The sequence below is a fragment of the Eumetopias jubatus genome, unplaced genomic scaffold, assembly GCF_037043125.1.
Source record: "Eumetopias jubatus isolate StellerSeaLion01/CBP00866 unplaced genomic scaffold, mEumJub1_p1.0 scaffold_9, whole genome shotgun sequence".
Taxonomy (NCBI): domain Eukaryota; kingdom Metazoa; phylum Chordata; class Mammalia; order Carnivora; family Otariidae; genus Eumetopias; species Eumetopias jubatus.
The window spans coordinates 52,397,888-52,609,191 of record NW_028274815.1 but is presented as its reverse complement, the minus strand read 5'-3'; the positions used below and the strand labels follow the sequence as shown (position 1 = coordinate 52,609,191).

Genomic DNA, 211,304 nt, shown 5'->3' with positions numbered 1-211,304 from the left:
GCAGCATGCTCAGGAGGCAGGAGCAAGGGAAGCACTTAGCTCATGGCCTTTACTGGGGTTTCCTTGGGAAAGGCAAGGCAGAACTGGGTGAACAGTTTAGGATGGGCTAGTTTGAATAATTTCAGTGGGCTCTGAGCTCTAGGGGGTGTCCCTAGTTGCTGGGGCAGATTGGGCAGTCTGGTAAAGTTTGCAAGACCTTGGCTTCTGAGGTGAAGCCCAGCTGACTCTTGCAAAGTTTATCAATCCAAATCTGCTCTTACTCAGGGTGGGAGAACATTTTTCTTCCTTTTTTTGGTGGCTGGTTCTGGAATGAGTAAGGCACAAGGATATTGCTTCCAGGCCAGACAGACGAGGTGAGGCCAGGCGCTCATTGCTTCGTTTGCATGTCAGGGGTATGCTCCTTGCTGGGCCACAGGAAAGGGCAGTCTCTCGTCAGGAGGGAAGATTTTTAAAGATGTCAAAACATGATAATGTACTGAAAATATTTATTATAATATATCTGGGTGTGTTCTGTAATATATATATAACATATATAAGAGCAACATATTGTAATATGTATTACACAACACACCCAGATGCAGAGTCACACAAAGACACAGACATATATTCTTCCTCAGAGATACAATCTCTCTTTTTTTTTTTTTTACCAATCTCTTTTTTAAGAGATGAAGGTCTTCCAGGCTTGGCCCCCCGCTTTCAAGCAATCCTACATGAGGTTTCTTGACAATCAGGGCTATTTCCAGCTAATCCATTGTGCAGGAAGACCTCTCAGTATTCTGACAAGCTTAAAGGCCTTTGCATGATAGAGGAATTCATTTTCTAGGGGAATGTGAATTTCAAACGTGCTGCTGACAAGCCTCCCCGTGATTTAGTAATTTTCAAACTTTAGTATGCAGATGATTCTCTGGGAGGCGGGGTTGAGATGCAGTTTTGGGCCACACGCCTCTGATACAGTAGGTTGAAAGAGAAGCCTAGGGATCTGCATTTTTACAAGCCCTCAAGTGATTCTGCTGCAGGAGTTTCATGGAGAAACATGGCATCAAACTGTCTCAGAAATCCCATTAATGTAACAGAGTATTTACTGAGAGAATCAAGGTACTAAGTGTTCTAGAAAAAACATGCACAAACCACCTAGAACACCTCTTGGGAATCACCTTTTTTTCTTGCTCTCACAAGCAGAAGTCTTCTCTGCTCCTCTTTTTAGTCTGGATGAGAAAGCTAAGTGGGCCCACCTGTAAGGTGCTCACAAGGTACTAGAATTCCCAGGTTCTTGACTCACTGCAATTATATTGGCTTCAGCTGGCTTTGTTTTTTTTTCGTAACTTCTGGGATTGCAATAATAGTCTGGCTTCTCAAAACTTTAAACATTTTATATGACTCACAGGAACAAACACATTTTATTTCTTGATCCAGTATAACATACAAACACACATATATATTGAAACAAATTTCTCAATACTTAAGCCTTTATGATTACATTTTCCATTCTGTTCTCAACTACTTAGTTTTTATTTTTAAAATTTTTAAAATTTATTTTTTAAAAAGATTTTATTTATTTATTTGAGAGTGAGAGAGAGCAGAGAGAAAGAGAGAGAACGAGCGGGGGTGGGGTGGGGTGAGGGGCAGAGGGGGAGGGACAAGCAGACTCCCCGCTGAGCAGGGAGCCCTGGGATCATGACCTGAGCGGAAGGCAGAAGCTTAACCGACTGAGCCACCCAGGCACCCCTCTTCTACTTAGGTTTTAAAAACATACTGGTCATAATACACTAGATTGAATTCATGACCCACTGTTCTAGTTTATCTCTTGCTGCATAACAGATCACCCCAAAACTGAGTGTCTTAAAACAGCACCAATAATTTTATTACCTCTCATGTTTTCTGCGGCACAGGAGTTTGGGAGGAGCTCGGCAGGGCTGTTGCGACCTAGGTCTCCAGCGGTTGTAGTCAGTTAGTGACTGGACCGGGTCAGGGTGGGGCAGAATCAGCTGTCTCTCAGGTAGTCTTCCCGTGGGCTCGTGTGGGCTTCCTCACGGCACGGCAGCCCCAGGGCAGTTGGATTGATTACATTACAGGTGGCTCAGGGTTCCAGAGCTGAGAACCAGGAAGATAGCTTAGTCACACAACATCACGTCTTCCGTCATCACAAGCCCACCCCAACTGCTGGTGCAGGAACTCCGCCTCCCCATGGGTGGAGTGACAAAGTCGCATTGGAAGAAGTGCCGGGGGTGGGGGGGGGGAGGGTGAGGGCAGGTACTGATGAGACCATACCCACGTAGAGGGCACCATTGCAATTTAAAAAACACTCCTCTAGAGGGCACTGTTGTCATGTGACATTGGATCCATTTCTCTTTGGGGGACGACGGGGCCGGGTGATGGGTAGGACGTGGGGAAGAGAGAAAAAGGAATTTGAGTATTGGCGAAAGTGGAGCAGCTCATCCTTTTTGAATGGATCATTCTTTCTGTTGCATAGAACACGTGATGGCTGGGCTGGGTGCATATGGCCATGTGGATATCCTAGGGGAAAGGATTCCAGCAAAGGAGGAGGAGGGCTGCTGACCTGCGTGCAGGCTTTAGGTCTATGTGCATTTCCCCCAGGACCTAGCAGAAGGCCTTGCACATGGTCTGCTTTGGCAGTGAAGTATAAAGTGCCTGCATATCACCAGGCAGAAGTCCAAGCTATGGGTAGGACAGTGGCACTCCAACACCCTCATGGAACCCACGATTCCCAATAAAACATGGCTGCCTCCATGCTTCTTGTACTCAGGGACTAGAAATGATGATTTGGAAGAATATTGAAGAATATTGTGAGCTTGTCCAGGGACAGTGTATAAAGTGAGAAGAGAAAGGGCCCAAGGAGAGAAAACTGAGGAACTTCAACATTTAAAAGAGAGGAAGAGGTGGCAAAGGAGACTCAGAAGGTGAAGGATGGTCAGGGAGACAGGAGGAGAACCGGAGAGCATGGTGACAGGGGCTGGGGCAGGCTTTCTAGAAGAGGGAGCGGCACTGAGGGTCAGGTGTGGCAGCAAACTCAAGACTTAGAAGAGACCATCAGATCTGGCAACATGGCAACGGTTGGTGACTTTTATGATGACATTGGCAGGAAGCCAGGTGGGCAGGACATTATCGGGAGTTCAGTGGTCATGAGAGGGAGGATTAAAGCGTAGAAACTTGAGAGGGAGACAAGGTCAAGGTTTTTATTTATTTATTTTTAATCTTGGGCAGGACAAAGTTTGTGCATAGGTGGGGAAAGGAGACAGGGGAGGAGAAACCAGGCTAAAAAGGATTGATTGATACATCTGGCCCAGAGGGGATGGGGCTCCAGGTCCAGATGGAGAGCGGAGTCTTAGCCTTGGAAGAGCAAGGTGGCCCTTTCTAGTGAGAGAGAGAGAGAGAGAGAAACCAATAAAACAGGAAAGAGGTCAAGGTTGAGGGAGAAGGAGGGGTGGTCGGCTGAACTAGTTCAAGCGGCTTCTGTTTCCAGAGTGAGCAGTGAGGAAGGGGTAGATGGCTTGGAGAAATTTTCAGTCAGTCAGATGAGTGAAAAGCTTGTTTAGTTTCAACTTACACATATTTAGGACCCACTCTGTGTTAAGAGTTTTCACAGAAATTACTTTATCCTTCCAACAATGTGGTAACACAGAAAGCATCACTACTTGCAGGCTTTATCCTCTTCGTTGGTGAGTTCCTTTCTTTACTTACGCATGAAGAGAATATGGCTGTGAGGGTACAAGGGGTGTGCTTATTCCAGGTCAGTTCAAGAGCTCACAGAAGGGATATCATCTAGCCCAGGGACCCTTGGCGAGGCAAACTGCCTATTTGAGACAAGAGAGAGCAACCCTGTTTCTGTTTTGAGTGTGGAGGAAAGCCTTCTTAGGACATTTGTTCAAGGTCTAGGTAAAGGGAAGAGGAGGAGCTGTTGAAGTCTGCCTTCAGGAATAAATGTGGAAGGGGCGCCTGGGGTGGCTCAGTGGTTAAGCGTCTGCCTTCGGCTCAGGTCATGGTCCCAGGGTCCTGGGATCGAGCCCCGCATTGGGCTCCCTGCTCAGCGGGAAGCATGCTTCTCCCTCTCCCCCTCTCCCTGCGTGTGCTCTTTCTCTCGCTATGTCTCTCTGTCAAATAAATAAATAAATAAAATCTTAAAAAAAAAAAAGGAATAAATGTGGAAGATGAGGTCCACCGAGGCAGGCGGTGCGGTGCAAGCAGCATGGCCCCTCTGCTCAGTTCTTCCTAGCTTTGTACTCTTAAACAAGGCACAGAATACTGAGCCTCTGGTTTTTCATCCACCAGAAGGGGTTAATTCTCCTGACTCTACGCATTTGTGGAATGCAAAGTACCTGCAAATCCTAACCACCCCAGAGCTGCTATGTTGTTATTTTATTTCATTTACCATCTCAGAGACAGTCAGGAGCTCCTGTCTCAACACCAGGACTGCAAGACCGTGGTAAAACTTCAGAATATTTGTAACATCTACCCATTTTATCCTTTCTTAACATTCCCTCTTATCCCATAGTGATTAGCAATTCTTTTTTTTTTTTTAAGATTTATTTATTTATTTATTTGACAGAGAGAGACACAGCGAGAGAGGGAACACAAGCAGGGGGAGAGGGACAGGGAGAAGCAGGCTTCCCACTGAGCAGGGAGCCCAATGCGGGGCTCGATCCCAGGACCCTGGGATCATGACCTGAGCCGAAGGCAGACGCTTAATGACTGAGCCACCCAGGCGCCCCACGATTAGCAATTCTTAAAATGGTGATTCCTGGGTACTTCATCTCTGGGGGATAACACAAAAAGGGAGGTGGGGAGACAGTGTCTGACTCCGCCACTTGAACTGGGGAGAGCTCGGGGGTGACCCAGAGGCTAGTGTGGTTGCAGCTGCAGGGAGAGGGCTTGCCATGGGTGGGAAGGGGACCGGCAGCATCTGGGAGGGGCGTTGGCGCCCAGCTCAAAGGCAGGCCTGGGAGGGGACTCAGGCGAGGGGACTCTCCCACTCATGGTAGATCATATGCGAAGGGAGGGCTTCCTTGCCACTTCCTTGCACTGAGCCACCTACACTGCCCGGAGGCTGGATGGCCGCTCTGATCCTTTGGTTCTGTGTTTCCTTGTCCCTCCTGCATTTACCTTGATCACAGTACGACCCTCTATGCTCACCTTACCTGCATCACTCACCAGGCGGGAGCTGCTTGAGTTGGGACAGGTGGGGAGATTTTGGTGGCCTCTCTCATCTGATCCAGGAACACCAAGGTCAGACCCAGTCCAGCTCTTCCTTGCCTTGCTCTGGACAAACGACTGAAGCAGCTCTGTGGGCCGATAAACGCAAGTCCGCAGATTGCCCTGGCTGTGAGAAGTACCCGACCAACCCTAGGGCCAAGGGATGGAGGCAAGAAGTAGAGGGCCACTTAGTGATTTTTACTTTTTTTATCCCAATCAGTGGACCTCTGCTGTAAGAAGCAGGATGCTAAATGCTTAACGGGACTGGCTGGGCCTTGGGCTGGCCATAGGTGCCTCTCTCTACTGCAGGCCATGGCTCCCATTGGACAGTGGGTCTCTCTGGTTCCAGCAACCACTCCCTCCTGTTCGGCACCAGGTCTAGAGACAGTAACAGCTCCCACAATTGCTAGTTGCAGGGTTCAGCACAAGATTGTTGCTTTCCTTTCTTCCTGTTAGAAGGTAGAGGAAGGTCAGTAAAGTATCCTCCAGGCTGAGAAGACACTTTAAGACTGAAAAGCGAAGCAAGCTCCTCTATACCATTTACACAGTTTTATCTTACCGACAGGGGAGATGGGGTAAGCAACTCAGAAGGCACGTAGCTATTCTCCACCAAGTCCGGACCTTAAGTCTCAGCTTTTATAGAGCAAGGGGCATGGTGGTGGAATCATGGAGTAGTTATCTAAAGTGGGGCCTCTGTGCACCAATCATCTCTACTGGTTATCTAAAGTGGAGACTTCTGTGAGCCACTTTAGGGGAAGATCAGAACAATGTATATTCTGGTCAGGGCATACGTTAACCTCCACGGGGCCTGGACATGTAGCGCTAAGGGAGGTCATTGTGCGGACGTGAACAAGATGGAGGGCCCAAGATGGAGTCAGTGTTGTCAGCACTCTCACATCTGTTCACATCATTGTCACTCATCTCTTTATTACACTCTCCTCATTTATGCTGCTGGGTGTGCCCCTGCTTTTAAGTTCAGACTCTTCCTTTGAGTCCTTAGTGCCCCAGTCTTAGTTTCATAAACATCTTGCTCAGCTTTAGGAGTCTTGGAGGGTCCTTCAGATGTTACTGTGTTTTCCAAGAATTCCTTCCCTGAGGTCCTTCCCTGGGGGCCCTAGGAACACGAGTCGAAGAATAAGGTTTTGTAAGCCCTTATGCAGCCCTCTTATTACCCTCTTTGTCCCTTATTCCACCCCCGCCCTGCCGCCCCACTCCAACCCCTAAAACCCTGTCTTTAGAGGGTCTTCCTCAAGAAGTCTAGGGATATGTTCTGGAATAGGTGTTCCAGTCTGTTCTGAGGGCCCAAGCCCCTTTAGAACAAGAATCACAGTAGGATATAACATTAAGATAAAGATATCAGTTACAAAAAAAGCATACGTTATATGATTTAGATAAAGCCTCAAACCAGGTAAAACTAATTGTGGTGTTAGAAGTCAGCACACTGGACCACTGATAGATCAACGGATAAAGAAGATTATATATTACTCAGCCATAAAAAAAGAATAGGTTTTGCCATTTGTAACAACATGGGAAGATCCAGAGGGTATAATGTTAAGTGAAATAAGTCAAAGAAAGACAAACATTATATGATTTCACTCATACGTGGAATTTAAAAAACAAAATGGGGTGCTGGCTGACTCGGTAGAGTATGTGATTCATGACCTTGGGGTGGTGAGTTCAAGCCCAATGCGGGGCATAGAGTTTACATTAAAAAAATGAACAAATTAAAAAGAGACAAAAAAACCCCAGACTCTTCCTAATTTTAATTTTTAATTTTATTATTTATTTGACAGAGAGAGACACAGCAAGAGAGGGAACACAAGCAGGGGGAGTGGGGGAGGGAGAAGCAGGCTTCCCGCAGAGCAGGGAGCCCGATGCGGGGCTCGAACCCAGGAATGACCTGAGCCGAAGGCAGACGCTTAACGACTGAGCCACCAGGTGCCTCCCAAAAAACCAGACTCTTAAATATAGAGAACATACCGATGGTTGCCAGAGGGAGGGTGGGTAGGGCGATGGGTGAAGGGGATTAAGAGTACATTTGTTGGGTGTTATACGCCAACAATGAATCAGGGAACACTACATCAAAAACTAATGATGTACGGTATGGTGATTAACATAACATAATAAGAAAAAGAGTATATTTGTTGTGATGAGCACTGAGTAATGTATAGACTTGTTGAATCCTATTGTATACCTGAAACTAATACTATGTTCATTATACTTAAATAAAAAATAAAAAAGAAGTCAGAATAGTGGTGGGGAGAGGGTGGATAGCTCCTGGGAGAGGGCACAAAGGGCTTCTAGGATGCTGATAAAGTTCTGTGTTTTCTGTTTGCTAGTTGTACACATGTATTAAGTTTGTGAAAATTCACCAAGTTGTACATTTATAGTGCGTGCACGCTATCATATGAATGTTGTCCTTCAGTTCAAGGTTCAAAAAATATTTATGCTATTTCCAACAGCAACAAAAACTGTGAATCCAGGAATAGGCTTAAGCAGATATGCAAAACCTTTATGGAGAGCATAAAATACCAAATGGTTAATTTTATGTGTCAACTTGGCTAAACTATGGTACCTAGATGTTTGGCCAAACAGCAGTCTAGATACTGCTGTGAAGGTGTTTTTAAGATGAGATTAATATTTAAATTAGTAGACTTTGAGTAAAGCAGATTACTTTCCATAATCTGAGACACCTGGGTGGTTCAGTTGGCATAGCATGCAATTCTTAACCTCAGAGTCATGAATTCAAGCCCCACATTGGGTGTAGAGCTTACTTAAAAAGAGAGAGAGAGAGAGAGAGAGAGAGAGAGACAGAAGAGACTGAGGTCCCCAGTGGAGGAAGGAATTCTGTCCTTAGGCTGCCTTAGGACTCAAGACTGCAACATTAACTCCTGCTATAATTTCCAGTTGGCCTGCCCTGCAGATTTTGGGCTTAAGATTCTCTCCCTCTCCCTCTGCCACAACTCCCCTCCCTCACCGCCACTACTCATGTGCATGCACGCATGTTTTCTCTTTCTCTCTTAAAAAAAAAAATTAGAATTGCAAGTTTTGTAGAGGGATGATTTTCTGAGGTCACCCTTTGTATATGGGACCTTGAATTTAATGGTGAGGCATTATGAATTATAGGGAATAATTCAATAAATATGCTGAAACTCTATGATGGCTTTCCATAGAGAAAAATAAAATTAAATACTTTTCTCATAGCACATACAACGAAAATCCCATATAGATTAAAGATCAAATGTAGAAAAGTGTAAAACTTTTAAATAAAACACTGAAGAATATTTTTGTAGAGTAGAGAAAGACTTCTCAAATAAATCCAAAAACTCTCATGAACCAATCTGACAATATTAAGATTAAAACCTGGCAAATACTATAACATTTCATAACCAAAGTTAAAAAGACAAGCTATAGACTGAGTGAAGAAGTTGGCAATGCATATAACTGACAAATAATTAGTACCCAGGATATATATAGAATTGCAAATCAGTAAGTAAAAGACAGAAAATTGGCAATAGATATCAATGGGTAACTCATAGAGAAAGAACCTGAATATCCACAAACTTATGGACAGATGCTCAACTCCACTGGTAATCAGAGAAGTACCCACTGGAACAAGCTAACATTTTATTTTATTAAAAAAATTTTTTTTAAGTAGGCTCCATGCCCAGCGTGGGGCTTGAACTTACGACCCTGAGATCAAGAGTCACATGCTCTACCTGACTGAGTCAGCCAGGTGTCCCTAAAATAAGATAACATTTTAGAATCATCAAACTGAAAAAAAAAAAAAAAAGAAGTCTGATCTACTAAGGGCTGATGAGTATAGGTGTAAATGGGAACGCTTACATATTACTGGTAGGAATGTAAGTTATTTCAACTGTTTTGAAGAATAATTTGTCAATGTCTAGGGGAGTTGAGTGTATATATATATATGCCTTACAACCCAGCATTTCCACTCTAGTCTATCCCCTCGAGAAACCCACACTAGTGCACAAGAAGGGCCACTGCATTTCTTTGTAGAGGGGAGAAGTGGGAACCCAAACGTTCCTCAGGAGGTATGTGCTATAGTATTTTCTCTACTTCCTCTTTGTTTGAACAGTTTCCTCTACCACTTCCTCCTCTCTCTCTCTCTGTCTGCCTGGCCCCAGGACTGGGATCCATGTAGGCAAGAAGCCCAAGAAGCATGAGTCTATGAGGAATGTGTACAGAAGCCTCTGACGCTGGTCCTGAAAGTGGGAGAAAACGAGGCCCTGGCTAAACAAAACAAGACAAAACAAAACCCCAAAAAACCCAGCTTTGAGATATAATTCACATACCATATAATTCACCCATTTGAAGTATACATTTCAATGTTTTTTAGTATGCTCACAGAGTTGTGCAACCACTACCATAATCAATCACTGTTGGCTTTATTTGATTTTTGGGGGGGCTCAAAAACAACAGAAATTTATTCTTTTATAGAGAGGCTAGAAATCAGAAATCAAGGCGATGACAGGGTTGTTTCCATCTGAAAGCCCCGAGGAAGAATCTGTCCCATATATCTCTCCTACTTTCTGGTAGCTGCTGACTGTCCTTGGTTTCCTTGGCTCACGGCTGCAGCCCTCCAATGTCTGCCTCCATGTTCACGTGGCCTTCTCTTCCGTGTGTTCTCTCCTCTTCTCATGAGGATACTTGTTATTGGATCTAGTGTTCGTCCTGGGACATAATTTAAGCCTCTTTTTTTTTTTTTTAAAGATTTTATTTATTTATTTGAGAGAGAATGAGAGACAGAGAGCATGAGAGGGAGGAGGGTGAGAAGGAGAAGCAGACTCTCTGCTGAGCAGGGAGCCCGATGTGGGACTCGATCCCGGGACTCCAGGATCATGACCTGAGCCGAAGGCAGTCGCTTAACCAACTGAGCCACCCAGGCGCCCAGCCTCTTTTTTTTTTTTTTAAAGATTTTTATTTTCATTTATTTGAGAGAGAGAGAGAGCATGAGCAGGGGAGAGGCAGAGGGAGAGAGAAAGGGAGAAACAGACTCTCTGCTGAGCAGTGAGCTCGATGTGGGGCTTGATCCCAGGACCCTGGGATCATGACCTGAGCTGAAAGCAGACACTTAACTGACTGAGCCACCCAGGTGCCCCAATTTAAGCCTCTTTGAGGACAAAAACATTCATGACAAACAAGGACAGAAAAAGGAAAAAAGAAAGAAAGGAGAAAAACAGGTCCCAGATAAAGAAAAAGTGGTGGAGGGAATCAAAGAAGAGTAAAGGGGGATTAAAATAAGCAAAATGAAGACCTTATGGAGAATGAAGCCGAATGCCTCTGAGGTCAGGCTCCTAGAAGTTTGAGTACTTCTGAGCAGCCTCCTGGAAGCTCTTTAGCTAAGCAAGAAGGACAACAGACATCCCTTCCAGAGCTTTTTTTTTTTTTTTTTAAAAGACTTAATTCTTTAGGGCAGTTTTAGGTTTACAATAAAATTGAGAGGAATGTAGAGATTTCCCATATATCGCTGCACTCACTCGGGCATAGCTCCCCCATTATCAACACCACTCACCAGAGTAGTACATTTGTTACCAAGGATGAGCCTACTTTGACTCATCATTATCACTCAAAGTCCAGAGTTTACATTAAGGTTCACTCTCAGTGTTGGACATTTGAAGGGTTTGGACAAATGTACAGTGATGTATATCCAGCATTATATTACCATACAGAGTATTCGCACTGCCCTGAAAATTCTCTGTGCTCTGCTTGTTCATCTCTGCCCCCTCCAACACCCTGGGCAACCCCTGATCTTTTCATTGTCTCCATAGTTTTACCTTTCCTTCCAGAAGTTTTATTTATTTATTTTTTTAAAGATTTTATTTATTTATTTGACAGAGAGAGAGAGAGAGAACACAAGCAGGGAGAGTGTCAAAGGGAGAAGCAGCTTTCCACCGAGGAGGGAGCCCAATGCGGGGCTTGATCCCAGGACCCTGGGATCATGACTGAGCCAAAGGCAGATGCTTAATAACTGAGCCACCCAGGCGCCCCTCCTTCCAGAAGCTTTAAATCAGTGGAATCAGTTGCAGAGAAAGAACCCAAGAACCTTCTTTTCATTTCCTGAGATTTCTGAATACTGTAAAATTATTAAACATTAGTGACTTTAGTACCATAAAAGAGGAGATCTAGAATAACGACCATCAGTCCATGGAAGAATCAAAGGATGACTTAGAATTAGTGTGTACCAATGCCATGCTTTACAACAACACAGACCATTTATTATAAAGCTGCAAAGAGGCTATTGCACTCGGGGTTGCCAACTTGAAGCCCGGACCAAACTCAGCACCTGAATCAGTACATAATCTTCAGGACTGACTCAGGAAAGACTGGAGGCTCAAAAGATGAATCAGACACCTTGCAGAGAGGGGAGGGCCATGGCTGTTGGCCAAGGGAGAGAGAAGAACTGGTAGATATTGATGCCAAAGCCTTCAAAATTCCCACAGAGCAAAGTAAGAGGGAAGTCTGAGATATGCCTGAATAAATGTAAAGCAGTAATTTAGAAAGAGAGCAAGAGCAGACTGGCCCCATAGTTAAAGGTTCTGGAGGACAGCTGACCTGAAGGCTTGTAATGGCGAACTGAGTTCGAAAGACCAGATGGCTCACACCACCAAGACTTCTGCATTCTGAGGAGCCTGTGGTAGGAAGGAGAAGCAGGCCACTGTCCTGTAAGACTGGGGATGGTGGTTCAATGGCTTCAGTCTGGAGTAAATATCAATGAGGGGTCAAACCCAATCCCCTGGCACCATTTATCTATCAGTTTGTTGGTGAGCCACTATTTTGAGATGGTGATGCCCAGGGACACTTTGCCCTAGGATCACAAAGTTGCAGACTGAGAAACTGAAACCCCAAGTGTTGAAGTGACTTGAACAGGGTTAGACTGCCCTCAGCATTGAAGTTTGGAAGGGGTCCCGGACATGTGGCTTGAGCCACACAAGCCAAAGAACGATGTTGGAGGGAACACAGAAATCAAAGGATTCAGGTGGATGGCATGAAGGGTTTGTTTCACTAAAAACTGTCTTTGTTTAACCATTTACCTTGTTCTAGGGTCGAGGCCTCCGTCTAGTGCTCCTTTTTATAGCAAGGTCAGCTGGGTGGGTCAGGCAGCTGGGGAATGTGTGCTTTTTCCTGAGTTCAAGCTTCCTGATTCATAGGGTGAAATTTAGCTTTCTTATTGCCTCTCTGAGAAGGATGAGCTCATTGGTGGTGACAAGAGCAGCCCTCTGTCCTTCCTTTTCTTCTCCAAATGCTGGAAGAAGTGGGATGTGAGTTCTCAAATGTCACAGAAGCCTACAAAATGCTGACTCCCGGATGCCAGGCATAACTGGGGTTGGCTCAGAACATGGAGACAGGGCAACATCATCATCTGCTAAGACTTCATTGTTCCGCAACTTGCCTGGGACACAATGGCAAGACTGAGGCAGGAGGGCTAGATGTGGGGCAGGGTGGGGGCAGGCAACCTGGGTGTGTCTTTGCAAACACAGCCATCTTGGGGGTGGGGAGAGAAGCAGTGTGGGATTAGTCAATGGGACCCACCGTGTGGGGGTTTAGGACACCCAGAAGCAGGGACACAAAGACCCCTGACAGTACAAAGCACAACAAAACATATAGCCAAACAAAGAAAGGGAGGGGAGAGCATGGGTTTGGAGAGATCTTGATATTCACTGCTTTAAAAGAAAAGCATTGAAATAGTCATGAAAAAGTTCAGAATTTTGTTTAGTGTTACGTATTTGAATCACGAATGGTGGGTGGGCACCGCGACCTTTGCAGAGTCTAGGGTGCTATTTGGATTAGGAGGTCTGGATTGAAGGGTGCCAGACTCCCTTGTGGGCAGAAGGGCAGCTGATGGCCTGCTGGGCATGCTTTGAGTGGCCCTGAGCCTGACGCTTTCCAAAGGGGCTCCAGCAGGTTAGCAGTTAAAGTGGGATTAGAGATGATTTTATTTGCTTCTTTGTCATTGTGTGTTTTCCAGATTTTCTTTTGTGTGTGTGTGTGTGTGTGTGTGTGTGTGTATGCATATATATTTTTAAAACCTTAATTTTGTTAATGTAAAATCACACAATTAACATGTTATTGCATTCTTGAACAAAATTACTACTTTATGGTAAGAGGAAACTAAGTCCCCTTTGGTCATTGCTCCTTTTGGGACTTTTTCTATGCATTCATACACATATATAGAAACACACAGATGAGAATCAGATTGTTTTATGTGGGTGGCTTATTTAAAAATGTATGTGACATCGGACTGCACATTTCTTTCCTCAACTTGTATTTTTCAGTCAACATGTCTTGGGTATTAGGACACATTGATCTGCTTCCCTCTTAATTACAACATGCTAGTCAGTAGTATGGCTTTATTATATTGATTTAGCTATTCCCATTTTCATGGACATGTAGGTTGTTTCCAATCTTTTCACTTTTGTAAACAATGCTTCGGTCAACATCCTTAAACACAACTCCTTGGGCACAGTACAAGGGTCTCCTCAAGGCAGATATTAAGAACAGTGGGTCCTAAGATTTTCAGTTTCAATAGATACGGGCAACTTGCCCTTCATAGGGGCTGTAATAATTGATGTTCCCATTACAGTATTAAAGTATCCATTTCCCGGGGCGCCTGGGCGGCTCAGTCGTTAAGCGTCTGCCTTCGGCTGAGGTCATGACCCCAGCATCCTGAGTTGGAGCCCCACATCGGGCTCCCTGCTCCGCGGGAAGCCTGCTTCTCCCTCTTCCGCTCCCCCGGCTTGTGTTCCCTCTCTCGCTGTGTCTCTCTGTGTCACATAAATAAAATTAAAAAAAAAAATAAAGTATCCATTTCCCTCAACTTTGTCAACACTTGATCATAAGGAAAAAATTGCCGGTCTGATGAATGAAAAGTGATGTCTCATTGGTTTTTTTTGGCATTTCCCCGATTACCAGTGAGGCTATTTTAATTTATTTCTTCATCCTTTCCTGCGTTTAATTTTTTCCTCAGGAAACATTGCTACTTTTGTAATATTGAAAGGAGTTGGGGCGCCTGGGTGGCTCAGTTGGTTAAGCCACTGCCTTCGGCTCAGGTCATGATCCTGGAGTGCCGGGATCGAGTCCCACATCGGGCTTCCTGCTCAGCAGGGAGCCTGCTTCTCTGTCTGACCCTCCCCCCCTCATGCTCTCTCTCTCTATCTCAAATAAATAAATAAAATCTTTAAAAAATATATTGAAAGGAGTTCTCTTCTTCTCTTAGTCTTCCTCCTCCTCGTTGTTGTTGTTGTTAAAAAAGCCCCAAGCACATAGGTGAGGACTATTGGCTCTGATTGGACCACCCGAAGTCAAACGCCCATTTCTGAGCCCATCGCTGCTAGGAGACAGGAGAATCTACCACTGGAAGGTAAGTGGGCTTCCCCTGACTGGCTTCCTGACTGCTCCTGGAGCTGGGGACTAGGTCAATCCCACGGTCCTCATGACTACTGCTGAGCAGAGGAGAGCTTTGTTCATTGTGCAATGACCCTTTCCAGTTCTGATACTCTCTGACTGCAAGAAGTACTGACATTGTTTGCTTAATCAATGATCTTTTGGTTGAAAAGAACAGAGACCTACTCAAGCTAGATCAAGTGATAAGCGGGATTTATTTGGGGGTGGAGGGGGAAAGCAGGGGGTATCTTCCAGAATGCAAGGTGGAAAATAGAGCTGGGATGGGATAACTGGAATGCTGGCAGAAACAAAGGTCATCCTCTCTCTCATCCTCTGTTTTCCTAGGCACATTTCTCTCTTTTTTCCCTTTTCATTCTGACCAAGTGCTTCTGCTCATATATCTTGTAGGTGCCCTAAGCCGGCCATCTTCACTTTGATTTAATGTCTTTTCTCCCTAAGTATCCACCATCTATTTCCCAAGAGGTCTGGGTCTCCTAGTTCAATTTTTATGAGGATAAAAATATGATTGGTTTCTGGCCAGCCAATGGACTGGCTGATTTTGAGTCATGTGTTCAGAACTGATCCAATCAGACTGCCTGAGGTAAAGGACAGACCTGCCCCTTCCAGGGTCTATGGGTGTGGCAATTCTTATTCCTTTCCTTCCTTCCTTCATGACAGAGAGTGGGAGAATGTGTGCACGCAAAAGGGGCGGGGAGAGGAGCAGGGGAAGAGGGAGAAGCAGGCTCCCCGCTGAGCTCCATCCCAGCACACTGGGACCATGACCTGAACCAAAGGCAGACACTTAACCGACTGAGCCACCCAGGCACGCCTTGGGTGTGGCAATTCTTCCAGAAAATCCAGGGGCAGGTCAGGGAGTGGAATGTGTCTCCTACAAAGGTGCGGTCTTCTAAAATCTGAGGAATTGTGCTGTCTTCTAAAGTATGTAAGCAGAAGTAAGAATAACATGAGCTCCCCCCAAATGTTCCCTTTTTTCTTCCATTTCCTTTGACCCCCCAAACCCAAATCTGGAAATTTAAGTGAAGTTTTATGCACAAAGATATTTTATAAGTGTTATATATAATATTGATAAATTGAAATGGACACAATGTCTTGTACTGAGGATGGCTAAATAAAATGTCCATTGTATGCAGATTGTGTCATAAAAGTGACATTCATAAAAATTTAAAATAACAAAGGATATGCATATTATAATATATAATAATAGTAAGTGTAAAAGCATATTTGTATCTATGGCACTATGTACCTATGATGACAGCTATATAAATAAAAAGAAACCCACATTACCTTTATATATATATATAATGTGAATGAATATATGAATATATATATATATATATATATGAATGATGTGGTTGATGGCTCTTCTCAGTAATGTCTGAAAACCATCTCCCTTAGACTCTGAGTTCTGAGACAATGGGGACTATCCTTTATTTCACCACTGTACCATCAGAGTTTAGTACAGTATGAATAATAGACACTGAGCAAATATTTGCTGAGTAAGTGAATGAATCATGAATTAATCTTTAAACTGAGGGTGATCGCGAGGAGGGAGATGAAGTCAGTGGCCACTATGTTGTGGGATTCCAGCCTCTTGCCTAGAAGTTTGAGTGAGATGAACTGATCATTGGACATGGTTTTGGGAAGCCCTGCTTGATATAGCCGACTATGCTTCCAACACCTCAGCTTTTCCAAACTAATAATCCTTATTGGAGAAGAGAAGCTCATTTGGAGCCCCATTATCACCTTCTCAAGGTCACCAGTGATAGCCTAGGGGACCCCTTTGGCTCACTCCCTGTACTCACCACTCTGCTGACATCCAAGGAGCTGGGGACTCCAGACTGGGGAGCTCAGTCCTCCATCTATGCCTGAGACCAGCGCACGCCCCATTACAGTTCTTCACTATGACACAGGGTCTTCTCTGTCTCAGCATCAGACGTTTCTGCAGTTGGACTGAGGTTTTGCTAAAACCAGAGCTTTCTATCCCGAGAGATGAGGATGATGAACTCTATCAGTGCAAGAGGATGTGTGTGTGTGTGTGTGTGAGAGAGAGAGAGAGAGAGAGAGAGAGAGAGAGAGAGAGAGAGAATCAAATTCTGAGATCAATAAATCTACCGAGAAGGGGTTTGTCTGGTGTGTCTAACATCTACTAGTATTTGTGCTGCATCTTCTTTTAGTCACTGAACACCCTTGATCCTCCACCATTCTAGATTTCATCTCTTTCCTCTTTTACCCAGTTTTTTTTTTTAAGATTTTATTTATTTATTTGAGAGAGAGAGCATGAGGGAGAGAGAGTGAGAGAGAAAGATAGCCCATGAGCAGGGGAGGGGTAGCGGGAGAGGGAGAAGATGACTCCCCGCTGAGCAGGGAGTCCAAGGATGATGACTACTCGGGGCTTGATCCCAGGACCCGGGGATCATCACCTGAGTCAAAGCAGATGCTTAACCTGACTGAGCCACCCAGGTGTCCCTTGTTTTACCCATTTCTATTCTGCCTCATGCAGATGACACATTACATCCTTTACAGCTCCTGTGTCCTTCAGGCTCTGGCACCAACCTATTTATCATTGAGATTCTCAGTCTCCAGGGGCTGCCAAGTGGCTTCTCACACACTCTCAGCACACCTCTATTCATAGCGAAGCTTTCATCCCTGCCACCTCTTCACCTGCTTCTTCCGCAGTGGGCAATACTTGGGAGGTTTCCAGGCCACTTGGAATCCCTTCAAGATTTAACAAATATATTTTTTAAAGATTTTATTTATTTATTTGACAGAGAGAGAGAGAGAGAAAGAGAGAACACAAGCAGGGGGCGCCGGAGAGAGAGAAGCAGACTCCCCGCTGAGCAGGGACCCCCCGATGTGGGGCTCGATCCCAGGACCCTGAGATCATGACCTGAGCCGAAGGTAGATGCTTAATCGACTGAACCACCCAGGGGCCCCAAGATTTAACAAATATTTACTAAAGAGTTACTATGTGTCAGGCATCTTTCTTGATGCTGGGGGCATAGTAATGGACAGAGTGGAACTGATTCCTGCCTTAATGAAACTCATCTCCTACCAGGGAACTCAGCCTTTGAACAGCAAGGATCTATGCCAGTGTTTCTCAGGTGCGGCTGCTTTCTTAAATCATCTGGGAGGTTTGAAAAATACTGATGCCTGGATGCCACTTCCAGAGACTCCGATTTGCTTGGTCTTGGATGTGGCCTGGGCATTGAGATTTAAAGACAGACAAAACTCCCCGAGGGATTTAACGTGCAGTCAGAGTTGAAAACCCTTGGTCTGGGCAGGGGTCGTAACATGAGTAAAACCCCGAAGTGAGGGGCGCCTGGGTGGCTCAGTCGGTTAAGCGTCTGCCTTTGGCTCAGGTCATGATCCCAGGGTCCTGGGACGGAGTCCGGCATTGGGCTTCTCGCTCAGCCGGGAGCCTGCTTCTCCCTCTGCCTGCTCGCTCCCCCTGCGTGTGCACTTTCTCTCTCTGACAGATAAATAAAATGTTAAAAAACAAAAACAAACAACAAACAAACAACAACAACCCAGAAGTGGGAAGTGCTGTGATACATCAGAGAATAGCTTCTCTGGGCGGACCACCAACTGCCAGGGCAGTGGTGGGGCTCGAGGCAGACAAGGTAGGCAGGGGCTGGGCCACCCTAGGCCCTCTGGGTTACGGCAAAGGTTTTGTTTCTGTGTGCTGAGAGCGACAGGAAACTAGTGAAGGTTTTAAGCATGGGGTTGAGTTTGGTTTAGGAAAGATCTCTTTGGCTGCACTGGGGGGAGAGGTCGGAGGGGAGGACTAATACCAGGGAGACCAGAGAGGCAATTAATGGCCTAATGCTGGTGAGAGATAGTAGTTGCTTGTTCCCTTTTGGGTTCCCAGGAGCAAACTCTGGGATGGAGTTGGGTGGGCAGGACATTTTTTCTTTCCTATGGAAGGGAGGGGGGAAAGCAGGAGGGGGCAGAGAGAGAAACCAAATTGCAATGCAGGTGAGGGGGAGCAAATATGTGACCCAAAATATGCCTCTGTGGCACGTGGATATTTTGAGCTGAAGGTTATCAAGGCCCAGCAGACTCAGGGAGAGTTTTTTTATTTTATTTTTTTATTTTTTTTACCTCTCCCTTAACTGCCTGAAAGAATTTAGATGGAGGGGGCCTGTACCAGGAAGAGAGCTAAAACCAGAGATAACTTTTTATATCAGAAAGACTTATCGCCCTGGTATGGCAAACATTTATTTACCAAACATTTGTTCTTCCCAACTTCCTGTGAATTGCCTTCCACCCCTTTTGAAGTTCCAGACCCCTACCCCCTTCTCCTTAGCTCAGGATAGCATATAAGCCTCAACTGCCTCACTATCTTTGAACCTCATATTGTTGGGGTTCCTGTCCCTAGGAAATTAAATTTTTTTTTCTTCTGTTAATCTTATGTCAATTTAATTATTAGACCAGCCAAAGACAGAAGAAGGGAAGAACGGAAAAGTTTTCCTCCCCTCTACGGGCATGACAAAGCCATGGCCAGCCCCACTGGAAGCTCCGCAGTGTATTTGGTCTGACAGATATCCTTCATCGGCACTGAAAGGCCAGGCATTTATACCCATGTCTCGATCAGCTTTTGGGTTTGGGCTGCCGTAGGACAGTCGCTCTCTGCAGTTAATATGGGAGCGGATAGCCAGACAAGTTCTTTCCTGGAGAGAGGTGCGCATGGTGCATCTCCACGTCTAGCTTGCTGGGGGAGCGTGGGGGCACCGAGAGAGAGACCAGAGGATGAATAGGAATGCTATGAGAAGACAGAACCAGTGGGGCCAGATGATTCATTAGCCTAATTAGCTGTGGGAGTTCATACATTCCTTCATTTGCTCGGCAAATATTTACTGAGACCTATTATGTACCAGGCACTGTTCAAGGCACTGAGGATTCAACAGTGAGCGAAACAGACAAAAATCCTTACCCTTGGGGAGCTTATATTATAGTAAGGGAGACAGAATAACAAATATATGCAAGTGAAATACACAGAATGTTAGAAAGCGATACATGCTAAGATACATGCTAAGAAGAACAATGAAGCTTAGAGGGAGGATTGAATGTGTGGGCATGAGTGTGGATGTTGCAATCTTGGTAGGGTGGTCAGTGAAAGCCATATTAAAAAAGTGACTTTTTAAAAAAATATATTTTATTTATTTCTTTGAGAGAGAGGGCGAGTGAGAGAGAGCATGAGCAGGCAGAGGGAGAGGGAGAAGCAGACTCAGGGAGCCTGCTGCAGGGCTCCATCCCAGGACCCCGGGATCATGACCTGAGCCGAAGGCAGACGCTTAACTGAGCCACCCAGGTGCCTTCAAAAAGTGACTTTTGAGTAAAGATGTAAAGGAAGTGAGGGAGCCGGCCATGTGAATATCTGAGGAAAGCTCAGATTCTCAGTGAAGATACAAGTACAATCAGTGACTGGAACTTGCTTGAAGTGATGCAGAAAATATTAATAATGAAGATTGAATTTATAAGTGTATATCATATCTGTAGCTGTTATATTGGGAATAGCACAAAAGTGAGGAAATATTCTTCCAGTATTATCATGAGCAAGTCACTTGTCACTATAAATGAAATACCAACCCACATTCATGTCAGAACCATACTCATTTGCCAATTGCGACCTTAGGTTGTCTCTCCATACGAGAGGTTGGCAAAAATCAGCGAAAGCCTTTGGCTTATCGATTAATTGGATCTATGTTATTTACAATAAAGAGTATTGTATATTTTACTATTATTTGTAAATTATGTACTGGACATTCCTTATATCAGTAAAATTTACATGCCAAAGGCCATCCCACCCAAGCTGGTTGTTAAACATTTACCACTACAACACTGGGTTGGAGAAAGATGCAGAAGTGAGCTGGGCCCTGGTGGTGCCTTTATGGACTCCTGGCCATAGGTAACACGAGGACTCTAGCACCCAGTAAAATAAAGCTCCAACCTTCCTTCTGGGGTCTCAGATTTCCTCAATCTCCTTCTTCCACTTTCCACTTGGAACCTTTTGAGTTCATCTGGTTCCCATGGTATCCCTTCAGCTGTCTCACACTCAGAGTCTCTTCCTCTCTGTCCAATGTCTTTGGGTTGCTGAGTCTCCTGGAGAAGCTGCCTGGCAATGGATTACCTAGGGGGTACCCGGAGCTGCAACTTTGTTTACCACCCCAGACCCCAGCCTGTCTGGGTGAAAGGATCAGACATCTTATCTTCCTCAAGAGAGTTTAACTTCCCTGCATGTAATAAACTGATTAGTAATGGCTAATATTTATTATGATTTTATTATTAATGGTAGCTGATATTTTTGAGCAGTTAGTCTGGGCCAGGTGCTCTGCTGGGAATTTAACATGTGTTATATCTGATGCTCACTACCACTACAGAAGAAGAAATTAAAGATCATAGAAATTAAGTAGCTTAGGGTCACATGATGATTAAGGTAGAGTCTGGATTTGAACCCAAGATCTGTGTGACTTCAAAGATAGTTACTTAAGGGCACCAGCTTCAGTTGTTAAGCATCTGCCTTGGGCTCAGGTCATGATTCCAGGGTCCTGGGATCAAGTCCCACACTGGGCTCCTTGCTCAGTGGGGAGCCTGCTTCTCCCTCTGCCTGTCACTTCCCCTGCTTGTGCTCACTCTCTGTGTGTCAAATAATGAATAAAATCTTTAAAAAAAAGATAGTTACTTATTTTTTTTTAAAGATTTTATTTATTTATTTGACAGAGAGAGACACAGCGAGAGCAGGAACACAAGCAGAGGGAGTGGCAGAGGGAGAAGAAGGCTTCCCGCCGAGCAGGGAGCCCGATGTGGGGCTTGATCCCAGGACCCTGGGATCAAGACCTGAGCCAAAGGCAGATGCTTAATGACTGAGCCACCCAGGCGCCCCTAAAAAAAGCGTTACCTAAAACTACTATTCTATATTGCACATGGACTCTAGCCTTGTCTACAATGTAAGATAAAAAAATATGTAAAAAAATTTGAAAAAGGAAAAATTAATTAGCTGACGTTTTTATAGAACACTAAAGCCTGAAAAAACTGTTTTCATATACAATATCTTCCCAAGAGAGAAGGCAAATTGGGCTGCTTGAATAGATCATAGAAAGTTCATTGAAAATGGACTATTTTCTGTGAAATAGTCTTTTTGGACTGAGCAACCTGCTTAATGAAACAAAGCCAACCTCACTGCTCTTTTCCTGTCAGTCTGATTCCCAGGAGCAAACTAACAGTGGTGGGAACTGATAGCTTTGAGGTCTCTGAATTTCCCTGTCTCAGTTCTGCAACCTCGCCTTGGGCACTCCTGGGGAAAGAATACAAATACTCTGTACTTTAAAGATTTTATTTATTTATTCATTTGAGAGGAGAAAGAGCGAGCGAGTTGGGGGAAGAACAGAGGGAGAGTGACAAGCGGACTCCCCACTGAGCACGAGCCCATCATGGGGCTCGATTTCAGGACCCTGAGATCATCACCTGAGCCGAAATCAAGAGTCGGATGCTCAACTGACTGAGCCACCCAGGTGCCCCCAAATATTCTGTGCTTTAGCCAAGTTACTTTGCATGTATGTCCTAGGGTACAGTGTAGCCAGGATCAGATAGAAGAACGTCTAAATTCTTAACCTATCATAACTTAAAATTATTTAGAGACGTGGATAGAAGTGAAGATAATGGAGGGTTCTTGCCCTACTGAATCTTTCCTCCCTTCCTTCCATCTTTCCTTCCTGCCTTCCTAAATTCATTCTCCAGGGCACTCAGAAGTACTCAGAGATTCAAAGATGGATAAGACCTGCTTGCTACCCTTGAAAAACTCACAGCTTGGGAAACAGACAATCTAGAATTATATTACAGTAATTTTATCATTTACTTTATTTTCAATTAAAAGTGGTAAAGACCAGGACACCGATCTTTCCCCAGCAAATATGACCCAGTCCTTCCAGTTCTAGCTATAGGGAAGCTTTAAGTAAGGGTTACTCCTGGGGCCCCATCTCCTGCTTCCTCAAAGGCTGCTTGATCCCACCCTACAGCCCCCTCAGCCCAAGGAGGGGGCAGAAGGAAGCACCGGAGCCAATCCTGGGTGACACTCCTCCAGGAGGCTACAAGAAGGACCCCTCTTTTAGGCTGGACCAAATGATGCTTCCTGTTTCAAAGAGAAGAGACTTATTGTCCAGAGGGCTTCAGCAGCTTGGCGCCAGCCAGTGGAAGAGGTAAATAAAAAGTCAATCAAGGAATGCAACTTAACTTCCTCTTGAAATGCAAACTGGGTTTAAAAATCCCATGGTGTGGTGCTGCTGGGCACAGCTGGTTTCTTGAGGTGGGCTGAAGGGAGGAAGCCGGAGGAAGGCGCTGGGTGGGTGAGAATGTGGGCAGGCCTGCTCACCTGCACAGGGTGAATGAATGTGTAAGAAGCAGAAAGGTTTTCTAAATCTTTGATGGCCACGGATTGCCCTCTCCTCCGTTCCTGGGCTCCACATCTTCCAAACCAGCCAATGGAGGCTCACAGACCTGCTGTGACATTGCTAGGAGCAGAATCCTCAGGAATTGAGTTCCCAGACTATTCTAAATCAAGGCTCACTTCGCTGAGCTGCAGCTCCCCAGACTTTGGCTGGGTCAGCCTAGACTTAGCTCAGGCATTAGCTCCTGTTTAAGAAAACGGGTCCTCAGCAATTACACTACTGGGTATTTACCCCAAAGATACAGATGTAGTGAAAAGAAGGGCCACATGCACCCCAATGTTTATAGCAGCAATGTCCACAATAGCCAAACTGTGGAAAGAGCTGAGATACCCTTCAACAAACGAATGGATAAAGAAGATGTGGTTCATATATACAATGGAATATTACTCAGCCATCAGAAAGGATGAATACCCAACTTTTGCATCAATGTGGATGGAACTGGAGGAGATTATGCTAAGTGAAATAAGTCAAGCAGGAAAGTCAATTATCATATGACTTCACTTATTTGTGGAACATAAGGAAGAGCATGGAGGACATCAGGAGAAGGAAGGGAAAAATGAAGGGGGGGCGGAATCAGAGTGGGAGATGAACCATGAGAGACTATGGACTCCGGGAATCAAACAGCGTTTTAGGGGGGGGGTGTGGGGGGATGGGTGAACCTGGTGATGGGTATTAAAGAGGGCACGTACTGCATGGAGCACTGGGTGTTATACGCAAACAATGAATCATGGAACACTACATTAAAATCTAATGATGTAATGTATGGTGACTAACATAACATAATAAAAAAAAAGAAAGAAAAAGAAAATGCCTAAAACTGTTTAAAAAAAAAGTTAAGAAATATCTGTATTTGATCATGTGTTTTGATCCAGGAGCCATATAAACCCTGTCTTTAGATGATAATCTGTATAGGGTAGTAGAAACACCATGGAAATTTTGTCTAAGAAATTTGGATTTAGACTAGCAGAATGTAGTTGGGCAACTTATTTAAATAAATTTAGCTTCAATTTGCAAAAAAAAAAAAAAAAGAAAAAGAAAAAGAAAAAGAAAACAGGTCCTCCCAGCACCAGACAATAAGCTCCCTGGGCCAAAGGCTGTGTCTTCTTTATCTTTACGTCTCCAGAGCTTAGCATAATGTATTTGGCACATGGTAAGTGCTTAATAAAGTGTCTTAGTTTATTTGATTTTGTAAAATAAAATAATTAAAAACTCTTTCTCTTTAAAGGACCCATATAATGTTTTTAAATGAAATAAGGATAGGTGTACAATTTTTTTAATTTTAATTTTAATTTTTTTTAAAGATTTTATTTATTTATTTGAGAGAGAGAGAGCACAGAGGAAGAGGGAGAAGCAGACTCCCCCGCTGAGCAGGAAGCCCGATGCGGGGCTCCATCCCAGGACCCTGAGATCATGACCTGAGCTGAAGGCAGATGCTTAACGACTGAGCCACCCAGGTGCCCCTAGATGTACAATTTTTTAAGTAAAAGTTACAGGTTCTTTAAGAACATGAGGGGTGGTGGTCTTAGTCTACTCTGGCTGCCATAACAAAATGCCACAGATGGTATGACTTAAACAACAGAAATTAATTTTCTCACTGCTCTGGAGGTTGAGAATTCCAAGATCAAAGTCTAGCATGGCGGGCTTCTGATGGGGCCTCTCTTGCCAGCTGGTAGATGGCTGCTCTCTTCTTCCTAGGCCTTCCCTCTGAGTACTACAAGGAGAGAGAAAGTACCATCTCCAGTGTTTTTCCTATAAGAACACCAGTCCTGTAGAATCAGGGCCCCACTCTTATGACCTCATTCAACCTTAATTATCTCCTAAAGGCCCCACCTTTACATATAGTCACACTGGGGGGTTAGGGCTTCAACATAACGAATTTTGGGGGGACACAGTTTAGTCCATAGCAAGTGGTGCAGATAATAAACACGAATATCCCAAGCGTAGCCCCAAATGGGAAATAGGATGAACCCTTTCTCTCAGCAACCAGGGGAATTACTCTGTGCTGCCCATTCTTGCAAATCCCTTGCTTCCCAAGCCTCCTTACTGCACTCCCCACCTCGAATACTCTCCTTTGCTCTGTGAATTAATTTTTACTCAGGCAAGAGTGGGGAGGAGTCACTTTCATCGTCCACAAATGGATCACAGTGGATTCCATTGCTGACCTCCTCTCCCTTCCTAGAGGCAGGGGGACTTGGGGCAAATGGAGGGCTTGAGCTACCAGTGAATTCACAGGGTCACCTTTACCATTGCCTTCTCCTTCTCTCTCCATGTGGTGACAACTGTGAGCCAACCAGACCTAGGGAAAGTGGGGAAGTGGGAGGGAGCTGAGCTTTCGCCGAAGAAAAGCACCTGACAAATGTACAAATATACTGTTATTATAAAGGAAGATATAAAAATGGGTCTAAACAAACTCATTACCTTATTTGAGCATTAAACTTCATCTTTACGTGGCATGTGTTGTTTGTACCAGTGACTGACATTTGCGAAGCATGAAGTTTTGGAATGTTTTTCTGGTTTAGGTAATTCTGGAAGGGTCCAGAATGTGGTTCTGGTAGGTATCCCGATGGGAAAAAAAAAAAAAAAAAAAAGTAAAAAGGCCCCGGTACTATCTCTGAGAGGGACAGGTAATAAGCATTCACTAACCTGCCTAATGAGTATCTTGGTGGAGATTAAAGGTTGGGTAGGTGTTTTTCCAGGCCATACATATAATTTAAATTTAAATCTTTATTTATTTTATACTGATTAGTCTAGAAGTTGTTTTCTTAGGAGCAAACACGGTGCCATGCATATTTCCATTGTAAAAAAGGAAAATAAAATATCCACGAAATGCAAGAGGCCCTTCAGGTTCTTGGCCAAGTGCCAGCTCCATCCCCCCATGGCAGCATTGGGTCATTTACTGTCTTGCAGGTGCTGTTTGTTTCCTAATCCCTGCTCTACCTGTTTCTCAGTGTCTCAGGTCTTGCTTTGAGTATAGAATATGTTTTATTTTTTCCTCTTCAAGGACTGTGCGTGTGCATGTGACTATAAAAGCAGTTCATGTTCACCGTAAAAATGTGCCCAGTGCAGAAAAACAGAAAGAAGCAGGAACAAAAGCCCCACTGACGCTCCTCATACATAAGTACCGAGTACCGGCAATTCCTATTCATATTGTCTTATTTCTTTCCATTTGATTTTCTTTATATTTTTGATGTAGTTGAATCACATAGTATTTTTCACTCTTGTATCCTGTTCTCTTCCCCTGACATTGTTTCTTCAACAGTTTTCTTATCATTCAAACCAAGAACTCTGTAAACATAAGTTTTAATGGCTGACTGACATTCTGTCTTGTAGGCAGGTATTGAATAATTTTTCAGAGGTAAAATTATGACTCTCATACAAATGTAAAGTGAGCATGTCAGAGATTTTATTTCAGTCATGAAAGAATGAGAGGCCTGGAAGGATGGCGGCAATTGGTTCAAAGGGAATTTGAAAGAACTACACGGATACAGACAATGGGGAATGCTGGAATGAATTTACAAATAGATACTAGGCTGGACTCTCCAGAGGGCAATACTCGATTTGTATCCCACTGGATACAATTTATTTGCATTTCTAAGGATACAAGGAATTTGCATTTTTATGTGTTTCTACACCTTACTCACAGACAATGAAAGGCATTTATAACCTAGTGATCTTTTTTGGCCCTCTGAAATTCTCCTACAATTTTTCCTGGCAAGATGTAACATGATTTTACTTAGCTGTTAGAACTATGCTTGGTGCACCTACACAAACGTGTGTAACAGGAGGACCGGCTTTCTTCCATCTGAGAAAGATGTGGCCTCTCAGGGCCCCCAGGGCCTCATCTGTGGAGTGAGGACAGCTTGGATGGTTTCTGAAAGTCTTTCCTGAAGCTCTAATGTCCACAACTCCCTCAATTACTTTGAGGCAAAAGTCCACATGGGATGCATAGCTGTTTCTTTGTCTGCCTCTACTCTTACCATTCCTTTCAGTAAGATCATACAGGCAGGATATTTGATTTTAAGTCCTCATAGATTTTAACGTCACATTCCATGGATTCTGAAATTAAAACAATTTTTTTTAATCAACTCTGAAATTGGGGGTTTTCTTGCAAGATGATGCCTTACGATGGCTTTTGAGCAGGTAGGTGGGAATCATGATGTAGTGATAATGGCGCATGTGTGCACATACGTTCACTTGATGGTTACTCCTGGTGGCTTGACTGGACAGCTTCTACTCTGATTTTCAGTTAGAGAATCACTTAAGGAAGGAAGAAGAACCTTTGGTTATTGTCTGAAAACCTTCTGTTTAACTTCTGGGAAGGTCAGCCTTAAACCTTGCAGAATGGATGGCAATGGCTCGGAAGATAATGAAACTCTCTTTTAAGGAGTATTTCTTCACCAACAGTCTAGGGACCGTAGAAGAGAATATGTACGTGACAGTATGGACATTGAGGACTCAGAGCTGAAAAGCAATTCTGAAGTGTTGGACTCTGAATGTGGAGAAAGTTTAGGAAAATCTTAATTGATGGTTTTCACTTATTTTTCTTTTCAAATGTAAGTCCAACGATGAAATGTGACAAAAATCCACGTTCAGTTAGTCTTTAAAAGAATCCCTCTTTTAATAAGTTCAGATACATTATCAGAGTAGCAAAGAATTGCCATTCTTTTTGCTTTCTTCATAGTACATAAAATGATGGTGCTTCTTACCATTGATGGTGTTTTTATTTTTTATTTATTTTTAAAAGATTATTTATTTATTTATCTGAGAGAGAGAGAGAGAGAGAGAGAGAGAGAGAGTGCACTGGAGGGAGGGACAGGGAGGGAGGAGCAAAGAGGAGAGAGATCCTGGAGTCCCTGGATCGAATCCTGCATCGCGCTCCCTGCTCAGCAGGGAGTCGGCTTCTTCCTCTGACCCTCCCCCCTCTCATGTGCTCTCTCTCTCTCAAATAAATAAATAAAAAAAATAAAATCTTTAAAAAAATAAAATAAAATAAAAACACCATCAGGGGCGCCTGGATGGCTCAGTCAGTTGAGTCAGTCTCCCTTCGGCTGGGGTCAGGGTCTGTGATCTCAGAGTCCCTGGATCAAGCCCAAGACCTGAGCCGAAGGCAGTCGCTTAACCAACTGAGCCACCCAGGCGCCCCCTGATGGTGTTTTTAAATTGAGGAAATAGAGTAATAGCTTTACAGACAGGAGAAAGAAACATCACTGAAAAAGTAAGTAGATTAAAAGATGCAGGGGCACCTGGGTGGCTCAGTCGTTAAGGGTCTGCCTTCGGCTCAGGTCATGATCCCAGGGTACTGGGATCGAGGCCCGCATCGGGCTCCCTGCTCCGCGGGAAGCCTGCTTCTCCCTCTCCTACTCCCCCTGCTTGTGTTCCCTCTCTCGCTGTGTCTCTCTCTGTCAAATAAATAAATTTTTAAAAATCTTAAAAAAAAAAGATTACAAGATGCATTCATATTTCAGAAACGTTAAAAAAAATCGAAACCAAGAAACAAACAAAACCAGGAGCCTTAGAATTGAGAAAAAACGGTATGTGCCTTTGGTCAGTGGCTGGAGAAAGAACTAGAATATGAACCTCCTCCTGCCTCATGTTCAGAAGGATTTGGTAACCCAAATAGAACAAAACAAACAACAATCTGAAACTGTATTATTTTTTTTTCCTGATTGCAAAAGTCATACTTGTTAGAAGAAACTCACCTGATGAATTGGTTAAATAAAATGAAGAGGAATATTATTGAACCATAAAAAGGAATGAAGTACTGATACATGCTACACCATGAACCTAGAAAACACGCCAAGTGAGAGAAGCAGGACACAAAAGGAAAAATATTGTGTGATTCCATGTATACCAAATTTAAATACAGAATAGGCAAAATCACAGAGATAGAAAATAGATGAATGTCTGCCAGGGGGCTGTAGGAAGGGTGAATGGGAAATGACTGCTTAGTAAGAGATCTCTTTTCAGGGTGATGAAAATGCTTTGGAACTAGATAGTGGTGATGGTTGCACAATACTGTGAACTTACTAAATGCCACTGAGATGGATGATGTGAAATGGTTAAAATGGTAAATTATTTGTCATGTGTATTTTACCACAACAAAAATAGATAAATAGCCTCCCCCAAAGTAATATTTTTTGAAAAATCTAGAAAACTTTGGGGGTGCCTGGGTGGCTCTCTTGTTAAGCGTCCACCTTCGGCTCAGGTCATGGTCCCAGGGTCCTGGGATGGAGCCCTGCATCGGGCTCCCTGCTCAGTGGGAAGCCTGCTTCTCCCTCTCCCACTCCCCCTGCTTGTGTTCCCTCTCTTGCGGTCTCTCTCTCTGTCAAATAAAAAAAAAAAAAAAAAAAGAAAAGAAAAATTTAGAAAACTCTTAATTGTCAAAAAAAAAGAAAAAGTGAAGGCAATATTCCTGATGGAGTCTTGAGTCCCTTTAGTGATCAGAGCTTGTCGCTTACTTTCTGTGGCTTCATAGTGAGCCTGACAGTAACCAGATACCTGAAGGTCCTTCCTTCTTCCTTTACAGGGCCACTTCCGTCCTTGGAATGACTTCTCTGCATCCATGAGAACCAATGGGATGGGCAATCGGTTTCTCTGGGCCTTTACCAGTGTTTCTGCTGCAGCGTACAGAAGGCTGTAAGGTGGCTCCCTCCATCTGCCCCAGTCTTTCCCCACCATCCTCCATGGCTCTCCTCGCATGTACATTAGAGTATATAGGTATTCATAACTGAGAGGAAAACAAGAGCCTATGCAACTTCCCCCAGGAAACTTCAGGTGCAGTAGGAGGAGCTCCTTTCCTTCCAGGAGGAGAAGTCGCTGGGCGATACCTCAGAGAAGGGGCTCTGAGGGGTAAGGGAGAGAGGACAGAGTAAGCTTCTCAGTGGCTGAGAGCTGAAAGATGTGTAGAAGTTAGACACGCAAAGTTCTGTTTTCTAAGAACCACTGCTTAAACTTTCTCTACATTCTTTTTTTTTTATTTTAAAGATTTTATTTATTTATTTGAGAGAGACTGAGAGATAGAGAGCACGAGAGGGAAGAGGGTCAGAGGGAGAAGCAGACTCCCTGCTGAGCAGGGAGCCCGATGTGGGACTCGATCCCGGGACTCCAGGATCATGACCTGAGCCGAAGGCAGTCGCTTAACCAACTGAGCCACCCAGGCGCCCATAAACTTTCTCTACATTCTACCACAGAGGTAGCGATGTGTCTTTGCTTCTGGTCCATTTTGAACAAGTAGGAGCCGGGGGTGGAGAGATGGTTCCAGGGACAGAGAAGAACTGATGAAGGCGGGGAGACAGGGGAGAGCTTGGCACGTGGGACGAGCCAAGAGGATCTCTGCCTGGCTAGTGTTGGAGTCTGTGAGGGTCCCCGGGGTGAGGGGCGCTGCAGGGTCAAATCATGGAGGGGCTTTGAGGTTTTTAGTACTTTATCCTATGATCAAAGTGAGCCTCATTTTCCTTTTTTTTTTTTTTAAGATTTTATTTATTTATTTGAGAGAGAGAGAGAGAGCACAAGCAGGGGGAGCGGCAGATTGAGGGAGAGGGAGAAGCAGGCTTCCCGCTGAGCCAGGAGCCCGATGCAGGGTTTGATCCCAGGATCCTGGGATCATGACCTGAGCCGAAGGCTGACGCTTAACTGACTGAGCCACCCAGGCGCCCCTCATTTTCCTTTCTTGATACGGGAACATTTAAGAAGTCATTTTCTGGGGCCTAGATACGTTAGGAAGGCAATCTGCTTTACTCAATCTATCAATTTAAATGCGAATCTCATCCAAAAACATCCTCACGGAAACAACCAGAATGATGTTTGACCAATCTGGGCATCCTGTGCCCCAGTCAAGTTGACACATAAAACTAGCCATCACACCAGGTACGATTTGATTTTTTTCCATTTAGCTCTGGACTTGATTTTGATATATGGTATAAGGTAAGGATCTAAATTGATTTATTTTATTAATAACCAACCAATCATCCCAACACTCTATATTGGTTATTCCTTTCCATTTCCACTGAATTGGGTTTCAGTTCCTTTTGTTTTAGCTCAACAGATGTTCTTCCAATGTCATGTCTTAAAAATCTTATATATTTGTTTCTTTTATATAAAAATTTTCTAGGCTATTTTACCTCCTGTCATGGCCAATGCCTTTAAAAAGCAGGGAATTCTCCGTTTTTGAAAAAGAAAATGAAACAAACAAACAACCCAAGCCCCTCTACCCCCTCCCCAGACGAATTTAATTTCCGACAGGGCGCCACTCTGCTAGGGGAGTCCATACCTATGAAAAAGACTAGAGAATGCGATACAATATAACTAGTGACTTTATTTTGCATGTTCCAGAAAAGCAAGGATCAACATGGATTGGGTTTTGGTAGGGACATCATGGAAGAAGGGGGTTTGGACTTGAAAAGCAAGTAGTGGAAATCTAGGAGGAACATAGGAAGAAAGGTGGGAAATAAATTTGAGGGTGAAAGTTGTAGCCTGAGAACTTGTTTGGGGATCAGTAAAGCTATCAGGATACTTGCTGCCTTCATTTCTGGATCTGTGAAATGGGTTTTATTTCTCCAGCTCCCTCCTTGATGAGGTGGTGGCATATAGAGGACTGAGAGAGAATTTGCGACATATTCAGAGTTCTTTAAAGAAAAGCCAAGTGGACTACAAGGCATTTATTCATTAAGTATGAAAACCTTTCATCCCCCACCCCACCCCCCACCTGGAGACCGTGGTTATAAAGAAATAATGCAGTAATTGTGTTGCAACATGTTTTTCCTCTGGTCTGTTTCTTATTCCTCTGGAGTAAGAGGCATGGATATTTAGATCTCAGCTGAAGGCATTGATTGGGAGGGTTTCTCCCAGAGTTGGCCCACTTGGAAACTAGGTAATCCAAGCTAGAGGAAAAAGGCAAAACCCCCCAGCTTGTTAGCACACACAACACAAAGCTTTTAACTCAGATCAGAGAGTTCAGTTGGCCTTTACGTGTGAGCCGGTGAGCCGGGGGCTGGAGGCCGTTGAGTTCAGTTGGAAAGGGGATGGCAGGAATGCTCTTGCTTTTCCTCAGTCAAGAGTTTGTTGGGGTGGGAGAAGTGGGGAGGGAGAGGGAAATTTGCCAAAATGGGAAAGGAGGAGCTAGAGAAGGGTGGAGTGAGCAAGGAACGTACTTGAGAGTTATCAGGAGCTGAGACCTCCTTTCATGGAAACCTGGCTGTTGGGTTGGTTGATGTGTTTTTCCAAACTCCAAACTCCTGTGATTCAGGACTGTGGCTTTAGTAATTATCCAAGCACCACTTTGCCCCTGTGCGTAAATGGCCAATTATCTCAAACTGTCAAATGGGCCCAGAAGTCCCAAATAAGGAACAGTTTCCTAAAGTCAGGGAATGAGCTGACCCACTTTTAAAAAGTTCCAGGCATAGATCTGGAGACAGCATGGCTTTGTGTGGGTGTATGGAAGTGTGGGGAGGAATAGAGTTTCATTTTTTTAAAAAACGGCTTGATTGAGATATAATTCCCATACCATACAATTTACCCATTTAAGGTGTACAATTCACCGGTCTGTACTATACGCACAGATTTGTGCAATGATCACCAAAGTCCATTTTAGAATATTTATCACTTCAAAAGAAACCCTGTGCCCTTTCGCAACCCTCCCACCCCCAACTTCCCGCCCTACCTCAGGCCTAAACAACCACGTACTTTCTGCTGCTATAGATTTCCCTATTCTGGACTTTCATATGAATGGAATCCTGCAATACGTGGTCTTTTATGATTGGCTTCTTTCACTCGGCATTATGTTTTCCAGGTTCATCCATGTTGTAGTGTGTGTCAATATTTCAATCCTTTTCATGGTTGAATAATATTCTATTGCATGGTTATGCTGCTTTTTGTTTATACATTCATCAGTTTATGGACATTTGGGTTGTTTCTACCTCTTGGTGATTATAAATAATGCTGCTCTAAACATCCATGTCAAGGGCTCTATGTGGACGTATGTTTTCAGGTCTTTTGAGTATATATCCAGGAGTGGAATTGCTGGGTCATACGCTAATTCTATGTTTATCTCTTTGAGGAACTACCAAACTATTTTCCACAGTGGCCATATCATTTTATATCCTTACCAACAATGCAAAAGAATTCCAATTTCTCCACGTCCTTGCAAAAACTTATTATTATTTAAAAAAAATATTGTAGTAGCTATTCTTGTGGTTATTAAGTGGTATCTCATTGTGATTTTGATTTGCATTTCCTTAAAGACCAGTTTTGAGCTAATTTTTGCATATGGTATGGGATAAGGTTCCCACTTTGTTCTTTTGCAAGTCGCTATCCAGCATCATTTGTTGAAAAGAGTGTTCTTCCCCACTGAATGCTTTGGGCACCCCTGTTGTTCTTTTTGACCATATATGTATGGGTTTATTTATGGACTCTTATTTTTACTCCATTGATTTATATGTCTATCCTTGTGCCAGTATCACACTGTATTGATTACTGTTGTTGTTGTTGTTTTTAAGATTTTATTTATTTATTTGACAGAGAGAGAGACAGCGAGAGAGGGAACACAAGCAGGGGGAGTGGGAGAGGGAGAAGCGGGCTTCCCGATGAGCAGGGAGCCTGATGTGGGGCTTGATCCCAGGACCCTGGGATCATGACCTGAGCCGAAGGCAGACGCTTAATGACACAGCCACCCAGGCGCCCCGATTACTTTTGTTTTGTAGTAAATTTTGAAATCGGGAAGTGTGAACCTTACTTTGTTCTTTTTCAGGATTGTTTTGGCTATTTTGGTCCCTTGAAACTCCATATGAATTTTACAATTATCTGATCCATTTCTTTTTTTTTTTAAGATTTTATTTATTTATTTATTTGAGAGAGCGCGAATGAGAGAGAGAGAGAGAGCACATGAGAGGGGGGAGGGTCAGAGGGAGAAGCAGACTCTCTGCTGAGCAGGGAGCCGGACTCCATCCCGGGACTCCAGGATCATGACCCGAGCCGAAGGCAGTCGCTCAACCAACTGAGCCGAAGGCAGTCGCTCAACCAACCCATCAGATAGGGTATCTGATCCATTTCTATAAAGTAGTTAGCTGAATTCTGATAGGTTTTTTGTTGAATTTTTAGATCAGTTTGGGGAGTTTTGCCATCTTACCAATGTTAAGTCTACTGATCCATGAACATGGGTTGTTTTTCCACTTATTTAGATTCTTTAATTTCTTTCAAGACCATTTTGTAGTTTTTAGAATAGAGTATAAATTTTGCACTTCTTTTAAGTTTATTCCTAAATATTTTATTCTTTTTGATACTATTGTGAATGGATTTTTGATTTCCTTTTTTTTTTTTAACTAAAACAGATGGCTATTTTATTTTCACCTTTCACAATACAAATGAAAATTACTTTTTTTTTTTGGCCCCACTACTCCCCTGCAAAAACTATTCTCTCTTTGATAGGAAGGGGGAGCAAGTCTTTCTGGTTATCCTGTTAGAAAACACCTAGACTCACAGCACCATGATATCCTGGTGAAGTAAAGTAATGCAAAATGAATATAAAGAGCTTCCCTCTCTCCTTATCTTTCTGGTTGAGACATTCCTGGCTGAGTGGGCACCACCATGGGACAGGCGGGAGGTCTCATCACTGGGGGCGCAAGCATCATTGGCATGTGGCCTCCCATAGGTGGCCTCATTCCAGGAGCAGGTCCCACTGGCATCATCCCAGGAGGAGGAGGGCCCAACACTGGCATCATGGGAGGGGCCCTCCATATGGGGTGCTGGCATCATACCAGGGCAATAAGGACCTGGGAGACTGGGGGGAGGTGGGATCATTGCCCCTGCAGGAGAAGGAGCAAAGAATGGAGTAGGAGGTATCTTTCCTTATCAAAATGCAGTGGTTATTTTGTCGATCAGGCTCTGTCTGGGCCTGCTCTTCTGTCCATTTCTGATAGTAGTCTTTCATATTCTCTTTGTGCTTCCTAACACTGCAGTGTGTCTTTCGCACAGATGGAGAGTCATGGGTAAGGTACGTGTTGCAGTAGTCACAATAAAACTTAGGCATGTTGCTCTGCAGGCCATTGGCCATTCTGTCCCTGATTTGTTTTCTTAATTTGATTTTTGGATTATTCATTGCAGGTGTGTAGAAATACAATTGATTTTTTTGTATTTTCATCTTGTATCCTGCAATCTTGCTGACCTAGTTTATTAGTTCTAATAGTATTTTTTAGTGGATTTCTTAGGATTTTCAATATACAAGATCATATATGTGAATAGAGAGTTTTACTTCTTCCTTTCAGTCTGGATACTTTTTATTCCTTTTTCTTACCCTTTGTCCTGAGGAATGGTCTTAAGGGTTCAGAAAGACTAAAATGTACTCGACCAATCTCTGGAGAGAAACTCGAAAGTGTACCCACTGTATGCTCGGCATCCTACTTGGTGATCATGTTTGTATCCATTTATTGAAAACAAAATAAAACATATGTGGAGTATTCACGGTGCCCTAAAAGTCTAATGGGAGTGTTCTTTTCATTCTTCTCCTCTTGGGCTAACATGTTTCGTTTTCAGGAGACACTTATTGAGAACTTCTTTTTGACATATTTTCTAGGTATCCAGGATATGATGCTGAACAGGAGTGGCCAACACCTAGCTCAAAGTCTAACCAGGGAGATAGACAAGCCAAACTGATAATTATACACTCATGAGAGCAACACAGTTTATGGGAGGGATGTACAGAGTGATATGGGAGCATAGGAAAGGGGAAAGGGAAAAAGATTCTCAATGAAAGCAGATTGGATTGGGACATCTTGAAAAGTAGGCAGGGGGCCCAAGTGTGTTTCAGATACACAAAACCCCAACTGGCCCTCCACCAGGACCAATTCTCCAGTGATTTCTCCTTCCCTATTTGATTAGTGTGCAAATAGGAGTGTGTAGACCCCCCAGTGGGAGTCCTACAAGGACCCTGGAGGGCTGAGTAAGTCTAAGAAAAGAGAAATAGAAAGAATGGTTGAGATCAACCAGGAAGCATAAATATGACTTCCTCTTGGCTTCTTGAGAGAAGTTACTCATCCTGTTATCTTTCTCTTCCCAGCAACTCTCTTCCCTTGGCCTGTAATATGACTTTGTTCTCTGGCATTCTGCTCTACTCAGGGCAAGGGGCCTCAGTTCAAATCCTGCCTTAGGTAGCCACAAATGTCTACTTTATTTTGTTCCGTTGAATAGGCCACAAATGTACCATCAAAATGCCTGATTTTAGGGTGGCCAACCATGCTGTTTTGCTTGAGAGTATCCCAGTTCTACCATGGAAAGTCCTGCATCCTGGGAAGCCCCTCAGTCCGAGGCAAGCTGGAATGGTTAATCACTCTCTCAGTATGCGTAGACAGGAGCAATCTTCAAAGGAGTTTCATTCAACATCGGAAATCAAAGGTTTTTTTTAAAGATTTTATTTATTTATTCATGAGAGACAGAGAGAGAGAGAGAGGCAGAGGGAGAAGCAGGCTCCCAAGGAGCAGGGAGCCCGATGTGGGACTCGATCCCAGGACCCTGGGATCATGACCTGAGCCGAAGGCAGACACTTAACCATCTGAGCCACCCAGGCGCCAGAAAATCAAAGGTTTTAATGCATCTGGGAGGTACTATCGTCTATTGATGATTAGTTAAGACTCTGAGGTTAAGAACTAGGATAGCCTTTCAGCTCTGCCAGTTACAGTTTCCAGGGTTTGGGCCACTTATCTGTCATTCTGAGTCTCACTTTTCACATCTGTGGAACCGTAGGAATAACACTAATCTCATAGGACTGTTGAGAATTAATTGAGAGAATGCCTGCAAAGTGCTCGGCACAGGATCTGGAACGTTGCAAGGGATCGATAAATAATCAATATTCTTGTTCAGAGGTCAGCAAACTGAAGATAGTGGGCCAAATCCAATCAGCCTCCTGTTATTATAAATAAAGTTTTATTGGAGCCACATCCCTGTGTTCACGTGTTATCTATGACTCCTTTCAAGCTAAAGAGGCAGGGTTGAGAAGCTGCAAAAGCTGCCTAGCTTAAAATAGTTTCTGGTCCTTTATAGAAATAGTTTGCTGATTCCTGCTCCTGCTAATATTACCAAGTGCAGTTGAAGGAGTTCTGACTCAGAGCCAGGAAGCCTGGCCTCCAGTGTGATAAGCATTAGCTCTGTGACTTCGGGCAGATCACCCGACTCCTCAGGATTTATGTCCTTGCCTGTGAAACAAGTAAATGATGTATAATAAGGCCCATCCATGTGGCCAAACTTCTGGGACCTTTGTTTTGAACCTATGAGACACTTACAGAAAGAAGTTCTGTGGAAGGGGGGTGAAGTATGCAGTGAATTCTGGCTTTGATGCCTCATTCTTGAATTCCCCAGATTTGATGAGGTGTTCCCTTCCTGAGCTGCGCCCTTAAGAGTAATCCCAGCAGCCTTCAGAAGAGGGTGGGATGAGCAAGCTCATCCAACCCGCCTGAAATTCTCTTGTCAATGGCTGTGGAGAAGTCAGGCGCTGTGTCCTACCTCACCAGGGAGCCTGGTTTCTGGTGTGAGGAAGAATGAGTCACAACCCACTCCTACCTGATCTACCTGCCTACAGGGGGTTGTGGAGAGTCACCCTTATTTGTTAATGATAATTTTTAAATGACTCTGAGCCACCTCAGAGGTCTGCCTCTGCTCTCCTGAAAGTGCTGATTACAGAATGATGTCCTCTGGTTTCATAACTGGACAAAATGCACATTAATAGATAAGGAGAGAGAGGGAGAAAAGGAGAGAGAGAGAGAACCAGGCTCTCAAGAGTTTTCCATATTTAATAACCCATTACATAGAAAACTCCCACCAACTCTTTATTTATTTATTTTTTAAAAATATTTTATTTATTTATTTATTTGAGAGACAGAATGAGATAGAGAGAGTACACGAGAGGGGGTAGGTCAGAGGGAGAAGCAGACTCCCTGCTCAGCAGGGAGCCCGATGCGGGACTCGATCCCGGGACTCCAGGATCATGACCTGAGCCGAAGGCAGTCGCTTAACCAACTGAGCCACCCAGGCGCCCCCACCAACTCTTTAGGTGTAACTCCATTTTATAAAGAAATCTCTTTCTCCCCTCTTCCCCCCCCACCCCGCCCCATTCCAGATGCTTTCCCTCGTTTGTCTCCCTAAACACTAGTTTAAGTCCTTCTTCTTTGAGAACCTACTCGGCTAACACAAGCCACCCATCTCTCCCTCTTCTGTGTGGTTGGAGCCTCTACCCAGCACTTCCTCACACCTGGTCTGGACTGTTTTCTGATAGTTCTGTGGGCATTAGTCCCCTCTTCCCAGAAGGACTGTCATTTCCACAAGGGTGGGGCAGGGCTGTGCTGTCTACCTCATCTGCATGCCCTGCAGGTGTGGGCTGGCACTGGGCACAGCAGGAGGTGGGGGCCTGGTAGAAGGTTCTCCTCACCTGCCTCCAGCCAGTTATAGGGCTGGGACTTCCCATCTCATCCAGGCTCTGGAGGCTACATTTAAACCTCTCCTACACCCAGATCTCTTTTTTGATTTGTTATCCTAGTGGGTGGGTTGATTCATCCTGCCCTGCTCTTTCCTCAAGGCTGTAGTATGTCAGGGCTGGACCTCCCCCCCCCCCCCCCCCGCCCCCATCAGAATAACAACATCAGGGTTTGGCTGGTGGCAGCCTCTCCCTAGTGAATAAAGAAAATGAACTGTGTTGTCACCACAAACGAGTGCTTATCTGCCTTGTTCTCTTTTTGCAGAATAATTAACATTCTGTTGCTAGGAAAGCCATGAGTGTCATGGGGATGTCTAATTGCATTTACATACTGGAGCTCTTTTGATTCTCTTTACTTTGGTATCAACTTTTATTATGATTATACGGGGGAAAACTAACCCTTTTTTACTTTATTTATTTATTTATTTTTAAGTTTATTTGAGAGAGAGAGAGAGAGAGTGCACATGAGTGGGGGGAGGAGCAGAGGGAGAGGGCCAAGCAGACTCCCTGCTGAGCACAGAGCCTGACACGGGGCTCGATCCCACAGCCCTGAGATCATGACCTGAGCTGGAATCAAGAGTCAGATGCTCAACCGACTGAGCCACCTTGGCGCCCCAAACCCTTTTTGTTAAACTAATGTGGATATTAATTATTTCTAGCAGAAAAAACACACATTCAAGACATAGGGTGTTTACTTCCTGCACTTTCCTGGGCAGTCTGTGGAGTGGCCGCTGGGAACCCCGCTGCAGGGGAATGAAGGCCCCACGGACATTTCTCCTTCCCACTGAGGAGTGGGAGGTGTGGGACAAGCTAGTCAGGAGCATTCATTCGCTCACCTTTTGTTGTGCATCTGCTAAGTACTAACAAATGAGAAGACAACATTTTCCATCTGTATGATTTGTTTTCCACACACGGACTTTGGTCTCAGACTTCTAGCCTCTAGACCCATGAGGAATTAAATTTCTGTTGTTTAAGACACCTAGTCTGTGGTATTGGTTACAGCAGCCCTAACAAACTAATACACTGGGTCTAGTGCTCCTTATTTTTCTGGCAACTATGAGCTTCTCAACCAATTCTAGATGTTCTGTGGGACTTCGCTTTTGCAGTTCTTGGTGAGCTCTCAAAGGACAGTATCCTTCCTGCCCATCAGTTTTTCTTTTTTTTCCCTTTAATTATTGAAGTATAATTGACATACGATGTTATATTAGTTTTAGGTGTACAACATCGTGATTCGACAATTCTATAAAGTACTCCGTGCTCACCATGACATGTGTAGTCACCATCTGTCACCAAACAACATTATTACAATATTATTGACTATATTCCCTATGCCATTCTTTTCTTCTCTGTGACTTATTTATTTTGTAACTGGAAGTTTGTGCCTCCTAATCCCCTTTATTTCACCCCCACGCACCTCCCCTCTGGCAACCATCTGTTCTCTGTATTTGTTTGGGGGGCGCCTGGGTGGTTCATTCGGTTAAGTGTCCGACTCTTGATTTGGGCTCAGATCATGGTCTCAGGGTCATGAGGTAGAGCCCCACGTCGGGCTCTGAGCTGGGCATGGAGCCTGCCTGGGATTCTTTCTCTCCCTCTCCCTCTGTCCCTCATGTGCCGCTCACGTTGTCTCTCCCCCCGCCCCAAAAAAGTTTTGTTTTTTTAGATTCCACATATAAGTAAAATCTTGTCTCACCAATAAAATTTTTTTTTAAAGATTTAATTTATTTATTTGAGAGAGAAAGAGAGACAGAGAGCAGGAGCAGGGGGAGGAACAGAGTGGGAGGGAGAGGGACAAGCAGACTCTGCGCTGAGCACAGAGCCCAATGACGGGCTCAATCTCGAGACCCAGGGATCATGACCTGAGCTGAAACCAAGAGTCTGACACTTAACCAAATGACCCACCCAGGCACCCCAATGCCAATCAAATTTTAACACAGAGTTTTACCCCACTTTTTTATTCTTTGCATTATTTTCCTCCTGGTGTGCTGGGAAAACCTGGGACCGGAAGTTAAGAGGCTGAAGCCAAGAACATTGTTATCAAGCTGTGTGACCTTGGGGAGGTCACAAAAGCTCCTGGGCCTTGGGACTCTTGGCCTGTAAAACCAGTGGTGGGGAGGGGGGGCTCTCTGAAGGCCCTCCCCAGCTCTGACAGATACTCCTGAGTCTGCCATTAACCTCTCACTGGACACTCTAGTGAGTTCTATCTTTCCTCACGTTGCTGATTTCTCCCGTTCATAAAGTAGCCAGGAAATTCCTTATTGCTAATACCTGTAAGGGAGGCCAGCAGAAAGAAGTTCCTCTCAGAGCTCCCATGTGCTAGTGAGAAAACCAGGAAGTGTAGTTCCAACTCCTGGGAGTAGACCTGAAATTCTAGAGCTGTCAGTTAAATTCCTAGCACTGCCTCTGACCTCCTTTGTTCAACGAGAAAAGTTAATGAATTACTTTTTGTTTCAACATAGGCAGTGGTATGTTCCTTGAAAACTGGATGATCATGGAGATATAAAATAGTGCAAAAATGAATTGATGAGCAGCCAGTCCTGTGAATCTGCCACCTATTCTAGGGAAGCTTTGCCATTTTGGCAGCATGGTTCGGCCTATGGTTTGGTGTTGAGTCTGGGTCCAAATGAAGTATGGGTCTGCCTCCTTTTCCCCATTCCACATGCAGCCCATCATTCCAGCCTCGAACGCTTTGTCAGCCTACCTACTGTAACAGGTGCAGGCTCATGTGTCATGCTGGCACACAACTTGAGCCCATCCTAGGATTTGTTTACCTGAAATTGGAGGCCGCCAACCGTTTTCCTGATGAGTGCCCAGTGGCTTCATGTTTTGCTGTGTGTCCCTCTTCAATTCTGTTTAGCTCAATGCAGCTTCATAAATTTAAGTATTTCCTGATGTATTCAGAACCATAAGGATACACAGTGTCACATATAAAAGGACTACATGACCCAGTCCTAGATTCCAGAGAGCTTACATTCTTCCCAGGAAGATAAGATATGTACATGAAACAATCTGAGAACTGTCAAGAGGAAAGAGCTATAGTCCCTGTTGGGCTGATGAGAGGCTCGAGTGCTCGAATGGATAATTGAGTCAGTAAGTTCCAGGACTGGTGAGAAAGGAGAGAAATTGGAGATGGCCGCAATTTTAGGAAAGAGAAAATGTGGGCCTTGATCTGTTTTGTAGCTCATTTTTAGAATGAGCCAGGTGATACCAGTTTATGGGCATTTCAGGCCCTGGTGGATCAGAAGAATCCCCTAGACTCTGATGGAAGTCAGACGTTGGGTTGAGGGATCTTAGGAGAGGTATGAATTAGTAGAGAGAAGGGCCAGTGATGGAAAATGGCCATCTTCAAGCCACCAAGTGGCTTGAAGAAACAGCCTGTTTAATTTGGACTGTGCGAGATGGTTTCCAAGCAAACACCCTCTCCTTTCTCCATCCCATACCTTTTTCACTTTCCAGATCCTGATGTCATGACTCAGCACAGCTGCAGTTATGTATCTTTTCCTTTCCGCCTGAACCCCCCTCAGCTAAAGTACCACTTTCTTGGCACCCAACATGGAGTGCACTGCCAATGGAGCAGATGAGAGATTGATTTTGGACTGTCAGCCTTCATGGAAAGCTGAGGGCTACTGCATGGCTTTCCCTGAGGTGGCCACTAAAAAATGGGGTGGGGTGGGTCTTCTGAGAGGGTGGAATTTGCACAGACCTTTTCTAAACAATGGGCACTGGGAGACCTCCATCCTTTCTAAATCAACCTGGATTCTGACCCCCTTTAGATGGAGTTCCAGGGTTTATTTCCATCCAGTGGGGCAGGGATGGCATTGTGGTGGCAGTTAATGTGATGGCTTACCTGGGAAGGTCTGAGGGCTCCAGGGAAGAGAGGGATGCTGGATGAGGCAAGGGCCCCCACCAAGCTATTATAGGAAACCACAAATCTAACAGGAGAGAACAGATTTTCTTTTTCATCCTGACAGGTCAACTACCTCCTTGGAGCATGCCAGGAGCCATTGGCAACAGGTAACTTTGTTATTTAAAATATCATCAAGAGGAATTTGGGGCTGGGCCTTGGTCTTTCCTAGGTGGAGGAATGGACACATGACCTAATGAGGGTTTAAGATGATTGGGATCATTGTTTCAGGGGTCCTGGAAATGGTACCTTCCTGGAGGGCTGGAACATTCCTGTAAATTAATTCACCTATGCCCATCTCCTCCCAAGACAAGTGAGAGAGGGGGACGGCAGACCCACAGAGACAAGACCACAGGTGGATAGAAAACACACTTTCCCTTTACTATTCTCCTTCCATCTGCATTATTTTTTGGCAGTTAAGGGTTGGCATGGCTGGTTACCACTTGAGTTCTGGTCTGGCTGTGATAGCATATACCAGGAAGAGATGACCTTCGGGGCTCAGGCAACTCAGAAAGGCAGTTTTGCTGCTTCCCAGCAAATAACTGAACAATCTGGGTCTGACAGAATTTGGGCTAGGTGTCCTTTCTTGTGAAATTTTGATATAAGAGGAAAAAGGCCATTCACTGACTTTGTTACCTTGTGAGAGGCAGTATATCGTGGTGGTTAAGAGCATGGGCTTTGAATTCATTTGATTCATATCTTGTATCCCTTGCTTAAGAGCTGTATGCTCTAGACCAAGTTCCTTACCTTCTCTAGGCCTCAGTTTCTTCATCAGTAAAACAGGGACAATAATCCTATCTAAGTAAATCCAGATATAAAAGTTGCTTTAAGAATTCAGTGAGATAATATATGTGTGGCACATGGTGATACGACCGGTAAATGATAGCCAGTAGTAATAATTATTACTTATAGAAGATTTGGATAGGGTAGCTATTTGGTGGATTCAGTGAGATGGGCCATTTGGCAAAGAAGTTCATTATAATACTCATTATTAAAAACAAACAAATAGGGTCACCTGGGTGGCTCAGTTGGTTAAGTGTCTGACTCTTCATCTCAGCTCAGGTCTTGATCTCAGGGTCATGAGTTCAAGCCCGCCTTGGGTTCCACACTGGGTATGAAGCCCGCTTAAAAAAAAAATTAAAAACAAACAAATAAATGTCCAAAACACTGGGAAGAGATATAAATAGGACAGATGCCCTTGACCTCCTCTATGACCACATGGCAATAACCCTTGGCTACTGGGCAGCTGACTGAGGCTGGCTACCTAGCTTTCCCTACCCTGTGACGTATGAGAGTGCAGTACGCTTTGTCTTGCTGGTGGCCAACGTAATAGGTCTGAGTTGGAAACTAAATATATCCACTCAGAGAATATATACTGATCTCCTGCTCTATGACAGACACTGTTGTAAGAGCTGGGGTTTCAGCAGTGGCCAATGTCCTTGACCCCATGGCACGACATAGTACCTACATGTAAACAATGAACAAGGTCATTTCTGATAGTGATAAGGGCTGTGGGAATATCTTCTTTTCCTCTAGACCCATATGTTAGAGGCTTTGCCATAGCAAAGACTCCTGCTGATGTTCAGTGTGGCTTTCAAGGCCACCAGGGCTGATTCCCCTGTGCCTACTTATGCACACATAGGACTCCGGGGCAAAGCTTCTGACTTATGAGACATAAGGGCCCCCAGGTCCTCTGAAATACAGAGCTCCACTCAGTGTGGGAGAGCCTTGGAAAATCCTTTTTCCCTCCTCCTGGGATTATGTTAATAGGTCTTATATCCTAAAATGCCCCTTTGCAATAAAATTCATGTTTTCAACCAACTCAGTACTTTCCTGTCTCTCCCATTTGCACAGATCTCTGTTATTTGGAAGTTTATAAAATGTGTAGAGTCCTCAGGATTACATGTTTCTTAGTCAAACAGAAATATGTTCCCTTTTTTATCCTCCATGTAGAAAAGTATCTCTGGAAACATATACCAACCAATGCCAAATGCCTGCAAGTCAGGAAAAAAGATACCTGCCAAATCTTTAAAGTTGGATTTTCATCCAAAGTGAAAATTAGGGAGCTGGCTCTCCTGTACTTTGGATCTGTGACACAGGAAGCTGAGCGGGCCCTGAACTAGAGGTCAGGGGAGCCCAAGTTCTCTGGAAGTTATTAGTCATGTTACATTGGGCAAATAGCTGAATATCTCTGGGGCTGTTTTCCCGTCTGTCAAGTGGGACAATTCAAGAGTTGTTGTGGGGGATAAAATGAGGTAGTGCATCTATTTGCATGATCCATCCAACACCCTGGCTTCTTTGTTTCTTGACCTCACCTCCGGAAAACCTCTTTCTGCAACCCAGCTCAGCCTTCCACTCTCTTGGTTACACCCTAGATCACACTGTCATCAGCAACTGCTCTTATCTCTAAAATTTGGTTTCAAGGATTCCCTCCTCTGAGAATGATCTATTCTTCTTCTGGCTCCCTGGCCCCCACACTGCAGAATTCCCTGATCCCCTTGGGACCACCCATCCATTGCCCCTACACCTCTATCATTATTCCTCTCTCCCTTTGGCCTCACTTTCTTGTCTACTCTAGAAGCAGTGCTTTTTTTTTTTTTTTTAAGATTTTATTTATTTATCTGACAGAGAGAGACACAGTGAGAGAGGGAACACAAGCAGGGGGAGTGGGAGAGGGAGAAGCAGGCTCCCCATGGAGCACGGAGCCCGATGCGGGGCTCGATCTCAGGACCCCGGGATCATGACCTGAGCCGAAGGCAGATGCTTAACGACTGAGCCACCCAGGTGCCCCTAGAATCAGTGCTTTATCATAACCATGCCCCCTTTTCCCTGTTACATTGTCTTGGCACAATCACAGCTGTAGTTGAACCCAACTATTCAGGTGGTTGCAGCTGAACATAGTTGGGGAAAATCACACAATGGGACTATTTTTTTTCCCCATTTAAATGTCATGACCCCTTACCTTAAATAAGCATTCACCACAGCCTAGCTACCCCATTATGTTTCCCTAGTAAGGTTGCTTGGCAATTCATCAAAGAGGCTATTTTATACTCTCTTCTCCTTTCTTAAAACTCCTCTGTCTTCCCCTGCCTGCCACTGCTGATGAACCTTACCCCATAATTCAAAGAGAATTGAAGGATTTGACAGAAACACCAACATCTTTCCATCTTTCCCCCATCCAATCTACCAGCCTCTCCATACCTGAATTCACATTCTCCATCTTCCTTTCACCACAGAGGGAAATCTGCCCATTTTTGCCCAGAATTCCTCCCCTTCTCAGCAACTTCACTCCTGTGGTTAACTCACCTTCTTTCATGCATCCATCTTCTGTCTCCTGGATCTGTTTCCCCACGTATAAACGTGCTGTAATGTCTCCCACCTTAACACAAAACAAAATACATTCCCTTTTGACCCTGCATCCTCCTGCCATCCCAGTTCTTTGCTCCCTGTCCGTGAAAACCTTCTAGAGAGTTGTCTACACTCCCTGCCTTCACTTGGTCACCTCACATTCGCTCTTCAGCCCACCCCTGTCTGGATTCTGCCTCTCCTGTTTCACTGAAGCAGCTCTGTCTGGGTGACGGTCACCTCCACGCTCTTTTGTTGTCCTCTTACTGGACTATCAGCATCCAATAAGATTACCTCCCGCCTCTTGCTGGAAACAGCCACCCCGTTTAGATTCCCTGATGTGCCCTCTTCTGGTTTGCTTTTAAACCTTCTGGCAACCCTTCCCAGTCCCCCTAGTCTCATCCGCCTGTTACCCAGGGTCACCAATGTGCTGATGACTCCCTAATTAATATCTTCAGCTTTGACTTCTTCATTGAACTCGATTCAAATATACAAACACACACCAGATGTCTTCACCAGCATATCCATAAGCCATCTCAAATGTTAACTTTCTAGAGCAGAACTAAGGACTCCTCCCAAAACTGGTTCTTCTCCAGCATTTCCTACTTTGGGTTAATTTGGCAGTCTCTTCCCCTAGTCTGTGAGTTCCTTTGGGGGTGCTTATTCATCATTGTATTTAAAAATCCTCAGTGTGTGGTAAGTGTTGGTGCTCGGCAAATATCTGTTGAGTGGGGGAATGAAGGAAGGAAGACATGAGGTTCATCTTCAACTCCATGCCAAGGAGAAGGGAGATCTCTGGTGTCACGGAGACATTCATCCACACTGTCCCTGGGGGAGGCAGAGACCAGGCTCTTGTTTGCCCCCTCTTGGGTGAAGGAGAGTAATCGAGTGAGTGGCAGTTAGGGTGAGACACTGTGTTTTCTCTGTTACATGAGGAGATCTGTGGTGGCAAGGGCTCCTCAGGTGGGACACCTGTGGAACTCACCTGTACACAGGTGAAGTCATTTGGGGTTAACCACAGCTTGCTTCACCATGTCTTCCTGCCTCGCTCCACCCTAGGGTGGAGCTCCTGTGCTGTTCCCCAAACACATGCCTAAGGGTGGTGATGGTGTGTGCTTAGAATAAGCTCCAGAGGCCAGGCCTGATTTTGGCGAACCAGCCTCTAGCAGTGGTTCTCCAACTTGATTGCACTTCATGATCACCTGGGAGCTTTTGCGAGACACGGATACCTGAGCCCATCTTGGGGGTTTTGCTTTAATTGGTCTGGGTGGGGGCCATGATTGGTATTTTTAAAAAAGCTCCTAGGTGATTCCAATGTGTGGCCAGTCTGAGAACCCTGTTCTAAATGGATTAGATGGAATGTTCCTTTCTCCCTCAGTTGGGAAGGAAGAGCCTTGTCTGCAAAGGGGAAGAGGGCTGGCTGCTCTGGAGGCTCTAGGCATGGTTCCCCCCTGCCCCCCAACCTATGCCTGGAGGTCCCATCAGGACTTTTCCTCCAAGACAGGGGCCAGCACACTTTTCATGCAAAGGGCCGGACAGTAAATATGTTGGTTTCAGGGGCCATTTGGTCTGAGTCATAGCTACTTAATTTTGCTATTGTAGTGGGAAAACAGCCATATGCAATATATAAATGCATGAGCACAGCTGTGTTCCAAAGAACTTCATTTATGGACACCGAAATTTGCATTTCATACAATTTTCACATGTCATGAAAGGCTTTTTTTTCCATCAGCCATTAAAAAATGTAAAAACCATTCTTATTTTGTGCACCATATGCAAAAAAGTGGTGGCCTGGATTTAGCCTTCCAGTTCCCTGGTCCACGAGATGAGTGGCAGCCACTCTTCACAGCTTGATAAATGGCAGAGGCCTTCCCACCTTCCCCTCTCTGGGCTTTCCCATTTCTCCACTGACAATGGTTAGCAAACCAGCTCTTCCTATAAGGAGTGTCAATCAAGAGAGGAATCCTACTTTATTTACTTATGCACTTCATCCGGAACGAGAGTTCAGGTGTACTCAAGCAGGTGATCTTTAGAAAAGATAAGGCTTAGATTTTTAGCTCTTTGAGTCATGCATTTTCTCCAAGGAGCTGAGGACATTGTGGGAAGAACTTTGAACAGACACTCTTCCTTATGCAATCCTCACAGTTAGGAAGGAGTAAGCAGCAAGAGAGAAACTTTGAGCGCTGTGAGAGAGAGAGAGAGAGAGAGAGTAACTAGAGCCTAGTTGTCTCATTTGTTAATCCTATCTTCCCTAACCAGATTTAGAGTTTGGAGCAGACACTGTGAACGATGCCCATGTCCTACGTCTCGCTGTCCAGCTTCCATGTCTTCAGAGGGGCCCCATGTCCAGCTCCACAGGGTAAACCATAAGTAGTCCAAGTTAAGAAATAGATACCAAAGAAATAGTCCCTTTTCTCCTTCTGGTCTTTGTCTTGGATGCCTGTTGATGCCTGGAACTGTGGCAGCTATGTTGGGACCATGAGGGGGGTTAGTCTGAATAGGACCCACCAAGGATGATAGAGCAGAAAGGTGGAAGCAACTTGGGTCTCTGATGACATTGTTGTGCCACTGAATGAATCAACTCTGGAGCTGCCCTGTGCTGGAATTCTTGTTGTGTAAGCCAAATTTCCCTATTGTTTAAAGTCATTTTTAATAGGGTTTTCTATTTCTTACAGCTGAAAACATTAAAACTCATAGAGAGGTCTGGAACGATTCATCTCCACAGCATTCAATACTGGGCACATAATGGGTCCCTAGTTGATTGATTAAGGGAACCATTTAAAATGCATGCATCCAATTATTATCTAGCAAAACAACTATTTATAAAGAAGTCCCTCTGAAAAAGGGTCACCCTCTTCCAGCATCTCTCGCAGGATAGCCATCTGCAGTTTATTTTACTTGAAGTCTTAGTGACATATAATAATAATTAGGAGGCCCCAAGGCCGTTTCAGCTAAAGAGCATATAGACTATGAACTGACCCTGACCCAGGCTGGTAACCAAGTCTTTGCTGGTGAATGCAGCATTTTCTGAGAATCCCATAACTCTGAGAGAAGGACTGAGAAAATCAACACACAGTGGATCACTCAGATATTTGTAGTCACCTTGTAACAGTAGGTTCTACTTTATAGTTTGAGATTCAGTTGAGTTCCAATTGCTTTGGCTGCCTAACAAATTACTCCAAAACTTAGTGGTGTAAACTACCATTTATTATGATCACAGATTTTGTGAGTCAGGAACTCAGACAGGGCACAGCGGGGCGACTCACCTCAGTGGGGCAGCTTGAAGCCTGGAGCTAGAATCATTTGAAACGTCGCTCACTCGCCCACCCACAGGCCTGGTGGTTGCTGCTGGGAAGATTCAAGGAGCTAAGGTTTCTCTAACCTCTCTCTCCTTATGGTCTCTCTATCTGGTCTCTCCAGTAGGGCAGCTTCAGGGTAGGTGGACTTCTTACATGTCAGCTCAGGACTCCAGGGTATAGGTCTGGAGAGAGAGAGAGCCAGATGGAAACCATGGTGACTTTTACGACCTAGCCTCAAAAGTTATGTAGCATCAATCCACCCCATTCTATTGCTCAAGGAGTTCAAAGTTCTGCCCAAGTTCAAGGGGAGGGAATACAGACTCCATTTCTTGATGGAGGAGTGTCAACATTATATTACATTGTAAGGAGAATATGTGTCATGTGATATGAACTGGTTCATGCTCCATCCTGGACATTCACCATCTCTCTATAGGGCCTGTGGGGTTTCCAGGAGGTGAAGGCAAAGAAATATAAAGTAGGCCTGCCCTACAGCTGACACCTCTGTCAGTCTGCCTCCATATAGCAAGATGCCCGCTCTCAAACTGGTTTGTCCCCAGTGGAGCTTGGAGGGGTTCTTAATAATTTATGGAGAAAGTTCCTTCAGGTTCTTGCCTCGGAGAAAGGGATGCAGATTTCTGTAGCTCAAGAGAGCTCAGGCTGAAGTCAAACCCAGAGGAAGCCCTGGTGCTTGGGGACTGGAGTCTTCTGTCTTTCAGTTGTTGCCACAGATTGGAGTGGTTGTTAAGAGGCCAAAAAATGAATCAACAGGCTGATGCTGCCCGTGCAGGAATTTTTAGAGTTTATGAAGCACTTCAAGCTACATGTTTTATTGACAGATCATTTTAAACAAGCATTCGAAGTTCATTTCAGCTCACTAAGCAAGCAATCCGTTACTGGAAACACACAGAGATGAGAGGAAGAGGAAGCTGCCAGGTAGAGGAAGCTGAGTGGTGGTGGGGCTGGAGTGGTGAGGGTGGGGCTGGAGCCCGGGAGGGGTGAGGCCGGTGGCCAAGGCAGGGAGCTGTCCCAGTGTGCTTTTAGGAGGCGGGCGCAGAACGTGACCGTGCTTCCCATGGGGAGCAGAGAGCAGAAATGCAAACAGATTACACCGAAGTCAAAACAGTGATGCTAGAGAGAAAAGGCTGTATGTCTTGAAGAGGAAAAGGAATGTCTCTTTTTTTACTATTATTTAAATTCAATTAGCCAACATACAGTACATCATTAGTAGAGTTTAGTAATTCATCAGTTGCATATAACACCCAGTGCTCATCATATCACGTGCCTTCCTAATGGACATCACTCAGTCATCCCATCCCCCTACCCCCTCCCCTCCAGCAATTCTGTTTGTTTCCTAGAGTTAAGAGTGTCTCATGGTTTGGGGCGCCTGGGTGGCTCAGCCGTTAAGCGTCTGCCTTCGGCTCAGGTCATGATCCCAGGGTCCTGGGATCGAGCCCCGCATCGGGCTCCCTGCTCCATAGGAAGCCTGTGTCTCCCTCTCCCACTCCCCTGCTTGTGTTTCCTCTCTCGTTGTGTCTTTTTCTGTCAAATAAATAAAATCTTAAAAAAAAAAAATAGTGTCTCATGGTTTGTTTCCCTCTGATTTCTTCTCAGTTTTCCCTCCCTTCCCCTATGATCCTCTGCACTGTTCCTTACATTCCACATATGAGTGAAACCATATGATAATTGTCTTTCTCTGACTGACTTAATTTGCTCAGCATAATACCCTCCAGTTCCATCCACTTCAATGTAAATGGTAAGATCTCATTCTTTTTGATAGCTGAGTAATATTCCATGGTGTGTGTGTGTGTGTGTGTGTGTGTGTGTGTGTGTGTGTGTATCTCACATCTTCTTTATCCATTCATCTGTCAATGGACATCTAGACTCTCTTTCCATAGTTTGGCTATTGTGGACACTGCTGCTATAAACATTGGGATGCATGTGCCCCTTCAGATCACTACAGTTGTATCTTTGGGGAAATACCTAGTAGTGCAATTGCTGGGTTGTAGGTTAGCTCTATTTTTAACTTCTTGAGGAACCTCCATACTGTTTTCCAGAGTGGCTGTACCAGGTTGCATTCCCACCAAAAGTGTAAGAGGGTTCCCCTTTCTCCACATCCTTGCCAACATTTGTTGTTTCCTGACTTGTTAAATTTAGCCGTTCTGACTGGTGTGTATCTCATTGTGGTTTTGATTTGTATTTCCCTGATGCCAAGTGATGTTGAGCATTTTTTCATGTGTCTGTTGGCCATTTGTATGTCTTCTTTGGAGAAGTGTCTGTTCATGTCTTCTGCCCATTTCCTGACTGGATTATTTGTTTTTTGGGTGTTGAATTTGGTAAGTTCTTTATAGATCTTGGATACTAGCCCTTTATCTGATATGTCATTTGCAAATATCTTCTCCCATTCAGTAGGTTGCCTTTTAGTTTCGTTGACTGTTTCCTTTGCTGTGCAAAAGCTTTTTATCTTGATGAAGTCCCAATAGTTCATTTTTGCTTTTGTTTCCCTTGCCTTTGGAGATGCGTCTAGCCAGAAGTTGCCGCAGGCGAGGTTGAAGAGGTTGCTGCCTGTGTTCTCCTCAAGGATTCTGATGGATTCCTGTCTCACATTTAGATCTTTCATCCATTTTGAGTTTATCTTTGTGTATGGTATAAGAAAATGGTACAGTTTCATTCTTCTGCATGTGGCTGTCCAATTTTCCCAATACCATTTGTTGAAGAGACTTTTTTTCACTGGATATTCTTTCCTGCTTTGTCAAAGATTAGTTGACCATAGAGTTGAGGGTCCATTTCTGGGTTCGCTATTCTGTTTCATTGATCAATGTGTCTGTTTTTGTGCCAAAGGAATGTTGAAAAAGAAAACCAAAGCTGGTGGCATCACAATTCTGGACTTCAAGCTATGTTACAAAGCTGCAATCATCAAGACAGTAAGGAGTGTCTCTTTCATCAGCATTCCTTTAAACACGATAAACCCCAACCCCTTTTACTACAACTTAAGCATTGCTGCAGTGAAACCAATATCACCAAAAGTCAGATACCAGTGACAAGGAAGTTTTCCATGTCACGTGCGTAACGATATTGAAAAACAAGAAGCAAGCAGTATAGAGGGAGAGTGAACTCCTAAAGGTAAAAATGCTAAACAAATCAACTTGATCTGGCAGACCTAATTAGTCTCAAGGGAGATTGATGCTTGGGTTTGGCTAAACGGGATGGTAAGCCATGTCCAGGAGGTCCTGGAAACAATATTTGGCTCAAAAGTAATGGGCATTGTTTAGGATGTGTTGAATAGCAGGTCTTCCTAAATTAGGACCTAACCTCAATATGTGCAGAGAATTTGAAAGTAAGTATAATTTTAAGATTGGCAGAGCTAGTCTACTATGGAAGGCCTGACGAATCTCACCGAAGGGGGAGAGTCAAAGGCTAGAGCCCTGGGAATAAAGCCCTAAAACAGGAAGATCAAGTAAACCTAAGAGTGTTCTAGTTAGAGCTGCCATAGATGAGAGTCCAGGGTCACCCAGAGTCTGATCTGGAGGAGAGTGTTTCCCTGGACCACCAGGTTGGGGTGTAGGCCCTCACACACTTGGGTATCATCAAAAAGTGACAACAATCCTTTTCAGTCAGGATGGCTGATACCAAGGAACTCAAAAGAACAGGAGTGACGCCCCCTCAGGGACAGCAAGAGACACTGGGGGATAGGTGACCACTGAGAGTGCTGTAGAAGACAGGCTTGCCTCCAGCCAGAAAGGAAGCTAAGGAGGGTTAAGTGGTTGTCTGGGTAGGGGTGGTTCATCCCATTATTGTGATCTCAAGCTGAGATGGCCTAAGATCCATGGACTATATTATGTGATATGTATATATTATTTGCTGATTTGTATAAATACACAAAAAGCTGATACACATAAGTCTGTGTAATTTCTTTCTGAGTGTAGGGGAGGCCCTTGGCAACAATGTGCTTGCAACACTCAGCTCTAGCTGCAGGGAGAGAGACAGTGGCTCAGTGTCTTGAGTATATCATCCTGCACATCCCATTGGAAGACTGCAGCGTTTTGATCTTTAAGGTCTGGCCTGAAAAAAGTCAGCATCAGTGTGAGAAATCCAAGGTTTCCAAGTGTCTCTCCCTCATCTTCAACTTTTAAGAACTAGATTATAAAAATTAAATACTCTTTTTTGTTGAACAAGCCTCTCCCTTAAATATTCTAATTTGGTTGATTTCATTTGAGTGTTCCTGATTGACTTTCTATTTAAACCATCCATATTTTCTTTTTCTTGAAGGTTTTATTTATTTATTTCAGAGAGTGAGAGAGAGAGCGAGTGAGGGGAGGGGGAGGAGCAGAGGGAGAGGGACAAGCAGACTCCGTGCTGAGTGTGGAGCCCTACTTGGGGCTTGATCTTGTGGCCCCGAGATCATGACCTGAGCCAAAATCAACTGACTGAGCCACCCAAGTGCCCCTAAACCATCCATATTTGCTTTTTAAATATGAAAGAGACTTTTGATGGCTGAGAAACTTCTAAGATCCTATTCCCATAGAATGCTCCAAAGAAGGCATTAGTGAGGATAAAGAAACACCAGTGGGGTAGGTTTTCATTTAGCTTGGATCCTGTGGGAAAAGTTAACTGTCCCCAGAAAGCAACCCTGGGCTCTGGGCCAGGCAATAGGTACTGGAGGAGAAGATGACCCATCTGCTGGAGTTAGTCAGCACCTGGCTCTAGACTCTCAAAGATGATTCTTAACGAGGTTCTGTTCTGAAGACTGAAAAATAAAGGTCACCTTGGCACTGGGGAGAGTTTAGAGAGAGGATATAGGGCTCAGGAATAAACAAAGGAGGGGCACCTCGGTGACTCTTGGTTTCCACTCAGTTCATGATCTCAGTGGAGCCCCAAGTCCAGCTCTGAGCTCAGTGGGGAGTCTGCTTGAGATCCTTTCCCTCTGTCCCTCTCCCCACTTGCGCTCATGCTTTCCCTCTTAATTCAATCAATCAATCAATCTTAAAAGAAAAGGAATACAGGGATGCCTGGGTGGCTCAGTCAGCATCTGACTCTGGCTCAGGTCATGATCTCAGGGTCCTGGGATTGAGCCCCGTGTTGGGCTCCCTGCTCAGTGAGGAGTCTGCTTCTCCCTCTGCCCTTCCCCCTACCAGTGCTCATTCTCACTTTGTCTCTCAAATAAATAAATAATAATTTTTTTTTAAAAAGGAATAAACAAAGGAATTATAGGTAGTTTTTCCATGGTCAAGTGTAGGGATGCTCTTTTTGTTAAAAAGTATTTTCATAAATTCCCACAAAAAGGTAATACCCAGTTATATCTGTAGTGGGTTTTTTTTTTCCTTAAGATTTTATTTATTTATTTGACAGAGAAAGACACAGCGAGAGAGGGAACACAAGCAGGGGGAGTGGGAGGGGGAGAAGCAGGCTTCCCGCGGAGCAGGGAGCCCGATGCGGGGCTCGATCCCAGGACCCCGGGATCATGACCTGAGCAGAAGGCAGACGCTTAATGACTGAGCCACCCAGGTGCCCTAAGAAACACTTTTTAAATTATTATTAATAGAAACACTTTGACAAACAACCTCCTCGGTGAAATTTTTCCCACATTCATCATGATTTCCTCAGGATAACTTTCTAGAAGAGGAATAGCTGAAGGTGCATTTAAAACAATGTCTTATGCTCTTCAGGCAACTTGTGTCCATTCCCATTTCTATTAGCAGCTCATGTAAGAGGGTCTGTGCTCCCCGCTCTCGCACCATGGGTGGCCTTCTGCCTAAAATTGACAGCTTGATGGTGGAAACTCCCCGTCTCCCTTTCATATGAACATATACTTCTTCAGTTTTTGGAGGTTGATCTTCACTTGGGTCGGTCTTCACTTTGCAGTTATATTTTCATATACGCCCTACACTATTTCCTCAGGAAAATTCTTAGAAGTGGAATTGCAGAGTCAAAGGAAATACCCTCTTTTTACGGCTTTTATTCTGGTGCCAAGTTGCCCTCCAAGAAGGTTGTGCCAAACTACATTTCCTCAGGTAGAGTAGGGGAATACTCATTTCCCCACACCCTAACCAACACCCGGTATTACTGCTGCTATTATTATTTTGTATTTACAAATTTCATTATGCAATATGTCAGGAGCAGGGGTGGGCTATCAGGGAGCAGATGTCAGCCATGGCAGGGTGCAGGCTCCTGGGGGTCACACATCTACCCTTTAGTTGCTTAATCATGGGGGTGTGAAGCAGGGTGCCAGGGCAGCCAGAGGGGTGGGGGAACTCAGGGGCTCTGGGCAGCACCTCTTTATTAACGAGTCTGGAGGTATTATGCTGCATGAATAGAGAGTATGGCTTTAGCGGAAACACCTGCTGCATATCCATCCTGGTCACGGCTCTAAAGTGCATCTCTTTCATTATTTATGAAGTGGAATGTTTGCCATTTATTGACCATTCGCATGTTTTTCTTTTGTCAGTTACATTTTTTGCTCCCTTTCTAGTTTTTTCTTACTGATTGGTATAAACATTTTGTAGATGGATTGCCATATATATTGAAAATATTTTCTCCAGTTTGTTATGTAACTTTTAATTTTAGCTAAGGGTTTTTTTCCCCTATGAGGAGATTTTTAAATATTTTATTTTTTTAAAGATTTTATTTATTTATTTGAGGGAGAGAAAGTGAGTGAGAGGGAGAGGGAGAGAGAGAGAGAATCTGAAGCGGACTCTGGACTGAGCACAGAGCCCTATGCAGGGCTTGATCCCACAACTGTGAGATCCCGACCGAAACTGAAACAGACAGAGTTGGATGCTCAACTGACTGAGCCACCCAGGCGCCTGAGATTTTTAAAGATTTTATTTATTTGAGAAAGAGCAAGAGAGAGAGGGCGAGGGCACGAGTTGGGGGAGAAACAAAGGGGGAGGGAAATGGAGAGAATCTGGAACCCAGTGTGGGGCTTGATTCTGCGACTGGGAGATTATGATCTGAGCCGAAATCCAGAGTCAGACTCTTAACCCACTGAGCCACTCAGGTGCATTTAAATATTTTAGATGTTAGTCATATTTAATTGGTCTTTTTCTTCTTATGGTTTTTGCCTTGGTATCATGTTAACAAAGCTTTACTTTTCACCAAGATAAAAGTATATTTACTTTCTACTTCATAAATTCATTTTCTACATCTAAATCTTTGTCTGTGATTTATGTTGACATATGGTATAAGGTACGGGTATAGTTCTTCTCTCTGCCCCTAAAGGTTTATCCAGGTGCCTCATACCATTTACTGGAGATGATTTACAATCACATATCTAATTTTTGTATGAATTTGGGCCTGTTTCTGGACTTTCTATCCTGCGTTGCCAATTTGTTGGTCTGTTTCTCTACCATACCGCATTGTGTTTGATCTTGTACTTTTGTAGCCTATTTTAATATCTGATAAGGTGAATACTAAACAAATTGCATTTTCAAATATTTCTTTGCTATTTTACCTCTGTTGTCTTCCGGCTGAACCTCCAAATCATGATGTCAAGTTTCAAGGAAATTCTATGTGCATTTCAACTGGTATCAAAACAAACTTACAAACTATTTGAAAGGAATCAATGCCGCATCATTAATTTGACAACAGAGTTTTTGAAAACCCAAACAAAATATTTTGTTACATTCCAAATTTAATGATTCTTTGAAGTCACTTTTCTCCATGGATAGCAATCCCAGGGGTAGGCTCCCTCCCTCTCCCCATCCCCAGTGTAAGCGATCGGGAAATATATTATCTTACATATTTGGAAGTTCTGAGGTCAAACACACTTCAGGGCTCGTTGATTCAGCCCCCCAACAATGTCATCAAGGTCCCAGCTTGTGTCCATCTTTCTGCTCCCGCCATCCGGACTCTCCCGGCTTCCTCTTCAGGCTGCTGGCAGCGGGGTGAAATAGTTCCAGTACTGCATCCAGACGCAGCAAGTCCAGAGAGAAAGGGGCTGTCTCTCAATCTTTTTCTTAGGAAGGAGGAATTTTCTGAGAAGCTTCATGCTTTTTTCCCCCCTTCTTCATTGCAAAAATGGGGTCACCAGCCCCATCTGAAACCAATCTCTACTGGGGGATGGAGGCCACCATAATTGTTTAAGGCTGAGCAGAACATACCCTGAAGGTGGCGGTGGTGCTGGTTGTTCATAATTGGAGATCTTGGACCTTGAGGTCTAAGAAGATAAGCGTGAGGGGCAGTATAGAAGACCTGCCTGCCTATTAAGCTGCCTAATTTAGTTAAACTCTCAGTTTTATTGAGTTAATATTACTGGAAATTAAAAAATGTCTTTTGACTGATGTATATTCATCATCTCCTGGATAATTCCTCACAACAGGTAACACCTGATCACCCCAATCTCTCCTAGCTTTGGACATTCTAGTCTATTCCGAGGGACTATTTAACCGAGCTACTTTAAATGTGGCAGGAAAAGTTTTTCCTGTGTCACAGAAAAAAAGTTTTTCTGTGACACAGCTTTTCTGTGTCAGTGCTTTATCACGATGTGGTCATTTTTCAAAGGTCTTTTGATTGGTATTTAGGGATACAGACCTAAGTTAAAAGAGTGAATGGCACTAAAAATGCAAATGTTCAACTGAAGTAAGAGTCAGGTGAACAAACACTTCTAAGCATTGGGTAATTTCCCATGTGCACGGCAAATAAAGGCAGCATTCTAATTTATTTCTCTGCTTGGTAGCTGGTTAGGTTTCTTTTGACATTGACAGTAAGATGATATCTTGATTTCCACAACATTGAAATGTGAAAAATCCTGTGTGTTAGAACGGAGCCAGAAGAATAGAACGGTGGCTTATATACTATGTCGGGTCACAGAATCAAACTGAAAGTCCATCCTGATAATAACTGACTGAAACTGACAGGAGGCAATTCAAGAGGGTGAGATGTTAAGTCACACAGTGTATTAAAAAATAATCAGTATGATGTGGGGGATCACTCTTCACAACAGTACACTTGAAAAAGATGTGAAGGACTTTGATGACATCAAGTTGAACGTGAGCTATATAACATACTGGATAGTAGCTGGATAACATTTTCAGATACTAATTATTTTTACCCTGTATATTCCCCCTACCCATTTGTACACTTAAGCAAGTAGTTTCCAGAAAGCCTAATCTTTTAGGAGAACTCGATCTGAGGAGCTCAAAGGGAGGAGGGTAATTCAGGGCAGAGTCAGGGAAGATTGGTATCCTCCCCCAAGCGAGAGATTTTTCCAGACTGACAGGGGGTGGAAGAAGTAGAGAGCAGTTGGACCCCAGAGAACAGCTGGACTCCACGCGCATGGACCCTCCAGAAAGGATCACTTACCGTTGTGTGGCATGGTCTCAGCGTGGAGTCCCTGGGTCCAGACAGCCATGGGAACAGGAGGCAGTGATCCTTTCAGGGGAACCTGTGGGAACAGACAGCTGAAGACCAATGGGTCCCTCTACTCTTAGGTCGGTGATATCCTGGAGCTGACTACATGATATCCTGGAACTCTGACATAACACACCGAGAACACACCAAGGATAACCAAGTTACATTTTCGGCCATGCTGTTGGGAAGGGGGCATGGAATCAGAAACCAAGTCATAAAAGATCAAGAGGGGGTACTTCTTGCACCCTTGAGCTTGGCCACTGAGATACCCACAGCTCATAATCTTGGGCTGAATGGACAGTGGCAGTGCACGTCCTGTGTGCTGGGACCCTGCATTTCATTCCAGGGTTCTAAGTACACAAGCCAAAGGCAGTTCTTTCCTACTCTAGGGCATGCTCAAGATGTCCTCCCCCACCTCGGTCTCCCCCACCTTGGTCTCCCCTCTGCCGGGATGTGGCTCATGGGTAAAGAACTCACAGGGCCTTCTTGCTGGGGCCTGGCCTCTCTTTGGAGGAGGCTTGTTCTTCTCTTGTGGGGTCTGTGTGAGAAGACGCTCCAGCAGCTTCTGCCTGCCTGGGAAGCTGGAAACGCCCGAGGTGGATCGGATTTACTCTGACCTTCCACTCTGAGCCCTCTCTGTCTCTGGAAAGGACTGAGTTTAAGTGTGGGCCTTGGAATAAGGGCCCAGGAGGCAGCTTCCGTTTGGTTTTAAGACAGGCCCTCAGGCTCACAGCTGGAGGCTCATAGCTGCACACACTTCAGTCCAGCTCAGCAGGAGACCAACTGGAGCTTGGGGCAAAAGTGTGACTGAATAAGGTGATTTGAGGGAGGCTGACAGAGTGGTGTGTTCTTGGTAAGGGGGAAGACCACTGTCTCCACAGCCTAGCAAGCCTGTTTCACTACTATAATGTCTAGGAGAGACCAGTCCCAAGATGGAAATTCACCTTCCCTCAAACATAGGAAGACCAATCCCATCAGCCTGCATTCCTGTTTCTGGCAGGCTCCACCCGAAATCTGAGACTCCCAGGGCATCACCACCCAGAAAACGTACCTCTGCGAGGTGGCTCTCTATATTCCCAATCTGGCCAATCTTCTCCCTGTCTCTGCCCCCAGTCCTCCTACTAAGCCTTCTAGAACTCTTGATCTGTCACCAGAAAAACTGCTTGTGACTGCAACCTGTGCTCTGAACGGAACTTGACCTTGCTTCAGGAAAACCTGGCTGTCTCCCGAGGACAGTGTCCTTTGTGCACCTTTCTTAAGGCCCACCACGGTGCGGAAGCTGGGTAGGGACCCTCCTTGCTCCTCATGCCACTCCCAGGCAGTTTCTCCTTCCTTCCTCAAAACCCTGCAGTTGCGGTGAAGCATGTGCCGTCAGACTCTAATCACAGGCTAGCCCTCTTTCTTAAAGTCACTGACCCACCTTCAGTCATTCCCCCTTCTTCACTGGGATTTGAGTGGTTAGCTCACCGTCTGTCTCTCCACTACTGCTCACATTAAGCATCGTTGGTGACTTCAAGCAGCCCATCTGATCTCATCTCCTTCCCCCCTCTGCCCTCTAACAAACTGGCCTCATTGTTATCTTCAAAATCAAGCTAGTTCCTCCCTAAGGGTCTTTGCATGGGCTGTTTCTCTATGTGTAACACACTTGCCTCATATAGTCTCATGTCTCTCCCTCACTGCGTTCTGATCTTAAGAATTAACTTTTAAGTGAGATCTTCTTTGCCCATCCTATCGAAGATAGCCACCCATCCCCATGGCTTTACAGCCCCTAATCCTGCTTTATTTTTTTCTCTCATAGCACTTACATTTGTATACAACATTATATATTTGTTGTTTGTTTGTTTGTTTGTTTGTTTTTGCCTGTTTCCTCTACTGGAATGTAGTAAGCTCATGAGAGAGAGCAGGGGCTTTTCCTGTCTTATCATTGTATCTCCAGTGCTTACGCAGGAACTGCACATAGAAGGTACTCAATAAACCTATTTCGAATGACTACTTGAATTAAAGAGAAGGATTTTCCTGGCATGTTCCTGTGCATAGTTCTTTAAGAACCTGTGATAGAAGTGAATGGCCCTGGTTCTTGGTAAATAGTAAGATGGTAAATACCATCTCATGGTAACTAGCAAGGTGAAGGTGAAGGGTTAGCCCGATCTGACTGAAGTAACTGAAGGTGCATCTTCAGAAATGACTTAGGAAGGACAGGCTATGGTCTTTAAATATTAAGAAATATCACGTGAAAGAGGGATTCGTTTCATTCATCATTGCTCTAAAGCTCTACTCTGCACAATTTTAAAAATTGTTCATCTGTATCAGTAAAATATTTTCAGCATCTTTTTAGTAAATGCATCCTTATTTACAAATTGCATGCATATTAATCAAGGATGACGACAAGTTAACCCAAATTTTCTCTCTTGGGAAGAACGAAAGCCCACTTCTGACGGTAGACAACCCGCTGGGTCCCTGGGAATTCTTCCTGCACCTGATGGCAATTGGCTCTTGTTGCAGTTCCCCATGGGGGACCCCTACAGTCCTGTCCCCAATCCTGTCTTGGACGTCCTCCCTCCTTCCTTCTGCACGTGGCCTTATCACTGAGGGTCACCTGAGCACATGTCTTCCTAGGACCTGAAAGCACCTCCCGAACATTACTATAGGAGGAAACACTCTTGAATGCTGAGAGCCCTCCAGCAGTGGAGTGTGCCGGCCTCTCAGGAAGTGTGTATAGTCTAATCACTGAGCTTGCTCAGGTGGCATGGCTTCCTGGAAATTTGCTTTTCCTGGAAATTTGGACTAGACCTATGTTTCTCAAAGAATGCTGTCCGCAGCCGAATCAGCTATGCGTGTGAGGGCGCCTTTGTGGAGGGGCTGTTAGAAATGCAGATCTCTGGGCCTCTCCCAGACCGCCTGCATCAGTGTATCTTGGGGAAGGATCTAGGAATCAGCAAGTTGGAGTTGAAGCCTGGCTGGATAAAACCTACTGGGATGTCCACCCCCACTCTAGAAGTCCCTGATTCAACTTCTAATGCCGTTTACTAGCTGGGACCAGCTGGAAGCCCTGGAGCATGTTAGCTAACTATTTGAGCCTCTGTTCTGTCATTTTTTTTTTTTTTTTTTAAGATTTATTTATTTGAGAGAGTGAGCACACATGAGCGAGGGGAAGGGCAGAGGGAGAGGGAGAGAAGCAGACTCCCCGCTGAGCAGGGAGCCTGACTCCGGGCTCAATCTCACAATCCCGAGATCACTGTCCTGAGATCATGACCTGAGCCAAAATCAAGAGTCAGACGCTTAACCGAGGGCACCACCCAAGCGTCCCTGTTTTGTCATCTCTGAAAGAGAGGTTAAGCTGTAGTCTCTCTTAGCTCTGGAGTCGCACGCCTTTCTTTTTAAAATGTTTCATTTTATTAAAATTTTTATTTTACAAATTGAGATGAAATTGACATATAACATTGTTTTAGTCTTAGGTGTACAACATAATGATTTGACATATGTGTCTCATGAGATGATTATTGGAATAAGCTCAGTGAACACCCATCACCACACATAGTTGCAAGTTTTTCTTTCTTGCGAGGAAAGCTTTTAAGATCTACTCTCTCAGCAACTTTCCAACGCACACCACAGTACTGTTAACTAGAGTCATCATGCTGTGCATGACATCTCTGGGACCGTGCCTCTGTTTTCCACCTTGTCTCTCTTTATTTGAAGCTTTGCTTATAGCTGGGTACACTTGAGCATGTTTAAAAACGTTTTGTTGCAGTGAAATAAAATATAGTAAGTGCTCAATAAATTTTTGTTGATTGATAGCTTGGTTTAGGGTTAGTCAAAGGAGACCATTCAAAGCAGGAGGAAAGCCACATCTTAAAAGCCCGGAGCTTCCCAAACTTTGGCTCGCTTCAGAACTTCACATGAAAGCTGTTATTTAAGTTGTGCTTCTGAAGTGGGCTGGAGGGAGGGGCCATGACTTGCCATCACAGGACAGCTGCGGGCCCGTCAACGCTCTGTTAGCCAGACCTGTTGCCTGAAAGAGCTTTTCCCTGTGTGGCTTTATCAAAGGCCGCGGGCCAGCAGCTAGCCACACAGAGCTGTTCCTGTGTGGGCACAGAGACACCTCGTCAGGCTGCCCCTCGGAGGAGCCACAGGGCTGGCTTCCATCCCCTACGCAGGGAGGAAGATGCAGGAGGAGAAAGGGGCCTGTGGTGTTTGTCCAGGTCCCACAAGCAGCAGGCAAGACCCGTAATATTCACGGTCACACCTGGGGATGTGGAAGCTGGTGTCTTTGGCTGCAGTGTCTCCATCTACTTTGTGTTTAAGACGACACTTAGGAAAGAGGAGAGCTGCATTTCTGAGTCAGGGACGTTGTATGTGGCTGGGAGTCTGAGGGAGGCTCCTGTGTGCGGGGACCGACATGACTCCTGTCTGCCAAAGACAGCTGTCCGGCAGGCCAGATTGCCTGCTTGGGCACCTGGGCTCTCTTCTCAGTCTTGCCTTCTTTGCTGGAGAGTCGGCATTCAAGAATTCAAGACCATCCGGGTGAGCTGTTTCTGCTGATGGGGAGGACCCCAGTAGAGTGACTCAGGGACTCTCACCCCTTGCTGTCAGGATCTGGCCTCACACAAGCCAGACTCAAGAGTCCTCAAGTGCCCCCCCGACTTGGGCCCCTTTGTTGTTCTTCTCTGAGGCCCCTGCCTACAGAGATAAACTTCCAAGACTCCCCAGAGACGCGAGGACTGGATGACATCCCAAATGTCTTTTTTCCAAACATGTTCCCCCCCAGGGAAGAGAATTTGCATTAACTCAGCACCTACTATGTGTGAGGCACCCATTATGTGTTTTACACTAATGCTCTCCAAAGTGGGGTGTGAGATCCCTGAGGATGACCCTCTGGGGAGCAGGAAGAACATACCAGAACCTCTATTTATATTTATTTTCTGATCTAAAAAATAGGAAAGAGATTAAGATCACTTGTATTTAATGGAAACTAGCTGCTTTATGCCCGGCACATGAGGCATCTTGAGGTTAGAATGGGGGTTACAACCACTCCGAAGGCTGACGGTGACATCCTCGGGTTTTCATTTGTTCATTTCTAGCATATTGAGACAAACCGCAACGAACCTGCCTGTATTTAGGGATTTCAGAATAATCCTCACCAGTGGCAAAGCTTGGAGTTGGACCATGTTGACCTGACCCCTACTCATTTTAGCAGGTGAGAGAAAAGTGTCAGGGAGTAACCAGTTTCATGTTGGTACAGGCTCCCTTAGGGGGCCTGCGTGAAGAATGGAGAAGGCCAAGGTGGGTGGTGAGACCAGTTTTGCCTGGGACAGTAAGGGTTTCACCAAAGGGGAAATGTTTTAGATGGCTCGAAAACATGTTCTTAAATTTGGCTGCCTATCAGAAACATTCAGAGAGGTTAAAAGAAAAAAAAAAAAAAGGCTGATTCCTGGACTCCTCCCCAAACCCATCAGGTCAGTGTCTCAGTGGGGAATACTGAGAACCCCCTGTGTTTGCCCCAACAGCTTCCCTGTGGTCAGACACCCTGGCAAGGCTGGCAGGACAGGCCTGGGAGCCGGGTCAGCCCCGGGGGCCTCCACTTCCATCCAGCTGCTCCTGCCCTCTGCAACCCTCTTCCTTGGGGCTGGGCTTGGGGCCTTCCAAATGGAAGGCCAGGTTCCTCCCTGCTACTCTGAGCACGTAACTGGGTCCAGAGACCAAGGTCCCAATGACCGGGCAGGAGCCTCCCAACTCCATGATCTATGCCGCACCGACTCACTTACTGCCATCTGCCCGTGGACTATGCATCCAGAAAAGATTTCTTTGTTAAAACACACAACGGTGAGCCTGCTTTGGCCCCAGGCTTCTGTGTCATAACTCTTTTTTTTTTATTGGAGCAAAAAGAAGTAGCACATTATTGTTCTTCAGCTCCATGTTTTCTCATGGATCAAGAGAGCAACAAGCACTTTGTGTGAACAGAAAAGCCTGCTTTGTTGTCTGAGGACAGGGAGGTGAGAGAGCTGGGGAGGACCTTCACAGGCCATAAAAGAGACACACCACACGCTTGAGGCGCCTGGGCGGAGGGCTTGGGAATGGGTGGGAAGAAATCATTTGCACCTATTCACTGGCTCATCAGGGTTTCGCACATTTCACTAGTAAAAGTGACCTTGGCAGGTCTGTGTCAAGGTTCTCCGGCAGAGCCTTGCTACTGGGAGGGTGATTCTGGGACAGCTTTATGCAACGATGATGTTACTGCAAAACGGAATGAGTTGATCAAGCTGTTGAGGGTGCTTCGGTGTTTTAAGATACCTCGGTGCTAAGGATATGACAATTAGTAGTGTGCTTTCCACCTGTCATCTCTTCCCCATGACCTGCGAGGGGACAAGGTGGCTGTTGACTTCGCAGTGACAGAGGAGGCCACTAAGGCTCAGAGAACCTGAGCTCCCACAGCAGAGCCAAGTTCAATTCCTGATGCTTGTGTTTTACTTGACTCCACTGATGTCAGAAACCATGCAGTATTGGAAGTATTTCCCTACGTTATTGGCTTTCACAGGTCTGTATTTTTACACACTGGATAGTCTTCAAGAGAACGTGAGGTTGATTCAACTGATAAGTTAGCACAGCCTCCTAAGATGTGTACATGACTTTGAGAAACATTCCTCATGAACATAATTAAAATTTTCAACAGCACAGAAATGAATAAACAAGTCAGCTAGGTCTCTTCTCTTTCTACCTCTTACTAGATAAATGCTCTTATTAGAACACCGATTCTCAAAGTTTAGGGAGCATGATCACCTGGAGGGCTTGTAAACCAGATTGCTGGGCCTCACCCCTGGAGATTCTGATTCAGCTGGTCTGGGTGGGGCCTGAGAATTTTGTTTCTATTAAACTTCCTAATGATGCTGATGCTGCTGGTACAGGGACCTCACTTTAAGAATCACTGTTTTATAGTGTTTTTATTTTTCCTATGTGTACCTCTATAGCTCTGCATGTATATAAACCCAGTTTTTTAAAAGGAACCCATTTACTTACTCTTTTGAAATTTGTTTTTATTTAACAAAATATCCTAGACATCATTCCAACTCTGTAGATTAAGATCTACATCATTCTTTTTATTTTATTTATTTTATTTTTAAAGATTTTATTTATTTGACAGAGAGAGACAGCAAGAGAGTGAACACAAGCAGGGGGAGTGGGAGAGGGAGAAGCAGGCTCCCCACTGAGCAGGGAGCCCGAAGTGGGGCTCGATCCCAGGACCCTGGGATCATCACCTGAGCCGAAGGCAGATGCTTAACGACTGAGCCACCCAGGCACCCCTTATTTTATTTTTTTTAAGTAGGCTCTACACCCAGTGTGGAGCCCAAGCAGGGCTTGAAATGGACCCTGAGATCAAGACCTGAGCTGAAATTAAGAGTCAGATGCTTAACTGACTGAGCCACCCAGGGCACCTCTATGTTGTTATTTTAATTTGCATGTCTCTATTAGTGAAGTTGGGCATATGTTATTGGCCAGCTGTATTTCTTTTTCTGTAATATGCTTGCTTATATCCTTTGCCTGTTTTTCAGGGAAAGGGAATTCAGAATGGCAGAAAAATTCATGGCAATTTCTTTACTGTGTTGGGCATAGATTGGGCTCCTGACACCTTGCTGAAGCATTTTGGAGGTGCCACCGAAGAGAAACAGGAAACAACTCAACACCAAAAACACCCCCAAATAATCCAACTAAAAAAATGGGTGGAGGACCTGAATAAACATTTTGCCAAAGAAGACAAGCAGACGGCCAACAGACACACGAAAGCTGCTCAACATCACTCATCATCAGGGAAATGCACATCACAACCACAGTGAGAGATCATCTTCCACCTGTCAGAATAGCTAAAGTCAAAAAGACAGGAAATAAGCATTGGTGAGACGGTGGAGAAAAAGGAATCCTCCTACACTGTTGGTGGGAATACAAACTGGTGCAGCCACTGTGAAAACAGTATGGAGTTTCCTCAAAAAACTGAAAATAGAATTACCCTGTGATCCAGCAATTGCACTACTAGGTATTTGCCTAAAGAAAATGAAAACACTAATTTGAAAAGATATATGCATTCCCTATGTTTATTGCAGCATTATTTACAATAGCCAAGATATGGAAGCAACTTGTGTCCGTACATACATGAATGGGTAAAGAAGATGTGGTGTACATACACACACACGAATATTACTCTGCCATAAAAATAATGAGATATTACTGTTTGTGACAACATGGATCAATCTGGAGGTTATAATGCTAAGTGAAATAAGTCAGAGAAAGACAAATACCATATGATCTCACTTAAACGTGGAATTTAAGAAACAAAACAAACAAAGAAAAAAAGAGACAAACAGGGGCGCCTGGGTGGCTCGGTCGTTAAGCGTCTGCCTTCGGCTCAGGTCATGATCCCAGGGTCCTGGGATCGAGCCCTGCATCGGGCTCCTTGCTCAGTGAGGAGCCTGCTTCTCCCTCTCCCACTCCCCCTGCTTGTGTTCCCTCTCTCTCTCTGACAAATAAATAAATAAAAATCTTAAAAAAAGAAAAAAGAGACAAACAAAAACCAGACTCTTAAACAAAGGAAACTGGTAGTTGCCAGAGGGGAGGTGGGGGGTGGGGAAGAGGGTGACATAGATAAAAGGCATTAAGAGGCACAAAATTCCAGTTACATAATCAATAAGTCACAGCGATGAAAAGTCCAGCATAGGGAACATAGTAACACTGTAATACTGTTGTTTGGTGACACATGGTGACTACCCTTACTGTGGTGAGCCCTAACTAATACTTGGAATTGTTGAATCATGTTGTACACCTGAAACTAATCCAACACTGTATGTTACTTGTACTTCAATAAAAATAAAATTCAATTAAGAAAAAAGGAGAAACAGGAAACAAGCCACAGAAATGAGCAACCCTGATTAGAGGAGTGAGTTTAGAAGAGCAAAATGAACAGAGATTGTTGAGGCCAGAGAACGAGCCTGAAGGGGCAATGAAAAGGAAAAAGCCTTAAATTTCTGAGTGGTGAGTCTTTCGAGAAGGGTGGTTGACACGTACGTACTCCTTCTGCCAGAATGTGCCCCAACCCGAATTTCCATAGGTGGGCTTCATTCAGTTTAAGGAAGTTCCTTCTCATTGTAAGTGCCAGTCCTTGTCTCCGTTTCTATTCTCAGCGACATTTCAACTCAATGGGAGATAGTTTTGATGCTGGCCCTCTCACACTTCAAATTGTGGAGTATGATCTTCCAAGTACCTCTATGTTCCTTTTTTTTTTTTTTTTTTAAGCTAGAGAAATGTAAAATACAGTGGTCAGGTCAGCCTGATTTCATTTAATGAAAAGTTTGGGGCTCTTTGTATTGTAGTGTTTGGAACCGTTCTTCCGCCTTCCCCAGGAGCATGTGGTCTCAGTACTTTTCAGGGCTCATTTATGGAGCTATGTCCTCTGCCTGGACGTTGACTCTGGCACCCGAGTTAATATGACAGCAGCTCAGCCCAGCAGCGGAGAGGTCCCCTCTCGCCAAGGACCTGAGCAAGTGTTTTGCATTCAGGGAGTTTCCATGATGGCATATAACCCAAACATCAGCCCTCCTTGGGTGTGTTCTCGGTCTCTGCTTCACTGCAACAGTCTTGACTCTGATCTCATTACTGGGCTCTTAGCTTATTCCTCAGAAAGCATCCTCTTGTACCCAAAGCAGGAGTGAACAATGCAGTAAGAGGAAGGTGCTGTCAAGGCTGTGGGAGCCCCCGACTTCCGTCTCCTATGAACAGACTTAGAGTCCAAGGTAGAAAACGTAGGCACTGCCAACTCCTTCCAACTCCTCACTCCCACATTCCCCCAGTGGCTAGATCCTACCAAATCTTTAAGATCTATGATCCGCTTCTTCATCTTTGTTATCCCTGGTTTAGTCTAGGTCCTTTCTTCCTTTCCTGAGTGAATGCATCGGTCTGCCGGCTTCCTCCAGTCACATCCTTCTCCCATCCATTTAGTCATATAATCATTCAGTTATTCATTCATTCATATGATGTTCTGTGAGAACTGACTTGTCTCTGTGCCAAACACATTCAAGGAATGCCACAAGGCTGTGAGTTATTAGTTACAAAGAAGACATCCAGGCTATCAGCCCTCTTGGTTCAAAGGAGTTGGGGGACTTTCCAGGGTGGGGTTTCACAGGCAGATGAACTTGAGGTGGGCCTTGAAGCATGTGTAGGTAATGTGGAAAATTCAATGAGTCATCTGCCTACCAGTTAGTCCCCATTATTTCTTGCTGCAGTGGTGTGATTTGTTCACCTCTATGCCCAGCAAGGCTGCTTCTGACTTCATTTAGGTCACTTTTAGTTGGGTCTTCAGTTATTAGGAGCCCAAACTATTGTGCAGGTGGGATGTAGCCCAGTGCAGGTGGGATGGCTTTTTTTTTTTTTAAACTTTTTTTTTTTAAAGATTTTATTTATTTATTTGAGAGAGAATGAAAGATAGAGAGCACGAGAGGGAAGAGGGTCAGAGGGAGAAGCAGACTCCCTGCTGAGCAGGGAGCCCGATGTGGGACTCGATCCCGGGACTCCAGGATCATGACCTGAGCCGAAGGCAGTCGCTTAACCAACTGAGCCACCCAGGCGCCCTGGGATGGCTCTTTCCTGGCTTGCAGTAATGGGGTCACAGAAGGTGCCATTTGTTTCTCTGATTTCCCCAAGGTCAAGCCCGTAGGCTGGCTTGAGGGAGAAGACGAGGGTCAGGAGCTGGTGCGTGGGTCAGGGAGCTTCTCTTTCATTCTTATCTTAAGCCAGAGAGTGCCCAGCACATCCAGAAATCATGAGCACCCAAGCTGGGAAGGCATCTTGGCCATCAGCTAGGTCAGAGGTCAGGCAGGTGATGTAAATGAGTGAAACAGACCCCTGTTCGCATAATAAACATGTAGGAATAGGCTTCATTTTATGAGGAAAGTTGCTCTCTAGAATTTTTCCTGATGCAGATGGACCTCCTGGTTGTTCATTTTTCTTATGGGAATGGAAAAAGAAAAACCGTTCTTATTGAAATATAAACCACCTAATACTCAGCTTTCCCAGGTTGCAGGGACAATAGGCTGTACTAGGAATGTGAACTGGAAACGGAATGACCATAGGTGGCACCAAGTGGTTATTGCCAAATGGGAATCCTGGAGCAGTATGATAGGTCTCCTGATTTCTCAAGAGAAGCCGGAAACATGATTAAAAAATTTTTAATCCCTTTGTTTCTTGCACGTGTGCACTATAGGAACACAGCGGGAAGCAGAGTCTGGTGATAGAGGTATTTGGGGTTAGGAGTGCAGGGGGGTGGGGTGAAGATGCAGGGAGATGGAGCCAGGAGCAGGGGCTTTTGAGGGACAGAAGCTGAATTCTGATCTAGGTGAGAAACAGGCAAATGAGATAAAAAAGAACACTATAGAAAATGCAGAAAAGCATAAAGAAGAAAATGAAAATCACAATCCTGCTATACAAAAAATTAAGAAAGTGAAATTAGAAACCCAGGGGCGCCTGGGTGGCTCAGTCGGTTAAGCGTCTGCCTTCAGCTCAGGTCATGACCCCAGGGTCCTGGGATGAAGCCCCGCGTTGGGCTCCCTACTCGGTGGGGAGCCTGCTTCTCCCCCTTCCTCTGCCGCTTCCCCTGCTGTGCTCTCTCTCTCAAATAAATAAAATCTTTAAAAAAATAAAGCAAGAAAAAAAGCGCGTTAGACTCTTGATTTTGGCTCAGGTTATGATCTCAGGGTCATGGAATCAAGCCCTGTGTTAGGCTCTGCGCTCAGCACAGAGTTTGCCTGAGATTCTCTCTCTCCCTCTGCCTCTGCCCCTACCTCCCCACCCCAACACACGCATTCTCTCTCTCTCTCTAAAAAAGTCCCATGTACAATTGTTGCACCAAAACAATCAAGTATCTAGGAATAAATTTAACTACAGAAAAAGCACTAATTTTTTTTTTTTAAGATTTTATTTATTTGACAGAGAGAGACACCGCGAGAGAGGGAACACAAACAGGGGGAGTGGGAGAGGGAGAAGCAGGCTTCCCTCTTGAGCAGGGAGCCCAATGCGGGGCTCGATCCCAGGACCCTGGGACCATGACCTGAGCAGAAGGCAGACATTTAACAACTGAGCCACCCAGGTGCCCCCAAAGCACTAATTTTTTAACATTTTTCCTTATGGTCTTTTTTATTGCCTCTTACAGTCATCTTTCCTGATGTTAGATTATGATCATTTCCCCCTTACCATTACAATCTCTCTGCAAACTTCCTTTTGAACGCTGATATCTCAGTGCAGTGAGGAGGCAATGGCTCGTGTAACTTTACATATTCAAATTGTGTCTGAATAAAACTCCTTCCCAAGTCTTGGCTGGTTGCTCCGTTCGCTCACTGAAACGTCACCTGTCATGCTCGGGCGGTAGAAGGGCTGCACGCCGTGCTTGGGCAGCGGCTGGCGTGTAGGGAAGGGTAAAAACTGGCAGAGAGAGAAATCTAGGCGGGGGGCGGGGGAGCAAGGCTGAGCCAGTCATGGCAGATCTTTAAGTGGAACTATAATCAAATTTAAATCATGCCCTGAGTGTTAATCCCTTTAGGAACGTTTAATGACATAAACCGTGTGGGTATAAGCCCCACATGCTCCTGGGCTCCTCAGGGGCGCTAGGAGTGGGTGGGAAGCTTCTACATTCGCCTCCCGCTAATATTACTCTCAGATGGCACAGCTAGGTGCAGAAGAAAGGATACAGGCAAATCCATGTCCAGTCCTGAAGGACGAATTGAGGTGCCGGCTGAGCAGCAATTCTTTTTTTTTTTTTTTTAAGATTTTATTTATTTGACAGAGAGAGACACAGCGAGAGAGGGAACACAAACAGGGGGAGTGGGAGAGGGGGAAGCAGGCTTCCCGCGGAGCAGGGAGCCAGATGCGGGGCTCGATCCCAGGACCCTGGGATCATGACCTGAGCCGAAGGCAGACACTTAACGACGGAGCCACCCAGGTGTCCCTGAGCAGCAATTTTTAACAGTTAGCCAGCACTGTGAGCTGCCCCCCACCCCCGCCACCCCAAGCTGTCCCCTCTGGGGCAGGTGCCCCTGGGGCCGCTGGAGGGGAGGGGGCCCAGGGAGGAGGGCCTGCCAGAGTCCCTCAGGAACGAGGTCGTCACATGCCCTTTGAGTCTCATCCTTGTGTCTGTCACCTCTCACTGCCCTCTGGTTTAGGGGTGGGGGGCCCTGGCAGACACACTATACCTGCTTTGTGACTACGTGTGTCTCCCCAAGGGTGTGTTCCCGGTGCCTTGTGCAATGACTGCGGAGTCGCGGGGCCCACGTCGGAATGCCCCTCCTAGGCAGCTGACATGGTGAAACCTGGCTGGCCCAGCCCTCCTGTGAATGCTTGCTCCCCTCATCGCTACCGCGTGCCCTGAGCAGAGACTTGACAGGGTAGCGGAAATGGGTTTCAGAGAGCATTCACAACACACCTGTGTTGAGTGAGATTTTGTTGTGTGCATGTAGCACGATTCCCAGGGATCAATGAGGGTGACACCAACAAAACAAACAGATGTGTAATGTAGATTGTTTGTCTTGCTAATAATAATTAATACGATAGCTATTTATTATTTGCTATGGGCCAGTCTTTGGGCTAAGAGCTTTTATACATTAATTTATACATTTAAGCCTCACAAAACCTCCCTGAGTTAGGTACAGTTATTACCCTCATTTAAAAAAATTGTTCGGGGGCGCCTGGATGGTTCAGTTGGTTCTATCTGACTCTTGATTTCGGCTCAGGTCATGATCTCAGGGTTGTGAGATCGAGCCCTGTGTCCGGCTCTGTGTTCAGCAGGTGCTTCTCTCCCTCTCCCTCCCCTCCCCCCCCCACATTCTCTCTCTCTTTCTCTCAAATAAATACATCTTAAAAAATTGTTCTGAGTTTTTTAATTAAAAACTTTTAAATTAAAAAAATTATTATTAAAGTATAGTTGACATACAGTGCTGTATTAGTTTCAGGAGCACAACATAGTGACTCCAATTCTATACTTTACACAATCTTCACCAAGTTAAGTGTAGCTACCATCTGTCTCCCTACACCATTATTATAATATTATTAACTGTGTCCCCTATCCTGTACTTTTCATCTCTGTCACTTATTTATTTTATGACTGGAAGTTTGTGCAAAATTAGGTGAAGGGGATTAAGAGGTACAAGCTTCCAGTTATAATACCCTCATTTCAATAATGAGGAAACTGAGACCCAGGGAAGTTAAGTAATCTGCCCAAAGTCCACAGTGGTGGGGCCCAGACTTAATCACATGCCCAGGTACTTGACCATGAAAACATGTTCATAGGAATTAACTGTAAAATAAAGAAAATATTGAACTTACATTGCTTATATTGCTTTATTTATCACTGTCTCATATTAAGTTTTTTTTTTGTTTTTTTTGTCTCATATTAAGTTTTAAGGCTGTAAGTTTAAAGGAGAAAAGGAAGACTTTCCTGAGCAAGACAGGAAACCTAGTACATGGGCAGATTTGAGGATTTGCAGAAGTCATGTTTGTAACTCATTTAACATACTTAAAAAACTAGCCAAAAAATTTGCATGTAATTGACTTAGATGACGCCCCTTTTCTGAGTGCAAAATTTGGAAGACAGCTTGTACTTGACTGGAAACTTTGTCCAAAATGAACACAGATAATCAATGGCAGTGTGGATGTTGATTCTAAGAATAGCAGAGAAGAAAACCTGATTCAGATGGAAGAACTGCTAAAGCTTTGTGGTCATTACAATTTGCAAACCCACGAAAGCAAACTGAATTTGCTCCAGAAACTGGAAAAAGAGAAAAAAATAGGTTCACAAGGAAGGCAACAGCTGGCTCTGACAGGTGAGTGACGCCAGCGAAGGGTGAGGCCCATGGTCACCAGGGTCTCCTGATTTTCAGGACGTGTCTGTGCTTGTCCTGCCTGGGGTCCCACCAATCGTGGGGCTCAGTGCTGCTGAGACCTCAAGCGGCTATACGAGCAAATTGAAATCAAAGGAGGAGAAATCATTCATAACAAACATGCTGGATAATTTGTGGCATCAAATTATCGGATCTTGAAAGATCTCTTCTCTATTTCTTTTTTTTTTTTTAGATTTTATTTATTTATTTTAGAGAGAGAGAGAGAGAGAGTGAGGAGAGGGGCAGAGGGAGAGGGAGAGAATCTCAAGCAGACTCCCCACCGACTGCAAGCCCGATGTGGGCTCCATCCCACCACCTCAAGATCACGACCTGAGCTGAAACCAAGAGTCGGACACCCAACTGACAGAGCCACCCAGGCTCCCCAAAGGTCCCTTCTGTATTTCTAAAACTGTCATTCTAAGATACATTTTAAAGTTGACTGCCAAATGATGAAAATTTGAAAACCACCTCAACATGCAAGTGTGCACTAATGTTGCATTTAGGGAGCTTTAAGGTTCATTATTTGATGTAAATTTAAATGGGCTGAACTCAGCAGTCAGATTTAAGCCTGTCTGGGACAATGTCCACAAGTAGGTAAAGGGGGTCCTCCATCGGCACAGTTCAAATGTCAGTTACCATGGTGTATACTGAGTAGCTACCTGAACTACAAACACCCCTGCTAGCTATTTGGTCCACAGATCATTATGTAACAGATGTGCTTCACGATCAGTGACCAATCACGGTACTTCTCTCATTTGCAGCTAGAGGAACCTCGTGAAGGCACGCCTAATGTAAATGGGGAAACTAGTTGTGATGAAATGGATGAATAATGGCCCAAAGGAAGTGATGGTAAAAAAAATTCACAGTAAAGGAAATTGTAGAGAGATTTTACAATGTTGAAAGCACAGCTGATAAAATGGCAGAAGCGGATCCAAACTTAAAAAGAGTATGCCAAGTTGCAATGGTATAGAAAAGATGCTTACTCAGTATCATAAGGTAACAAAAAAGGCAAGTACCGTTCAAACTACTCTCGATTAGTTGTTTACAATGAGATAACACAAATCTCGATGTTTCTGATGTTTTAAATTATAGGGTACTAATACTTATTACAATTATTCATTTTATTTTACACTTATAACTGACGGTAAGAGTTTTTAATATTTTGACAGATCTTTAAAGGTCACAGAACAATCATTTCCCCCATCAATTATTAAGATTACTTTGAATGGCCGTTTCTATGGTCTGACATTACTGTACAAGGCAAGGATTGTCTGTAGCTGGGGACAGTGCCTACTTCAGAGAAAATTAATTTTGATACAACTAGGTAGTTGAGTGTTAAACCATTTTGGAAATAATCTACATATCTCAGTGCTAAAATATTTCTTCTCCCTATTTTTCCTCAAAAAAAAAGTTTTATTATTGTATTTGTTCATTATGCCTATTTAGGAGACCAGACTTTTAGTGAGCATGCAAAATATTAACCGAGAAAAGTATATCTAATTTAGAGTACTCTGTAATAAATGCTGAATTTTGGGAAGATTAAAAAAAAAAAGACAGGAAATCCAGAACCAATTAAGAAAAGAGTAGACAAAATCACCTACACATATAACAGTTTTTTTAAACATGGCAGAAGACACCATAAATAAAGTCAAAAGACATTTTGGGAAAGTATTTGTAATACAAATGACAGAAAAACAGTTAATATCACACAAAAAGATTGTACAGGTTAGGGGTGCCTGGGTGGCTCAGTCAGTTAAGAGGCTGCCTTTGGCCCAGGTCATGATTCCGGGGTCCTGGGATCGAGCCCCACGTCGGGCTCCCTGCTGAGTGGGGAGCCTGCTTCTCCTTCTCCCTCCACCTGCCACTCCCCCTGCTTGTACTCTCTCTCTCTCTCGAATAAAAAATAAAAAATCTTAAAAAAAAAGATTGTACAGGTTATAAGGAAAAGAAAAGCCAATTAAAAATGAATTAAAAATTTGAATAATAATTCAGAGAAGTGTAAATCCAAATGACCAATTATCATATGACAAGACGCTCAATCTTATTGTCAGGAAAATGCAAATTAAAACATCATTGGTATGCTTTTTCATATATCAGACCAGTAAAAGTACAAAAAGTTTTCATATATGGGGTTGATAAGGATGCAGAAAATGAACACTCAATCTATGAAAGAAGTGTGAATTATTGCAATTTATTTGTAAACTGTCCTGGCAATATCTATTAAAATAAAATATACACTATGGTAGACACTGTTAGTTGCCTACCCAATATCCACAGCTTTTTTCTTCCTTTCCAGTAGAATCATAATTTTGTTTATGGAAGCAAGGTGATAAATTGTAATTGATTTAAACCATCAGGACAATACTGTTTTTTCCCAGTTACTCAATTTCCCAGTCTAGCAGTGTCATATAACCCACTTCTGGTCAAGAAAATGTAAAGGAGGGGCTCCTGGGTGGCTCAGTCTTTAAGTGTCTGCCTTCGGCTCAGATCATAATCCCAGGGTCCTGGGTTTGAGCCCCGGATCAGGCTCCCTGCTCCATAGGAAGCCTGCTTCTCCCTCTCCCACTCCCCTTGCTTGTGTTCCCTTTCTCGCTGTGTCTCTCTCTGTCAAATAAATAAATTCCTTAAAAAAAAAAAAAGACAATGTAAAGGAAAGGCTGCTGACAAATCTCTGGAAAGGCCTTTGTTTTACTTTGCTTATATAAGATACAATTATGAAAGTTACTACCTTCCCCCCTTTACCTTGAATATAAACATGACTGATGCCTGGAGTTTGGCAGCCATTTTGTAACCATGAGGAAGCAAGTGTGAGGACAAAATGCTAACACACTTAGGATAGCAGAACAGAAAAACATATGAGAGCTTTGGTTCTTCAATCACTACCCATTACTACTTACCTCCAGACGTTTGTAACCCTTGTTTGTTTAAGCCTCTGTTAGTTTCCATTATTGATCGCCACATATACCTCTAATTGGACACATACATTCCTTTTGACTCAGGCAATTCTGTATGTGACTCCATCCTAGAGAAATGAAAGTACCAGTATGTAGAGATTTATGCAGAATTTATGTATAACATTGTTTTTGGAAGCAAAGAACTGAGAACAAATGGAATGTCTATCAGTAGCCAGATGGCTAACTAAAATGTAGTACATCCATACAATAAATTGTTATATAACCATTAGAAAGAATGACTTAAAAGGAAGTCTATTGAACTTGAGGGATGTTCATGATGAATTATTACATAAAAACAGCAAATTGAATAGTTAATATTTATAGTACAATCCATTATTTGTGGAAAAGATCTCCATATGTGTGTAAATGTTTGTATATTTCTATACAAGCACAGGAAAAAGGGATTAAAAAATGCCTGCAGGAATGAGGGGAGAAACACGTTTGAATGAAACAAGGCTGGTAGAAGAAAATAATCTGCCTTAAATATTTTTTAAAAAGATTTTATTTATTTATTTACGGGCTCCCTGCTCCGCGGGAAGCCTGCTTCTCCCTCTCCCACTCCCCCTGCTTGTGTTCCTTCTCTTGCTGTGTCTCTCTCTGTCAAATAAATAAAATAAAATCTTAAAAAAAAAGATTTTATTTATTTATTTATTTTAGAGAGAGTGGGAGAGCGCACACATGCCTGTATGCATGTGCATGAGTGTGAACAGGGGAGGTGTAGAGGGAGGGGGAGAGAATCTCAAGCAGACTCTGTGCTGAGCATGGAGCCTGACCTGGGGCTTGATCTCACAGCACTGAGATCATGACCTGAGCCGAAATTCAGAGTTAGTCACCCAACCAACTAAGCCACCCAGGCGCCCCAATCTGCCTTAAAAATTATCAAGCTTTATTTTTATTGAATTATGAAGAGAAGCATCTAATGCGGCATAAATATACATGGTATTGGCAATTATATTTTAAATACGGAGCTGAATAGAAGAAAAAATTTTAGACACACAAAACATAAATTTTATTATATAATAATTTTTATAAATAGACTATTTTTTTTTACACTTTTTCAAAGTTTTTTTTAAAATTCCATTTCGGTTAACATACAGTGTTATATTAATTTCAGGTGTACAATATAGTGATTCACCAATTCCATACGTTACTCAGTGCTCACCATGGGTACACTCCTTAACCCCCGTCAGCTATTTCCCCCATCCCCTCACCCATCTCTCCTCTGACAGCCATCAGTTTGTTCTCTAAAGAGTCTGTTTTTTGATTTGTCTCTTTTTCTTCATTCGTTTTGTTTCTTAAATTCCACATGTAAGTGAAATCATATGGTATTTGTCTTTCTCTGACTGACTTATTTCGCTTAGCATAATACTCCAGAGCTCCATCCATGTTGTTGCAAATGGCAAGATCTCATTCTTTTTTATGGCTCAGTAATATTCCATTGTATATGTATACCACCTCTTCTTTATCCATTCATCAATCAAGGGACACTTGGGTTGCTTCCATAATTTGGCTACTGTAAATAATGCTGCAATAAACACAGGGGCACATATATCTTTTAAATTAGCATTTTTGTTTTCTTTGGGTAAATACCAGTAGTAGAATTACTGGATCACATGGTAGTTCTGTTTTCAACTTTTTGAGGAACCTCCATATTGTTTTCCAGAGCGGCTGCACCAGTTTGCATTCCCACCAACAGTGCATGAGGATTCCTTTCCCTCTCCATCCTTACCAACACTGTTGTTTCTTGTATTTTTGATTTTAGCCATTCTGACAGGTGTGAAGTGATATCTCATTGGGGTTTTGATTTGCATTTCCCTGATGATGAGGGATGTTGAGCATCTTTCATGTGTCTGTTGGCCATCTGGATGTCTTCTTTGGAGAAATCTCTTCTTGTCTTCTGCCCATTTTTTAATTGGGTTATATGTTTTTTGGGTTTTGAGTTGTATAAACTGAATAGAAGAAAATTTTAAAATTATACATTTTGGTTTTCTCATGGTTCCTTACTCCCTTTTTTGTAGAACATGAATTCCAATTTTATTTCCTTCTATACCAAGAATTCAGATAGATCTTATTTTCCTTCTAATGATGTGATGGCAGAATTTAGTTTTGAATCTTTTAGCTGGTGGTGATACTTAGTTTTCAGAATGAAAAATATCTGTCAACAACTGTGGTACTCCTAAACAGAGACATAGTGTTTGCACAATTAAAAAAAATAATTAGGGTGACTATCACAGGAAGACTTGTAGAGATCAGTGCACCAGTGTCTCAGTTTTCAGTGCCAGATCTTAAAAACTCTTCATAGTTCTTTGTCTACACCATTAGTGTTAATTAAGAAATACAACTGTGTAATGCTAATACATTTTCACAACTTTAATGACGAGGGCTCATTTACAGAATTCAATCTTCACCTCCTCAAATTAGAGTGAACTTCAGATCATCACTTTCATTACTAGAAAACTGATTTTTGTGTAGGAAAATGAGCCAGGTTATTTCTTATCAAGTAAGTTTCCCAAAGACATTTGAGACAATGAGGATGGGCCTTGAGAGAATTATGCTAAGTGAAATAAGTCAGACAGAGAAAGATAAATACTATACGATTTCACTTCTATATGAAATCTAAAAAAGCTGAACTCAGAGCAACAGAGAGTGGAATGGTGGTTGCAAGGAGCTGGGGGTGGGGGAGATGGGGAGATGTTGGTCAAAGGGTACAAACATCCAATTATAAGAGGAAGAAGTCATGGGGATCCGATGTACAGTGACTAGAGTTAACAATACTGTATCATATACTTGAAAGTTACTGATAGATGAGATCCTCAGTGTTCTCACTACACACACACAAATGGTCATTATGTGAGGGGATAGAGTATTAACTAACTTCATGTGGTAATCATTTTGCAATAAATACATGTATCAAATTATCACACCGTACACCTTAAACTTACATAATGTTATATGTCAACTGTACCCTAATAAAACTGTGGAAGGAAAAAGAGGAAAACAAAACATTCCTGTCAAATCCACCGGGGCTGTGACAAAGTTTTTGGTAAACCACTGGTCAGAACGTGTAATGCATTTTTGCCGAGAAGCAAAGCTTCTCAGGATAGATAGGGAAGCAGAAAGGGTCACAAAGACCTTTTGACCTGTGAGGTGTGTGACAGGTAGCAGTCAATGCCAAGTCCCTTCATCTAATCACCCAACCCTCCAGGACCCAGTGGTCCCATATGACACTGCCTCAGGGGGCGTACATGGGTCCATCAGTATAGCCGATGATTTTGTTACACAAAATGTTACTGCGTTACCTTCCGTGTCTCAGGCATCAGGCTAAATGCTTGGCTATAAAGACAGAGAGGACAGAGATTCTTGACCTTGAGAAGCTCATGACCTGGGGCACAGGACCACTGGCATGGCCACTGGTCATAGGCTATGTAACAGAAGTGCGTATAACGTGAGGGCTCTGGGTGGGGGCTCCGGGCAGGCCTCAGAGAGAAAGCGAGGTGTGAGCCTTCTGTTCTAGAAGGAACAGAAGCGTGCTCCGACACAGAAGCAGAAAACAGGCATTTCCAGCAACGAGAACTGTGCTGGCAGAGAGGCGTGAAAAGGCCTGGCAGAGCCGGAGACAAGCAGACAGCTTGAGAGTGGAGGCTGCAGACGGATGGTGACCTGCAGACAGATTTTGGTGGGGCCACCGCGTGGTTTATACATTTGAGCCACATTTAGAAATGGAGCTATTTTATGTAAAAGTCCAGATTTCCTGCTTCTCTTGAAAAAGAAAAAAAAAAAAAAAACGGAAAATCTGGCCACCGTGCTGGATACCCAGGAGGAGCAGGAGGGGAGGCGTGGCGCCCCCTTCTGAAGAGGTCTGGGCCCTCCAGCTCTTCACAAGGGCTACCTCCCACCCCAGATTCCCGGACTCAGGCGTTCGCATTCACGCTTCCACCAAACAGCCCCACTCATTCCGATTACCAGCTTCACTCCCGGAAGCATTTGAATTTCTTGCCTCTGGCTAAGCATTCTTGGAAATTAAAGAGCAAGCAGGGGAAAGATTGGCAGAGTGTCCGGGGGAGCCATCATCAGCCCCGGGGCCGAAGGGACAGGGAGAGGGGAGGAAGTGGTGGAAATGAAGTGTGGTGAGGGCCCAGCCCTGGGGTGTGAATCCTGTGCAGCAGGGAGGGAGTGGGGGTGAAACACCTCAGCTCTCCCCTGGGGCCACCCAGTGGCCGTACCAGAAGCCACGGGGTGAGAGGACCCTGGGCAGGCTGTCCGCAGGGGCACGGGGCAGACCGTGGATCTGAGAGGGCAAGTCACCAGCACACCTAGGCACTTAGGGATAGAGAGAGCCAGAAAAGGCCCTCTCCTGAGAGTCATTTGGGCTGTGGTCCCTCTATGGGGACCCTCCTAAGGATGGTGAAGCCACAGGCTTGAATGCCAGCAGGTGGGAGGGAAGGGGTTGGGCAGGGCCTGAGATGCCCCCTCCATTACCAGGAAGGCCTGGGAGGCCACAAGACCCATAGCAGGACAAGGGCAGGACAGAGGCTCAAGTCTGGGCTCACAGACTATTCCAGAAGGGGGCTGTGGGAAGGCTTGGAATGCTGGTAGCCCATCGACCCTTGGACAGGAGGCAGTGGTTAGAGTGCTGGAGGAGGACTGGACCCCAGAGGCTTTGCAGGACATGGTCGAGTCCACCAGGGGACCCCCTGTGCCCTGGAGGTCACCCAGCCGCTGCTCGATGGCTTTGGTGGTGGGGAGTCCCCTAGCCCAGGGGGAGGCTCTGGCTATGAAAAAGACCCTCTATTGAGCAGAAATCAACATTTTTGCCTCTGGCTCTACTCCTTGAGGCCACGCTGCACAACATTCTCTACAAGGACAGTTTCCTCACTCCTCTGCGTCCTTTGCCACTTCTAGGGGTCGCCAACCAGGAGCATGACTCTCTGCTGTGGCCCCATTTGCCACTGGATCTCTGGAAATATTTCTCATGACACGTCCCTTCTTCTGCCTTGAACTGAAGGTCGGCAGAGGATCAGAGTGGAGCCTCCCTTGAACCGGACAATATATTAGTGGCATTTCGGATAGCACTAGATTTTTTTTATTCCAAAAATCAGGCTGAGCAAGTGGGAATTTGCAAACTTTATCTCAACAGCTCCCTCAGCTAGAGAGGCAGGAGCTAGACAGACAGGCACTGGGGGCCCAGTAACACCCCAGGGGAGCACAGCCAGCAAGCAGCAGGCCTGCAACCAACCCCGGGTCTTCGCCCCCAGGCCTCCTTCCACCACAGGGATCCAGAACCCTTGCACTCTGGCTCACTCTGCTGCGGGATCTCCTTTGGGACCAAAGGCAGGTGGAAGAGTCACGTCGCTTCTGTTCTGACCGGCCAGGGTTTAAATGACCCTGGCTCCTCCCAGCACAGCTCTTAGGGGAGGTCACATTTCAGACCTGAGGATTCCTTCTGGAACATGCAGGGCAGCCCAGCTCCAGGTAGTGGAGCTGTTCCTTTGACCCCCTCTCAGCTGCATTCTCCTGACCTCCCGGGAGGGGCTCCCTGGCAGGACTGGGGCTTGCCCCAGGGGGCTTCATGGCACAGGGCAGCCTCTGGTCCTACGGTACCCGAGCAGCAGCGGGCCAGGGCCTGAAGCTTCCACAGGAGTAAATGTCCCTGGGGGAGAGGCTTTTTTTTGCTTTTTCTTTCTCTCTCTCCTGTTTCCCTTTCGGCATAAGTGTCACCATGTTTTTATTCCCAGTTGCAAAACTTGGTTCCTGAAAAGCCGTCGCCCACTTGTGCGTGACCTCAAGGGCTAGTCACATGGTACTCCTTACAGGCTCCTCTTCTCAGAGTTTTCTCACTTCTCTGCCCTAGATGATCCCACCTAAAAGCAAGTCCAGGATGCCCTGCTTCCCTAGGGGCTACCACCTGCTGGATAATGGGACACGGAAGCATGGACGGCGGTGGGGGGATGGGCTGGGTGGGGACCAGGCAGTCACAGCCCCAGACACGAGACCGCTCCTATGCCGTCTTCTCCCTGGGCTGTGGTGTGTTTAGAAGGCAGTAGGGAGATTTTAAACAGATGCCCCAGCGCCACCCCGACAGATTCTACAGTTTGATTGATCTGGGGTGAGAGACACTAGCTTCATGGAAAAAGCATTGCTAGCCCCAGGCTGTGTGCCCATGAATACGTCACTGTCTATTTTTGAAGGTGAAAGGCTGGGACAGAAACCTCAGGGCCTGCCGAAGTAGCAAGTGCAGAGAGCAAATGTGGAAGAGGGGGTTTCAGAAGATGGAGCAGGGAATGCTGGTGCTGGAATTTCTGGGGGCTCCCGGGCAAAGAGCTCGGAGTTGGCAGGAGACAAGGTGAGGTCACACACACCCCAAAATGGGGCGAGGCAGGAGGCAGGGACACCGGGACCAGGCAGAAGGGGGGGGGGTCTGAAGTTTGGGCCAACAGCAACCAAAAAGACTAGCCCTGTCAGTCCAGATCATGGATTCAAGCTGGCAACTGCAAGTAGCCTGGATAAATGAGGGAAGATTGACTCAAAGTTCATCGGCGCTTTTTCCTGGGGGGAGTGCTGCCTGCAACATCCCGGACAGTCCAGGGCAGCTGGCTAGAACCAGGGGCGGCCACCCGATACTGGCTCTGGCAGAGGGGGGCCCGGCAGGAGGGCTTGGAAATCAGGGAGGAGCGGGACAAGAAGAACATCCCTTGGGTTAGAAACAGGCCTGGAGAGGTCCCTGGAGATGGAATAGGGTCAAGGGGAGGGAGGGAACATGGAGTAAGGGGAGCAGGTCTCTCCCTCTTTCTCCCAAGAGGTGGATAAAGGCTCTGTTGAGGGACAGCTACCAGGCCAGCACACTTGGGACAAGGAGTTGCCTAGGTTTTCATCTTCCTGCAGGTCAGGGAGATCCTAAGCCCTCTGGGGCCTGGACAACGGGGTCTGCGGGCTTGCCCTTGCTCCTGAAGCTGAGCATCCCCTGGGACCAAGATCTCATGCCGTTCCGCCAGTTTTGCTCTCTGCTGCGTGAGCTCCTCCTAGGTCACACGCGTGAGGTCCACACATGGGTTAGAAGAGCAGGGGGTTTAACCATGGGGATTTAAGTGCAGTGAGGCTTGTAAGAACTGGGCTGATAGTTGCAGAAAGTTCCTTACAGTGAGAAACTGGGCAGTGGGGAACGGGGTGGGTGACTGAGGGTTGTGGGGGTCAGGGGTGGACGGGCCGGTTTTCTCCTTCAACTAGGCTGAGCAGAGAAATTCCAAATAAGTGCAGGCCTTAAGTCATGACCATATGTTCTGATGGCCATTAACTTTGAACACCTAAGGGGTAAAGTGCGTTGTTTCATTTCCTCCGCAAAGCGTCTATAAAGCTTTTCCTAAAAACTGTGGCCCCACACTAACTTGCCCTTCGCTGAGTCCTAGAGGACAGTGGTTTTCAAACTTGAGCATGTATTAGAAGCACCTAGAAGGTGGAGGGGGGGCGTGGGACTCCTCTGGAATTTAACAGGTGTGGGGAAGAGGCTTGAAAATTTGCATTCCTGAGAAGGTCCCAGGTGATGCTGATGCTGCTGGTCTGGGGAGCACACCTGGAGAACCACAGCTATTCACACGTGCTCTCTACCTTAACAGTTTAGGCTTTCTTTGCAAGTTCTCTGCAATTGGTCCAGAATTAGTTTTTGCATGTTAGTCTCTCAGCCAGATCTCAGTTCCTTCGGAGGCAGGGATTGTGTGTTTTATATTTTCCTCTGCATCATTTAGCATATTGTCAGATACATAGCAGATGAAAGACTAATACACTGGGAACTTCGGAGGATTCGTTTTCTTCAAGCAGACAGGGATCAACTCTGGTTAACTTTAGGATTCCCTAAATTTGCAAAAGAGCATCTAATTTTTCCTCATCATTCACATGTGTAGGGAAAATTCTTAATTTTTCAGCAATACGCCAATCTCATGAAAGAAAAGCTCCAGTCTTGATTTAGGAAAAAAAAAAAAAAAAGAGTTCATTCCTTCATCCTTCCAAACAAGGTACAGTACAACTGGACAACAATGCACATGACTGAAAAACACAGCTGCATTTTATATTGCTCACTACTCTTTAAATAAGTATAATTCAGATATTAAGGAAAAGAACTGCTAATCACATTAACACATTATAGAAATCAAAATTAACTTATCACACAAAATAAATTAAAACATTAAATATTAACCTTTTCAGTGCAACATATACAGAAGTCAGAGTAACAAGTTCTAAAAAAAAAAAAGCATCAGGTTTGTTATAATAAAGATAATGAAAAGTTGAATACTTCAGTAAGTTACTACCCTAGGAAGAGGGGCTGCTTTTCGGGACTGTGGGTATGTTCACCACGAGGTCTTTCAGAGAGCCTGGTAAAATCAGCAGCTGGAGAGGACCGGCCTTATGTTCCAACATGGAGAACAAACGTATGTGTTCGTCTCGTGTCTGTGATGTCCCCTTTGGGGCCGGGCTTTTGCATCCTTCCCTTCCTTGGCCAAGCAGGTTGGGAGACACCGAAGCCCAGATCCTACTGGGTGGGCAGGGTCTCCTGAGTAGCGCTGGAAGCTTGTCGATCCACTTCTGCCAAAACTGCTGGGAGAAGCGACTTGTGGCCCAGGCACAGCGAGACAACCCAGCCCCGCAAGATCTGGCTGAAGATGCACCTTCTCCACCTGCAGAGCACAGTTTCCCAGGAAGCTCTAGAACCACACCTCCTCCTGCCTCACCAATGCCCTGGTGGCCAAGTGTCAATCCCACCTCCTCCTTTCTTAGGAAAATAGACTCTGGGACGCTGCGCCCACCTCCTCTGCTGAAACACAATGGCCAAGCTCATATCTTGCTTGACTTCGTGTGTGTCAGAAGCATCTTCCAGATCAGGGTTGGCGGCTATCTTTCCATCTCGAAGAAAAGGTTTCTGGCCAGTATGCTTAGAGATGTCACAGCCTGTAGAGCAGTGGGAGAATCTAGGCTCCATCAAATATCTGCAAGCACCCCCTCCCTTTTTTTAATGGGGGCTTTTCATTTCTCCTGAGCTAGACATTGGAAGCAGCTCTGCTTCCTGCTCCCAGGTGTGCGGCTGCTGACCAGGAAAGGCCTCAGGAATGAATCCCCAGTCATAGTCCTTGGCTTTCTAGAGGCCAAGGAAACACAGGGAACCTGTAAGGATGGATTCGAAGATGCATTTTTAACCTCAAAACGGGGGCATTTTTACAGCTAACTCAAAATGTACCAACACCATGAAATGGCCCAGGAATCCAACGCTTGCTGGCCATCTGATTTTTAAAGAGAAATCACCAAGAAGCAAGGCTCTCCTATCCTGGGCATGGATGAAGGTCCGTCCAGGCCTGCCGTCACCTAGCCTCTGCTTCCAACTCTCTTCGGACCTGCTGGTTTATGGAGAACTGCCTCGGGAGCACTCACAGGAGGCCCACAGCATTCACAGACGCTAAAGGTGAAGTCCCGGCAGGGACCCGAGAAGGTTCTCATCCTCCTCACACCTCTGCAAAGACTCTTGGACGCCTGGAGACTGAACACGGATCCTGCCCTCCATCAGGTGAATAGAGTCCCACAAAACATTTCACATCGGTTCCTATTCTCTGAAGGCAACCAGACCTCAAATAGTCTCTAAAAGACTGAGGAAAGATTGTCCTAAAGTAAAAATGTGACCTGAAGTTAAAAATACACTACCCACTGCCATTGGTCTCTCTCTCCAGGCTCTCAGACTTTCAGGAGGGTCCGATGAGAGGAGTGAAAACGGGGGCTCTGCAAACCCGGGTCAGTGGGACCAGTCTCTGAGCAAGATGCTACCGGGAAGCCTCGGCCCGCATCCCTGCCACTGTAGGATGGGCGCCAGCAATGCCAGCTTAAGCCTGGGAGCTGCATCGATTACACCGTCAGCGGGGCCAGCAGGCGAGCAGACCCCATTTCTGCCCTCACTGCTTCATTCCATCATTCCATGAAAGTGCCAAAGCTAAGACACGGGTCACACACTTGCCTCAAAATTGTAAGAAATGAGACAATTCATAGAAATGGACAGATTGGGGAAGAAGAATTAGGGGAGGACAAAAATAACCTGATAGAAATTTTAAGCCAACTTCACATGTTTTAAAGGTCCCTTTCGTGATGGGTGGAGCTAGACGCACTAATAGGTAGAAATCTTTCATTTTTCAAATATTAGTGAATAAAGAGTTCCCTCACATAAGGACTTCACGTATTATTTCACTGTTATTCTGTTTACAATTTTTAATGAAAATTCCTAGGGATGAGCTCTCTGCTGTTTAGCTGGAGGGAACCAGTGTTTTCCACAGGCAAGCCCGATGGGTCAGAACATACCCAGATGCCCATGAAAACAATTTCTCCTTCTCTCAGGGGAAAGCAAGACCCACTCTGATGGAGGTGACTTGTTAGAGTTTTTGTTAATAAAACCAGCATCCTGAATGGAAAAGGGAAAAAAAAAATCACCAGGATTATTTCTTCTAATGCTAGAAAATAAATAGGAAAGTTCAATTTCTCCTTTTAAAAATAAAGCCACAAATCAACCAAGCAACAACATGGAAAGTAAATGACCAGTCCCCCTTCCATGGATGTGGCCCCAAATGCCTGTGGCTCTCTGCTTGTGCTCGATTTCTAAGCATCTGTGCTCGGAGGGAGCACTAGGAAGTTAACCCGTTCAATCATGCAGCAGTTAGTCCTGTGTTTTCCCGTGAGGATGCATACACAGGCACTCTCTACCTCTCTCCCCAACAAAGCTACAAATCTCTGCTGCTGGAATGGCTAACTTTTCTACTGGAATGTATCTGGGGCATTTCCTTGCTTTGTGTCTTAAATGGCAAGACCCTTGAGCCCCAGTCTTCGCTCTCATCAGCAACTCCTCCTCTGGTTCCATCTCGGCAGTCCCGGGTGGCTCTTCCCAAGCCTTAGCCGTCCCAAAGAGGCCAGATGGTTGTAATCAGTCGGCCAACTTTTTAGCCAGCATTACATACGTCATTTGTGTAGAAGTCTGAAAAGGTTTTATGCTTTTTACATTGACTTAAGAGATTAAAAATGAAACCATCATCCGTCTCATAAATAAGAAATTATTTCCAAGGCTGCCGATGGCTTGGGAAGGTCCTCGGCGTCGTGTGCCTGTGGGAGACATCAGGCTGGTTGAGGGGCTCGTGGACAGAGGACATACACAGCTCCTCTTACACTTGGCATCTTCATGTAATCAATAGTTACCCTGTGTCCATCTTCTTCTCCAATAAACGGATGAGAAAAAACTCAATGATGGCAATCTCCAGGGTTGCGCAGGATGGATACTGCTGTGGGGAGATGGGCCCAGCCTCCGTAACTGGCAGAAGACAGCACCACACACCCCTGGGCTCCGAGGCAGGCAGACGCACACACCTGAGCTAGGTCAACAGGAAGCCCACCCCTTTGCAATTCTTTTTTGACCAGTCTTTAAACTATGGTCCACTGATTTCTTCTCTAGGTCACACCAAATAACCCCAAGCAGACAGAGTTCTTGACAGAGTTGTTGAAGGAAGGCCCACAAAAGACAAAAAAGGCTGCACAGGTGATTGCTGGCAGAGCAGGAAGGTCTGTCGGCTCGTCCTGAAGAAGTCCTTTCTTCCTCAGGCTGCCAGAGTCTACCTGGCCAAACTCCCTCTGGGCTCTTCAGACCACTGGAAGGAAGGAGAAACAAGTTAAGTGCTGCAGGCCAGCCCCCAGCCGTGCTAGGAAAACAAGCTTGGGACAGAAACTTGGAGATGCATCAGCCAAGGTCACCAGGTTCTCTTGGGCAGTCAGGCCCAACTCCAAAATTCCTCTGGTTTCAACCTCAGGGGCAGCAGCTTCTGAAATTGTGCTTCTGGTGCCAAAGGCAAGGCTGACTGAATGTGAAGTGAGGCATGGCAGCAGAGAGTGGGGATGCACCGTGTTGTGAGGAGAGTCAGGCCAGCCTGCGGCCAGTTCCCCTGGAAGGGATGGCTTGGCGGGCAGCTCGTGGGCTGGTCCAGGACTCTGGTGGCAGAATGGCTTCCCCCTCAGGCCAGCTAAGAATGGACCTATTTGTTTCTCAATGGGTGGGGCTCTGAGGTGTCCTCTGTGGCTCACGGGAGGCAGCAAGGACCTAGCTCCCGGCAGCTCTAGAGTCCAGCGCAGCCTGGACATCTTCCTGTCCTGGTCCCTCCCATGGCTCCTCTGGAGGTGGACAGGTGCGTATCATCTCAGGGAGCGGGCTTCAGCCTCAGGGGCCATCTCAGGAGGCTCAAAGCTAATGTCCTCCCAAATGTGGGCAGAGAAGTAACATTAATAAGAAACTTCCTCTACCTTAAATGACTCTCCTGAGGTGCACACAAATGGCACAAAATCTACTATAAATTTTCTTTAAAAGATTTAAACTATTTTTCTATTGGTTCCAAGCAACAATATAAAAACTTCATTAGCTCAGTGGATGGTCCTCTGAGGCAGTGGAAGAGAGAGGGGAGTGGGGCCTTCAGAGGCCCTGGTTCTCATCCTAATTCCCCCGTGGACTGATGGTTGGACCCAAGTGGACCTTTGGCAGACTCAGTTTACCTGCATCACTCACTAATCCTCCTCCTCCTAAGGCCATTGTAAGGATTAATGGATTAGCATCCTCAAGAGTTGTGGGCCTCCTAACTAAGGAGGCCTGCTTCTGCACAATTACTATGGCTCCTGAAGAATACACTGCTCCTGGGCCTTCAGCGCCTTCTGGGGCCGATCGCCAAGAGGTTTAATGGACACGTTGGAGTTCCAGCTTCCCGCCGCCCTTCTTCCTACCCTCTCCATACAAGCGTGAGCTTCTGGAATGCCAACTATTAACTAGAGGAGGTCTCCCTTGGGGGATGAGCCTGTGGTGACTGTCTCCTGTTCTACTACTTCCCTGAAAAGGAACTTCAAACTTATGATGGGCTCTACTGGTCACAAGAGCAGTTCAGAAAAACTTGTTGATGTGTGGCTTTCTAGGGCTTGTCTGGATAAAGGAGCCATTTGCCTCCATGAGCCCCAAGCTGGTCATGCTCAGGTGAGGACTCCTGAGATGCGGGTTTGGTCCCACTTCCAGATGCCCAGTATTCTTCGTGGATGTCAGTGAGAATATTCACAAAACAGTGGTAAGCTTAAAGATCACAGGATCCAAGACTAGAGTCCTGCAAGACCTGTGGGCCAAATCCCTCCTTTCACCGATGGGAAAGGGCAGGAGACTTTCTCAAGGGAAAGAGAATGAACATCGGTTGTACATCTACAGTTTGTGATACGCTCTACTCGGTCCTTTGTATCAGTACTCATTCAACTTGCACATCTTTTCAAATAAGAAAACGGAGGCTCAGAGAGGCCAACCAACTTGTCAAAGGTCACAGAGACCAGTAAAGATAAAAGTGCTTCCTTCTGAGTAAAACATACCTTAGGATAAACCTGACTTGGGAGGGTAAACACCCTCTTCTTGCTTCGCCCTCTAAGAACGTCTGCCCTGCCCTGGAGAAGGCGGTGGTTTCTCCACCCAGCTGCGTCTCCCAAGGGAAAGGGGCCCCTCCTCGCCGCGGCCCCTCACCTGTTTCTGAGTGGCAGCACGCAGTCCTTCCCTTCAGCAGGGCACTGGGCTTCTCGTGCCGGCAGACCAGAGCCTGGCACCACTCACAGTGTTTTCGGACCTGGCAGCAGCTGTGGACAGAGAACACGGGCTGGGCAGGAGCCTGGGGGCAGGGGTGCCGCTCTGGCCTCTATGGCAGCCTTCCCGTGGAGGCCTCCGGAGGGCCGGCCACACACAGCAGGGGGCTGAGCGCCTTGTAAAGCGGTGGCTTTTGGGGCAGATGCTGGCCAGCAACAAAAGCTGGCCCCTCAGGGACTGGCTCTGTGAGCACAGCTCTGCTCCCGGCTTGCGGGGCAACCTGGCTGCCTCCCTGGCTGCTTTCTCCACAACACAGCAGGTGGGCGGGGGGGGGGGGGGCTCATAACGGCTGTCAGGGCTGGGACAAAGCAGCCACTGCCGGCTGGCAGGGCTGTGAGGGCTTGGGGAGGGCAAGCATCCCTCACGTCTTGCCAGCAGCAAAGCAAGAAACGTGGATGGGCTGAACGGACCGTGGGAAGAATGAGAGAATGAGTCACGAATCGCCACGGCTTTGAATCTTTCCGTGGACTACCCTTCTCCAGCTGTGGCAAACCCAACCTCTTGGGGAACCCGTGTCACCTGGAGCCCTGGAGCACCAGGGTCACGAGTGCTTCTGCCTCCCTCTGTGGGCGGGAATGAACAGCATGCAGAGTTTGCATGAAAAAAGAACCAGGGAACCCAAAAGAAGGGCAGAGAAGAAAGCACTAAGGAAGACATTGATTATGTAGATATTTAGAGCTGTCTCCCATGGGATACCACGGAGGAATTTGTTTCTACTCATTCTAACCTCGACACGTGCCTAATCCATGCATCCACACATGGGGGCTGGGCAGGGTCTCCGGGTGGACACAGGCCCAGACACAAATGAGAAAACAAGCCTGTTGCTGTGCTGCGCCCTTGATGCCTGGTGGCATCTCATGATCCCTACCCTAGCCCCTCTCTTGGCACTGTCCGGGAAAGGCTCCGAGGGCCCCCGAATCTTTGGGCCGCAGCGCTGAGAAGGAGCCTGAGACCTTCCTGCATAACATACTTCTGTCATGGGTGGCCAGAGCAGTCTGATTCCAGATCCATTATCAGAGATTACTCTTTTGCAGTTGGCTAGCAGTGGGCTTATTCCAGTCACTTCCTAGCAAGGAGCATTCCAGGGCAGTGAGACCAAGGCCTCCAGGACCCTCTGGCATAGGATAAGCTGGTCCCAACCAACTCTGCAACTCAGGAGGGCCCCATGCGCAGGCAACCAGCAGCCTGGTTAGGATAAGGGCTTAGTCTCTGGCTCAGGGATTCTGGACTTGGTCTCTAGGAAGGATGGGCTGGGAAAAGACAGAGGGGAGGTGGGACCAGCTGCCTTCCTGGGAAAGAGAGAGGCCGTCCAGGCATCCTAGACTATCCCTGTCTCCAGAGATTCTGGCAAAATTTGCTTTTAAATCCCTCTGGAGAAGCTCAGAGGGGCATGCAGTTCTTGTTCTTGAGGCTCTGGGACCCTCCTGGCCACAGAAATAGAGGACTACGGACATGATGGGTGAGCACACACAACTAGACAACCGTGAGAACCACCCTCATGTGCGGCAGAGCCCGGGCTATGTTCCAGCCCGAACCAGGACTGCTTGTCCACTACCTTTTCCAAGACAGGTGGCAGGGGGACACATACTGCTTGAAGAGGAAGGAAAGGCCGGCTCAGTTCAACCTCATCCCGCACCACGTAAGGCTGGCTTGGTCCACAAGGACTGAAATTAGGGCCACCATGAGCAGGGTGGGGCTCTACGGGGCATCCATTTGTTGCCAGAACCAGAGGCGGGTATGTTGCCCCAACAGCAACAAACCAATAAACAAAACAGGACAGAGACTCATAATTACCTGTCCAAACTCCACACATCCTCAGAGGGCTACAGTCTGGCTTCCTTCATTAACACATAGCTGCTTCCTCCGGCCTTTGCTGGGATGGCCCATCCACTACCGTCTCTATCATGAGTTAATCTACACTGAGCCGACTGGGAGCCTTTAGCTCTTCTGTGAATTCCTTATGCATAGCCAATTAGGTATAAATTCTCAGAGGCCTTGCTCTGTGAATTAGATGTCTCTAGATATTTCCAGGGACTACATCTGGCCAGATGCTGTGAACACAGCACTAAGGAGTCTCCCTCCGTGGAGCAGTCCAGATATGGGCAAGCAAATAAGTCCAAGAAAAGGGTCTCTGTTGGTCTAGGGCTCAGGAAGGCTTTCTGGAACATGCAAGATGAGTTTTGGAAGATGCAGGAGGGGCAGAGAAGTGGAGAAAGAGGAAGGGCTGCCATCAGCCTAGCCTGTCCAAATGGCAACCGAAACCTCTGATGTGGCTTTGGGATTTGCAACGTGCCTTCGGCAGAAAGGAAGCACCTCTGTCACTTGCCAAAGGAAGCTGGGAGCCATTTCTAGCTCTCTGGAATGCCTGCACGTTCCCATCATAACTCTGAAGGCTCCAACCCCAATGGTGGGGAAGGAGCATGCACCTTTGCTTCTCCACTCGCTTCCAGCAGTGCGCAGACCCACCGTTGGGGACCCTCCCAGGATGCGTGCCCTTGACACAGCGTGGCCGTTACTGAAGTTCCTCTCGGCTTTGCTGACACCAATCAGACACCACAGCAATAAGCCACGCCGAGGTGCCCCTGTCATCTGGGTATGCTGCAGATGGCCCGGTGAGGGCGACCTGACATTAGGGGTGGCGGCAAATACTTACTGTATCAGCACACATGCGATGATGAGGACAGCCAGGGCCACGATGGAGACCACCACCAGGGCGGTGATGGCCTGCTTCTTCTGGCTGGCGGCCACCACAGCCAGGAGGTCGGCATGCTCACAGCGCGCGCCCACGTACCCAGAATGGCAGCTGCGGAAGAGAGGAAGGTCAGCACGCTCTTCTGACAGAGCTCTCGTTCCCCCACCCCCCACCCCCCCAGAGAAGGCTGGGCCAGAGGGACCCAAAGCCCTAGGAAAAGCCCCAAGGGGCCCCTCCAGCCTTCGCGACTGGAGGCAAAGGTGTCTGCAAACTCGCTCCTACTTCCCCACATGGGTACCTCTTGCTTGGAGAATGAGGGGCCACTGATCAGCTTGCTCATGTGAGGAAGCACTTCACTGTTATTGCTACTATGTCAGAGGCTGGGGATAAAGAAGGCAGCAAGTGTGTTTAGGACACCAAGTTCATTTTGGCAGTTCATAAAACCCAGGTTATTTTTAAACTAAGTGTATATATTCAGAATTTGATGATGAGAGAAAGAAAACACACTAAACCAGACCCGGGCTGTGGTTTGCTTTTTTATCGTTTTCATCAAATTTAATTAGCCCTGCGAGCATTTACTGGGGCAGGGGGGGCAGCGCACAGGGTTAGTACTGAAGTTGGGGCCAGTGCCACCATCTGGTAAACGCAGGACCTGGGAAGCCACCAACCTGCTTCTCACTTCCAACACCTGGTCTTGTTCCACTGGAGGATCAGCAAGGGCACGAGAGAGGTCATGCCCTTGAACATGCCCTGTGGCCTGTAACGGTCACTACCTATACCAAGGTGATATTACTGGTATTACTAATATCCAAAGGCTCTTTCACTTTAGTAACAGCCTCCTCCTGTATGCGGAAGGCTGATGCTGCTCGGCACCCCCATCCTGGGGCCACCCAAGTGGTTCTTGTAGGATGATCCTTAGGACTGGTTCCAGCCATAAGGAAGGGATGGTCATTTTCTGCTGCAGCCATTTCCTGCCCCCCGCCCCTCCAAGCATATGAGTCTGCTCAACAGAAGATACTTTGCTTATGCACAGGTCCCATTGTCCAGATGACTTTGTTATTGTAAAGAAAATGTTTGATCACCACTGTCTTCTCAGGTGGGGAAGCTTCTTTCCCACAGGGACTTCCCCAAGAGCAGCCCTGCACCAAACATCACACACTGGATTTAAAGTTTTTGTTTTTTTCCCAAGACATGGCAATGATAGCTAAACTTTTTTTTTTTTTTTTTAAGAGCTCTACCTTTTGATGAAATAGCCAGTCTGCCACCTTCACGTTTAGATTAAAAGGCCTTTGAAGAACGAGGAGAAAGAAAGGGGGATTAAGGGTCCTGGTTGCCTTCTATCACATTTGTGGTTCCCTTAAACCTGTGCTCCTGGGCTTTCAGACCCCAGATGCCAGAGGGAGACTTGGGGCCACAGGATAAACACGGTGCATTTTTCTGGAGCATAGGTTTTGCTTAATGTTAACAAAAATTTAATCATTTTAATGTTCAAGGAACAGGTACAGTATGGTTTAAAGATTTATGCCAAACAGGAGATGTTGCAAAAATTGCTGCTTAAGGCTTCACCCTGGGATAGCAGAGCATACGAGCTTGTCTTTAGCACTGCGTAGTGGAGGCCTTTCACTGAGGCTCTTTATCCCAGAGTCCACTTGTTATAACAATACGTTACTTAAAGGTATTTTTCAGTTTGCATTCAGGCCCTTGCTTTTCTGTTACGGGTTACTGTACATTTGACATACGTTTTGCCTTTTAATCCTTGCACAGAAAAGTCAAGTCATTTGCCTGTGCCACCCTGCTAGGGAAGAGAGAGAAATTCACACTCAGGTCTGCTCAGCCCAGAGTCTGGGTTCTTGCATAGCCCAGTGTCCATGCTGCTTCCTCCTCAGGCAGCGCAGTGAGGGTCTGTGTGCCCATTTGTGAAAAGTCCAGGCTGTGTGCCCATTTGTGAAAAGTCCAGGCTGCAGAAGGGTAAGCGCTCCCATTTCTGAAACGTTCCTACTCGGACCTGCAGGCCCTGGGAGAGAAAGGTTCTAACGCCTCCCTAACCACTTGGTTCTGTGAACCTTATGGATTAACCCATTAACGCTGGGGACTCCAAGAAATCCCATTTAAAAAAAGAGTGGCATCCAAGCGCTAATTATAACACATACCCTTTATTGTCAAATTCCTATATGAATCAATCTCTTTTGTTCCCAACAATCACAAATGCATGTGAGGTCAGGGCTGCTACTTACCTTCTTTATAGATGAGGAAATGGGGGCCGGGGGGCTCCTGGGTTTAAAAATTAACCATCTCAACCAGGAAGGCTACCTTTCTACGGTAATGCAGACTGGTGTGGAAGACACTCTGGGGTAGTGATTTCATGGCAAGCTCACAAAACTCACTGCAAGAACAAAGATGGATTGCTCACTGCCCCGTAAAGAGGTGTCCTTGCTGTGGGTGTGCCAAGTTGCCAAAGTTCCCCCTAAACAATGCCCTCTTAACTCACTAAGAAGGCTAATCTTCTGAGCTGGGTCACCTTCTGCTGACTTTCCATATTCTTCCTTCCAGAGGAACATTCCCTGTTTGTGTGCTGGGCCCTTCACAACCAGCTTGGCCTCAAAACTGCCCCTGGCAGGGGTCCTAGCCCCTTGGGAAAGTCTTCATGTCAACAAGAATGTCTCTGTCACCTAGTGTCACAGCTGTAAGTACATCTCAGTCTCCCTGAATTAGGGAGCCCAGCGTACTTGTGAACACAAACTTGCCCAGTGAGGCACACGGTTACTGCCTAATAGACGAGACTCCAGGTCATGGCTTAGGTGAGCTCTGAGAAGAGTGGATCTTTGCCCCAAGCAGCCTAACTGCAGGTGGGAGGCAGAATACCAGATCCTTGGGCTTTACCCAAGGTCAAAATCTCTCTGAAAATGGGTGTTTTGAAGAAAAGGCCAAAAGGAATTCTGATGAAGCCAGAGTTGAGAGCCACCATGAAGGTTTTACTAGTGACATCCACTTTGGCTGCCCACTGGAATTGCCTGGGGAGCTTGAATGAATCCTGAGGTCTAGGCCACACCCTAGACGAGCTACATGAATATTTCTGGGAGTAAGGCCTGTCATGAGTGTTTTTAAAGCTCCCAGACGATTCCACCTGGCAGCCGCAGTTGAGAGCCACAATTTAGACTTTTTGGCCTTGGGGTAGAGGGAGGTCCTTTCTCCTCCCAGATCATTTGTAATAGTGGGGATGCTTCCCAGTTGCTTTTTTATGAGGTGGGGGAAAAGAAAAGGTTTGGTGACATAGCTTTTCTTTAAAAACAAAACAAAACAAAACAAAACACAAAAAAAAACCTTCCCAAGCTTCTACTGATATTAGACTTCATTATGCCGATTATATTAGGTACAAATCACCTAAGGAGGGGAAGAGTCACCTCACCTGGTTGCAAATGAATCAGGCTTGACTCAGCTGCTGTCCTTCCCTTTACCTCAGGTAGGCCCTGTTTCCCACCTGACTGCATAGTGGAATCACCTGGGAAGATGTGGAAAATGCCAGGGCCAAGGCCACACCCCCAGAGATGCTCATCCAATTGCACTGGGCACCCAGGTGATTCTCATGTGCATCCAGGCCTGAGAACCACGGAGGGAGACCCATCGTTTACACAAACTCAAGAACCAGCAATTCAAAACCTCCACTTCCCTTTCTCATTCCTTCTCTCCCTCCCTCCCTCCCTCCAGGCATTTCCTCAGGGTGGTAGCTATAAAACGGGCCCCCCAATTCAGGTGCAGGAGAAACGGGAGACGTTACAACCCTGTTTCAGAAAGGAATCTGAACAGAATCGGAGTTGTTTTATCACAAGGGGGAATGGAAAATGTGTGAAGACTGAACATTTTCGTACATCATTTGACCAATTTCATCTGTCTGCAGTGGCTTTTACCAAACACAAAGATCCCGGCATGCTGTTTTGTCTTCACAATTCTGAAATGAGGCTCTGGAGTCCCATTCAGGCTACTTCTCCCAAATAAAAACCAAAAAGAAAGCAGCGCACCAGGAAGAAAGAGCCCAGCACAGAAGGGAGAAGGAGGCTGGCTGGGCCGCAACAGGAGCTGGAAATAAAGGCACTGTGCCCCAGCCAGCTGGGTCCCCGAGGCCCTTCCATTTCTGTTACTCTGTCATTGCTCTGGTGCTTTTCATAGGTGCAAACTGTGGCTGTAGGCCTCTCCTTTTGAACAAAGATGAAATTATCCACACTGTGCCTTTCTCACCGCTTTGCCAAGGGCTTGCAAGCCTTCCAGTCCCGCAGACTTGCTCCATTTTCTCTGGAAGTCCCTGTTTCACCTGGTTCACGGGGCCCTTTTCCAATTTTCAAGAAATAGGATAATGCATATAGGGCCATGCTCTTAAACATTTTTTTCTTAAAAAACTTCAACTGGAAAAGGAAAGTTTCTAAGCAAATAGGAAAGTACATAAATTATAATAAAGCAGAAAGGAAAAAAAAAGCTCACACTGTTGCCAACCCCACCTCCCCAGATGGCAAACGGACATGTTTCTCTTTAAACTATTTCTATCTAGTTTTTTTTTTTTTTTTTTACAATTTTGCATCAATGTATCATCTCACATCTCCTCACCATGTTGCTATGTCATTAGAAAACCGCCAGGCATTTAAACTGCTGCAGAGTAATACGTGTGCGCAGCATGCTTCACCAAACCTTTACCATTTAGGCTGGATCCAATTTTGATATCATAAATACTGTCAGGTAGTTACCTTAATGTACACAGCTTTGTTTGCATTTGAGATTATTTCCTCAGGATAGGGTCCCACAAGAGGGCACAATAGGGTACAGACTTTAGAGCCAAACTGTCATGGGTTCAAATCTCATTCCTTGCTTCATGCCTGTGTGAGCCTCAGCAAATTCCTTAACCTCTCTGTGCCACTGATTCTGCATCTTTAAAATGATAACAAAACTTACTTCACAGAGTTATGAGAACTGCCGTGAATATCTTAGTGTCTGACCCAAGCGCTGTGTGTTAAAAATGTAAATAAAAGGATGGGAGCATTTTTAAGGCTCTTAAGAAACATTGTCTTTATAAACAATGATGTGTTCTCTGGCAGGAGGCCAGTCCTCTTTCAGCCAAGTCTTTTGGCACAGGTCCCAAGATATGGTCTTCACTATGAGGGTCAAGGACTGAATTAAGGACCCAGGACTATGGTTTTAGAAATATATTTACACAAACCTGCCTTTAACATAGAGAAATTCCACAGGGCTCTGGTAGGAATGGAGAAACTGAGCACAAGGACACCTGTACTGGGCTTACCCACTGTTGGCCTCTTAAGAAGTGGATTCACCAAGGGGCGCCTGGGTGGCTCAGTTGGTTAAGCGACTGCCTTCGGCTCAGGTCATGATCCTGAAGTCCCTGGATCGAGTCCCACATCGGGCTCCCTGCTCGGCAGGGAGTCTGCTTCTCCCTCTGACCCTCCCCCCTCGCATGTGCTCTCTCTCTCTCTCAAATAAATAAATAAAATCTTAAAAAAAAAAAGTGGATTCCCCAAGTCCTAAACCTCTCCGCTTTGAGGGAAGGGGAGGAGGGGGTTGGATGGGGTATGGGCTTCTTCTCTGCAGCTCTGACCCTGGGGGGCCTCATAGACAGCCATGGGTTTGGTGGTCTACCCAACTTCCACTGCTCCTTTCGGTTAGGACCTTACAGCATCCTCCAGGAGTGGCGATGGTCACAGTGTCTGGTAACTGAGCCCTCTTGCTCTTGCTCCGTGGGGAACGGGGCTGGAATGTTCTCCAGTGCTCATAGAACTGTTATGATGATGGAAACAGTCTATATCCATGCTGTCCCATAGGGTAGCCACTGGCCACCTGGAGCTGCTGAGTATTTGACTGTGGCAGGTGAGGCCTGGAAACTAAATTTTAATGAAGTGAATTAATTTAAATAGCCCTGTGTGTCTAGCGGCTCTCATCTTGGACAGCAACAGCTTTGCATGCGTTATGGTCACTGGGCCCTCCTAACAATGCTGTGAAATATTAATATCCCCCCTTATGGAGCTAAGCCACTTGGATGAGAGACTCTGGTCTGTCTGACCTCCAGATCCATTCATTGCTGGGTTATCCTGCCTGGTATGTGACCCTCAGTGTCTGCTTCTGGTGTGGGTAGAGAGAGAATGAGGCCATGCACTTTCTCCAGACATATGGTTGGAATGTCATAACTTTTTTTTTTTTTTAAAGTAAGCTCCAGGGATGTCTGGGTGGCTTAGTCGGTTAAGCGTCTGCCTTCGGCTCAGGTCATAATCCCAGGGTCCTAGGACAGAGCCCCGCATCAGGCTCCCTGGTCAGTGGGGAGCCTGCCACTCCCCCTGCTTGTGCTCGCTCTCTGACAAATAAATTTAAAAAAATCTTAAGAAAAAAATAAAATAAGCTCTATGCCCAACGTGGGGCTTGAACTCATGACCCTGAGATCAGGAGTTGCATGCTCTACCGAGTCAGCCCGGCGCCCCAATGTCATAACTTAACCCCTATGCCCCACCATCTGCCTGTTGGGGTGCCAGAAGATCTACAGAAAGTGGCTCGAGCCCCAAACTGCTCCCTATCTTGATCTCTTGGGGGTACATCCCTAGTCACATAGCAGCCTGCTGGTGGACTGATGACAGGCTCCTCTCTTTACATGTCTGACTCTGCTCAGATCCCACTAGAATGTACCGTGGCCAGGGCCATGTGAAATGTTTTCCTTGGCTCAGCAATTTGTTTTCACACTTTGCTGTGGGAAAGTTAAGTCAGGGAGTTCAGTCACTGAAGAGCATTTCGGACAGGTGAGAAACTTCAAACTGGTTGCCACTGGCTGAGGACACTGGAACTCTTCAAATGTCACCTGGGTGTCTTCCTTCAACTGTTTTCCTTTGTTTGAAGGCTTCTGCAGGCAGCAGACCAACAGTGTGCTGAATCTGCCTCAGGGGAAAATGGGTGTGCAAGTCCTAACCTTGCATTTCTATGGCTTTACTGTCTTTGGAAATCCTTTTCCCATTTGTTTCCTGATGTAGTTGGGTTCTAGCAGGGATTTATTAAAGGAAGACACAAAATACCATCTAGGGTTCAACTGAAACATAAATGTTTCAGGTTTTGTTCACTATCTTTGGCTATTTCTGACTAGTTATTTGTTTTAACTTTTTTAATCTCATATTTTAGTGTGAGATGTCATTTTAGATTCTCCAGAAACCTAGAGACTGTTGTTTTTATAAAAAACAAAGCTTAAGAGTGACAGTATTTTAGAAAGAGCTCCCTCTTTTTAGACTATCATCTTGGGTCACTGTTGCGTTTTCTTTACAAGCCCATGACATACATGGCCTTACCTCAAGGTATGTTGGTTTTATTGACCAGAGTATGTGTGTCAGCAACCCAAAGCTGGGGCGGTTCATACGAGTGAGAACAGAATGTTCTGCTTTCTCTGCACGGACTCAGAGTTTCTGGTCTAGTGGGAATTAATTAATTATCACATTCTTCTAGGTACTGTAATTACAAAGGGTATGAGGTGTGTCCTCACCAAGCTTACGAGCTCACACGGCAGAAGTGAGCAAAGTGGGCTGGTGTGAGGCGAGCAGAAGAGGCAACAGGATGGTCAGCGGCTGACATTTGTTTCAGTGTTGGGGAGCAGTGGGGCGAGGCAGAAAGGGGAACCGGAGAGGACAAGCCCTGGTCTGGGGATGGTGGGGCAGGTGCACCTAAATTCTAGCCAAATGGCACATTTGGGAGTTCAGGCCTGATCTAATGCCGCCATTTGTCTGTTTATTCGATAGGTCTGGGCATCCACATGGAGAATAAAACATGACTTCTAAAATGCTGACAACTAATTAAAACTACCAAAGAACAATGCAGATTATCATGTACTGCCACATAAAACACATCTGTGGGCTGAATACAACTCCCCTGGGCTGCCAAGAGCCAGTGGGGAAACTGAGGTAAAGAGATGGTAATTGCTTGCATGGCTGTGCATCCTCACAAATGGTCAGCTTTTCCAAACCGCAAGGATGGCCCAGCTGTTTCTGGAAGATCCTACACTCAGCCCACGGAAAGGACTTTAAGAGTCTGTGGTCAGGGCAAAGAGCTTGGGAATGACCTTGATGTTTCTCTTTACAGGTTTCTCTTTACATGGGGAAGATGCCAACACCTTTCTTGGAAACAGAAGAACTTAGTGACATGAGATGTTCAAAAGTAAAATTCAACTGAATAAATTCAAGATCAAATTGGCTTTATTCAGTGATTTATGAATCAGGCTGCATCCCATCTAGCAAGTAGAAAGGAGTTCCAAGGAGTTGTACAAGATGGGAGACTTGTATAAGCAGAAGGGGGCAGGGACAGGGAAAGAGTAGACGATCTCATCTTTCTTTGGGGGACAGAAGGGGTCTATCAGGCGGACTACTTCATTAGAGCTGACCAGGGAAATTCCAGACTGATTGGCTAAGCACATTTCTGGGGCAGGTTGAAACTGCAATTGGGTTAGGTATTACGTTTTGGTTTGGTGATATGGGCTTAGCACAAGTGACTCTATTTTGGACCTACTGTCTCTTTTTTAACAGAGGTGAACTTTTTAGAGCTGAGACAGAGTGCCCTCTGGGTCAGTAGCTGAGAACATGGGTTTGGGGGTTTGAATCGATCAGACTGAATACTAAGCTCTGCCATTTACTAGCTCTGGGACTCTGGGCAAATCGCTTCTGTGAGCCGGCTCAGTTTTCTCATTTATACAACAAGAACAAGAATTCCCACTTGAGAAGGGAGTTGTGAGGACTCCATGAGTCACTATATAGAGTGCTGGGAGCCAGGCCTGGCACATAGCTAGAGCTTTTATGGAAAGCTTATTATTAATAGCAATATTTATAATGTGAATGGGGGAGAGACAGTCAATCATCCTGATTATCAAAATGCAATGGTGTGTAAGTGTGATGGACAATTAGCTCCCTGAGCCAAGAGCAGGGCTTGGGATCCAGAGTGAAGAGAACAAGAAACCACCTGCCCCCTGCTTTCAGAAGGCTTCCTCCAGCTGATTGGGGGTGGGGTGGGTCTTAGCCACAGATGAGGTTATTGCTTTGGCTCACCTGATGATCCAGGCTTGAGGTTGTTGGCTCTCACAAAGTTTATACCAGGCCCTGATCTGGTGGGGAAGGCATCAGAGGAAGAAAAACTAAGCTGAAATTTGGTCAGAACTTGGCAAAGACTTGCCTTCTTTCTCCAAAGACGATCCTCCCAACCCATAGCTGGGTGCATTGGGCACTGATGGAGGGGTGAATGCCTTCTGCCTGCCGCACTGGGAGGCTTTCTGATATCTGGGCCAGAGGCAAAACTTCCTTTCTGGGCTAGTGTTTTCCACAATGACTGGGCTACTAACAAAACAATCCCATCAGTTCTCCAGGGGTCCGATGTATATTTTAATAAAAATGACAATCATGAAGAATGACTGATGATCATCATCACTGTGGCTTGTATTTACCGGGTAGGGAGGGCTCAAGCTCTGCAGACACGACCTGGGGCCTCACACAGTCCTATCAGGAGGAAGGTAGCCAGCTCGCTTCATCAGGTGAGGCTTGAAGCCACCCAAGGGGCCTGCCCCCACTCACACAGCTGCACCTCCGACAGAGGAAAGCCCCGCCCACCGCTTTTTCTGCGCAAGCTCTCCCGAGTCACAATAGCTCTTCGGCTAATGCATTGGACACCCTTAGCATCATGGTTAAGCACTCAGCTTCAGGAGCTAGACCGTCGACGTTTGACTGCAAGCTTTGCTCTGCGACCTGGGCACGAGCTCTCTGTGCCTAACTCGTGGGGTCATGAGGAGGATTACATGAGTTAGCACACAGATCAGGCCTGGAATGGTGTCTGGCGTGAAGCAAAAAAAGTTCAATAAATGCTAGCTTTTGTTAACATTTTAGTATCACTTACTGGTACTATTAAGTTGGACCATATGGAATTGCTACCTTTCTGCCAGTCATGACCTATAGAAATGGCAACTTCATATAGACGGGTGGTTTTTAATGGGGGCGGAGGGCGGATTTTCTTTCCTCCCACCCCTCAGGGGACATTTGGCAATCTGGAGACATTTTGATGGTCACCACAGTAAGGTGGTGGGGCTCCTGGCACCTAGTGGGTGGAGGCCAGGGCTGCTGCTAACATCCCTCCGTGCACAGCAAAGGATTACCCAGCCCCGGATGTCAATAGTGCCGAGGTTCAGTATGGGGCCACCTAAGAGTATTCGACTATGGACAGATTCATTTTCTTAAAACATCCCTTCCCCAAACCAACGTGGTTCCCACCACCTAGAGAATAAAGGCTCACTTCCAATACGCTCTGGCCTCCCACTTGTCTCCAATCCTGTCTCCTCCTGCTGTAGCCACAACAGGTAGCCTGTAACAGCAGGTCCCCCGACACTCCAGGCCTAGAATAACTTCTCTCTTCTCCCCACTAGGCAAATCCTGACACCTGCTCTGGGGAGCTTTCCTCAAGTGCCTTTCTTCCCCAGGCTGGCTGACCACGGCAATCCCCAGTGGCTTTTAACTAATGTGACTCCTGGGTCCCATTCCTGGAGATGATTCAATGGGTTGGGGTGGGGCTTGGCTATACTTTAAGAAGCAGCCCCGGGGGGCTCATGCTCGGCTTGGCGTGGAAACCTCTGTGCACTGGCACACATCTTGATTTCCAAGCTGTTCTTCATTCTGATACGGCGTATGTACACTAACCATTTGCATGCACTTCCAGCTTATTTTATTAGCTGTGCTATAAAGATGGTGGAGGGCAGAGACCTCTTTTTGGAGACACTGGCTGCTCAGAGGGATCCAACCCAACACCTTGCCCTCCAGAAATTCTAAAGAGTGAATTAAACTTGAATCCAGGACTCTTCAGACTTTGCAATAACCCAGGAGTGACCCAAGGTGCTTGTGAAAAATGCAGACCCCCAGGCTCCAACCCTCAGGGGCTCTGCCTCAGTGACTTTGAGCTGGGGCCCTGGAATCTGGACTTTTCACCAGCTGGGTATGAAGCAGCAGTCCCTCAGCCTGCTGCTCTGATCCTCCATGTCCAGCTTCCGGGGTCTCAGGCATGTCTCGTGGAGGTAAACGTTCTTGTAATTGGTTGCTGGGACGCCCGCAGCCCCAGAATCTCAGGACACGAGGGAACACTTACACACATGCTGGCTTGTCTTCCTGCACCAAAAACCTGCAGGTTCCATGGAAGCAGAACTGACTGTGGGAATCTGGGCAGTCATTAAAATGGGACACCACAGCTGCGGCCACGGGCGGGTCTGCTGGAGAGAGAGAAGACATTTGGCTCAGACCCATGGCTTAGCAAGACAAACCTGCAGGCCCTCACCAATCAAGGAGCAGGGGCGCCCTCTTGGCTGGGATTTCTAGTCCCTCCCTGCCTGTCGTCCTCAGCGCTCCCTCACTTTTCTAATGGCCAGTCCAGGACCAGAGATGCCTACATCACATGCTTCCCAGCAGGGCTGTATTATGCACTTACCAAGGTCAAAACCAAAACAATCTCTCCAAAAGATTCAGTGTAATTCAGAGATACCAGGGCAATTTTAGCTACCAGAGCATTTAAAGCCTATTCCCCACGAGACCTGATTTTATTTTTTTGCAAAGAGACAGTGATCATTCTTTTAAGAGAGGCTTCACAACACTGGTTTTTTAAAAAAGATTTTATTTATTTTTTGACAGAGAGAGATATCCAGAGAGGGAACACAAGCAGGGGGAGTGGGAGAGGGAGAAGCAGGCTTCCCCCAGAGCAGGGAGCCCGATGCAGGGCTCGATCCCAGGACCCTGGGATCATGACCTGAGCCGAAGGCAGACGCTTAACGACCGAGCCACCCAGGTGCCCCTACAAAACTCTGTTTTAAAGGCAAGAAACCAGAAGGTAATTACAGAGGAGTACTAAATGACCATTAAATTGATGCTGAAGAAGAACAGTTAATGACACAAAAAGATGCTCATGATACATTATTGTAAGTGAAACTGGTACATTTCCCATTTGGCCTGTAACGTATAATTCTACTGAAATAAACAGAAATTTAGATACAAAGAAGTCTGGGAAAGCTATACATAAAAATGGTAGCAAGAGGCTCTCCGGGGCAGGGGGATTAGGAGTGATCCCACCATGAAGATGACTGAAAGCCCGGAAGTCCATCTGGGAGCAGCACACACAGTACTGGCAAAGCTGGGAGCTGGCGGGAAGGGCGGCAGAGTCTGGGAAAAAGGTCCCACTCACAGCCCTGGCTCCCGCCACTCACAAGAGCCTGGGGTGTTACCAAACCTTTCTGGGTTTTCCTTCCTTGGCTTTCAGACGGGAATAAAAACAGCCACCAGGAGTACCCTATGGAACAACACATGAACAGACCCGCTGACCAGCCCACAGGGCATCACTTTGGATTTATTTTAATGGACTCCAGTAGCCTTGTTTTGTCCAAATAACACTGGAGACCCAGTAGATAGCTATTTCAAGATGGCACGATAGATGCAGTTTCCATGCGTTTTCAAGAAGTCCTTTTATGCTTGTGTTTTGGGGAGTGGGTCTTTCTTACTTTTTGAAAAAAGTATGTTCTTAGAGCTCTTGCTCTTTGAGAAAAGGCAGACCATTTCTTATTCTGGGGTTTTAGACTACCACTAAATATTAAACTCACATTGCCATCTCTCCATTCATGAATTGCTTCTAGAAGTGTCATCTTTGGAAATCTCATAATTCCAATGGAAAAACTGGAGGCTGAAAATTCAACGGATTTCCTGGTGCAGAAGGTGAGAGACTGCTTAGTGGCCCCGAGCCCGGGCTTAAGATGCAGAAACACAAGGGTCAGTCTGAATCCTGCCTCTGCCACTACTTGAGCTCCTCTGCCTGCCTCTGCTTCCATAAGATGGGGAGTCCACCTGCCTCCTGGCTGGCTCTGAGGGCTGACCAAAGCAAAAGTTGCTTAGTACTGGACTCAGCACATGCTCTGGTACGTACCACTCGGCTGCTAGTTCTTCCATCACTGATAATCCCAAGATGCTAATGAATCTCCACGTGTGGTCAGACCATTATAGTATATAATCTCTCCCTCCCACCATAAATTCAGTGTAGTGTAACAAAAAATCCAAGTGTCCTTATAGACTTCCCCACGTGAGGACAGGCAGAGGCGCCCAAAGCCAGGTGGAGATGCCAACCCGGGGCTGCCGGCCAGCCTTGCCCCTGCTGTGGCAGGTCCCTGTCCAGCAGTGGCCTCCAGGACATGTGGTCCAACTGCCTCAGCTGGTAACAGCAAGCCTGCGAGTCCCAGGCCTGGGTGGTTGAGGAATGGGCTTGCTCACTTACAGACCGTGGATACCGGGATGTTGAGGCTGGAAGGGTCCGCTGCAGTTCACTAACTGGCTTCTCTGTGCTCATTAAACTTGTCAAAGAGCAAATACAAAGAGATGAGGGGCTGGAGACCAGTGGATCTAATTTGATTTAGACCCTGAAAAAGGCTTTTGATAAGCTCCACAAAAGGCCCTTTAGACGACTACCTCCAAGCAGCTAGTGGGAGACCCTTGTCAGGGTTCAGAGTTGGGCTCCTCAAATGTCTGTGGACGAGCAGCTTTACGCCCCCTGGAGCTCACCAGAGAGCCCAGTTCACAGGCCCTGCCCTTGGACCTACTGAATTAGGATTTTTGGGATGGTGCCCAAGAATCTCTGTGACAAGATTTCTAGGTGATTTTTTTCCCCAAAAGTCAGGTTTATTGAGATAGAATTGATGTAGCATACCCGGGCCCTCCAGGTCATTCTGGACTGATGTGGAGACCTGGGCTTGTATTATACACGAGACGCACTGTTCAGAGACAAAAGACCTCTTAGAAAAGCAAAACAACAGGGGTCTTGAAAGGGACCCTTTTTGGAGCTGGTCATCTGCCAGCTCTTCAAAACCCAAGTGGTACTAAGGCCTGCAATCTGCTCACATTCTTTGTGGTCAAGTGTCAGGTCACTGGATATGCACTAGAAGAACAACTCTGGATCTGTCCTTTGGGAACGCTACTCTCCAAAACGGATCGGTAAGGAGTAGATTCAAGGCCATGTTCTCAGTTAGCTTGTATTTATGGATATTTTGCCTCATCTCATAAATGACTCCAGGAGTCTTTATAAAAATAGGTCTCGTCAAAAGGGAATGCAAATGGGAAAGACATGTGAGAGAGAGCGAGAGAGAGACAGAGGCAGAGAAGGGGTGGGGAGAGAGGAACAGAGGGAGACAGAGACAGGCAGTGCAAAAGGGAAGGGGACATCAGGGCAAAGACGAATAAGGGGGAAGACAAAGAGGTTGGGTGTTAGGTTCATATACGAAAACATGCATCAGGCAGTCACGCCATGTGCTGAAGCTGAGTGGCATATGGAGCTCTATGCCTCCTAGCGCAGCCCAAGCGAGGATGCACAGGGGTCATTAGATGGAAATGCGCTCATTCTGCACATGCGGGGCAGGTTCAGCTTGGCCCAGGTCTATGGGCACAGAGCAACCCTCCTTCTGTGGCTGCTTTTGAAGAGGACTTATGTGTTATGGTGGACGATATCCTCCTCGATTTCCTGGTGACGAGGCAGAAGCATCCGCCAATGTAAACCCTCTGGGTGTCACGCAGCTCACTAAGAAGCCAAAGAGCCCAGGCAACGAGGATGGTCCCTGCCACGGTCACGGTGACGGCAGCTCACGCACGTCAGAGACCAGGATGAGCACGGGCGTCTGAGGCAGAACTCTGGCTCCATAATCCCACCTGCCTGACTCAGCCCAAGGCACTGAGGTGCCAAGGGAGCTCGATGCCAGTCGGCTATCATAATCACGAAAACACCATTTATTTTTAAAACCTTCTTCCTGATCACAAAAGCGATACATCGCTGTAGAAACCTTTTGTAAATGCCAATGTGACATTAAACAAAAGCACCTTAGAGTATAAAAAAATAAAAGCAAGAGAATTATGTAAGTACATACTGCACACATGCACTCATGTAAACTACTGCTTCCTTCTGTTACTTGCATTTTTCCCCTTTGATATAATCACAAACATCTTAAAAGCAAGCACTTTGTTCAAGAATGGACACAGGGTGACGTCCTGACCCCAGATCCCAAGAAGCTCCATGTGTGTAATGTGCAGGGCAGGTCCTGTTTCCAGCAGCACACTTGGCAGCTTTGGGTTTACATGATCTGCACTTGAGAAGTGGAGGGGAAGGGGGGAACCAGACAGCGGTCCCGGGGGGGGAGCCACACTGTGGCCCTGTGCTCTCCCTGTGCCACCTCAGTGCGAGCCAGCCAGCCACAGCATGAGGGGAGGCAGTGGGCACGCCGGCCCCTAGAATTGCCGCGCAGGCCTCACGGACCCCGGGGCCCAGAAGCCCCGCACCAAGTGCGAAGCAGACCACAAGTGCAGGGCAGTGATCGTTCCCATTCTAGGGCTTTTAAAGATGTTTGCCTCGGACACTACCAGAATCAGCAGAGAAAACTCCAGCGCTGCAGCATGGTCAGGCCAGACACACAAGACCATTCCTGCTGATGTTCCCAGAAGCTTCCCCAAGGTTCCGGAGGAAAGGGAGTCTGGGGAAGGTCAGAAGGAGGAGAGGAGGGGCTCCCACTTTCTGCGTGTCTGCTATGTTCCGGGTGCTGCTCGTGTATCACCTCTCCAATCCAGGCAGGGCAGGCAGTCACGCCAGGTGGAGGATTTGCTCAGTAACTTCAATCAAAATGAGCTTTACAAGGAAACCCCCCAATTCCCAGCTTTGTCCCAGAGAATGAGTGTCTCTTTTTCCCTTCCTCCTTCTCTCTCTCTCCCCCTACTCTTTCTCTACCTTCCTCTACTCTCTTGCCTTTTCCCCTCATAATTTGTCTTTCTTTTCTTTCTAAAAACTCAAGGAAATATCAAGTGGAGGAAGGAAAAGCCTAGATACTTACATAGGAAAGGAAGGCAGTGAAGGCCAACAGGCAACTCCAAGGAGGACCCCCCAGAAGTCCAGACACTGGCTGCACTCCCCTGGGCTCTGGACCCTGCGTTTGTCTCCTCCAGGCCCCGATCCGAGTCTGATTAGTCCTCAGGGCTTGACTGGAAAACTAAATGCTCCCATTTTTGGAACAGACCTCATACCAAGCCCATCCATAGCTGGAATTTCAAAGCCTCAGTTCCTGTTGCTCTGAAATTTATGAGAGGCCTCTGACACCATTAAGCAAACGGACATCTTGCAGACACCACGGTCTCCAGGGAAGCTGTGGAAGCTTTGCCCAGAGACCAAAGACGCACTAATAGGGCCCGGAGCCCAGCTCCACTCACGGGAAAAGGGTATGGAATAGTGATCAAGGGGCACGAAAACCAGGGATTCAATTCACAGGACGGGTCTCTCCAGCTCAGGAGGGCCAGGGAGGCAGCCATGTGGACAGTTCCCCGAGAAGCAGCATCCACACCACCAAGTGCAACCACCCCTTTTGCAGAGCAGCCCTACTTGGACTTTCTGGGTGGGTCAGGGGGAGCCTGCCGAAGCGGTGGCCCTCCCTCTCTTCCCAGATGTTAGAAGTTGCGGACACGTTTGCCCATTGCAAAGCTTACGTCATTTATAGCCATTTCATCACTTCCTCAAATATCACGGCTAACTCTGTGACAATTTAATAACGACGCCTGGCTTTTTAGTCAGAACTTTCAGCCAAGGTTTTTGACCTGGGACTAAATATGTTCTCTTCAGACACTACAATGGCAAAACCAACTAATGCTTCTGGAATGTCTAGGAGAAAAGGCAGTAGATGACTTTAATGAAGACGGGAGTGAGCAAGCGGCCCCCGGTGAAGCCAGGGGTGGGTACGCAGCGGAGACCCGAACTCTGATGCTCCCTGGGGACTGGGGCCTCCATCCTGCCCCAGTGCCAGGCTCAGTTCTGGGATGGAGGAGGTTTGCTGCGGGCCACCGTCAGGCCCATCTCACAGGGTTGGCATTCCATGCTCACGTGAGGCAACGTGTGAACTGATGGAGTTAGCTAGCGTGGGAAGGAAAGGCTGGTGCGCAGGGCGGCAGAAGTGCTAAGCCAGTGCTTAGAGAAGTCAGGGGAGTAGAACACCGAAGTGTCTCCACATGCAGACAAGGGAGCAGAGACTCTGGCCCCTGGGGGCTTGAGGGGTGAGAAGAACTCTTAGAAGGTTTGTAAGTGATCCTGAGGACGAAGAGCACTGTCAGGACTGAGTGTGAGGACGCTGCTGACCTCTGCCGCAGAGAGGAATGTCTCATGAAGAAAGATAACGAGTACGGGCATTTCCCGGGGCCGTGTGAGTGGGCAGAACAGGGGGGCAGCTTTGAAGTGAGCAGCAGAAATCAGCAGAGCACGGGAAAGTAACCCCAGTCACATTTCCAGGAGGAGGAGAACACACCTCACTCCCTGGGATGGGTCTGGAGGATGAGATCAATATAATCATCCAACTCATTCACTAGTAAAACCAAGAACGGTGAATACTTAAAAAATAAAGCAATTTGAAAACAGTTTGGCTTCAGAGTAGCAACACTTAAGAGAGAAGGGACGTTCATTTTAGCTAAGCAATGAAAGGAAAAGTCACTTTTGCTAGTGCTGCGGTTCTCCTGCTGCTCCTCTTGAGGAGGGGTGTGTGTGGGGGGAGGGAAGGCAGTGCCAATTCTGTGACTATCCGCACCCCCAAGATTCTCAACTTCCCGAGAGTTACTCCTATACGTAAAAGATCCTATTTTTTCTGTAACACAATCCCTGAACACAGATTCACGAATTCTTCGGCAATCTTTTCCAACACTGTCTTGTTTGGACCCTATCCGGTCTTCCTAAACTGGCTCTTAGGCCCCACCCACCACTCCGCCTCCACTTAAGGGAATGGGTACCGCATCATCTCATTAAATCTCCGCTCACCCTATGGGGTAAGCATTACTAGTCCGTTTAGTTTGGTAACGTTGCCAATGGACACATAGTTAGGAAGTGTTAGAAAGTACTAGAATTGTAATTTTATCTCCGTCCTTTCTGATTTTAAGAGAATGCAGAGCTGTAGAAAACGAGGATGCTGTTCAAGTTCAGGAAGAATGCTGGGAAGGCCCACAATCGAAGCCTACAAATCATGTGGCAGTGAGGAAGAACGCTTCACTTGTTAGGCTGCTTCTAGTAATCAGAGAGGGGCACGTTTAGGAGAAACAAGAGGAAGCACTGCTTTATTTCAGGGAGAAGTGGGAAACTCCACATATGGAACCTATTATTTCCACAAGGGAGCAGCGGCTAAGCAGCATGGATGCGAAAGAGATTTCTATACGTCCACGGATGATGGTTAACTGAGGAGTAGCTGGAAGTGGGGTGGGAGCTGACTCACAGGATGGTACTAAGCTCCCTCACAAAGTACACCCCCACCACAGCCCCAACCTCTGGGCTCTGTGGTGCCCATGCCCCAAAGACCAGGAGCTTCTGGCTCAGAGCAGAATCAAAATGGACTCTTGAATTGCTTTTGCAGCTTTAAACAAGATGCTGGTGTGTGTGTGTGGGGGTGGGGTGGGGGTGGGGTGTGGAATCCCTAAAGGAACATTTAAGCTAATTCAATTCCCTCTGATCATTTCTCTCTTTGGGTAAAGCCCAAGGGGAACATCAGATGTGATGGAACTAAATTCACAGAAAGGTATGAATAGGGGCGCCTGGGTGGCTCAGTCATTAAGCGTCTGCCTTCGGCTCAGGTCATGATCCCAGGGTCCTGGGATCGAGCCCCACATCGGGCTCCCCGCTCCGCGGGAAGCCTGCTTCTCCCTCTCCCACTCCCCCTGCTTGTGTTTCCTCTCTTGCTGTGTCTCTCTCTGTCAAATAAATAAATAAAGTCTTAAAAAAAAAAGGTATGAATAAAGAAGCTGACGACATATTTTCTACTTTCCCACAGATACCGGGTTTTAATAACACAATGTGTGTGTGTGTGTGTGTGATGGGAAAACAGATACACATTCAGAGCGAAAGTCACGGGTGGTACATGACCTCGGTGGGGTTCATCCTGTTTGTGCTTATTCCGAAGGCAGAACTTGCCTCGCCTTTTCCTAGTCCAACAGGGAGAAGAGAATAGACAACATGAACACAGAAATATTACGCTAGGTTCATATCCTACCTAAAGTACCTGGACTTAGAGTTTTTAACCCAGTGTGGATTTTCTGAGGTTAGACTATGATGATAATGATGGTGATGACTTATTAATAGCAGCCACTACTAATAAATTGTCTACTAACTACAATCACTATTGCCCAGCATTGTATCCAGAGAGTTCCATTTAATCCTCACAAAAATCCTGTGAGGTAGTCATTACTATCCCAGTCTTACTGATGAGGAAAATGAAGCCAGTTAGTGAATGGCAGAGCTGAATCCAGAACTCATGGTTGGCTGTCTCTAAAGCTCTTGCTCCAATACATACCACATTGTCACTACAGAGGGGGTGTGTGTGAGAGAGAGAGAGAGACAGAGTGAGAGAATAAGTTGAGGGTTAAGAAATCCTTACGGGCACCTTCTGTAGTTAAGACAACTCTTCCATTTGAAGAATAAACAAACCAGGAATTACCATGAAACATGAAATCCTCAGGACCATTTTAGGAGTAAAAGAGCTAAGAGTCTCAAGGCAAAATGGTTTTAATTAGCAAAGAGGCTTTAGGAATCTAAAATACAATCTCAGTGTAGTCATGTGAATTACAGGCTAAAACCAGAGTCTGCATACTCATCTAATGATGTCCAGCATATATATTTCAACTTGGCCTCTGACTTGCACTCAGCTACACCACTAATACTACCTCCTCCCCCAAAGGGCATGAGGAAGGATGCACAAGTAGTCCCCCGACTGCATTCTAGATCCATCACGGATTAAAAAAAGATGGGACTGGAAGGGGAATACACCTGACCCAGAAGATGATCTCTCCCACTGAGCTCCTCTTCCTCCTCACCACCCCGTTTCTCCAGCCGCCAGCTTGCTCCTTCTTTCCCTACCTTGGCCTTAGTAATTTTAAGCAAAAAACCAATTAAGAAAATTGCAGGTCATGATTTTGCTTTGAAGACTGAAAACCAAACCTCCCCTTTCTCTTATTACTTAATAATTTGATTTCAAAGAGACAGATCATTTCTTTTTTTCATATCTTCAAACCAGAAAGCCCCTTATTCTAATTACATCCTCTTGGGTGTCAACCAGCATTTGAAACTTCATTTCAAATTTCCATTTACAAAGTAAACAAGGATATCTATGTTTCGGCTTTGAACCAAAACGTGAATGGCTCTGGGAACTAGAGCTGAGTCCTGCTGGATGGGGAATTCTGTTTTGGCTTTGTTGAAGGAACAGCCCCGTTGGAGCCCAGGGCTACCTGGCTTTACGGTCTGTGTATGTCTCTGTTCTCCTCTTTATTAATATCAAAATTGTTAGGCAAAGTGGTTGGCAGGAAACCCTCAATCCACCCTTAGGAAAAAAATGCTTCCTCTTGTTGAGTCTTTGAACCATAATCCCTTCAAACCTTCCACACTGAGTACATGTAAGCACTACTGGGATGATTGTTTTTCTAGAACATTCTAGTCCCTCAGAACTTTTGACAGATGCCTTTTTCATTTACAGTCTGCAGATGCAGTCTGGGTGGACAAAGGATACTCTTCATTTTAAGTGAGGAAATTGAGGCATCCAGAGGTAAATTTAAGGCAAAGCTCAACAGCCTTAAAAATACAGGCATGAATTTGTGGCTGGGAATTTGTCCCATGACAAAAATGTGACTCTTCTTTTTTCATCTGGGTGTTATAGCAATGATTTGTGATTGCCCTTAGATAAAAGACCTTCAAGATTACATGCCAGAGGAAAGACACCTAGACTTTGAGAGAGGGGTGGGATTTATGGCAATCATTTTCTCTTTTATAATTTTCCAAATTTTATAAAATAAACATTTGAGTTTGAAAATAAAAATTATTTAAAATCAAAGCCCTATGGGGCAGCTGTGTGGCTCAGTTAAGCGTCTGCCTTTGGCGCAGGTTATGATTGCAGGGTCTTGGGATCGAGTCCCGCATTGGGCTCCCTGCTCAGCAAGGAGACTGCTTCTCCCTCTCCCTCTGCCACTCCCCCTGCTTGTGCTCTCTCACTCTCTGTCAAATAAATAAAATCTTTTAAAAAAAAATAAAGTCAAAGCCCTACATACAACACTATAAAGATAACTAAAATTTAAACTTTTATTTTTTATTGCTTTGCTCACAGGAGTGTAGTTTTATATGAGACTGGCCTTAAGGAATCTAGATTTGAATCTGCATAAATCATGTTACTGTCTCATGTCTTATCATTAAAAGAGGATAAGGTGGAAGGAGACACAAAATAAATATTTAGAGAAGATGGAGGATGTTCAGATGAAGGATATTTAGTAAAGGTAGAGCTCAGGCTTGACCTCTAGGCATAGAAACCTCAAATGCCCCTACCATAAACAACAAAGCCCTGAAAGAACATGGCCTACGTGATCCACTCCATTTCCAACCCATACACCTGTATCTTTTGTTGTTGTTGTTTTTTTCACTTAAAGGCCAACAGCAGTGAAACCATTCTATGAAGGAGGCAGGGAACGGGAGAAAGAAAAATACATGGAGCAGAGACGCCCATGAGTTTTCCCCAAACCGTGTTCCTTTCCCTGCTGGGCACAGAGACTACATTTCCCAGACACTCTTGAAGGCAGGTGTGACCACGTGACCAGACTGTGGCCAATGGATGTGAGCAGAAGTGATGTGGGCTCCTCCCAGGTTGGGTCCATAAAAACCTCTGAGATCTCGCTTTTTCCTTCCCTAGCTGATGGTGAAACGGAGAGAGTTCTTCCTAGGGCATGGCGGAGGGACAAACCACAAGATGGAAATAGCCTGGGTCCTTGACTAACTGCATGGAAAGAAGTCTGCAAGGCCAGGAACACCTGTACAGACTTTGACGTAAGCAGGAAATAAATAGCACTTAGGGCTTACCTGTTATAGCAGGAGTGTTACTCTCGTGCCAAGCCTGAAATCTGCATACTGTCTGGGGGTTTCTGAGGAGGGAGAGATCCTCATAACAAATCCTATCCTTTCCTCCCTTTCTTCCATTGTCCCCTTCTGGGAACCTCACTCAAACACCAACATGTCTTACACTCAGAATCTGAAGTCAATATGGCCCTGATTGGAAGCCTCCACTTTGAATCCCTTGCTCTTCAGCTGAAAGTATGTCCTGTCCATTCTCCAGCCTCGATGGGTCAGGGCAACCCTCACAAACCTCTACAAGGGTGGTAATAGTCTTCTGGGGGCCAGGAGTGACCCATCCTGGCTCTGGATGTTTATGAGATCAGCATTTGTAACTGAGCAAAGCATGGATGGAGCAAAGGCTGCTTCTTCAAGTCAAAGCCTGAGAACAAAACAAAATATAACGCAGGGCTGCCACAATCAACATCACACAGGACCCAGCTGTTTAGACTGAAATGACACAGCTGAAGTCAATTTCCTAGGATATCAAAGCGCATAAGACAATAATCACCAAGGCAGGCTAGCACGTAAGTACAACTTCAGTCTTCATGAGACAGAAGGCGAATGCCCTACAATTTCCCCAAATTGCCATTTCATGCAAAATTTTAAATCAATATCACTGGAAAAAAATGCATGACCACCTGACCCAGAATACCTTGATAATATTTCATCATCACTGGGGGCTTTTTATCCACCCTTTAGCGTTACTGGCATTGTGTTCTATGTAAAATAACTTTTCTAACAACCCCACAGAGTTTTGTAGCTTGTTATTTAAAAAGTGATACGTGTGGGCGGCTGGGCGGCTCAGTCATTAAGCATCTGCCTTCAGCTCAGGTCATGATCCCAGGGTCCTGGAATCGAGCCCCGCATCGGGCTCCCTGCACCGTGGGAGGCCTGCTTCTCCCTCTCCCACTCCCCCTGCTTGCATTTCCTCTCTTGCTCTCTGTCAAATAAATAAAATCTTAAAAAAAAAAAGTGATAACGTGTTCATTGTAGACATTTTAGAAAATACAAAAATCCTAAGAAAACTACTTGCTGTCTTATCACTGAGGAATAACCACTTTTTTTTTTTTTTTTAAAGATTTTATTTATTTGACGGAGACAGACACAGCGAGAGAGGGAACACAAGCAGGGGGAGTGGGAGAGGGAGAAGCAGGCTTCTGGGAGCAGGGAGCCCGACACAGGGCTCGATCCCAGGACCCTGGGATCATGACCTGAGCCGAAGGCAGACGCTTAACAACTGAGCCACCCAGGCACCCTGGAATAACCACTGTTCTTACAGAACATTTTACAAGTGCTTATTATTTCTAGTAATTTTCCTTGTTTTGTCCTTTGCATATGGGACTTGGTTTGACTCCTTTTCTCTTGTACTTATTTAGAATAGATGTATTCTCTTCTCAATCTATTGATGATGGTTTTTACATTTAAAAAAATTTAGCTTATTTACTCTATTAATGGTAAGGATGAAATCTGATATTTCATTATCTAAGGCATTCAGTGTACTTTCCCTACCTCCTTCCTCTTGTCCCCAGTTACCAGTTATTATAAGTTGATTTCATATCCCTATATTATTTTTATATGTAACTTCTACTTTAATAATTAATTTTGTATTTGGTATAACTTGACAGGTTACCCTTGGACATACATTATCACTTGTTTTTCTGTCTTCCCTATTTTGGGGATTTTTATCTTGATATAGCTGTTTATCTAGCCACAGAGGATCTTTGAACATTTTTTTCCCAGGAAGGGTGGCTTGCGAGGGGTATGTCTACATAATGAAATATGATGTATCTAAGAACATCCTTCTGTGTTCTCATCCAGGCTTATGGCTTTGCAAATGAATGGCGACTTGAGTCACAAACTGTAGACTTCATAGGCCTCCATTTCATTGTTTTAATAATGAAAATTGTTAAATTACATTGAACGTTAATAGTTTTAACATTAAGAACAAGTCTTTTTCAGCTTGTGAAAGTTCTCTTTAATTATTCCTTTGATGATTATGTCAACCCTGGTTTGCTTTCTTTTCTTCTTTTGGAATTGTTATTCTGTATATTGGACCATCTAGTTCTATTTTCCAGATTTCTTTTTTCTCATTATTTTTGTTTTTTGTTCTTCTGAGTTCCGGGAGATATTTACCAGGTCATTTTTTTTTTTAATTTCACTGATTTGATTTACTGTGATATCCAGTCTATTGCTCATTGGTCCACTGTGAATATTCGAATTTGGTTGTCATATTTTTTATGTCCCTGCAGCTATTTATTTTTTTTAAATACTTACTTGACTAATAGCCTGAATATATTTCTGACTTCTATACCAACCGTTCTTAGCTTTTAAAACACAGTATAATTTGCCTAAGGGGAACACTTTTTATTGAGGTATAATTGATGCCATAAGTTTCAGTTACACAACATAATGATTTGACATGTATATACTGCAAAATGATCACCATAATCAGTCTCGTTAACATCCATCACGATAGTTATAATTTTTTTTTGAAATGAGAACTTTTAAGATCTACTCTCTCAGCAACTTTCAAATATGAAATGCAGTATTAACCATAGTTGCCATGCTGTACATTACATCCCAGGACTTACAACTGGAAGTTTATACCTTTTGAGCCTCTTCATCCATTTTGCACATCCTCCAACCTTCACCTCTGGCAGCCGCCAATCTGTTCTCTGTATCTGTGAACTTTTTTTTTTTTTTTCCATTTTTAGTTCCCACATATAAGTGAGATCATATGGTATTTCACCGACTTATTTCACTTACCATAATGCCCTCAGGTCCATCCATGTTATTGCAAATGGCAATCTTCATTTTGTTGTATGGCTGAATAATATTCCATTCTGTGTGTGTGTGTGTGTGTGTGTGTGTGTGTGTGTGTGTGTGTGTGATCCACTCATCTATAGATGGCACTTAGGTTGTTTTCATATCTTAGCTATTGTAAATAATGCTGCAATGACCATGCACAGAGGTGCATGCAGACGTTTCTTAGAGCTCTCTGGTACGGTTTCATACATGCAATGCCAGCTTCAATCTTAAGGACACAAATAGAGATTACCCAACATCTTCTCCCATTGGTTAGGAGTACAGAAGTCACTGGAACTCCTCAAGAAGGTTCTTCTCATATAAGGAATCTTTTCATGTGGCTGATAGTTTCTTTCATTGTCATCTCTACAGACACAAATCTACATTGTTGAGTATGATGGGCAGTTAAGGTTGGTTGTATCAAAGACTGTGTGGTCCTGCTCAATATTTTAGGTCCAAATAAAGACAGAAAAGGGAAAGTTTAAATGTATTGGCTTCATTCTGGGATCAAGCCCTCCATCGGGCTCCCTGCTCCGCGGGAAGCCTGCTTCTCCCTCTCCCATTCCCCTTGCTTGTGTTCCCTCTCTTGCTGTCTCTCTCTCTGTCAAATAAATAAATAAAATCTTTAAAAAAAATCTTAAAAAAATGTATTGGCTTCAAAGATTTGAGGAATCTGTTGGGTAGAAGCAGGAGACCGAGTAAGCACAGCAAAGGGCTTCATCTTTGGGCAAGAAGGATTTTTACTGTTTTCTTCCCTTGTTTGCCAGGCATCCAAGCCATACCAGAAATGAGAGCTGAGTTCATCACACAGTGAGGCCCTGACTGGTGTCCTTTCTTGAGGCATCAGTAACACCCAGTCTGACCTCCCGCAACCCTATTGCCACATAGCCTGCCCTTATCCCCATTCTCAGGCCTTCCAAGTTTGGGCTGTTGGTGTGATTTTGCTTATGACAATTCCCTCACCTCCCGGAAAAGTGCTGCAGTTGGGCAGAATGGGGTCCATCTGTATATTCAGTGACAGAAATTCTTCAGAGCTTCTAGTACTGATAATTTCATATTCAAGTGATCACTCACTTCAATATAACAGTACCCCACCATCCCTACCAAAAAAGTTAAAAAGTTTCTTAAAAAGTTTCTCCCGGAGGCTGTTTAAAAAATGAGTGCATTGTCCGTTCTCCTTATGGGATTCCCCAGCAAAGTGGCAGCAAGAACTGTTGCATGCTCAAAGAGTAGACTGGTTTCTCCTGCTGGATGCTTGAGCCTTACCTGGCCAATCGCCTTCAGAGCCACATCCCCATCCCTCTCTTCAAGGTCTTCCAGATTCCCAGTGAGAAAAACTCAGTGCTAGTGTTCCTGTCCCTTCTATGATCTAAAGGCTTTGCCTCATAAAAAGTTGGGAATTCCTGGTTTAAACCCCACAGGCTAAGTATAAACCAACCATGTTGGAACTTTTTTTTTTTTTTTTTTAAGATTTTATTTATTTATCTGACAGAGACACAGTGAGAGAGGGAACACAGGCAGGGGGAGTGGGAGAGGGAGAAGCAGGCTTCCTGTGGAGCAGGGAGCCCGATGCGGTGCTCGATCCCAGGGCCCTGGGATCATGACCTGAGCCGAAGGCAGACGCTTAACAACTGTGCCACCCAGGCGCCTCAGAACTTTGTTCTTGAAAGAAGAAATGCTCAACGATTCCAGAAACACCAAGGTCATTTTCTCTCTTAATAGTTTCTCCAAGCCATACTGGTTCAGGAACAAAGACCTTATATTTCAACAAAATGTTTCTTTTCCATCAAAAGTAAAAGAACATAAGTAAGCCCTAAAGATATCTCTGCCTGTTGGTTTCAGTTCTGTCCTCGGAAGCCATACTGAATAAGTATCCCTCATCTAAACAACAGGCCTTTCATCTGTCTGCAGTCAGCCACCAAATCTGAGTCTTTGTTGTGATCAACTCCCTGTGACACCCAGCCTCCAAGATGGCTGCCGGGATCCCCAACTCCTGGTATCCATGGCCTTTTGATGTCCCCTCCCACACTGTCTCGGGGTGTGTGACTTCAGAGGCTAGGTCACAAAAGGCACTGTAACTTCTGCCTCGCACATGCTCACTCACTCGCCTTCTCTCTCATTGCTCACTCTGGGGGAAGCTGGTTGCCAGGTCATCGGGACGCTCAAAGGAGGTCCATGTGGCAAGAAACTGAGGCCTCCTGCCAAGAGTTATGTGAATGAGCCATTATCTGGCTTCCAGTCAAGCTTCCAGATGACAGTGCAGCCCCAGTGCTAGAAGAGACCCCGAATCATTCTGATTCCAGCTAATCTGCTTCTGAATTCCTGACTCTCAGAACCTGTGTGTGATAAACGTTTAGTGATTTAGGCTGCTAAATTCTGGAGTAATCGGTTATACAGCAATAAATAAATGTACACTCTAAGTTTCTACAATTTCTCTTTAGGCGAAAAAATTTGCAAACACTTTACCTCAGAATGGATTCTGACTTTTTTTTAGTACCCATCTTACAATAGCCCACTACGGAGTAATAATGACAATAACACCAATAACAAAAACATTTACCAAATGCTTTAGGGGTTGGCCTCTGTGCTAAGAGTTTTACATGTACCACCTAGATTAATTCTTAGAAGAATCCTGTGACATCATGGTTCTATTATTCTACCCATTTTATAGATGGGGAATACAGGTATAGAGAAGTGTAGGGCCTTGCTCAAAGGCATGGAGCTAGAAGAGGCTGAGAGGAAATCTAAAAGCAGGCAGCGTGACCCCACAGCCCATGCTCTAAAGCTCTGGGCTATGGGGAACAGAGTACAGTAGGAATACCATCTCCCATGATCTTACTTCTACACTAATATAACTTAATTCTCCATCAATTTTGCCAGCAGCCCTAGAATGCTATTGGGTTATATAAACTTCTGGTCAACAAAGGGCTCCAGCTTTTCTCCACACAATCTGCTGTCAGACTTGGCCTCCTATCCTTCCTAATCAAATCACCCTTTTTCCCCTAATTAAATAATTCTTAACCTAAATAGTGTTACACATGTCACTGTCCAATTTAACCTGGTTGATTGGCTTTGATCCAACATTCTAGCAAAATACTTTTTCCTCTTTGTTTTTTATTCTATCATCCAACACGTCAGCTATCCCTGTGGGCTACCCGTCCTCTCTAAATGTGATAAATTTGCCTTACAGGTCTTTTTTTGATTTGTTCTTAAAATTCTCACCAGGAGTGGGAGATGAATCCTGATGGCTCACCCAAGACATCCCAGGTCATTATGAATACATCAGTGAACATTTTCTGGGGATGTTCTGGCTAAAAACTTCCTACCCTTCCTAAAAGCTCCCAGGTGGACCCAGGTAGGATATGCCTGGGGGTCCATTCATTTAAGAAGGTCCCTGTCATTGTTCTACCTCGCTGACCAGCCACTCTTCTGACTCTCATTTCTCCATTCTGTCCTACTGAATACTTCAATCTTGTCATGTGCCTTGCTGAAATCAGATCGTATTTTCTGGATAACATGACCCTGGCAGCAGCATTTCCTTCACTGGTCCTACAATGCTAGAAAGTTAGTCTGCTCTAACTCCTTTTTGGTGGGTTCATTCAGGGGCCCAAGTATTCATTCTCTGTCTTCTGCAATAATTTGGACTAGTGTTTTCTTCAGAGAATCATCAAGTTTTATCATCTATAGTTGAAAGACTCTCCAGGTGTTTTCACTTAATGTCAGAAACTTATTTGCCTTTTTCCACCTTCTGAGCAGTTTTCACAGTCGCTACCGTCTCTTAAAAATTACCAACAGGGATGGAACGATCTTTGCTATAACTTTCCTCAGTATACTGAGGTGTAATTCAACTGTACCCTTACAAATTCATTTATAGCGTTAGGTGGTCTTTTACTAAGATCCTTGCCCATCCTTCCATTTCTTATTTATCTTCTCTAGTTTGAAGATCCTTCTCCTTGACAGAAAAGATGAAAACAAAATAATTAGGAGTAGTCTTTTCCTGGTTCTGCCCTAACCTTATTCCACCTGCTCCAAAGAATGGACTTATTCCTTCCTTTTTTACCTGCCTGTTCCCAAATATAGCTTTAAGATGTCCTTTATTTGTGTGTGGCCAACAGCCATGTGGGCAATCCTCAGGTTCTTCTGTCCTTCAGTTTTCCTGACATTCTCGTAAACACCTGCCAGCACCCACAGTACACCTGCTACCCAGGAAGCACCAACATCCTCGTTCACTCAACAAAGTGTCATTCAGTACCGTTCTTTGTCATACCTCTTGGGACATGTCTTTCTTTTGATCTTCTCTGCAGAGCTTATTAAGTGGTACACCAGAGAACTACATCAGAGAACCCGGATGCACTTGGGTCTTTGAATGTGGACTCCTTGTCTTTCTCATGCACCCTCTGACTATAAACTTGGAACCATTACAAGCCTTCCAACCTCTCCAGGCCATATTCCCTTTTAGAATTCTAATCATGGGATCACATCTGGCTTTTCTCTGAAGTTTTGTAAACTCTGCTATCCTGAAGTTGAACTATGCCCAGTGTCTCCCTCTTTCACGATTATAAACTTCAACAGGACACAGATATTAACCTGCTATCCTCTCTGGCCAAGATGCATTCAAAGCAGCAGGTGTCCCTGTTGTCTTCTCTGTATTTTGAGAACAGCACAACCAACAGGTATGTAAAGAATTTTTCAGGTGTTCAATTTGTGGCACACCGAAATTTCCAGAAAATGTACCAACCTGAAGTTTGCTGTCAAACCACATTCTCTCCTTATGACTACTTCGGAATCAGCATCCAGCCAGTACTAATTACTTGGATAATTCATCCACAGAATTGATCCATGATGATACTACTTTTGATGTTCCTTCCTTTTAATCTTGACTCAAAAATACATGTCTCTGTTCAGTGTGTGCGCAACAGTTTGGGGCTGCCTGGCAAACATGTTTCTACTTCCTAGTAGCACAGATTTTCTTTTGGGAAATTATCTCTTCCTTCATGGGTTTACACTGGCTTAAGGCTACAGTCAGATGCCCTAGCCTCCCTTATATGCTCTTTCTCTCTAGAATTTTAATCTTGAGAAGACAGATAGTGCAAGTAGAGTTCATGCATACAACTGTGGCATGTTGAGCCCCATCCTTGTTTGGAGATGGGTTCTATAGTTTCCAGTTCCTGGCTCCCTGGAGCCACCTTGGTGACTGTTCATTTCCAATTATGATTCTCCAGCTTTTTTGCTGATTTTGTGGGCTTCCAACAGCCTTCCAACAAGGTTGTTTTTGTTCAAGTTAGAATCAATTGTGGCAACCAAAGTACCCCAGTTGGTATGCTCCAGAGCGAGGCAGCGATTGATTCCAATCCTTTCCAAGTCTCTGACCCACAGCATCTTGGAATCACCTACTCAACTCACTGGAGTCATCCATTTATTTCCATTTTCAAAAAACATTTCCCCAACAAGCACACAAGACAGAGGGGAATTAAAATTTCAAGTTTAATCTATCGGCTGCTCCAAAGTGAGCTCGAAGTCTATAGTTACCTGAAGTCTTAAGTATTGTTTATGGCAGTGCTGTGTTCTACATCATTACTGTTCTTTCTTAACTCAGGCTCTCCCCTTCATGGCCTTCTTTAATGTTTTGTGAAATTTAAAAGTAGATTCACTATTGTATCTGAGAATGGAGAATCAATTCAAAGGGCTGAGTGTTACTTAGTTTTCAAACTACACCTGCTACCTTCTCCACAGCATCTGGTTTTACAGTTTTATTTGAGTCTTTCTCTCTCCTCCAAATTTCTGTTTAGGGACATACTGATCAGGTCGGGTGGCTCTTTTGCCAAACATGTACTTATTTTCCTACCTTTACATGCTATAGTCCATCTCCTGATGAAATCTTAATAGGCCATGGTCACAGTTCTTTATAATGTTTATACAGGCAGCAAGACCACTTTGGTGGCTGTTGGCCATTCCACATCATGTGTCAGATGGATGGTCAAGAAAAACCAGATACCTGCTAATTAGCTGCATCAGGGCCAACATCACACCTTTCCATTGGAAATCACAATTCCCAACCATATGGTCTCCTCCTGGAATTGAGGGCTCTTCAGATCTCCTACTCTCCCATGTATCAAGGTGATGGTATTTTGAAAGGCAAAAGCTCACAGAGCAAGTCTCTTAATTCATGCGTCCTGAAAATATTTTTCCTAGCCTGCCAAGTCAGTAAGCCATTGCTTTCTACTGCCCACTGAAGTGGATCTTTTCTGCATCTGCCCACCTGTGAGGTATTTCATCAAAATCGGGAAGGTCGATATTTTGCCTCCAGACAACAAAGCAAAAATGCCCTCTGTAGACCTGGATGGTGAAACAATGAACATTCATTCACATCAACTCCACACCAATCCTGATGGGAAGGACCCAGGGAACAAGGGAAGGATATTTCACCTCCTTTGATCTTTGTTTGGGTACCTCCCTCTAGGGTGCATTCCTCCCGGACCACACCCCAGTCACAAGCACCTCGGTGGTCTCTCAAAAACATCTGAGTAAATCCCACCCAGATTCTTACTGCAGCTCCCTTTCCCCCTTGTTTTAGTGACTTTTGAAATTGCCAAATCAACATGTGTTCAAGGCAGAAAACTTGAGATAATAGCAAAGCACAAAGAGAGATAAACCTAGGTCACCCGTAAGCCCATCTCACATAGATAATCACTATTAGCACTTTGAAGGATAACCTTTGTCTTTTCTTTATGCTGTGTCCCCACTTTGTCCCCAAGAGGGAATAAAATGATACTACCATTAACATTTCCCTAACTCAGTAAGTATTCTAATGCCACTGCCAGGTGATCTTCCTTCAATGGCTGAAGTTCTCCAACTGATAACATTTTCTTCAGCCAGTCTCCTCTTGGACACTCTGATAGCTTCCCAATGTCTCAGTTTTGTAAACAATGCAGAACTGAATATCCTTCTACATAGATCTTTGTTCATGCACATGTGATGATTTTCCTGGGAACAGAATTAGTGTGACAAAGGAATGCTTATTTCTAAGACTTCTGAGAATGTCAAGCTGCTTTCCAGGACATTTGTAACAATTTACACTTCCCTAAGGGGGAGACGAATGGTTCTTTGCACCCTTCCCAACACTAGATATTATCTTCCATTTCCCTCTTGGCCAAGGTCATGCAGGTAGCTGGGAGTCTCATACTGCATTTTCTCAATTACTTATGATGCCCACTGTTTTTTCATATGATTATTAGCATTTGTATTTCAACTCCAGTTAATTAGTTATTTATACCTTTTGCTCGTTTTCCAACTGATACGTCCTTTCCTGTTTATTTGTAAGAGGTCTTTAAAATAAGAACTGGGTGTCCTGTTATTATAGATATTGCAAATAACTTGTGGTTGTATCTTCATTTTGTTTATGCAGAAGTCACCTTGCATTATGACTAGAGGCCTTCCCTTAAGATTATATGGATATTTACCTACTTTTCCTTCTACTATTTTGTTTACATTTAATTCTAAACCATCTATAATTTTAGTGTATAGTGTATACTTTATTATTTTCTGAATAGCCAACCAATTTTCCCAATACCACTTATCCAGTTCATCACTTCCCTATTGATCTGAAATGTTACCTCTATCATACACTAAGTACTCCTTTTGTGGTCTATTTCATTCCATTGAGACTCTGGCTATTTCTGCATGAGTAACATTTATTGTGACCTTGTAACACGGTTGACTGTCTGGCAGTACAAATTTGTCATTCTCCTCTGCCCTTAGCCCTCATTTTTTAAAAACAGATATTCTCGTGTTTACTTTTTCCTGAACTTTGGATCACTTACAAGTTCCCTCCCCCATAGCCAAATCTTTTGGAGACTGACATTTTAAATTAGCTTAGAGATAACTGGCTCATATAAATAGGAAGGGGGTTTCCTAATCACAAATGCTAGGTTTGTCCGTTTATTCAAGTCTCCTTTGTGCATCCTGCAGTAAAATTCCATGGAGCTCCTGCATACAACCACTATGGCTGGATTTATTTTTTCTACGTAATACCCCTAGCTTAGAGTTCACTGTCCCTGATAGGATCTGCAAAGGCCTCCAGCAAGAGTGTGCACTGGAGGCCGCAAGGCTGGCAACACAAAACACCCCAAGTGGGCAGCCTGGGTCCTAGGGGTGGTTAGGACACCCACTCTAGATGACTTTGGCCAAATCATTACCTTCCCTGAGCCTCAGTTTACTCCTCTGTGAAATGGGTTTCCCTGTATAGGCAAGGTTCCCTTCATGTTAAAATTATGATTCTACCAAAAGTGAGATGGTGGATGGGAGAACCCTTCGAGGAGGATGGAGTCTCCTAGAAATTAAAGCATGATGTCTGTTATTAGTGGTATGCTTAGGTGCTGAAGGAGTCAAGAAGAGAGGGGTATTTGTTTGCAGCTAGTTTAATCTGAGAAAGCTTGTTGGAGGAGGTGAGCTTGAATGGGGGCTCTTGCAAGGCACAGCAGATATGGGGAACTGGTGCCCTGATGCGCACAGGCACGGGACACAGGCAGTATGGGTCAGGGGTGGGATGAGGCAGATTAGATCGAATGCACTGGAGAGAGGGACCACGGTAGACGCCTGACTTGAGAGGAACAATGGAAGAGTACAGAGTTTGAGCCAGTTTTTGTAGGTCTGTTTCTTTTAGCTCAGTCTTGGGCGGCAGCTCCACAGAATCTACCCACTCCACACACACACACAGCGCCTCCTGCCGAAAGTGCAGCCCAGTCCTAATATTTCCTTGGTCCAAAGATGGTCACAGAATCCAGGTCCATTAATTTAGGGCTCTTGGCCTTGAATCAGACCTTTCCAGGAGTTGAGAGGGCCTGGGGAGACAGAGCAAGATGAGCTTTCCTGGCCCGGGAGATAGGACGGGGCACGGAGACCTTTCGTGGAGTGCCCGGAATGGGAGGCCGGGCAGGAGCTGCCCTTTCATCCCACACCCAGGCCCCAGAATGAGGCTCGGAGAAGCCATGTGCCCAGAGCTATGCCAGAGCGGCCGGACCTGTCAGCCCTCGGGCCCGCGCGTCCTGGTGCTCTGCGCTGACCGCCTCTCTCGGCAGGTGAGCGCCTTCTCCCACCAGCTGGCGGAGAGGTGGGCGTTGGAATGCTGCTCCCAGGCACCCTGGCCTCGCTCAACCTGGCGTTTCACACACCCATTCCCTAACCTCATTCTCTGCCATTTCATTCCTCTTCCCACGCAGTGTTTACTAAAATCTCTCCTCCCCACCAGACGAAGCACGGGACCAGGGCTCCTTGGGCTGCCTGGGGAATGTTCCCACAACTGGGCGAGCCGCCAGAGCAGAGAACACAGGTTGCCACCCTGGAGACTGCAGCACCCGGCCACCCACTCCGGGGTGAAGGACCCCAGTCACCCCCTTGGGGGTGGCCGATGTCCTCAGGGACAAGAAAACCGTCAGGCCATGTCTGAGGAAGAGGGGCTTTTCCTTTGGGGTTTGCAAATAATCAAAAAAAAAAAAAAAAAAAAAAAACCTTGCAGGAAAAGGAAGAGAAAGAACTTGGGTGGCTTTGCTGTTTGTTTACAAAGCAGGAGCCAGCAGTCAAGGGACAAGTGAGAACCCGTGCAGCATTTTATGATCACTGTGTCTACAATCTAGTGTCTAGCTGCAAGTTCTACAGTGTAGGACCTTGCTGCTCATAGAGTGGCCCACGCACCAGCAGTGTTGGCACTGCCCAGGAGCTTGCTAGAAACGCAGAATCTCAGGCCCCACCCGAGAACTGCTGAATCAGAATCTACGTTTTAACCAGCTCCCCCATCCCCTCCCCACAACAATCCCTCAAGACTGAGAGGTGCTGCTCTGGGACCGAGCTTCTCGATCTTGGCTGCACATGGGAACCACCTTGGAAAAGTACCCATGTTTAGCTCCACCCCCAGAGATTACAATTTAATTATTCTGGGGTGCAGTGGAGACAATGGGATTTTTACAAGACTCCCCAGGTGATTCTAATATGCAGCAAAATTTGAGAACCGCTGGTCTAGTATACACGTAAACAGATTCAAAGAAAAAATTAAGAAATTCCTCCTTGGACTATAAAATGGAATCCATAGAAAGCTTTGCAAACAACTAAGCAAATTCACTGAGAAGAAACTGAATATATCACCACTGATTTGATGTGTCTCTACCATACAGCATCAATAAACGATGTCTTTAAGAAGAGAAGAATTAAAACAAGACTGAATCATACTCTTCAGTGAAGTTGGAAGACAGCCCTTCCTCTTATCTTCTTCCCATCTTGTGACTAATAATAAAAAAACTAGCGACTCCTCATATGACACATTCAAACCATGGCAAGGGGGAGTATTTTTGTGCTTTAGTCTGATTGGAATAATTTGATTTTTGCATTGCACATTTCAGGTCTGATAATGCGCTTTGCTTTATGGTTATATAAGTACAGTGGAAGTTCTTGTGTTCCCTCACAGAATACAGAGTTTCCTTTTACTCACATACTCCTTTAATGTAGTTGGACATCAATCTTTCTAGCCTAAAAAGGAGGTTTTATTTCACTGCCAGGGGACAGAACTTCCAAAAAACACAAATGTCTTTCAGCATCACGTTGAGTAAATAATCAAGGGGGTATGAATTGGTCTCTCTCTGACTTCCTGCCTTATTTTGCTTTAAACTCATAGGTGAGCTATGAAAAGACATCTGCCCTAACGTTCCGGCCACTAGGCAGGACGTCGGCCGCGAAGCCAAGCTGAGGTTTCCGGTGCTCCCCGTGCGCCTCGCACGACTATCTGGTGCTGGAGCGAGCCAACACGACCATGCGCAGACGTGTCTGCGTACCAGTGTGCGCCTTCCTCTCAACTGAGTTCTTCATTAAAGTCACTCAGGAAAGTATCAAGTGACTCTTGGCTTGGGTCTCCCCAATCATGTCAGGTTTAACACATAACCCGACTATATGCAGTGGGAACTGGCATCGGGAGAAACGGTCAGTATTCAGGACTCGCAGACCAGGAACAGCACGGAGTTCACACACCCACCTACCCACCTTTCACTTAACTCCTAAAGAAGGTGCTGTGAGCTCCCATGGCCCCTCTACAAAGGCAGGAAGTTCTCCGAGAGCAGGGCTGAGGACAAGGACCTGGGCTGCTTCCCATGGGCCCCCAGGTGTGTGGTGTCAGGAATGGTGTCAGAATGGAGTCCCCCAGGACAGCCCCACGTTGAGGGAGGCAACGGTGAGGCGTCAGGAGGTGGGCCAGGATCAGTGCCTTTTAGTTCCGTAGCGTGCAGGGGACCAACAATCCTCCAGACTCAAACCACACTTTCTAGCTTGGCATTATCCAGAAGTCACTCCACCATGCATGCGCAGAAGAGACCTGCTCTACTCCACAGGGCTCCACCAAAGCCCACCTATGCTTCCATGAGTCTCCCTGGATTATGAACTGGCCTATGTGAAAATGTGGCTTTTAAAAACATTAATTCTTGGGGCGCCTGGGTAGCTCAGTCGTTAAGCGTCTGCCTTCGGCTCAGGTCATGATCTCAGGGTCCTGGAATCGAGCCCCACATCAGGCTCCCTGCTCGGCGGGAAGCCTGCTTCTCCCTCTCCCACTCCCCCTGCTTGTGTTCCCTCTCTCACTGTGTCTCTGTCAAATAAATAAAATCTTAAAAAAAAAAATTAATTCTCTTTATCTTCATGAAAATTCAAGAGGAACACAAGTGGATGCTGTGAAAAGTCTCCCTCTCACCCCGTGCCCCGCCAGCCAGGCCCCCTTTCTGGAGACAGCAGCATAATAGGGTCTTGTGCACAAGACTGTTGGCACCCTCTGCTGAGTGAACGTCCCTCTTTGCTGTCCTCTGAACCCCTAAGGAAAGCCTCACATACAACTTCCTTGCTATGTGGCAAATACCAAGACTCTGTCGGGTTCTGACCCTCATCCCTTGGGAAATCCCGGGACGCCAGGCCACACAGCGTGGGTTAAGAGTTCGCAAAGCCCAGGAAACAAGTTGCACAAAGGTATATCTCCAGTGTCTTACAGGTGAGACCTGCAACTCTACACTTTTCTTTTCACTAGATGTTAGCTGAGTGGGTTATATTACCTGTGCAGGAAATCTTACCCTAAAAGAGAAAAACCATGATACCGAGAAAAACAAAGATATTAAGAAGGACTAGAGGAAAGGAAGGGAGACTGTAGATAAAACCTTGGCCTCAACACAAGAAGGGACTGAGAAGGGGAAGAAGAGCCACAGAGCGTGTCTCATACTGATTGGAGCCTTCCACAGCCTACCACGGGCCTTGACAGGTACTCAAATGTGCACGTCCTTCTCCACACCTGCCCAAGGTGGGGCCCAGGGGAGAGGATTCTGGAGCAGGAATTAATGACTTCTGTCTTGGATCCTGGTCAGTGGAGCATGGCCCTGGTATCTTCTCTTCTGGCTTGTGCATCCCCTGTGGTCATGGACAAGATGAGTAGCTGCAGGTGACAGCCATCACCCCTGTCTCTCATCACCACCAGACAAGCAGGTATTACCTTTCCTGTTTAACAGACAAGGAGACAGACTCAAGAGGTTAAGTGACTTGCCCAAGGTCACTCTGCCGGTTGGTACCAGAGCCATGGCAGGGACCTGGCCCTGTCTGGTTAATCAAGCCTGGGATTCTTTCCCCTCTGCTTCACTGTGCTAGGCTGTTTTGTTCACCTTGATGTTTCTTGATATCCCTTTTGATTATTGAACTGCATCTGTGTGAAGTAGGGGTTTTCCATATTCCCATGTTTAACTTCAAAACCCCAGTTCCATTTCACAACCTTTCCACACGTTGGGATAACAAGTTATAACTATGACCCCCTCCTGCATGTTTCTCAATCACCAACCGTGCTTCATATGTGCTCCAAAACACAATGGTGCCTTTCATGTCATTCCCCAATAGAAACAGCTTTACTTTTGGCATGAATATTAAATTCTACAGTTGTTTGTTCCCAATGGTGATAAGATTAATTCATTCTTATTTTTAAACGGAGTCCTGATCCTTTGTAGGCACAAACACCAGTTTGAAAACTGCAGATAGAGATTTACCTTTCATATATTCAAACTCAAACAGTAATGGGTATTGATTATGGTTCTTGTGCTAATGAGGAAAGAATGTATGTGAGAAAACCCCCAAATGCCCACATACCAAATAATTAAACATACGTACACTCTGTGGTATCAAGTGATAATTCTCACTGCTAATGTTTCCAAGTTTTCCTCGGCAGCACTAAGTGGGCGCCTTCCATGGGCCAGAGGGCAGATTGCATGTGAGCAGAGAAGGCTGAACCAGGCCCACTCTTCCCCTGGGCAGCTCCTGTGCGTCTGCTGGGCAAGTGACTGACACCTGGCCCATTCCAGTGCAGGGCCCTGCTGTGACATTCTCACCTCAGACTTCTCATTCTGTGTGTGCAAAACTTTGCAGCCATTTGGAGGGGTCTGAATAGGAGGGATCTTCCAGAAGATCCTTCAGGAGGGTCTCGGATCATCATGGGAGGCCCCGTGAGGCTCCTTTGCCCAATATCAGGTTTGCTTTGCAATCCTTTTGTCATGGGTCTAATGGCTTCTGACCTGTGTGTCCTCCACAGAGCTCACTGCAATATTCCAGGATCCTCCATACGAGAACACGCCACACACCCAGGCGCACACCACAAAAAGGAAAATGCTAACAACAGTGTAGCCAGCTTCCAAAACAAATAAACTAAAATCTACTCACCAGCCTCACCCATACTTATCAGTGTCATAATAGCCACGTAGCTAATGGTGGTAAACAAATGCTTAAGGAAGAACAGAACTTTGGAGCAAGAAGCAAACCTTAGGGATGAAGAAAATGGGATCAAGAGAGGTTGTGACCCAAATCCAGGTCTTTGGACTTCTTACCCAGGACCAACTGATGTATAACTCTAGCTCAAGTATAAATTTGATTTTCCCATCTTTTCCAAATGTATTAGTTTTCGTTTGCTGCTGTAACAAATTACCACAAATTCAGCAACTTAAAACAACACAAACACATCATTTTACAGTTTTGGAGGGCAGGACTCTGAATGGGCCAAAATCAAGGTGTCATCAAGGGCTGATTCCTTCTACAGACTTCTGCGGAGAGTGTGTTTCCTTGCCTTTTCCTGCTTCTAGGGTCAGCTAGAATTCTTTGACTCCGATCTCCTTTATCTTCTTTCCCACTCTGATTTGAACCTTCCTGCTTCTCTCTTCCAAGGACCTTTGATTACAATAGATTTATCCAGATAATCTGGGTAATCTCTCCATTTCAAAGTCTTTACCCTAATCAATCTGCGAAGTCCCTTTTGTCATGTAAAGTAATGGTCACAAATTCTGGGGCTCAGGATGTGGACATCTTTGGGGGATTGTTATTCATTCTACCACACCAAACAAAAAGAATACTCTTATGTTTGCCCAGTCATCTGCTATCCTTAGAAGACCATCTGCAAATTTGACAGCCCTTCTAAAATGCAAAACTGGGTAGAGCAGTAGGAAGAAACTGGTGTTCGGTTTGTACAGTTATATTCCGAGAGTCAACACAAGTTAGATAAAATGGCGCACCTACTAGTACTATGCAAACCTAGCAGATGTTCCATAGTAAAACCGTAAATCTGGCCCCAAATTCACAGTAACTTGAAAGATACAAACTTGAAAAACATCCATCAAAATGGAAAAAAAACCCAAAACCTTCCAAACAACAGACTATCAAATGCATCATTTATTTACACGTATGCCTCATTTGACCCTCAGCCAGTGACCTGAGCACTAAATGTTTGGTGTGGTCCAGTAATAGGGACACAGGCGCTGCCCATCCACTTCAAAGCAATTCTAAACCTTCCCCAGCTCCTCTTACCATCTCAATGCTTGGAGTGTTCCTGCTCAATTATCTTGCTGCACTGAATATCATGGTAGCTAAGACATAACCCAAATCTACCCATGCTTATTTCCTTAGGATAAATTCTTAGAAGTGGTATTTCTGAGTCAACAGGTAAGCAGGGCATTTTAAAGCCTTATGATGAGTACTACCAAATGGCTCTCATACAAGTTGTAACAATTTACACACCCAACAATACAAGTCTCCAACCTTATCTACTTTGTTCACCAACACTTATTTTTATCTTTGCTAATTTGATTAATGAAAATGGTATCTCACATTAATTTGCATTTCTTTGATAACTAGCGAGGCTAGCTATCTTTTTCAATGTCTGTTGGTCACAGTTGTCATTTTGTGACTTAACTATTCAAATAATTTGCTTGTTCTCTTATTGGTGTGTTAAAAGTTTTGTTATTGGTTTGTAAGAGTATTTTTTTATGAAAGAAAGGACTCCTCTTTATTTCTCCTCAAATATTGGCAAATATTGCCTATGGGTTTTCTGTATAGTGGTTTTTTTGAGGGGGGGTGATGGTCAGAAAATTGTAATTTTTATGTACCTATTTTCTTTTATGGTTTCAGTCTTCAATGTTCTGACTGGTTCCCTTTTTATTTATTTATTTAATAAAAGATTTTAATTTATTTGAGAGAGAGAGAGAGAGAGACAGCAAGAGAGGGAACACAAGCAGGGGGAGCGGGAGAGAGAGAAGCAGGCTTCCCGCGGAGCAGGGAGCCTTAGGCGGGGCTCGAGCCCAGGACCCCAGGATCATGCCCTGAGCTGAAGACAGATGCTTAACGACTGAGCCACCCAGGCGCCCCTTGGTTCCCTTTTTAAAAAATAAGTTATATAAATATTTACCTATATTTTCTTAGAGAAATTTTACACTTCCATTAAAAGATATTCCAATAAACTAGAACTTATTTTAGAATGTCATTAGGGTTCCCTATTTAACTTTATTTCTTTTTCAATGTTTAGCCTCTGACCCCAGAATCATTTGTGAGGTCTTGCCCTCTTTTTCTTAGGGATAGGAAATGCTACTTTGTATCACAACTGTTTTTGTGTAATTGGTTCTCTTCAGGAGCTTTCCATGCTAGCTTGAATAGATCTTTTCTTGTGCTGGTGTCAAAGTTTTAGTAAGAGCAGCTTTGTATTATTTATTAATATTTGATAGTACAAATCCTTCTACCTTTCAAAGCAACATTTTCTTATGCCTTATTTATTAGGGTAAGCTTTACAAAACTGTAGTCAGAGTTTACTGAGCACCCTCTTACCTATTCTGAAAGACTAGGACTCAAATTTCTTTCTTTCTTTCTTTTTTAAAGATTTTATTTATTTGACAGAGAGAGAGAGACAGCGAGAGAGGGAACACAAGCAGGGAGAGTGGGAGAGGGAGAAGCAGGTTTCCTGCGGAGCAGGGAGCCCGATGCGGGGCTCGATCCCAGGACCCTGGGATCATGACCTGAGCCGAAGGCGGACGCTTAACGACTGAGCCACCCAGGCACCCCCAGAACTCAAGTTTTTCTTTTTTTTAAGATTTTATTTATTTGAGAGAGAGAATGAGAGACAGAGAGAGAGAACATGAGAGGGGGGAGGGTCAGAGGGAGAAGCAGACTCCCTGCTGAGCAGGGAGCCTGAGGCGGGACTCGATCCCGGGACTCCAGGATCATGACCTGAGCCGAAGGCAGTCGCTTAACCAACTGAGCCACCCAGGTGCCCCTAGAACTCAAGTTTCTAAAGTAATAATGGGAAGAACTGACAATTTTATAATATTACACTTTCCTATTGAGGCACAGATCTCTATTTAGTCAAATTATCAAAAAAGGAAAGATTTATGGCATTCTTCAAATAGATTCTGAACATCTTTTGAAGTCTATTCCTACACAGTCCATATTTCACAACTATTTTTTAAAAAGATTTATTTATTTTAGAGAGCAAGAGCGAGAGCATGCACAAGCTTGAGTGGGGGAGGGGCAGAGGGAGAGGAAGAGAGAATCTCAAGCCGACTCCCCACTGAGCTTGGAGCCTGATGATGTGGAGCTCAATCCCAGGACCCTGAGATCACGACCTGAGCCAAAATCAAGAGTTGGACGCTTAATCGACTAAGCCACCCAGGCGCCCCTGTATTTCACTACTATTTTGAAGGTGATCTTCCCCTGTATATTTTTAATTGGTTATTGATGGTTTATAGGAAAACCATTGATAGTTTATTTTCTTACTTGCACCCTACTAAATACTCTTAATATTTCTAATAGGCATTCTGGTAGTTTGTGTTTCCCAGGTATATAATTATCTAGTTTGTAAAAGCACTATTGTATTTCCTTTTCAACCAGAGTTTACTGAGCACCCTCTGTCAGTCCTCTAGTCTAAAAAGTCTTCTGCTGCACAGATCTCAGCAACACTGCAGAGGTGCCGCTGCACCCTCGCGTGTGAACCTCTGAAGCTCCTGCCACTGGGGGAAGTGTTGCTGCCAGAGTGTCATCAATGGTGTCTGGAGCTTGGCCCTGCTTTCCGTTTGCTGCCACAATTATTTTTATTGTTTTCCAAAAATTAGACTTGAAGAACATGCCATACTTCTCAAATAAGGATCATCCAAAATCTCCATGCTCAAGCAGATGTCTACGACTCTTTCCAAAATATGCTTCCATTGGAGATTTTCCTTGTTACTACCAAGTTCTTTTGCACAAAACTGTGGGAAATGATGCCTTTTCCATAGGCCATGGACAAAAAGTTTTGAGCCACAAGAATAAGCAAAATACTTATTAATAAAATAAGGCAAAAATTTAAGATTGAATTGTAACCTCAGGCCCAACTCTGGCACACACTTTTGTAGGCAGGTGAACAGAGATCAAATCACAGCTCTTTTTACTAATTCTGACCTTGGACAAGCCACTGCAACCCTCTGGGCCATAGTTCCCTCATGTATCGATAGTGAATGTTACAAAAACGTGGTGCTGGAAAGCACTGGGCCATGCTTGGTACTCATTGTCTCACTCACTCAAATATCAGGTACCTCCTGCGTGCCAAGCACTGTGCTGGATGCTGGGGATACATGAATGAGCCAGACAGACAAGGTCACTGCCTTCAAGGAACTTAGGTCTACTGGGGGAGGCAGGCAAATGATGAGTAAATAAATGAAACCATGAAATCGTGACAGACAGCAGTGAGCGCTATGAAGGACATGGACAGAGATGTGGCAGAGAGCTGCTGTGGGAGGTCACCATTCAGCAAGACCTCTCTGGGAAGGGGAAGCAGATCTGAGACCCGAAGGACACAAAGGAGTCTGGTATGGGGGAAAGAGGGCAAAGCACCCCAGGCAGAAGGAACAGCAAGTGCTGAAGCCTAGAGACAGAGAAGGAGGGGAGGCCAGAGAATTGGAGCAGAGAGAGGAAGAAGGATGGACTTGTGAGCTGCAGCTGGAGAGGGAGGGGCTGCGTGTGGCAGGGCCTCTTGGGGCAAGATGTGCCTGAGTCTTGCTTTAAATGCACACTGCTTCTGCTATTCTTATAACTGATGCGGACATGGGAGATACTGCATTGGGTTGCCATTTAAACCAGAAACTCAACTACATGTTCACTATCTCATTTGCAAGAAGGTACACCACAGAGACATACAGAGGCTCATTTTAAGATGGCTAACCATTTCCGTTTAATTCAGTGAGTCTTTAATACCGCTTCTAGACCTAAGGCCATGCACAAGTCAATGAAAAGACACCAACTGCACCTCCTATGTGGGAGGTGGACATATAGAAAAGCTGCACCGGGGATCCCTGCTGACGAGGTGCTGAGCTCCTTGGGCATCTTCCCCTTTGGGCAAGTTCCATTCCAGCCGTGCCAACTTCTGATGAAGAGCCCATGGTGGGGACGAAGCTCAGGCTACCGGGTAGGTAGGAAGTGGGCTCCAGCTTTTGAACAGGCTGGGATGGCCTATAATCTGATGCTGGACGTATAGTCTCCATGGCCAAGGACCTCAGTGGTATTAGTCATACCAGGAAGAATCATTTCAAAGGATCTATATCATAGCTGTGTAGGTCAAGGGATTCTTTCAATCGTTTTATAAGCCCACGATTCCTATCAAATGCACAAGCCTACATTTTTATAAATTGCATTTATTTCCTGCGAGGAACTCTTGCATTGTTCTGTGTTGAAAACTGTTGGACACAAGAGGAAAAATAATTAAGAACAGCTTATTGATTCTTAGCTGTGTCAATGGAAGAGAGCCAATGTGGTATTTTTATAACTAAAGAAAACCGACTTCTGAGGCAATTTCCAGGTTACAGGAGTGTTTCAAGAAGCTGTTTGTAAGCTAGCTGGTTGGATTTCAGGATCTAACTTAACACTAAATATTAGACTATAGGAAACAAGATATTACAAAGAGTGGGTGAGAATGCTAGACCAGCTCACAAAAGTGGGTGTGACCTACCGCATACCTTACCGCTCAATCTGAGTGCTGTCGAATCCGCCAGTCCCAATGATACTGCTACGGGACAACGCCCTGGAGACCCATGTCCTGAGGCTATGGATTTCCTATGCTGCCCAACCCATGAGGGAGCAGGAAGGGGCTTCCCCCAGGGCCCAGGTGCTTGCTGTCTGTCCTGGCATGGGACTGGGATGTCAGTGGGGAATGAGCTGTAGGAAATAGGGCTGTTAGCAGATTACAAGTCTCAGACCAAAAGGGAGAGTGAAGGGAAGAGGACTGGGAAAGGCTGTGGTGGAACGAAAGCCCGAACCTAAGGGCTAAGGGCTTGCCACAGGTCAGGGAGAGGAAAATAGAGGCAGAGAAGGAGTTTTTTTCCCTTGCTTTTCTCTCCTTTGTCACTAAGATCGGTGGAAGGGAGGGAGAAGGGATGGGCCATTTACTGACTGTAGGAGGCAGATGCAGAGGTGTGGAGGACACTTTCCTTCTTTTCCTGGCTTTGTGTGAGTGTGTGTGTGGGGGTGGGGGGGGGGAGTAAATGGCATGTGTACAAATCCTATTTATGTAAATGTCCACACTTGCCAGTGTATAATAATGGCCAATATTTGTTCAATACTGTAGCTGACAAAGGTTTTCACACTCGTTTGATCTTCACTGCTATTCACAGATATGCAAACTGAGCCTCGCTCAGTCAGTATCACAGTCAGGATTCAAAGACCCTTGTTTCTTTTCCTTATACCTGTGGTGCATACTAGAATCCTCCAGGAAGACTGAAAAAATACTGATGCTTCGACTCTCCCCCAGCCCCTGTGAATTAGGATCTCCGGGGGAAGTGGGGCGGCTAGGGACAGGGCATCAGTGTTTTTAAAATTCCCCAGGTAATTCTAATGAGCAGCTAAGGTTGAAAACTCCCGTCCTTCCAAATGGTCCTCAAATTACAGTGTGAATAGGGATCACCAAGGGAGTTAAAAATGTAGATTCCTGGACCTCACCTTTAAGATGTACATTAAGCTTGTGTAGCAATATACACATACCTCTACTTCTAGGCACACAGAGAACTTGGTCTTCCTCACCCCCTGTTATTTTAGAAGAGCCATACAAGTGCTTCAGACAATGAAACGTGAACACTGAAAAGTGACACGTATCTGGGTCAGAGCGTCAACGATGGGCACTAGACCTTATATCCCCCTAGCTCCTGGGAAGGTCTAATCTGAATCATCAGTTTCCCTGGAGAGTGACCCGGGGCCCACAGTGGACTTTGGATGAGAATTAAACTTTTGCTATTAAGGTAATGACATTTGTCACTGCAGCACAACCTAACATTTCCTGACTGAACCTGTCAGTCTGAAGTCTGGGGATATTAATTTTTATAAGCATCTAGGTGATTTTCATGCTAGCAGCCTATGGCCTCCACTTAGAAGCAAGCCCAATGTTGTGTTAACTTTCTGTGCTTCATGTCTTGTGTGTGTGTTTCATGTCTTTTTTAAAGATTTATTTATTTATTTTTAGAGAGAGTGCGTGGGGGAGGGGCAGAGGAAGAGAGAATCTCAGACTCTCTGCTGAGCATGGAGCCCAACATGGGGCTCGATCTCATGACCCTGAGATCATGACCTGAGCTGAAATCAAAAGGCAGATGCCTAACCAACTGAGCCACTCAGGTGCTCCATGTTTCATGTCTTTATACAGAAATTGGCAAGCTCAGAGAGAGAAGATTCATTGATTCATTCAACTTTTGCCATGCACTCATCTGTGTTAGGCACTAAATATTTAATTCATAAACAGATGAAGAAGACAGAGCCTCCCTGTCCTCAAGGAGTTTACCATAAAGGGGAAGGCAGTAGGGGGAAATATTAAAGATTTAAAAAACAAAGGGATGGAGACAGAAGAGGAATAAATTAGTTTTGCCCAAAGACAGGCAGAGCAGCTTTCTGAAAGGGGAGACGTATGGCCTAGATCTTCAAGGACAGGTCAACTCTGCCCAAGCGGAGCGTTCTCACAGATACAGCTCTACAAGGAAGCATCAGACAGCTGGGCTGCAGCAAAATATTAGATGAGACAGATGAGACGGAGAGGGGGCCCAAGGGGCTGGCATTCAGGGAAAGCCCCAGGATGGAGGGAAGTGAAGTGAGAGGGAGCCAAGGTGCCACATGGTTCTAGGGCTGTGCTGTCTAGCAGAAATAAATGTGAGCCAGATAGGTAATTCTACACTTTTCTAGAAGCCACCTTGGGCGGGGCAGGCGGGGGGAGTGAGATTGATTTGAATATTTAACCCAACATTGTCAAGATAGTGTCATTTCACTAAACCACCAATATAAACATTAATAAGAGAGTTCTTAAAAAGAAGAACAAGGAAGTAGTCTTCCACGTCCGGTGTATATTTGATATTTTTAACACACCTCAATTTGGCAAGGGCTCCATAGCCCGTCGTGGCCGCAGTACTGAAAGTGCCGCTCTAGGCAGCTGCCAGAGGCTTCGAAAGACATACTTTTCTGGGGCGCCCAGCTGGCTCAGTCAGTGGAGCACGCAACTCTTGATCTCAGGGTCGCGAGTTCAAGCCCCAAGTTGGGTGTGGAGCTTACTTTAAAAAAAAAAAAAAAAAAAAGACACACTTTTTTCAAGGAGAATACACTGAGCATTCGGCACTCATTCACCTAAAAAGAAAACACGAACTCAGCATCCTCCTTGTGCCAGATTTTTTTTTAACTATATAAGCCTTCAAACACCAACAAAAATATAGTGATATTTAAAAATATTGTCATTGTCCCAGCCCTCTCCCCAAACAACATCCTGGTTCGGGGGATTATATTTACTCACAGATTATACTACTTAAGTTCAACAAAGTAAATCAATCTGCAGTATTAATGGCAAAAACACACCTCTGAAAACTTTTTATAAGAGGAAGTATTTGGACAGCTCTGTAGTCCCAACACTCTTTACCAAAGTTGGTAATTATAACTTGAAGAGTGACCAGCAGGGAGCAAGACCTGCTCAGTGGAGCTCCTTCCTTCAAGCACAGTGAGAACAGGCTGTCTGGTGCTGCCTCTGCTCTATCCTCATCAAAAGTGCCTTTCATCCTTTTAGGGAGGCCAACTGTGGCACAAGGCACACCAAGGTGTACTGGGGTAATAGGAGGCCTAGATGTTTCACCGAATTTCAGAAACCTTAACAAATATTAAATTTGGGGCACCTGGGTGCTCAGTTGGTTAAGCGTCTGCCTTCGGCTCAGGTCATGATCCCAGGGTCCTGGGTTCGAGCCCCGAGTCAGGCCCCTGCTCAGCAGGGAGCCTGCTTCTCCCTCTCCCTTTGCTCCTTCCCACCGCTCATGCGCTCTCTCTCACTCTACTCTTTCTCTCAAAATAAAATCTTTAAAAAAAGCTATTAAGTCTAACTTGTTGAAAAATGGTCTGGAGGCCTTACTCTCTTCCATGGTTCACAGACAAGAGATCCTGGATTCTAAACCAGTCAGGATCCTCTAAACACATCCTCAAGCCCCCTGTCATTGCTGACATGGTTCCTGAACAGGAAGACCTTCCAAGCGGTAGAGCACAGATTAAAGACCCCTCCAGGGTGCCTTCTTCAGTCCCCTCAGGCAGAGCCCAGCCTGTGCTTGGCCCTTCTTAACCCTGCTCTATTTATAACTCTGGTGGGCAGGCATTTAATTCAAGTGACCCTTTGCAGTTCTATTGCTCACTCCCACACTTAAGGGCCCTGAGGGCAGGGACTGGCCCTTGTCTGTCTCTGATGCCCAGCACGGTCCTCCACAGTCAGTCCTCACATTCAATCACAAGGATATTAAAGTATTCTTAACATGAGAATACTGGCAGAAAGAAAGATGGACTTAACTCCGATTGGGCCCAAGATCCCTTCAGTATAATAACCTCTTTCTCAAGGGTACGAAAGAACTATTTTTTTCTTTTTTTTTGAAAAGATACAATTTTCTTCCATGTTTTTACCTGGATGGTTAATCCTAAGAGCCACTGAATCCCAACAGCTCTGGCTCCTCAATTAGGTATACTCTCAGTTTAATTATTTCCCTATCTTTATGCATCTCAAACCTATGCTCCGACTTAAGATTCTTAAATCATTTCAAGTAAAAGGGGAATTAGGAGCACACTGTTCTCATATAAATCACTATAAATAGTCCCCACATGTGACCATCAGCTTCTCCCTGAACCCTGCCCATGAAGTGAGAGCAGCCAGTTCATACTTCAAACAAGAGTGTCCAAGGGCTTCCATGTAGCAAGTGAGAATGTGAATTCCGCAAGCAAGTGACCACACCGTTTTCACTTCTGGGGTCCTGTGACCTGTGCTGGGCCCCTTGCACAGGAAGCCAAGACCTTCTCCACCTTCTTTTTCTATCCGCGGGTGCCTTGGCTAGCCTCCAGCCTTTCCGCCTGGTGGCTCTCTCCCATTTCCCCCTGTTCCTCCTAAATCTCCCTGCTCAGAATAGAGCACACCATCCCACGCTTCCCCTGTCACAAAAGGGGCAGACTGCTTCCTCTGTGTTGGGTACTGCGGTTCTGAAAGCAAAGCTGCATTTGTCGGCATCTACTGGAGTGGCAGGTTTCATAACACCGTTTCCCAGGGGCAGAGTGGGGCTTCCTCTGACCCGCTCTGTGTCAATGGCACGCTCCTGAGCATGGAGTCGTGAGGCTGACCCGGCCGTGGCCGCGGCCCTGTCCCTCAAACTCTAATCATGTCCCTGCCACCAACTGGCTCAGGCCATCTTGGTACTCCAGACACCTTTCCTCACATGACTGTTACTGCTTTCTTATTCTAGCTTTGTCAATCTAAACAAAAAGATTCAGGTAACAGATACTTCCACAGAACTTCCCATGCACCTGGCACAGTTCAAAGGCTTTACACACATCATCTTGTTGAATCCTCATCATGACCCTATGAGGTCGGCTCGGCGGTTGTCCCCACTTTACAGGTGGGGAAATGGAGGCACAGAGTGGTTAAGGAACTCGCCCGAGCTCACAGTCCCCAAGGGGTACAGTTCAGGCTTGAACCCTGGCTGTCTGGCTCTAACCCATACTGCTACCGGCATGCTATCAGATTCACCTGATCTTCATTTTTAAAGATTGTATTTGTTTATTTGAGAGAGAGAGACAGCACACACAAGCAGGGGGAACAGCAGGCAGAGCGAGAGGTATAAGCAGACTTCATACTGAGCAGGGAGCCTGATGTGGGGCTCGATCCCAGGACCCTGGGACCATGACCCAAGCCGAAGGCAGACGCTTAACCGACTGAGCCACCCAAGTGCCCCCTGATCTTCATTTTTAAGCACCTTTCCATCAAGCCAAACTGAAGTAGATGAAAAAGGCATAATTCCTTCACCTGCTAACAAGAAGCTGACATCAAGGAAAGCACAAACTCAGAGAATAACGTGAGAACCACACCCACTGGATACACACCCCAGGCAGCTAGCAAATGCATAGCACCACACATAAGAAGGGGAGGACTGTGTTTTCATCCACATGGACTTTGTGACCTTGGGGTCCTACAGGTTTAATCCTCTGCATTTCATAAGCCTAGTAACAGTCATTTCAGAGAAATCTATGAAAAGATTCCTTTAGGAAGCACCTGTCTAAATGTTTGTGTACACCATGAAACACTATGTGAGTCTAGTGTCCCCTGTCACCAAAGTCACATAATATGAAATACAGTGTTATTGACTCTATTCCCCATGCTGTACATTACATCCCTATGACTTATTTAGGACTGGAAATTTGTACCTTTTGAACCCCTTCTCCCATTTTGCCTACGCCCTCCCCTCTGGCAACCACCAATCTGGTTCCAGATATAAGCGAAATCAAACAGTACTGTCTTTCTCTGTCTTATTTCACTTAGCATCGTACTCTCAAGGTCCATCCATGTTGTTGCAAATGGCAAGATTTCATTCTTTTTTATGGCTGAATAGTATTTCACTATGTGTGTACACACGCGCACACACACACACACACACACACACACACACACACACACACACACCCCTTTATCCATTCTTTCATCAATGGATGCTTTGGTTGTTTCCATATCTTGCCTATTATAATACTGCAATGAACACAGAGATGCATCTATCTGCTTTCCCACCAGTAGTTTCTTTTCTCCACATCCTCACCAACATTTCTTATTTCTTGTCTTTTGATAGTAGTCGTTCTGACTGGTGTGAGATGATTGCTCACTGTGGTATATCACACCCTTTCAATGTTCAAATTGGGTCTCTATTCTGGAAAAGGTTGGGAAGCACTAACCTGGAGTTAAATCCCTGCAAAACTGCCAGTAGTGACAAATGCAATATGGTTATCACTTCGTTAGATGTGCATCTAGGTTTCTAGAGCCTTTCACTGTGGTGGGCTGTGTTTCTCTAACAGGTGAGCCTCCCATGGAGTGTTGTGTGATTCATGATTAGATTTCCATTTGTCATGCCTCAGAACACCAGGAAGATTCATTTGTGGCAGATTTCATAGTAAGATCTAACACCTTCCACTTTCAAGATTCCATGAATGCCTTCTGAGACCTACTGTGTAAGGCAAGGAGAGATGTTCGTTATATCCCAAGCCCCTCAAAGTCAGGATGGAAAAAGGCCCAGAAAAAGAGATTCCTAGCCAGGCTGCCAAGTGACAGCTGGGAAGAAAAACGTCCTCTTTCTGAACCCCGGGCTACATGGCACCAGTGTGTAAGCAGAACTGGGGCCTATACTCTATTTCATCTTACCCGATTTTCCCCTTGTTTAGCGCTAGAGTGCTTTGGTATTTAGGAAACATTTTAATCAATGCAGCCTGGTGGAAAAAAGTGTCCAGATGTGAGAAATCATCTCCCACCGCACATTCTGATAGAAGAGTAGGTCGTAACTTTCAAGGCAGGAAGCTAAGAAGAGAGATTTGGAAGGACCCGCAAATCAAACAGCTGCGGAGCCCGCTAAGGAGGACATGTGAGCCAGGCTGGATTAGAAGAGTAAGAGGGCCCTTCTGTAGTAAATAATTGGACTCTCCGGGCCGTTTCCAAACTTCGAAGCTGGAGGTCCTCAGAAAACAAAGCTGATGCCTTACCCCAAGCTGCCACGGCCATCATTTCATGCCAGCAAAGCTAATGAGAACGAGGATCTTTTGAGGTGTTGGGCTGAGTTCTGAGGTTTTTTATTGTTTCCTAGGCTCTCCAGGGAATGACGGGCATTAAGGAGGGCACGTGATGTGATGAGCACTGGGTGTTATATGCAACTGATCAATCATGGAACTCTACATCAAAAACTAATGATGTACTATATGTTGGCTAATTGAATTTGAATTAAAAAACCCCAGAAAGTCAGTTCTGGAACAGGAACATGTCACAGCTCAGGAACCTGAGTTTCAGCTGTCCTCAGGATGGCTCTTCCGCACACCGACACTGCCTCAGGACAGAACTGAGGTGATAAAGCAGCATGAAGGCACAGGTCTTGCTTCACAATATGTGCATCACCAATAACCTAGTGAGCGAGGAAGCAGTGCCCATTTGCACTTGGAGTACCTACTGTCTATGCACACAGTTCCAAGGGCTCCATGCAGAAGCTCTAAATGCTCAGAAGAACCCTACAAGCAGGTACTACTACAGTCCTATGTTATAAGTAGGGAAGCTGGGGTACAGAGAGGTTAAGTAGTTTACTTAAAGTCTCACAGCTAATAAGTGGCAGAGGTGGAATTTGAACTTAGCCTGTCTAGTTCCAAATACTCACATTCTACAGACTGAGCCCACTGCCCAGAAAGCCCCAGTTTCTCTGGGGAAACCCAGAGGTGTCAGGCACTTTGAGTTTCTGCAAAGTAGATCAAGATCTGGAGCCAAAGGGCTATTAGAGAAGAGTCTGGAGAAGCATCCCCAGAACTGGGAGGTGAACTGGTGACTGTCGGATCAGGGCCCATCTCTTCACACAGCAAGGTCCCTAGAGGGCCTGCCATGTAGGGGAGCAAGGTGTGGGCTTCAAGCTGCAAGGACCAGGCAGCCCTCAAGTAGGCCGGGAGGGCAGGTCCCTGTGCTTCAGAAACAGCCTGAGCCTCAGTGACCACCGTGGTCACTGGCCAAGACAGGAGTGCCTGCACTCAATCCACATGGCCGACTGACCTGAGGGCAGACAGCAGCGACTGCCTTTCCTTTTTTTTTTAAAGATTTTATTCGTCAGAGAGAGAGCCAGTGAGCACGCACATGAGTACAAGTTGGGGGAGTGGCAGTGGGGAAGGGAGAAGCAGGCTCCCCCTTGAGCAAGGAGCGCAATGCAGGACTCGATCCCAGGACCCTGGCATCGTGACCCGAGCCGAAGGCAGATGCTTAACCGACTGAGGCACCCAGGTGTCCCAGAGACTGCCTTTTCTTTCCTTTGAAAAACAGAGCCCCTACCCCTTTTTTCCTGATTATAGTATTGAAATATGCTCATTGCTGATGTGGCAGAAAAATAGGAAAGTACAAAGGAAATGAAAACCACCTATATTCCTATTAGCCAGAGATAATGCCCCTCCCAACCTGGCCACAGCAGCTGGGTGACCGATTGACCGAGGAAGACAGACCAATCTGATTCTCTCTGGAGACTATGGGTGAAGAGGCACAGAGATGGAAGGAGTTGGTACAGAATTTTCTTCGTGGTAGGTACAGGGTATACGAACGGCCACAGCTGAGATCCCTGCAGGCCCTCTGGCTCCTGCACGCCTCAGGGCCAGCCTGCGTAGCATTTCCAGGGATTCTGTGAGGCTGGATTACTTAAAAATCAACCCCTTTTACACATGCTGCTGTGTAGTCGGGTTCTGTTCTTGCAACACAGGGTGCCTGGCAGAGTCAGAAGAATGACCAATCCGCATGGAAGACCAGCCCAGCACCACGGGCCAAACTGAGCAAGATGCAATTTTTTTTCCTTTCAAATCAATATACGGCTTTTACTGCATCTTTAAAATATCCTAAGTCTGAGGAATCGTCTGGCATCTTGCTGTTTCTGTAGCTGGACAACCTAGATCTTGTTCATCGGTCTGCTGAACTGTTCCTTTTTCAGAAACGCAGATATCATCCAAAAATTTTCTGCTATCTTTGTTTTTAACTGTGGTGGCTTGCTGAATCAAAACAGTGAATTTGATACAAGTTCAATGTTGTTTCCTTCAAGAATGAACTCATCTTTCCAGGCTTCAGATACTAAACGAGCCAGCCACTCTTGGCCCCGTCTAAACCCCGTGGATGTATTTTTCACCCAAGAAATGTTGGATTTCTACAAGAGAACCATTCTCCTGAATAATGACACTGCCGGGGAAGCAAGCATACACAGATCTCATCTTGCAATGGCCGCCCAGTGTAACACCCTTGATCCTGTTCTGTACGTGACTATAGATAGCGTGAACTGTAGCCTGTTCCTATTTCCTCACTGTTAGTTGACCTGGAGCCTCTTCTTTTTCCCTCCAAGGAGATGGAGTTCTACACTGATGTGACCAAAGTCCCTCTGCAGGCTCCTCTGGGGGCCTTCACAATAACAGTGGGACCCTTCAGAGAGATGTTGACGGTTTTCTGTGGAGTGATGGCTGGCGATGGTCTTCATCCTCACAGTAGAGGCAGAAAAAAAAAGAGCAAGACCCAATTTAACAAAGAATAAAAAGTGTAGGTTGGAAGTCTGGATATAGTAAAAGCAGGTGTTTTCTTCAAAGAAATCCATCTTGATAGATCACAGCTTTATCTATGTTTATGCCTTAGTTTGAGATATAAGGATCAGCCACATTATCTGCCTGATCCTATGCCTTCTGATGGCGGGGGCTTCTTTAATTCTCATGTGTAACCCCAGGGTACCTGGGAGGAGGTAGTACTTAATAAGTGTGTGCTAAATCAATGTCCAAAACTAAAAAGTGGGAGAACAGTAAGGCTTCTACTGGCCTTGATTTGTTAAAAATCCACAAGTTGTGTCACTTGCCTTGCTTCTTTCAAAGACGGCAGATGGTCTCTTAACTGGGCTCACAACCTAAACCAAGCTCCTGATTTACTCAGTCCCATCCTCTCTTAGAAACATCAAGACCAGTGCCCTCAGCATGCAAAAACTTAGTAAGCTGGCTAGTCTGGCTTACCAGCCCATTTCTGTTTTTACCAGTTAACCTATTTACCAGGAGGACATTTGTGTTTTGTTCCCAAACCTGTTTATGTTAGTTGTACTCATTTATGTATTTACATAACATAATTACATATTACATAAACTAATGAAATATCTGTGCCTGAGCTGATGTTTCTATTGTAAGTGGAGTGTTTTGGAGAGACTCGTTGAAGGTGAATAGATTAAAAGAACTGCTTTAAATTAGAGGTGAACAAGACAGCTATGAAAAATTAGGTTTATGTGGAGGGGGAATGTATAGGTCTAGAAAGATTTATGGCACTTTAGTGTCTAAGTTCTTACACTAAAGAAATCAGACCTGGAAATTATAGAGGGTGCAATACAGGTACAGTTTATACACGTATGTGATGCAGAATGCCAGTCGGTAGGAGTCCGTTCATAACTAAAACAAGAATATCATGAACCATTCCTTGACCTTCCTTCATATAACGTACTCTGAAATTCTCTGTTCTAAGCTATCCAATCTCATTTTTTAAAAAAATGTTGGCTCTGACTCACTAAAGTGATTTTGTGACTCATGGTTTGAAAAGATACTAACCCCACTAAAGATAACTAATCCCACACCTTAATTTTATTGATGGGGAACTGAGGTTCAGGGGTGTTGAAGAGCTCTACTAAGGCCAGACAGCTAGTGAGTCAGAATTATAATCAGGGATTCCACATCCTATGGCCAGTCTGCTACCCCGAGCAACCTTCTCTCTCATCCAGCATAGTTTCCTTTGCAAAGAGTAAAAGGTGAAACGAGGAATTGGACAAGGATAAATCCCAGAGAGGAAAGCAAAGAATCCCTCATTCTCTCCTGAGGTCCCACATTCCTCCAAATAGTCTCTGAAACAAGGAAGTCCCAGCACACACAGGTGTATGTACTCTTCTCCTGTACCCAGGCATTCCCACATCTCTTGTGCTACAGACACATATTTGGAACAGTGAACCGTGTACCTGGGTAGAACACGTGAGCCTTCTAATTTTAGAATGACTTCAGCTCCACGTGGGAAAACACCAGACAATGGAACGGGGAAGCAGTTTGCAGTTCTGAAAAGCTTTTGTTAGGTGAGATGAGCAATAAACAGATCTCTTGCTTGCTGGCTGACCCACGTTCTACCTGTTTCCCACACAAGTAATGCCTTCAAAGACTTTTTCCTACGGTCTGATTTCTCTCCCTCTATGCACCCCCAGCCAGAGCTCACCCTCTCTACATAGTTAAGCCCAATATCCTCACCCAAATCTGACCACCATCTCCCCGGCCCAGGGAGCATGGTGACCTTCCCCATGAATACCATCACCACATAACATCTTCGCCACGTTCTTTCGCCACCGCCTCTGAAAAGTCTCCCAGACCCTCCCTGAAGCAAGCCTTCAAACACTCCCCGATTCCAGCTGGGTGGTGGTAGACACAGGCTGGAGGAAGGAGATCAGAGGTTTCAAGAGGCACGCAGATGGAGCCAGGCAGATGGCAGAGGGAAGCCCAGAGCCTGCAGCCAGGTGTCTGAGCAAGGGCCTCACCACCACACCCCTCGGCCATTACAGTGAGTCTCATGAAAACATGAGAACCAGATGGGCGGCCTGGGAAATGCATAACATTTCAGAGGGTTAAGCAAGGAGCCACTCAACAACTTAACCGGCTGCGTTCTGTCCCTTTGAAGGGACATTAAAAGGTGCCTTTTGAAGATAGGTCATAACTCCTTCCTTGGGAGGGTGTGACAGATGTTCTAAGCTGTAGGTGCTGCCACCCTCCTTCTGCCTCCAGCTAGGTTTCTTTGCGTGCTTTACAAATTAACAACCAACCAGATAAAAATTTTCTGTCTTAACCCCCAGACTATTGACTTGACTCCCACAGTAATTATTTCCTAAATCACCCACTAAGCAGTAGGCCGAGGTGGCTTTAGGTCATCATGAGCCTTGCATTAGAAGTTCCCATGCTATCTTTTCACCTGTGTGGTGGGCTCTCCGAGCACAAGGATGGAGGAGGACTGCTTGTTTGTATAGCCCCAGCAACTAGATTTTTAGAAGCTAAGTGTAAAAGGGCATCTAATTCCAAGAGAATGAAATACATGGCAGTCACACTATTGCGTCCCTCCCTAGGGTCCACGGCCGGCAACACTCACGGACCACGGCCATATTTCCCAAGAGCCTGAAGGCAGCCTTATAATCCTTCTCAACAAAGCCTTCCAAGCAATCCCTACCAATCTATCAGAGTGGTCATGTGAAAAACTTTATAGGCTATTCCTGATTTGAGTCCAACAGATGAGGAAACTCAGATCCAAACGGGAGACAGACCCAGGGGCTCGGCAGAAACAGACCAGCTGGGCCCAATCCCCAGATTCCTGACCTTCAGCCGGAGGCATGTATTTCTCCAGTGTCCCACTCAAAGTGGATGTCTGAAAAGCATTTACTGACAACAATAATGCCAGTTTCCTATGCCTCTGGCATAACTGGCCCTTTACATTTGGGGGTCTAAGAGAGGAAGAGCGGAAGAAAACAATGAAACCTCAATAAGAAAGGCCAAGGACAACTTTCAAGAAATAAGATCATGGAACTTTTTTTTCCAAAAGCACAAGAAAGCCACATGGGGTCAGCCCCATGTTCCCTCAAGTTCATGTGCCACCACTGACTGGCACACAGAGTTTGCAATTTTCTCTCCGTGCTGCTCCATCAAAACATTAGAGCTGGGGCGCCTGGGTGGCTCAGTCGTTAAGCGTCTGCCTTCGGCTCAGGTCATGATCCCAGGGTCCTGGGATCGAGCCCCGCATCGGGCTCCCTGCTCCGTGGGAAGCCTGCTTCTCCCTCTCCCACTCCCCCTGCTTGTGTTCCCTCTCTCGCTGTGTCTCTCTCTGTCAAATAAATAAATAAAATCTTTTAAAAAAAAAGAATGTATCAAAACCTTCTTATATCCATTACTGTTTCTCATTCCTGTCAACCGTTAGAGTGAAGAGGCTTGCATATTCACGTCATGGGTAAAGCCTTGGATAGCTTCTGTCCTCCAACAGCCCATCTTTACACCTAAATGGATAGTTCTGGGATTTAGTAAGGGAGCCCACACACAACCAGAGCATAAGGGGTTAGGAGGGACTCAGGTGTGCCCGTCAGTTACCCCGTCCACAAGGGAGCACACTTAACAAAACCAGTGTTCACCCAAAAGGAAATATAAGTAGAAAGCAAAAGATGAAAACATTAAAGGAAATGCAAATTAAGTGAGGTACAACAAAACATTGAATGCAGCTTCATCTACCCTCCAGATTTAAGGATCTAACAAGAAGGGATTATTGTTGCTTTTGTTGGTGAAATGGGACTATGGTTTTGTTTTTTTTGAAGTCCTTACCTGTTGAAGGGCATCTCGGCTCCTTCCACAGTTTGGCTATTGTGGACATTGCTGCTATGAACATTGGGGTGCACGTGCCCCTTCTTTTCACTACGTCTGTATCTTTGGGATAAATACCCAGTTGTGCAATTGCTGGGTTGTAGGGAAGGAGCCGAGATGCCCTTCGACAGATGAGTGCATAAAGAAGACGTGGTACATATACACAATGGAAAATTATTCAGCCATCAGAAAAGATGAATATCCACCATTTGCATCGACATGGATGGAACTGGAGGGGATTATGTTAAGTGAAGTCAAGCAGAGACAGTCAATTATCATATGGTTTCACTTATATGTGGAACATAAGCAATAGCAGAGAGGATCATAGGGGAAGGGAGGGAAATCCAAAAGGGTAGAAATCAGAGAGGGAGATGAATCATGAAAGACTATGGACCCTGAGAAACAATCTGGGGGTTTCAGAGGGGAGGAGAGTGGGAGGGGGGGTTAACAGGGTGATGGGTATTGAGGAGGGCACGTGCTGTGATGAGCACTGGATGTTATACTTAACTAATGAATCAATGAACACTGCATCAAGGACTAATTATGTACTATGCAGTGGCTAACTGAACATAAAAAGAAAAAATCCTTACCTGTGACCTATAAGTAATATTCACAAGTGAAATGGACTTTGCTTTAAATTATCCCAGCAAAGGGAGAAAATCAAAATGCTGTGAGAATAGAGGAAAGAAAAATGGCAGATGCTGTGAACTGCCAAAGCTGGGTGACGGGTGTATGGGGATTGATTTCACTATTATTTCTCTTCTGTGTATAAAGATTTCCATTAGTACACAGTCACCAATACTTTTACTTATTGAATTAGGCAGGAGTTCAGTACGTAATCCAGTGTTGGGGGTGGTGAGTGTGGCTGGTTTGCACTACACCCACGACAGAATTTCAGTTATGTCTGGTAGGGACAGAGTGGGGGTGGTCAAGGCCTCCCAGGGCCCGAGGAGTCTTCGAGAAAAAGGAAGGTCACCCTAAAGGAAGAGGAAGTTAAGCAAACAAGCCTGATTCAGTGGCACAGCCCTAGCCCTTGGAGAGGCGGCTCTGACACCATCACTGCCATGTGGACTTGTGTCCCTGAGCAGCCCTCTCTGGACTCCTGTCTGGGTCCAACGGGGCAGGTGGAGGGTAAGTAAAAATGGAAAGAGCTATTCTATCAAGTCCCATAGCTAAGTGACCTATCAAACAGCAATGCAGAGGCCAGGCAGGCAGCCCACTTCCCTTCTCCACAGACCTCCAATCAGCTCTGGGATCTCAAGGTCCCCCCGGATGCCGGAAGTTGTGGCACTGCCCATGCTCTCACCCACCACACTGGGCCACAGAGTGGCCCCCAGCCCGTTACAGGGTAATGTGCAACACAGTAGGGTGTGATGAATTCTGTGAAGATAGATCATAAAGAGGAGGATAAACCTCAGGTACTTGCTGATGTCAGAGACATTCTCATAGAAGCAAGTCCAGAAAGATGCAACAGAAGCTGGTCACTGGTGCAGCAAGGACAGTCATTTTGGGATGAATATAGCAGGTCTTCCCATGTTTGCCCAGGAGAGACTGGGACACCCCAAAGGGCCCTGGCAGGAGCTACACATGATGAAATAGGCTCAGGTAGGACAGGCCTCTCTTGTCTGTATGAATGGAAAGAGATCGGGAGGAGGGTAAAATGACCAGGAGCACCTGGTTGTATCAGCATCTGCCATCATTGGATGGTAGTATCAGCATCTGCCATCACTGCAACTTACCACCTGCAAGTGACTCAGTAGAGAACCTGGCTCTTCGCCCTACTGGGTCCGGCAGTGAGGACCAGGAGGAGCTAAGGATGCACCTGGGGATAAATGCATCCTAGGAAGGGAGACAGGACAATTCTGAGACCAGTGTGGTGGAACAAACAACAAGCCCCCACTTTACCCCCAATATAGTCACATCTGAGCCCTTTGTGACAGGGGACGTAATTAAAAAGTGGAAATTCTGGTAGACCCTGGACCTCGGAAGCACTGCTCTGGGACAGACACACCCTTATGCCAAGCATAACACAGAGGAAGTAAGGCATTTCCTTCCGTGGCATCATGGGCCACCAAGTAGCTTGGACACTTTAAGGGTCCAACTGCATCAAGGATAACCGCTCCAAGGGGGAAAGTGTGGGGCCACAGAAGCAGTGGTACCCAGTGGGAGTGGCAGCATCCCCTCCAGTGTGTTTGGAGGGAAAGGTGTGGAAGAGGAGAAGAGCAAAGTACCAGGGACACTGTGGTTGGTTAGAGGATTTATGAATACATAAGAACCCCCCTCCCCACCATACACACCTTCCTGAAATAACGATTAGGGAGATACAGCAGGGGTCCGCCGTAGTAACAGATGGGAACATACTCCCCGTCAACAATAGCGAAACTGGCAGACTCAGGCACTGCTGGCGTAGCTATTTGGCAATTTGTTACAAGGGTCATAAATATATTTATTCGTGTTCCCAGAGACATACCCTGAGGAAAGAATCTGAAAGGGAAAAGCTTCTAGGCATGAAGAGGGAGCATCATAATTTAAACAGGAGGCAACATAAATATACAAAAGAGAATGCTTAATTGAATTACACATGTCCATTTTAGTGGAACATCATGACCTTTTTAAAAAGATTTATTTATTTATTTGAGGGAGAGAGAGAGAGAAAGCGCGTATGAGCAAGCACACCCAAGTGTGTGTGTGTGGGGGAAGGGCAGAGGGAGAGAATCTCAAGCAGATTCCCTGCTGAGTGTGGAGCCTGAAGTGGGACTCGATCTCACAACCCTGAGATCATGACCCGAGCCAAAACCAAGAGTTGGATGCTTAACTGACTGCACTATCCAGGCGCCCTGAACATGATATTTTAAAAGGAAAAATTTCAAGACTTTCCAGCAACATGGAGAAATACACAACTTGAAAACTTGAGTTTCAAAAGCAGGAATCAAAATCGTTTCCTCACCATGACTAACTGTATAAAATTATGAGTGCACCTGGACATAGGCTAAAAGCAATGCAACAGCGGATGCTTCTGCAGTACTCTGACCAGGAGACATTTGCCTTCTACATTGCCCAAACCTCCCAATATGTTGATCTAGGATCTTTGAAATAAGGGAAATATTACCAGAAATGTCAAAAGACAACGCATAAAATAACAAAACAAAGATCACCAGGCAGAAGCAGACAAAGGGTTCAGGAATCTGGGCTCCTCTTTAGACTCATGATTACATGAGCTGGAAGACTGGGGCTGGTCCCGAGCTCTCCAGCACCCTTGCCCATATGGACTGTCTGAACAGAGCTGGGAGATGGCAAGCCTCTAGGGGAGGGGGAACAGCCCCCCTGCTCCTGCAACGAAGACCCCTCAGGAGCGCAACCAGGCCCCCGGCGTGCAGGGGACAGCCCTGCATGAGCAGAAAGGCCAGGAGCTCCGCAGGAAGCTTAGAGGGCAGGCTCTACCCAGCAGCCGAGGTCTGCTCCGGTCCCCTACTCATCCCCCATGGAGGGCACAGGGGACGGGACTCACCACTCAGGGCAGACGTGCTGTTCTCCAGGGCCTGGCACACAGCCAACAGGAGACCTGTGTGGGGAGAAGAGAAGAAAGGTAAGAGTCTGCTTGGCAAACCACTTTCAGGACTCAAGGGCAGGCCCCTTGAAAGGGAAAGACCAGGCAGTTTCACAGAGTGGCCAAAAGGCCGGCCTGGCCACTTAACTTGGGGCTCAGTGCAAAAGGAAAATGTGGGGCCCCTATTCAAAAAGAAGCAAAAAAAAAAAAAGTGCCATTAACGGTACTCAATATAAAGCTTTTTCCTTCCTTCCATGGTCTCTTTCTACCTGTTCTGGTGTTTTTTTGTTTTTATTTTTTAAATACTGTATAATTTTTTTATTGTAATGAAACACACATAAGATTTACTATTGTCACCATTTTTAAGTGTATAATTCAGTGGCATTAAGCACATTCATGCTGTTGTGCATGTCACGATGGTTGTCTGGCTGCTTATGCCATCTCTCTTGCTCTGCGGTGTGAGGATTCTTGCAGGCTGAGCACCGCACCTCACAGGCGCCCGAGGGCCCCAGGGACGAGTGCACGTGCACAGGTGACCACCCACAGCTGGCTTCCCTTCCCACCAGCAGCTGGACGATGTGCTATGACCCAGCCGGGAAGGGCCATCTGCACAGGTCTTTCTTCTTCCCAGGGACTCCAACCACGGCAGACAGTTGACCCCCAAGGGTACTACAACGTCTGTGTCTGGATGCATCGGGTACCTGGATCAGGGGTAGCGGGCAGCCTTGCCCCTGTCTAGTGACCCACTGAACAGGCCATGGAGCTGCCAACTCGGGATGGGGACAACTGCCACCATGCCCTGTTCCAAAAGGCCAGGGGGTGCACACACATAACACCAACTTTTCTTGTGTCCAGGCCCCGCCAGGGGCAGTGTGGCAGGGCTGAGAACCCACGCAGGGGAGGCAGAGAGGTGGTAGTAAGTAGGATCATGGGAGCCGAGGCTCCAAGTCCCTAGGACACACTCCACTGTCCTACTGGACTTTACTTACGAAATACAAATTCAAAGGTAAAACTATTAAGGATTTCAAGACTGCAACTGCACAGCATTAAACCCCAACCTTGGGGCCCCTGTGAGCATGGGGACTTGGGGAGATGAGACAGGTTTGCACGCCCACAAAGATGCCCCTGCCAGCAGATGACTTTCTGTGCCCTCCCATTATGGTACCGGAGGTTTCTGGAAACAACAGCAAAGTTCCAATAAAGAAGGAACCTCTTGGGAGTTATGCAATCAGCATGCACTAAATTAGAATGACTTCCTAAAACTGAAAAGCAGAAAGATACCCCAGTGGCCGTGCACAGGCCGGGCCACCTATGGGTTAGCCCAGAAGACAGCTGAATCAAGTCAGCACAGAAAACAAGGAGAGTTGTGTGCTGGTACCACTCAACTGCAAGGGACTACTAGCATACACTCTCGCATGCAGGTAGTGAGGGCTCCTTTCCCCTTTCCACTCAGGGTGTAGACACAGAAGGCCTTGAGTCTCAGGGGAGAAACGTATTTGGCACAGGGAAAGCAATCATGCTCAGGGCTTTCCTTTCAGCCTTTGAAATAAGAAACATCACAAAAATGGCAGCCTGCTTTTCCTGGAGGTCTGGCATGGATTTCCCAAATACTCCTACACAGGAACCAGCTACTGGGGCTAGAGTAGGGGCAGGGGGCGAGAGAGAAAGTGGGTAAAATCAAACGCCTTCCTCCATGCAATTCCTTCTTGCTGCTCATTTTGGAAGCATGGCTCTCAGGGTTCCTCTGGGACATATTTAAACAGCCGAGTCCGGAATCTGCACACCAAGCATCCAAGTGAGGCATTCCTGCTAGGGCCAGGTCCACACTGCCAGATGGGGACCGGTCATGATCGGGCTTTGCTGGTACCGCCACAAAGCACTCTGGGACAAAGTCAGCCAGGGACCAGTAGTAACACAAAGAACAGGGGGATTCCTTGCAAAACTCTGAGGAAGCACTGTTGGCCTGACACAAACTGTTCCCAAACCAATGACTTATCTTGCCACCTCCTTCCCGGGCCCCATATCCTGTCATTCAGCGAAAGCAGAGCTGGTACAATTTCTGGTCTCCGTATCAACCGCTGCTTGAGCAAAGCCAAGACAAGAAAGCAAATACCGTCCAACTGTAGCCAGGACCAAGCAGAGATGGACACCAACTCTCCGAAGTCCGTGGAGAGGCCAACACCCCCGCCCCCCGCAGGTTGTGGGGCAGGTTACTTCGCCCGCTCTCTTCCTCACCCATAAAGCTATCCACTGCCAAGCTCACAAAGGCATTCTGAGAACTCATCGGAGTTTGCAAAATCACCATGTTCCACAGATGAAAGTCACTGGGTTTCTTGAGCAATATGGAGAACAGTTCCTCTCTATACCCGCAAAATCCCACGGTAAACAACTTAATGCCCTGAGCTTCTCTCTGCAATCTTGGTTCAGGCACAACTTCTGTTGATGAGAGGTGAGGCCTCTGCTTTCCCGGGGCGTCTCAGACCAAAGGACGGGGGTCAGACCTCTTTCACTGCCCCCCACCAGGTGGGGCTGCCCCTTATGGGGCAAGTACCAGTTCCAGGTCCAGCACTCAGGTTTTATGTGTTAGTCAGTCGTGATTACACATGATGTGGCATCTCCCAGCCTCCCTGCCTTCTGGCCCACCCAGCCTCTGGAAACAGGCAAGGAAATGGAGGCTTACAGAGGTGAAGAATTTGTCCAAGCTCCTGCAGTGAAGTTCAAGCTCAAGGCTGTCCGAAGCCCATGTCCAGGACAACGTTTCATCATCACACCACTCCCGGTCCTCTAACCATAGTCTGTCAGGAAACACTGGCAGGTGTGTCTCACCAGCTGCAACCCCCAAATGAGTCTGAACAACAGATTCAGCAGGCCTAGCAGCAAAGCTTGATCCCTCTGTTCTGGAGGCAGCCGCTGCCTCCAATTTCCCCCACTAGGAGCCAGGTCTGCTGAGAGGCAAGGATGTGAGCGATCCAGACCCATGGCTGCCTCATCTGCATAAGGCCAGGTGCTCGGAAAAGCCAGGCTGTGTGAAGGCCTTCCACAAACCCGTGGTCCTCGTAGGCTCTGAGGCTCATCCGAAACACAGGCGATCCTTCCCTGGGGCACCCATGTGGGGACGGTACAGCTGCCACAGGCAGCGGCCCCAGGAAGACCACACACAGTTCAGATGGCGGCTTGGAGGCCACAGCCACACGCTCCCCTCGCCTGCCACGGGCCCCCCAAGTGGCCTCCCTCTGGGGCACAAGTTCTTCCAGGCTGCTCTTGCTAACGCCTTTCTGCTTAAATAGCTCCAAAGAGGGGAATCCCTGGATCATGGAGTTCAAAAAAGAAAAAAGGGGACGTGGGGGGGGGAACCTATGAAAGCTGATCCTCCACCCAGAGAAGAGTGGAAACCCAGGCCTGCCCTCAAGGGGGACAAGGGTTGCAGTGCTTACAATTTAGCTGTTTGGAACATAAAGTTCCAACAGAAAGAATGTCAAAAAAGAGGCTAACCTATTTATCTGGTGAGTTCATAGACCGAAGCCACCATGAAACCCATCCACTGATATGCCAATGGTACCTGCTATTGAGAGGTGCTGGACCCCTAACTCCCCTGGGCCACAGAGCACACACCCCAGTCCCTCCGTGCAGCCCCTCACTCACACATGGGACTGGGACACCCTCTATCCTCTCCCACCCGTCAGCCTCGTGACCAGCTCCTCTGTGGAGACTCAGCTCTAGTGTCCAGATCTGGGAGAAGCATCCTCAGGCCCCTGGGAACCCCAGCACAGACAGTTGACCCTGCCCTGCTCTGGCAATCTGAGACAGCCAGTGTTTGCTTCCCAGCTCTGACCCAGTCCATTTTGGATCAGTTGTTGCCCCCAGAAATCAAGAGTTGCACATCTCATCCATTTTAAGCCAGGCTGCCTGAGTGAAAGGGTAAAGGGTAGGTTGTGGTGTCAGGGTGATGTGGAGGGGATGGCGAGAGGGTGCTGTAGATCCTTTTGGATGAAGAATACCATGGATTTAAAGGAGATGCTGAAAAAAGACCCATGGGTAAAGAAACAATGCAGGCAGGAGAGAGGGGCAGAAGAGAGTGTGGGTGCTGGCGGGGGGCAGCCAGGATCCCCCCTGCCCCGCTGTACTCAGGGCTGGAAGGTCATATGGGACACAGCCAGGATCTCAGGAAGTGGTGGGTGGTACCTAGAGAGGGAGAATCCTGCAGTTTGGCCTGTGGTCTGCAGGGACATGCACGGGGCAATCGTGTGGGCACAAAAATGCATGTGAACGGGTCACATAGGACCCAGGGCCTGCTGATATGGCTTCTAAGGCCTCTTCCCTTATGAACTGCATCCCAACATTTAAGGTTTACCTGCCAGCGTGGCAGGATTTTAAGTACATAGGAAAAACTAATAGCGTAGAACTTTATCAGTATTTTTTAAAAAAGATTTTATTTATTTATTTGACAGAGAGAGACACAGCAAGAGAGGGAACACAAGCAGGGGGAGTGGGAGAGGGAGAAGCAGGCTTCCTGCCGAGCAGGGAGCCCGACCCGGGGCTCGATCCCAGGACTCTGGGATCATGAGCTGAGCCAAAGGCAGACGCTTAACGACTGAGCCACCCAGGCGCCCCCTTATCAGTATTTTTAAATGCAAGAGGTTTTGATCCACAGGACAATGCTGGCTGGTTTCAGGGTAAGAACTGGTTAGGAAGAAAGAAAAAGAAAAACACACTGCAGGTAGGGACAAGGAGGAAGTCTGGTAGGACCGGGAGACAAGGAGCTTGCCCCTGGCGAGAATACCCGTAAGTGTCACGGTTGAAAGCAGCCACATGCATCCCCCATCGCCCTGGTGTAGGGAGGATGGCCCTCAGAGAGTCTATGGTTTCTCCCCAAGGAAGAGGTGACAATTCACATTTGCCCCTGCTGACGGAGACATCAGTGACACTTGCTTCAGAGGATGTCAGGCAAAGCTGCAGAGGGATCTGTAGAAGAACTGGCCAGACAGGATTAGGAATACTCTGGGGATAGCAGGGAGAGTTTAGAAATATGTGACATGGGAATGAATCACCCTGGGCAGACGGGCTTATGGGACAGAGGGCTCTTTCTTCCACCATCCCAGCATCTCAACACTGCTTTTAAAAACACAGGTTGGACCCTGCTACCCAAGGAGAGAGCCTTACAGAGACGTTATTTGAAAGAGTTAGTGTCGTGTGGCAGGTGGCATGTCGTGATGCACAGCAAAGAAACCAACTATGCAGGGAGGGGGCAGCTTTTAGTTACAAACCCATACAGGTGAAGGACCTGACCCCTTTGCCCCAACACAGCCGTGACATGGGACGAGTGAAGCAGGAAGACATTTCTATGCCAGTGGCAGGTGGCGGAGGGAAAACCACTGGAGCCTGACCGGTCTCCCGAGCTCCCTCCTCACATGATTCAGTCAGAGGATGGTTACCACTGCGGCTGACAGCGTTAATACAGGTTAAGAGCCACAACATTTGCTCGAGCGCTGACTACGTGCCCTGCAGAGTCTCCCTCAAGTGTCAAAGCAAGTCCTAGGAAGTAGATACTGTCGTGCTCCCATTTTGGAGGTAAGAAAGTAGAGGTACAGGAGATTAGGTAACCTGCCCAAGGTCACCTAGCTGGAAAGTGACAGATATCGCAAGCTCCTGTAACAAGGTCCAGTTGGCCCCATTTTGCTTCTGCTGCTCCTGCCAAGTACAAAGAACACAGACATGCTAGAAAAGACCGCCTACTCCTCCTCTCTCCTGCAGAGAGCCCAGGTTATGTATTGTGACGTGAGGAACACAGGCCAACGGGAGCCCAGAGACCAGGGTCAGCTACCAATGGTGTCACCCTTAGCAAATCACTTCACCTCTCTCAATCTTAGGCTCCTTATCTTTAATGACAGAATGGGCCAGAATGTCTGCCAGTCCATGAATTCCAGGCATCTATGAAGATTCAGGGCTGTCTATCTTCTTCAACCATCCAGCCAGGGAAGTGGTGGGGGGGACACACAATGGCTTCATTCCACAACTCTGTAGGTGGATCCCTGCCTTGAAGAAGGCTCAGACAAAGTAAAGCCTTTGTGTGCCTGTCTCAGTGAGCAAGCTTGGTTTATGGTAATTCTGTCCTTCAATTTAGCATGGCATTTATATCAAATATCAGAAGATGTGTGAGACCCTAAATCTAATCCTAAACAAGCACTTTCTATCTCTACATTTTCAACACAGTCTTGATAATATACTCCAAGCTCACAATCCACGAGGGAATGCACTTGGGTCAGTGAGCCTGGGACTCTCAGCTGCCCCTCCTAATGACCCCTGGGGTGGCTGTAAGTGGTAAAGTCCACCTTGATGAATCTAAGGCAACACCTCATGATTATGGCATGGAAAATAAGCCAGTGTCACCTGAATGTTCATAGGTATTTTCCATATCCATCTCAATATATCTGCAGATGGGAAAAAGCCAAAGTATTCAGGAGGAACCTTCAGGATCAGGGAAGAAGAGATGAGCAGATGGGGTCTCGAATGTAAGGTCTACCATTTTCTAATTCTGATTCAGGGTCTGTGATGGCAGAGCAGAAAGGAGCCTTGCCCTCAGAACTGGTTTCAAATCCGAGTCCTGCCATCCTTACCTGTGAGACCTTGGGTATGTTATCTAACCTTGCTGAGCCTCGGCATCCTCATTCATAAATAAGGATGACAACTCCTCACATGGCTTCTGCAAGGATTAAATGCAATAAAATGGAATGCACAAAGTCAGAGAAAAATAGAATTTTCCATACGAAAGCAAAGGCAGCAGAGGATGGGCTGCCAAAGGCGCCATACTGATCACGTTTCCACAGACGCTTCCCCTGCTTCCTATAGCCTCTAGCACCCTGACCACTCCCCAGAAGCCTGTACCTCAAACCATGTGTTCAAAACTAAACTCGTCTCATCCCTGACCTGTTCCACCTCCTCCCGGCTTCTAGGCGGGGCTGACGACCCAACAGCCATCGTCTACCCCTCCCTCTCCTTTACCCCATATCCAAGCCCAGGCCTCCTCCGCAGTCTGCCTCTGCATTGTCTATCTCATCCTGCGCGCACCCCCCCCCCCCCCGCATCCCTACTGCTAATGCCCCAATTCAGGCCTCATCATCTCTCCTGGGCTATCGCAATAGTTGCCTGACTGGTTTGCCTGCCAAGAGCATTTTTACCTTTGCTCCTGCTGCCAGAGTGAGTTTCCTGAAACACCTGCTGGACCATAGCACTTCTTTCCTCTAAACTCCCCCACAGGCTTCCTGCTCACAGAACCCAGCCTGAAGTCCCAAGCAGAGATGTAAGGTGCAGAACCTGGTCCCAAACCCTATTTCCACCTGCTACTCTCTTTGGACCCATTGACTCCAGCTGCCTGTCATGATTCCCTCTGCCCTGCGCACAACCTGCAATCACTCAGCTCAGAGCTGTGGGCTCACGCTACCAGGGTCTGGACTCCAGTCCTTGTGGTTTTGTGATACTTAATTGCCTGAGCCTGAGTTTTCTTTGCTGTAAAAAGAGCTAAAGATATCTCTTTCCTGGAGCGCCTGGGTGGCTCAGTCGTTAAGCGTCTGCCTTCGGCTCAGGTCATGATCCCGGGGTCCTGGGATCGAGCCCCGTGTCGGGCTCCCTGCTCGGCAGGAAGCCCGCTTCTCCCTCTCCCACTCCCCCGGCTTGTGTTCCCTCTCCTGCTGTGTCTCTGTCAAAGAAAAAAAAAAAAGGTCTCTCTTTTCTGCACAGGGTTGTGATGAAGATTAAATGGGGGGGAAGGGGACCCATGGAAAACGTGGGGTACACAGAGTGGCACATGATAAACATGCAACACATGGAGCTACCACCGACAGTTGCTGGTAATATTCCGCTGATCTCTCAGGCTGGCACGCCCCTTCCTCTTCCTCCACCCATGAAGTCAAATTTGCCTCTCAAAGCCCCCCCAAATGTCAGAAATAATCATTTCTTCTTCAGAGCAAACCTTATCTGATTTTGCCTTGTAGTTTGGAAGTTTTCCCATCTTCTCTGTCTCCCCCTCTGGTGCGGCCAGATGATGTGCTGCTCATCTCTACCGCCAGGCCAGGCACCATGCCTCACACCTAGTTAGGTCTTTGACCCATGTATGTTGGATTGAGTTTTTCTAAGAGGTCACTAACCTGAAAACAGAGTGGAGGGTGAGTGTTGAGGGTGTGCGGAGGGGACACACCTTGAGGGGAATGGGAAAACCAGCTGATCCTCAGAATTCCTTCCTCACTTCTATGGTATACCCTCCAGAGACACAGCTCTAAGTCTTGGTTCTCATTCTGATTTCAGGGGAGATGAACAACTCTTGAAACCTGGCCTGCATGGATGCATTCATTCATTCAAGTACTTGCTGAGCACCACTACACGGCAGACTCCACTCCAGGTGCTGCAGACCTAGAAAAGGACTAAAAGTTCCTTCTCTTACAGTGTCTGCAACAGATCCTTCCTGTGAGAAGTAATCCTTCCCAGTCTAGGCAAACCATTCACACTGAACTCCATCATAAATGTCTGACTGCACCACCATTCGGGGGGAAGGGAGGGAAGGGGACCTAAAATGTTTCTTCTATTTTTTTTTTAAGATTTTATTTATTCATTTGAGAGAGAGAGAGAGTGAGCGAGTGAGTGAGCACAAGCAGGGGGAGAGGGAGAGGGAGAAGCAGACTCCCCACTGAGCAAGGAGTCCGATGCGGGGCTTGATCCCAGGACCCTGGGATCATGACCTGAGCTGAAGGCAGATGCTTAACCGACTGAGCCACCCAGGTGCCCCTGTGTCTATTTCAATAATGATGTGAACTGGCCTCCGTAGAGGAGTGCAGAGAGCCATCCTTCTCCGGAGCCTGGAGTGAGTCTCCCTAACCCGCATGCCAAGATGACCCTGACTTGTTTGGGGTACCTGCTGGCATGACTCCAGAGATGTTTATTTTCACATCCTTAACTCATTTTGTAGGCTTTCCCTGAAAACTTTATGAGAAAACAGGAAGACCTGAACCTGGTGACCCCAAGGAGGAAGAGACAGGGTCAAGAGGGGGCCAGAGCCGAGTGGACCGGCTTGGAGCAGGAGGGCCAGCCTAAGGACTGTTTGCAGAGCCCTATACGCCCAGGGGCTCTTCGGGCAAAGGCAGGACTTGCCACAGGAGTTTAGTCTAGAGAAGGAAACACAACTGAAGTAAACACACTTACCTGCATTCTGTGAGCATCTCTCATGCTCTCTATTCAAGCCCTTTGTTCCACCCAAATGCGTCTACCATGGTTCAGGTGTCCTAAATTTCCTTGTTCTTTCCTGCTGCCCCCGCCCTTCTCCCCACCCTTCCAGGCCCACTAGACCCCTACCTCCTCCACACACCCTCCTGACCTCCAGCAGGCATGCCGTCTCCTTTTGCCCCCGGACGGGGGTCAGTCCTGTCAGCACTGGTGGGTGCGGGGCCCGCTGCAGTCACTCACATGGGCCGGCCCCTTGCTCTCTCTCAGCCCAGACCTCGTTTCCTACTAAATCTGATTTAGAAGAACTGATTACGGTCTTTCTCTACTTCAAGGGGCAAATGGGAATATTTGCCAAATGCTTTGAGCTCTTGACAGTTGAGATCTTAATAAATGCCCGGGACTGACAGCGCATGCACAGAGAAGGAATGCAGCTGCAAAAGGTGATGTGCGGTCTGACTTCTGGAAAGGCATGCCAAAAAAATAAAGGACTAAGTAAAAAAGCCAGAGAGACCCTCTCAGCAGGATGTGGAGGCTGCCCGTTGAGACACCTTTGTTTCTGAGGTCTGGTAGGTGAGGTCACACCTCACACTGCTATGGCAGACGTCTTCCTCTTCTAACACCCCACCCACTTCAGAGCCTCCTAGAACAATGCCACTGATTTGGTGGTCTAAGAGGACTGAAGCAAACAGCATTCAGGGACAACAGATCTTTATAGAAAAATGGGCTAACCAGGATGCACCAAGCATCTCCTCTGGGCAGGAATGGCCCTGTGCCCACTCCCACCCACACAGACCTATGCTACGCCCTTTTGTGTGGGGAGGAAGCAGTCATCTCTTGGGCAGAGTTAAAGGCTTAGCAAAGACCTGGGCCAAGGGCTGGGTACTAAGTCAAACTTCCTTTTCCAGCAGGCCTGCTCCCGTGCTTGCTGGCAGAGGGCCGCATCCAGGGACTGTGGGGCAGCGGGGTGAGGATCACGGAGCCCTCCTGGGCCTGCTGGAGGTCCCCGGCTGCCAAATCACCAACAGGCTCACCCAGGACCGAGCTCTGAGGTCGCAAGCCGCTGTGCCAAGCTGAGGTGCTCTGAAACCTTGTACCAGCTGGCTGACACTGACTGGAGGCATCAGAGCGTCTGCAGAAAAGGCTATGCTTGACTTTCCCAGAGTCCCAGAGGAGAGAAGGGGCGGGGGGGGGGGGAAGGGCTAGAGACCAGGCCAGGATGAAGTGGCAGATGCAGTAGTCTTACCTGCAGGGTCCCTCAGTACTGGGACCAGGTGAGCCAAGACCCAGCTGCCAGGAAATGCAGAAATCAAATGCCAGCTCTGGAAGAGTCCCCAGGGACCTTATAGATCTCCCTCCCCCTCCACAGAGGCCCATGGCCATGTCTCAGTTTCGCCTGGCCTTGTGGCCCCAGAGGGGCCATCCGCCAGGCCCAGGGTCAGCAGTGGCTCAGCCTGGACCTCCAACCAGCAGAGTTAGCCTCTCAGCAGGCCCAACAAAGCCAGGCTATTCCCTCAGCTACATCATGGCCATACGTACACACCACTCACAGCAAGTGGCTTGGAAGCAGGCTATGCGCCGGGAGGAGATAAAAAAAAAAAAAACGCAATCCTTGAACTCTGCCCCATTTCCTCCATTCGAATAGCTTGGTAGTGACAAACTCATCACTTCCCGCTGCTTCACTCGGGACACCCCCAGAACCACCCCGCGAAAGGCATTGCGATGCTTGGGCCAAGATAAATACCAGCGTGACTTGGAAGAATTTCAGATCGATGCAGCATCAGCCTGGAAAGGGGGTGGTGGAGAGAGGGGACAGCCAGCCTTGCACCAATGCTAGTCACCACGGTCAGGCTTCCATCGTGTTCTGTGTTCTCAAGGCCCGCCGCAGAACACCCTTAGGAGAACTCACTTGATCAGATGAGGGCCAGTGATTGAGAAGCAGGGGCCAAACAGAGGAAACAGATTCCTGGAACTACAGATTTTTAAGAGTTAAGGGGAAAACACTCTGAAGTTCTTGTAACCCTATGTTTCTCAACCCCCGTCACACTGCTGACTTGAAAAATGTCGAGTGCCTTTCCTTGGGCCCTGGAGATGAGTGAGGGGCGGGAGGAGAGGAAGACGACAGAATGGGTGAGAAAGGGCCTCGGGGACAAGTGCAGGTGCCAGCCGCTGAAAAGGATCCAGACAAGGGGAGGGCAGGAGGTATTGGATTGACAGCCTTGCCCTAGGAGACCCTGAGCAGGCCACCCCTACCTGGGTTCTCACCACTGGCAGTGCCCCTAGGGAGCCTCGGGAAACTCGGGGGGGGGCTCCTGATCGTCACAATGACTGGGGGGCACTGCTGGTATTTAGGCAGTAAGAGCAGAGACACTAAGTTGCTGTAATGCATAGGATTTTGTCCCACATAAGATGCTCATAGTGCACCCCACTGAGAAGTTCTGCACCCCACCAGGGCCAGTCCCTTCAAGCATGGGGCATGTAGCCTCCAACTGCACACGAGCAGAAGCACCCAAAACTTGGGGGGAAACGGAACAAGCCAGAAGTCACAGGAATGGATGGTGGTACTCATTAGAGCCTTGTGAATGGTCTTTGGAAAGCTCATGGGGGGTGGAAGGGGGTGGTCCTCCTGCTGATCTGCCTGCTCTCCTTTAACTGGGATCCTCCCTTCCCCCTTCGAGATTCCTTCTATTCTTATGCTCATCTGTCTCTCTGTATTAACCTGGAGCACTTGGGTTGCACAACATGAAGCCTACCTATAAAGTAACGAGACTGACAAAACACAGACAGAGCCCACTCCCAGTGTTTTATAGTCATGGGGTTCCAAAGAGACTCCCAAAAGCCCTAAGGGGGAAGAAGTGATTGGAGTAGGGATGTATTCTTGTCTCTTAGCCTGCTGCCCAATTTTAGGGCCCCTGACAAATTCCCCTCCGCCAATGTGGATTCTTCTAGCCACAGGGAGCACAGCCATTCAGTGAACGCCCCCAAAGCACTTATTTGTATGTGCAAAGTCTTATCTGCCGCGGGGAGACAAAGCAGTTATGAACAGGGCATGCCCATCCCCACTGTTTTGGGGTGGAGAGCATCATGTACCTTTTAGTGGTGTCAATGCATTTTAAAGGAAGACCAAAAACCTGGGAAGACACAATAGCTCTTCTCTTGGGAAATGGGAATGGGATCTCTCCCACCAACCTGCTCCTGCCCCTTTCCCTATTTACTTTTTTGAACTTTTGGCGGGGGGGGGGGGGGGGGGGAAGAGGAGAAGGAAAAGGGAAGAGGGATCAGGGAAAAGGGGACATTTTCTTAGGATGGTTTAGCTCAGGCAAGAACAGGAGAATGACAGAACAACGTGGGTGGCAGCCTGCACGTTTAAATCCCAGATAGGAGCGCAGTGAGAAGGGGGTCTTGATTAATATTCAGTGTATTTCTGAAGCATTGCCTAGAAAAAACATCAGACTCATCTAGAAGAAGGTTGTTGGTATAGGAAGCAAAACCAGCTGGTGAGATGGCACAGCTCCTTTGGTGGACAGCTGAGTGGTTTGTGGCAAAATAAAACATCACGTAACCATATGGTCCAGCCCCAGAGCTTCTTGGTATTTACCCAAGTGATTGAAAACTTACGTCCACAGAAAAACCTGCACACACATGTTTATAGTGGCTTTACTCATAATTGCCAAAACTTTGAAGTCACCAGGAGGTCCTTTGGTAGATGAATGGATAAACATCCAGACAGTGGACTATTAAATGCATAGTATTAAGTGAAATAAGTCCATCAAAAGAGGCTCTAAACTGTGTGGGAGTCCAACTCTAGGACATTCTGGAAAAGGTAAAACTATGGAGACTATAAAAAGATTGGTGGCCGACAGCAGTTTAGGAGGAGGGAGGCGGAGATGAATAAGGGAAGACAAGGGGCTTCTGGGTGGTGCAACTTATTGTGCAGGCGGGGGGAATCCAGGTCACCATACGTGTGTCAGAGCTCCTAGAACACACAACACAGGAATCAGCTCTAGTGTAAACTAGGGACTTTAGTTCAAATTTAGCTGAAAAAAAAAGCATGAACATTTTTTTTGGGGGGGGAATACCACTTTGATTAGCAGTTTGGGGTTTCTCCCTCTGAATATTTTCTTGTAGGCTTAGGCTTAGATCTTGATTTTTTCCCCCGCAAGTACTGTCCATACCCTGGAACCAAACGGTCCGCCCTGTGGCAGTACCATACTTTCTTAAGCATTTTCCCAACTGTTGGCCATATTTATGATTTTAAATAACACTATAGTTGCTATCTTGGAGCTTATAGCTACTTTTTAATGCTATTCTCCTGATTATTATTTTTAGCAGAGCTGGCACACAATGTTATGTGAGTTTCAGGTGTACAACACAGTGATTCAGCTTCCCTATAGGTTGTGCTCTGCTCACCCCAAATGTAGCTCCTATTGGTCACCACACAGCGCTACTACGATACCATTGATAGTATTCCTTGTGCTGTGCCTTTCATCCCCTAACTGGAAGCCTATATCTCCCCCTCCCTTTCATCCATTTTGTCCATCCCCTGCCTTCTCCCCTCTGGAACCATTGGTTTGTTCTCTGTATTTCTAGGTCTGATTCTGCTATTTGCTTGTTCATTTGTTTTGTTTAAAAAAAAAAACCGAACCATTAACTAGGTAATAATAATGTACTAATATTGGTTTATCAATTGTAGCAAATGTACCACACAGGCAAGATGGTAATAGTAGGGGAAATTATGTGGAGTGGGATAAGGAAGTATAAGGGAATTCTCTGTACTTTACACTCAATGTTTCTATTAAACCTGAAACTACTAAAAAAAAAAAGTCTCTTAAAAAAACAGCTATTGAGGAGGCGCCTGGGTGGCTCAGTCATTAAGCGTCTGCCTTCGGCTCAGGTCATGATCCCAGGGTCCTGGGATCGAGCCCCACATCGGGCTCCCTGCTGGGCGGGGAGCCTGCTTCTCCCTCTCCCACTCCCCCTGCTTGTGTTCCCTCTCTGTCTCTGTCAAATAAATAAATAAAATCTTAAAAAAAAAAACAGCTGTTGACAATTACAACACTATGAAGCTGAATTATTTTACTCTATGCTCTAAACTGTCCCGTCATACTGCTTCCCTAAGTTCAAGTAAAATGTCCTCCTAGGAAGGCCATGGCATAAGCAGCTTGAATTGGACTTTTCTGGAAAAGTGGAGCAGACACTGCTCAGCCTACAATGGAGGCCCATGGATCTGGGCCTCACTCCTTGTCCATCAGCGTGGCTGAGTGTAAATACAGAGGCCAAGGCCCGCTTCCTGGCCAGGTTTTGCCATCACTCTGAATTCCAGCTGGCTGAAAGCTCAGACGACGGGAAGTACAATTAGCTCTCTTACATTGTGAAGTGTGTTGTACGGATGTGCCCGATAAACCTTTACTGATTAGCGGCTCCCAGGGAGAAGCAATGAGCAGCTCTCGTCAGGGATTGGTCTGGGCTGCCACGCATCCTGAGTCTCACTCTCAAACTAAGAACATGATGGATGAGAGAAAGAGGAGAATTAATGTTCCTTATAGAAGCAGGCCAGAGACAGAGGAGGGGCGGGAGGGGGAGGACTCTTCCAGTGAGAGGCTGGTAGGTACCATCAGGAATCGGAGGCCTTCAAAACCACCACAGAAATCCAGAACCTTGGTTTCAGGGCAACTGGCCTTGCTTTGGTGATTTTTAATATAAAAGAGATAACATATTGCAGACATGCTGTCTCTCAGCTGAGGACAAGTTGTGAATACAATTTTCAATCTGTTGTCAACTGGCTGTCAGCTCTGAGACTGAGGGAGCAGAACACAAGAGTTGCTAGAAGGGTGGTTTATCAATCTAATCCAATTTCTTGACCCTCTAGCTACATCAAAGAGTGGGCTCCCAAGTGGGTGTCAAGCACAGCCTTTATCATAACCAAAATGAAGCTACAGTTACAGAGAAATCTTCCATCCTCCTTTTCCTGTCCCCTTTTATAACTCAGGCAGGAAAGGAACAAGAGAGTGCAGGGGCCTTTTAATTGTCCAACATCATCCTTCTGTGAAGACCTACAAGCAAGGTAATGAAGCAACTGGCTTATTCCCCATCCCCCACACGGTTATAACCTGACATTTTATTGTAGGTTTATTTTCTGTCTCTTTGGGATCAAGTGGAGGCGGGGGAGATGGAGTTTTTCAGGTGCCTGTATTCTCAGTGCCAAGAACAGTGCCTGACACATAGATAGCTCTCAACAATACTTGCTGAATGAATTCAGTTCCTTTTCAGGCCAAACCTGTCAGTTCCAGAGATGGTCAGGGAGTGTGAGCCACAAAAGCCAACACTTGAACTCTTATTTGAGCAGGAGCACTTCATAAGGACTTTATAAAATCTAGGTTCTTTCATTCTGGAATAAGAAGACACCATTAGAACTGTTCTATGGTGACAGCTCTCCAAGAAATAAGTCCGACACGGGACAGTTTTCTTCATCATGGAGGTGTGTATGTAGATAAACAGAGTCATCACGGTCTGAACCGGTGACATCTAATGGCAACTTGAGTAAAATGAGGGAAAGTCCTGCAAATATCTACTGGGGGAAGAGCATCCAAAACTGAAGAAACAGCAAGTGCAAAGGTACTGAGGTAGGAGTAAACTCAGCGTGTTCAAGGAAGAGCAAGAAGGCTGGAGCAGGACAGTGGAGGGAAACAAGGCTGGGGAGGTACCAGAGCAGACGTCTCTCATGGGCGCAGCTGACAGCCACTGGCAGGTTTTGAGCAGAAGAACAATGGCGCCTGATGTAGGTGTTAGGAGAATCACTGGGGAGACTGAGAAGGGAAGAAGCCTTATGGAGGCAAGACTGGAGCTTAGAGGAGAGGGATGAGACCACTGCAGAAGTCCAGGTGAAAGGTGAGGGGGTGGCGGGGGAGGCCTCAAGAAGTGGTCAGGTTACAACAGAACAGAAACAAGACTCGCTGAGCTTAGGACATGTGCTTCAGTCTCGTTCCTGCAGGCCCCTCACCCCCTACCCTTCTTTACCCTGTCTCTGCCTCTACTATTCCTCTGCTTTCTCTTCACCTTCCTAGGCCATGGTCAACCTTCACGGCCCAGTTCAAACAGCAATGTTTTCAAAAAACCTTTCCTGTCCACCTCAGATGGAAGGCCCCGTCTCCCTCAAAAAATAAAAAAGCAAATGAATAAACAAATAAGAACACAGGCCCAGAGAAACCCACTAGCAGGCTCAACATAAGTCCATTTTCTCTGGATCCTGATGTTCTCAAACTTCTCTAAAGAGCTTTTGCTGACAGTTCCCTTCCAGAGTCTGCCCCAAATCCCTGAGATTCCCCAGAATGCTACGAACTGGAATGAAGTTTCTGCCCCTGGTTACCCCCAGGCAGGTCGCAAGAATCTCTGTCCACGGTAATTGCAGGCTCACATGTGAGACACACATTCAACATCCAGGAGAAGCTAGCCTCTGGATGGTGACAGCTGGGCTCAAGGCTTTCTGGAAGCTTGCACAGTCTCTAACCCTGTTTACCATGTATCCCTCCCACTCCCGCCTGGACTAAAGCATCCCAGGCTCCACAGAGGAGGGTCCACAAGGAGCAAAGCAAATGAACTCACCTGGGACCAGAGGACACACAAGCTGCAAATGTACAGACCAAGAGATTCTCCTCTGCTCTGGGTTTCTCTGCCCTAAATGTCCTGCCTCTGCAGCAACCTTTTATGCCCCCTGCAAGCCTAGCCCAGCTCTCTGCTGTCCTTCAGACCCCCCCCCCAGTACCTGTGAGAGAGACACAGAGACAGTCGTCCCCACTGACGCGGGTGTAATGGCGGTGAGGTTGGTGTGGGGCTGTAGCGCTGGGACAGGCCACATAACCTTGGGGAAGGAGTCCTGCCCTCTAAGGAAGGTAGAAGTCAGTTTTCCTGTCTGCTGCTATGTCAGTGCTATTCTGGGAGTAAGGGGTAAGAAAGAAAAGGAAAAGGAGAAGAGGAGAGAGACTCTGGGAGTAAATTATTCGTCATCAATAAAAATGTATCTGTCAACCACTAAATGTCAGGTATCATGCAAGGCGCTTCAGAAGTTGAGAATAAGGGAAAGAGGGAAGGTGAAAGTCAAGAAGTAGGAACAGAAATCTCTAGATGAACACCCCCCCCCGCCCCCACGGGACTACTGTCAAAGGAGCAAGAGGTCACCTGGAGACACCCCAGTGATAGGACTAAAAATGAAAGTGATTCTTCTCCCCCAGGATAAGGGAGGCAGTACCTAAGAATATCAATAGCTGTTCATACCAATTTATCTACACCCTAAAATGGAAGGTTTTTATATAAACAAAGCCCTAGATTTCCAGAAAATTTCCGCCTGTGGAGCCTCCGAAAATAGCTCACCAGGTGATAAACAGCCCAGGTACAAACAACGAAGCCCTTTCTGAAGAGGCTAAAGGGGGGAAAACCAAAAATGGTGCACGGGTAGGTGGTTTAGAACAATCCAGACTTCTTTAATGCTTTCTAATGACCTCATTGGGCGCCTAAACATGCTTTTACACAAAAGTTAATGACTTTATCTGTAAGGCCAAACAGTGAGGCCATTCGCCCACTTCTCTGCTCTGCAGTGGAGTCTGATGACATCACGGCCCCCAGAGGGCATTCTTGGCTGAGCCAGCACCAGCCTCTGGGATGAAGACCACAGGCACAGGAAGGGCTTCCATTTTGCACCTCAACCCCCTTTCCCATTTGCGAGGGTGGCTGGTACCTGCCTCATTTAATGAAGCATATTTAAGGGAAGACCCTTATCTCCTGTTTGGTGGGATTAACACCCCCCCACCCCCGGCCCTGCAGTTCACTTCTCCAGGCCGGGAGCTCGGCTCTGCGGTCCGGCTGCAGGGCGCAGGGCGGGCTAGCGGGAGCCGCTGCTCTCAGACAGAGCGGCTCCGTCCTTGGCCTGGGAACAGTCGCCCACTGGAGCCGAGCCCTCTCCCTGCTGCGAGCGGCGCCTCCCACAGGGGAAGGGAAAACAGCTGGACAGGGTTGCTCCCTGATTAGTAAGGGCAGCACATCGACGAATGATTAGGCACATTTATTTTCTTTACTGCTGGACAACAGTGGGGTTATTCCACCACCGTCTTGCCCTTGTTATCACTCAGCAGCTCCATGCAGTTGGGGTTCCTCGGGGTGTGAGGTGCAAGCTCAAAGGATGAGGGCATCTGGACCCAAAGGGACTGCTCTGTTCCAAAAGGTTAAACCTTTCTTTCTTCTTTTTCTCCTGCTGAATGTCACAACTCAAGAGCATCAGTTGGAGGAAGAAATGTTAGATAGTGGGTTGCTGGAGATGAGGTGACGCAAGTGAAGATCAAGGGAGCCTACAGGGCAGTGAGGAAAAGGCCCGTGGAAAATACAAGTGGGCCTTTTGCTCGGAGAACAACAGAATTTTTATGAGGTGGTGTTATCTGGGTGTTTAAATCTCAGGAGATAGCTGAGTTTCCTGGCTCCCTAAAACATCAACTTTTCCTCCCCCATGGGCCAGCAGGATGGGCTTGTACAGAAATGACCAACTGGTCAACTTTTCTAGAAGGGCTAGGGAAGCTACTGCAGTGGAGGCAATCTACTATAAGCCAACCAGCGATGTGAATGATTCGGAGTTACAAACTAGGGAGAGAGGGTTCTAGAAAAGAATTATCAAGTAAGGTCCTTTAAATAAGACAGTGATTTTTAAAACCCACATTTTTTTCCCAGAAAGAGGTCTGTCTTTGTAAAAGTGGTCCATCCCACTGGATGTTTTAATAATCCATACAGGTTTGATAACACATACACTACCTGATGAAACCTTCCCGTAAGCCACAGTGGTGCAAAGTGAAAAGGCAATCACTACTAACTAATTTATATGGAAACATTTCTTTTTGAGAGAGAGAATATGAATTTTAAGCAGGCTCCACGCCCAGCATGGAGCCCGACCTAGGGCTCGATCTCACGACTCTGAGATCATGACCCGAGCCAAAATCAAGAGTTGGACACTTAACTGACAGAGCCACCCAGGTGCCCCAATATATGGAAACATTTTTGAGCATTCCTAGACCTAAAGAATAATCTCTTGGGCTTTTTTGATACTATAGGACACCTCTTGCTAACAGATGCAAAAAATAAATCGAGATAAAGCACAGATGCTCACAGACACGGTTCAAACATATGGCGGCTGGATGTGGAAATGCTGAGTGTAGTTTGGGGGAATGAGCTTGATGGAGCCACCCTCACTGCTTGGGGTGCATGCTGCCTCTATAAAAGCTTGCTGCAAAACAAATGCTGGAAGCTGTTTTCACTTTTACGATTTCTCTTTATAGATTTCTTTTGGTTAGCAAAAAGAGGTACTGATGTCGGTCTTTTGTAAAATGAAGTGGCCTAACACAAACTTTCATAAAGGGGACGGGGTACTTGTGGACTCTGTGACAAAGGGTACGGCTCCTTTACCTAACAGAAAAAAAACCCCACCTTTACTAAACATTGGTAAAATGTCCACACGATGGCCCTTGCTCACACCTGAGGATCCAGACATTAAACTATATTCGGAGTTGCAAAGGCCATTAAAAAAGGCTCCCAGCCAAATGAAGTTCCCACATACAAGGGAAACAGTAAATCCTATTTCTGTTCTGACCTGCTGCTCTATCAAGTCAATGGAAATGTCTGTGTGTTTTGCAGGTCCATGTTATGGCTAAAGTTAAGGGTGAAGAGTGTTAAAGGAAGCCAGCTACTAGCAAATGTGCTAACACAGATTCTATCTTCAGTGGGACTGTGAAGAACTAAGGGTGTTAAGCAAAAGTGGTAAAGACTCTGTCATCTTTAGCTATTATTTGGGGGACATGTCAACCGGAGAGGCCTAGAAGGGAGGTGAGGAGGAGAAAAGCCAGTCCTCGAGCAGAGGCCTTCAAGGCTACAGCTCACGTGCACGGGAACTTACAGGCCTGTCACTCACTGGAGGACAGGCTGCCTGCATAAATGGAAAAAAATCACCCTTTAAAACAAATACTTCTTAAAAAATGTATGGTAGGTGGGTGGGGGGAAGGGCTAATTGGGTGATGGGCATTAAGGAGGGCGTGTGATGGAATGAGCACTGGGTGTTATATGCCAGTGATGAATCACTGAACTCTACCTCTGAAACTAATGATACACTATATGTTAATTAATTGAATTTAAATAAGATTTAAAAATGTATGGTATAAATGCATACCAGTCTCCATGAATGAATTTATTACTAGAGGTGCCCCGGTCACCCTAATATGTATCAAATAGCATGCCTCATGTGATTATCTGGCTCCTGAACAGCTACCTCTTGACCTGAAGGAGAGGAAAAAAAAAATCTGGACCACATTTGTTTCTATTTCCCAGCACTGGGAAGTGGCAACATTTCTTGTTGGCCAACATGACAATTACTTGCATGGCAATTACTCTCACTATGGTAAAAAAAACTCAAGGGAGTGGCTGTTTGAAAAGTCCGATTACATTTAGCCTACGGTCTGCTACAAAATGGCACTTTCACACATGAATGACACTAGGATGTCAGGATCCACAGCATCCACAGGCTTCTGTGAATGAATGACACAGAGCTGCGGGACGGCTAGGTCGGCAGGCCAGGGACCTGGGTTTGAATCCTTGTGCTGCTACTTGCTGGCTGTGGGAATGTGGACAAATCAACATTTTTGTGCTTCAGCTTCCCCATCTGTAAAATGGGGATAATCACCATATCTCACAGGGTTGCCCAGATAGGCTAAAGGAGTTTGTATGACACATAAAACTCTTAAAGAAATGACCACCTACCAGGTGCTGTTTTAAGTGATGGTCATCATCTTCTCAGATTGTGCCCTGCCCTCCCATACCCCAAAACCCTGCTCTTGAGCACAAGGTGCCCACCGTGTACCTCATGTCATATTGGAAAAGAACTGTGCTGGGCGCCTGGGTGGCTCAGTCATTAAGCGTCTGCCTTCGGCTCAGGTCATGATCCCAGAGTCCTGGGATCGAGTCCTGCATCGGGCTCCCTGCTCCGTGGAGGGCCTTCTTCTCCCTCTCCCACTCCCCCTGCTTGTGTTCCCTCTCTCGCTATGTCTCTCTCTGTCAAATAAATAAAGAAAATCTTTAAAACACACACACACAAAATCTTTAAAACACACACACACACACACACACGCATGCACACACACACACACACACGCACGCATGCACACACACACACACAGTCTGCTTCTGCCACAATCTGCCAAGAATTCAGGGCTTGAGGGCAAAGGCTAGGGAATGGTGGCCCTCTTTGCATTAATATCACCAAACCCAGCAGAAGATCTGACACACATTAAGGGTGTGCTGAAGTGAACAATCCATGTAGAAAAGAAATCACCTAAAACAAATAAATAAATAGCATCCCTCATTTGAAGCTGATAGATCTTATTTTGGTTATTCATCCCATTGGCTCTATAGCACAGCATTAAATGAGTAAAGTAGCCAGTTTGGGTGAATTAAGAACCAAATGTTACACTAGGCTTGGTTCACAAAAATCACAACTCCTGCTTGATCACTTGGACATATTCTACATGGGATGACAGCTGAGATACTCCAAATGCCTCTGTTATTACTGTTAAAAGAAAAATGGCGGCCTTTTATCTGAAATCCAAAAAATCCAACCGAGTTGAAAGGATTGTTTTGTTTATTTTTCCTTATCTTCCACAGTAGAGGAAAGAGGCACTTCACCAGAAAAAAAGCTCACATTACAAAGTGAGTTGATGTTGTTTTCCTAAGTGTAAATCTCTAACTTTCAAGTGGTTCACTGGGGCCTAAGCAGTCCATTTGCCAAAAACTTCTACAACCTACAGAGGATTCAAAATAAGAACATACTTGAAAGGATGGCCTCTAACAAAGAAGATCCCACTATCTTGATCCTAACAGAGCACTACTCTGGGAACTTGGAGTAATGGCTTTTATATATTCTTTTCTCTCCATTAGGTAAGTTAAAACAGAGCAGAGTTCTGCTACCCAAGTCAGGAAGAAAACCCTACTCAGTGGACTTCTCATTCACAGGTAAAACGGGAAGTTTTGCATCAGGTACCATGTGGGGCTAAAGAGTTTACCGGTGATGACCTCTGGGCACTGAGAAACCCAGAAATAGCTTCCGAATCATTAAAGAATGGTAAAGTGACTTAACAATCCTAATGTGTATGTGGCTTACAACAGAACATCAGAATATAGGAGAAAATTAATAGAACTACAAGAAGAAATAGGTGAATCCACTATTATAGTCAGAGACTTCATTCAATACCCCCCTATCAGAAATGGACAGATTCACCAGCAGAAAATCAGTAAGGACATGGTTAAACTCAACAGCACCATCAAGCAACTCGATGTCATTGACATCCATAGACGGACTACATTCAACAACAGAACACACAATCTTCTCAAGCTCACATGAAATTCACCAAGTTACATCATATTGTGGACCATAAAATACACCTTGACACATTTAAAAGAGTAGAAATCATACAGTGTCTGCTCTCAGACCAGAATGAAGATAAACTTGAAATCAATTAACAGAAATACAGCTGGAAAATCCCCTACATACTGGAGATTAAACAATACACTTCTAAAGAACACATGGGTCAAAGAAGAGATCTCAAGAGCAGTTAAAACATATTTTGAACTGAATAAAAATGGAAATACAACTCATCAAAATTTTGGGATGCAGCAAAACCAGTGCTTAGAAACTGACATCGTTGAGTGAATATATTAGAAAAGAAGAAAAATCTAAAATCAATAATCTAAATTTTCATCTTGGGAAAACTTAGGAAAGCAAATTAAATCTAAAACAAGCAGAAGACTAATGAAGGTATTGGTTTTAGTTACTGTTTTTCCTATTGTAAGTATCTGAAAATCAGTCCTCTACATGAGACAGTACTCCTCAAACTTTTTCACTAGACCCCCCTAAATTCAAAGAGAAGGAACTCATACCTATTCCTCTAGTCTTGGGGCACACTCGGAAACATTCCAAAGGGAAAAAGAGAATCACAACTTATCCTTATATCCTAAAAATTAATTTTGTTATTTCCGTCTTACATTCTATCAACTAGTAGAGCTGAGTTTAATATAGAAAATAATATTATGACTTGCCAGTTAAATTCCTTTTTGATTCTTTAATTATTCCCTATTCCAGGGAGATGTACCAGTACATTGCCTGGCTCTGAGTATGCCACCCGTACTCCACGGTATGCCCATTTGAGAAGGAGACGCGAAAATATACAGTTTCAGTTAACCAGAACATTACATGGGGGGACTGCAGGCCTGCCTCATGACCCCCAGTTTCTGAAAAGCACAAAGTTCCAGAAACAATAGGAGCAGATGGGTAGGTTCGCCATGCCTTTTGGAACAGTGAGACCCAGTGCCCATCATCAGTCTTCAGCCAAGCTGAGGAGTGAGGCAGTCATCCTTTCTCCCCCAGGGATTCAAACACAGTAAGTATCCTCTCCACCACCACATGTGTTTCTTCCTCCAATATGCCCTAGGTGGGACGGAAGTAGAAGTCTTGTCATTGTCAGGAGGACGCCGGGGTGGCTCAGTCTGCCTTTGGCTCGGGTCATGCTCCCAGGGTCCTGGGATCAAGCCCCGCATCGGGCTCCCCGCTCAGTGGGAAGCCTGCTTCTCCCTCTCCCACTCCGCCTGCTTGTGTTCCCTCTCTCACTGTGTCTCTCTCTGTCAAATAAATAAATAAGATCTTAAAAAAAAAAAAAAAGAAGTCTTGTCATGAAAGGGAGACGTGACCATGAAGGGACATCCAATGTAATCCAATGTCTACTTTCCTAGTTTTCATTATTTTCTGCCCCCACTTCCCAGGGCAATGACACGTTGCCAGCTCAAAAGAACAGTTCCCTATAGGATGAGCCTCAAATGAATGGAGCCAAACAAAACCTCCACAAATAGACTCAAGTATTCCTAAGAATGTATCAAGTGACAAAAGTAGGATTTGAAATCTGATTAGAGAACTGTTCAACAAATGGCATAGAGTAACTGGACCAATATTTGGCAAAAAGTCAAGTTAGAGTCTAAGCTCACATCTTATACCAAAATACATTCCCAATGAATTGAAATGTAAATTTGAAAAGTAACAACATAAAAGTAGAAGGGGAAATGAGATATCAAAGCAGCACAGCAAATCTCTTCCTACTCCAAGTAGAAATCGTAAAGGAATAATGAACAGATTTTAAGTCCTTAAAAGTTAAAAACAAAAAGATACTTCTGTAAACCCCAACACAACACATATAAATCTAACCATCAAAATGAAGGAAATATTTTCAATATATCTTTTTTCAAAAGGTTTTACTTGAGAGAGAGAGAGAGAGTGAGCGCAGAGCGTGAGAACACAAGTGGGGTGAGGGGCAATATTTTCAATATATCTTTTTAAAAATAATTTTTATTTGAGCGAGAGAGTGAGAGAGAGCACACACGCACAGAGCATGTGAGAACACGAGTTGGGGGGGGGGAGGGACAGAGGCAGAGGGAGAAGCAGGCTTCCCGTTGAGCAAGGAGCCTGATGCAGGGCTCCATCCCAGGACCCCAGGGATCATGACCTGAGCCGAAGGCCGACGCTTAACTGAGCCGCCCAGGTGCCCCTCAATATATCTTTTTAAAAACTGTTCACGAATCAACAATTAAATAACCTACCCCAAACATGGTCTAATTCACAAGAAAATAAATCCAAATACTCAAACATGGAAAAGCATTCAATGTACCAAACTTTGGTTTTAACCAAACAAATACAAATTAAAACAACGAGACACCATTCAGCCAACACAATGAACAGAATCTAGAAAATTATAACATTAATCATAGGCAAGTTTGCCAACAAACAGGCATTCACAATAGGTGGCAGAAGTGTAAGTCTGTACAGTTTTTCTGGAGAGCGGATTGTCAAAACGTATTAATGAGTTGAAAAAGTGTGTACCTTTTGACCTACTAGCCCATTTCTGGGGATTCAGCCATAGGAGATAATGAAAAGATACTGGTAATGATTTAGCTGCAAGAATTTTCATGTCAGGTTTGAATATTGGAGTTTGAGACAATCTACATCTCTATCCATAAAGGATGGGGAAATAAACAATGATAGAGTTGTATAATGGAATGTGTTATAGTCACCAAAAAAAAAAAGAGGGGCCAACAGATATACTTGTATTTTTGCCACAGAAATATTTTCCCTACAGACTATAAGTAAAAAGCAGATTTAAAAATACCAAATGTCTTTTTGTTTGAAGGAAAAAAGTGAGTATATGAATATCTGTATCCATACAGAGAAAGAGATCTGGTCAGACACTTGCTAATTAAACCCAGTAAGAGGATGTCTCTGTTGAGTCAAATTCAGGGGTGCTTTTTGAATCTTCTGTTTGTAGATTCTGATTTCAATTTCACTTTGGAAAAGGAGTGAGTGGGATTTAACCAAGGTGAGCAGAGAAGGCATGTCTCCTGCATGGCCCACGAGGGGAGGTGGTGACCAGAGCGTGTGCATGTTCTGTGAGAGCTAAGTGGCCTGCCCAAGAAGTGTGTTTGTTTTGGGGTTTTTCTTTGCGTGGCAGGGGAGTAGCTGATGAGGTTTAGAGAGAGTCCCGATCCAGAAGGATTCCCTATCTGTGTGACCTAGGAGTTTACCTCACCTCCCTAAATAATGCTCAGGCCCCAAGCTTGCTTTCATTCCAGTTCAGGGGCCTCTGATTCATCCCCTGAAACGCTAATTATAACACCCAAGGTCTGCTATGTGCAAAAAAACATCTGTCATTGTTTAAATTTGCTGGCAGGGAGTGTATACAGCATGCAAACCAGCCCAATGATACGCTCCTCCGATGCAAAAATAATAACCTAGAGACTGTTCCAAGGTGAGAAGTGTTCAAGCCCAGAGTTGCCAACTGAGCTCGGTGACCTAGAAGGTGAACAGGTTAGGCCCCTCCATAGTTTACAGGCCAGTTCCTCCTAGCCCCTGCCATAGTACAAGTTACAGGTCTTAGGCTTTTTCTTTCCACCACGAAAAGCATGTTCCGTTTGTTTTTGCCCTGCTGGTTCCCAAGGCCTGGCAGAGGGAGGGGAGCAGAGTGTGTAATTGCAAACCTCTCATTTATCAGCTTCAGCCACTTTTGTGTCACCACATGACGTGTACCATTTAGCCAGTTAATCTCCTGCACCTCTTGGAAGTACAGTAATTACCCAGAGAATGCCTCTGACCTGGCAAGAGATGACGAAAAGAGCAGTAAAGGCACATCTATCCTTTACGTGCCCAGGAGAATTGTTTACTGACCTCATTCAAACTCAGATCAAAGGCCCTAAAGAACTCAAGCTGAAGATACGGTCTCTTTGTAAGATTCCCATATTTCCACCTAGAAGTGCTGATCTTAACACACACACACACACACACACACACACACACACACACACACACAAAATCACTCCAAGGCAAATGAGCCAACAGCAGCAAAAATCTCCCACAAAAGCACTGGTCGTCTTGCTTCAGACACTCTCGTCGCATCTAATGGACACAATAGTGTATTTGGAGGTTTTTAAACCCTTTAAAGCTTAAGGAACCAAGAGGAAGCTAGACATGCCATGCATCATCCAAATCAGAAATGGCATTATTGTCGCAACTTTGGCACACGCAGTTAGGCAAATACATGAGTAATTTCCCTGGGCTCTTGGGAACACTATTAAAATGAAGCCTTCATTTGAATTTGGTTTAAGGTTAAAAAGAAGGGGGGTGCCTGGGTGGCTCAGTCGTTAAGCGTCTGCCTTCAGCTCAGGTCATGATCTCAGGGTCCTGGGATCGAATCCCGCATTGAGCCCCGCATCGGGCTCCCTGCTCTGTGGGAGGCCTGCTTCTCCCTCTCCCACTCCCCCTGCTTGTGTTCCCTCTCTCGCTGTCTCTCTGTCAGATAAATAAAATCTTAAACACACACACAAAAAACACAATCATGATACTACAGTGGGGGAAAAAAAGGTTAAAAAGAAGGTGGTTGTTTTTTGGCTTTTTTTCCCCAAAGTATTATCAAGAAAAACAAACTTGAAAATGTATTTTATTTTGGGGGCCTAGGTGCTTACTTATTTTCCTATTTGGTAAAGTCACATTAACCGGGGCCACAGATGCAAAAGAAAACTTTACGTTAAAAGGAGATTATTTATAAAATCCGTGCTAAAAATTTAGAAATCTGAATTGAATAGATCATGAGGAAATTACCAAAAATGACTCAAGCAGAGAAGAACTTAAACTGACCGCTAGCAATTTCTTCCAAGCCTTCACAGAGCCACTTACTTCTATGATATTTCAACTACTCAAGAGCATAAAACAGATGGAAGGTTTATAGAAGTTTTTATAAAGCTGATGTCATGCTGATATCAAACCCTAAAAAAGAAAACAAGGCCCCAAACACTTCAGAATGGATTGAACCTAGCAGTATGCAGAGAGAATAATACCACGGAGCCACGAGGGGTTCATTCCGGAAATTTAAAGATGGCTTTAACATAATTGAGTCAATCAAAGTCCTCAAAACATTTGGAAAAAAAAAAACAAAACCCACAACTCATATTATCTCCCCTGCTTTAAAAAAACAAAGCAAAATGCCAAATCTTTTAGTAAGTTATGAAGAGTAGTACATTTTATTAGCATGATAAAGTTTATTCATATAGATACACATATCTACATTTTCGTATATGTGTGTATATAAAGATATTCTCACGTATATATAACGATAAAGTCATCCTTGTACTTAACTGTTAAATGCTACACACACTTATCAGTAAGTCAAGAAAAATACAAGGATATCTACTGCCTTTTTAAAAATGTTCTTGAAGTTCTGGTCAGTGCTATAAGAAAAAGTAATAAAAGATATAAATATTAAAAGGAAGGAGGCAAAGCTATCACTATTCAAGATTACATGATCATGGACCTGCAAACCTAGGAGAATAAAATGAAGGACTATTAGAATTAACAAAACCCATTACAAAATAAACATTTTTAAAAAAGCTTTAAATACAAGCAACAACCAGTTATGATAGAGAGCAGTGGGAACTAACTAAAACACAAGCTCCGTGTCTTATTCTTGGCTGATTCTCCAGCACCTAGAAGCAGTCTCTGCACAGAAAAGGTGCTCAATAAATATTTGCAGAATACATGAGTGAACAAATGCACAATAAATGCAAAAATACAAAATAATAGAACCAAAATAAAATTACCCAGATTCAAGTACCTATAAGAATTTAGCATGTGGGGGCACCTGGGTGGCTTAGTCATTAAGCGTCTGCCTTCGGCTCAGGTCATGATCCCGGGCTCCTGGGATCGAGCCCCGCATTGGGCTCCCTGCTCCGCGGGAAGCCTGCTTCTCCCTCTCCCACTCCCCCTGTTGTGTTCCCTCTCTCCCTGTGTCTCCGTCAAATAAGTAAATAAAATCTTAAAAAAAAAAATTTAGCATGTGATAAAAATGGAATTTCAAGCCACAATAGACTGGATAGATTCCATAAATAGCAATTGAGACTATTAACTGGTTGGCTATTTTTTTATGAAATGTGAGTTATACCTCACACTGTACACAAGAATAAATTCAAGGTACAATAGTTGAACATGATATAGGAGACTTAGGAGAAAAAAATAAGTAAATATTTGCCTTGTCTTAGGCCAGGGAAGGTTTTCCTAAATGTATAAACGAAGGTAGAAAGCTTACGGGGGAAAGATTTATTTTTCTAGTTTCTGCTACATAAAAATAAAAACCTGCAGTATGTCAAAAACACCATAAACAAAACAGTAAAAGACATACAATAAACGGGGGGAGTACTTGCAAAGTATTAATATCCTTTTTATATAAAGTGTTATAAAGCTCTAAGAAAAGGATAAGCAATAAGAAAAAAATTGGAAAGGTCAAGATGCAAATAAGAGGACATGGCCAACAAACAAATTGAATCATCCTAACAAATGTTAAATATGAAGATTGGGCTGAGGTTTTTTTTTTCCCAATCAACTTGGAAAGTGTTAAAACTAACTTCTAGTGTTTGGGAAGATTCAAGAAAATGGCATTCATACACTGCTTGTGGGAGAAAAGGCCAATTGCTAGGAATTTATCATAAAGATGTGCCAAACACTTATGCACAGAAGTGTCTGTTGTATCATTTATCTTCCTTGACTTTAGGCATTATAAATTTAATATAGGCTTGTTATAAAAAAGTTAACCAATTCAAACCAAGGCACTGTACTATACATATGGTTCTATGCCTTTCTAAATTTAAGATATTATGAAACCTTTATTCTTTTAAATACATAGTAAATCAATGCACTGTTATGTAAAAATAACTTATTTAAGGAATCTCCTTAAATAATTACAACAGTAGGTACTGACAACTTGTTACTGTTATAAACAAAATCAACAATCACCATCCTTTAAATTTCTTCTTCGCATATTTAGGCAAGTATTTATGTAGGATATATATCAAAAAGTAGAACTGATGACCCAAGTTATGCCCACTTAAAATTGATAGCTACTGCCATATTGACTTCCCAAAAAGTTGTACCAACTTATATTCCTAACAATAGTGTGTAGATTCTTCATAATGGTGAGAAATGGGGAAAATTTATATGGCCAAAAGGGTTTCAAAATAGGTTAAGTTATAGTAAATATAGTCAAGAGATTACTTGCCAGCCACTAAGAATGATGTAATGACACTAAAAATGAATGTTTAATAACATAAAACTATTTATTATGAAGGTTAAGTTGCAAAAACAATTAAGTTAAATAGTGTGAGTCCATCAGAAATCATAGATGCTTTCAAAGAATATCTACCTGTACATTCATCCATAGGCTGTATAACAAAATGTTAATCACGGTTATCGTTGGGTGGTAGAACCACAGGTCACTGAAACATTTTTTTCTCTTACACTTTCCAGGATTTTCCAAATGGTCTAGAGGGAAAAACTATTTTTGTAATCATTAAAAACACTAAATCCTAATCTATTTTTTAAAAATAACAATTATTCTGAAGACTAATTGCATCTTTGTTGGAATTTATATGCAACCACCCTTCATTATCACAATGAAGAGTTTTTCTGTACAAATGTTAATTAACTATGAGGCCAAATGTTTGCCAACTGAGTTTCCACTTGGGAGAAACCAGGACGGGACACCCCAAGGGGGTCATCAAGTGCTTAATGGTCCCCTCTGAGGCTCCATCTGTTCTCTAGATAGGCCAAGGGCAGACAGGAAGACCTAGGATCTTTGCCTCCAAAGAACGCTCAAACTACAAGAGGAGAAGCACCAACCAGTATCAATCCAAGGCTGGATCTGGAGGGACCAGAACTCTACTGCTAAGGTTCCCAGCCAGAAGAGTTAACACCTTCAAAGATTAAAACCAAAAAAGGCAAGGCATTAGCAGGCTGGTGTTCGGTAAGTTATACAAGCCTGTTACACAAAGCAGGTTTATGTACATCCCTTCTTGAGTAAGTCCTTACCCATCTCCCCACAAACACTTGAGAAATGCAAACACTAAGGTGGGGGAAGCTGAAAGCTTTTCAAGGTAAGGAAGGGGACAAGAAAAAAGTAAAAGCAAAGATTCTGAGCACAGAATTCACTTGACTGGGGAAAGACTCCATATGAAATTGTGTTTCCTCCGACTTAAGGGGAAAACAAAAAAGGCACTAACAAAGACATAAAATTCCATTTCAACAAACTTCCACCTTTTTCTAAGCCCAGGTGACTACTCTAAGTCATATTCAATACAACCAATTCATAAAGTCTCAAAAGACTACCCAGATATATTTAATTTTCTAAAAAAAAGGTTTATGAGAGAGCACGAGCATGTGTGAGTGGGGGGTGGGAAGGGAGGGGCAGAAGGAAAAGATCTGAAGCAGACCCCTCACTGAGCAGAGAGCCCAATTCTTCCACATGGGGCTCCACCCCAGGACCCTGAGATCATGACCTGAGCTCAAATCAGGAGTCTGTTGCTTAACTAACCGAGCCACCCACGTGCCCCAAGACTACCCAGATTTTTAGAACTCATCTAAAGGGAATGTGCCTTGTATTTGAAGAGCTCCTAAGAGATGGGTCTGGTAGCCTGGATTTTAGGCTTTCCTGATTTTTATGAAAGATTTTTATACTTGACATTTCACAAGGAGGAAAAAAGCATAAAACCAGAAGTCACTGTAAAAGTACTCGAATTCTCTATCTAGATTCAATTTTTAAAAATATTTTATTTAGAGAGAGGAAAGTGAGTGGGAAGAGGGGCAGAGGGAGAGAGAATCTCAAGCAGACTCTGCGCTGAGCACAGAGCCCAATGCAGGGCTCCATCTCATGACCCCGCGGATCTTCACCTGAGCGCACCCAAATCAAGAGTTGGATGCTTAACCGACTGAGCCACCCAAGTGCCACTAGATGAAATCTTAACCAGGTTAGCTTTTAGCACAGAATTAAATTCATACTTTAAATTGAGATGATTAGAAATAGTTGAGGGGCACCTGGGTGGCTCAGGTGTTGGGCATCTGCCTTCGGCTCTGGTCGTGGTCCTAGGGTCCTGGGATTGAGCCCTGCAACGGGCTCCTTGCTCAGCCGGGAGACTGCTTCTCCCTCTCAATTCCCCCTGCTTGTGTTGCCTCTCCAGCTGTCTCTCTGTCTCTGTCAAACAAAATCTTTAAAAAAAAATAGTTGAAATGGCAGCAAAACAAGGGTCAATTTTTGGCAACCTCCTAAAAAAAGAAAGTGTGACATGCTTAGTGTTGGTCAGTCAGCTTAAGTCCAATAACCAAGGACCATCACATTTTCCAGGGGCAAAGGATAAGAACACTTATGACAATTACGAGATCTCACCAAGAATTCTTGCTCTGCTCTGGTCAGCAAGAGAGACTGCAGAAGCACCTTTAATAATGGCTCATAAATCCACAGCAGCATTCATAAATGTCAGAACAGACTTTAGATAAAATGCAACTGGCTAAGCCAGAAGCTTCCCTAACAGCAACTGGCTGAAGAGTGGCGGTTCTCCAAGTGTCCCTCTCTTCTCCTCCCCACCAGTGGCATAAGCCACACCTGGATGCTGGTCAGACACGCAAACCCTCCCACCTCGTGCAGAACAACCTGGTTTGCCAAGCCCTCCAGGTGGCTGGGATTTGAGGGCACTGCTGTAGAAGGTCCTTATAGCGGTTTTACATGTGAATCCAAGCACAAGATGCCCAATTCAGTGTGTCAGGCTTGTCCCGTTTTGGCTGACCCAAGCTCCACTTCCCATTGCCCATCCCTTTCAGTGGGCAGCCCAAAGAGTAGGACTTTGTTCAAGCACACTTTCAAAAGGCCCTTAGAGATAGGTCTAATGGAAAAGTCAGCTAGTTTTCCTATGTTCCCATAGTAACAGGAAGCATCATTTACTCCTGTAAGAAAGGTCCCCTTTGCAGGGGACACGGAATATTTACAGAAAGATCTCTTTATCCTAGGAAACCCAAGTTTTGGAAAAGCAAATATGGGAAACTTAGCCTCTAAGGCTTCCATATACACCTTTACAGCCCATGTTCTAAGTGAACTTTCCCTAATTATGGCTGCCCAATAAGGAAAACATGTGTCCTGGGCAAACCTCCACTGTCTACTCTGAAAGACATTTCCATGTAATGGAGAAGAGGACTGTCTTCGTTCATGCCCCCTACTGGTCCCTCGGTCCCAGATCCACAGGGACAAGGACCGGCTTCATCTCCACCCATCCTTAATGACACTTAAATGTCCTAGGATCCTTCTTTAGCCTACACTCAGTCCTACTGGGAGCTGCCATAAACATAATAATGTTTATTTCTGGATTTTAAAATCAATTTCATTTGTGTGTAGTTCTTTATTTGCATAGTTTATAAATAGCTTCTGTATTTACCATCTCATCTGATTCTCATAACAACCTATGAGGGGGCTGCAGTTTTATTATTCCCACTAAAAAAACTGAAACTTAGTGGTGACTTCAATAAACTGACCATTGAACATTGAGAAAATACAAATGTTTTGCATCAGAAATGATAGAATAATGTCCCCCCACTCCAAATTCCAAATTTGCTTGAATTGGTATCTGCCAAATGAGACTAAAATCGTTAAGTAGGTTTCTAGGTTAAGTGATATTTACTGGCTCAGGAAGGGTGGAGAGCTGAAAGCTAAGACAAACTCTCCCAACTACAGAATGGACAGAACCTGCTAGGACATCTGGAATTCTATGGGGTTCAAAGTTACAACAACAATGATGATGGCACTAAGATTTTTTCAACTCTTACTACAAGACAGGCACCATTCTATGTTCATTAAATATATTTAACCACCCTATTAACAGCACCATTTTACAGATGAGAAAAACAAGGCACAGAAAAGCTAAGTAACTTGCCCGAGATCACACATCTTGCTCCCTGCTCACAGAGGAGGATGTGGGACTGGAGGTGCCAAGTCCCTGTGAGGTGTGCCTGGCCAATGACGAAAATCTGACATGGAGGGCAGCCACCACAGGAACCTGGATGACGTTTCCAGTGTTGCCATTTAAGCAACAGTCTCCGCATGCTTTCCGCCAAAACATCAATCAACACTCAGGTTCCAAGTAATCAGGAGCATCAGCTGAGACTCCAAACAACCCGTTCCTTTTCAGACTGTTCCTATGAAGGCTGGGAAGGAGGGGAGAGATCTTGATTTTCTAGATTTGCTGATTTGCCTGGAACTGCCTTCAGCTAATTTAAGAAAAATTAGAGAGGAAAGTAGCACTGGAGGAGATGTGCAAATTAAAGATGCATGTGGCATTGATGAGTGCTATTTAGTAATCTAGCAGAAAGTGAGATGGGAGACAGAAGTAGTCAATGATCAGAGCGAATGGCTTTTTTTGTTTTTTTAAGAAATATAAAACAAAAAACTGGTATTCCTGCCTTCTTTTCTTCTGATTTTTTCCAACTGCTTATATTTTGGAATTGTATGAGCCAGCTTTTACATATTGATCAGTCTTTCTAGGTTTACACATCTTTTTCTCAAGGAAGGAAACAAGGGTCAGGCTCAACTCAGGCAAAAAGGAAAAATAACATGATGAATGCCAGCAGTCTTCATGGGCAAGGGTAGTATGATGGGGGGCAGGGCAACTTTCAAAGGTGCCCTCAAATTTGCACACCTTCATCATTTCCTGTCTCCAATTTTCATCGAATAATCTAAGACCACCTTGAGATCCTAGCAGTCCACCGGAAAACCCAATTTAACAAGTTTTAAGGTCGTCCATATAATCTCTCCTTCAAGAAAAGTCTCAAAACTGTGAAAGGGGACTATAGTGACCACAGTTGGGTGACATTTCAAACCCTCAATCCTCCCACACTCTAATAATCCTGACCCAACTGCTTACTAACTGTGGGCCTTGTGCGCCTCCTTTTTTCCTCTGTAAAATGGGGATAATACCTTCTTCGTCAGGTTGATGTGGAGAGTAAATGAATCCACGGAAACCACTTCGAACAGTGCCTGGCACGGAGTAAGTGTTCAAATAGCATTAGCTATTATGACTGTTACTACTAGAATTTGCAAAACACACCACAAAGGCACCCGCAAACAGGAGGCTTCTGAGGAATCGGTCATGTTTTGTGGCTTTAAAAAAAAAATCGAAAATCGAACAACCGTTAATACAAAAAACGTTAAAAGGGTTTTGGAAAAAGGGAGGCGGGGGGAAGCCGCCCAGAATCATGCCACCTGTTGGTGAGTTTCAGGTGAGGGTACAGCTCAGAGCACTGGGTTCCACTACTGCCCCGTTTCCCCCGTTCTTGATCAGCGTTTCATGCGCAGGATTACAGGCGGCTCCGTGAGCCCCCTGAAACTGAACACGAACTGGGTGAGGCTGTGGCTCTGGGCATTCGGGGGCCGGGGGGGGGGGGAGGGCGTTCCATAGCTCTTCTCAGGCTCCAATAAATTCTCCAGGTAGGAGCAACTTGCTTTACAGAGGTAAACTCAGGGGATATCGACGGAGGAATTCACTTCATGGAAGCTGTACCAATAAATCTGGACACCGGGGCTGTAAGCCGCCTATCTCAACACCACGGAGGCCCGGCGCTGAGAGGGGCGAGAGCCCGGCGGCCAGCGCACGGCGCTGCACCCCTTACCACTTACACGCAGATCTGTGAACTTCACCGCGAAAAACTCAAGGGCTTCACGGACGAGACCCAGGTTTGCCGGGTTTAACTTCCCCTCCCTTCCCCCATCTCTCGTTCCCTTCCAAGAACAAACTCAAAGGAAACTGGCAACGCTCGGTCTAGGGTTTCACTCCTGCCCCCGGCTGACACTTCAACCACTTCTCCCAGGGAAGTTAATTAAAAGAACAATTAATCCGCACAAAAACCCAAAACATACCCCAGAGCTCGAGAGCTCCTAAAGTTAGAAGACTGGGGGCTCCTCTGCTGATTGTGACCATCTGCCCGTCACTGGGGCTCAGGGCTAGGCAGGGGGTACGACAGGGAAGCAGGCAAGGTCTCGCCGCAGGGTCTGACGCCGGCCGCCCTCAACGCGTCTACGCTCACCGCCGCCCGTGTAGACGGGCTTGGTTGGAGACAGCCAGGTATATGCAGGTAGGTGCGAGCAAGTGTAAGAACACACAGCCACGGCGGATTAAAGTTCAAGCCCGTTCACACACCGCTTCCCCTTCCCCTGCCGGCGTTCTCACGCACGGCCGGGGCGGCCACTCCCCGGGCAAAGCCTGGGCACTCGACGGTCCCCCTCTTCGGAATGGGCTCCCCAAATCCTTAGGAAGCCCTCATGACTCCCCTTGCCCCCCAGCCTCCAACCCCTGGAAAGCATCAGCCTCCCTCGACTCTCCCAGGCGGGCGCAGAAAACCCCCGGGAAGAGAAATGGAGGGGCCAGGGGAAAGCGGGGTGTCGCCGAGGGCAGGTGGCTCGGGGCACGCAGCAGGCAGCGTACGTACCCAGCGCGAACAAGGCGAGCTGTCCAGCCGAGGGGACCATCTTTCGGGCGGCGGGCAGCAGGCGCTCCAGCCTCCTGCCCTACCTGCGATGCCCGAGTGGCGAAGCGGCGCCGCGCTGCGGGGGAAAAAGGCGCCGGCGAGGCAAGGCCAGCCCCCGGCGCGGGCGGGCGGAGGCAGGACCGAGCGCTCTCTGCTGCGCTCACCCCGCTGCGCGGCCGGCCGGGCGGAAATGGGAAGGCGGTTACCGTCACCTCTCCGCCACTCGGCGACGGGGCCACGCCGGACCACCCTCCCGCCCCGGTGGGGGTGCCCCCCTACGGCCACAGGGGGTGGGGGTGTGGGGCTGGGGGCGGGGACGCCGCGCGCACCGTGCAGGGCGCGGGCGGCGGGCGGGGCGGGGCGAGCGGGGAATCTCGGAGCCCCGCCGCGCGAGCCCGGCACCCAGGCGGACGGGAAGGCAGGAAGCGCCCGACTTCAGACACTACCCTCAGACTAGCTGCGCGGTGCGGCCGCCGCGGAGCTCGAGCGTCCGGGCGCGGGGGACGCTTCCAGGCTCGGCGCGGGGGAGCGGAGCCGCGCGGGCGTCCGGCACCTGCGCGGACGGCCGCTGCTGGGGGTGGGGGGGCTCTCCCGGCAGGGGACCGGGGACGCGGCCCGGAACGGGACCGGCGAGCTTCGTCCGCCGCCTGCCAACACTTGGTCCAAGGACAGGGCTTCCCAGAATCAAGAGAAGAATTTGTTAAGCCAGGTTTCCCACCTGCACCCCTATCCCGGTAGAGAATTCTCGATTCTAGGGTTACCGGCCTCCAGGGCACATTGTTAAGATCAGCGGGCTTTCGTTTATCTGGCCTGGGATTAATAATGAAGATGGGTCTCTAAGGGTACCTGGTTATCCACCATTAGTACCACCCCAGTCCACCCCACCCCACCCCACCCTGCCACAGGCAGCTGGGGCCAAGAATAGGGTAACATGCAACAAGGGGGCCAAAGAGAGGGATGTATGGGCTGGAACCGTCTAGGTGGCTCTTTCAGGATTTGCGGCTTGGAGGTGGCTTCTGGTGCTGGAATTTGGGCAAGTGGAGGGGACAGAGGGAAGACATTCTGGGTAGAGAATGGAGGACCCATAGATTTCTTGGGGACCATCCCAAGGTTCCCTGAGGACGGTCCGTAGGGGACAGTATGCCCCCAAGAAGCAGTGACCCATCTTATTTTCCAGATGCCCCAAGCTGAGGGACTAAATCTCTTCTCTTGACCCCTCCAGCCTGTCTGCTCAGGGTAGACCCACTTTCCTTGGGTGGGTGGGCCAGGGGTGGGGGTGGGGGGAATCTCTTGCTGCTTTCTTGGCCTAAAACTCAAGATTCTCAGGGTTGACTTTTGCTAAGTTTGTTTCATATGAGCAGAGGGACCTAGTTTGGAAAAGGAGGCATCAGGCCATTGGCCTCAGCATTTGGCAGGAAACACCAGTGTAGAAAGGGATTTTGAAAATACCCTAAATTTACTTTGAGAAACCAAGCCTTTCAATACATTTGTCAGAGGATACTTTGCTGTTCTTTCAACCCTTAATAATCTGCACTGATGGTTGTGTGGTAAGTCCTGGAGTACAGCTTTTCCTGTGTCCACACCATGCCCGCACAGGGTAAACACACACACACTCTTTGATAAGTGATCTCTGACTCCCTTCACTGTCCACCTCTTTCAGGCTGGTGTTGACCTGTCCTGGTGGCTCTTCTGTCTCCTTCCTAGACTAGCCTGCCTTGGTTACAGGAGGGAAGAAATCAGTTTTCAGTGCCCTATCTCCTGTTCTCCAGGACCCCCAGGTAGGACTGGAAAATGGACTCGTCACCTTGTTCCCCGCTAGGATGCACACATCAAGTTCACTATGGCTGAGAGCTAGCTGCCCAGTCTGGCAAGAGTCGGGTTCAGCAGTCTCTCCTTCTCTGCCCCCTGCCCACACACAAAGTTGTGGGTGGGGGGAAGTAGCAGCAGAATCAAACCAATGAGCTTGTCCCCTTCAGGACTGTAAAATCTTTTTAATCAAGAGGTAATTTGATATCTTGTAAACTAAAGAGTACTCCAATCAAAGTACATCTCATGCTTTGAAATCCTTAATTCTCCGCCAACATGTTCAAGAGCCCATCCACATCTACAGTTTTATAAACCTTCCAACTCATTTGTGTCAAACAGATAATCAGCCTTTTCTTACAGAGCATTTACAACATTTTTTTTGTAAACTGAATTGAGATCATTTTTGAACATTTATTTATAGAGCTGGGAGGAAACCTCATATCCTAAAATGTGAACATTCTGCCTTGAGCATCTTCTATGTCTCATTCAATCTTCACAACAACCTTATGAGATAGATTCCATCTTCCTGTTATTTGAAAATAATTGAGACCTAGAGAATTTACAAATACCCAGAGTCACAAAGCCTGCAAGTGGCAGAGCCCGATTCTGAAAGCACAACGAGCTGGTTCCCAGGCTGATGTGTTGGCGTCTCTGCCAAGCTGCCTCAGTTTTCACATTTTTAATAAGGATAATACTGAACTCATTGGGTTGATGTGAGGACTAGATGCAAAAATCTATCTGCATGCTTAGCACAGTATTTGTTATCAAAACTTATAGCTATTGTTGAGAGAAAATCTCTCTCGGTGGACATACCTTGCCCCTCTCTTAATTTCCTAGCATTATCCTTATTTTGTCATTTCCCTACCACTTCCTTTGCTCACACCTGCCATGTGTGTGTATGTGGTGAGTGTGTCTTCCTATGGGGATAGTTTCACAGGTTCCTCAGGAGCTATGAATTTGGTTTTTCAGCCTGTGGTGTAAGAGCAACGAGGGTGGAAAATTACAGGATGCGATTTAAAGTCAAGAAATCATTTTTTCCTAAAGAATGGTGTGATGTTTTGGCATTTTAGCAGTATGGAATACATTGCTCTCTGAGCCGTGTGAAGTTCTAGCATTCTTCGCCTATGGGCTTGGCAGCTGTCTCGCCAGGCCACCGAAGGTCCTGTTTCTGTGTGCATGTGGTGCCTGATGAGTATGTGGCCTTCCCACTACGAATATGCCTGGGCTGCCTTTGCACACACTTGCTTTAGCTGGCCTTGAGCTCCAGGACAGTCCCTTCTGTCCTAAGCCAATGACAGCCCCTCTTCCTTGTGCAAACAAGAGAACTATGTTATGCTCTACTCAGCGGCTGGTAAAATGCCCCTGTCAGTTTTCCCTTTCCTTTCTTCTACATACTTATTACAGAGCATATGTTTAAAGAGTCCCTTTCTTCACTGTAATCAGCCTCCCCCTCTTTCCTGATTCATCTGGGAAGTGATTGTGGGCCCACAAGCACCAGAGTCTTCCCTGAATGATTCAAGCCAGCTGAGCTTACTGTCGAGCTTGGCAATCACCCAAGGTATTAGTGAGTCAATGGCCGGGACATTCTCAGGGAGGAAGTACAACTATGGGCCACAGCGGTGACGGGATTGCAGTTCCTGCAGGCGAGCTTCCAGGGCAATGATCAGAGCTGGCTTCAGGTGGCTGTGGGAACTTTTTTAGTGGCAGCAGTGGACAGGGGCTCAGAGCGAAACCAGGAAAGGGTGCCTGACCCAATAGGATGGCAAAGGTCAGATATCATGAGAGAGGTTTTATAAAGAACTCTGGAGAACTGTGTTTAGACGGAGTGAGGAGATTTTAATGTGTCAAGCGATTTAGGAAGAGAAATCTAATCCGAGGTAAGGTATTGTCCAAGTATCAGCCCCCTCTGCAACCTCAGCTATGAGTATATTCCTTACCTCTAGTCAGAAGAAAAATAGGAAACCTTGTGCTGAGTCCATTTTTACAGTTTTCATCAGCATAATGGGCAGGGTATGAATCCATGAGAGGCATTTGCTTTGTCCCTCAGCTACCTGGGTGGTTTTCATGGCCAATGTTGTCCGAAGACTGGTTTGACCTTCTGCTTAATGTCTTCCACACCCCCCACCCCCACCCCAGGTCTCCAGTCTACCTCTGGAATGCACATTGAAGTTGTGTCCTTCCTCCCCGAGGAATATCACAGCATGGCCCTAATGCCCAGTAGTGAAGTCTGGAGGTTGATGGTTCCAGCGGTGGTCCAAGCAGCTCCAAGACATCAAGGCACTGGTCAGTGTCTAAGACTCGGAGTAACCAGCTGGCTGTTACGACTAAAGACATCATTTTCTCACGCAGCCTATGAACCGCCTAGATGACCAGGATGCAGTAGAGGCACCTAGAGGATTCAGCCCAGCTGATGTCAAACCATCCCATCAAGCATGCTTGGAGGCAGAAGAACTATGCCTTTAATCCTGTCTTTGCTGCTGTTCCCCTAGCAGCCATACCTTTCTGAGAAGATTGCCCCCAGAATTCTTAGGAGTGTGGAGGGGAAAGTCCGAAATCAAATGCCTAGAAATCTTTAGGCAAGTAAAACTAACAATGTTGGAGGAAATAGGGTAGTGATGATCCAGGTAGATGACAGGGAGCCAGGGAAAAGAAAACAGAAGGAACTGAGGAAGGAAGAATCAAAGGAAGAGAGTTACAAAGGAGACTTAGGATTTGTTTTTCAATGATGGCTCAATCTGCCTGATAAACTCAAGAAATTCTCCCCAAGCTCAGAGGAAAAGGACACAAGAAATTATGGGAGATAAGATTTGAGAGCGAGAAAGACAAAACCAAGACATTAGAAATCTTTTTCACAGGGTGCCCAGCAAGGGAACATAGAGCTGATAGTGGAGAACCAGTTCTCGTACCGCAGATGGGAGGGGTTAGTGATTACAGGAGGGGCTACACCTCGCATGGGTCTGTAAGGTGGAGGGGACTTTGTCTAAAGAGCCTATGAAAGGTGCAAGGAAAGACTTCCATTCTGTGACATTTAAACCCTCACATTGAACTTCTCATCCTGCCTTTCTTCCCAACTCCCATTGAAACAGCCAAAGGAAAATAATGATAGGGGAAAATCTGTCATTGTTCAAAACTGAACAAGGATTACACCCACATACCAGACATTTCAACGAATTTCTATGAGACTTAATGCAGATGAAACAAGTTTGAGAGAAGGGTTTGACAACCTTCAATTCCCCTCACAGACAAGAACTGCCTCTCCAGGGAGGGACCCCCACCAGAACCCAGTAATGTTCCCAAAGTTGGCTGTGACAAGGGCTGTGGGAAAAATTAATCCCAGGAAAGTTGGAAGGGGCAATCCCCTTCCTCTTGAAGCATCCAGAAAGGGCCCAGGTACGGGGGTGCACCCAGGGCAGGGGGCCCACTGGGGGGCTCACATTTGATGCCTGGCACAGAGAGAACATTGCCAAGGGGGCAGTGGTGAGGACAGCCAAAGTGGCCCCCAGTTAGCTTGTTGTGGTTACAGGCAGGGGAAAGAAATGCTTTAATATGAAGGCAAAAGTGCTCTTTTGAAAGTCTCTACAGACAACTGGCTCCTGATTGTTTTCTTTCATCCATTCATTCCATGACAAGCCCGTTATGTTCCAGGCACTGAGTTAGGCACTAGGGATTCAACAATGGTCAAGTAAAGTGTTCTCTACTTTGTGAAGCCACTCAGAAGAATTCAGCTTACCTCAGGAAAAAAAAAATCATCTTGTATTTGCTACATAGATGGCAAAGACAGCAAAGCAATATGCATGGGATTTTGAGGCAGAAATGATTGAGACACAAATTTCTGTTTCTCACCAAGATATCTTAGACGAACAGCTTTAAAAACATAAACCATTCAGACACCACCCGACTGAGGGAAAAAAAAATGACTCCACAGAAAGTGTTCCAGCAAAGCAAATAAACTCAATAATGCAAGAGAAATGGTATAAAAGAAGTGGCAGTGAATGATGAAAGCAGAACCTAACGAAGCTAATGCCTGATTTTTAACACATTGTGGCATGCACTGTTGAATACCAAGAGGATGCACATTTTCTTTCCCTTCCTACTAACAGAATCCCAATTTTGTGTGATTGACAATGTCCCCTGACACAGAGGATGAAGCAAGATAATTCATCGCCCATTGTTGGTGTTTGGCCTAGGGCTGGGTATATGACTGAGATCTGACCAACAAAATGTCAGAGATGGGGTGCCTGAGTGGCTCAGTCGGTTAAGTGCCCAACTCTTGATTTTGGCTCAGGTCATGATCTCAGGGTCATGAGATCAAGCCCCACGTCAGGCTCTGTGGTAGGCGTGGAGCCTGCTTAAGATTCTCTCTCCCTCTCCCTCTGCCCCTCCCCCCCCCCAAAAAAAAGAAATGTCAGGGAAAATCTCTTGTCAGGCTTCTTAGGGAGGAATTGCTTCGTGATAAATACAGGCAGTGAGGTGCCCTGACTTCTCTTCCTGCCTTGAAGATGGTTGTTTAGGGATGAAGTATCTGGAGTACGACAAACATCTTGTGACCACAAGGAGAAGGCCAAGAGAATCTCCGAGATGCCCACATAGCACCTTGACATGTAAGAGCTGCTGAACCAACCTGGACCTGCCTCCCTTCTCCCTCCTTTCTATACCATATAATTAAATGCCCTTAATGTCTGAGCTACTGTTATGGAGTCTGATATATGAAGTTGAAGGTATGGTTGGAAATTTAACAAAACTATTGAAGATAATTCTTTTTTTAAAAAAAAAGATTTATTTATTTGGGGGGGCAGAGAGAGTCTCAAGCAGACTCCACGCTGAGCTCGATGCAGGGCTCGATCTCACGACCCTGAGATCATGACCTGAGCCAAAATCAAGAGTTCGAGGCTCAACCCACTGTACCACCCAGGCACCCCACAAAGATAATTCTTGAAAGAAAACATATATGCATTGGTTAGGAGTTGGGATTAAGTCATAATAATTATCTAAATCTAAAGGCCCAGGTTATTATAGAAACTGAGGAGACAGGGTGGCATAAGGAGAAGGGGCAGTAAAAATGTGCTTATTTTGTCCTTTTTCATTGAAGAGCTACTGTGAAATTCTTCTCTTTGACAGATACATAAATTCATTAAAAAATTTAAATGTAACTAGTAATAGAATAAAAATAGAATATGTAGCACCCAAATTCCTAGAGGAAAAAAGGGAGGAGAGGGAGAGGGAGAGAGAGATTGAGTTGGTAAGAAATGTGAAAGCCAGAAAGCATATATATGATCAGATGGTAGAAGTAAGCATACATGTGTAAGTGTTCCCATTAAACATTAATAGTTTTAACTCAACTTTTAAAAGACAAAATCCAACTAGAGGCTTTTAAGAAACATACTCAACGGTGATATAAAAAAGCAAAAACAATTGCCCTGTAAATGCAAACCAAAAGAAATCCAATGAGGTAGTATCATTATGAGAAAACAAAAATTTGTAGCAAAAAAGGAAAAAAAAAGGAGTTGGTCTCTAAACAGGATTCTTTTGGTCAAAAGTATTAGAAATATAAGGAGAACTACAAAGACAAATTATAATCCGTTTGTGTGGCAGACTGTCACATTAATGGCCCCCATTGAAGTGTATTTCTCATTACTCATGGCCTTGGATAGTCCCTTCCCATACCAAATCTGGGTTTGGCCATGTGTCTTGCTTAGTTCACTGGGACTTTAGTAAATAAGATGGTACAATAAGAGATTTAAAAACACTCTTGTGCATTAGAGCTTGCTCTCCTGGAATGTTTCTGCCATCATGGGTAGAAGAAGTACAATCTAGTCTACTAGGGGATGGGAAGGCACATGGAGCAGAAACAAGCCACCATTCCTTAACCTAGGCCCATCTGGTCTACCAGTTGAATTCAGCTGTAAGAGGGAAACCAGCCAACTCACAGAATCATGAAAAATAATAAAATGTCATTGTTTTCAACCATAAATTTTGGGGTGGTTTGTTATGCAGTAACAGTTAATGGCTATGTTTTATGAAACCTGAACATTTCTTTTTGTCCATGGCACCTCAGAAGGGTAAAAATGAGGTAAGGTCAGGATGAATTTGAATAATTTATCTAATACAACTAATTTAATATATACAGATCAAGATTTCCTATTCTGCAAATATAAATACATTCCTTTCAAATATTCGTAGAAAATATTTAAGAATCAATTGTATCCTGACCCTCAAATGAAACCGTAATAAATTCCAAGAAGAAAAAACTGTTTAGGCTACAGTCATTAACTGTAATACAATTAAAATAGAACTTAATGACAAAAGGACATTTTATATACAATCACTTGGAAATGAAATTTTTTTTCCTAAATTACTCTTGGATCCAAGAGAAAATTAAAATTATGCTACAAAGTAAGTGATGAAACAATATCAAAACGTTTGGGATTCGGCTGAAACTATGCAAAGAAAAATTTGTAGCCACAAATTTTCTTTTATTATTAAGAAATAATAAATGAAGTAACAATTTAACTAAAATAGAAATTAAAAAAAGAAAAATCTAAGGAAGGCAGAAATACAGGGTCACAATTAGGGCACAAATTAATGATTTAAGAAAAGTAAAAATCAGAGAATGCAGGAGCATTTTTGAGGAAAATAGTAAACGCATGGCAAGACTAGTTGTGAAGAGTGAAGAGGAAAAAATGTACAGTGTTGGGAATGAGAAGTGGGATAGAACATATGCAGAAAAGATTTCTTAATTATAAGAATAGAGTATAACTCAATGAATTTGAAAAATCTCATTAAAATGATTCACTTTTCTAGGAAGTTATAAATGCCAAATTGGCTTAAGAAGAAGTAGAAACTTGAAAAGACTAATAATCAGGGAAGAAAGGGAAAAGTTGTTAAATAATTACTCCATGAAAGTATATTTCTTTCAGCCCTCCAGGAATTTAATGCCCTTGCTTTTTAAAATGGTCTTTCTTCCTCCCTCCCTCCCTCCCTCCCTTCCTTCCTTCCAAGATTTTATTTATTTATTTGAGAGAGAGAGAGCAGGAGAGCACAAGCAGCAGGAGCAGCAGAGAGGGAGAAGCAGGCTCCTGGCTGAGCAGGGAGCGCATCTCGGGGCTCAATCCCAGGACCTGGGATCATGACCTGAGCCGAAGGCAGACGCTTAACCGACTGAGCCCACCCAGGTGCCTCTTTCTTTCTTCCCTTCCTTCCTTCCCTTCCCTCCCTTCCCTCCCTACCCTTCCTTCCTTCCCCCCCCCTCCCTCCCTCCCTCCCTTCCTTCCTTCCTTCCTTCCTCTCTCTCTCTCTTCTTTCTTTCTTTCTGAAAGGGGGCCAGGAGCTGAGGGAGAGGGATAGACAGTCTTATTAACCTGACTCCATGCTGAGCACAGAGCCTGAAGTGGGGCTTGATTTAAAGACCCTGATATTAGGACCTGAGCTGGAACTAAGAGTCGGGTGCTTAATCGACTGCACCACACAGGCAACCCCTTCAAATCAGTCTTTCAAACTAAAGTAACCCTGGTATCTGAGACTAACAAAAGTAGTAAAAAATAAACAAAAAGGTGGGGGGGGACAAAGACCGATCTGACTTAAGAGCACAGATGAAAAAAGGTAAATACAATGCTAGCAAGTCAAATCCAAAACATTATTTAAAACAGTTTGCTATGACCAGAGTGCCTGGGTGGCTCAGTCAGTTAAGCATCCTCCAACTCTTGACTTCAGCTCAGGTCTTGATCTCAGGGTCGTGAGTTCAAGCCCTGTGTTGGGCTCCAGGTTGGGCTTGGAGCCTACTTAAAAACAATTTACTATGACCAAGTAGTGTTTGTTCTGGTAATTCAGGTAATATTTTATCAATGTAAATAATTACATTTTAAATTGAGATATAATGGACATACTAATTTTAGTTGTAATGATGCAATAATTGTAAATAGTGCAAAATGATCACCACAATAAGTCTAGTTAACATACATCCCACTTAAAATTACACATTTTTCCACATTTTAATCAAAGATAAAATATAGTTGTGGGAAAAGGTCTTAGTTAACTAGAAATAGGCTACTTCATTAGCATAAGGAATACCTGTGTCAAATGGGCATGGATGAAATCCTTCATTTGAAAACATTAGAAGCATTCCTGTTAGCAGGCAGGAAGCAAACAAGGATGCTAATTAACATTCTCCATACAATCTGATTTGCACCAATCCCACAGATCTGTTATATTCTTGGTCCTGTCCACCCTAGGCTTCATATTCTGTATTGTCTATCTCTGTCCCCCAATTTACACCGTTTTGCATTATTTTAGCTTCATAATATGTTCTTATGTGTATTTTAAACTGCGCGTGCACACACACACACACACACACACACACACACACACACACACACACATGTGAGTACCCAGACTGCCCTACAGAAAAGTTTAACACATTAACACTCCTATCCATTGTGTGGTAGGCAGTTTCCTATATTAGGTATTTTTCTCCAAGCCAAGTTAATATAAAGCATTGGTTTTGGGGTCACATATACATTGGAGACTCTGATGAAAACTATGAAGCATCTTCCCCATGCCCCCCATACCGCTCTGTCTATAACTATATCCACACCTCCATTTATCTACATTCATATACCAAATTGTGCATATTATTACATGCACGTACATACAGACTCTCTGAAGCTTGTGCATGGACCCTGGGTTAACAACAGCTGAAATAAATATTCATCTATATTTATTCCACCACTTATTACATTTAATTCTTTTATCCAATTGACAAGCTTTAGGCGATTCTTTACAATACATCCCTAACAAGTGTCCAGTATGATCCAAATGTTGTCCCTTCCCCGTAAGTATGTTAATATACGTGCAGAGAGAAACAGGTAGAGGCTATAGAGATACCAACATGTCTAACCCTTATGGCTGGGTGGTTAAATGGAGCGATTCTTTGTCTATTCTTCTCTGTACGGATTTAAACATTCCACAATGAACAGGTTTCTTTCAGAAAGAAAGGCAGTGAGGGCATTTTGGTGGGATTCAGGGTGGCTGAGAAAGAGCCACGAGAGGGTTTCTCTTTTCCTGTCGCAGTAGAGATGATCACGGGGTCGGGAGAGATGAGGTTTGAACACCAACTGTTTGCGCCACTGCACTAGCAGCAGAAGGAATCGGGTCCCATCCCTCCCTCGGGACACAGGGCCTCAGTGTGTGCTGGGTCTGTGATGGGCCCATACCGCGCTCCCTGAACAAGGGCCCTGTGTCTACCACCATCCGACACAAAGGACAGAGGTCCCCTGTTTACTTTAGATTAGAAACGTTCAAATGCAGGACAGCAAAAACATTTGAGTTTTCCCTCTTTTCAGTTTCTTACAAAAAAACAAATTGTAGTGAATCGGGGACTTTTTGGCATCTTCCCTGAATAAAAATCAATCAGACTAGATTGCTGAGGGAGTCTTAAAGAGCTTCCCTTGTTTGTTTGTTTGTTTGTTTGTTTTAGATTTACGGCTTAAAAGCTAAGAAGTAGCAGTGACTGACTAGGCCCCTGAATCATCCATTCATTTCCCAGGAAATGGGGCATTCCCAGTACCTTGGTCAGCTGGAACAAGTGCCCTTTGACCTTTTGCAACAAGCCCATTCTAGGCTGGAAGCACCCACAGATTCATGGCCACGCCTTGTCTTCCCTCCCTTCCGCCTAACCTCCCACACATTGCAACACTATTTTCCTTTCAGATACTCATTCAAATCCCCATCTCTTAGAAAATGAGACCCACAAAAGGAGAGTTTTATCAGGCAAAGGAGTCTTTCAATCATAAAAGTTAAGGTGGTCCTACCTCAAAAGACTGAGACTCCAGGGAATTCTTGAAGCCCACGGTGACATGGTCCGAATTTCATGGACTTTCGAAGGTTCTGGGTTCAGATCCCTGCTCCGGCACTAATGAGCCAGAGACAGCTTTCTGAACTTCTCTACTTGTCAATTTTCTTGACTGTAAGATGGGGGTAATCATAACACTCAGTACAGAGAGTCCTTGGTGGAGATGACATGAGTGGTGTGTGTGATGGGTGTTCTCAGAGCGTGAGGCCTGGAACCACTCTGTTCACGGTGGGTGACTGAGGTGACCTGCAACTGTTGTCACCTCGTAGGGGACGGGCACTTGCCGCGTTCGCCCAGTTTGGGAAGATGGGGCTCAACCGGTGCATGTGGAGCCCCGGCAAAGCACAGCGTAAAGGGACAGTGGCGTTCTGCCTGATGCCGGCTCGTTCTGGAGTAGCTACCATCATATCCGGAACAGTCCGAGGGGCTGGACGGAGAACCCTGGTGGAGGGACTTTTGCACACTCCACACTGGACCCTGCCCTCAGAGCCTGACGTCCTCTTCCAGCAGCGTGAGATGGAGAAGGGCCACCTGCGATGAGAGGCTACCCCACCAGGGGTGTGTGGTGTGCAAATGAACGGGATGGGAAGGGGAAAGGTGAGACACTAACTGATATCCGTGTGACCCCCCTCTGCTCGGTCACCAGCATCAGAGGCAAATATCTGAAGTGATGTTTGCTTGTCACATTCCAGACCCAGGGAAATCCTCAATCAGCTCTTCTAGGGATGCTCTGCGGAGATCAGCCCCTGAGGCTCTGACACAAAGCAAGGGAACAGCTAGCTGTCCAGGCAGGCGCACATCCCCACTTCTCTTTAGCCACTGAGTTGTTAACTGGCCCCCAGCAGGAACATCAAAAAAGAAGTAAGCCGATTTTAAGATACAACTAAGATTTTAAGATATAACTAAGGTCACACAAAGAAAACTCCTAAAACTTAAGCCGTCCCGTTACACTTTCCGATTTCCAATGGAAACAAGCATTTCTTCCTAAAACAGGTAAATGAGCTATTTCTAGAACAGAAGTGACTGCTCTGAGAAATAACCAGAAAGCCAAGGTCAGTAATAAGTTATCTGGAGGTCCACGCGACAAGTGACAAGTGCAGTTTCTCGGGCTCCAGACAAACTCCAGAACCTTCTGCCGGTTCTTCTTCCCCTCCCCTCTGCTCCATTTCAGCTTGCTCTCCTGCTGCCCCGGCCTGCGCCTTACCCTGCCCGGCTCTCCGCCCTCCTGCCGGTCTCTCCTTTCCCCCTTTCCCCTCACTCTGCCCTCTCTCGCCTTCTCCCTCTGTTCACCAACAACATGAGAAACTAAGCATTCCAATGATTTTTTATTTAATTCTAAAAAGTAAGGTTTTAGATTTTGTCCTTAGTTTTAGGACAGTATGTTACATTTTATTTATTTGTTTAATCTACATTTAGTTGGCCTTTGTCCAGATGGGATTCACTTCATTTTTCCCCCTTTTAGTGTGTATGACATTCTCCATTTACCACAATGACAACAACAATCATTTGACCTCTTCCCTGGTCTTAAAGATACTCTATGCTGTCATTTTATTTCTAACTCTCATATAACAGGATCTCTGGTTTTTAGTATTTTTTTCTTGTGAGCATTCATATAAACTTGATGGCACACGTTTGCAAATATAATAGTAAACAGCTCAGCGGAAGCGGGTTCCTGCCCATGACCCAGCCTTTACCTGTGTCTTGAAACCGCATCCCAGATCTAAGAGCAAGCATGCCTGCCTATGGTGCTTCTTGCCCGATCCTTGACTTAAGTATCACTAAGATCTGGCCTGCTGGCTATCACAGGCTTCCTGATGCCAGACAGGGATCTGCCAAGTGACCTGCTTCTCCAGTTAGGTGAGACCTTGGAATTCCCCTGGACGGGACCTCCTAGGAGGGACAGGTTCTCTGGTATTGCTGTTGGATCACACTGAGGAAGATAACCAACACTTCTCTCTCATGGTGCTGCTTTAAAGAACTTCTGAATAATTACCTCATTTGATCCTTACCTCAACTATGTGTGGTGAAGCTACTGATGTAGCCCTGTTTTATAGATGTATAAACTGAGACCCAGAGAGACTGAGTGATTTGTGTCGGGTCACACAGCCAGGAAGGGTCAAGGCAAGCATCTGAATTCTGGCCCCTGAACTCCAAGTCCAGGGCGTGGCACAGAGTGGGCTCAGTAAACATTTGCTCTCCTCTGACACCTCCCCTCAGCTAAATGGAAGTCATCGCTTCTCTCTTAGAAGGCCATCTCTCCAGGAGAGGGCATTACCACCACCAGGACCCTCAGCAAAGAGGAATTAAAGACACGGTCCTCTTGTGACATTTATTATTTAGATATCAGAACTTTCTTGGCCTCTTTGGATTTTCCCTGCCAGCTCAGCTGATGAGACTGAGACTGCCATTTTACGTAATACCTGCTTGAAAAAGAAAGGAATTCCCCCATTTTTCGCAGAAATAACAGTCGGGCATCATTGTCACAAAATAATAGAAATGTTAGCAACCAGATTCACGTGAGGACTATGTGGCCCTCCTGAATTGCATTTGACTCTCATATTCCACTGCATCCTCTCTATGGTTTTCTGGGTAACAGAGAAAGCTTTTTTCTTTTTAAATAACAGTGGGATTGGCAAAATTGGGAATGAGGAGAAAACTTGGAACCCAGTTAGAGAAGATGTGGAGTGTATGTAGAAGGGCTGACGGAAATGTAAAACTAGGAAAAAAAAAAGAAAGAAAGAAAATGTGAGACTTGGCTGCATTATTTGTGGGGGCTCAAACTGGGAAAGGTTAAATACCACAATTTTTCCATTTGTTTTGCATTTTGATTCTGAAAAGAAAGCTGGCTTTGCCCATTTTTTATTTTTAAAAACTTGTAAAAAAAAAGAGAGAGAGAGAAAGGAACAATTAAAAAAAACAACAACTTTAAAACGTGACAGCCAAAAGAAGCTAGCTAGAGAAGTAAGTGACTAAGGGCATGAGGAATGAGGAGCATGCCTCCCTCTGGGAGGGGTTCTACCTGTGCGAATCTTCACACACAGGAATCTTACCGCCAAACACGTTCTCACATGTATGGTGGTGGTGAATGATTTGAAAGAAATCGAAGTCAGAACAAAGAAGAGTCTGGAACACGTTTAATGATTTACCTCTGTAGAGCATTCTGAACAACCTAAAATCTGGGAGACATCTCTGAATTCCTTGCCTCTTGCACAATTCAGCCGGGGAGAAAGAACCAACACCTGTTTCCTTGGGAATGTCTCCAAAAGTCCCAGTAAGGTAAGAAATATCTAAACATGAAATTTAGTTAAAGTAGCCCTACTCACCAGGCTATGATCACAATGAGAAGGTCATCCTTCAAATTCATCAATAAACTTCTTACCCTTAACTACATTCTCAGAACACACACACACACACCCTCTCTCTCTCTCTTTCTCTCTCTTACACACCCACACACCCACACACACGCTTCCATGCTACTGAGTCTAAAACTTTCCTAGTTCACTCCTACTCCCTTTCCTGGCTCAGCCTAAATGTCACTTCCTCCAGGCAACCTCCTCTGATTCCTCAGACACGGTCAGGGCCACCCATGAACTCTGATAGTACCCTGCAGGCTTCTCAAGGGCACTCCTGGCATTTCCTTTGTTCCCACCTCGGGGGGTTTTATCTGACCCCTCAGTGCAGTTACGGATGCTCTTCCATGCAACCCCACCCCTCACTTAGGTTCTCTTGAGCTTATAAGTATCCTAGGGTGTGAAGTAGAAGGATCCCCAGAAGGATGTGGAGGCGATGGCCCTCTTGGATGTGAGTGGGAGCCAAAGTGGGCATTGGAACCATGAGAGATTGGGGCTGGAGGCACTAAGTCTGCCAACTTGGTCCCTTCAGTGGGCTTTCATGGTGAAGCTTAGGTAGAGGGAGTGGAACTTCCAGAAGAATGCGCTCCCACTGCAGGGGTACGTGGATCAGGATAAGGGGCAGCCAAAGTGGGAGCCATCCAGCCCGAGCAACAGGGCCCTACCCTGTTTGCCTGGAGGGCATCCACTCCAGCGTGGTAGCACTTACCAGGGTGAACTTCATAAACCTGGGCAAGTGGATTCTTAAGCAATATTTAATTTGACTTAGGAAAAGTAAAGGGGTCTTTTATCTAAATTCATAACTATTATACTCATACCACAATTATAATTACATAAGGACTTCCAAAATTGTCAGTTTTATGTCTCCCTTCCCCTGTTAGAAGCTTACATACCTAGCACAGTCTGCAATGTGGTGGACTCTCAACAAATATTCACTCCACGGATAAGTGAATTAATCTTTGAAAAATTCCTTGATCTTCCGATGATAACAAACCCTCTTGTTGGAAACTTCTACCAAAGCAAAATCATAAAACTCCCACCACCCAACATGTTTTTAAGAAGTCTACATCAGCCCTGCAAGTCTAAAATCACAAATATTGAAAAAAGTTTTTTTGGTGTTCGGGTTTTTTTTTTTTTAAGTAAGAAGAATAAAGACACTTTTACCAAGAGTGGGCCTCAGCCCTTCTGCACTAGGTATGTTTACCAAGGGCTCACCCTCTACCTCTGATGGGTCCTGCGAGACCACCCCTTTCTCTTGTGTTCTTCCAGCTTTCACCACCTGATCAAATGTCTCTAAAAGAATAAACCCGGGAAGGAGACTTGAGAAGCAAGCAATGGACACTGGAGTTTTCACTTCTCAGAGAACGTACTGTGTGGAGGTCTCCATTCTACGGGGTTTCAACTGATGGGAAAGGCCATGGTCCAATGGTTAGAAAAGTGTCTCCCGGGGGAGGGGAGGTGGGAAAGGGGGTCTCTTCATGCCGAGACCAGTGCAGCGACATCTGATGTGTATAGACAAAATCAAGTCCTGTATACACGGCTCATGAAACGTGACAAGATAATAGCATTCTCTGAGGTCTGGACTCTATTTCTTCATGCCATTCATGCCCAACCCAAACCAAACAGTCCTATTTCACAGATTTCTGGCAACTGGCCTCTCTTTCTCCCTAATGACACATATATAAAAATAGGTGGCCACAAAGAAATGACTTCTAGCTTTAAATGCTATTTAGCTGGCAGTGTATGAGACAGTCTCTCCCAACTTTTTTTTAAGTGATATTTATGAAAACAAAGAGGAAGACAAGAACTAAAAAAATACTAGAAACTTTGACCCAGTCAATGGCTTAACTAGATTTAGGAAGCATTTTCATTAATTCTAAAGTGGAACACATTAGATTGGTGTAAACCTACCCAGGTAAAATCTCAGGCAAGAGAGGTCGATAGGAAGCCAGTTGCCCTACTTTTGGTTAGAGACACAAAGATCCAAGGTCTATACCAAGTAGAAAATGAGGAAGATCCTCACATGCCATGGAAGTGCTGCTTTTCGAGGGTGCTGATACTACATCTATTTGGAGGCAGCTCCTCCCAGGAAATAACTGGTCAGGAAGTGTGCAGGGAGGGAGGAGAACCAGCAATTTTCTATTCTATCCTGGGAGGTGCAATATTTACAAGTTAAGCGCTATGGGCAGGGGTGGGGACAGGAAGATCACTAATAGCAGTACATACTACCAGCTTCGGGTTTGCAGGTGACTCCTTGGCTCAGAGGAAGAGAGAATTGGGTAGGGGAATGTGCTACCTCAGGAGAACGGAACCATGGTAGGTGCCTGCCTGCTAGAAGCTGAAATTCGGTCTGGACACTGTGCACATCAGCTTGTACTTCAGGTCTGAAAAGGAGAGGCTCATCCCACTGTGGACTGAGAGTGTGGCCAGAACAATACGTGTATGCTCAGTGATGACCAACATCAAGTCTGGAAAGACCATCTTCGTTCAAGATGAGGAAAAAAACCCAAATCCTACTGTTTATACCTGAAAACAGGGCATGTGTAAAGAGTCCTACAGACCAAGGAAAAGGAGAGAGAATTCTGAAGATTGTTGGAAACAATCTATGTGGTATAACCGGAAGAAAATTTCAGGAAGATTACAACTTCAGTAAAATGCAAGAAGATGTAGTATTTATTAGGGTGATTATTTAATTTTATCCTATTTAGACTGGATGTGGGGGACTATTCATAATTACACCAGTTACAGGGCAGTAACTCTCATAAAAAGATAAAAACTTCTAAATAAAATTTTAGCACATACAACCCAGAAAATGCATTTTTAAAAGATGCTACAATGTGACAAACTGGGATTTATTCCAGGAATGTAAGTTTGATTTCGCATTGCAAAAATCAATGTAATTTATGTATTAACAGAAAAAAGAGAAGAAAAAGATTCTTTTGATAGATGAAGAAAAAGAACTTGATAAAATTGAACATGGATTAATGATAAAATTCTCAGCAAACTAGGAATAGAACGGAACGTCTTTAATCTGGTTAAAGTGCATCTCAGAAAATGTATAGCTTCTGTTATAATTAATGGTAAAATAATAAATGTTTTCCCTGTGAAATTGAAAACATGGCAGGGATGTCCACTGTCACCATTTCTATTCAACATAGTACCTGAAGTCTGGAGGGCAGGGGTGGAGTGTACAGCTTGGAAAGAAGCAAAACTTTATTTGTAGATGGCATGATTGCATATGTATAACATTCAATGTAATGTACAATTAGAATTAATAAGTGACTTTCAGCAAGGATGCAGAATAAAAGATCAATATAAAAATCAGTTAATTTCTAGGTATTAGCAATACATAATTTAAAATGAAATAAACTTGGATGCCTGGGTGGCTTAGTCGGTTAAGCGTCAGACTCTTGATTTTGGCTCAGGTCATGATCTCATTGTCCTGAGGTCAAGCCCTGTGTCAGGCTCCAGCCTGAGTGTGGAGCCTGCTTAGATTCTCCCTCTCCCTCTCCCTCTGCCCCTTCTCATACCCTGCCCCCCCCACTTGCACTCTTTCTCTCTCTAAAAAAAAAAATGAAGTAAAATTACTATGTACAATAGCATCATAATTATCAAACAGATTGAAATAAATGTAACAGAAGATGTTCAAGATCTCTCCACTGAAAACTACAAAATACTGAAAAGTAAAAAAAAAATTAAAGATCAAAAATAATGGAGAAATATATGACGTTCACGGGTCAAAACATACAATACTGTTTAGATATCAATTCTCTTCAAATAGGATTGCAATCCCAATGCAAATCCTACACGCTCTTCTTCAGTGTGACTTTGCTAATGCCCTATCAGTACATGGAGTCTAATTTCCCTTTCTTTGACTCTAGATGGGTTTGTATGCTGCATGACTCTCTAGGCAGATCGTAAGTGGCAATGCAGCATCGACCTGGATTATTGGAATACTCACTCTTTTAGACTTCAGTTGCCGTGTAAGCATTCCAGCTGCATGGAGGTGCCATGCTGTGAGGATCAAACTAGCCTATGTCAAAAGATCACACAGAGAGGCCCTTAGATTATGTGAAGCGAAGACTCCATGAATACCTGTTCAGTGCCCCCATGGTTCTGGTTCCCTGGTGTCTGAGCTCCAGCCATCATCCAACCACAACTGCGTGAGACCCCAGAAGCATAGAGCTAAGTCCTTCCTGCATTCCTGACCCCCAGGAGCCAAAGAAGATAATAAAATAATTGTTGTTTTATATCACTACATTGTTTTTTCTAAAACATTTTATTGAGGTATGATTGACATGTAAAAAGCTGTGCATATTTAATGTATACAACTTGAGTTTGGGCATAAGTATACACCACCAAACCATCATCATCATCAGGGCCATAGACATGTCCACAATCTCCCAAGGTTTTCTCCCACATCTATTATTATTATTTTATTATTATTATCATTATTATTATTATGTTGTGTGTATGTGGTAAGAACACTTAACAGAAGATCTACTTTCTTAGCAAATTTTAGGTATAAAATATGATATTGTTATTATAGGTACAATGCTGTGTAGGAAATCTCTTATTTATCTCGTATAACTGAAGATTTGGGCTCTTTGACCATCACCTCCCCATTGCATCCTCCCCCGGTCCCTGGAAATCACCATTCTACTCCCCATTTCTATGAGTTTGACTATTCCGCATGTAAGTGAAGTCATACTATATTTGTCTTTCTGTGTCTGGCTCATTTCACTTAGTGTCTTCCAGGTCTATCCATGTTGTCACAAAAGGTAGACTTTCCTTCTTTTTTAAGGTGGAATAGTATTCCACTGCATGTGTCTTGTCTGCTTAGGCTGCTATAACAAAATACCAGAGACTGGGTAGCTTATAAATGACAGAAATTTATTTTCCACATTGTGGAGCCTGGGAAGTCTATGAGCAAGGTCCTGACACATCCAGAGTCTCTTTAGGATCCATTTCCTGATCCATAGTTGGTATATTTTCACTGTGTCCTCACATGGTGGAAGGGAAAAGGGAGCTTTCTTGGGCCTCTTTACAAAGGGTACTAACCATCTATGAGAGTTCTACCTTCATGACCTAATCACGTCTGGAAGGTTCCACCTCCTGATGCCATCATCTTGGGGGTTAGGATTTCAACCTATGAATTTGTGGTGGGGTGGGCACAAACAGTCCATAGCTGTAAGTATCTACCACATTTTCTTTCCTGTTTATCGTCACTAGACTTTAGTTTGTTTCCACACCCTAGCTATTCTGAATGCTGCTGCAGTGAACACGGGAGCGCAGATATCTCTTCAAGATCCTGATTTCTATTCCTGTGGATCAATACCTAGAAGTGAGATTGCTGGATCATATGGCAGCTCTATTTTTAATTCTTTGAGGGACCTCTATGTTGTATTCCAGAACGGCTGTGTACCAGTTTGCATTTCCACCTCTGTGCACGCTTGTTCCCTTTTCTCACAACCTCACAAACACTTAGCTCTTTTTTTTTAAAGATTTTATTTATTTATTTATTTGACAGAGAGAGAGAGAGAGAGAGAGAGAGAGACAGCGAGAGAGGGAACACAAGCAGGGGGAGTGGGAGAGGGAGAAGCAGGCTTCCCGTGGAGCAGGGAGCCCGATGCGGGGCTCGATCCCAGCACCCTGGGATCATGACCTGAGCCAAAGGCAGACGCTTAATGACTGAGCCACCCAGGTGCCCTGCCCCTTTTTTAATTAATAAAAGGCATCCTGGCAGGAGCAAGGTGATATGTCATTACGATTTTGATTTGCATTTCTCTGATGATCAGTGATGCTAAGCACTTTTTATATGCCTGTTGGCCATTTGTATGTCTTCTTTGGAGAAATGTCCATTCAGATCCATTGTCCATTTTTAAATCTGATTATTTGTTCTCTTTGTTATTGAGTTGAGGAGTTCATTATATATTTTGGATATTAACCCCTTATCAGATATACAGTTGCAAATATTTTCTCCCATTCTTTAGGTTGCCTTTTCATTTTACTGATGATTTCCTTTGCTGTGCAGATTTTTTTTTCATATTGTCCCACTTCCTTATTTTGCTTTTGTTGCCTATGATTTTGGTGTCATATCCAAAAAATCATTGCTAAGACGCATGTCAAAGAGCTTTTTCCTGGAGGTTCCAGTCCAAGAGGGCAACCTAGGAGGCTCCTGAACTCACCTCCTTCCATGGACACAACAAATCTCTAGCATTCATTCATTTATTCATCAGTGTTGAGTACTTATACACCAGGCACTGTTCTAGTTGCTCACTACACAGCGGTAGAAAAAAACCTCCACAAAAGTTCTGGCCTCATGTAGCTCACATTCTAGTGGGCAAATAGATGATAAACTAATAAAATAGAAAATATGTGATGGTGATAAGTACTATGGAGTATAACACAGGGAAGAAGGAGAGAGAACAAGGGGGGTGAGTAGCTCTTTTAAAACGTGTAGTCAGGGAAGATTTCACTAAGAGGTGACTTTTG

The 211,304-nt window shown here is 45.5% G+C and overlaps 1 protein-coding gene, 1 long non-coding RNA gene and 2 pseudogenes across 4 annotated transcripts; 1 reads left to right on the top strand and 3 right to left on the bottom strand.

The window, feature by feature from the left end:
* Positions 1-34,615: 34,615 nt before the first annotated feature.
* On the bottom strand, positions 34,616-35,100 carry LOC114218853 (U1 small nuclear ribonucleoprotein C pseudogene; annotated as a pseudogene).
* Positions 35,101-49,175: 14,075 nt separating this feature from the next.
* On the bottom strand, positions 49,176-76,343 carry LOC148163533 (uncharacterized). The gene is made up of 3 exons (XR_015768941.1): positions 76,223-76,343; positions 58,375-58,456; positions 49,176-49,259 (listed from the first exon to the last, which is right to left on the bottom strand). It is a non-coding gene; the product is annotated as an uncharacterized LOC148163533 (long non-coding RNA).
* LOC114218951 (ARL14 effector protein pseudogene) lies at positions 72,909-73,456 on the top strand (annotated as a pseudogene).
* Positions 76,344-77,264: 921 nt separating the features above from the next.
* TGFA (transforming growth factor alpha) lies at positions 77,265-189,987 on the bottom strand. 3 transcript variants are annotated; one of them, XM_028116277.2, is made up of 6 exons: positions 189,768-189,981; positions 153,623-153,676; positions 103,765-103,885; positions 92,593-92,742; positions 89,823-89,932; positions 77,265-87,936 (listed from the first exon to the last, which is right to left on the bottom strand). In XM_028116277.2, exons 1-6 carry the CDS (start codon positions 189,805-189,807, stop codon positions 87,929-87,931), a joined length of 483 nt encoding a protein of 160 aa, XP_027972078.1. In that variant the 5' UTR covers positions 189,808-189,981; the 3' UTR covers positions 77,265-87,928. The 3 variants fall into 3 exon arrangements, with proteins under 3 accessions (XP_027972078.1, XP_087882594.1, XP_087882593.1); XM_088026468.1 differs by lacking the exon at positions 89,823-89,932 and having other exon boundaries at positions 103,765-103,882; positions 189,768-189,987; XM_088026467.1 differs by lacking the exon at positions 89,823-89,932 and having other exon boundaries at positions 189,768-189,986.
* Between the last annotated feature and the right edge of the window lie 21,317 nt (positions 189,988-211,304).

Coding starts and splice junctions, on each gene's coding strand:
- TGFA (XM_088026467.1), bottom strand. CDS start 189,807: ATGGTCCCCTCGGCTGGACAGCTCGCCTTGTTCGCGCTGG. Junction 153,677..189,767: donor GCTCGCCTTGTTCGCGCTGG/GTACGTACGCTG, acceptor CTCCCCACACAG/GTCTCCTGTTGGCTGTGTGC. Junction 92,743..103,764: donor GAAGACAAGCCAGCATGTGT/GTAAGTGTTCCC, acceptor TCTCTTCCGCAG/CTGCCATTCTGGGTACGTGG.